At 30.1% G+C, this 254,195-nt stretch overlaps 7 protein-coding genes and 4 pseudogenes across 7 annotated transcripts; 6 read left to right on the forward strand and 5 right to left on the reverse strand.

The window, feature by feature from the left end:
• Window positions 1-17,835: 17,835 nt before the first annotated feature.
• Window positions 17,836-119,063, reverse strand: LOC132935843 (ring canal kelch homolog; annotated as a pseudogene).
• An 8,478-nt stretch (window positions 119,064-127,541) lies between these two features.
• Window positions 127,542-128,462, forward strand: LOC132935851 (probable serine/threonine-protein kinase clkA). The gene has a single exon (XM_061002487.1). It carries the CDS (start codon window positions 127,542-127,544, stop codon window positions 128,460-128,462), a length of 921 nt encoding a protein of 306 aa, XP_060858470.1.
• Window positions 128,463-139,164: 10,702 nt separating this feature from the next.
• Window positions 139,165-140,473, reverse strand: LOC132937478 (uncharacterized; annotated as a pseudogene).
• Window positions 140,474-150,087: 9,614 nt separating this feature from the next.
• Window positions 150,088-153,709, forward strand: LOC132936113 (kelch-like protein 2; annotated as a pseudogene).
• A 16,440-nt stretch (window positions 153,710-170,149) lies between these two features.
• On the reverse strand, window positions 170,150-170,630 carry LOC132933574 (death-associated inhibitor of apoptosis 1-like; annotated as a pseudogene).
• Window positions 170,631-174,739: 4,109 nt separating this feature from the next.
• LOC132933586 (death-associated inhibitor of apoptosis 1-like) lies at window positions 174,740-175,219 on the forward strand. The gene has a single exon (XM_060999851.1). The coding sequence runs from the start codon at window positions 174,740-174,742 to the stop codon at window positions 175,217-175,219; it is 480 nt and encodes a 159-aa protein (XP_060855834.1).
• A 16,305-nt stretch (window positions 175,220-191,524) lies between these two features.
• LOC132935878 (uncharacterized) lies at window positions 191,525-193,057 on the reverse strand. The gene is made up of 5 exons (XM_061002517.1): window positions 193,024-193,057; window positions 192,735-192,857; window positions 192,359-192,615; window positions 192,130-192,289; window positions 191,525-191,628 (listed from the first exon to the last, which is right to left on the reverse strand). Exons 1-5 carry the CDS (start codon window positions 193,055-193,057, stop codon window positions 191,525-191,527), a joined length of 678 nt encoding a protein of 225 aa, XP_060858500.1.
• A 9,089-nt stretch (window positions 193,058-202,146) lies between these two features.
• LOC132940824 (death-associated inhibitor of apoptosis 1-like) lies at window positions 202,147-202,620 on the forward strand. Its single transcript, XM_061008980.1, has one exon. It carries the CDS (start codon window positions 202,147-202,149, stop codon window positions 202,618-202,620), a length of 474 nt encoding a protein of 157 aa, XP_060864963.1.
• A 1,518-nt stretch (window positions 202,621-204,138) lies between these two features.
• On the forward strand, window positions 204,139-206,593 carry LOC132935889 (uncharacterized). The gene is made up of 3 exons (XM_061002529.1): window positions 204,139-204,510; window positions 204,838-206,496; window positions 206,588-206,593. The coding sequence occupies exons 1-3, from the start codon at window positions 204,139-204,141 to the stop codon at window positions 206,591-206,593; spliced, it is 2,037 nt and encodes a 678-aa protein (XP_060858512.1).
• Window positions 206,594-206,629: 36 nt separating this feature from the next.
• LOC132935899 (uncharacterized) lies at window positions 206,630-208,957 on the forward strand. The gene has a single exon (XM_061002538.1). The coding sequence runs from the start codon at window positions 206,630-206,632 to the stop codon at window positions 208,955-208,957; it is 2,328 nt and encodes a 775-aa protein (XP_060858521.1).
• A 21,958-nt stretch (window positions 208,958-230,915) lies between these two features.
• On the reverse strand, window positions 230,916-231,821 carry LOC132935917 (uncharacterized). Its single transcript, XM_061002562.1, has one exon. The coding sequence runs from the start codon at window positions 231,819-231,821 to the stop codon at window positions 230,916-230,918; it is 906 nt and encodes a 301-aa protein (XP_060858545.1).
• Window positions 231,822-254,195: the final 22,374 nt, after the last annotated feature.

Genomic DNA, 254,195 nt, shown 5'->3' on the forward strand with positions numbered 1-254,195 from the left:
ACGCTTTAAACAACGTTCCGAGGCATTATTGGTATTACAAACTGTTAATGTTTCTATATCATACTGCTTCCTGTGTTATTATTTGCAATGTATCATGCTTATACTTTACTTTTTTAGGCATGAAATCTTTAGCTATGGTTAGAGCAACAGATTTGACAACTTTCAATGGTTAACATTTCAAAATCAGGTCAGAATTTATATTATGGTAAAAAAAGTTTAACTATCAATGTAGGTACCCAAAATTACATAATTTATTAATGTCTTGTAACGATTCTAGTCAGATTGTTACACCTATTGCAGTGTGATAATATATTTATCAAGCTATTATATATTGCTTGAATTTTTAATACAATTGGTTTCATATTTATATATTAACCTGTTGATACAATTTCGAATTTTACAAGATGTTCCGGATATAATTTTAATTTTTCTCTGTGTGGGTCTTGGATTGTTGATGAGGTTATACTTATGTGTTTTAAGTAACTGAAATGTATATCAGAATTATTGTAGTAGAAGTTTGCATTTAGCTTAGTAGAATATTACAGAGTTCCTTTGAATGAATTCAGTATAATGAATAACGCTAAGTTTTGTAAAATTTACTTGTTTGACAGTAGAATTTGAAATAACACTGCAGAATAATCCTTCACTTAAATATTCTATATGGCAATTAGCCATAATAAAAACTTCTCTTTATTTTTTTTTGTAATGTTTTTTAATCTACTGATTAAAATATTTGGAAAAATTGAAAATCATATTTTGGATTATGTTGACTTTGTCATTTATCTGGGTTTGTTCTTGTATATTTTTTGTAATGTTCTTAGAAAAAAAAATAAGTCCTATTTCTTGTCTTTGATCAACCCAAAACAACAAACACACAGTAGCAAACTATGCCTGAATTCAGAGCTAAATTAAGCTATATTCTAAATCTAATTCATACTTACAATGTTGTTGAAGATTGTCATAAAGGGTCTTGTCTTCTGCAGACAAAAATGAAATATTTGTTAAGCCATTATGAATAATGTTAGAATATATAAAAGATTATCAAAAGTAATTGTATCATTTTCCATCATATTCAACCTGAGCTGATTATCTCCCACTTACAAAATTTGTACAAAACATTACTGTGATATACCCCCTTATATGTACATAGGAAGTAGTAAAATACAACCCATTACAAAAAATAAAATGTTAATAAAAATTAATTATATCTATTGGCATAAAGTATACATTTAATAAAATATACTTTTATCACAAATAGTATATAATATGATATATAATTATATTGCTAAAAACAATTGAACAAATTATTAGATGAATCAAATTAAATATTTTATTTTTATTAATAATTGTACAATTATACTTTGAGAAGAAATTTAATATAAAAGAATATGTGGCCAAGACTAAGACCACCTATTTTATTTTGTTGTCCTTTATAACTAAATTCTTATAGTAATTCATCAGTGAAAATCAATTTCAACATTGTTCTAACTGTTGTTTTGTGTTGCCGTGACAGTTCTTCTACCTGTAATCTTATTTTAATTTGTTCCATTTAATTAACTTTGAAGTTGTTTTTATTATTTATTTTTTTACCTGCATACAATTAAATTATTTATAAGTAGGTACAACTGTATTGGATGAATTTAATAAAACCCTGAAAAATTATAAAACAAAAAAACCCAGTAACTTATTTAAGTCAAACGATTTAGAAACCACTTTAAATACAATCCCTACCAACATGTTAGTTATTATTGTTATAATAAATAACTCTTACCATTTTCTTTTTCAACTGGCTATCAATTAATTTTCCTTCAAATATTGAAAGATCCTCTTCTGTTTCAATGGTAAATTACAAAGTATGTGTTGTAATAAATTATTAATGCCTTCCAATGTTGTTTCGCGAAGTTCAAATATATTTGTTTTATTTGTCAAACATTTAGAATATTTTCTATTCTTTCGGTCATAGTCTTTATTTCATACCACGTATTTAATATGGTTCTATTTATCTTATTCAGAATGTCTCTTAACATATTTTAATAATTTAAAAATATCAAGCATTTAATTTATGGATAATGGTTACAGTGGTGTCATTTCAGTTTTAAATAAGAGGGGGAGAATGCAAAATTTAATACTTTAAAAAGTTGTTTTGTAAAAATGTAATTTATGATAATCTACACTTTATTTTATTATACAAAATTATGTAAAATAATAAATAAATACACTGATATTAGGTATAAAATGATAGTGATATTATAAATGATAACTGATTAATTGTAGGTTCTTAGTTCGATTTTAGAACGATTATAAATTTTTTTGCCATTTTTATTGTATAAAATAAGTATATGATATAAATATTCATCTTTAATGAACTATTTAAATAATTTTTTCATTGAAAAATATTTTATCCAACTTTTGAAATAAAAATATATTGTTGTTTAGGTCTTTAAAAATTCTAATTCATTGATTTGTTGTTATTCATAAAAAATAAATGATCATAATATATTACTATTCATAAAAGAACTATCCTGGGTTTTCTCCTGCCATCTAAGATAAAAATCCTCGACTAACTACTAAAAATAAAAAAAAAATAATAATCAATAGTAATTTATAGATTTGGAGTGAATTTTATGGATAAATTAATGTAGACACTCCACTCTCTTCCTCTTCCTGTGTCGCTAGAGTTTCAAACCGTGGTGCTGTGGGTCTCTATTGGTGGTTCACATTTTAGGGTTTGTGTCCATTTGTCTTCCATACGGAAAATGCACGGTTTTCTGATGAGTTTTCTACATGTGGTATATTATATTGTATGTTGACTCCAGCTATAAATTTAACTTGCTTAGATGCGAATGATTTTTAGTAACTCAATTAGCTCGGATTCAATCCTATTAAGAAAGCTCCTATACAAATAGCTTCATCTAAATGTATTGAAGGTACTGGATTAAAAAAATTAGCCTTGGTCTAAAAGAACGACATCACGTTCATTGAAAAAAGAACGCTTTCATTACACGTTTATTAGTGTTTCTAATATTATAATTGCAATATTTTTAATTATTATTATTACGGACTTTATCTTCAAAACCATGTTATTGAGTAGTAAAAATGAGTGGTAACTTAAAAAAAAAAAAAACGCATTTGCCTTGGCAATACCTTGTACCTTGTACCTCATGTTTTTGTAATTTTTTGCATATATTAGTTATCTTATTAGTTATTTCATATTTGGCTGTATGGGATATCATTGATAATAATATTTATTACCATCACTTTTCTATTTTATCAAATGAACCAAAAATATAATTAATAATAAATAAATGTCCATCGCATTCATTGCTCGTTCACATAAAATAGAATAACATAACGCGTTCATTCCAAACACTGCATCAGTCCATAAAAGTAAAGATTGTGCTTCTTATCAACTTCAGACTACAACAAAAAAAAATAGAAAAAAACAATCTGTTACTTGAGTACAATTTTACATAACAGTCTTCTTATAATTATTTTATTTTATTTGAAAAATCTATATACTTAAAATAAGTTTTGAATGACTTTAAATTATCACACTGATTAGTATTAATGTTTAACAAACAACATAAATCAAGACCAGTATACAGTATACAGTATACAGGTCACTAACTATCCCATCTAAGTCTATAATCTATTGTCAAGCCAAGATATTTTAATTCGCCTTTGCTTTCGTAGTCTAGGAGTCAGCTGCTGTTGTCATTTATGCCACTATCATTGCCATACAGATAAGACTGTTATGTTTATTATTTTGTAATTTGTCAGTTATCCCCGTAATCGATAGGTTGATGTTAAGGTATTTTCATGTCCATTTTATATAACCATTGTTATTGTTATTACATTGTACAATAATAAGCTTGTTTCGTGCCCAAGCGATGATTGGAAACCACACCAGGGTTTTTACCAAGAATAATCATACACATTCTAATCAACACATTTAGAAGGGATGGATGGTTATTAAGTCCTCCTCTATTTTTTTCCATATTTCAAATTGCATATAATGGATGTCAGCAGTTAAACAATTGAAATTAAACCATGTAAAAATAATAAATATTATATTATATGTGTCAGGTAGTAACAATATTAGAATTAAGCTTTTCACAGTTATTAATTTCTTCTAATTGATTTTTATCTTCAACAATTGATGAAATATTATTGTTAATGTCTATGAAAATATACGTCTTAGAAAATCTTCTCGTATGCTTATATAGCATGTCGGTGTTATTATTTGCAGAGCAATACTGATTTGATCATTTGGATCGAATCCGATGTGTAAACACTTACGATATTCTAAATCAATTGCTTAGTTTGTGCAGTATTGAGTATATTTGTATTATCGTATCATTTCACTGATTGGACCAGCTATATTTATAGCCTTTTGGAGCGTTTATAGTATCATTCTTAACACCATGGTAAATTCATTACAACCTATGGTATTTTTTTAAAAGTTTTTTCACAAGTATGTCTCCATCCTCTACATCAATATTTATCATTCGAGATGCATATTTAAAGTATTGCTTTGAAAATCCCAGCTCCCTATAAAGTCAACTACTTTAAAACACCTGTAACTTATAAACTAAATTATTGTGAATACTGATGGGAAACCTCCTATATGCCAGTGTCCAATAGAAATTAAGTAATAGCACATAATAATATGAGTATTTTTTAATTAGAACGTCACCATTTTGTCATTCTTTTTAAGCTCATTCAGATTTCCTAGACATATTTACTTTTTTCAAACATGGGAAAAACATTATTAGCAAAAAATTGAGAAGATTGATCAAATTTAATTAACAACACATTGCTTACATTTTAGACACTCAAGATATTATCTCTCTTCTTCTGGAATGTCCACAACTGACCTTCTCCCCACATCATATTTATTATTTTTATTGATGGTCAACCTAGCAACTTATCATAATATGTTTCATAACATAGTATTTTGATGTTTTAATGTTCTACAAAGGTTACCTGTTGTTGTAATGACTGGCCACCTTCACACTTCTATAATTGGTGTGGTAATTTAATTTCTTTATGAAAAATTTGTATCTGTTCAGTCATGTAAATTTCCATTTTATTTAAGAATAGTATCTATTTTTATATCAAGTAAAAGTAATTTTATGCTTGTTGATGATTATCAGTTCATAAGTACAATTACTGTATAATAATAACATATTTAGTTATTTGAAAACAATGAATGTTTGGTATAATTTGGTTCTGAATTAATGTTTTTTATATGGTTTTTTACATAAACTACAATTAAAATATGTTTAATAAGGCAAATTGTTTGAATCTTTATTTTATTATTACATTATAACTAAACTATTAATTGTATATACTTACATAATAACTATTTGTTCTTAATTTCTTATCTACCACATTTGCATTAATATTGATATACATTTGTTTAATTCAAAACAAATAAAAAATTTAAAAAATGTTATATACCTGTTAATATGATTGTGTATAATAATTGTAAGTTGAAAATTCAACTGACATATGGTCAAGTAAGCTGTGATTTTATGTATTATTCATTAAATATATGTGTGAGAGCCTCTGGCGCGGTCTAACGACCCGTAAGCTCTTAAATGTATATTTGTATAAATATGTTAAATTACAACCCAAAATCTTAAACATAAAAGTTTACGTTTGCTAATTTGCATATATGGTAAGAAATATGTTTGTTATTAATACACAACAGGTATATTATATGTCTACACACAATGGAGCTATAGGAAACACGGTATATTAACAAATGTCCAACTACTTTATAATGCATTATATAGGTAGTAAAGAATAATTACAAAATAGTTGTTATATAGTATGTAAGGTTAATTTTATCTTTATTTTGTACATCAAAATAATTCACTTATAAAACAAGTAAATCTATTATTTGTATTAATTGGTAATGTGGTAAATATGTAAATAACCATCTATACATATAAATTACACTAACTGAAAAATATAATATTATAATGTTGATATATTATAGTGAACCGTTATTAAAATAAAAAAAAAAATTTAATTTTTCCGATATCATATCACACATTTTTTTTTAAAATATAATTTTAAAGAGTTTAAATTAAAGAGAACCATTTATAAAAACATCACAAGCATAAAAAAAAGTTTTGTTTGTTAATTTTTTGTAAAATAATTTGACTACTAGTTTCGTTTTAATTTCTAAATGTTCTAATATCAACAAAAAATAAAAAGATTATTAATTTTGACAATTTATTTGTGCTAAGGTTGTACCATCCTAATCCTAGATTGTAACTGGTCCTAATCTTTTGTATGGCAATTAGTAAAATATTCAATATTTATATATTTTTTTTTTTTTACTAACCCAATTAAAAACCTGATTGATTACGCGTCATAAATATTAAATTCAATTAATTTAGAATTAAATTTTTTTATATTATTTGTACACAATCCGAGTATGCAATGGTCTTCTTCTACATTTTCATCTAATAGAGTTTCATTTCCTTTTTCTTCATCTCAATTACTAGTTTGGAATCTGAAAAAAACTTAACCATTCAGTAGAATATTTAAGTCCAGATGCAGTTTTTTTTTTTTGAATATAATATATACCTATACATATAATAATTACATTATAATATATTATATATTCGGTCTTTAATGAAAATTATTTTACTTTTAAACATCAGTAAATTATTTTTGTCCGACTACGGTTATAACGGTTCAAGTGTATCTCAAAAACGGATGTTATGTTGTTTTCTACCAATCTATTTTTTGGTTTAGGGTACTTATTTAGAATAATTTTTAAAATTACATTTTGAACGAATATTTATTAAATAAATTTCTTCAGTTTCAAAATAATTTTATGTGGGGCATGTATTGACTATTAACACCAACATTACATAATATACCATAAATTATACTAAATGTATAAATTGTTACCTATAGTCTATACTATAGGTACTATAATATATTACAATTCATAAAAGAACTATCCTGGGTTTTCTCCTGCCATCTAAGATAAAAATCCTCGACTAACTACTAAAAATAAAAAAAAATAATAATCAATAGTAATTTATAGATTTGGAGTGAATTTTATGGATAAATTAATGTAGACACTCCACTCTCTTCCTCTTCCTGTGTCGCTAGAGTTTCAAACCGTGGTGCTGTGGGTCTCTATTGGTGGTTCACATTTTAGGGTTTGTGTCCATTTGTCTTCCATACGGAAAATGCACGGTTTTCTGATGAGTTTTCTACATGTGGTATATTATATTGTATGTTGACTCCAGCTATAAATTTAACTTGCTTAGATGCGAATGATTTTTAGTAACTCAATTAGCTCGGATTCAATCCTATTAAGAAAGCTCCTATACAAATAGCTTCATCTAAATGTATTGAAGGTACTGGATTAAAAAAATTAGCCTTGGTCTAAAAGAACGACATCACGTTCATTGAAAAAAGAACGCTTTCATTACACGTTTATTAGTGTTTCTAATATTATAATTGCAATATTTTTAATTATTATTATTACGGACTTTATCTTCAAAACCATGTTATTGAGTAGTAAAAATGAGTGGTAACTTAAAAAAAAAAAAACGCATTTGCCTTGGCAATACCTTGTACCTTGTACCTCATGTTTTTGTAATTTTTTGCATATATTAGTTATCTTATTAGTTATTTCATATTTGGCTGTATGGGATATCATTGATAATAATATTTATTACCATCACTTTTCTATTTTATCAAATGAACCAAAAATATAATTAATAATAAATAAATGTCCATCGCATTCATTGCTCGTTCACATAAAATAGAATAACATAACGCGTTCATTCCAAACACTGCATCAGTCCATAAAAGTAAAGATTGTGCTTCTTATCAACTTCAGACTACAACAAAAAAAAATAGAAAAAAACAATCTGTTACTTGAGTACAATTTTACATAACAGTCTTCTTATAATTATTTTATTTTATTTGAAAAATCTATATACTTAAAATAAGTTTTGAATGACTTTAAATTATCACACTGATTAGTATTAATGTTTAACAAACAACATAAATCAAGACCAGTATACAGTATACAGTATACAGGTCACTAACTATCCCATCTAAGTCTATAATCTATTGTCAAGCCAAGATATTTTAATTCGCCTTTGCTTTCGTAGTCTAGGAGTCAGCTGCTGTTGTCATTTATGCCACTATCATTGCCATACAGATAAGACTGTTATGTTTATTATTTTGTAATTTGTCAGTTATCCCCGTAATCGATAGGTTGATGTTAAGGTATTTTCATGTCCATTTTATATAACCATTGTTATTGTTATTACATTGTACAATAATAAGCTTGTTTCGTGCCCAAGCGATGATTGGAAACCACACCAGGGTTTTTACCAAGAATAATCATACACATTCTAATCAACACATTTAGAAGGGATGGATGGTTATTAAGTCCTCCTCTATTTTTTTCCATATTTCAAATTGCATATAATGGATGTCAGCAGTTAAACAATTGAAATTAAACCATGTAAAAATAATAAATATTATATTATATGTGTCAGGTAGTAACAATATTAGAATTAAGCTTTTCACAGTTATTAATTTCTTCTAATTGATTTTTATCTTCAACAATTGATGAAATATTATTGTTAATGTCTATGAAAATATACGTCTTAGAAAATCTTCTCGTATGCTTATATAGCATGTCGGTGTTATTATTTGCAGAGCAATACTGATTTGATCATTTGGATCGAATCCGATGTGTAAACACTTACGATATTCTAAATCAATTGCTTAGTTTGTGCAGTATTGAGTATATTTGTATTATCGTATCATTTCACTGATTGGACCAGCTATATTTATAGCCTTTTGGAGCGTTTATAGTATCATTCTTAACACCATGGTAAATTCATTACAACCTATGGTATTTTTTTAAAAGTTTTTTCACAAGTATGTCTCCATCCTCTACATCAATATTTATCATTCGAGATGCATATTTAAAGTATTGCTTTGAAAATCCCAGCTCCCTATAAAGTCAACTACTTTAAAACACCTGTAACTTATAAACTAAATTATTGTGAATACTGATGGGAAACCTCCTATATGCCAGTGTCCAATAGAAATTAAGTAATAGCACATAATAATATGAGTATTTTTTAATTAGAACGTCACCATTTTGTCATTCTTTTTAAGCTCATTCAGATTTCCTAGACATATTTACTTTTTTCAAACATGGGAAAAACATTATTAGCAAAAAATTGAGAAGATTGATCAAATTTAATTAACAACACATTGCTTACATTTTAGACACTCAAGATATTATCTCTCTTCTTCTGGAATGTCCACAACTGACCTTCTCCCCACATCATATTTATTATTTTTATTGATGGTCAACCTAGCAACTTATCATAATATGTTTCATAACATAGTATTTTGATGTTTTAATGTTCTACAAAGGTTACCTGTTGTTGTAATGACTGGCCACCTTCACACTTCTATAATTGGTGTGGTAATTTAATTTCTTTATGAAAAATTTGTATCTGTTCAGTCATGTAAATTTCCATTTTATTTAAGAATAGTATCTATTTTTATATCAAGTAAAAGTAATTTTATGCTTGTTGATGATTATCAGTTCATAAGTACAATTACTGTATAATAATAACATATTTAGTTATTTGAAAACAATGAATGTTTGGTATAATTTGGTTCTGAATTAATGTTTTTTATATGGTTTTTTACATAAACTACAATTAAAATATGTTTAATAAGGCAAATTGTTTGAATCTTTATTTTATTATTACATTATAACTAAACTATTAATTGTATATACTTACATAATAACTATTTGTTCTTAATTTCTTATCTACCACATTTGCATTAATATTGATATACATTTGTTTAATTCAAAACAAATAAAAAATTTAAAAAATGTTATATACCTGTTAATATGATTGTGTATAATAATTGTAAGTTGAAAATTCAACTGACATATGGTCAAGTAAGCTGTGATTTTATGTATTATTCATTAAATATATGTGTGAGAGCCTCTGGCGCGGTCTAACGACCCGTAAGCTCTTAAATGTATATTTGTATAAATATGTTAAATTACAACCCAAAATCTTAAACATAAAAGTTTACGTTTGCTAATTTGCATATATGGTAAGAAATATGTTTGTTATTAATACACAACAGGTATATTATATGTCTACACACAATGGAGCTATAGGAAACACGGTATATTAACAAATGTCCAACTACTTTATAATGCATTATATAGGTAGTAAAGAATAATTACAAAATAGTTGTTATATAGTATGTAAGGTTAATTTTATCTTTATTTTGTACATCAAAATAATTCACTTATAAAACAAGTAAATCTATTATTTGTATTAATTGGTAATGTGGTAAATATGTAAATAACCATCTATACATATAAATTACACTAACTGAAAAATATAATATTATAATGTTGATATATTATAGTGAACCGTTATTAAAATAAAAAAAAAAATTTAATTTTTCCGATATCATATCACACATTTTTTTTTAAAATATAATTTTAAAGAGTTTAAATTAAAGAGAACCATTTATAAAAACATCACAAGCATAAAAAAAAGTTTTGTTTGTTAATTTTTTGTAAAATAATTTGACTACTAGTTTCGTTTTAATTTCTAAATGTTCTAATATCAACAAAAAATAAAAAGATTATTAATTTTGACAATTTATTTGTGCTAAGGTTGTACCATCCTAATCCTAGATTGTAACTGGTCCTAATCTTTTGTATGGCAATTAGTAAAATATTCAATATTTATATATTTTTTTTTTTTTACTAACCCAATTAAAAACCTGATTGATTACGCGTCATAAATATTAAATTCAATTAATTTAGAATTAAATTTTTTTATATTATTTGTACACAATCCGAGTATGCAATGGTCTTCTTCTACATTTTCATCTAATAGAGTTTCATTTCCTTTTTCTTCATCTCAATTACTAGTTTGGAATCTGAAAAAAACTTAACCATTCAGTAGAATATTTAAGTCCAGATGCAGTTTTTTTTTTTTGAATATAATATATACCTATACATATAATAATTACATTATAATATATTATATATTCGGTCTTTAATGAAAATTATTTTACTTTTAAACATCAGTAAATTATTTTTGTCCGACTACGGTTATAACGGTTCAAGTGTATCTCAAAAACGGATGTTATGTTGTTTTCTACCAATCTATTTTTTGGTTTAGGGTACTTATTTAGAATAATTTTTAAAATTACATTTTGAACGAATATTTATTAAATAAATTTCTTCAGTTTCAAAATAATTTTATGTGGGGCATGTATTGACTATTAACACCAACATTACATAATATACCATAAATTATACTAAATGTATAAATTGTTACCTATAGTCTATACTATAGGTACTATAATATATTACAATTCATAAAAGAACTATCCTGGGTTTTCTCCTGCCATCTAAGATAAAAATCCTCGACTAACTACTAAAAATAAAAAAAAATAATAATCAATAGTAATTTATAGATTTGGAGTGAATTTTATGGATAAATTAATGTAGACACTCCACTCTCTTCCTCTTCCTGTGTCGCTAGAGTTTCAAACCGTGGTGCTGTGGGTCTCTATTGGTGGTTCACATTTTAGGGTTTGTGTCCATTTGTCTTCCATACGGAAAATGCACGGTTTTCTGATGAGTTTTCTACATGTGGTATATTATATTGTATGTTGACTCCAGCTATAAATTTAACTTGCTTAGATGCGAATGATTTTTAGTAACTCAATTAGCTCGGATTCAATCCTATTAAGAAAGCTCCTATACAAATAGCTTCATCTAAATGTATTGAAGGTACTGGATTAAAAAAATTAGCCTTGGTCTAAAAGAACGACATCACGTTCATTGAAAAAAGAACGCTTTCATTACACGTTTATTAGTGTTTCTAATATTATAATTGCAATATTTTTAATTATTATTATTACGGACTTTATCTTCAAAACCATGTTATTGAGTAGTAAAAATGAGTGGTAACTTAAAAAAAAAAAAACGCATTTGCCTTGGCAATACCTTGTACCTTGTACCTCATGTTTTTGTAATTTTTTGCATATATTAGTTATCTTATTAGTTATTTCATATTTGGCTGTATGGGATATCATTGATAATAATATTTATTACCATCACTTTTCTATTTTATCAAATGAACCAAAAATATAATTAATAATAAATAAATGTCCATCGCATTCATTGCTCGTTCACATAAAATAGAATAACATAACGCGTTCATTCCAAACACTGCATCAGTCCATAAAAGTAAAGATTGTGCTTCTTATCAACTTCAGACTACAACAAAAAAAAAATAGAAAAAAACAATCTGTTACTTGAGTACAATTTTACATAACAGTCTTCTTATAATTATTTTATTTTATTTGAAAAATCTATATACTTAAAATAAGTTTTGAATGACTTTAAATTATCACACTGATTAGTATTAATGTTTAACAAACAACATAAATCAAGACCAGTATACAGTATACAGTATACAGGTCACTAACTATCCCATCTAAGTCTATAATCTATTGTCAAGCCAAGATATTTTAATTCGCCTTTGCTTTCGTAGTCTAGGAGTCAGCTGCTGTTGTCATTTATGCCACTATCATTGCCATACAGATAAGACTGTTATGTTTATTATTTTGTAATTTGTCAGTTATCCCCGTAATCGATAGGTTGATGTTAAGGTATTTTCATGTCCATTTTATATAACCATTGTTATTGTTATTACATTGTACAATAATAAGCTTGTTTCGTGCCCAAGCGATGATTGGAAACCACACCAGGGTTTTTACCAAGAATAATCATACACATTCTAATCAACACATTTAGAAGGGATGGATGGTTATTAAGTCCTCCTCTATTTTTGTCCATATTTCAAATTGCATATAATGGATGTCAGCAGTTAAACAATTGAAATTAAACCATGTAAAAATAATAAATATTATATTATATGTGTCAGGTAGTAACATTATAATAAAAGTTTATCAATACTAAGAAATAAGAATATTATTATGGGTAAAACAGAATTGTCATAAAACGTATTCTAAAAATCCAAATTCTAATAAATGTCCATGTAAACTATAACAAGCCCGGTAACTACTTGCGTTCAATTATTATTGAATCACAAATCGCAATACACAATAACTAATGTTGAGTTTCTCTAATTAATAACAATTTGTACGTTTATAAGTATTTCAGAGTAAGTTGTCGTATAATATTGTTCCCTAACTATGCCTACAGAAGCAAGAGCTGCAGTTATAATATTAAATACTTAATGTGGGCATCGTCTATAAGTTTAAAATTTAAATATTATTAACTAATAAAATAGGTAGGTATAGTGAATACCTAGTTACGTTTCAAAAATATATTATAATTTAGGTTATTTTAGTCATAAACAGTATACGTATTATAATACGCCAGTAATGTTTTTTTAAATTTTACAATGTATAGAATTCAATGGTATAGTGAAGCATTCATAAACAGTCAGTAAATTATTGAATAGAATGGTATATTTTTTATAGTTTTAGTGTTAAAATATAAAGGGTTAAAACCGATATTAATCTAAACCTAAACCGAAATTCAATATTTTTGAAAAACGAAACCAGAACCAGAACCGAATTTTTGGATTTTTGAGAACAGAAACATAAACCCAAACCCGGGTGTAACAGATTAAAACTTTTGTTCTAATCAAAACTTAAAATTAATTATTTATATATAACGCTAAAAATAAAAAATTTAAATTTAACTAATTTTTGTATGGAAATATTCTAAAAAGTCAATTTCTGAATCTGCTTATAAGAACAATTTTAAATTTTCGTGGTAAGTAAGAAAAATTAAATTAGAATAATTCGTCATTGATAAATAAAAAATCCCTGTCTTTAGAGTTTAGGTGTAGTCAAATCTATACAATTTAATGCTAAGAGATTTTTTACGATCATTATTATTTGTTTATTATCATATTTGTATATAATAATATTTTTTTGAAGTTTCAAGTACCCCCAAAAAATATTTTTACATTAAAACACAAAACTAAAATCGTTCTTCTTCGTTTAAACTTTAAATATCTAATTTCGTCCAAACTTGAACTTAAAATAACAATAAAAAGTATGTTTATATATTTTTACATTTATTGGTGTTTACGTTTTGACCTCTTGAAGCACCAACTAGTTTGACTATCAGATTACTACCAAAAAATAAAATAACATAAAATATCGTTTACAAGGAAGTTTTGTCTCAATAAATTTAATAGTTTTTGTTTTGTAGTTATGATCTTAAGAAACTCATTAAAATAATAATATCAAAATTTTCTTTATTATGTCCTATTATATAGTATACTGACGGTGTAACCTTGACGATTGTGTATGAGTTAAATTTATAATTTTTGAAATTGTTGTTAAAACTACATATAATTTACATCTACAAATATTTAAATCTACACAGTAAGCCATGTAGAAAAAGACATTCATACATCCGTATCCAAGCACCAAGTTCCCAAAGATCCGATTTATATATAAATACACCTATAATGCACGTCAACCTATACAAATCTACACAAACTCCACTTCAAGTACTGCTTGTTAATTCATCGTCTCTCCTGGACGTTGGGTTGACAAAAATATATTTGCAGTTTAGATCCCAAGCAAAGGACCGGGCAGGCTTATGCGCTGTACCGAAAGTCCTTTCCTCTTAAAGCGACTAGACCTTAAATATATAAGTAATTGAAATGCGTGTTATACAAGTAATAAATAAAAACAAATAATTAACTCCACTTCAAGTACTGATTGTCAATTCATTGTCTCTCCTAAACGTTGGGTTTACAAAATATATTTGCAGTTTAGATCCCGAGCAAAGGACCGGGCAGGCTTATGCGCTGTACCGAAAGTCTTTTTTCTCTTAAGCGACTAAACCTCAAATACATAAGTAATTGAAGTGCATGTTGTATAAATATTAAACAAAAAAAAATCATCTTAAGCGCCACCTAAAGTAGGCAGACAAATTACATGACAAAAATATAATTTGTATAAGTCAATGATGTCAGAAAGCAAATAATTATAAACCAACTCTAGTTTGAAATTTAAATGTTATTAACTAATAAAATAGGTAGGTATAGTGGATACCTAGTTATGTTTTGAATATATATTATAATTTAGGATTTTTTAGTCATACACAGTATACGTATTATATGCCAGTAATGTTTTTTTAAATCTAACAATGTATAGAATTCAATGGTATAGTGAAGCATTCATAAAGAGTCAGTAAATTATTGAATATAATAGTATTTTTTTACAGTTTTAGTGTTATGATATTATATAACCTAAACTCAGAAATAGGTAGGCAAACTTAATTACAGTAATACTTGCCATTGAATAAAGGTTCTTCATATATATTAATTTTTTATACAGTACTTAATTGATAAAAATAAAATAAAAAGCAAAAGTAAAATATAAAGGGTTACAAAAAATCAAAACAAAAAGTCTACAAAATACAGCAAGATTGCGGTAGTACAATTTATTATTATAGAAATCTATTCGTCATTTTAGCTTAGTCAGTAGTACCTAAAAATAATAATCTACGGCGTAATAATTGTAAAATGGTAATAATCAAATGTTTTGCACAAAGTATAGTGGCAGGGTGGGCAGTGGCCCACCCTGCAAACGTCACAAGTTTTTAATTTTTTAAATCATAAAACATTAAAAAGTTAAAAGAAACATTGATACTCATTACTCAATCAGAAATTGTATTTATTTCAATTTTAAAACTGAGTAAGTACAGTACCTATTTTATTAGTTTTAATACATTTTATTGATATTCATGGAGAAAAAAACTAAAAAAATTGAGAACAGACAATGTCCATAAATAGCTCAAAAAGATTCAAATTATTTTCAAAATTGTATTGGTGAATATAAAATGAAAATATAAACATTGATTAAAAATTGTATGTATCTTCAGTAGTTCGTTTTTGAATAACAGTAAAATTACAAAACCACTACATGAGAAATCGAGTAAATATCAAATGTAAAAATATGAATTTCAAACGCTCACAAAAATTTAATTTGATTTGATTGTAGACATTTTTTTTTGATAAAGGTTGATAAACTTATGAATAATCTTGTTTTACATTTTCAAATTTTAGAATTAAAAATAAAAATATTTATGAATACTCAACTCAAAAGAGTTTGCTAAATATCGTGATTTGAACATTGAATGCTTATAAAATAAAAAACTGTGACTAAAGATTTTTAATATTTTTCAAATGTCATTGTAACATTATAGTATGAGCTTTATATTAGATTTTCAAATTTTTACCCAACAAATAAAGTTTTATTGACACTATTAGAAAAAAACTCTAATAAAATTGGAAACTGAAAATGTTCCAAAACAGTTCAAAACAAATCAAAATATTTTGAAAATTGTATTGTGTATAGAAAATGCATATATAAATGACTAGTGAAAATATGTTGTACATACATTTATTTGTTTTAAAGTTACACCAAAAACCAAAATCGATTTGTCAAAAACTGATTTTGGGTAAGAATTCCTGTTTTTCCTTAATTTTTATGTTGTTGCTCTCAAGCTTTTGAAAACTATTGAAAATCTTAAAACTTGATCTCACGAATGCACAAACTAGATTCACTTTTCCATCGAAAAAGATACTGTTAAAGAAAATTGAAGACTTTTTACTACCCCAAACTGTGATGACAGACACAAAAATTTAAAAATTTAAAAAAAATGGTAGTTGAAAAATTTAAAAATACATATTCACAATTTTTTTTATAAGAATTTAAAGTTCGAATTTTGTCAAAATTTATCAATTTTAAAATTTAACGGAAGCGGGGCTGTTCGATCATTAGCGAGGTACCGTTGTTAACGACAATTCTTTTCATTTTTTAATTATTTGTTTTTGGAAACATCATTTTTTATTAAATTTCAAATTATTCAAAGCGTTACTTCTTTTCTTTACTCCCGTTTTAGAGTAATCTATCTCACGTGTACGAACGGGGACATTTGTGGTGAATAACACTTTTGGGAAGGTAACAAGACACTGTAGTACTTACTTTCTCGTCCAGTACTCGTTATCATGGTCAGTCGAGAAAGAGTAAGACTTTGTCGAGGTTAGGTAGAGATCTCACTCTCGAACATCCAGTACTCGTTATCGTGGTCAGTTTTTTCGAGAGTAAAGCAACCTTAGAGTTGTATAGTGTAAATCCTGTTGTACCTTATTTAATTATTTAATTATCCTTGGGTACGCTACTCGTTATCGTGGTCACCAAAAGGAGAATTTAAACAAGCTCATACAGCAGGTGTCGATAACTACTAACTCGTTTGACAGTTTGGGAATTGGAAACCGAAATATACCTGATATATACGTCAAAATTTTGCGTGGCGTATACGACACATATCATAGGCTGACGCTCTTTTTCTTATACAATGATATTATTATATCATTGAATTCGAATTAAATACTATCCATTAGAGTGAACAACTTGTAACCTACTGTACACCAGAGCGACACCCACTTAACCACCTTTTTTTATAATACAACCTATATAATATGAATTTATTCTATTTGTTTAGTACCTACCTACATACTAATTATTAAAAATAACTTAGTACTTAATAAGCTAAAACTTATATTAAAACTTTGACGTCCAGTGGCGATCAAAGTGGCTTAATACAATTCACAAAATCAAAAATGTATAAAATACTTAACACGTGTTCATGAATTATAAATTAATATGAATATAATATAAACAACAACCAACAAGGAGACCATGTAAAAGCTAATATGTTCTCAAATGTGATGGCATATCAAATATTACTGCCCCATAAACATTCACTAAACTTTTCAGCCATGGTTCCAAGATCCAGGTATTGGTTTTAGGGACATAGATTTATACAGAATCCAAAATTCATCAGATCGGCCAATAACATATAACAAACCATTAAATGTGACAACACCTATATTAAAAATTCAATTTAAATTCAATAAGTTCATTAGAAAGATTTTCTTAAAAAAATTATTTTTATAATTACTTGAATTGAATCTGGATAAGTGCATATCTTTGATAGGAGACCAAACTTTAGTAATTGGTGAATAAGCCTCAACACATTTAAGATACACTGAACTTCCGAGTTCCTGACAGGCACCACCAATAGCATACATTACACCGTCTAAGACTCATATAACAGGGGCTCGGAGTTTTGTAGACATTTGTGTGACTGGTGTGCACGTGTCAAGGCTGGGATCGTAGCATTCATTATTATTATAAATATATAAACAACACAAAATTAGTTATAGGTTAAGTAACCTATTGGTATAACTTACAGCATATATACAATCATCTAAGACACCAAATCCAAAATAAGTTTGATGGACTACCATGTCAACTGTTGATTTCCATTGGAGTGATTGTGAAGATAAATCAAGCATTTCAATTGATCTTTATAACCGAGGGCAAAAACAAAATGTTCTTTCAATAAGGCTAGACGACATCCTTCTCCAAACCTCTCACCCATTTCCATTGCTTTATACAATAGTTTGGTTGATGGATCATACCACCTTGTATACCTCTTCCCCTTATCTGATAAATCACACATGGCAAGAAGAAACTGCAAAAAAAAATAAGTTGATAAAATGATATTGATAAGATAATTTGAAATCTGAATTCAATAATACTTTAGGTCCAGTCTGTCTAGGTGAATTACAAATTGTCTGTGGCATAGTTTTGTGCAGATGTTTCTTTACATAATGGAAATATAAAGCTTCAATGACAAAATCTTTACCTAAACATATTATAATAAATTACTATATGAGATTGTAAATTTATAGTAAAAACATAATAAGGAAAAAAATATACAATTAGGATTATTTTTCATAAGAGGTTGATCAACTACATTTATTGATATATACTCTTGGAATATTAATGACAAACGAACATGTACCATTAATTTTGGCAAACTGTCATGTCTACAATCTAATTCATGATTTATCCAATTAATAACACATACAGATATCTACAACAAATAATTATAATAAAATTAATAGATAACTAACACAAATTACATTAGCAAACTTTTTTTTTGATTTGACGTAAATAGGTGTATTAGTATTAAAATGCGAATACATAAATGCCAATAGCATAATAATAAGAATATTTCTGTTATTTTTCTTGATCTAATAATTTTGTATTTGGGATATATTTTAGTCGATTAGATAAGCATATTATTATTATATAAAACCTTAAATATTCTATTTGATATAAAAAAAATTAATATTTGGTAAATTATTAATTGAGATGTATATAAGTAGTTTAAATATTTAATAATCATGTGACTATGTGAAGAAAAAAGACTTATACACAGTACATTACGATAAAATTTCATCAACATTGGAAATTATAATTTAAGAAATTAGAAAGAACTTAGTCATTAGATATGTGATCTAGATACTAATTAAAAAAAATATGAACATAACTTAAGCTGAGTTATGTTAATATTTTTTTTTTGTAATAACTAAGCTTGTTGATTCAAATTTAATATTTTTTGACTGTGAACTTCTAATTTATCATCTTAAGTGGACGTTACACAGAAATTGATGGTAAAATTTTAAAATTTTACTCTCAGAAAATAAAGTTTAGCTAGGTAAGTTTAAAAATTAGAGAGAATTAATATCTTATAAAATTTAAAGGTATGATTATTATCATAGGCATCTCATAGACTTCTGGTTACATTTAAATTTTAAAGCAAGTTGAAATTGTGAATTGTTTGCATATCTTATAAAACTTATAACTCCCTTTAAAATAAAATATTACCAAAAGCCTATGAGAAGTCCTAGATAATAATCTGAAATAAACTGGGAGTATGACAGCTGTTTATGTATATTTTAGATTCATATCCGTTGGATTTCAGAACTTTCTTTTGGCCACTTGTCCATGGTATGACATGTTTTACAGAATCCATCTCTTTTACTATGTAGTATCAAATTGTAATAACTATTATAACTGCGAATAACGTCAAATTTGTCTTACTTCCCAAAAACTTATTTAATAAAGCTTACAAAAAATGTGTAAACATAAAAACACAATGGTAGGTATATGGTAGATATACCGAAAATACCACATAAAAATCTATATTGTGTAGCATATCTTCACCACATACAAATATTTGACACATAGCCTATGACTATCAACAATTGAATATTTATATTATACACATACCAATACATTTTTGTACTGTATATTATCTAAATATCTGTACTATAATGTATATATTATACATTTTACTTATTTTTAATAAGAATTTTAATAAAGTTTATAAATAATTAATGCTGCAAATCTAATGTATATATGTTTTGTATGTTTTTCTTGACTATTTACATTTTTTTTCTTTCATTTTTGCATGCATATTTTACAATTTAAAATGCATATAAATCCTTAGGTACTAATCTAACCTTTAGAATTAGCTGTGAAATTCAGTAATTAATTTAATAAGCTGCCAAAAACTGTTAAATAATGCAAAAAATTACATGATTAATAAGTTATATCACCTTCCCAAACACCAATCACCCTGTTATTAGTATTTGTGAATCATACGATTCAATCATATTCCTCGCAAAACGCATAAGTAAGTTGATTTCTCAACAATAATTAAATACAACAATTACACATTTAATGAGGCATACTTTTTCTTCAAATGGAAAACTAATGTCATCACGAGATATTAGATTAATCATTTGTTCAGAAGACAGAGATAGGAATTCATCATCTTTAACCACTATTCAGAAAATCATTATTATAATATCAATACTATTTACAGACAGGGTAAAATTTAATAAAGCTTACAAAAAATGTGTAAACATAAAAACACAATGGTAGGTATATGGTAGGTATACCGAAAATACCACATAAAAATCAAAATTGTGTAGCATTTCTTCACCACATACAAATATTTGACACATAGCCTATGACTATCAACAATTGAATATTTATATTATACACATACCAATACGTTTCGTTCGGTGACCATGATTTCACCACTATAAATATAATCTACCAAGCGTTGTAAGACCTAGGAGTCGAATTCTCTTAAATTTACAACATCTCCAACACTTTCAAGAAAACTGGTGAATATCGAACGGAACGATGGACTAGCTGATAATAAAACAACTCTATGTACATACACTTTTACAACGTCATCTGTTTATAACTTAATATCACATAACATTTCTTCTCTAAAAACCTAGAACGTGTTATTATTATTTATTTTGATAGTTAAAATTACGAAAACGTCATAGGTACCTGCAGAGACTATGTGGGCATTGAAATAAACTGGGAGTATGACAGCTGTTTATGTATATTTTAGATTCATATCCGTTGGATTTCAGAACTCTCTTTTGGCCACTTGTCCATGGGATGACATTTTTTACAGAACCTATCTCTTTTACTATGTAGTATCAATTTGTAATAACTATTATAACTGCGAATAACGTCAAATTTGTCTTACTTCCCAAAAACTAATTTACTTGGTTTGCAATCTATTAATGATTAATAATTAAATTAAGACTTAACATATTACATTTTTGTACTGTATATTATCTAAATATCTGTACTATAATGTATATATATTACATTTTACTTATTGTTAATAAGAATTATAATAAAGTTTATAAATAATTAATTCTGCAAATCTAATGTATGCATGTTTTGTATGTTTTTCTTGACTATTTAAATTTTTTTCTTTCATTTTTGTATGCATATTTTATAATTTAAAATGCATATAAATCCTTAGGAACTAATCTAACCTTTAGAATTAGCTGTGAAATTAAGTAATTAATTTAATAAGATGCCAAAAACTATTAAATAATGCGAAAAATTACATGATTAATAAGTTATATCACCTTCCCAAACACCAATCACCCTGTTATTAGTATTTGTGAATCATACGATTCAATTATATTCCTCGCAAAACGCATAAGTAAGTTGATTTCTCAACAATAATTAAATACAACAATTACACATTTAATGAGGCATACTTTTTCTTCAAATGGAAAACTAATGTCATCACGAGATATTAGATTAATCATTTGTTCAGAAGACAGAGATAGGAATTCATCATCTTTAACCACTATTCAGAAAATCATTATTATAATATCAATACTATTTACAGACAGGGTAAAATTTAATAAAGCTTACAAAAAATGTGTAAACATAAAAACACAATGGTAGGTATATGGTAGGTATACCGAAAATACCACATAAAAATCAATATTGTGTAGCATTTCTTCACCACATACAAATATTTGACACATAGCCTATGACTATCAACAATTGAATATTACACCGTCATCTGTTTATAACTTAACATCACAAAACATTTCTTCTATAAAAACCTAGAACGTGTTATTATTATTTATTTTGATAGTTAAAATTACTAAAACGTCATAGGTACCTGCAGAGACTATGTGGAACTTGAAATAAACTGGGAGTATGACAGCTGTATATGTATAGTTTAGATTCATATCCGTTGGATTTCAGAACTCTATTTTGGCCACTTGTCCATGGTATGACATGTTTTACAGAACCTATCTCTTTTACTATGTAGTATCAATTTGTAATAACTATTATAACTGCGAATAACGTTAAATTTGTCTTATTTCCCAAAAACTTATTTACTTGGTTTGCAATCTATTAATGATTAATAATTAAATTAAAACTTAACATATTACATTTTTGTACTGTATATTATCTAAATATCTGTACTATAATGTATATATATTACATTTTACTTATTGTTAGTAAGAATTTTAATAAAGTTTATAAATAATTAATTCTGCAAATCTAATGTATGCATGTTTTGTATGTTTTTCTTGACTATTTAAATTTTTTTCTTTCATTTATGCATGCATATTTTATAATTTAAAATGCATATAAATCCTTAGGAACTAATCTAACCTTTAGAATTAGCTGTGAAATTAAGTAATTAATTTAATAAGATGCCAAAAACTATTAAATAATGCGAAAAATTACATGATTAATAAGTTATATCACCTTCCCAAACACCAATCACCCTGTTATTAGTATTTGTGAATCATACGATTCAATTATATTCCTCGCAAAACGCATAAGTAAGTTGATTTCTCAACAATAATTAAATACAACAATTACACATTTAATGAGGCATACTTTTTCTTCAAATGGAAAACTAATCTCATCACGAGATATTAGATTAATCATTTGTTCAGAAGACAGAGATAGGAATTCATCATCTTTAACCACTATTCAGAAAATCATTATTATAATATCAATTCTTATTATAGACAGGGTAAAATTTAATAAAGCTTACAAAAAATGTGTTAACATAAAAACACAATGGTAGGTATATGGTAGGTATACCGAAAATACCACATAAAAATCAATATTGTGTAGCATTTCTTCACCACATACAAATATTTGACACATAGCCTATGACTATCAACAATTGAATATTTATATTATACACATACCAATACGTTTTGTTCGGTGACCATGATTTCACCACTATAAATATAATCTACCAAGCGTTGTAAGACCTAGGAGTCGAATTCTCTTAAATTTACAACATCTCCAACACTTTCAAGAAAACTGGTGAATATCGAACGGAACGATGGACTAGCTGATAATAAAACAACTCTATGTACATACACTTTTACACCGTCATCTGTTTATAACTTAATATCACATAACATTTCTTCTATAAAAACCTAGAACGTGTTATTATTATTTATTTTGATAGTTAAAATTACTAAAACGTCATAGGTACCTGCAGAGACTATGTGGGCCTTGAAATAAACTGGGAGTATGACAGCTGTTTATGTATATTTTAGATTCATATCCGTTGGATTTCAGAACTCTCTTTTGGCCACTTGTCCATGGTATGACATGTTTTACAGAACCTATCTCTTTTACTATGTAGTATCAATTTGTAATAACTATTAAAACTGCGAATAACGTTAAATTTGTCTTATTTCCCAAAAACGTATTTACTTGGTTTGCAATCTATTAATGATTCATAATTACATTAAAACTTAACATATTACATTTTTGTACTGTATATTATCTAAATATCTGTACTATAATGTATATATATTACATTTTACTTATTGTTAGTAAGAATTTTAATAAAGTTTATAAATAATTAATTCTGCAAATCTAATGTATGCATGTTTTGTATGTTTTTCTTGACTATTTAAATTTTTTTCTTTCATTTTTGCATGCATATTTTACAATTTAAAATGCATATAAATCCTTAGGAACTAATCTAACCTTTAGAATTAGCTGTGAAATTAAGTAATTAATTTAATAAGATGCCAAAAACTATTAAATAATGCGAAAAATTACATGATTAATAAGTTATATCACCTTCCCAAACACCAATCACCCTGTTATTAGTATTTGTGAATCATACGATTCAATTATATTCCTCGCAAAACGCATAAGTAAGTTGATTTCTCAACAATAATTAAATACAACAATTACACATTTAATGAGGCATACTTTTTCTTCAAATGGAAAACTAATGTCATCACGAGATATTAGATTAATCATTTGTTCAGAAGACAGAGATAGGAATTCATCATCTTTAACCACTATTCAGAAAATCATTATTATAATATCAATACTATTTACAGACAGGGTAAAATTTAATAAAGCTTACAAAAAATATGTAAACATAAAAACACAATGGTAGGTATATGGTAGGTATACCGAAAATACCACATAAAAATCAATATTGTGTAGCATTTCTTCACCACATACAAATATTTGACACATAGCCTATGACTATCAACAATTGAATATTACACCGTCATCTGTTTATAACTTAACATCACAAAACATTTCTTCTATAAAAACCTAGAACGTGTTATTATTATTTATTTTGATAGTTAAAATTACTAAAACGTCATAGGTACCTGCAGCGACTATGTGGGCCTTGAAATAAACTGGGAGTATGACAGCTGTTTATGTATATTTTAGATTCATATCCGTTGGATTTCAGAACTCTCTTTTGGCCACTTGTCCATGGTATGACATGTTTTACAGAACCTATCTCTTTTACTATGTAGTATCAATTTGTAATAACTATTATAACTGCGAATAACGTTGAATTTGTCTTATTTCCCAAAAACTTATTTACTTGGTTTGCAATCTATTAATGATTAATAATTAAATTAAAACTTAACATATTACATTTTTGTACTGTATATTATCTAAATATCTGTACTATAATGTATATATATTACATTTTACTTATTGTTAGTAAGAATTTTAATAAAGTTTATAAATAATTAATTCTGCAAATCTAATGTATGCATGTTTTGTATGTTTTTCTTGACTATTTAAATTTTTTTCTTTCATTTATTCATGCATATTTTATAATTTAAAATGCATATAAATCCTTAGGAACTAATCTAACCTTTAGAATTAGCTGTGAAATTAAGTAATTAATTTAATAAGATGCCAAAAACTATTAAATAATGCGAAAAATTACATGATTAATAAGTTATATCACCTTCCCAAACACCAATCACCCTGTTATTAGTATTTGTGAATCATACGATTCAATTATATTCCTCGCAAAACGCATAAGTAAGTTGATTTCTCAACAATAATTAAATACAACAATTACACATTTAATGAGGCATACTTTTTCTTCAAATGGAAAACTAATCTCATCACGAGATATTAGATTAATCATTTGTTCAGAAGACAGAGATAGGAATTCATCATCTTTAACCACTATTCAGAAAATCATTATTATAATATCAATTCTTATTATAGACAGGGTAAAATTTAATAAAGCTTACAAAAAATGTGTTAACATAAAAACACAATGGTAGGTATATGGTAGGTATACCGAAAATACCACATAAAAATCAATATTGTGTAGCATTTCTTCACCACATACAAATATTTGACACATAGCCTATGACTATCAACAATTGAATATTGCACCGTCATCTGTTTATAACTTAACATCACAAAACATTTCTTCTATAAAAACCTAGAACGTGTTATTATTATTTATTTTGATAGTTAAAATTACTAAAACGTCATAGGTACCTGCAGAGACTATGTGGAACTTGAAATAAACTGGGAGTATGACAGCTGTTTATGTATATTTTAGATTCATATCCGTTGGATTTCAGAACTCTATTTTGGCCACTTGTCCATGGTATGACATGTTTTACAGAACCTATCTCTTTTACTATGTAGTATCAATTTGTAATAACTATTATAACTGCGAATAACGTCAAATTTGTCTTATTTCCCAAAAACTTATTTACTTGGTTTGCAATCTATTAATGATTAATAATTAAATTAAAACTTAACATATTACATTTTTGTACTGTATATTATCTAAATATCTGTACTATAATGTATATATATTACATTTTACTTATTGTTAATAAGAATTTTAATAAAGTTTATAAATAATTAATGCTGCAAATCTAATGTATGCATGTTTTGTATATTTTTCTTGACTATTTAAATTTTTTTCTTTCATTTTTGCATGCATATTTTACAATTTAAAATGCATATAAAACCTTAGGAACTAATCTAACCTTTAGAATTAGCTGTGAAATTAAGTAATTAATTTAATAAGATGCCAAAAACTATTAAATAATGCGAAAAATTACATGATTAATAAGTTATATAACCTTCCCAAACACCAATCACCCTGTTATTAGTATTTGTGAATCATACGATTCAATTATATTCCTCGCAAAACGCATAAGTAAGTTGATTTCTCAACAATATTAAATACAACAATTACACATTTAATGAGGCATACTTTTTCTTCAAATGGAAAACTAATCTCATCACGAGATATTAGATTAATCATTTGTTCAGAAGACAGAGATAGGAATTCATCATCTTTAACCACTATTCAGAAAATCATTATTATAATATCAATTCTTATTATAGACAGGGTAAAATTTAATAAAGCTTACAAAAAATGTGTTAACATAAAAACACAATGGTAGGTATATGGTAGGTATACCGAAAATACCACATAAAAATCAATATTGTGTAGCATTTCTTCACCACATACAAATATTTGACACATAGCCTATGACTATCAACAATTGAATATTACACCGTCATCTGTTTATAACTTAACATCACAAAACATTTCTTCTATAAAAACCTAGAACGTGTTATTATTATTTATTTTGATAGTTAAAATTACTAAAACGTCATAGGTACCTGCAGAGACTATGTGGAACTTGAAATAAACTGGGAGTATGACAGCTGTTTATGTATATTTTAGATTCATATCCGTTTGATTTCAGAACTCTATTTTGGCCACTTGTCCATGGTATGACATGTTTTACAAAACCTATCTCTTTTACTATGTAGTATCAATTTGTAATAACTATTATAACTGCGAATAACGTCAAATTTGTCTTATTTCCCAAAAACTTATTTACTTGGTTTGCAATCTATTAATGATTAATAATTAAATTAAAACTTAACATATTACATTTTTGTACTGTATATTATCTAAATATCTGTACTATAATGTATATATATTACATTTTACTTATTGTTAATAAGAATTTTAATAAAGTTTATAAATAATTAATGCTGCAAATCTAATGTATGCATGTTTTGTATATTTTTCTTGACTATTTAAATTTTTTTCTTTCATTTTTGCATGCATATTTTACAATTTAAAATGCATATAAATCCTTAGGAACTAATCTAACCTTTAGAATTAGCTGTGAAATTAAGTAATTAATTTAATAAGATGCCAAAAACTATTAAATAATGCGAAAAATTACATGATTAATAAGTTATATCACCTTCCCAAACACCAATCACCCTGTTATAAGTATTTGTGAATCATACGATTCAATTATATTCCTCGCAAAACGCATAAGTAAGTTGATTTCTCAACAATAATTAAATACAACAATTACACATTTAATGAGGCATACTTTTTCTTCAAATGGAAAACTAATGTCATCACGAGATATTAGATTAATCATTTGTTCAGAAGACAGAGATAGGAATTCATCATCTTTAACCACTATTCAGAAAATCATTATTATAATATCAATTCTTATTATAGACAGGGTAAAATTTAATAAAGCTTACAAAAAATGTGTTAACATAAAAACACAATGGTAGGTATATGGTAGGTATATCGAAAATACCACATAAAAATCAATATTGTGTAGCATTTCTTCACCACATACAAATATTTGACACATAGCCTATGACTATCAACAATTGAATATTACACCGTCATCTGTTTATAACTTAACATCACAAAACATTTCTTCTATAAAAACCTAGAACGTGTTATTATTATTTATTTTGATAGTTAAAATTACTAAAACGTCATAGGACCTGCAGAGACTATGTGGAACTTGAAATAAACTGGGAGTATGACAGCTGTTTATGTATAGTTTAGATTCATATCCGTTGGATTTCAGAACTCTATTTTGGCCACTTGTCCATGGTATGACATGTTTTACAGAACCTATCTCTTTTACTATGTAGTATCAATTTGTAATAACTATTATAACTGCGAATAACGTTAAATTTGTCTTATTTCCCAAAAACTTATTTACTTGGTTTGCAATCTATTAATGATTAATAATTAAATTAAAACTTAACATATTACATTTTTGTACTGTATATTATCTAAATATCTGTACTATAATGTATGTATATTACATTTTACTTATTGTTAGTAAGAATTTTAATAAAGTTTATAAATAATTAATTCTGCAAATCTAATGTATGCATGTTTTGTATGTTTTTCTTGACTATTTAAATTTTTTTCTTTCATTTATGCATGCATATTTTATAATTTAAAATGCATATAAATCCTTAGGAACTAATCTAACCTTTAGAATTAGCTGTGAAATTAAGTAATTAATTTAATAAGATGCCATAAACTATTAAATAATGCGAAAAATTACATGATTAATAAGTTATATCACCTTCCCAAACACCAATCACCCTGTTATAAGTATTTGTGAATCATACGATTCAATTATATTCCTCGCAAAACGCATAAGTAAGTTGATTTCTCAACAATAATTAAATACAACAATTACACATTTAATGAGGCATACTTTTTCTTCAAATGGAAAACTAATGTCATCACGAGATATTAGATTAATCATTTGTTCAGAAGACAGAGATAGGAATTCATCATCTTTAACCACTATTCAGAAAATCATTATTATAATATCAATTCTTATTATAGACAGGGTAAAATTTAATAAAGCTTACAAAAAATGTGTTAACATAAAAACACAATGGTAGGTATATGGTAGGTATACCGAAAATACCACATAAAAATCAATATTGTGTAGCATTTCTTCACCACATACAAATATTTGACACATAGCCTATGACTATCAACAATTGAATATTACACCGTCATCTGTTTATAACTTAACATCACAAAACATTTCTTCTATAAAAACCTAGAACGTGTTATTATTATTTATTTTGATAGTTAAAATTACTAAAACGTCATAGGTACCTGCAGAGACTATGTGGAACTTGAAATAAACTGGGAGTATGACAGCTGTTTATGTATAGTTTAGATTCATATCCGTTGGATTTCAGAACTCTCTTTTGGCCACTTGTCCATGGTATGACATGTTTTACAGAACCTATCTCTTTTACTATGTAGTATCAATTTGTAATAACTATTAAAACTGCGAATAACGTTAAATTTGTCTTATTTCCCAAAAACTTATTTACTTGGTTTGCAATCTATTAATGATTAATAATTAAATTAAAACTTAACATATTACATTTTTGTACTGTATATTATCTAAATATCTGTACTATAATGTATATATATTACATTTTACTTATTGTTAGTAAGAATTTTAATAAAGTTTATAAATAATTAATTCTGCAAATCTAATGTATGCATGTTTTGTATGTTTTTCTTGACTATTTAAATTTTTTTCTTTCATTTTTGCATGCATATTTTACAATTTAAAATGCATATAAAACCTTAGGAACTAATCTAACCTTTAGAATTAGCTGTGAAATTAAGTAATTAATTTAATAAGATGCCAAAAACTATTAAATAATGCGAAAAATTACATGATTAATAAGTTATATCACCTTCCCAAACACCAATCACCCTGTTATAAGTATTTGTGAATCATACGATTCAATTATATTCCTCGCAAAACGCATAAGTAAGTTGATTTCTCAACAATAATTAAATACAACAATTACACATTTAATGAGGCATACTTTTTCTTCAAATGGAAAACTAATGTCATCACGAGATATTAGATTAATCATTTGTTCAGAAGACAGAGATAGGAATTCATCATCTTTAACCACTATTCAGAAAATCATTATTATAATATCAATTCTTATTATAGACAGGGTAAAATTTAATAAAGCTTACAAAAAATGTGTTAACATAAAAACACAATGGTAGGTATATGGTAGGTATACCGAAAATACCACATAAAAATCAATATTGTGTAGCATTTCTTCACCACATACAAATATTTGACACATAGCCTATGACTATCAACAATTGAATATTACACCGTCATCTGTTTATAACTTAACATCACAAAACATTTCTTCTATAAAAACCTAGAACGTGTTATTATTATTTATTTTGATAGTTAAAATTACTAAAACGTCATAGGTACCTGCAGAGACTATGTGGAACTTGAAATAAACTGGGAGTATGACAGCTGTTTATGTATAGTTTAGATTCATATCCGTTGGATTTCAGAACTCTCTTTTGGCCACTTGTCCATGGTATGACATGTTTTACAGAACCTATCTCTTTTACTATGTAGTATCAATTTGTAATAACTATTAAAACTGCGAATAACGTTAAATTTGTCTTATTTCCCAAAAACTTATTTACTTGGTTTGCAATCTATTAATGATTAATAATTAAATTAAAACTTAACATATTACATTTTTGTACTGTATATTATCTAAATATCTGTACTATAATGTATATATATTACATTTTACTTATTGTTAGTAAGAATTTTAATAAAGTTTATAAATAATTAATTCTGCAAATCTAATGTATGCATGTTTTGTATGTTTTTCTTGACTATTTAAATTTTTTTCTTTCATTTTTGCATGCATATTTTACAATTTAAAATGCATATAAAACCTTAGGAACTAATCTAACTTTTAGAATTAGCTGTGAAATTAAGTAATTAATTTAATAAGATGCCAAAAACTATTAAATAATGCGAAAAATTACATGATTAATAAGTTATATCACCTTCCCAAACACCAATCACCCTGTTATTAGTATTTGTGAATCATACGATTCAATTATTTTCCTCGCAAAACGCATAAGTAAGTTGATTTCTCAACAATAATTAAATACAACAATTACACATTTAATGAGGCATACTTTTTCTTCAAATGGAAAACTAATGTCATCACGAGATATTAGATTAATCATTTGTTCAGAAGACAGAGATGGGAATTCATCATCTTTAACCACTATTCAGAAAATCATTATTATAATATCAATTCTTATTATAGACAGGGTAAAATTTAATAAAGCTTACAAAAAATGTGTTAACATAAAAACACAATGGTAGGTATATGGTAGGTATACCGAAAATACCACATAAAAATCAATATTGTGTAGCATTTCTTCACCACATACAAATATTTGACACATAGCCTATGACTATCAACAATTGAATATTACACCGTCATCTGTTTAAAACTTAACATCACAAAACATTTCTTCTATAAAAACCTAGAACGTGTTATTATTATTTATTTTGATAGTTAAAATTACTAAAACGTCATAGGTACCTGCAGAGACTATGTGGAACTTGAAATAAACTGGGAGTATGACAGCTGTTTATGTATAGTTTAGATTCATATCCGTTGGATTTCAGAACTCTCTTTTGGCCACTTGTCCATGGTATGACATGTTTTACAGAACCTATCTCTTTTACTATGTAGTATCAATTTGTAATAACTATTAAAACTGCGAATAACGTTAAATTTGTCTTATTTCCCAAAAACTTATTTACTTGGTTTGCAATCTATTAATGATTAATAATTAAATTAAAACTTAACATATTACATTTTTGTACTGTATATTATCTAAATATCTGTACTATAATGTATATATATTACATTTTACTTATTGTTAGTAAGAATTTTAATAAAGTTTATAAATAATTAATTCTGCAAATCTAATGTATGCATGTTTTGTATGTTTTTCTTGACTATTTAAATTTTTTTCTTTCATTTTTGCATGCATATTTTACAATTTAAAATGCATATAAAACCTTAGGAACTAATCTAACTTTTAGAATTAGCTGTGAAATTAAGTAATTAATTTAATAAGATGCCAAAAACTATTAAATAATGCGAAAAATTACATGATTAATAAGTTATATCACCTTCCCAAACACCAATCACCCTGTTATTAGTATTTGTGAATCATACGATTAAATTATTTTCCTCGCAAAACGCATAAGTAAGTTGATTTCTCAACAATAATTAAATACAACAATTACACATTTAATGAGGCATACTTTTTCTTCAAATGGAAAACTAATATCATCACGAGATATTAGATTAATCATTTGTTCAGAAGACAGAGATAGAAATTCATCATCTTTAACAACTATTTAGAAAATCATTATTATAATATCAATACAATTTACAGACATGGTAAAATTTAATAAAGCTTACAAAAAATGTGTAAACATAAAAACACAATGGTAGGTATATGGTAGGTATACCGAAAATACCACATAAAAATCTATATTGTGTAGCATTTCTTCACCACATACAAATATTTGACACATAGCCTATGACTATCAACAATTGAATATTTATATTATACACATACCAATACGTTTTGTTCGGTGACCATGATTTCACCACTATAAATATAATCTACCAAGCGTTGTAAGACCTAGGAGTCGAATTCTCTTAAATTTACAACATCTCCAACACTTTCAAGAAAACTGGTGAATATCGAACGGAACGATGGACTAGCTGATTATTAAAACAACTCTATGTACATACACTTTTACACCGTCATCTGTTTATAACTTAATATCACATAACATTTCTTCTATAAAAACCTAGAACGTGTTATTATTATTTATTTTGATAGTTAAAATTACTAAAACGTCATAGGTACCTGCAGAGACTATGTGGGCCTTGAAATAAACTGGGAGTATGACAGCTGTTTATGTATATTTTAGATTCAAATCCGTTGGATTTCAGAACTCTCTTTTGGCCACTTGTCCATGGTATGACACGTTTTACAGAACCTATCTCTTTTACTATGTAGTATCAATTTGTAATAACTATTATAATTGCGAATAACGTCAAATTTGTCTTACTTCCCAAAAACATATTTACTTGGTTTGCAATCTATTAATGATTAATAATTAAATTAAAACTTAACATATTACATTTTTGTACTGTATATTATCTAAATATCTGTACCATAATGTATATATATTACATTTTACTTATTGTTAATAAGAATTTTAATAAAGTTTATAAATAATTAATGCTGCAAATCTAATGTATGCATGTTTTGTATGTTTTTCTTGACTATTTAAATTTTTTTCTTTCATTTTTGCATGCATATTTTACAATTTAAAATGCATATAAAACCTTAGGAACTAATCTAACCTTTAGAATTAGCTGTGAAATTAAGTAATTAATTTAATAAGATGCCAAAAACTATTAAATAATGCGAAAAATTACATGATTTATAAGTTATATCACCTTCCCAAACACCAATCACCCTGTTATTAGTATTTGTGAATCATACGATTCAATTATTTTCCTCGCAAAACGCATAAGTAAGTTGATTTCTCAACAATAATTAAATACAACAATTACACATTTAATGAGGCATACTTTTTCTTCAAATGGAAAACTAATGTCATCACGAGATATTAGATTAATCATTTGTTCAGAAGACAGAGATAGAAATTCATCATCTTTAACAACTATTTAGAAAATCATTATTATAATATCAATTCTTATTATAGACAGGGTAAAATTTAATAAAGCTTACAAAAAATGTGTTAACATAAAAACACAATGGTAGGTATATGGTAGGTATACCGAAAATACCACATAAAAATCAATATTGTGTAGCATTTCTTCACCACATACAAATATTTGACACATAGCCTATGACTATCAACAATTGAATATTACACCGTCATCTGTTTATAACTTAACATCACAAAACATTTCTTCTATAAAAACCTAGAACGTGTTATTATTATTTATTTTGATAGTTAAAATTACTAAAACGTCATAGGTACCTGCAGAGACTATGTGGAACTTGAAATAAACTGGGAGTATGACAGCTGTTTATGTATAGTTTAGATTCATATCCGTTGGATTTCAGAACTCTCTTTTGGCCACTTGTCCATGGTATGACATGTTTTACAGAACCTATCTCTTTTACTATGTAGTATCAATTTGTAATAACTATTAAAACTGCGAATAACGTTAAATTTGTCTTATTTCCCAAAAACTTATTTACTTGGTTTGCAATCTATTAATGATTAATAATTAAATTAAAACTTAACATATTACATTTTTGTACTGTATATTATCTAAATATCTGTACTATAATATATATATATTACATTTTACTTATTGTTAGTAAGAATTTTAATAAAGTTTATAAATAATTAATTCTGCAAATCTAATGTATGCATGTTTTGTATGTTTTTCTTGACTATTTAAATTTTTTTCTTTCATTTTTGCATGCATATTTTACAATTTAAAATGCATATAAAACCTTAGGAACTAATCTAACTTTTAGAATTAGCTGTGAAATTAAGTAATTAATTTAATAAGATGCCAAAAACTATTAAATAATGCGAAAAATTACATGATTAATAAGTTATATCACCTTCCCAAACACCAATCACCCTGTTATTAGTATTTGTGAATCATACGATTCAATTAATTTCCTCGCAAAACGCATAAGTAAGTTGATTTCTCAACAATAATTAAATACAACAATTACACATTTAATGAGGCATACTTTTTCTTCAAATGGAAAACTAATATCATCACGAGATATTAGATTAATCATTTGTTCAGAAGACAGAGATAGAAATTCATCATCTTTAACAACTATTTAGAAAATCATTATTATAATATCAATACAATTTACAGACATGGTAAAATTTAATAAAGCTTACAAAAAATGTGTAAACATAAAAACACAATGGTAGGTATATGGTAGGTATACCGAAAATACCACATAAAAATCTATATTGTGTAGCATTTCTTCACCACATACAAATATTTGACACATAGCCTATGACTATCAACAATTGAATATTTATATTATACACATACCAATACGTTTTGTTCGGTGACCATGATTTCACCACTATAAATATAATCTACCAAGCGTTGTAAGACCTAGGAGTCGAATTCTCTTAAATTTACAACATCTCCAACACTTTCAAGAAAACTGGTGAATATCGAACGGAACGATGGACTAGCTGATAATAAAACAACTCTATGTACATACACTTTTACACCGTCATCTGTTTATAACTTAATATCACATAACATTTCTTCTATAAAAACCTAGAACGTGTTATTATTATTTATTTTGATAGTTAAAATTACTAAAACGTCATAGGTACCTGCAGAGACTATGTGGGCCTTGAAATAAACTGGGAGTATGACAGCTGTTTATGTATATTTTAGATTCATATCCGTTGGATTTCAGAACTCTCTTTTGGCCACTTGTCCATGGTATGACACGTTTTACAGAACCTATCTCTTTTACTATGTAGTATCAATTTGTAATAACTATTATAATTGCGAATAACGTCAAATTTGTCTTACTTCCCAAAAACATATTTACTTGGTTTGCAATCTATTAATGATTAATAATTAAATTAAAACTTAACATATTACATTTTTGTACTGTATATTATCTAAATATCTGTACTATAATGTATATATATTACATTTTACTTATTGTTAATAAGAATTTTAATAAAGTTTATAAATAATTAATGCTGCAAATCTAATGTATGCATGTTTTGTATGTTTTTCTTGACTATTTAAATTTTTTTCTTTCATTTTTGCATGCATATTTTACAATTTAAAATGCATATAAAACCTTAGGAACTAATCTAACCTTTAGAATTAGCTATGAAATTAAGTAATTAATTTAATAAGATGCCAAAAACTATTAAATAATGCGAAAAATTACATGATTTATAAGTTATATCACCTTCCCAAACACCAATCACCCTGTTATTAGTATTTGTGAATCATACGATTCAATTATTTTCCTCGCAAAACGCATAAGTAAGTTGATTTCTCAACAATAATTAAATACAACAATTACACATTTAATGAGGCATACTTTTTCTTCAAATGGAAAACTAATGTCATCACGAGAGATTAGATTAATCATTTGTTCAGAAGACAGAGATAGAAATTCATCATCTTTAACAACTATTTAGAAAATCATTATTATAATATCAATACAATTTACAGACATGGTAAAATTTAATAAAGCTTACAAAAAATGTGTAAACATAAAAACACAATGGTAGGTATATGGTAGGTATACCGAAAATACCACATAAAAATCTATATTGTGTAGCATTTCTTCACCACATACAAATATTTGACACATAGCCTATGACTATCAACAATTGAATATTACACCGTCATCTGTTTATAACTTAATATCACATAACATTTCTTCTATAAAAACCTAGAACGTGTTATTATTATTTATTTTGATAGTTAAAATTACTAAAACGTCATAGGTACCTGCAGAGACTATGTGGGCCTTGAAATAAACTGGGAGTATGACAGCTGTTTATGTATATTTTAGATTCATATCCGTTGGATTTCAGAACTCTCTTTTGGCCACTTGTCCATGGTATGACATGTTTTACAGAACCTATCTCTTTTACTATGTAGTATCAATTTGTAATAACTATTAAAACTGCGAATAACGTTAAATTTGTCTTATTTCCCAAAAACTTATTTACTTGGTTTGCAATCTATTAATGATTAATAATTAAATTAAAACTTAACATATTACATTTTTGTACTGTATATTATCTAAATATCTGTACTATAATGTATATATATTACATTTTACTTATTGTTAGTAAGAATTTTAATAAAGTTTATAAATAATTAATTCTGCAAATCTAATGTATGCATGTTTTGTATGTTTTTCTTGACTATTTAAATTTTTTTCTTTCATTTTTGCATGCATATTTTACAATTTAAAATGCATATAAAACCTTAGGAACTAATCTAACTTTTAGAATTAGCTGTGAAATTAAGTAATTAATTTAATAAGATGCCAAAAACTATTAAATAATGCGAAAAATTACATGATTAATAAGTTATATCACCTTCCCAAACACCAATCACCCTGTTATTAGTATTTGTGAATCATACGATTCAATTATTTTCCTCGCAAAACGCATAAGTAAGTTGATTTCTCAACAATAATTAAATACAACAATTACACATTTAATGAGGCATACTTTTTCTTCAAATGGAAAACTAATATCATCACGAGATATTAGATTAATCATTTGTTCAGAAGACAGAGATAGAAATTCATCATCTTTAACAACTATTTAGAAAATCATTATTATAATATCAATACAATTTACAGACATGGTAAAATTTAATAAAGCTTACAAAAAATGTGTAAACATAAAAACACAATGGTAGGTATATGGTAGGTATACCGAAAATACCACATAAAAATCTATATTGTGTAGCATTTCTTCACCACATACAAATATTTGACACATAGCCTATGACTATCAACAATTGAATATTTATATTATACACATACCAATACGTTTTGTTCGGTGACCATGATTTCACCACTATAAATATAATCTACCAAGCGTTGTAAGACCTAGGAGTCGAATTCTCTTAAATTTACAACATCTCCAACACTTTCAAGAAAACTGGTGAATATCGAACGGAACGATGGACTAGCTGATAATAAAACAACTCTATGTACATACACTTTTACACCGTCATCTGTTTATAACCTAATATCACATAACATTTCTTCTATAAAAACCTAGAACGTGTTATTATTATTTATTTTGATAGTTAAAATTACTAAAACGTCATAGGTACCTGCAGAGACTATGTGGGCCTTGAAATAAACTGGGAGTATGACAGCTGTTTATGTATATTTTAGATTCATATCCGTTGGATTTCAGAACTCTCTTTTGGCCACTTGTCCATGGCATGACACGTTTTACAGAACCTATCTCTTTTACTATGTAGTATCAATTTGTAATAACTATTATAATTGCGAATAACGTCAAATTTGTCTTACTTCCCAAAAACTTATTTACTTGGTTTGCAATCTATTAATGATTAATAATTAAATTAAAACTTAACATATTACATTTTTGTACTGTATATTATCTAAATATCTGTACTATAATGTATATATATTACATTTTACTTATTGTTAATAAGAATTTTAATAAATTTTATAAATAATTAATGCTGCAAATCTAATGTATGCATGTTTTGTATGTTTTTCTTGACTATTTAAATTTTTTTCTTTCATTTTTGCATGCATATTTTACAATTTAAAATGCATATAAAACCTTAGGAACTAATCTAACCTTTAGAATTCATACGATTCAATTATTTTCCTCGCACAACGCATAAGTAAGTTGATTTCTCAACAATTATTAAATACAACAATTACACATTTAATGAGGCATACTTTTTCTTCAAATAGAAAACTAATGTCATCACGAGATATTAGATTAATCATTTGTTCAGAAGACAGAGATAGAAATTCATCATCTTTAACAACTATTCAGAAAATCATTATTATAATATCAATACATTTTACAGACAGGGTAAAATTTAATAAAGCTTACAAAAAATGTGTAAACATAAAAACACAATGGTAGGTATATGGTAGGTATACCGAAAATACCACATAAAAATCTATATTGTGTAGCATTTCTTCACCACATACAAATATTTGACACATAGCCTATGACTATCAACAATTGAATATTACACCGTCATCTGTTTATAACTTAACATCACAAAACATTTCTTCTATAAAAACCTAGAACGTGTTATTATTATTTATTTTGATAGTTAAAATTACTAAAACGTCATAGGTACCTGCAGAGACTATGTGGGCCTTGAAATAAACTGGGAGTATGACAGCTGTTTATGTATATTTTAGATTCATATCCGTTTGATTTCAGAACTCTATTTTGGCCACTTATCCATGGTATGACATGTTTTACAGAACCTATCTCTTTTACTATGTGGTATCAATTTGTAATAACTATTATAACTGCGAATAACGTCAAATTTGTCTTATTTCCCAAAAACTTATTTACTTGGTTTGCAATCTATTAATGATTAATAATTAAATTAAAACTTAACATATTACATTTTTGTACTGTATATTATCTAAATATCTGTACTATAATGTATATATATTACATTTTACTTATTGTTAATAAGAATTTTAATAAAGTTTATAAATAATTAATGCTGCAAATCTAATGTATGCATGTTTTGTATATTTTTCTTGACTATTTAAATTTTTTTCTTTCATTTTTGCATGCATATTTTACAATTTAAAATGCATATAAATCCTTAGGAACTAATCTAACCTTTAGAATTAGCTGTGAAATTAAGTAATTAATTTAATAAGATGCCAAAAACTATTAAATAATGCGAAAAATTACATGATTAATAAGTTATATCACCTTCCCAAACACCAATCACCCTGTTATAAGTATTTGTGAATCATACGATTCAATTATATTCCTCGCAAAACGCATAAGTAAGTTGATTTCTCAACAATAATTAAATACAACAATTACACATTTAATGAGGCATACTTTTTCTTCAAATGGAAAACTAATGTCATCACGAGATATTAGATTAATGTTTTGTTCAGAAGACAGAGATAGGAATTCATCATCTTTAACCACTATTCAGAAAATCATTATTATAATATCAATTCTTATTATAGACAGGGTAAAATTTAATAAAGCTTACAAAAAATGTGTTAACATAAAAACACAATGGTAGGTATATGGTAGGTATACCGAAAATACCACATAAAAATCAATATTGTGTAGCATTTCTTCACCACATACAAATATTTGACACATAGCCTATGACTATCAACAATTGAATATTACACCGTCATCTGTTTATAACTTAATATCACAAAACATTTCTTCTATAAAAACCTAGAACGTGTTATTATTATTTATTTTGATAGTTAAAATTACTAAAACGTCATAGGTACCTGCAGAGACTATGTGGGCCTTGAAATAAACTGGGAGTATGACAGCTGTTTATGTATATTTTAGATTCATATCCGTTGGATTTCAGAACTCTCTTTTGGCCACTTGTCCATGGTATGACACGTTTTACAGAACCTATCTCTTTTACTATGTAGTATCAATTTGTAATAACTATTATAATTGCGAATAACGTCAAATTTGTCTTACTTCCCAAAAACTTATTTACTTGGTTTGCAATCTATTAATGATTAATAATTAAATTAAAACTTAACATATTACATTTTTGTACTGTATATTATCTAAATATCTGTACTATAATGTATATATATTACATTTTACTTATTGTTAATAAGAATTTTAATAAAGTTTATAAATAATAAATGCTGCAAATCTAATGTATGCATGTTTTGTATGTTTTTCTTGACTATTTAAATTTTTTTCTTTCATTTTTGCATGCATATTTTACAATTTAAAATGCATATAAAACCTTAGGAACTAATCTAACCTTTAGAATTAGCTGTGAAATTAAGTAATTAATTTAATAAGATGCCAAAAACTATTATATAATGCGAAAAATTACATGATTAATAAGTTATATCACCTTCCCAAACACCAATCACCCTGTTATTAGTATTTGTGAATCATACGATTCAATTATTTTCCTCGCAAAACGCATTAATATTTTGATTTCTCACTAATAATTAAATACAACAATTACACATTTAATGAGGCATACTTTTTCTTCAAATGGAAAACTAATGTCATCACGAGATATTAGATTAATCATTTGTTCAGAAGACAGAGATAGAAATTCATCATCTTTAACAACTATTTAGAAAATCATTATTATAATATCAATACAATTTACAGACAGGGTAAAATTTAATAAAGCTTACAAAAAATGTGTAAACATAAAAACACAATGGTAGGTATATGGTAGGTATACCGAAAATACCACATAAAAATCTATATTGTGTAGCATTTCTTCACCACATACAAATATTTGAAACATAGCCTATGACTATCAACAATTGAATATTTATATTATACACATACCAATACGTTTTGTTCGGTGACCATGATTTCACCACTATAAATATAATCTACCAAGCGTTGTAAGACCTAGGAGTCGAATTCTCTTAAATTTACAACATCTCCAACACTTTCAAGAAAACTGGTAAATATCGAACGGAACGATGGACTAGCTGATTATTAAAACAACTCTATGTACATACACTTTTACACCGTCATCTGTTTATAACTTAATATCACATAACATTTCTTCTATAAAAACCTAGAACGTGTTATTATTATTTATTTTGATAGTTAAAATTACTAAAACGTCATAGGTACCTGCAGAGACTATGTGGGCCTTGAAATAAACTGGGAGTATGACAGCTGTTTATGTATATTTTAGATTCATATCCGTTGGATTTCAGAACTCTCTTTTGGCCACTTGTCCATGGTATGACACGTTTTACAGAACCTATCTCTTTTACTATGTAGTATCAATTTGTAATAACTATTATAATTGCGAATAACGTCAAATTTGTATAACTTCCCAAAAACTTATTTACTTGGTTTGCAATCTATTAATGATAATAATTAAATTAAAACTTAACATATTACATTTTTGTACTGTATATTATCTAAATATCTGTACTATAATGTATATATATTACATTTTACTTATTGTTAATAAGAATTTTAATAAAGTTTATAAATAATAAATGCTGCAAATCTAATGTATGCATGTTTTGTATGTTTTTCTTGACTATTTAAATTGTTTTCTTTCATTTTTGCATGCATATTTTACAATTTAAAATGCATATAAAACCTTAGGAACTAATCTAACCTTTAGAATTAGCTGTGAAATTAAGTAATTAATTTAATAAGATGCCAAAAACTATTATATAATGCGAAAAATTACATGATTAATAAGTTATATCACCTTCCCAAACACCAATCACCCTGTTATTAGTATTTGTGAATCATACGATTCAATTATTTTCCTCGCACAACGCATAAGTAAGTTGATTTCTCAACAATTATTAAATACAACAATTACACATTTAATGAGGCATACTTTTTCTTCAAATAGAAAACTAATGTCATCACGAGATATTAGATTAATCATTTGTTCAGAAGACAGAGATAGAAATTCATCATCTTTAACAACTATTCAGAAAATCATTATTATAATATCAATACATTTTACAGACAGGGTAAAATTTAATAAAGCTTACAAAAAATGTGTAAACATAAAAACACAATGGTAGGTATATGGCAGGTATACCGAAAATACCACATAAAAATCTATATTGTGTAGCATTTCTTCACCACATACAAATATTTGACACATAGCCTATGACTATCAACAATTGAATATTACACCGTCATCTGTTTATAACTTAACATCACAAAACATTTCTTCTATAAAAACCTAGAACGTGTTATTATTATTTATTTTGATAGTTAAAATTACTAAAACGTCATAGGTACCTGCAGAGACTATGTGGGCCTTGAAATAAACTGGGAGTATGACAGCTGTTTATGTATATTTTAGATTCATATCCGTTTGATTTCAGAACTCTATTTTGGCCACTTATCCATGGTATGACATGTTTTACAGAACCTATCTCTTTTACTATGTGGTATCAATTTGTAATAACTATTATAACTGCGAATAACGTCAAATTTGTCTTATTTCCCAAAAACTTATTTACTTGGTTTGCAATCTATTAATGATTAATAATTAAATTAAAACTTAACATATTACATTTTTGTACTGTATATTATCTAAATATCTGTACTATAATGTATATATATTACATTTTACTTATTGTTAATAAGAATTTTAATAAAGTTTATAAATAATAAATGCTGCAAATCTAATGTATGCATGTTTTGTATGTTTTTCTTGACTATTTAAATTTTTTTCTTTCATTTTTGCATGCATATTTTACAATTTAAAATGCATATAAAACCTTAGGAACTAATCTAACCTTTAGAATTAGCTGTGAAATTAAGTAATTAATTTAATAAGATGCCAAAAACTATTATATAATGCGAAAAATTACATGATTAATAAGTTATATCACCTTCCCAAACACCAATCACCCTGTTATTAGTATTTGTGAATCATACGATTCAATTATTTTCCTCGCAAAACGCATTAATATTTTGATTTCTCACTAATAATTAAATACAACAATTACACATTTAATGAGGCATACTTTTTCTTCAAATGGAAAACTAATGTCATCACGAGATATTAGATTAATCATTTGTTCAGAAGACAGAGATAGAAATTCATCATCTTTAACAACTATTTAGAAAATCATTATTATAATATCAATACAATTTACAGACAGGGTAAAATTTAATAAAGCTTACAAAAAATGTGTAAACATAAAAACACAATGGTAGGTATATGGTAGGTATACCGAAAATACCACATAAAAATCTATATTGTGTAGCATTTCTTCACCACATACAAATATTTGAAACATAGCCTATGACTATCAACAATTGAATATTTATATTATACACATACCAATACGTTTTGTTCGGTGACCATGATTTCACCACTATAAATATAATCTACCAAGCGTTGTAAGACCTAGGAGTCGAATTCTCTTAAATTTACAACATCTCCAACACTTTCAAGAAAACTGGTGAATATCGAACGGAACGATGGACTAGCTGATTATTAAAACAACTCTATGTACATACACTTTTACACCGTCATCTGTTTATAACTTAATATCACATAACATTTCTTCTATAAAAACCTAGAACGTGTTATTATTATTTATTTTGATAGTTAAAATTACTAAAACGTCATAGGTACCTGCAGAGACTATGTGGGCCTTGAAATAAACTGGGAGTATGACAGCTGTTTATGTATATTTTAGATTCATATCCGTTGGATTTCAGAACTCTCTTTTGGCCACTTGTCCATGGTATGACACGTTTTACAGAACCTATCTCTTTTACTATGTAGTATCAATTTGTAATAACTATTATAATTGCGAATAACGTCAAATTTGTATAACTTCCCAAAAACTTATTTACTTGGTTTGCAATCTATTAATGATAATAATTAAATTAAAACTTAACATATTACATTTTTGTACTGTATATTATCTAAATATCTGTACTATAATGTATATATATTACATTTTACTTATTGTTAATAAGAATTTTAATAAAGTTTATAAATAATAAATGCTGCAAATCTAATGTATGCATGTTTTGTATGTTTTTCTTGACTATTTAAATTGTTTTCTTTCATTTTTGCATGCATATTTTACAATTTAAAATGCATATAAAACCTTAGGAACTAATCTAACCTTTAGAATTAGCTGTGAAATTAAGTAATTAATTTAATAAGATGCCAAAAACTATTATATAATGCGAAAAATTACATGATTAATAAGTTATATCACCTTCCCAAACACCAATCACCCTGTTATTAGTATTTGTGAATCATACGATTCAATTATTTTCCTCGCACAACGCATAAGTAAGTTGATTTCTCAACAATTATTAAATACAACAATTACACATTTAATGAGGCATACTTTTTCTTCAAATAGAAAACTAATGTCATCACGAGATATTAGATTAATCATTTGTTCAGAAGACAGAGATAGAAATTCATCATCTTTAACAACTATTCAGAAAATCATTATTATAATATCAATACATTTTACAGACAGGGTAAAATTTAATAAAGCTTACAAAAAATGTGTAAACATAAAAACACAATGGTAGGTATATGGTAGGTATACCGAAAATACCACATAAAAATCTATATTGTGTAGCATTTCTTCACCACATACAAATATTTGACACATAGCCTATGACTATCAACAATTGAATATTACACCGTCATCTGTTTATAACTTAACATCACAAAACATTTCTTCTATAAAAACCTAGAACGTGTTATTATTATTTATTTTGATAGTTAAAATTACTAAAACGTCATAGGTACCTGCAGAGACTATGTGGGCCTTGAAATAAACTGGGAGTATGACAGCTGTTTATGTATATTTTAGATTCATATCCGTTTGATTTCAGAACTCTATTTTGGCCACTTATCCATGGTATGACATGTTTTACAGAACCTATCTCTTTTACTATGTGGTATCAATTTGTAATAACTATTATAACTGCGAATAACGTCAAATTTGTCTTATTTCCCAAAAACTTATTTACTTGGTTTGCAATCTATTAATGATTAATAATTAAATTAAAACTTAACATATTACATTTTTGTACTGTATATTATCTAAATATCTGTACTATAATGTATATATATTACATTTTACTTATTGTTAATAAGAATTTTAATAAAGTTTATAAATAATTAATGCTGCAAATCTAATGTATGCATGTTTTGTATATTTTTCTTGACTATTTAAATTTTTTTCTTTCATTTTTGCATGCATATTTTACAATTTAAAATGCATATAAATCCTTAAGAACTAATCTAACCTTTAGAATTAGCTGTGAAATTAAGTAATTAATTTAATAAGATGCCAAAAACTATTAAATAATGCGAAAAATTACATGATTAATAAGTTATATCACCTTCCCAAACACCAATCACCCTGTTATAAGTATTTGTGAATCATACGATTCAATTATATTCCTCGCAAAACGCATAAGTAAGTTGATTTCTCAACAATAATTAAATACAACAATTACACATTTAATGAGGCATACTTTTTCTTCAAATGGAAAACTAATGTCATCACGAGATATTAGATTAATCATTTGTTCAGAAGACAGAGATAGGAATTCATCATCTTTAACCACTATTCAGAAAATCATTATTATAATATCAATTCTTATTATAGACAGGGTAAAATTTAATAAAGCTTACAAAAAATGTGTTAACATAAAAACACAATGGTAGGTATATGGTAGGTATACCGAAAATACCACATAAAAATCAATATTGTGTAGCATTTCTTCACCACATACAAATATTTGACACATAGCCTATGACTATCAACAATTGAATATTTATATTATACACATACCAATACGTTTTGTTCGGTGACCATGATTTCACCACTATAAATATAATCTACCAAGCGTTGTAAGACCTAGGAGTCGAATTCTCTTAAATTTACAACATCTCCAACACTTTCAAGAAAACTGGTGAATATCGAACGGAACGATGGACTAGCTGATTATTAAAACAACTCTATGTACATACACTTTTACACCGTCATCTGTTTATAACTTAATATCACATAACATTTCTTCTATAAAAACCTAGAACGTGTTATTATTATTTATTTTGATAGTTAAAATTACTAAAACGTCATAGGTACCTGCAGAGACTATGTGGGCCTTGAAATAAACTGGGAGTATGACAGCTGTTTATGTATATTTTAGATTCATATCCGTTGGATTTCAGAACTCTCTTTTGGCCACTTGTCCATGGTATGACACGTTTTACAGAACCTATCTCTTTTACTATGTAGTATCAATTTGTAATAACTATTATAATTGCGAATAACGTCAAATTTGTATAACTTCCCAAAAACTTATTTACTTGGTTTGCAATCTATTAATGATAATAATTAAATTAAAACTTAACATATTACATTTTTGTACTGTATATTATCTAAATATCTGTACTATAATGTATATATATTACATTTTACTTATTGTTAATAAGAATTTTAATAAAGTTTATAAATAATAAATGCTGCAAATCTAATGTATGCATGTTTTGTATGTTTTTCTTGACTATTTAAATTTTTTTCTTTCATTTTTGCATGCATATTTTACAATTTAAAATGCATATAAAACCTTAGGAACTAATCTAACCTTTAGAATTCATACGATTCAATTATTTTCCTCGCACAACGCATAAGTAAGTTGATTTCTCAACAATTATTAAATACAACAATTACACATTTAATGAGGCATACTTTTTCTTCAAATAGAAAACTAATGTCATCACGAGATATTAGATTAATCATTTGTTCAGAAGACAGAGATAGAAATTCATCATCTTTAACAACTATTCAGAAAATCATTATTATAATATCAATACATTTTACAGACAGGGTAAAATTTAATAAAGCTTACAAAAAATGTGTAAACATAAAAACACAATGGTAGGTATATGGTAGGTATACCGAAAATACCACATAAAAATCTATATTGTGTAGCATTTCTTCACCACATACAAATATTTGACACATAGCCTATGACTATCAACAATTGAATATTACACCGTCATCTGTTTATAACTTAACATCACAAAACATTTCTTCTATAAAAACCTAGAACGTGTTATTATTATTTATTTTGATAGTTAAAATTACTAAAACGTCATAGGTACCTGCAGAGACTATGTGGGCCTTGAAATAAACTGGGAGTATGACAGCTGTTTATGTATATTTTAGATTCATATCCGTTTGATTTCAGAACTCTATTTTGGCCACTTATCCATGGTATGACATGTTTTACAGAACCTATCTCTTTTACTATGTAGTATCAATTTGTAATAACTATTATAATTGCGAATAACGTCAAATTTGTCTTACTTCCCAAAAACTTATTTACTTGGTTTGCAATCTATTAATGATTAATAATTAAATTAAAACTTAACATATTACATTTTTGTACTGTATATTATCTAAATATCTGTACTATAATGTATATATATTACATTTTACTTATTGTTAATAAGAATTTTAATAAATTTTATAAATAATTAATGCTGCAAATCTAATGTATGCATGTTTTGTATGTTTTTCTTGACTATTTAAATTTTTTTCTTTCATTTTTGCATGCATATTTTACAATTTAAAATGCATATAAAACCTTAGGAACTAATCTAACCTTTAGAATTAGCTGTGAAATTAAGTAATTAATTTAATAAGATGCCAAAAACTATTATATAATGCGAAAAATTACATGATTAATAAGTTATATCACCTTCCCAAACACCAATCACCCTGTTATTAGTATTTGTGAATCATACGATTCAATTATTTTCCTCGCAAAACGCATTAATATTTTGATTTCTCACTAATAATTAAATACAACAATTACACATTTAATGAGGCATACTTTTTCTTCAAATGGAAAACTAATGTCATCACGAGATATTAGATTAATCATTTGTTCAGAAGACAGAGATAGAAATTCATCATCTTTAACAACTATTTAGAAAATCATTATTATAATATCAATACAATTTACAGACAGGGTAAAATTTAATAAAGCTTACAAAAAATGTGTAAACATAAAAACACAATGGTAGGTATATGGTAGGTATACCGAAAATACCACATAAAAATCTATATTGTGTAGCATTTCTTCACCACATACAAATATTTGACACATAGCCTATGACTATCAACAATTGAATATTTATATTATACACATACCAATACGTTTTGTTCGGTGACCATGATTTCACCACTATAAATATAATCTACCAAGCGTTGTAAGACCTAGGAGTCGAATTCTCTTAAATTTACAACATCTCCAACACTTTCAAGAAAACTGGTGAATATCGAACGGAACGATGGACTAGCTGATTATTAAAACAACTCTATGTACATACACTTTTACACCGTCATCTGTTTATAACTTAATATCACATAACATTTCTTCTATAAAAACCTAGAACGTGTTATTATTATTTATTTTGATAGTTAAAATTACTAAAACGTCATAGGTACCTGCAGAGACTATGTGGGCCTTGAAATAAACTGGGAGTATGACAGCTGTTTATGTATATTTTAGATTCATATCCGTTGGATTTCAGAACTCTCTTTTGGCCACTTGTCCATGGTATGACACGTTTTACAGAACCTATCTCTTTTACTATGTAGTATCAATTTGTAATAACTATTATAATTGCGAATAACGTCAAATTTGTATAACTTCCCAAAAACTTATTTACTTGGTTTGCAATCTATTAATGATAATAATTAAATTAAAACTTAACATATTACATTTTTGTACTGTATATTATCTAAATATCTGTACTATAATGTATATATATTACATTTTACTTATTGTTAATAAGAATTTTAATAAAGTTTATAAATAATAAATGCTGCAAATCTAATGTATGCATGTTTTGTATGTTTTTCTTGACTATTTAAATTGTTTTCTTTCATTTTTGCATGCATATTTTACAATTTAAAATGCATATAAAACCTTAGGAACTAATCTAACCTTTAGAATTAGCTGTGAAATTAAGTAATTAATTTAATAAGATGCCAAAAACTATTATATAATGCGAAAAATTACATGATTAATAAGTTATATCACCTTCCCAAACACCAATCACCCTGTTATTAGTATTTGTGAATCATACGATTCAATTATTTTCCTCGCAAAACGCATTAATATTTTGATTTCTCACTAATAATTAAATACAACAATTACACATTTAATGAGGCATACTTTTTCTTCAAATGGAAAACTAATGTCATCACGAGATATTAGATTAATCATTTGTTCAGAAGACAGAGATAGAAATTCATCATCTTTAACAACTATTTAGAAAATCATTATTATAATATCAATACAATTTACAGACAGGGTAAAATTTAATAAAGCTTACAAAAAATGTGTAAACATAAAAACACAATGGTAGGTATATGGTAGGTATACCGAAAATACCACATAAAAATCAATATTGTGTAGCATTTCTTCACCACATACAAATATTTGACACATAGCCTATGACTATCAACAATTGAATATTTATATTATACACATACCAATACGTTTTGTTCGGTGACCATGATTTCACCACTATAAATATAATCTACCAAGCGTTGTAAGACCTAGGAGTCGAATTCTCTTAAATTTACAACATCTCCAACACTTTCAAGAAAACTGGTGAATATCGAACGGAACGATGGACTAGCTGATTATTAAAACAACTCTATGTACATACACTTTTACACCGTCATCTGTTTATAACTTAATATCACATAACATTTCTTCTATAAAAACCTAGAACGTGTTATTATTATTTATTTTGATAGTTAAAATTACTAAAACGTCATAGGTACCTGCAGAGACTATGTGGGCCTTGAAATAAACTGGGAGTATGACAGCTGTTTATGTATATTTTAGATTCATATCCGTTGGATTTCAGAACTCTCTTTTGGCCACTTGTCCATGGTATGACACGTTTTACAGAACCTATCTCTTTTACTATGTAGTATCAATTTGTAATAACTATTATAATTGCGAATAACGTCAAATTTGTATAACTTCCCAAAAACTTATTTACTTGGTTTGCAATCTATTAATGATAATAATTAAATTAAAACTTAACATATTACATTTTTGTACTGTATATTATCTAAATATCTGTACTATAATGTATATATATTACATTTTACTTATTGTTAATAAGAATTTTAATAAAGTTTATAAATAATAAATGCTGCAAATCTAATGTATGCATGTTTTGTATGTTTTTCTTGACTATTTAAATTTTTTTCTTTCATTTTTGCATGCATATTTTACAATTTAAAATGCATATAAAACCTTAGGAACTAATCTAACCTTTAGAATTCATACGATTCAATTATTTTCCTCGCACAACGCATAAGTAAGTTGATTTCTCAACAATTATTAAATACAACAATTACACATTTAATGAGGCATACTTTTTCTTCAAATAGAAAACTAATGTCATCACGAGATATTAGATTAATCATTTGTTCAGAAGACAGAGATAGAAATTCATCATCTTTAACAACTATTCAGAAAATCATTATTATAATATCAATACATTTTACAGGCAGGGTAAAATTTAATAAAGCTTACAAAAAATGTGTAAACATAAAAACACAATGGTAGGTATATGGTAGGTATACCGAAAATACCACATAAAAATCTATATTGTGTAGCATTTCTTCACCACATACAAATATTTGACACATAGCCTATGACTATCAACAATTGAATATTACACCGTCATCTGTTTATAACTTAACATCACAAAACATTTCTTCTATAAAAACCTAGAACGTGTTATTATTATTTATTTTGATAGTTAAAATTACTAAAACGTCATAGGTACCTGCAGAGACTATGTGGGCCTTGAAATAAACTGGGAGTATGACAGCTGTTTATGTATATTTTAGATTCATATCCGTTTGATTTCAGAACTCTATTTTGGCCACTTATCCATGGTATGACATGTTTTACAGAACCTATCTCTTTTACTATGTAGTATCAATTTGTAATAACTATTATAATTGCGAATAACGTCAAATTTGTCTTACTTCCCAAAAACTTATTTACTTGGTTTGCAATCTATTAATGATTAATAATTAAATTAAAACTTAACATATTACATTTTTGTACTGTATATTATCTAAATATCTGTACTATAATGTATATATATTACATTTTACTTATTGTTAATAAGAATTTTAATAAATTTTATAAATAATTAATGCTGCAAATCTAATGTATGCATGTTTTGTATGTTTTTCTTGACTATTTAAATTTTTTTCTTTCATTTTTGCATGCATATTTTACAATTTAAAATGCATATAAAACCTTAGGAACTAATCTAACCTTTAGAATTAGCTGTGAAATTAAGTAATTAATTTAATAAGATGCCAAAAACTATTATATAATGCGAAAAATTACATGATTAATAAGTTATATCACCTTCCCAAACACCAATCACCCTGTTATTAGTATTTGTGAATCATACGATTCAATTATTTTCCTCGCAAAACGCATTAATATTTTGATTTCTCACTAATAATTAAATACAACAATTACACATTTAATGAGGCATACTTTTTCTTCAAATGGAAAACTAATGTCATCACGAGATATTAGATTAATCATTTGTTCAGAAGACAGAGATAGAAATTCATCATCTTTAACAACTATTTAGAAAATCATTATTATAATATCAATACAATTTACAGACAGGGTAAAATTTAATAAAGCTTACAAAAAATGTGTAAACATAAAAACACAATGGTAGGTATATGGTAGGTATACCGAAAATACCACATAAAAATCTATATTGTGTAGCATTTCTTCACCACATACAAATATTTGACACATAGCCTATGACTATCAACAATTGAATATTTATATTATACACATACCAATACGTTTTGTTCGGTGACCATGATTTCACCACTATAAATATAATCTACCAAGCGTTGTAAGACCTAGGAGTCGAATTCTCTTAAATTTACAACATCTCCAACACTTTCAAGAAAACTGGTGAATATCGAACGGAACGATGGACTAGCTGATTATTAAAACAACTCTATGTACATACACTTTTACACCGTCATCTGTTTATAACTTAATATCACATAACATTTCTTCTATAAAAACCTAGAACGTGTTATTATTATTTATTTTGATAGTTAAAATTACTAAAACGTCATAGGTACCTGCAGAGACTATGTGGGCCTTGAAATAAACTGGGAGTATGACAGCTGTTTATGTATATTTTAGATTCATATCCGTTGGATTTCAGAACTCTCTTTTGGCCACTTGTCCATGGTATGACACGTTTTACAGAACCTATCTCTTTTACTATGTAGTATCAATTTGTAATAACTATTATAATTGCGAATAACGTCAAATTTGTATAACTTCCCAAAAACTTATTTACTTGGTTTGCAATCTATTAATGATAATAATTAAATTAAAACTTAACATATTACATTTTTGTACTGTATATTATCTAAATATCTGTACTATAATGTATATATATTACATTTTACTTATTGTTAATAAGAATTTTAATAAAGTTTATAAATAATAAATGCTGCAAATCTAATGTATGCATGTTTTGTATGTTTTTCTTGACTATTTAAATTGTTTTCTTTCATTTTTGCATGCATATTTTACAATTTAAAATGCATATAAAACCTTAGGAACTAATCTAACCTTTAGAATTAGCTGTGAAATTAAGTAATTAATTTAATAAGATGCCAAAAACTATTATATAATGCGAAAAATTACATGATTAATAAGTTATATCACCTTCCCAAACACCAATCACCCTGTTATTAGTATTTGTGAATCATACGATTCAATTATTTTCCTCGCACAACGCATAAGTAAGTTGATTTCTCAACAATTATTAAATACAACAATTACACATTTAATGAGGCATACTTTTTCTTCAAATAGAAAACTAATGTCATCACGAGATATTAGATTAATCATTTGTTCAGAAGACAGAGATAGAAATTCATCATCTTTAACAACTATTCAGAAAATCATTATTATAATATCAATACATTTTACAGACAGGGTAAAATTTAATAAAGCTTACAAAAAATGTGTAAACATAAAAACACAATGGTAGGTATATGGTAGGTATACCGAAAATACCACATAAAAATCTATATTGTGTAGCATTTCTTCACCACATACAAATATTTGACACATAGCCTATGACTATCAACAATTGAATATTTATATTATACACATACCAATACGTTTTGTTCGGTGACCATGATTTCACCACTATAAATATAATCTACCAAGCGTTGTAAGACCTAGGAGTCGAATTCTCTTAAATTTACAACATCTCCAACACTTTCAAGAAAACTGGTGAATATCGAACGGAACGATGGACTAGCTGATAATAAAACAACTCTATGTACATACACTTTTACACCGTCATCTGTTTATAACTTAATATCACATAACATTTCTTCTATAAAAACCCAGAACGTGTTATTATTATTTATTTTGATAGTTAAAATTACTAAAACGTCATAGGTACCTGCAGAGACTATGTGGGCCTTGAAATAAACTGGGAGTATGACAGCTGTTTATGTATATTTTAGATTCATATCCGATGGATTTCAGAACTCTCTTTTGGCCACTTGTCCATGGTATGACACGTTTTACAGAACCTATCTCTTTTACTATGTAGTATCAATTTGTAATAACTATTATAATTGCGAATAACGTCAAATTTGTCTTACTTCCCAAAAACTTATTTACTTGGTTTGCAATCTATTAATGATTAATAATTAAATTAAAACTTAACATATTACATTTTTGTACTGTATATTATCTAAATATCTGTACTATAATGTATATATATTACATTTTACTTATTGTTAATAAGAATTTTAATAAAGTTTATAAATAATAAATGCTGCAAATCTAATGTATGCATGTTTTGTATGTTTTTCTTGACTATTTAAATTTTTTTCTTTCATTTTTGCATGCATATTTTACAATTTAAAATGCATATAAAACCTTAGGAACTAATCTAACCTTTAGAATTCATACGATTCAATTATTTTCCTCGCACAACGCATAAGTAAGTTGATTTCTCAACAATTATTAAATACAACAATTACACATTTAATGAGGCATACTTTTTCTTCAAATAGAAAACTAATGTCATCACGAGATATTAGATTAATCATTTGTTCAGAAGACAGAGATAGAAATTCATCATCTTTAACAACTATTCAGAAAATCATTATTATAATATCAATACATTTTACAGACAGGGTAAAATTTAATAAAGCTTACAAAAAATGTGTAAACATAAAAACACAATGGTAGGTATATGGTAGGTATACCGAAAATACCACATAAAAATCTATATTGTGTAGCATTTCTTCACCACATACAAATATTTGACACATAGCCTATGACTATCAACAATTGAATATTACACCGTCATCTGTTTATAACTTAACATCACAAAACATTTCTTCTATAAAAACCTAGAACGTGTTATTATTATTTATTTTGATAGTTAAAATTACTAAAACGTCATAGGTACCTGCAGAGACTATGTGGGCCTTGAAATAAACTGGGAGTATGACAGCTGTTTATGTATATTTTAGATTCATATCCGTTTGATTTCAGAACTCTATTTTGGCCACTTATCCATGGTATGACATGTTTTACAGAACCTATCTCTTTTACTATGTAGTATCAATTTGTAATAACTATTATAATTGCGAATAACGTCAAATTTGTCTTACTTCCCAAAAACTTATTTACTTGGTTTGCAATCTATTAATGATTAATAATTAAATTAAAACTTAACATATTACATTTTTGTACTGTATATTATCTAAATATCTGTACTATAATGTATATATATTACATTTTACTTATTGTTAATAAGAATTTTAATAAATTTTATAAATAATTAATGCTGCAAATCTAATGTATGCATGTTTTGTATGTTTTTCTTGACTATTTAAATTTTTTTCTTTCATTTTTGCATGCATATTTTACAATTTAAAATGCATATAAAACCTTAGGAACTAATCTAACCTTTAGAATTAGCTGTGAAATTAAGTAATTAATTTAATAAGATGCCAAAAACTATTATATAATGCGAAAAATTACATGATTAATAAGTTATATAACCTTCCCAAACACCAATCACCCTGTTATTAGTATTTGTGAATCATACGATTCAATTATTTTCCTCGCACAACGCATAAGTAAGTTGATTTCTCAACAATTATTAAATACAACAATTACACATTTAATGAGGCATACTTTTTCTTCAAATAGAAAACTAATGTCATCACGAGATATTAGATTAATCATTTGTTCAGAAGACAGAGATAGAAATTCATCATCTTTAACAACTATTCAGAAAATCATTATTATAATATCAATACATTTTACAGACAGGGTAAAATTTAATAAAGCTTACAAAAAATGTGTAAACATAAAAACACAATGGTAGGTATATGGTAGGTATACCGAAAATACCACATAAAAATCTATATTGTGTAGCATTTCTTCACCACATACAAATATTTGACACATAGCCTATGACTATCAACAATTGAATATTACACCGTCATCTGTTTATAACTTAACATCACAAAACATTTCTTCTATAAAAACCTAGAACGTGTTATTATTATTTATTTTGATAGTTAAAATTACTAAAACGTCATAGGTACCTGCAGAGACTATGTGGGCCTTGAAATAAACTGGGAGTATGACAGCTGTTTATGTATATTTTAGATTCATATCCGTTTGATTTCAGAACTCTATTTTGGCCACTTATCCATGGTATGACATGTTTTACAGAACCTATCTCTTTTACTATGTGGTATCAATTTGTAATAACTATTATAACTGCGAATAACGTCAAATTTGTCTTATTTCCCAAAAACTTATTTACTTGGTTTGCAATCTATTAATGATTAATAATTAAATTAAAACTTAACATATTACATTTTTGTACTGTATATTATCTAAATATCTGTACTATAATGTATATATATTACATTTTACTTATTGTTAATAAGAATTTTAATAAAGTTTATAAATAATTAATGCTGCAAATCTAATGTATGCATGTTTTGTATATTTTTCTTGACTATTTAAATTTTTTTCTTTCATTTTTGCATGCATATTTTACAATTTAAAATGCATATAAATCCTTAGGAACTAATCTAACCTTTAGAATTAGCTGTGAAATTAAGTAATTAATTTAATAAGATGCCAAAAACTATTAAATAATGCGAAAAATTACATGATTAATAAGTTATATCACCTTCCCAAACACCAATCACCCTGTTATAAGTATTTGTGAATCATACGATTCAATTATATTCCTCGCAAAACGCATAAGTAAGTTGATTTCTCAACAATAATTAAATACAACAATTACACATTTAATGAGGCATACTTTTTCTTCAAATGAAAAACTAATGTCATCACGAGATATTAGATTAATCATTTGTTCAGAAGACAGAGATAGGAATTCATCATCTTTAACCACTATTCAGAAAATCATTATTATAATATCAATTCTTATTATAGACAGGGTAAAATTTAATAAAGCTTACAAAAAATGTGTTAACATAAAAACACAATGGTAGGTATATGGTAGGTATACCGAAAATACCACATAAAAATCAATATTGTGTAGCATTTCTTCACCACATACAAATATTTGACACATAGCCTATGACTATCAACAATTGAATATTACACCGTCATCTGTTTATAACTTAATATCACAAAACATTTCTTCCATAAAAACCTAGAACGTGTTATTATTATTTATTTTGATAGTTAAAATTACTAAAACGTCATAGGTACCTGCAGAGACTATGTGGGCCTTGAAATAAACTGGGAGTATGACAGCTGTTTATGTATATTTTAGATTCATATCCGTTGGATTTCAGAACTCTCTTTTGGCCACTTGTCCATGGTATGACACGTTTTACAGAACCTATCTCTTTTACTATGTAGTATCAATTTGTAATAACTATTATAATTGCGAATAACGTCAAATTTGTCTTACTTCCCAAAAACTTATTTACTTGGTTTGCAATCTATTAATGATTAATAATTAAATTAAAACTTAACATATTACATTTTTGTACTGTATATTATCTAAATATCTGTACTATAATGTATATATATTACATTTTACTTATTGTTAATAAGAATTTTAATAAAGTTTATAAATAATAAATGCTGCAAATCTAATGTATGCATGTTTTGTATGTTTTTCTTGACTATTTAAATTTTTTTCTTTCATTTTTGCATGCATATTTTACAATTTAAAATGCATATAAAACCTTAGGAACTAATCTAACCTTTAGAATTAGCTGTGAAATTAAGTAATTAATTTAATAAGATGCCAAAAACTATTATATAATGCGAAAAATTACATGATTAATAAGTTATATCACCTTCCCAAACACCAATCACCCTGTTATTAGTATTTGTGAATCATACGATTCAATTATTTTCCTCGCAAAACGCATTAATATTTTGATTTCTCACTAATAATTAAATACAACAATTACACATTTAATGAGGCATACTTTTTCTTCAAATGGAAAACTAATGTCATCACGAGATATTAGATTAATCATTTGTTCAGAAGACAGAGATAGAAATTCATCATCTTTAACAACTATTTAGAAAATCATTATTATAATATCAATACAATTTACAGACAGGGTAAAATTTAATAAAGCTTACAAAAAATGTGTAAACATAAAAACACAATGGTAGGTATATGGTAGGTATACCGAAAATACCACATAAAAATCTATATTGTGTAGCATTTCTTCACCACATACAAATATTTGACACATAGCCTATGACTATCAACAATTGAATATTTATATTATACACATACCAATACGTTTTGTTCGGTGACCATGATTTCACCACTATAAATATAATCTACCAAGCGTTGTAAGACCTAGGAGTCGAATTCTCTTAAATTTACAACATCTCCAACACTTTCAAGAAAACTGGTGAATATCGAACGGAACGATGGACTAGCTGATTATTAAAACAACTCTATGTACATACACTTTTACACCGTCATCTGTTTATAACTTAATATCACATAACATTTCTTCTATAAAAACCTAGAACGTGTTATTATTATTTATTTTGATAGTTAAAATTACTAAAACGTCATAGGTACCTGCAGAGACTATGTGGGCCTTGAAATAAACTGGGAGTATGACAGCTGTTTATGTATATTTTAGATTCATATCCGTTGGATTTCAGAACTCTCTTTTGGCCACTTGTCCATGGTATGACACGTTTTACAGAACCTATCTCTTTTACTATGTAGTATCAATTTGTAATAACTATTATAATTGCGAATAACGTCAAATTTGTATAACTTCCCAAAAACTTATTTACTTGGTTTGCAATCTATTAATGATAATAATTAAATTAAAACTTAACATATTACATTTTTGTACTGTATATTATCTAAATATCTGTACTATAATGTATATATATTACATTTTACTTATTGTTAATAAGAATTTTAATAAAGTTTATAAATAATAAATGCTGCAAATCTAATGTATGCATGTTTTGTATGTTTTTCTTGACTATTTAAATTGTTTTCTTTCATTTTTGCATGCATATTTTACAATTTAAAATGCATATAAAACCTTAGGAACTAATCTAACCTTTAGAATTAGCTGTGAAATTAAGTAATTAATTTAATAAGATGCCAAAAACTATTATATAATGCGAAAAATTACATGATTAATAAGTTATATCACCTTCCCAAACACCAATCACCCTGTTATTAGTATTTGTGAATCATACGATTCAATTATTTTCCTCGCAAAACGCATTAATATTTTGATTTCTCACTAATAATTAAATACAACAATTACACATTTAATGAGGCATACTTTTTCTTCAAATGGAAAACTAATGTCATCACGAGATATTAGATTAATCATTTGTTCAGAAGACAGAGATAGAAATTCATCATCTTTAACAACTATTTAGAAAATCATTATTATAATATCAATACAATTTACAGACATGGTAAAATTTAATAAAGCTTACAAAGAATGTGTAAACATAAAAACACAATGGTAGGTATATGGTAGGTATACCGAAAATACCACATAAAAATCTATATTGTGTAGCATTTCTTCACCACATACAAATATTTGACACATAGCCTATGACTATCAACAATTGAATATTACACCGTCATCTGTTTATAACTTAATATCACAAAACATTTCTTCTATAAAAACCTAGAACGTGTTATTATTATTTATTTTGATAGTTAAAATTACTAAAACGTCATAGGTACCTGCAGAGACTATGTGGGCCTTGAAATAAACTGGGAGTATGACAGCTGTTTATGTATATTTTAGATTCATATCCGTTGGATTTCAGAACTCTCTTTTGGCCACTTGTCCATGGTATGACACGTTTTACAGAACCTATCTCTTTTACTATGTAGTATCAATTTGTAATAACTATTATAATTGCGAATAACGTCAAATTTGTCTTACTTCCCAAAAACTTATTTACTTGGTTTGCAATCTATTAATGATTAATAATTAAATTAAAACTTAACATATTACATTTTTGTACTGTATATTATCTAAATATCTGTACTATAATGTATATATATTACATTTTACTTATTGTTAATAAGAATTTTAATAAAGTTTATAAATAATAAATGCTGCAAATCTAATGTATGCATGTTTTGTATGTTTTTCTTGACTATTTAAATTTTTTTCTTTCATTTTTGCATGCATATTTTACAATTTAAAATGCATATAAAACCTTAGGAACTAATCTAACCTTTAGAATTAGCTGTGAAATTAAGTAATTAATTTAATAAGATGCCAAAAACTATTATATAATGCGAAAAATTACATGATTAATAAGTTATATCACCTTCCCAAACACCAATCACCCTGTTATTAGTATTTGTGAATCATACGATTCAATTATTTTCCTCGCAAAACGCATTAATATTTTGATTTCTCACTAATAATTAAATACAACAATTACACATTTAATGAGGCATACTTTTTCTTCAAATGGAAAACTAATGTCATCACGAGATATTAGATTAATCATTTGTTCAGAAGACAGAGATAGAAATTCATCATCTTTAACAACTATTTAGAAAATCATTATTATAATATCAATACAATTTACAGACAGGGTAAAATTTAATAAAGCTTACAAAAAATGTGTAAACATAAAAACACAATGGTAGGTATATGGTAGGTATACCGAAAATACCACATAAAAATCTATATTGTGTAGCATTTCTTCACCACATACAAATATTTGACACATAGCCTATGACTATCAACAATTGAATATTTATATTATACACATACCAATACGTTTTGTTCGGTGACCATGATTTCACCACTATAAATATAATCTACCAAGCGTTGTAAGACCTAGGAGTCGAATTCTCTTAAATTTACAACATCTCCAACACTTTTAAGAAAACTGGTGAATATCGAACGGAACGATGGACTAGCTGATTATTAAAACAACTCTATGTACATACACTTTTACACCGTCATCTGTTTATAACTTAATATCACATAACATTTCTTCTATAAAAACCTAGAACGTGTTATTATTATTTATTTTGATAGTTAAAATTACTAAAACGTCATAGGTACCTGCAGAGACTATGTGGGCCTTGAAATAAACTGGGAGTATGACAGCTGTTTATGTATATTTTAGATTCATATCCGTTGGATTTCAGAACTCTCTTTTGGCCACTTGTCCATGGTATGACACGTTTTACAGAACCTATCTCTTTTACTATGTAGTATCAATTTGTAATAACTATTATAATTGCGAATAACGTCAAATTTGTATAACTTCCCAAAAACTTATTTACTTGGTTTGCAATCTATTAATGATAATAATTAAATTAAAACTTAACATATTACATTTTTGTACTGTATATTATCTAAATATCTGTACTATAATGTATATATATTACATTTTACTTATTGTTAATAAGAATTTTAATAAAGTTTATAAATAATAAATGCTGCAAATCTAATGTATGCATGTTTTGTATGTTTTTCTTGACTATTTAAATTGTTTTCTTTCATTTTTGCATGCATATTTTACAATTTAAAATGCATATAAAACCTTAGGAACTAATCTAACCTTTAGAATTAGCTGTGAAATTAAGTAATTAATTTAATAAGATGCCAAAAACTATTATATAATGCGAAAAATTACATGATTAATAAGTTATATCACCTTCCCAAACACCAATCACCCTGTTATTAGTATTTGTGAATCATACGATTCAATTATTTTCCTCGCACAACGCATAAGTAAGTTGATTTCTCAACAATTATTAAATACAACAATTACACATTTAATGAGGCATACTTTTTCTTCAAATAGAAAACTAATGTCATCACGAGATATTAGATTAATCATTTGTTCAGAAGACAGAGATAGAAATTCATCATCTTTAACAACTATTCAGAAAATCATTATTATAATATCAATACATTTTACAGACAGGGTAAAATTTAATAAAGCTTACAAAAAATGTGTAAACATAAAAACACAATGGTAGGTATATGGTAGGTATACCGAAAATACCACATAAAAATCTATATTGTGTAGCATTTCTTCACCACATACAAATATTTGACACATAGCCTATGACTATCAACAATTGAATATTTATATTATACACATACCAATACGTTTTGTTCGGTGACCATGATTTCACCACTATAAATATAATCTACCAAGCGTTGTAAGACCTAGGAGTCGAATTCTCTTAAATTTACAACATCTCCAACACTTTCAAGAAAACTGGTGAATATCGAACGGAACGATGGACTAGCTGATAATAAAACAACTCTATGTACATACACTTTTACACCGTCATCTGTTTATAACTTAATATCACATAACATTTCTTCTATAAAAACCCAGAACGTGTTATTATTATTTATTTTGATAGTTAAAATTACTAAAACGTCATAGGTACCTGCAGAGACTATGTGGGCCTTGAAATAAACTGGGAGTATGACAGCTGTTTATGTATATTTTAGATTCATATCCGATGGATTTCAGAACTCTCTTTTGGCCACTTGTCCATGGTATGACACGTTTTACAGAACCTATCTCTTTTACTATGTAGTATCAATTTGTAATAACTATTATAATTGCGAATAACGTCAAATTTGTCTTACTTCCCAAAAACTTATTTACTTGGTTTGCAATCTATTAATGATTAATAATTAAATTAAAACTTAACATATTACATTTTTGTACTGTATATTATCTAAATATCTGTACTATAATGTATATATATTACATTTTACTTATTGTTAATAAGAATTTTAATAAAGTTTATAAATAATTAATGCTGCAAATCTAATGTATGCATGTTTTGTATGTTTTTCTTGACTATTTAAATTTTTTTCTTTCATTTTTGCATGCATATTTTACAATTTAAAATGCATATAAAACCTTAGGAACTAATCTAACCTTTAGAATTAGCTGTGAAATTAAGTAATTAATTTAATAAGATGCCAAAAACTATTAAATAATGCGAAAAATTACATGATTAATAAGTTATATCACCTTCCCAAACACCAATCACCCTGTTATTAGTATTTGTGAATCATACGATTCAATTATTTTCCTCGCAAAACGCATTAATATTTTGATTTCTCACTAATAATTAAATACAACAATTACACATTTAATGAGGCATACTTTTTCTTCAAATGGAAAACTAATGTCATCACGAGATATTAGATTAATCATTTGTTCAGAAGACAGAGATAGAAATTCATCATCTTTAACAACTATTTAGAAAATCATTATTATAATATCAATACAATTTACAGACAGGGTAAAATTTAATAAAGCTTACAAAAAATGTGTAAACATAAAAACACAATGGTAGGTATATGGTAGGTATACCGAAAATACCACATAAAAATCTATATTGTGTAGCATTTCTTCACCACATACAAATATTTGACACATAGCCTATGACTATCAACAATTGAATATTTATATTATACACATACCAATACGTTTTGTTCGGTGACCATGATTTCACCACTATAAATATAATCTACCAAGCGTTGTAAGACCTAGGAGTCGAATTCTCTTAAATTTACAACATCTCCAACACTTTCAAGAAAACTGGTGAATATCGAACGGAACGATGGACTAGCTGATTATTAAAACAACTCTATGTACATACACTTTTACACCGTCATCTGTTTATAACTTAATATCACATAACATTTCTTCTATAAAAACCTAGAACGTGTTATTATTATTTATTTTGATAGTAAAAATTACTAAAACGTCATAGGTACCTGCAGAGACTATGTGGAACTTGAAATAAACTGGGAGTATGACAGCTGTTTATGTATATTTTAGATTCATATCCGTTGGATTTCAGAACTCTCTTTTGGCCACTTGTCCATGGTTTGACACGTTTTACAGAACCTATCTCTTTTACTATGTAGTATCAATTTGTAATAACTATTATAACTGCGAATAACGTCAAATTTGTCTTACTTCCCAAAAACTTATTTACTTGGTTTGCAATCTATTAATGATTTATAATTAAATTAAAACTTAACATATTACATTTTTGTACTGTATATTATCTAAATAACTGTACTATAATGTATATATATTACATTTTACTTATTGTTAATAAGAATTTTAATAAAGTTTATAAATAATTAATGCTGCAAATCTAATGTATGCATGTTTTGTATGTTTTTCTTGACTATTTAAATTTTTTTTTTTCATTTTTGCATGCATATTTTACAATTTAAAATGCATATAAAACCTTAGGAACTAATCAAACCTTTAGAATTAGCTGTGAAATTAAGTAATTAATTTAATAAATGCCAAAAACTATTAAATAATGCGAAAAATTAAATGATTAATAAGTTATATCACCTTCCCAAACACCAATCACCCTGTTATTAGTATTTGTGAATCATACGATTCAATTCTTTTCCTCGCAAAACGCATAAGTAAGTTGATTTCTCAACAATAATTAAATACAACAATTACACATTTAATGAGGCATACTTTTTCTTCAAATGGAAAACTAATGTCATCACGAGATATTAGATTAATCATTTGTTCAGAAGACAGAGATAGAAATTCATCATCTTTAACAACTATTTAGAAAATCATTATTATAATATCAATACAATTTACAGACAGGGTAAAATTTAATAAAGCTTACAAAAAATGTGTAAACATAAAAACACAATGGTAGGTATATGGTAAGTATACCGAAAATACCACATAAAAATCTATATTGTGTAGCATTTCTTCACCACATACAAATATTTGACACATAGCCTATGACTATCAACAATTGAATATTTATATTATACACATACCAATACGTTTTGTTCGGTGACCATGATTTCACCACTATAAATATAATCTACCAAGCGTTGTAAGACCTAGGAGTCGAATTCTCTTAAATTTACAACATCTCCAACACTTTCAAGAAAACTGGTGAATTTCGAACGGAACGATGGACTAGCTGATTATTAAAACAACTCTATGTACATACACTTTTACACCGTCATCTGTTTATAACTTAATATCACATAACATTTCTTCTATAAAAACCTAGAACGTGTTATTATTATTTATTTTGATAGTTAAAATTACTAAAACGTCATAGGTACCTGCAGAGACTATGTGGAACTTGAAATAAACTGGGAGTATGACAGCTGTTTATGTATATTTTAGATTCATATCCGTTGGATTTTAGAACTCTCTTTTGGCCACTTGTCCATGGTATGACACGTTTTACAGAACCTATCTCTTTTACTATGTAGTATCAATTTGTAATTACTATTATAACTGCGAATAACGTCAAATTTGTCTTACTTCCCAAAAACTTATTTACTTGGTTTGCAATCTATTAATGATTAATAATTAAATTAAAACTTAACATATTACATTTTTGTACTGTATATTATCTAAATATCTGTACTATAATGTATATATATATTACATTTTACTTATTGTTAATAAGCATTTTAATAAAGTTTATAAATAATTAATGCTGCAAATCTAATGTATGCATGTTTTGTATGTTTTTCTTGACTATTTAAATTTTTTTCTTTCATTTTTGCATGCATATTTTACAATTTAAAATGCATATAAAACCTTAGGAACTAATATAACCTTTAGAATTAGCTGTGAAATTAAGTAATTAATTTAATAAGATGCCAAAAACTATTAAATAATGCGAAAAATTACATGATTAATAAGTTATATCACCTTCCCAAACACCAATCACCCTGTTATTAGTATTTGTGAATCATACGATTCAATTATTTTCCTCGCAAAACGCATTAGTATTTTGATTTCTCACTAATAATTAAATACAACAATTACACATTTAATGAGGCATACTTTTTCTTCAAATGGAAAACTAATGTCATCACGAGATATTAGATTAATCATTTGTTCAGAAGACAGAGATAGAAATTCATCATCTTTAACAACTATTTAGAAAATCATTATTATAATATCAATACAATTTACAGACAGGGTAAAATTTAATAAAGCTTACAAAAAATGTGTAAACATAAAAACACAATGGTAGGTATATGGTAGGTATACCGAAAATACCACATAAAAATCTATATTGTGTAGCATTTCTTCACCACATACAAATATTTGACACATAGCCTATGACTATCAACAATTGAATATTTATATTATACACATACCAATACGTTTTGTTCGGTGACCATGATTTCACCACTATAAATATAATCTACCAAGCGTTGTAAGACCTAGGAGTCGAATTCTCTTAAATTTACAACATCTCCAACACTTTCAAGAAAACTGGTGAATATCGAACGGAACGATGGACTAGCTGATTATTAAAACAACTCTATGTACATACACTTTTACACCGTCATCTGTTTATAACTTAATATCACATAACATTTCTTCTATAAAAACCTAGAACGTGTTATTATTATTTATTTTGATAGTAAAAATTACTAAAACGTCATAGGTACCTGCAGAGACTATGTGGAACTTGAAATAAACTGGGAGTATGACAGCTGTTTATGTATATTTTAGATTCATATCCGTTGGATTTCAGAACTCTCTTTTGGCCACTTGTCCATGGTTTGACACGTTTTACAGAACCTATCTCTTTTACTATGTAGTATCAATTTGTAATAACTATTATAACTGCGAATAACGTCAAATTTGTCTTACTTCCCAAAAACTTATTTACTTGGTTTGCAATCTATTAATGATTTATAATTAAATTAAAACTTAACATATTACATTTTTGTACTGTATATTATCTAAATAACTGTACTATAATGTATATATATTACATTTTACTTATTGTTAATAAGAATTTTAATAAAGTTTATAAATAATTAATGCTGCAAATCTAATGTATGCATGTTTTGTATGTTTTTCTTGACTATTTAAATTTTTTTCTTTCATTTTTGCATGCATATTTTACAATTTAAAATGCATATAAAACCTTAGGAACTAATCTAACCTTTAGAATTAGCTGTGAAATTAAGTAATTAATTTAATAAGATGCCAAAAACTATTAAATAATGCGAAAAATTACATGATTAATAAGTTATATCACCTTCCCAAACACCAATCACCCTGTTATTAGTATTTGTGAATCATACGATTCAATTATTTTCCTCGCAAAACGCATAAGTAAGTTGATTTCTCAACAATAATTAAATACAACAATTACACATTTAATGAGGCATACTTTTTCTTCAAATGGAAAACTAATGTCATCACGAGATATTAGATTAATCATTTGTTCAGAAGACAGAGATAGAAATTCATCATCTTTAACAACTATTTAGAAAATCATTATTATAATATCAATACAATTTACAGACAGGGTAAAATTTAATAAAGCTTACAAAAAATGTGTAAACATAAAAACACAATGGTAGGTATATGGTAGGTATACCGAAAATACCACATAAAAATCTATATTGTGTAGCATTTCTTCACCACATACAAATATTTGACACATAGCCTATGACTATCAACAATTGAATATTTATATTATACACATACCAATACGTTTTGTTCGGTGACCATGATTTCACCACTATAAATATAATCTACCAAGCGTTGTAAGACCTAGGAGTCGAATTCTCTTAAATTTACAACATCTCCAACACTTTCAAGAAAACTGGTGAATATCGAACGGAACGATGGACTAGCTGATTATTAAAACAACTCTATGTACATACACTTTTACACCGTCATCTGTTTATAACTTAATATCACATAACATTTCTTCTATAAAAACCTAGAACGTGTTATTATTATTTATTTTGATAGTAAAAATTACTAAAACGTCATAGGTACCTGCAGAGACTATGTGGAACTTGAAATAAACTGGGAGTATGACAGCTGTTTATGTATATTTTAGATTCATATCCGTTGGATTTCAGAACTCTCTTTTGGCCACTTGTCCATGGTTTGACACGTTTTACAGAACCTATCTCTTTTACTATGTAGTATCAATTTGTAATAACTATTATAACTGCGAATAACGTCAAATTTGTCTTACTTCCCAAAAACTTATTTACTTGGTTTGCAATCTATTAATGATTTATAATTAAATTAAAACTTAACATATTACATTTTTGTACTCTATATTATCTAAATATCTGTACTATAATGTATATATATTACATTTTACTTATTGTTAATAAGAATTTTAATAAAGTTTATAAATAATTAATGCTGCAAATCTAATGTATGCATGTTTTGTATGTTTTCCTTGACTATTTAAATTTTTTTCTTTCATTTTTGCATGCATATTTTACAATTTAAAATGCATATAAATCCTTAGGAACTAATCTAACCTTTAGAATTAGCTGTGAATATAAGTAATTAATTTAATAAGATGCCAAAAACTATTAAATTATGCGAAAAATTACATGATTAATAAGTTATATCACCTTCCCAAACACCAATCACCCTGTTATTAGTATTTGTGAATCATACGATTCAATTATTTTCCTCGCAAAACGCATTAGTATTTTGATTTCTCACTAATAATTAAATACAACAATTACACATTTAATGAGGCATACTTTTTCTTCAAATAGAAAACTAATGTCATCACGAGATATTAGATTAATCATTTCTTCAGAAGACAGAGATAGAAATTCATCATCTTTAACAACTATTCAGAAAATCATTATTATAATATCAATACATTTTACAGACAGGGTAAAATTTAATAAAGCTTACAAAAAATGTGTAAACATAAAAACACAATGGTAGGTATATGGTAGGTATACCGAAAATACCACATAAAAATCTATATTGTGTAGCATTTCTTCACCACATACAAATATTTGACACATAGCCTATGACTATCAACAATTGAATATTTATACTATACACATACCAATACGTTTTGTTCGGTGACCATGATTTCACCACTATAAATATAATCTACCAAGCGTTGTAAGACCTAGGAGTCGAATTCTCTTAAATTTACAACATCTCCAACACTTTCAAGAAAACTGGTGAATATCGAGCGGAACGATGGACTAGCTGATAATAAAACAACTCTATGTACATACACTTTTACACCGTCATCTGTTTATAACTTAATATCACATAACATTTCTTCTATAAAAACCTAGAACGTGTTATTATTATTTATTTTGATAGTTAAAATTACTAAAACGTCATAGGTACCTGCAGAGACTATCTGGGCCTTGAAATAAACTGGGAGTATGACAGCTGTTTATGTATATTTTAGATTCATATCCGATGGATTTCAGAACTCACTTTTGGCCACTTGTCCATGGTATGACACGTTTTACAGAACCTATCTCTTTTACTATGTAGTATCAATTTGTAATAACTATTATAATTGCGAATAACGTCAAATTTGTCTTACTTCCCAAAAACTTATTTACTTGGTTTGCAATCTATTAATGATTAATAATTAAATTAAAACTTAACATATTACATTTTTGTACTGTATATTATCTAAATATCTGTACTATAATGTATATATATTACATTTTACTTATTGTTAATAAGAATTTTAATAAAGTTTATAAATAATTAATGCTGCAAATCTAATGTATGCATGTTTTGTATGTTTTTCTTGACTATTTAAATTTTTTTCTTTCATTTTTGCATGCATATTTTACAATTTAAAATGCATATAAATCCTTAGGAACTAATCTAACCTTTAGAATTAGCTGTGAAATTAAGTAATTAATTTAATAAGATGCCAAAAACTATTAAATAATGCGAAAAATTACATGATTAATAAGTTATATCACCTTCCCAAACACCAATCACCCTGTTATTAGTATTTGTGAATCATACGAATCAATTATTTTCCTCGCAAAACGCATAAGTAAGTTGATTTCTCAACAATAATTAAATACAACAATTACACATTTAATGAGGCATACTTTTTCTTCAAATGGAAAACTAATGTCATCACGAGATATTAGATTAATCATTTCTTCAGAAGACAGAGATAGAAATTCATCATCTTTAACAACTATTTAGAAAATCATTATTATAATATCAATACAATTTACAGACAGGGTAAAATTTAATAAAGCTTACAAAAAATGTGTAAACATAAAAACACAATGGTAGGTATATGGTAGGTATACCGAAAATACCACATAAAAATCTATATTGTGTAGCATTTCTTCACCACATACAAATATTTGACACATAGCCTATGACTATCAACAATTGAATATTTATATTATACACATACCAATACGTTTTGTTCGGTGACCATGATTTCACCACTATAAATATAATCTACCAAGCGTTGTAAGACCTAGGAGTCGAATTCTCTTAAATTTACAACATCTCCAACACTTTCAAGAAAACTGGTGAATATCGAACGGAACGATGGACTAGCTGATTATTAAAACAACTCTATGTACATACACTTTTACACCGTCATCTGTTTATAACTTAATATCACATAACATTTCTTCTATAAAAACCTAGAACGTGTTATTATTATTTATTTTGATAGTAAAAATTACTAAAACGTCATAGGTACCTGCAGAGACTATGTGGAACTTGAAATAAACTGGGAGTATGACAGCTGTTTATGTATATTTTAGATTCATATCCGTTGGATTTCAGAACTCTCTTTTGGCCACTTGTCCGTGGTATGACACGTTTTACAGAACCTATCTCTTTTACTATGTAGTATCAATTTGTAATAACTATTATAACTGCGAATAACGTCAAATTTGTCTTACTTCCCAAAAACTTATTTACTTGGTTTGCAATCTATTAATGATTAATAATTAAATTAAAACTTAACATATTACATTTTTGTACTGTATATTATCTAAATATCTGTACTATAATGTATATATATTACATTTTACTTATTGTTAATAAGAATTTTAATAAAGTTTATAAATAATTAATGCTGCAAATCTAATGTATGCATGTTTTGTATGTTTTTCTTGACTATTTAAATTTTTTTCTTTCATTTTTGCATGCATATTTTACAATTTAAAATGCATATAAAAACTTAGGAACTAATCTAACCTTTAGAATTAGCTGTGAAATTAAGTAATTAATTTAATAAGATGCCAAAAACTATTAAATAATGCGAAAAATTACATGATTAATAAGTTATATCACCTTCCCAAACACCAATCACCCTGTTATTAGTATTTGTGAATCATACGATTCAATTATTTTCCTCGCAAAACGCATTAGTATTTTGATTTCTCACTAATAATTAAATACAACAATTACACATTTAATGAGGCATACTTTTTCTTCAAATGGAAAACTAATGTCATCACGAGATATTAGATTAATCATTTGTTCAGAAGACAGAGATAGAAATTCATCATCTTTAACAACTATTCAGAAAATCATTATTATAATATCAATACAATTTACAGACAGGGTAAAATTTAATAAAGCTTCCAAAAAATGTGTAAACATAAAAACACAATGGTAGGTATATGGTAGGTATACCGAAAATACCACATAAAAATCTATATTGTGTAGCATTTCTTCACCACATACAAATATTTGACACATAGCCTATGACTATCAACAATTGAATATTTATATTATACACATACCAATACGTTTTGTTCGGTGACCATGATTTCACCACTATAAATATAATCTACCAAGCGTTGTAAGACCTAGGAGTCGAATTCTCTTAAATTTACAACATCTCCAACACTTTCAAGAAAACTGGTGAATATCGAACGGAACGATGGACTAGCTGATTATTAAAACAACTCTATGTACATACACTTTTACACCGTCATCTGTTTATAACTTAATATCACATAACATTTCTTCTATAAAAACCTAGAACGTGTTATTATTATTTATTTTGATAGTAAAAATTACTAAAACGTCATAGGTACCTGCAGAGACTATGTGGAACTTGAAATAAACTGGGAGTATGACAGCTGTTTATGTATATTTTAGATTCATATCCGTTGGATTTCAGAACTCTCTTTTGGCCACTTGTCCGTGGTATGACACGTTTTACAGAACCTATCTCTTTTACTATGTAGTATCAATTTGTAATAACTATTATAACTGCGAATAACGTCAAATTTGTCTTACTTCCCAAAAACTTATTTACTTGGTTTGCAATCTATTAATGATTAATAATTAAATTAAAACTTAACATATTACATTTTTGTACTGTATATTATCTAAATATCTGTACTATAATGTATATATATTACATTTTACTTATTGTTAATAAGCATTTTAATAAAGTTTATAAATAATTAATGCTGCAAATCTAATGTATGCATGTTTTGTATGTTTTTCTTGACTATTTAAATTTTTTTCTTTCATTTTTGCATGCATATTTTACAATTTAAAATGCATATAAATCCTTAGGTACTAATCTAACCTTTAGAATTAGCTGTGAAATTAAGTAATTAATTTAATAAGCTGCTAAAAACTATTAAATAATGCAAAAAATTACATTATTAATAAGTTATATCTTCTTCCCAAACACCAATCACCCTGTTATTAGTATTTGTGAATCATACGATTCAATTATATTCCTCGCAAAACGCATAAGTATGTTGATTTCTCAACAATAATTAAATACAACAATTACACATTTAATGAGGCATACTTTTTCTTCAAATGGAAAACTAATGTCATCACGAGATATTAGATTAATCATTTGTTCAGAAGACAAAGATAGAAATTCATCATCTTTAACAACTATTTAGAAAATCATTATTATAATATCAATACAATTTACAGACAGGGTAAAATTTAATAAAGCTTACAAAAAATGTGTAAACATAAAAACACAATGGTAGGTATATGGTAGGTATACCGAAAATACCACATAAAAATCAATATTGTGTAGCATTTCTTCACCACATACAAATATTTGACACATAGCCTATGACTATCAACAATTGAATATTTATATTATACACATACCAATACGTTTTGTTCGGTTACCATGATTTCACCACTATAAATATAATCTACCAAGCGTTGTAAGACCTAGGAGTCGAATTCTCAAAAATTTACAACATCTCCAACACTTTCAAGAAAACTGGTGAATATCGAACGGAACGATGGACTAGCTGATAATAAAACAACTCTATGTACATACACTTTTACACCGTCATCTGTTTATAACTTAATATCACATAACATTTCTTCTATAAAAACCTAGAACGTGTTATTATTATTTATTTTGATAGTTAAAATTACTAAAACGTCATAGGTACCTGCAGAGACTATGTGGAACTTGAAATAAACTGGGAGTATGACAGCTGTTTATGTATATTTTAGATTCATATCCGTTGGATTTCAGAACTCTCTTTTGGCCACTTGTCCGTGGTATGACACGTTTTACAGAACCTATCTCTTTTACTATGTAGTATCAATTTGTAATAACTATTATAACTGCGAATAACGTCAAATTTGTCTTACTTCCCAAAAACTTATTTACTTGGTTTGCAATCTATTAATGATTAATAATTAAATTAAAACTTAACATATTACATTTTTGTACTGTATATTATCTAAATATCTGTACTATAATGTATATATATTACATTTTACTTATTGTTAATAAGCATTTTAATAAAGTTTATAAATAATTAATGCTGCAAATCTAATGTATGCATGTTTTGTATGTTTTTCTTGACTATTTAAATTTTTTTCTTTCATTTTTGCATGCATATTTTACAATTTAAAATGCATATAAATCCTTAGGTACTAATCTAACCTTTAGAATTAGCTGTGAAATTAAGTAATTAATTTAATAAGCTGCTAAAAACTATTAAATAATGCAAAAAATTACATTATTAATAAGTTATATTATCTTCTTCCCAAACACCAATCACCCTGTTATTAGTATTTGTGAATCATACGATTCAATTATATTCCTCGCAAAACGCATAAGTATGTTGATTTCTCAACAATAATTAAATACAACAATTACACATTTAATGAGGCATACTTTTTCTTCAAATGGAAAACTAATGTCATCACGAGATATTAGATTAATCATTTGTTCAGAAGACAGAGATAGGAATTCATCATCTTTAACCACTATTCAGAAAATCATTATTATAATATCAATACTATTTACAGACAGGGTAAAATTGAATAAAGCTTACAAAAAATGTGTAAACATAAAAACACAATGGTAGGTATATGGTAGGTATACCGAAAATACCACATAAAAATCAATATTGTGTAGCATTTCTTCACCACATACAAATATTTGACACATAGCCTATGACTATCAACAATTGAATATTTATATTATACACATACCAATACGTTTTGTTCGGTTACCATGATTTCACCACTATAAATATAATCTACCAAGCGTTGTAAGACCTAGGAGTCGAATTCTCAAAAATTTACAACATCTCCAACACTTTCAAGAAAACTGGTGAATATCGAACGGAACGATGGACTAGCTGATAATAAAACAACTCTATGTACATACACTTTTACACCGTCATCTGTTTATAACTTAATATCACATAACATTTCTTCTATAAAAACCTAGAACGTGTTATTATTATTTATTTTGATAGTTAAAATTACTAAAACGTCATAGGTACCTGCAGAGACTATGTGGAACTTGAAATAAACTGGGAGTATGACAGCTGTTTATGTATATTTTAGATTCATATCCGTTGGATTTCAGAACTCTCTTTTGGCCACTTGTCCATGGTATGACACGTTTTACAGAACCTATCTCTTTTACTATGTAGTATCAATTTGTAATAACTATTATAACTGCGAATAACGTCAAATTTGTCTTACTTCCCAAAAACTTATTTACTTGGTTTGCAATCTATTAATGATTAATAATTAAATTAAAACTTAACATATTACATTTTTGTACTGTATATTATCTTAATATCTGTACTATAATGTATATATATTACATTTTACTTATTGTTAATAAGCATTTTAATAAAGTTTATAAATAATTAATGCTGCAAATCTAATGTATGCATGTTTTGTATGTTTTTCTTGACTATTTAAATTTTTTTCTTTCATTTTTGCATGCATATTTTACAATTTAAAATGCATATAAATCCTTAGGTACTAATCTAACCTTTAGAATTAGCTGTGAAATTAAGTAATTAATTTAATAAGCTGCCAAAAACTATTAAATAATGCAAAAAATTACATTATTAATAAGTTATATCACCTTCCCAAACACCAATCACCCTGTTATTAGTATTTGTGAATCATACGATTCAATTATATTCCTCGCAAAACGCATAGGTATGTTGATTTATCAACAATAATTAAATACAACAATTACACATTTAATGAGGCATACTTTTTCTTCAAATGGAAAACTAATGTCATCACGAGATATTAGATTAATCATTTGTTCAGAAGACAGAGATAGGAATTCATCATCTTTAACCACTATTCAGAAAATCATTATTATAATATCAATACTTTTTACAGACAGGGTAAAATTTAATAAAGCTTACAAAAAATATGTAAACATAAAAACACAATGGTAGGTATATGGTAGGTATACCGAAAATACCACATAAAAATCAATATTGTGTAGCATTTCTTCACCACATACAAATATTTGACACATAGCCTATGACTATCAACAATTGAATATTTATATTATACACATACCAATACGTTTTGTTCGGTTACCATGATTTCACCACTATAAATATAATCTACCAAGCGTTGTAAGACCTAGGAGTCGAATTCTCAAAAATTTACAACATCTCCAACACTTTCAAGAAAACTGGTGAATATCGAACGGAACGATGGACTAGCTGATAATAAAACAACTCTATGTACATACACTTTTACACCGTCATCTGTTTATAACTTAATATCACATAACATTTCTTCTATAAAAACCTAGAACGTGTTATTATTATTTATTTTGATAGTTAAAATTACTAAAACGTCATAGGTACCTGCAGAGACTATGTGGAACTTGAAATAAACTGGGAGTATGACAGCTGTTTATGTATATTTTAGATTCATATCCGTTGGATTTCAGAACTCTCTTTTGGCCACTTGTCCATGGTATGACACGTTTTACAGAACCTATCTCTTTTACTATGTAGTATCAATTTGTAATAACTATTATAACTGCGAATAACGTCAAATTTGTCTTACTTCCCAAAAACTTATTTACTTGGTTTGCAATCTATTAATGATTAATAATTAAATTAAAACTTAACATATTACATTTTTGTACTGTATATTATCTAAATATCTGTACTATAATGTATATATATATTACATTTTACTTATTGTTAATAAGCATTTTAATAAAGTTTATAAATAATTAATGCTGCAAATCTAATGTATGCATGTTTTGTATGTTTTTCTTGACTATTTAAATTTTTTTCTTTCATTTTTGCATGCATATTTTACAATTTAAAATGCATATAAATCCTTAGGTACTAATCTAACCTTTAGAATTAGCTGTGAAATTAAGTAATTAATTTAATAAGCTGCCAAAAACTATTAAATAATGCAAAAAATTACATTATTAATAAGTTATATCACCTTCCCAAACACCAATCACCCTGTTATTAGTATTTGTGAATCATACGATTCAATTATATTCCTCGCAAAACGCATAAGTATGTTGATTTATCAACAATAATTAAATACAACAATTACACATTTAATGAGACATACTTTTTCTTCAAATGGAAAACTAATGTCATCACGAGATATTAGATTAATCATTTGTTCAGAAGACAGAGATAGGAATTCATCATCTTTAACCACTATTCAGAAAATCATTATTATAATATCAATACTTTTTACAGACAGGGTAAAATTTAATAAAGCTTACAAAAAATATGTAAACATAAAAACACAATGGTAGGTATATGGTAGGTATACCGAAAATACCACATAAAAATCAATATTGTGTAGCATTTCTTCACCACATACAAATATTTGACACATAGCCTATGACTATCAACAATTGAATATTTATATTATACACATACCAATACGTTTTGTTCGGTTACCATGATTTCACCACTATAAATATAATCTACCAAGCGTTGTAAGACCTAGGAGTCGAATTCTCAAAAATTTACAACATCTCCAACACTTTCAAGAAAACTGGTGAATATCGAACGGAACGATGGACTAGCTGATAATAAAACAACTCTATGTACATACACTTTTACACCGTCATCTGTTTATAACTTAATATCACATAACATTTCTTCTATAAAAACCTAGAACGTGTTATTATTATTTATTTTGATAGTTAAAATTACTAAAACGTCATAGGTACCTGCAGAGACTATGTGGAACTTGAAATAAACTGGGAGTATGACAGCTGTTTATGTATATTTTAGATTCATATCCGTTGGATTTCAGAACTCTCTTTTGGCCACTTGTCCATGGTATGACACGTTTTACAGAACCTATCTCTTTTACTATGTAGTATCAATTTGTAATAACTATTATAACTGCGAATAACGTCAAATTTGTCTTACTTCCCAAAAACTTATTTACTTGGTTTGCAATCTATTAATGATTAATAATTAAATTAAAACTTAACATATTACATTTTTGTACTGTATATTATCTAAATATCTGTACTATAATGTATATATATATTACATTTTACTTATTGTTAATAAGCATTTTAATAAAGTTTATAAATAATTAATGCTGCAAATCTAATGTATGCATGTTTTGTATGTTTTTCTTGACTATTTAAATTTTTTTCTTTCATTTTTGCATGCATATTTTACAATTTAAAATGCATATAAATCCTTAGGTACTAATCTAACCTTTAGAATTAGCTGTGAAATTAAGTAATTAATTTAATAAGCTGCCAAAAACTATTAAATAATGCAAAAAATTACATTATTAATAAGTTATATCACCTTCCCAAACACCAATCACCCTGTTATTAGTATTTGTGAATCATACGATTCAATTATATTCCTCGCAAAACGCATAAGTATGTTGATTTATCAACAATAATTAAATACAACAATTACACATTTAATGAGACATACTTTTTCTTCAAATGGAAAACTAATGTCATCACGAGATATTAGATTAATCATTTGTTCAGAAGACAGAGATAGGAATTCATCATCTTTAACCACTATTCAGAAAATCATTATTATAATATCAATACTTTTTACAGACAGGGTAAAATTTAATAAAGCTTACAAAAAATATGTAAACATAAAAACACAATGGTAGGTATATGGTAGGTATACCGAAAATACCACATAAAAATCAATATTGTGTAGCATTTCTTCACCACATACAAATATTTGACACATAGCCTATGACTATCAACAATTGAATATTTATATTATACACATACCAATACGTTTTGTTCGGTTACCATGATTTCACCACTATAAATATAATCTACCAAGCGTTGTAAGACCTAGGAGTCGAATTCTCAAAAATTTACAACATCTCCAACACTTTCAAGAAAACTGGTGAATATCGAACGGAACGATGGACTAGCTGATAATAAAACAACTCTATGTACATACACTTTTACACCGTCATCTGTTTATAACTTAATATCACATAACATTTCTTCTATAAAAACCTAGAACGTGTTATTATTATTTATTTTGATAGTTAAAATTACTAAAACGTCATAGGTACCTGCAGAGACTATGTGGAACTTGAAATAAACTGGGAGTATGACAGCTGTTTATGTATATTTTAGATTCATATCCGTTGGATTTCAATATTACAGAACCTATCTCTTTTACTATGTAGTATCAATTTGTAATAACTATTATAACTGCGAATAACGTCAAATTTGTCTTACTTCCCAAAAACTTATTTACTTGGTTTGCAATCTATTAATGATTAATAATTAAATTAAAACTTAACATATTACATTTTTGTACTGTATATTATCTAAATATCTGTACTATAATGTATATATATATTACATTTTACTTATTGTTAATAAGCATTTTAATAAAGTTTATAAATAATTAATGCTGCAAATCTAATGTATGCATGTTTTGTATGTTTTTCTTGACTATTTAAATTTTTTTCTTTCATTTTTGCATGCATATTTTACAATTTAAAATGCATATAAATCCTTAGGTACTAATCTAACCTTTAGAATTAGCTGTGAAATTAAGTAATTAATTTAATAAGCTGCTAAAAACTATTAAATAATGCAAAAAATTACATTATTAATAAGTTATATCTTCTTCCCAAACACCAATCACCCTGTTATTAGTATTTGTGAATCATACGATTCAATTATATTCCTCGCAAAACGCATAAGTATGTTGATTTCTCAACAATAATTAAATACAACAATTACACATTTAATGAGGCATACTTTTTCTTCAAATGGAAAACTAATGTCATCACGAGATATTAGATTAATCATTTGTTCAGAAGACAAAGATAGAAATTCATCATCTTTAACAACTATTTAGAAAATCATTATTATAATATCAATACAATTTACAGACAGGGTAAAATTTAATAAAGCTTACAAAAAATGTGTAAACATAAAAACACAATGGTAGGTATATGGTAGGTATACCGAAAATACCACATAAAAATCAATATTGTGTAGCATTTCTTCACCACATACAAATATTTGACACATAGCCTATGACTATCAACAATTGAATATTTATATTATACACATACCAATACGTTTTGTTCGGTTACCATGATTTCACCACTATAAATATAATCTACCAAGCGTTGTAAGACCTAGGAGTCGAATTCTCAAAAATTTACAACATCTCCAACACTTTCAAGAAAACTGGTGAATATCGAACGGAACGATGGACTAGCTGATAATAAAACAACTCTATGTACATACACTTTTACACCATCATCTGTTTATAACTTAATATCACATAACATTTCTTCTATAAAAACCTAGAACGTGTTATTATTATTTATTTTGATAGTTAAAATTACTAAAACGTCATAGGTACCTGCAGAGACTATGTGGAACTTGAAATAAACTGGGAGTATGACAGCTGTTTATGTATATTTTAGATTCATATCCGTTGGATTTCAGAACTCTCTTTTGGCCACTTGTCCATGGTATGACACGTTTTACAGAACCTATCTCTTTTACTATGTAGTATCAATTTGTAATAACTATTATAACTGCGAATAACGTCAAATTTGTCTTACTTCCCAAAAACTTATTTACTTGGTTTGCAATCTATTAATGATTAATAATTAAATTAAAACTTAACATATTACATTTTTGTACTGTATATTATCTTAATATCTGTACTATAATGTATATATATTACATTTTACTTATTGTTAATAAGCATTTTAATAAAGTTTATAAATAATTAATGCTGCAAATCTAATGTATGCATGTTTTGTATGTTTTTCTTGACTATTTAAATTTTTTTCTTTCATTTTTGCATGCATATTTTACAATTTAAAATGCATATAAATCCTTAGGTACTAATCTAACCTTTAGAATTAGCTGTGAAATTAAGTAATTAATTTAATAAGCTGCCAAAAACTATTAAATAATGCAAAAAATTACATTATTAATAAGTTATATCACCTTCCCAAACACCAATCACCCTGTTATTAGTATTTGTGAATCATACGATTCAATTATATTCCTCGCAAAACGCATAGGTATGTTGATTTATCAACAATAATTAAATACAACAATTACACATTTAATGAGGCATACTTTTTCTTCAAATGGAAAACTAATGTCATCACGAGATATTAGATTAATCATTTGTTCAGAAGACAGAGATAGGAATTCATCATCTTTAACCACTATTCAGAAAATCATTATTATAATATCAATACTTTTTACAGACAGGGTAAAATTTAATAAAGCTTACAAAAAATATGTAAACATAAAAACACAATGGTAGGTATATGGTAGGTATACCGAAAATACCACATACAAATATTTGACACATAGCCTATGACTATCAACAATTGAATATTTATATTATACACATACCAATACGTTTTGTTCGGTTACCATGATTTCACCACTATAAATATAATCTACCAAGCGTTGTAAGACCTAGGAGTCGAATTCTCAAAAATTTACAACATCTCCAACACTTTCAAGAAAACTGGTGAATATCGAACGGAACGATGGACTAGCTGATAATAAAACAACTCTATGTACATACACTTTTACACCGTCATCTGTTTATAACTTAATATCACATAACATTTCTTCTATAAAAACCTAGAACGTGTTATTATTATTTATTTTGATAGTTAAAATTACTAAAACGTCATAGGTACCTGCAGAGACTATGTGGAACTTGAAATAAACTGGGAGTATGACAGCTGTTTATGTATATTTTAGATTCATATCCGTTGGATTTCAGAACTCTCTTTTGGCCACTTGTCCATGGTATGACACGTTTTACAGAACCTATCTCTTTAACTATGTAGTATCAATTTGTAATAACTATTATAACTGCGAATAACGTCAAATTTGTCTTACTTCCCAAAAACTTATTTACTTGGTTTGCAATCTATTAATGATTAATAATTAAATTAAAACTTAACATATTACATTTTTGTACTGTATATTATCTAAATATCTGTACTATAATGTATATATATATTACATTTTACTTATTGTTAATAAGCATTTTAATAAAGTTTATAAATAATTAATGCTGCAAATCTAATGTATGCATGTTTTGTATGTTTTTCTTGACTATTTAAATTTTTTTCTTTCATTTTTGCATGCATATTTTACAATTTAAAATGCATATAAATCCTTAGGTACTAATCTAACCTTTAGAATTAGCTGTGAAATTAAGTAATTAATTTAATAAGCTGCCAAAAACTATTAAATAATGCAAAAAATTACATTATTAATAAGTTATATCACCTTCCCAAACACCAATCACCCTGTTATTAGTATTTGTGAATCATACGATTCAATTATATTCCTCGCAAAACGCATAAGTATGTTGATTTATCAACAATAATTAAATACAACAATTACACATTTAATGAGGCATACTTTTTCTTCAAATGGAAAACTAATGTCATCACGAGATATTAGATTAATCATTTGTTCAGAAGACAGAGATAGGAATTCATCATCTTTAACCACTATTCAGAAAATCATTATTATAATATCAATACTTTTTACAGACAGGGTAAAATTTAATAAAGCTTACAAAAAATGTGTAAACATAAAAACACAATGGTAGGTATATGGTAGGTATACCGAAAATACCACATAAAAATCAATATTGTGTAGCATTTCTTCACCACATACAAATATTTGACACATAGCCTATGACTATCAACAATTGAATATTTATATTATACACATACCAATACGTTTTGTTCGGTTACCATGATTTCACCACTATAAATATAATCTACCAAGCGTTGTAAGACCTAGGAGTCGAATTCTCAAAAATTTACAACATCTCCAACACTTTCAAGAAAACTGGTGAATATCGAACGGAACGATGGACTAGCTGATAATAAAACAACTCTATGTACATACACTTTTACACCGTCATCTGTTTATAACTTAATATCACATAACATTTCTTCTCTAAAAACCTAGAACGTTTTATTATTATTTATTTTGATAGTTAAAATTACTAAAAGTCATAGGTACCTGCAGAGACTATGTGGAACTTGAAATAAACTGGGAGTATGACAGCTGTTTATGTATATTTTAGATTCATATCCGTTGGATTTCAATATTACAGAACCTATCTCTTTTACTATGTAGTATCAATTTGTAATAACTATTATAACTGCGAATAACGTCAAATTTGTCTTACTTCCCAAAAACTTATTTACTTGGTTTGCAATCTATTAATGATTAATAATTAAATTAAAACTTAACATATTACATTTTTGTACTGTATATTATCTAAATATCTGTACTATAATGTATATATATATTACATTTTACTTATTGTTAATAAGCATTTTAATAAAGTTTATAAATAATTAATGCTGCAAATCTAATGTATGCATGTTTTGTATGTTTTTCTTGACTATTTAAATTTTTTTCTTTCATTTTTGCATGCATATTTTACAATTTAAAATGCATATAAATCCTTAGGTACTAATCTAACCTTTAGAATTAGCTGTGAAATTAAGTAATTAATTTAATAAGCTGCTAAAAACTATTAAATAATGCAAAAAATTACATTATTAATAAGTTATATCTTCTTCCCAAACACCAATCACCCTGTTATTAGTATTTGTGAATCATACGATTCAATTATATTCCTCGCAAAACGCATAAGTATGTTGATTTCTCAACAATAATTAAATACAACAATTACACATTTAATGAGGCATACTTTTTCTTCAAATGGAAAACTAATGTCATCACGAGATATTAGATTAATCATTTGTTCAGAAGACAAAGATAGAAATTCATCATCTTTAACAACTATTTAGAAAATCATTATTATAATATCAATACAATTTACAGACAGGGTAAAATTTAATAAAGCTTACAAAAAATGTGTAAACATAAAAACACAATGGTAGGTATATGGTAGGTATACCGAAAATACCACATAAAAATCAATATTGTGTAGCATTTCTTCACCACATACAAATATTTGACACATAGCCTATGACTATCAACAATTGAATATTTATATTATACACATACCAATACGTTTTGTTCGGTTACCATGATTTCACCACTATAAATATAATCTACCAAGCGTTGTAAGACCTAGGAGTCGAATTCTCAAAAATTTACAACATCTCCAACACTTTCAAGAAAACTGGTGAATATCGAACGGAACGATGGACTAGCTGATAATAAAACAACTCTATGTACATACACTTTTACACCGTCATCTGTTTATAACTTAATATCACATAACATTTCTTCTATAAAAACCTAGAACGTGTTATTATTATTTATTTTGATAGTTAAAATTACTAAAACGTCATAGGTACCTGCAGAGACTATGTGGAACTTGAAATAAACTGGGAGTATGACAGCTGTTTATGTATATTTTAGATTCATATCCGTTGGATTTCAGAACTCTCTTTTGGCCACTTGTCCATGGTATGACACGTTTTACAGAACCTATCTCTTTTACTATGTAGTATCAATTTGTAATAACTATTATAACTGCGAATAACGTCAAATTTGTCTTACTTCCCAAAAACTTATTTACTTGGTTTGCAATCTATTAATGATTAATAATTAAATTAAAACTTAACATATTACATTTTTGTACTGTATATTATCTTAATATCTGTACTATAATGTATATATATTACATTTTACTTATTGTTAATAAGCATTTTAATAAAGTTTATAAATAATTAATGCTGCAAATCTAATGTATGCATGTTTTGTATGTTTTTCTTGACTATTTAAATTTTTTTCTTTCATTTTTGCATGCATATTTTACAATTTAAAATGCATATAAATCCTTAGGTACTAATCTAACCTTTAGAATTAGCTGTGAAATTAAGTAATTAATTTAATAAGCTGCCAAAAACTATTAAATAATGCAAAAAATTACATTATTAATATTTTATATCACCTTCCCAAACACCAATCACCCTGTTATTAGTATTTGTGAATCATACGATTCAATTATATTCCTCGCAAAACGCATAAGTATGTTGATTTATCAACAATAATTAAATACAACAATTACACATTTAATGAGGCATACTTTTTCTTCAAATGGAAAACTAATGTCATCACGAGATATTAGATTAATCATTTGTTCAGAAGACAGAGATAGGAATTCATCATCTTTAACCACTATTCAGAAAATCATTATTATAATATCAATACTTTTTACAGACAGGGTAAAATTTAATAAAGCTTACAAAAAATATGTAAACATAAAAACACAATGGTAGGTATATGGTAGGTATACCGAAAATACCACATACAAATATTTGACACATAGCCTATGACTATCAACAATTGAATATTTATATTATACACATACCAATACGTTTTGTTCGGTTACCATGATTTCACCACTATAAATATAATCTACCAAGCGTTGTAAGACCTAGGAGTCGAATTCTCAAAAATTTACAACATCTCCAACACTTTCAAGAAAACTGGTGAATATCGAACGGAACGATGGACTAGCTGATAATAAAACAACTCTATGTACATACACTTTTACACCGTCATCTGTTTATAACTTAATATCACATAACATTTCTTCTATAAAAACCTAGAACGTGTTATTATTATTTATTTTGATAGTTAAAATTACTAAAACGTCATAGGTACCTGCAGAGACTATGTGGAACTTGAAATAAACTGGGAGTATGACAGCTGTTTATGTATATTTTAGATTCATATCCGTTGGATTTCAGAACTCTCTTTTGGCCACTTGTCCATGGTATGACACGTTTTACAGAACCTATCTCTTTAACTATGTAGTATCAATTTGTAATAACTATTATAACTGCGAATAACGTCAAATTTGTCTTACTTCCCAAAAACTTATTTACTTGGTTTGCAATCTATTAATGATTAATAATTAAATTAAAACTTAACATATTACATTTTTGTACTGTATATTATCTAAATATCTGTACTATAATGTATATATATATTACATTTTACTTATTGTTAATAAGCATTTTAATAAAGTTTATAAATAATTAATGCTGCAAATCTAATGTATGCATGTTTTGTATGTTTTTCTTGACTATTTAAATTTTTTTCTTTCATTTTTGCATGCATATTTTACAATTTAAAATGCATATAAATCCTTAGGTACTAATCTAACCTTTAGAATTAGCTGTGAAATTAAGTAATTAATTTAATAAGCTGCCAAAAACTATTAAATAATGCAAAAAATTACATTATTAATAAGTTATATCACCTTCCCAAACACCAATCACCCTGTTATTAGTATTTGTGAATCATACGATTCAATTATATTCCTCGCAAAACGCATAAGTATGTTGATTTATCAACAATAATTAAATACAACAATTACACATTTAATGAGGCATACTTTTTCTTCAAATGGAAAACTAATGTCATCACGAGATATTAGATTAATCATTTGTTCAGAAGACAGAGATAGGAATTCATCATCTTTAACCACTATTCAGAAAATCATTATTATAATATCAATACTTTTTACAGACAGGGTAAAATTTAATAAAGCTTACAAAAAATGTGTAAACATAAAAACACAATGGTAGGTATATGGTAGGTATACCGAAAATACCACATAAAAATCAATATTGTGTAGCATTTCTTCACCACATACAAATATTTGACACATAGCCTATGACTATCAACAATTGAATATTTATATTATACACATACCAATACGTTTTGTTCGGTTACCATGATTTCACCACTATAAATATAATCTACCAAGCGTTGTAAGACCTAGGAGTCGAATTCTCAAAAATTTACAACATCTCCAACACTTTCAAGAAAACTGGTGAATATCGAACGGAACGATGGACTAGCTGATAATAAAACAACTCTATGTACATACACTTTTACACCGTCATCTGTTTATAACTTAATATCACATAACATTTCTTCTATAAAAACCTAGAACGTGTTATTATTATTTATTTTGATAGTTAAAATTACTAAAACGTCATAGGTACCTGCAGAGACTATGTGGAACTTGAAATAAACTGGGAGTATGACAGCTGTTTATGTATATTTTAGATTCATATCCGTTGGATTTCAGAACTCTCTTTTGGCCACTTGTCCATGGTATGACACGTTTTACAGAACCTATCTCTTTTACTATGTAGTATCAATTTGTAATAACTATTATAACTGCGAATAACGTCAAATTTGTCTTACTTCCCAAAAACTTATTTACTTGGTTTGCAATCTATTAATGATTAATAATTAAATTAAAACTTAACATATTACATTTTTGTACTGTATATTATCTAAATATCTGTACTATAATGTATATATATTACATTTTACTTATTGTTAATAAGAATTTTAATAAAGTTTATAAATAATTAATGCTGCAAATCTAATGTATGCATGTTTTGTATGTTTTTCTTGACTATTTAAATTTTTTTCTTTCATTTTTGCATGCATATTTTACAATTTAAAATGCATATAAATCCTTAGGTACTAATCTAACCTTTAGAATTAGCTGTGAAATTAAGTAATTAATTTAATAAGCTGCCAAAAACTATTAAATAATGCAAAAAATTACATTATTAATAAGTTATATCACCTTCCCAAACACCAATCACCCTGTTATTAGTATTAGTGAATCATACGATTCAATTATATTCCTCGCAAAACGCATAAGTATGTTGATTTATCAACAATAATTAAATACAACAATTACACATTTAATGAGGCATACTTTTTCTTCAAATGGAAAACTAATGTCATCACGAGATATTAGATTAATCATTTGTTCAGAAGACAGAGATAGGAATTCATCATCTTTAACCACTATTCAGAAAATCATTATTATAATATCAATACTTTTTACAGACAGGGTAAAATTTAATAAAGCTTACAAAAAATATGTAAACATAAAAACACAATGGTAGGTATATGGTAGGTATACCGAAAATACCACATAAAAATCAATATTGTGTAGCATTTCTTCACCACATACAAATATTTGACACATAGCCTATGACTATCAACAATTGAATATTTATATTATACACATACCAATACGTTTTGTTCGGTTACCATGATTTCACCACTATAAATATAATCTACCAAGCGTTGTAAGACCTAGGAGTCGAATTCTCAAAAATTTACAACATCTCCAACACTTTCAAGAAAACTGGTGAATATCGAACGGAACGATGGACTAGCTGATAATAAAACAACTCTATGTACATACACTTTTACACCGTCATCTGTTTATAACTTAATATCACATAACATTTCTTCTATAAAAACCTAGAACGTGTTATTATTATTTATTTTGATAGTTAAAATTACTAAAACGTCATAGGTACCTGCAGAGACTATGTGGAACTTGAAATAAACTGGGAGTATGACAGCTGTTTATGTATATTTTAGATTCATATCCGTTGGATTTCAGAACTCTCTTTTGGCCACTTGTCCATGGTATGACACGTTTTACAGAACCTATCTCTTTTACTATGTAGTATCAATTTGTAATAACTATTATAACTGCGAATAACGTCAAATTTGTCTTACTTCCCAAAAACTTATTTACTTGGTTTGCAATCTATTAATGATTAATAATTAAATTAAAACTTAACATATTACATTTTTGTACTGTATATTATCTAAATATCTGTACTATAATGTATATATATATTACATTTTACTTATTGTTAATAAGCATTTTAATAAAGTTTATAAATAATTAATGCTGCAAATCTAATGTATGCATGTTTTGTATGTTTTTCTTGACTATTTAAATTTTTTTCTTTCATTTTTGCATGCATATTTTACAATTTAAAATGCATATAAATCCTTAGGTACTAATCTAACCTTTAGAATTAGCTGTGAAATTAAGTAATTAATTTAATAAGCTGCCAAAAACTATTAAATAATGCAAAAAATTACATTATTAATAAGTTATATCACCTTCCCAAACACCAATCACCCTGTTATTAGTATTTGTGAATCATACGATTCAATTATATTCCTCGCAAAACGCATAAGTATGTTGATTTATCAACAATAATTAAATACAACAATTACACATTTAATGAGGCATACTTTTTCTTCAAATGGAAAACTAATGTCATCACGAGATATTAGATTAATCATTTGTTCAGAAGACAGAGATAGGAATTCATCATCTTTAACCACTATTCAGAAAATCATTATTATAATATCAATACTTTTTACAGACAGGGTAAAATTTAATAAAGCTTACAAAAAATATGTAAACATAAAAACACAATGGTAGGTATATGGTAGGTATACCGAAAATACCACATACAAATATTTGACACATAGCCTATGACTATCAACAATTGAATATTTATATTATACACATACCAATACGTTTTGTTCGGTTACCATGATTTCACCACTATAAATATAATCTACCAAGCGTTGTAAGACCTAGGAGTCGAATTCTCAAAAATTTACAACATCTCCAACACTTTCAAGAAAACTGGTGAATATCGAACGGAACGATGGACTAGCTGATAATAAAACAACTCTATGTACATACACTTTTACACCGTCATCTGTTTATAACTTAATATCACATAACATTTCTTCTATAAAAACCTAGAACGTGTTATTATTATTTATTTTGATAGTTAAAATTACTAAAACGTCATAGGTACCTGCAGAGACTATGTGGAACTTGAAATAAACTGGGAGTATGACAGCTGTTTATGTATATTTTAGATTCATATCCGTTGGATTTCAGAACTCTCTTTTGGCCACTTGTCCATGGTATGACACGTTTTACAGAACCTATCTCTTTAACTATGTAGTATCAATTTGTAATAACTATTATAACTGCGAATAACGTCAAATTTGTCTTACTTCCCAAAAACTTATTTACTTGGTTTGCAATCTATTAATGATTAATAATTAAATTAAAACTTAACATATTACATTTTTGTACTGTATATTATCTAAATATCTGTACTATAATGTATATATATATTACATTTTACTTATTGTTAATAAGCATTTTAATAAAGTTTATAAATAATTAATGCTGCAAATCTAATGTATGCATGTTTTGTATGTTTTTCTTGACTATTTAAATTTTTTTCTTTCATTTTTGCATGCATATTTTACAATTTAAAATGCATATAAATCCTTAGGTACTAATCTAACCTTTAGAATTAGCTGTGAAATTAAGTAATTAATTTAATAAGCTGCCAAAAACTATTAAATAATGCAAAAAATTACATTATTAATAAGTTATATCACCTTCCCAAACACCAATCACCCTGTTATTAGTATTTGTGAATCATACGATTCAATTATATTCCTCGCAAAACGCATAAGTATGTTGATTTATCAACAATAATTAAATACAACAATTACACATTTAATGAGGCATACTTTTTCTTCATATGGAAAACTAATGTCATCACTAGATATTAGATTAATCATTTGTTCAGAAGACAGAGATAGGAATTCATCATCTTTAACCACTATTCAGAAAATCATTATTATAATATCAATACTTTTTACAGACAGGGTAAAATTTAATAAAGCTTACAAAAAATGTGTAAACATAAAAACACAATGGTAGGTATATGGTAGGTATACCGAAAATACCACATAAAAATCAATATTGTGTAGCATTTCTTCACCACATACAAATATTTGACACATAGCCTATGACTATCAACAATTGAATATTTATATTATACACATACCAATACGTTTTGTTCGGTTACCATGATTTCTTTACTATAAATATAATCTACCAAGCGTTGTAAGACCTAGGAGTCGAATTCTCAAAAATTTACAACATTTCCAACACTTTCAAGAAAACTGGTGAATATCGAACGGAACGATGGACTAGCTGATAATAAAACAACTCTATGTACATACACTTTTACACCGTCATCTGTTTATAACTTAATATCACATAACATTTCTTCTATAAAAACCTAGAACGTGTTATTATTATTTATTTTGATAGTTAAAATTACTAAAACGTCATAGGTACCTGCAGAGACTATGTGGAACTTGAAATAAACTGGGAGTATGACAGCTGTTTATGTATATTTTAGATTCATATCCGTTGGATTTCAGAACTCTCTTTTGGCCACTTGTCCATGGTATGACACGTTTTACAGAACCTATCTCTTTTACTATGTAGTATCAATTTGTAATAACTATTATAACTGCGAATAACGTCAAATTTGTCTTACTTCCCAAAAACTTATTTACTTGGTTTGCAATCTATTAATGATTAATAATTAAATTAAAACTTAACATATTACATTTTTGTACTGTATATTATCTTAATATCTGTACTATAATGTATATATATTACATTTTACTTATTGTTAATAAGCATTTTAATAAAGTTTATAAATAATTAATGCTGCAAATCTAATGTATGCATGTTTTGTATGTTTTTCTTGACTATTTAAATTTTTTTCTTTCATTTTTGCATGCATATTTTACAATTTAAAATGCATATAAATCCTTAGGTACTAATCTAACCTTTAGAATTAGCTGTGAAATTAAGTAATTAATTTAAGAAGCTGCCAAAAACTATTAAATAATGCAAAAAAATACATTATTAATAAGTTATATCACCTTCCCAAACACCAATCACCCTGTTATTAGTATTTGTGAATCATACGATTCAATTATATTCCTCGCAAAACGCATAAGTATGTTGATTTATCAACAATAATTAAATACAACAATTACACATTTAATGAGGCATACTTTTTCTTCAAATGGAAAACTAATGTCATCACGAGATATAAGATTAATCATTTGTTCAGAAGACAGAGATAGGAATTCATCATCTTTAACCACTATTCAGAAAATCATTATTATAATATCAATACTTTTTACAGACAGGGTAAAATTTAATAAAGCTTACAAAAAATGTGTAAACACAAAAACACAATGGTAGGTATATGGTAGGTATACCGAAAATACCACATAAAAATCAATATTGTGTGGCATTTCTTCACCACATACAAATATTTGACACATAGCCTATGACTATCAACAATTGAATATTTATATTATACACATACCAATACGTTTTGTTCGGTGACCATGATTTCACCACTATAAATATAATCTACCAAGGGTTGTAAGACCTAGGAGTCGAATTCTCTTAAATTTACAACATCTCCAACACTTTCAAGAAAACTGGTGAATATCGAACGGAACGATGGACTAGCTGATAATAAAACAACTCTATGTACATACACTTTTACACCGTCATCTGTTTATAACTTAATATCACATAACATTTCTTCTCTAAAAACCTAGAACGTGTTATTATTATATATTTTGATAGTTAAAATTACTAAAACGTCATAGGTACCTGCAGAGACTATGTGGAACTTGAAATAAACTGGGAGTATGACAGCTGTTTATGTATATTTTAGATTCATATCCGTTGGATTTCAGAACTCTCTTTTGGCCACTTGTCCATGGTATGACACGTTTTACAGAACCTATCCCTTTTACTATGTAGTATCAATTTGTAATAACTATTATAACTGCGAATAACGTCAAATTTGTCTTACTTCCCAAAAACTTATTTACTTGGTTTGCAATCTATTAATGATTAATAATTAAATTAAAACTTAACATATTACATTTTTGTACTGTATATTATCTAAATATCTGTACTATAATGTATATATATATTACATTTTACTTATTGTTAATAAGCATTTTAATAAAGTTTATAAATAATTAATGCTGCAAATCTAATGTATGCATGTTTTGTATGTTTTTCTTGACTATTTAAATTTTTTTCTTTCATTTTTGCATGCATATTTTACAATTTAAAATGCATATAAATCCTTAGGTACTAATCTAACCTTTAGAATTAGCTGTGAAATTAAGTAATTAATTTAATAAGCTGCCAAAAACTATTAAATAATGCAAAAAATTACATTATTAATAAGTTATATCATCTTCCCAAACACCAATCACCCTGTTATTAGTATTTGTGAATCATACGATTCAATTATTTTCCTCGCAAAACGCATAAGTAAGTTGATTTCTCAACAATAATTAAATACAACAATTACACATTTAATGAAGCATACTTTTTCTTCAAATGGAAAACTAATGTCATCACGAGATATTAGATTAATCATTTGTTCAGAAGACAGAGATAGAAATTCATCATCTTTAACAAATATTCAGAAAATCATTATTATAATATCAATACAATTTACAGACAGGGTAAAATTTAATAAAGCTTCCAAAAAATGTGTAAACATAAAAACACAATGGTAGGTATATGGTAGGTATACCGAAAATACCACATAAAAATCTATATTGTGTAGCATTTCTTCACCACATACAAATATTTGACACATAGCCTATGACTATCAACAATTGAATATTTATATTATACACATACCAATACGTTTTGTTCGGTGACCATGATTTCACCACTATAAATATAATCTACCAAGCGTTGTAAGACCTAGGAGTCGAATTCTCTTAAATTTACAACATCTCCAACACTTTCAAGAAAACTGGTGAATATCGAACGGAACGATGGACTAGCTGATAATAAAACAACTCTATGTACATACACTTTTACACCGTCATCTGTTTATAACTTAATATCACATAACATTTCTTCTCTAAAAACCTAGAACGTGTTATTATTATTTATTTTGATAGTAAAAATTACTAAAACGTCATAGGTACCTGCAGAGACTATGTGGGCCTTGAAATAAACTGGGAGTATGACAGCTGTTTATGTATATTTTAGATTCATATCCGTTGGATTTCAGAACTCTCTTGTGGCCACTTGTCCATGGTATGACACGTTTTACAGAACCTATCTCTTTTACTATGTAGTATCAATTTGTAATAACTATTATAACTGCGAATAACGTCAAATTTGTCTTACTTCCCAAAAACTTATTTACTTGGTTTGCAATCTATTAATGATTATTAATTAAATTAAAACTTAACATATTTCATTTTTGTACTGTATATTATCTTAATATCTGTACTATAATGTATATATATTACATTTTACTTATTGTTAATAAGCATTTTAATAAAGTTTATAAATAATTAATGCTGCAAATCTAATGTATGCATGTTTTGTATGTTTTTCTTGACTATTTAAATTTTTTTCTTTCATTTTTGCATGCATATTTTACAATTTAAAATGCATATAAATCCTTAGGTACTAATCTAACCTTTAGAATTAGCTGTGAAATTTAGTAATTAATTTATTAAGCTGCCAAAAACTATTAAATAATGCAAAAAATTACATTATTAATAAGTTATATCACCTTATCACCTTCCCAAACACCAATCACCCTGTTATTAGTATTTGTGAATCATACGATTTAATTATTTTCCTCGCAAAACGCATAAGTAAGTTGATTTCTCAACAATAATTAAATACAACAATTACACATTTAATGAGGCATACTTTTTCTTCAAATGGAAAACTAATGTCATCACGAGTTATTAGATTAATCATTTGTTCAGTAGACAGAGATAGAAATTCATCATCTTTAACAACTATTCAGAAAATCATTATTATAATATCAATACAATTTACAGACAGGGTAAAATTTAATAAAGCTTCCAAAAAATGTGTAAACATAAAAACACAATGGTAGGTATATGGTAGGTATACCGAAAATACCACATAAAAATCTATATTGTGTAGCATTTCTTCACCACATACAAATATTTGACACATAGCCTATGACTATCAACAATTGAATATTTATATTATACACATACCAATACGTTTTGTTCGGTTACCATGATTTCACCACTATAAATATAATCTACCAAGCGTTGTAAGACCTAGGAGTCGAATTCTCTTAAATTTACAACATCTCCAACACTTTCAAGAAAACTGGTGAATATCGAACGGAACGATGGACTAGCTGATAATAAAACAACTCTATGTACATACACTTTTACACCGTCATCTGTTTATAACTTAATATCACATAACAATTCTTCTCTAAAAACCTAGAACGTGTTATTATTATATATTTTGATAGTTAAAATTACTAAAACGTCATAGGTACCTGCAGAGACTATGTGGAACTTGAAATAAACTGGGAGTATGACAGCTGTTTATGTATATTTTAGATTCATATCCGTTGGATTTCAGAACTCTCTTTTGGCCACTTGTCCATGGTATGACACGTTTTACAGAACCTATCTCTTTTACTATGTAGTATCAATTTGTAATAACTATTATAACTGCGAATAACGTCAAATTTGTCTTACTTCCCAAAAACTTATTTACTTGGTTTGCAATCTATTAATGATTAATAATTAAATTAAAACTTAACATATTACATTTTTGTACTGTATATTATCTTAATATCTGTACTATAATGTATATATATTACATTTTACTTATTGTTAATAAGCATTTTAATAAAGTTTATAAATAATTAATGCTGCAAATCTAATGTATGCATGTTTTGTATGTTTTTCTTGACTATTTAAATTTTTTTCTTTCATTTTTGCATGCATATTTTACAATTTAAAATGCATATAAATCCTTAGGTACTAATCTAACCTTTAGAATTAGCTGTGAAATTAAGTAATTAATTTAAGAAGCTGCCAAAAACTATTAAATAATGCAAAAAAATACATTATTAATAAGTTATATCACCTTCCCAAACACCAATCACCCTGTTATTAGTATTTGTGAATCATACGATTCAATTATATTCCTCGCAAAACGCATAAGTATGTTGATTTATCAACAATAATTAAATACAACAATTACACATTTAATGAGGCATACTTTTTCTTCAAATGGAAAACTAATGTCATCACGAGATATAAGATTAATCATTTGTTCAGAAGACAGAGATAGGAATTCATCATCTTTAACCACTATTCAGAAAATCATTATTATAATATCAATACTTTTTACAGACAGGGTAAAATTTAATAAAGCTTACAAAAAATGTGTAAACATAAAAACACAATGGTAGGTATATGGTAGGTATACCGAAAATACCACATAAAAATCAATATTGTGTGGCATTTCTTCACCACATACAAATATTTGACACATAGCCTATGACTATCAACAATTGAATATTTATATTATACACATACCAATACGTTTTGTTCGGTGACCATGATTTCACCACTATAAATATAATCTACCAAGGGTTGTAAGACCTAGGAGTCGAATTCTCTTAAATTTACAACATCTCCAACACTTTCAAGAAAACTGGTGAATATCGAACGGAACGATGGACTAGCTGATAATAAAACAACTCTATGTACATACACTTTTACACCGTCATCTGTTTATAACTTAATATCACATAACATTTCTTCTCTAAAAACCTAGAACGCGTTATTATTATATATTTTGATAGTTAAAATTACTAAAACGTCATAGGTACCTGCAGAGACTATGTGGAACTTGAAATAAACTGGGAGTATGACAGCTGTTTATGTATATTTTAGATTCATATCCGTTGGATTTCAGAACTCTCTTTTGGCCACTTGTCCATGGTATGACACGTTTTACAGAACCTATCCCTTTTACTATGTAGTATCAATTTGTAATAACTATTATAACTGCGAATAACGTCAAATTTGTCTTACTTCCCAAAAACTTATTTACTTGGTTTGCAATCTATTAATGATTAATAATTAAATTAAAACTTAACATATTACATTTTTGTACTGTATATTATCTAAATATCTGTACTATAATGTATATATATATTACATTTTACTTATTGTTAATAAGCATTTTAATAAAGTTTATAAATAATTAATACTGCAAATCTAATGTATGCATGTTTTGTATGTTTTTCTTGACTATTTAAATTTTTTTCTTTCATTTTTGCATGCATATTTTACAATTTAAAATGCATATAAATCCTTAGGTACTAATCTAACCTTTAGAATTAGCTGTGAAATTAAGTAATTAATTTAATAAGCTGCCAAAAACTATTAAATAATGCAAAAAATTACATTATTAATAAGTTATATCATCTTCCCAAACACCAATCACCCTGTTATTAGTATTTGTTAATCATACGATTCAATTATTTTCCTCGCAAAACGCATAAGTAAGTTGATTTCTCAACAATAATTAAATACAACAATTACACATTTAATGAAGCATACTTTTTCTTCAAATGGAAAACTAATGTCATCACGAGATATTAGATTAATCATTTGTTCAGAAGACAGAGATAGAAATTCATCATCTTTAACAAATATTCAGAAAATCATTATTATAATATCAATACAATTTACAGACAGGGTAAAATTTAATAAAGCTTCCAAAAAATGTGTAAACATAAAAACACAATGGTAGGTATATGGTAGGTATACCGAAAATACCACATAAAAATCTATATTGTGTAGCATTTCTTCACCACATACAAATATTTGACACATAGCCTATGACTATCAACAATTGAATATTTATATTATACACATACCAATACGTTTTGTTCGGTGACCATGATTTCACCACTATAAATATAATCTACCAAGCGTTGTAAGACCTAGGAGTCGAATTCTCTTAAATTTACAACATCTCCAACACTTTCAAGAAAACTGGTGAATATCGAACGGAACGATGGACTAGCTGATAATAAAACAACTCTATGTACATACACTTTTACACCGTCATCTGTTTATAACTTAATATCACATAACATTTCTTCTCTAAAAACCTAGAACGTGTTATTATTATTTATTTTGATAGTAAAAATTACTAAAACGTCATAGGTACCTGCAGAGACTATGTGGGCCTTGAAATAAACTGGGAGTATGACAGCTGTTTATGTATATTTTAGATTCATATCCGTTGGATTTCAGAACTCTCTTGTGGCCACTTGTCCATGGTATGACACGTTTTACAGAACCTATCTCTTTTACTATGTAGTATCAATTTGTAATAACTATTATAACTGCGAATAACGTTAAATTTGCCTTACTTCCCAAAAACTTATTTACTTGGTTTGCAATCTATTAATGATTAATAATTAAATTAAAACTTAACATATTACATTTTTGTACTGTATATTATCTAAATATCTGTACTATAATGTATATATATTACATTTTAATTATTGTTAGTAAGAATTTTAATAAATTTTATAAATAATTAATGTTGCAAATCTAATGTATGCATGTTTTGTATGTTTTTCTTGACTATTTAAATTTTTTTCTTTCATTTTTGCATGCATATTTTACAATTTAAAATGCATATAAATCTTTAGGTACTAATCTAACCTTTAGAATTAGCTGTGAAATTAAGTAATTAATTTAATAAGCTGCCAAAAACTATTAAATAATGCAAAAAATTACATTATTAATAAGTTATATCACCTTCCCAAACACCAATCACCCTGTTATTAGTATTTGTGAATCATACGATTCAATTATTTTCCTCGCAAAACGCATAAGTAAGTTGATTTCTCAACAATAATTAAATACAACAATTACACATTTAATGAAGCATACTTTTTCTTCAAATGGAAAACTAATGTCATCACGAGATATAAGATTAATCATTTGTTCAGAAGATAGAGATAGAAATTAATCATCTTTAACAAATATTCAGAAATTCATTATTATAATATCAATACAATTTACAGACAGGGTAAAATTTAATAAATCTTACAAAAAATGTGTAAACATAAAAACACAATGGTAGGTATATGGTAGGTATACCGAAAATACCACATAAAAATCTATATTGTGTAGCATTTCTTCACCACATACAAATATTTGACACATAGCCTATGACTATCAACAATTGAATATTTATATTATACACATACCAATACATTTTGTTCGGTGACCATGATTTCACCACTATAAATATAATCTACCAAGCGTTGTAAGACCTAGGAATCGAATTCTCTTAAATTTACAACATCTCCAACACTTTCAAGAAAACTGGTGAATATCGAACGGAACGATGTACTAGCTGATAATAAAACAACTCTATGTACATACACTTTTACACCGTCATCTGTTTATAACTTAATATCACATAACATTTCTTCTCTAAAAACCTAGAACGTGTTATTATTATTTATTTTGATAGTTAAAATTACTAAAACGTCATAGGTACCTGCAGAGACTATGTGGGCCTTGAAATAAACTGGGAGTATGACAGCTGTTTATGTATATTTTAGATTCATATCCGTTGGATTTCAGAACTCTCTTTTGGCCACTTGTCCATGGTATGACACGTTTTACAGAACCTATCTCTTTTACTATGTAGTATCAATTTGTAATAACTATTATAACTGCGAATAACGTTAAATTTGTCTTACTTCCCAAAAACTTATTTACTTGGTTTGCAATCTATTAATGATAAATAATTAAATTAAAACTTAACATATTACATTTTTTGTACTGTATATTATCTAAATATCTGTACTATAATGTATAAATATATTACATTTTACTTATTGTTAATAAGAATTTTAATAAAGTTTATAAATAATTAATGCTGCAAATCTAATGTATGCATGTTTTGTATGTTTTTCTTGACTAATTAAATTTTTTTCTTTCATTTTTGCATGCATATTTTACAATTTAAAATGCATATAAATCCTTAGGTACTAATCTAACCTTTAGAATTAGCTGTGAAATTAAGTAATTAATTTAATAAGCTGCCAAAAACTATTAAATAATGCAAAAAATTACATTATTAATAAGTTATATCACCTTCCCAAACACCAATCACCCTGTTATTAGTATTTGTGAATCATACGATTCAATTATTTTCCTCGCAAAACGCATAAGTAAGTTGATTTCTCAACAATAATTAAATACAACAATTACACATTTAATGAGGCATACTTTTTCTTCAAATGGAAAACTAATGTCATCACGAGATATTAGATTAATCATTTGTTCAGAAGACAGAGATAGGAATTCATCATCTTTAACCACTATTCAGAAAATCATTATTATAATATCAATACTATTTACAGACAGGGTAAAATTGAATAAAGCTTACAAAAAATGTGTAAACATAAAAACACAATGGTAGGTATATGGTAGGTATACCGAAAATACCACATAAAAATCAATATTGTGTAGCAGTTCTTCACCACATACAAATATTTGACACATAGCCTATGACTATCAACAATTGAATATTTATATTATACACATACCAATACGTTTTGTTCGGTGACCATGATTTCACCACTATAAATATAATCTACCAAGCGTTGTAAGACCTAGGAGTCGAATTCTCTTAAATTTACAACATCTCCAACACTTTCAAGAAAACTGGTGAATATCGAACGGAACGATGGACTAGCTGATAATAAAACAACTCTATGTACATACACTTTTACAACGTCATCTGTTTATAACTTAATATCACATAACATTTCTTCTCTAAAAACCTAGAACGTGTTATTATTATTTATTTTGATAGTTAAAATTACGAAAACGTCATAGGTACCTGCAGAGACTATGTGGGCATTGAAATAAACTGGGAGTATGACAGCTGTTTATGTATATTTTAGATTCATATCCGTTGGATTTCAGAACTCTCTTGTGGCCACTTGTCCATGGTATGACACGTTTTACAGAACCTATCTCTTTTACTATGTAGTATCAATTTGTAATAACTATTATAACTGCGAATAACGTTAAATTTGTCTTACTTCCCAAAAACTTATTTACTTGGTTTGCAATCTATTAATGATAAATAATTAAATTAAAACTTAACATATTACATTTTTGTACTGTATATTATCTAAATATCTGTACTATAATGTATAAATATATTACATTTTACTTATTGTTAATAAGAATTTTAATAAAGTTTATAAATAATTAATGCTGCAAATCTAATGTATGCATGTTTTGTATGTTTTTCTTGACTAATTAAATTTTTTTCTTTCATTTTTGCATGCATATTTTACAATTTAAAATGCATATAAATCCTTAGGTACTAATCTAACCTTTAGAATTAGCTGTGAAATTAAGTAATTAATTTAATAAGCTGCCAAAAACTATTAAATAATGCAAAAAATTACATTATTAATAAGTTATATCACCTTCCCAAACACCAATCACCCTGTTATTAGTATTTGTGAATCATACGATTCAATTATTTTCCTCGCAAAACGCATAAGTAAGTTGATTTCTCAACAATAATTAAATACAACAATTACACATTTAATGAGGCATACTTTTTCTTCGAATGGAAAACTAATGTCATCACGAGATATTAGATTAATCATTTGTTCAGAAGACAGAGATAGGAATTCATCATCTTTAACCACTATTCAGAAAATCATTATTATAATATCAATACTATTTACAGACAGGGTAAAATTTAATAAAGCTTACAAAAAATGTGTAAACATAAAAACACAATGGTAGGTATATGGTAGGTATACCGAAAATACCACATAAAAATCAATATTGTGTAGCATTTCTTCACCACATACAAATATTTGACACATAGCCTATGACTATCAACAATTGAATATTTATATTATACACATACCAATACGTTTCGTTCGGTGACCATGATTTCACCACTATAAATATAATCTACCAAGCGTTGTAAGACCTAGGAGTCGAATTCTCTTAAATTTACAACATCTCCAACACTTTCAAGAAAACTGGTGAATATCGAACGGAACGATGGACTAGCTGATAATAAAACAACTCTATGTACATACACTTTTACAACGTCATCTGTTTATAACTTAATATCACATAACATTTCTTCTCTAAAAACCTAGAACGTGTTATTATTATTTATTTTGATAGTTAAAATTACGAAAACGTCATAGGTACCTGCAGAGACTATGTGGGCATTGAAATAAACTGGGAGTATGACAGCTGTTTATGTATATTTTAGATTCATATCCGTTGGATTTCTGAACTCTCTTTTGGCCACTTGTCCATGGTATGACACGTTTTACAGAACCTATCTCTTTTACTATGTAGTATCAATTTGTAATAACTATTATAACTGCGAATAACGTCAAATTTGTCTTACTTCCCAAAAACTAATTTACTTGGTTTGCAATCTATTAATGATTAATAATTAAATTAAAACTTAACATATTACATTTTTGTACTGTATATTATCTAAATATCTGTACTATAATGTATATATATTACATTTTACTTATTGTTAATAAGAATTTTAATAAAGTTTATAAATAATTAATGCTGCAAATCTAATGTATGCATGTTTTGTATGTTTTTCTTGACTATTTAAATTTTTTTCTTTCATTTTTACATGCATATTTTACAATTTAAAATGCACATAAATCCTTAGGTACTAATCTAACCTTTAGAATTAGCTGTGAAATTAAGTAATTAATTTAATAATCTGCCAAAAACTATTAAATAATGCAAAAAATTACATTATTAATAAGTTATATCACCTTCCCAAACACCAATCACCCTGTTATTAGTATTTGTGAATCATACGATTCAATTATTTTCCTCGCAAAACGCATAAGTAAGTTGATTTCTCAACAATAATTAAATACAACAATTACACAATTAATGAGGCATACTTTTTCTTCGAATGGAAAACTAATGTCATCACGAGATATTAGATTAATCATTTGTTCAGAAGACAGAGATAGGAATTCATCATCTTTAACCACCATTCAGAATATCATTATTATAATATCAATACTATTTACAGACAGGGTAAAATTTAATAAAGCTTACAAAAAATGTGTAAACATAAAAACACAATGGTAGGTATATGGTAGGTATACCGAAAATACCACATAAAAATCAATATTGTGTAGCATTTCTTCACCACATACAAATATTTGACACATAGCCTATGACTATCAACAATTGAATATTTATATTATACACATACCAATACGTTTCGTTCGGTGACCATGATTTCACCACTATAAATATAATCTACCAAGCGTTGTAAGACCTAGGAGTCGAATTCTCTTAAATTTACAACATCTCCAACACTTTCAAGAAAACTGGTGAATATCGAACGGAACGATGGACTAGCTGATAATAAAACAACTCTATGTACATACACTTTTACAACGTCATCTGTTTATAACTTAATATCACATAACATTTCTTCTCTAAAAACCTAGAACGTGTTATTATTATTTATTTTGATAGTTAAAATTACGAAAACGTCATAGGTACCTGCAGAGACTATGTGGGCATTGAAATAAACTGGGAGTATGACAGCTGTTTATGTATATTTTAGATTCATATCCGTTGGATTTCTGAACTCTCTTTTGGCCACTTGTCCATGGTATGACACGTTTTACAGAACCTATCTCTTTTACTATGTAGTATCAATTTGTAATAACTATTATAACTGCGAATAACGTCAAATTTGTCTTACTTCCCAAAAACTAATTTACTTGGTTTGCAATCTATTAATGATTAATAATTAAATTAAAACTTAACATATTACATTTTTGTACTGTATATTATCTAAATATCTGTACTATAATGTATATATATTACATTTTACTTATTGTTAATAAGAATTTTAATAAAGTTTATAAATAATTAATGCTGCAAATCTAATGTATGCATGTTTTGTATGTTTTTCTTGACTATTTAAATTTTTTTCTTTCATTTTTACATGCATATTTTACAATTTAAAATGCATATAAATCCTTAGGTACTAATCTAACCTTTAGAATTAGCTGTGAAATTAAGTAATTAATTTAATAAGCTGCCAAAAACTATTAAATAATGCAAAAAATTACATTATTAATAAGTTATATCACCTTCCCAAACACCAATCACCCTGTTATTAGTATTTGTGAATCATACGATTCAATTATATTCCTCGCAAAACGCATAAGTAAGTTGATTTCTCAACAATAATTAAATACAACAATTACACATTTAATGAGGCATACTTTTTCTTCAAATGGAAAACTAATGTCATCACGAGATATTAGATTAATCATTTGTTCAGAAGACAGAGATAGGAATTCATCATCTTTAACCACTATTCAGAAAATCATTATTATAATATCAATACTATTTACAGACAGGGTAAAATTTAATAAAGCTTACAAAAAATGTGTAAACATAAAAACACAATGGTAGGTATATGGTAGGTATACCGAAAATACCACATAAAAATCAATATTGTGTAGCATTTCTTCACCACATACAAATATTTGACACATAGCCTATGACTATCAACAATTGAATATTTATATTATACACATACCAATACGTTTCGTTCGGTGACCATGATTTCACCACTATAAATATAATCTACCAAGCGTTGTAAGACCTAGGAGTCGAATTCTCTTAAATTTACAACATCTCCAACACTTTCAAGAAAACTGGTGAATATCGAACGGAACGATGGACTAGCTGATAATAAAACAACTCTATGTACATACACTTTTACAACGTCATCTGTTTATAACTTAATATCACATAACATTTCTTCTCTAAAAACCTAGAACGTGTTATTATTATTTATTTTGATAGTTAAAATTACGAAAACGTCATAGGTACCTGCAGAGACTATGTGGGCATTGAAATAAACTGGGAGTATGACAGCTGTTTATGTATATTTTAGATTCATATCCGTTGGATTTCAGAACTCTCTTTTGGCCACTTGTCCATGGTATGACACGTTTTACAGAACCTATCTCTTTTACTATGTAGTATCAATTTGTAATAACTTGTATAACTGCGAATAACGTCAAATTTGTCTTACTTCCCAAAAACTTATTTACTTGGTTTGCAATCTATTAATGATTAATAATTAAATTAAAACTTAACATATTACATTTTTGTACTGTATATTATCTAAATATCTGTACTATAATGTATATATATTACATTTTACTTATTGTTAATAAGAATTTTAATAAAGTTTATAAATAATTAATGCTGCAAATCTAATGTATGCATGTTTTGTATGTTTTTCTTGACTATTTAAATTTTTTTCTTTCATTTTTGCATGCATATTTTACAATTTAATATGCATATAAATCCTTAGGTACTAATCTAACCTTTAGAATTAGCTGTGAAATTAAGTAATTAATTTAATAAGCTGCCAAAAACTATTAAATAATGCAAAAAATTACATTATTAATAAGTTATATCACCTTCCCAAACACCAATCACCCTGTTATTAGTATTTGTGAATCATACGATTCAATTATTTTCCTCGCAAAACGCATAAGTAAGTTGATTTCTCAACAATAATTAAATACAACAATTACACAATTAATGAGGCATACTTTTTCTTCGAATGGAAAACTAATGTCATCACGAGATATTAGATTAATCATTTGTTCAGAAGACAGAGATAGGAATTCATCATCTTTAACCACCATTCAGAATATCATTATTATAATATCAATACTATTTACAGACAGGGTAAAATTTAATAAAGCTTACAAAAAATGTGTAAACATAAAAACACAATGGTAGGTATATGGTAGGTATACCGAAAATACCACATAAAAATCAATATTGTGTAGCATTTCTTCACCACATACAAATATTTGACACATAGCCTATGACTATCAACAATTGAATATTTATATTATACACATACCAATACGTTTCGTTCGGTGACCATGATTTCACCACTATAAATATAATCTACCAAGCGTTGTAAGACCTAGGAGTCGAATTCTCTTAAATTTACAACATCTCCAACACTTTCAAGAAAACTGGTGAATATCGAACGGAACGATGGACTAGCTGATAATAAAACAACTCTATGTACATACACTTTTACAACGTCATCTGTTTATAACTTAATATCACATAACATTTCTTCTCTAAAAACCTAGAACGTGTTATTATTATTTATTTTGATAGTTAAAATTACGAAAACGTCATAGGTACCTGCAGAGACTATGTGGGCATTGAAATAAACTGGGAGTATGACAGCTGTTTATGTATATTTTAGATTCATATCCGTTGGATTTCAGAACTCTCTTTTGGCCACTTGTCCATGGTATGACACGTTTTACAGAACCTATCTCTTTTACTATATGTAGTATCAATTTGTAATAACTTTTATAACTGCGAATAACGTCAAATTTGTCTTACTTCCCAAAAACTTATTTACTTGGTTTGCAATCTATTAATGATTAATAATTAAATTAAAACTTAACATATTACATTTTTGTACTGTATATTATCTAAATATCTGTACTATAATGTATATATATTACATTTTACTTATTGTTAATAAGAATTTTAATAAAGTTTATAAATAATTAATGCTGCAAATCTAATGTATGCATGTTTTGTATGTTTTTCTTGACTATTTAAATTTTTTTCTTTCATTTTTACATGCATATTTTACAATTTAAAATGCATATAAATCCTTAGGTACTAATCTAACCTTTAGAATTAGCTGTGAAATTAAGTTATTAATTTAATAAGCTGCCAAAAACTATTAAATAATGCAAAAAGTTACATTATTAATAAGTTATATCACCTTCCCAAACACCAATCACCCTGTTATTAGTATTTGTGAATCATACGATTCAATTATATTCCTCGCAAAACGCATAAGTAAGTTGATTTCTCAACAATAATTAAATACAACAATTACACATTTAATGAGGCATACTTTTTCTTCAAATGGAAAACTAATGTCATCACGAGATATTAGATTAATCATTTGTTCAGAAGACAGAGATAGGAATTCATCATCTTTAACCACTATTCAGAAAATCATTATTATAATATCAATACTATTTACAGACAGAGTAAAATTTAATAAAGCTTACAAAAACTGTGTAACAATAAAAACACAATGGTAGGTATATGGTAGGTATACCGAAAATACCACATAAAAATCAATATTGTGTAGCATTTCTTCACCACATACAAATATTTGACACATAGCCTATGACTATCAACAATTGAATATTTATATTATACACATACCAATACGTTTCGTTCGGTGACCATGATTTCACCACTATAAATATAATCTACCAAGCGTTGTAAGACCTAGGAGTCGAATTCTCTTAAATTTACAACATCTCCAACACTTTCAAGAAAACTGGTGAATATCGAACGGAACGATGGACTAGCTGATAATAAAACAACTCTATGTACATACACTTTTACAACGTCATCTGTTTATAACTTAATATCACATGACATTTCTTCTCTAAAAACCTAGAACGTGTTATTATTATTTATTTTGATAGTTAAAATTACGAAAACGTCATAGGTACCTGCAGAGACTATGTGGGCCTTGAAATAAACTGGGAGTATGACAGCTGTTTATGTATATTTTAGATTCATATCCGTTGGATTTCAGAATTCTCTTTTGGCCACTTGTCCATGGAATGACATGTTTTACAGAACCTATCTCTTTTACTATGTAGTATAAATTTGTAATTACTATTATAACTGCGAATAACGTCAAATTTGTCTTACTTCCCAAAAACTTATTTACTTGGTTTGCAATCTATTAATGATTAACAATTAAATTAAAACTTAACATATTACATTTTTGTACTGTATATTATCTAAATATCTGTACTATAATGTATATATATTACATTTTACTTATTGTTAATAAGAATTTTCATAAAGTTTATAAATAATTAATGCTGCAAATCTAATGTATGCATGTTTTGTATGTTTTCGTTGACTATTTAAATTGTTATCTTGATATATATTTGAAAAAATCATAATTTTTTAGTGAAAATCGGTAAAAATATCATTTCCACATCAAGATCATGTCTAAGATATTAATAATAACATATAACTAGTTTGCAAATTAATCCATCAATCATATCGAATTTGATATTATATACAAACCTACACTATAGCAAAACATTTCAGTTCTAAATGGCTGACTTACATCTCTCCAATCTACATTCTAATATGAGATTACATCAAGTTTTATGGCTCATACATTATATTATGTTAAAACATGTAAACTTTCCATAAGTTCAATCATAATTATCATAATCTCACTGAAAATATATATATATATAACTAATATTTTGTCTTTAAAAACTGGTACATTCATATTTACCTTTGCTTAAAATTATTATTTTAGTTTAAATATCTTAAAAACTGTATTCTTAGAGCCACAGTCATCAGCTATATAATATAACACCTATACTATCATTAAAATGTTCACTAATTTGCATCACTATACCTTTCTCGAAATGCACAAACCTATAACACCTCGGTCAAGAATAAAGCATTGATTTTCTGATTAAATATAAGAACACTATATTTTTTTGATTTTCCATCAACGTAACATATAAATCATATAGATATTTGTCTCCAATGATCGTTAAATATATGAGAGTATTTATGCTGGAACCATACCCGATCGCTTATATTATAATAAATCATATGATAGGTGGGTAGGTACAAATTATATCTTATATCCATCAATTAACACTCATTTACTCAAAATACTAGGAATTTATTTTATGTTTTTAGACTAGATACATAATTATTTTATACACTATTTTATTTACTTTATAAATAATGTGTAACGCGTGTATATTGCCATCACAATTAAGGATATATCTTAACATGTCTAGTAGATATTAAATAATTAGTCGTAGTTTGATTTTGTATAGGTATAATATATATTGAATATTCATACTATAAATAATAAATATAGCTTTTACTGTATTCGACTTTACTCTTAATAATTGATAGGTATACAGATTTGTATAATAATATCATATTTCCAACAAAAATATATACAAACTCCATATTCATATTAAAAATCAGCAGATTTTCAAATATAAATCATATTAGATAAAACCATATTATGATAAATATTATATTTCTATATAGTTGTCATAAATATCACCATTTAGATCGTAAATATAAACATATTTATACTTCAACACATATGAGTAAATAAATAAAAAATCTCTGTCTTTAGAGTTTACGTGTAGTCAAATCTATATAATTTAATGCTAAAAGATTTTTTACGATCATTATTATTTGTTTGTTATCACATATTGTATATACTAATATACTTTAGAAGTATCAAGTACCCCCGAATAATATTTTCAAATTAAAACACAAAACTAAAATCGTTCTTCTTCGTTTAAACTTTAAATATCTAATTTCGTCCAAACTTGAACTTAAAATAACAATAAAACAGTATGTTTATATATTTTTACATTTTTTGGTTACTGTATTAACAACTTACGTGGACTCTTGATTTCAATTTTTAATCCTTAATTGGTTATTAATTTAAATTTTGATCTACAAAATAATTTGTACATTTTCAATTTGATAAATTTAGTCGAAATTTGAACTTTATGCTTATAAGGAAAAATCTTGCTCATGTATTTTTAATATTTTTATACTAATTTTGTAACAATGTCTGAGTATTATATTTGCAAGTTTATTGTCCCAATAAATAAAATTGAATTGATAGTAAATATTTATAGATAAAAATAAATAAAAACAATAATAACCAAAACCAATTTTGTCGAAAACTAACTTTGCGAAAAAAGTCCTATTTTAATTTTTTTTTTTTTCTTAGGGCCTTTGAAAAATATTAGGGATTTTGACCTCTTGAAGTACCAACTAGTTTGACTATCAGATTGCTACCAAAAAATAAAATGACATAAAATATCGTTTACAGGGAAGTTCTGTCTCAATAAATTTAATGGTTTTTGTTTTGTAGTTATGATCTTAAGAAACTCATTAAAATAATATCAAAACCTTCTTTATAATGTCCTATTATTTAGTAACCCGACGGTGTAACCTTGACGATTGTGTATGTGTTAAAATTATAATTTTTGAAATTGTTGTTAAAACTATACATATAATTTACATTTACAAATATTTAAATCTATACGGTAGCGAGTTTTAATATTGTTATATAAGAAATGAAATAACAAATTTGTTGGTAAAATTTTATAATTGTTTCGAATTCATGGCAATAGCATTGCCGGGTCAGCTATCTTATACCTATATGAAAATCCCGTGTCACAATGTTTGTCCGACAAACTTGGTATAAATTTCATATATACAATTTCAAGCCTTCGCCATTTTGACTCTTTTTTAGCTATTATTATAGCCATAAAAAATGTTCAAATTTTGTAAAATTGTTTAAATTACTGTCGATAAAAACTTATGGGTTCCACCTGGTAAAATATCTTGAAAATATAACGCAATGTTCGCCAATAGTCGCTTTATAGTTCATCAAATATTAAAGATACACAGGCACAATTATATTGTATATGCAATGAAAAAAAAAAAAGGTGGATAAGTGGATGTTGCTCTGCTGTACAGTAGGTTACAAGTGGCTCACTGTAATGGATGGTGTTAAATTTGAATTCAATGATATAATATCATTGTATAAGAAAAACGATTATGAGCGAAAACGGTCAGTCAGCCTATGCTATTATCAAGTATATTTGATGATATTATTGTGAATAAAGTAATTTATATATAACCTATTTACGTGGAGCCTTGTTTTAAATTTTCAATCCTTAGCCATAAAAGTTAAACATTTTATACATTTTTAACTACAAAATAATTAATAAATTATAAATTTGATAAATGTTGTCAAAATTTGAGCTTTAAATGCTTATAAAAAAAATTGTGCATATGTATTTTTAATATTTTTCAACTGCTATTAGAACGATATATCAGAAGCCTTATATTAAATGGTCACGCTTTTTTACCCAACAAATAAAATTTTATTGATATTTATAGAAAAAAAAAACTAAAAAAATTGAAAACTGACATTGTCCGTAAACAGATTTTCAAAATTTTATGGTGTATAGAAAATGCTAATATAAACATTCAGTGAAATTTTCAAGTATCTACAGTCATTTGTTTTTTAATTACAATAAAATAAGAAAATTGTTACATGAGAAATCGATTTTTGTTAATCCAACTGAATCGAAACGTCTCATCTTTCACTCCATAATAACTGCATTGTCCGTCTGGGTATCATATCTAGACATCATGCTGAACGAAAATGTGTCAAATGAAACACGATAGCGTAATGTTCGTGGTTTTAGTTCACTTGTAGATAACGAGGTGACCAAAAATTGAACAAAGTAATATAAAGGTCAATTATCATGGTAGACATTATTTATTAATTTATTGTGATTTCAACAGGCTCCTGGGAATATCTGTGCTGATTGTTTGAGTCCATCGGCCAAAAACAAATTCGGTGAAGTGGAACCGTTACCGTAATACAGTGCACGGGCGATTGTGACCATCGTTGTATCCGTCTTGTTTAGCAATTATTAAATGCGGCCTTTTTGACCACTGTGCTAACTTTCGGAACCTGATGATTTTGTCAAGACTGTAGAACGTGCTATGAAATTCCATCGCGTTCAATGTCTGAAGTATTTTGTAAGTGTACAATTTAAATTAAAACAAAAATAGTGGTGTTAAATTTGTTTTATACTCAGATGACGTACCTATTTATTAAACGTGCGATCGAGGTTATCATTTGCAATGTCTTCAACCTCCTGCAGCTTTGGATGTGGATAAACCCAAATCGGCATGGCGATGTTCGTTTTGCACAGATCACGACCATTTTTAGTAAGGTAGATGAGCGTCTGATGATCGCGAGGATGGGGAAAATATGAGTCTAAAAACCCAAAGGTATGTTAATAAATGAAATATTTATGCGACTACCTAGTATTTATTAATCTACTTCAGATTTCATTGTTTTCGAAAAGAATATGGTTTTAATTTCTGTGCCGTGTCTTATCTCAAAATTATTACAACTCACACTGAACTTATAGACTGTACGTAGTGTTATAGTGTATGCATTATTTGCTTTACAATATTTATCAAACTTGTGTAATGTAATATGGAAATTTGATTGAATTATGTAATTTGCACCATCACAGGTAGTTAAAAATATGGATTGTAAATTTGCACCAAATTAAATTGTTCTTTATCTCTTTTGATAGTACCTACATGCACGTTTCGATACCTAGTAGACCAATAGAGTTAATTAAGATATTATTGAGATATGAGAAGCTAATAATAGTTATAACTTATAACTTATCCTACATAATATTCTATTTTAGTTTCTTATTTCACTAATACCTATTCACACCGACATCGTTCTACAATACGTCAGAATATTGACTTAAAAGGTACCATATAACAATATACAATGTATGTTATGAAAAAACATATATAAATATATTATATATACCTATTATTACGATAGATATAATCAAGGCTGGGATTTAACGAGTTAAAAAGTTAAAGTTAAGTTAAAACTTAAAAAGTTAATTTTATTTTAACTTTTTAACCTGACTAGTTACTTTTGTCTTCTCATTAACTTAACTGTTAACTTACTACATTTATTTTTTAATTAACGTGAAATTATAGAATTCATTTTTAATTTTAAGAAAAAAGTTAAATTAATTTATTTTGTTTTTAATTTAATTATATTTCGTTATTTCAGACTATTTTGTTTTCATGTCAAAAAATATTTACCATGAATTGTTTAAAGTTAAAAATTTATATCATTTGAATTTAACTTATATGGAAATACTGTATACAGTATAAACACTATGCCTATAATTTAGTTTTGGGTTGGAAGTAAATTAGGCACGCTAGCGTTGTGTAAACAAATTAACTTTTTTTTAACTTAATAAAAAGTTAACAAAAAGTGTGCATTAACTTTTAACTTAACTGAGTTCACCTATAGTTAAATTTACTTTTAACTTTTAACTTTTTGTTATTGATGCATATTAACTTAACTTAACTGAGTAAAATAAATTATTAACTTGACCAGCCTTGGGATATAATAACATATTTATTTTTTTTCAAAAATTCATAAAAGACATACTGTGTGAATGCCATACGTGAATACGACAGTTCAGACGTCAAACTTTCTTATAAAACTTTCCAGACAACAGTTAATACTGTGGTGGATAGTTTTTGTTTCTCTTGACGCCTTTGAATGTTACTGGGAATCATTTACTTTTTACCCCTCCCTAAAGTAGCAAATAGACCATTTTCGTATGCTGAAGTAAAAAAATCTAAAAGATTTTTTAGTCAGTAGGTACCCCAAAATATGATGACCGACACACATGAAAAAAAAATATTAAAAAACAAACCTTATTGTAGAACTAATACATTCATCCCTCATAATTAAAAAAAATATATTATTGTAAAGCCAACAAATTCTCCACTCAGAATCGAAAATCAAAAATATCAAATCCTAAATTCCAAATTAAGTTGTTAAAAAATATTAATTTCATATATTTTTTTAATGTACCTAATTATTATCCAGAAAATTTTTTGTATTCATATTATAATAATGAAAAATTTGTTCCAGTTTGAACTCCAATTTCTGTAAACGTGAAAATCCAAGTACTGTAAGTAGGAAATTGTAGTGCTATTATTTTCATTTATAGGTACATATCAAATTTAACTGTTTATTTTTATTATTATCAGGTGAACAATGAGAACACTAATAAACTAGACAATGGCGAAGAGCTGAACATTTATAAAGATGTAGTGGAAAAACAGAACATTGGATTGTATGTAGATTTGATGTAAAATAGTTACATGACAAGACAACTATTGTTCAAACTGAAGACGATTCAGTGCAGATTCGAGTGTATAACGTACGTCACCATCGTCCAAAATATATCACATCATTGATTGGAACACTGGTCTTAAAACATAGTTCTGGAAGGAAAGCACGATTGATTAAAGTAGATTCAAATGAAACTGAAACAACCTACCTTTCACAACTTAGAGCCGGGGAAAAAAGAAAAGGGTAATGACTGAGGCTAGTGACAATAAGGCCAATATTATTTCTTTCAGTATATATTAATATATTGTAATTTTAACAGGAAAAGCTTGGAATCCATGTGAGGTTTGATGTATCTACGTGATAATAAATACTGAAAATAATATTAATTGACCTTTCTTACTTTTTTAAATTTTCTGTCGCTAGCCTCAGTCTGTATCTTTTTCCTTATTCCCCGGGTCTAGGTAGGTAGCGAAAGGTAGATTGTTTCAGTTTTATTTGAATCTAATTCAAGCAATCGTGCTTTCCGTCCAGAACTATGTTATAAGACCGGTGTTCCAAACTATGAAGTGATATTTGGACGACGGTGGCGTATTTATCCTCTTTATATGAACATCAACAATATTAAAGTCAATACATAATATTGTAATTTTGTTATATATTTCAACAACCATTTTTAAAGAATGTAAACTAATTGTTATTACATCTTGTCTCAATAAACCTGAATTAAAGTGGTTATTATTGTTATATTTATCTCATAAACTTCAGATTAAAAAGTTGTAAACTAAATGTTTTTAAATTTGTTTTTAAAATTTAAACTAAGTTGACCTAAATAGAAATGGAGTTTTTCTGGCGTTCCCGGCTGTCTTTCAATTTTAGATTGGAGATAACCTGAAAAGATGAATCAAGCGTGATATATTTTGCTAAAACGACTAGATCCATATAGTCTTCACTTACCTACTGAATTCAATGAGTATTCATCCATACCTTTGTCTCTCATACCGCGGAATAGTTACGATACATTTTACATTACAATTTTTCAAATTATGTTTTAGTTTTGAAAAATAAGTAATAACCAACCAAATGACAGCCCTCAAGAGTTTTATTAAACCATTATTACAATAGTAGGCAACTATAAAAATACGCTTGGTCTGCACATAAGTATAACATTTTTCATTTATTAATACAGAAATTAAAAATTTAAGTCTGATATAAATTTTTGTTGAGCAATTTAAAATAGCCAATTTGTAAATCTGTTTTTTAGATAAATTTTAATTGTAAAAACATTAATTTAAGTAATGTAGTTTATTTTTTCTTTATTTTTTTGAAATTTCATTATTATTTTTAAATAAAGTAAAGTGTATTTAGGTATTTACGGCGGGGTACAGTGTGGTTTGTTTTGTGCACAATCATATTCTATCGACGAACGAAATTATGACGTGCTAAAATGTAACAATTATTGATAATTTATTATAATATTGAACACTGCAGTAATGTACCTATTTTGCCTATACAATACGCCGGCCAACACTTTATGCTTAAGCAAAATGCAGGGAATAGGTACCTAATATGGCCATGCCTTGCCATCAAGACTTACCTATTGTTAGATCTAGAAGGACTGTAAGAAATAAAAAGTCTAGAATGAAAATTCAAATACGCTTCTAAAAACGTACTCTCTTCGGGAAATTTTCAAAAGCGGATTAACATTAAACATTAATATTGCGCATCAGTTGTTACGTCATCCCGACATCCCGTACAGCATATTGTTAAAGGATATGTCCAACTATGCATCATTATAAATTGTACAGTTTATAATAAGCATTACTAATGATTTGCGATTTAATAATAATTGAACGCTGGTAGTTACCGGGCTTGTTATAGATTACATAGACATTTATTAGAATTTGGATTTTTGGAATTTGTTTTATGACAATATTCTGTTCTACAGATAATAATATTCTTATTTCTTAGTATTGATAAACTTTTATAGAACTATGATTCTATAATTATGTAGCGAGCTGTGACTATTTACCCAATTACCTAAAATATAACACCTTTCTAGGCAGTAGATCAAAGTGTATACGTAATCGTATATAGTACGCGCCGCGTAACATTAATAACAATAATAGCGTATGCGCTGCGTGTGTAGTAGTACAACGAATATCGAGCGTGACCATGAACAGCGTGCGTCAATATATATATGACTACTTATATAAATAACTCGCATAAAATGTCCATATAGATCGTGTGTGATATAGAATAAAAATGCCACACATGTACAACAACATATATATAAGTTCAACTTCCTGCCGTGGGCGTAGCGCGTGACAATCCCGCGAGATTACCATATATGGTTATTCAGAGTAAAGTAGAGACAGGGACTGAACCATCGAGGAGAGCTGATGGACAAGCGTTCATCAGACGAGCAACCGACGAGCTTAGGAACAGTCATCAGGAACTATATAGTCACATCTCGCTAGATTTTAGTCGTATAATTGGACTTAGAATAATTTTTATATATCAACAACAGTTAAATAAATTAAATAAACGTAACTATACTATACTTTAAACTCAAGTTTGTAACAGGACATAAAATATAATCACTACAAAAAAGGCTAGAGCCAACAACTATTATTTACGACAGCCAATCACAGCGTAGGACGAGTACAACCAATCACAGGACAGAACGAGAGTGAAACACCACATTTTGGACTTAAAAAGGAATTACAAGTACTTCCATACATCATATGAACATCAAAAGCACATCAACGGATAGGGGAAGTCAAGACGAAGACATCATTACCTTCCCCATGGTCGTAACCCCAAAAACGTCGGAGATACCATCAAATCCATCACGAGAGAAAACACAACAGACAACCGGATAGTAGACACGTTTACTAGTTAGTACGGATAATAGTACTTATACTAGCAAGATTTGGCATAGCAACAACACACTCTCATTCCTCATTCAAGCTTCGACCAAACTACAACGAAGACTGAAGACTCCGATCCATGGCGTTCAAGTGCCACGACCGGCGAACAACAACCGGTACGATCCCGTGTGCAACTCTCTCAGAGTATCACCCCAAATCGATCGTACGGTCTAACGACAATTCCAGAACATTGCCGGTTGCCTATATATCTTTGTCCACGGAGTTAACTAAGTGGTAACCTCTCGTTATATCCGACGTCGGAGAATGGCTTAGGCCGGAACTCCGATGCAGATACTCGATGCGCCACCATAAGATTCGTGCGACATAGATTTGGCCCAACGTGAAGGACAGCGAAGGCGGGTCTCACAAAATACAGACACGGGGATTCGACACTTAGGTAAACGACCAAAAGACGGTTCAAATTGTGAAACAAATTGTCCTTTTCAGGACACCTCGGATAAAACAAGTCCCCCCAAGCGCGCCTGCCTAGGCCTCGCTCAATCCAAACAGAGATTGTAATTAGACGCCACTTATTTGAGCGGGCCTAATTCAATTATCTGTTCCATCCATTATTTTGTAATAACGACTAAATCCTTTTGTATTATATAACTATTAACGGGAAAAAGGTGTTTCCCATACCCAAATATTGTAATATGTAAAATTATATAAATAAAGGACTAATTATATGTATAAAACAGATGTAATTCATGGTAAATGGCAATATAACTGAATAGTTAAATTAACAAGCAACGTTTCAAGTTCTACATTTTTACCTTCATTCTTCTATTCATTGACTGGGGAACGTTACAATTATATGATATTACTAATAAGTAGGGTGGAGGACTTGTAGCTCTAAAAAGTCACCAAATATGCATTTAAATATACAAAATATGCACTTGAGTATAAAAAATATGCATTTTTTTAATGTGGATATTTTTGAATAAAAAATAAGAATTTTTCTGTTGGTACTTATTATTTTGATGAAAAAATTGTATTTACAACTTTATTTAACAACTTACAATTAATTATTTGATAATATATTTAATTAATAACCCGACAAATTGCGGCATTAGATCGGCAAATCTCGAGAAATATCGTCGATAATATCAACGTTATTTTGGATGTATAAATAAATAAATAAAAACGTTGAAGAAAAAATATTGGTAAACCTATAAATTATTTAAAATATGCATCTAAAAGTATAAAAAAAGAAAAAATTTGCCCTAAAAACCAAAAAAATGCAAAATATGCCCTAAAAACCATAAAAAACGCAAAATATGCTCTAAAAACCAAAAAAACGCAAAATATGCATTTATATGCACAATAAAATTTCAAAACTAGCTTTGTGGTAGCATGAAACGCATTTGTTTCGCACTCTGCTATTTTTGTGACTGTGCAAAAAAAATATGCAAATGCTACAAGTCCTCTGCCCTACTAATAAATAGTGATAATTAAGTTTATAACTATATTATACCTACTACTATAGATAAAATATATATTGTATTTTGGAACCGAAAAAAACCAAAATAACCTCTACATCAAAATATAGGTTTTGGTTTCGGTTCCTAAAAAAAATGTATGTAAGTGTTCCGGTCCCAAGATTTTCAAAAAGATTTCGGTTCAAACCCGGTCAATTCTGGACTTTGATACGGTTCCAAGACCTGCTATAGACACTCAACATTTTCACCAAATATTAAAGTTCTGTAAAAGAATTATGTAAAATTTTCTGTTTAAAAATTCATAAAAGTTTTTGTTTTTATATTTAGCTATAACATTAGATATTTTTATAGAAGGTTCCCAACAAGTTTTTCTACCTCTAACAGAAAATGTTCACATACAAGTTACGCTATTTATAGTTATGAGATATTTTCGATTTTTATATTATAACGATACACAGATTGGCCGCACACGAACAATTTATATACAAATGCATAATACAATACCTATAGTATAATATACTATTTGCACAGATATATACTAGCTAAATAAGTACTCCTATATAATTTACATTGTTGCCTTCGCCATTTTGACTCTTTTTTAGCTATCGATGGCCGCCATTTTCTCGGGGAGCAAAACATTTCATTAATTACACAAAATGTATTAGATACAACATCGTTTTTAATGGTAAAATGAAATAGTGAATGTAAAATGACTTACATAAAATATTTTTTTTGTTTTTAAAACTACAGGTTTAGAAACAATAACATACAATACAAAATAAATCGTAATTAATCTTATTTGTCATATGAAATACCATGCCATTGCCCCCCGACCTTGACGCGTTATTGATTCACGGTGGGAGTTCGCTATCTAGTAATATATAGATGTCTGTGACTGTTTGTCATGAATTATTTTTATTTTATTTATATGTTTTGAGTATCATTTTTTGTAAATCAAATCTTATACTCTGATCAAATAAATATCTGAACTTTACCATGTATATTATTTTACATATTTAATTTGAAATTTAAGTTTTTCGTAATCATTTTCCTCGCTTTAGCATTATTTGATATTATGTGTTTTATTATGTGATTGGATGAAAAAATATTTGTTGTTCTGCAGGAGCGCGAATCACGGTTTATCTCACGCTCTGGTAGGTAAGGTTCAACATTTTTATTGTATATTGTAGTGACGGATACTGGGTTACTCACGGCCACATTAACTGTTGTCGAATCACTAATCATTACTACGAATAACACCGGTATAAGACCAATACCATTAATATATAAGTATACAAATCTCGAAGATTGTATTCTACCTATTTCTACCTATTTAAGTTATAAGTAACCCAACTTATTGTTTCTACCAATGATTGAATGCGGAAAACTTATGAGGAATCATAAAATAAATTATCAAAACTATTAGATATAAAAAGAAATTTATTTATGAATTTCTAATTCAAAATAATTTAAAGTTTTCCGAATTTTGACGAATTTTGTAAAAATTCGAAACCCTCAGACGCTCATAAAAATTCCTATGGATTTATGCTCAACTTTTTTTTTTCTTATTTACACTATCAACTTTTGAGGAACCTTCTATTAAATTTTCAAGGTTTTTCACCAAGCAATACATTTTTATTGACATCCATAATTTAAAAAAACTAATAAAAATCAAAATTGTCTTATAAGTTATATTGTCTTATAGTTTGTACTTTTGAAAACATCAACAACACGCATTCAAATTTTCATATAACAACCGTACAGTGTGAACGTGTTCTCGTTTCCGCTGTCATCTATTATAGTTTAAAAAAGTTTAAACATTAAAAAAAAATATTAGCACAGAACGGCGTACAATAATGATGAATTAGCCATAAATCGAAGTTGTTGACTTGTTTACGAGTTATTCTGTCTGACTAGAATTTTTGTTGATAATCTGTAATTCAGGCCGCTTTGTGCTAATTTTCTCATTAGTATGAATTTTTGTTGACAAACTGTAATTCACGTCGTTCTGTGCTAATATTTTTTTTTAATGTTTGTACAGTTGAACATCTTGAAATTTTTTTGAATAAGATATTTTTTCAAGTTGAGGCACATAATTTGAGTATTGATTTCACTTCTTTATTAAGCCCCAAATTCTATTTTTTCAACCGTGGCCCTTTTTAGCACAGAACTTTGAGATTGATTTCACATCTTTATTAACACCAAAGTTCTATCTTTTCTCCCAATCTCTTCAACTTACGCACAGAAAGCCTTTTTTACTTCTCCGAAGTAGTTTTTTTGAGGATTTCAATTATTTTTCCGAAGCACGTTGTATTGTGATATACTGAGGATTATATATATTATTATATTTAATTTTATTTGGAAATATGTTTCTTACATATTATAAATTCAAATATTAAAGACAAGCAAACATGAACTTATATACTTTATTGTAATTATTGTAAATATGCATTATAATAATACTATTGTTTATCGTATAAATATCGTGTAAATTAATCATAATATAATATATTACAGCCATAATTTAAATTTATATCAATTATATTGTTGTAAACAAGTCAACAATTCCGAAGTAGTTTTTTTGAGGATTTCAATTATTTTTCCGAAGCACGTTTTACTGTGATATCTCAGGACAATGTAATTATTTTACTTTGAATACTAAAATGTAGGCGTTTTTGGAATTCTGGGGCCACTTTTGTATTTTTGTGATTTGGTAGTTAATAACAGTTAAAAAGATTTATTTTTTCTCGTATATACCTATAATCCATGTATGTATATATAAGCTATGATTTTAGTCTAATGTAATCTCATACAATATTTCAATGTATGTATGATTGATTAAAAATATAAGTATCTGCAATATTATTCAGGATAGGTTAGCTTGATAGTATTGTGTATGTAAACATACAATAACAAGAATGTATGTATGTTCCCACATGTATGCACATTGCACATTGGTACTACAGATGCGACGTTAGTTATTGTATATTTCTAAATTTAGGTAATAAACCGCATAAAGTATCTGCTGAAATGAGAGATATTGTTAATAGTTCTTAATTTTCCGATATTATAACTTATAAAATAATATATGGCGGTGGTGTTATATGTCTGTGTGTATGTACATGGTAAAATAAAATATTATACAAGTGATATGACTGTTGTACGTATGTGCTGATAAAATATACGCATCGGTCACTTGAGTGATATGTAAGTTGTTGATGTGCAAGCACACATGCGTTTTCTCATATGTAAGCGTGAAAAAATATGTTTTTCTCGAGTCGGGAGGGTTTCGTTGGTGGTGACTGTGACTGGTAATGGTGTGTGTTTTTCCCGTGTACATGCATGAATTAATATATATAATATATATACATGTCGGTCAGGTTATTGATAATATGTAAGTTGTTGTATGCGCGTTCGTGTATGTGTTTTCTCATGCACAGGTATGAAAAATATAGAACACGAGATCAGAGGATCGAGGGATCAAGAATAAGTGATAGGTAATGATTAAGGATTAGTGATCAAGAGGGGTATATGTGTAATAATAATATGGTAGGTGTGATACATAATGTAAAAAATAAATATTACACAAGTGATATGGCTTTTACATGTATGTGTTTCTCATGCGTTCTTAAAATATATCAATTGTTGATTAACAATAGTTAAGGTTTTATTAGCATACAAACATGTCGATGCATGACTAGTCTTGATGAATGTTGTTTTTCTCAGATGTGTTACATAACAATTGATCAAGACGTTGTTTGATACATAATGTATTCGTTGGTTCGAAAGTACAAAGGAGATATGAAAATTAATATACCGTTGGATATATAATATGGATGAGGCATCATATAAATTTTTATATATTATTACCTAGAAGATGTTGAAATACCGAGAAATATATGTTACTCAGATAATGATACAATTTTATAATCCATTTAATGGATAAGTAAGAACCTTGTAAATATTTATTGTAAACATTAATATTATTTTAATAATTGAAAATACTTTTTATATATCGTGTGTTTTTGTTTCATATAAATTATTTAATTTCCTATAAATATTAGATTAATCTACGTCTCACATTGCGTAGGTGCTGGTGCGGGATGTTTGGCGAATGTTGATTGAGACGGCTGTGGTGTAGCCTTATGTAGCATTATTACCAATAAATAAAAAAACTTTGTATCATGATCGGGGGGGACGAGCAGTTAAATATAATATATTCAGGGTGAATCGTAGGATCCTATAGATATAAATACCATAGGTTAGGGGCAGATATGTAGATATCAGAATCTTAAATAATATATTTAAATTACTAGGATTCCATTTCAGTTATAATTATGGTTTATTGTCTACTAAGCACTGACAAATAATAATACTCGCAAATATAATATACCTAAGCTATGTTCTATTATAATATGTGACTGTATCGTAGTCATACATAGTCGTAGTGTGTATTGAGATCTGAGGTGTATAGTGAACTGCTTTACTAATCCATGGTGTGTGTTGGTCATAGCCCTTGCAATTATGTGTGTGTGTTTTAATATTAATGTATCGATCAGCAGTTACGTAAGGTAGAGTTCGTATTATATACATAAGTGTTATGAAACATATAAATATGTTATATTATTATATTTATAATTGTTTTTAAATATCACGGTTGTTTTTATTTTACACAAAAATTAATATATTTAAATGAAAAGTAAGTATAAGCATATTTGTGTTTAATTTAAATATATTTGTTGGCGCCGACGTAACTCCTACGATACATGGCGGTAAGCCACGACGACTCGCGTCGGTATGGGAGTGATGTGACACTGGTCTTTTGATATTAAATTCTAACACAAAGTTTGATCGTTAAATGATAGTGTATAATGTATGGAATTGAATTAATAATAATGTACATAAATAAATATTGCACAGAGTCGCGACCGTGAAGACTTCTCTTTGACGGTCAGCGAATAATGTAATGTTCTCGACAGCTTGGTACCTACTATCGTAGTTCTAATAGCAGATAAGTGGCTGCCGAGATATTATAGTTGCGGGTCGCAGACAATTTGTTTGATGTTGTAGTCGTGGTTGATAATAAATAAAAGACAGTTGTTGTTTTATTGTGAATTTTATTATATTGTTGATAATTTTTCTAAGTCCAAAATATGCTCGTACAGAGTGGCGTGAAGGTAATTGCACTAATGGGTGGTAGTACACGTCTGAAAACAGGCCGATTCGGGCTCCCTTATATATGAGGTTCCCCGTACCCCATGCCTATAGCTACTGTATCTCGACTCACGGATGTGATGTGTGTGACCATCGTTCCGGCCCACGCATTTTATGACTTCCAGTATAATTCTGTGTATTTGATTTGATATAATCATTTTTAATTTAATTTTAATATTTTTTATAATGACTATCGTTGCGTACAGTGTTGTAATCAAAATAATCATTCTACTGTTTCATATTTTTATATATTGAACAGTGTGGTATACAGAGCAATTATATGGTTCAATGAGTTCCTAATATCCGTTTCTCAAACAAGACATTAAAATTTAATATTATTTAATAAACAGAAGGAACCCTTATTTCCGTTTCTATTATCCGATATATGCCGAATTACAGTATAGCTAATCTATAGTATAGTATAATTACTATTATATTACAATGGTGTTGTTAAGTAGTAACTGGCTTACTACAATAATAATAATTACGATCATAAACAATAATGATATGTCTTTATGACAATTTATTGCAAAACACAAAACAATAATAATTGATAACGATACCACGGCGGCGATGTCAGTGATAACTGATAGTCGTTGATGTGTTACGATAATGAAAACGTCGGCGGCGGCGGCAGATGATAGGACGGTGACCCCAGCTGCTGATTGCGGCGGCACAATGACGTCACGGCTGCGGCGGCGACGAGTACTTATTTAATTTTTAACGGATCACGTTCAAAATTTTAGTGCTATCAAACCGACACGGTATACGCACTCGAATATGTATTGGCATAGGCCCACTCACCAACGAGTACAAATTGTTCCGTGAGCGGTGATTTAGTCGCGTCGCACACGCGGTTGCCGGATTGAGGCACAATAATATTATGTACCAATGTACAGCCGAATCAAATCGTCCAAACGGCGATCGGAACACGACGAAAAATAACGCATAATATTATATCGACTCGAACGATGTAAGTACTTGCAAGTTGCAAACGCACCACGTGGAATCAACACGAAATGCCACGGCAGTCACGAGTGTAACGCAAAACGCACAGGCCGTTGTACATCGGCACCGTGGAACGCAGAAAAATGACTGGCGTCGCGGAGACGACGTCCGAGCCGTCCAGATTATGAAGTCTAAAGTTCGGGAATCACCGTGTTATCGTGCGGTATCACGCGGAAATGTCGGTGGTGACATCCAAATGTGAAAAGGCGGCAGTTTAAACAATATTAGATTAAATGTTGTATTATTTCAAACATTAAAATAAATGTAGTAGGTATATAAACAGTGAAGTCGAAATAGGATAGTATAATTTTTGCATTTAGTGACCAAACTATATACTCAAAGACGACGTTTAAGACCCTCAGAGTCGATATCCTCTATTCTCCTTAGTCAGTATACCTACTAGTTACACAAATTCATAATATTATGTGTCATAAATATATAATTTTGTGTATGTTGTCGAGTAATCCTTTGAGCTGTATAAAACAGTTAGATCTATGTATTTTAATAAGAATTACAATTTTGTAGTAGTAATTGACGAGGGATGGCGGGGGTGAAAATACTTTTTAGGGTGGATGGATTGGAATGTTTAAATGCATCTACGTAATTGCGACTATGTATTTTGTAAGTATGACTTTTGTGTCTTAATATATTGATATGTACCTGTAGTAAGCAAGTTACTACTTAACAATAAAACAAATTCCACAGGTACATAATTACACTATACTATAATTTAGATACTGTAATTCGGCATATATCGGATAATAGAAACGGAAATAAGGGTTCTTTCTGTTAGTAAATAATATTACATTATTAGTTCTTGTTTAAGAAACGCACTGAACAATATAATTGCTCTGTATACCACAATGTACAAAATATAAAACAGTAGAATGATTATTTTTAGTACAACGCTGTACGTGACGATATCCAATATAAAAAATATTAATGATTATCTCAAATCGAATACACAGAATTATACTGGAAGTCATAAAAGGCGTGGGCTGGAACGATGTTCACACAAACCACATCCGTGAACGGGATACAGTATCTATAGGCAAGGGGTACGGGGAACTTAATATAAAAGGGAGCCCGAATCGGCCTGTTTTCAGACGTGTACTACCACCCATTAGTGCAATTACCTTCACGCCACTCTGTACGAGCATTATTTTGGACTTAGAAAATTATCAAACAATATAATAAAATTCACAATAAACAACAACTGTCTTTTATTTATTATCAACCACGACTACAACATCAAATAAAGTGTCTGCGACCTGCATCTATAATATCTTGGCAGCCACTTATCTACTATCAGTACTACGATAGTAGGTACCAAGCTCCCGAGTATATTACACTGGCGCAGTTGAACAAAGAAGGTTCAAGGAGTTAAAGACGAGGCGAGCAGTCGAAGCGGCGGATTTAAATTTCCAAAGGCGAGTCTAGCAGTCAAGGCGGCTACATTCAACTTCGGAGATCCAGTACCGACGCAGCGGCTACACCACGTCAGTAGCTCCACGGAGGTAACAGTTAAGGTCTGATCAACCAAGGCGACTCCGGGATCAACGAACAATTCAAGACGGGCCAGCAGACAATCAAGGAAAATGAACGCAGCAGTGGCAACATCGTTGTTGTGAGTATATTAATTAAGTGAAGATAGATAATTAAATTAAGATTGTATAGCTTGAAGTGCACGTCTCACGTTGATACATATATATCAGCGTTTATTTTATACTTGGTGGTGGTGTAAAATATTAGGGAAAAATATTCGAATAAAAATAGATAAAGAAAAAAAATAGGAAACAAGCTTGGGAAGAACTATATACGTATTTTATGATAGACAGCTGTAGACTGATCTAGGATTTTTATGGTACATAGACGGCAAGGACCGATCTAAGATTTTTTTGTGATAGGCAGCAGGGACTGACCTAAGTATTTGATGATATTTTGTGATAGGCAGCAGGGACTGACCTAAGTATTTTATGGTATTTTGTGATAGACAGCGGAGACTGATCTAATAAATTAAAGTAGACGGCGATAGGCTGATCTAGGAAATTGATGCACGCGCGTAGCATTTTTGAATTATATATGAGAATAGTTGATTAAAGTGAAATATTGAATTTTGAATTGAAATATAGAATATAATTGTTGAAAGAAGTTAATTGATATATATTGAAGAAAAGAGATTTTGAATTAAAAGGCAGTAGATGACCTTGTTAAAGTAATTGACGTCAAATTTTGAAAAGTTTTGAAAAAAAAAAAAGAAGGAATTAATTATAGGGGCGCCCTAGGATAAGAAATAGTATAACGTTACTAAGAATAAGTTGATAGAATAATTATTAGAAATCATTGTTAATGTTTAGAAGGTTAAATGGTAAAGCGCGTAAATTAGGAAATTAAATCATTTAGGAAAAATTAGTAATAAGACTTTTATAGTCTATAGTCTATAAAAATAAGGGATAGGAAGTCGAATATTATTGGAGGGATTTACGGAGTAGCTAACCGGGGATTTTTTTTTATAATATTCGAGCGTAGTACGAGCGCGTACGCATAAAAACATCGCGGAACAGGTCGAGGGAAACGGGTGAGGGGATACCGTATCGAAATTTAACACGCGTAACATAGGCGGTCGAACGTTTTACGTGTTATTAGATAGGTATACTCATCCATATCCAACGTACGACGCGCGTTAACGTAATTTCTTTTATTATTTGTGCATGATAGTTATTTTATAAGTAATAATTTTTACGTGTTATTAATTTTGGTGACGGTAGTTACGTATTATTAGTTTATAAATCAATAATAGTATATACATGTAGAGTAAATACTTTTGGTAATTACTCACGCGGATAGGATATTAATAAATTTAGTAGATATAATTTATTAAAAATTATATATATGTAATGTTTAGATAAATATATGTCAGAATCCGATAGTTCAGATATTGACACTAGTTCTGCGGACAGTTCAATAAAAGTTGAAAAATATAAACCGAGGAAAGAGTTAAAAGAGGCAATTTTGAAAGACGCTGTAAAGAAAGAATTTTTAGAGCAAACTAGGAAACACATAGTTAAAACTGTTAAGAAAAAGTTAGTAAGAACACATAGTTTAACAGAACAGATAGGTACCGCGCCACGAAAACAAACCGTAGGTCGTTTAGGTACTAGGTCAGACTCAAGCGTAATTCACGTGCAGTTAGAGTCAGTGGTTAAGAAAAAAATGAGTAAAATGGATTTAGATAAAGCAATTGCTATGATACCTATTTACACGGGCAAAAAGGACGTAGCCGAATTTATAAATATTTGTGAAATCGCAATTAAAGAGACAACGGAAGCAGATACATCGATATTATTAAAAATAATTACTTCTAAGTTAACAGGAAATGCGTTAGAAGTAACAAAATATCGAAATTTAGAAACATGGGGAGCAATAAAAACAATATTAGAAGGGGCATTCGAACAAAAAGTATCGGAGAGGGCCCTATCAATAGCTTTAAACACGGCACGTATGGCCGAGGGAGAAAGTGTGGCAAAATTCGCTAGTAGAATCGAAGAGTTATATTATAAACTCTGCGTGGCAAGTACGATAGGTCTAATTCAGGCCGAGGCAGATATAGTGAAAAAACAAACAAAGAAACAGGCGTTGATCATATTTATGACAGGGTTACCTCATCACCTATATACAGTACTGAAAAGTCGAAATCCCAGTACATTGGAACAATGTTTCAAAACGGCGATCGATGAGATGCTCGAATATGAGTCAAAAGTAGAAATGGACAAATTGCAGAGACAAATTGGTAATGGAAAACAGGCAGACGTTAATAACGAGGAAAAACGACAAAATGGTGGTAATACAAATAACGCAGTTAATCGCGGAGGAAACAGTAATTCAAATCAAAGCAATAGAAATAATAATTTCAACGGGCATAACAACAGATATGTTAACCACAACAACCGCAATAATTATGGGAATAATAATCAGAGCGGATATGGCTCACACATGGTTAATCGCGGCGGTTATCGAGGCGGAAACGGCTATGGACGGAATTTCAATACCAATAATGTACAACAAAATAATATTAACCGAGGCACCGGATGTTACACTTGTGGTAGATCTAACCACATAGCACGAGATTGCTGGAGCAATCGACCTAATGCGCAACAAACTACGTATAACAATAATCGTGTAAACGGCACGCGCCATGCGAACAACAACAATAATGTTCGTAGGGACAATAACAATACTCAGGGTGTACTTTGCAGTTACTGCAATAAGATAGGTCATGAAATTTCAAACTGTTATACAAAACAGAAAAACGAAAGAAGCACGTCGGGAAACGCCAACGGACCATCACCAGTGGGAGTCAGATTGGTCCAAGAAAGAGTTCAAGACCCACACACAGGATTTTCCACATCACAGCAAAATTAATAGACAACCACATTACTTTAGAATCACCCAGTTTTAATAAGAATCAAATTAAATTATTAGTCGATACTGGGGCGGATCTAAATATAATTAAAATTAATGCATTAAAAGGAAACACTGAAATTAACGAAAACGAACAAATTTATTTGAAAGGCATCAATGAAAAAATAGTTTCTACAATAGGAAAAACAGAAATAGAATTAATAACTAATAATGAAGCATTCGAAACACAATTTTATGTTGTAAACAATATTTTTCCGATTCTGGCAGACGGAATTATTGGTAATAAATTTCTAATAGATAATCATGCAGTAATAGACGTAGCTAATAACACGCTAACAATAAATAATAATAAAACCGGAAGCGATAGTGATATCTGTTTTACATTAAAACCGTGCTCAGAAACAATAGTACAAATCGATATACCAGATACAGAAATGAATAATAAAAATATTTTAATTAATAAACAAGAATTAATACCGGGCGTATATTGCGCGAATATTTACAATACAGTCAAAAACAACAAAATTACTATAAGCATATTAAATATATCAGAAATGACGCAGGAAATAAATGTAGGTCAAGCGCGTAATATTTCATATGACACGGATGTTTTGACAGATAGCGTACGGTGTATAAACACAATTGACACTGAACGCTCACGTCGGGTCAGGGCGTTGATACGTACTGATCATCTTCAAGTTCACGAATATAATTCGATAGTAAAAATATGTGAACATTACGTGGACATTTTCTATTTAGAAGGGGATAATCTTACGTGTACTACAGCAACAGAACACGTAATAAAAGTTCCTAAGGATTTGAAACCGATTTATAAAAAACCATATCGTTTACCGTTTTCACAACAACCGGAGATAGAAAAACGAATATTTCAAATGATGAAAGATGAAATCATAGAAAGATCAATGAGTCCGTTTAACGCACCATTAATATTAGTCAAAAAGAAGGAGGACGCCTCGGGGAAACAAAAATTCAGAATAGTTATCGATTTTAGGGCACTTAATGAAGTAACTTTAAATGAATTTCACCCATTACCAAATATAACGGAAATATTAGACCAATTAGGACAATGTCAACTGTTCAGTTTGATAGACTTGAAATCGGGGTATTTTCAGGTACCTTTGGCTAAAGAATCAAAAGAACTTACGGCATTTTCAACGGGACAAGGGCATTATCAATTTAAACGATTAGTTATGGGTCTAAGTTCAGCTCCGGCGACATTTCAAAAAATGATGACAAACGTGTTATCAGGGTTAATAGGAATGAAGTGTTTAGTATACCTGGATGACATAATAGTGTATGCTAAAAATTTACAAGACCACAATGAAAAATTAATAAACGTATTCGAGAGATTACGTATACACAATCTAAAAATAGAACCGGACAAATGTAGTTTTTTACAACGGGAATGTTTATTTTTAGGTCATGTAATTAGTGACGAAGGAATCAAACCGGACCAAGCGAAAGTTAAATCTGTAAAAGATTTTCCGGTTCCTAAAAACGTTAAACAAATAAAAAGTTTTTTAGGACTTAGTGGGTATTATAGAAAATTCATAGAAAACTATAGTGCTATTGCTAATCCAATAGTGAAATTATTAAGAAAAGACGTAAAGTTTAATTGGGACGAAGACTGTCAGAAAGCTTTCGATAAATTAAAAGAAATATTATGTTCAGAACCAATTCTACAATATCCGGATTTTACAAAACAATTTATACTAACGACAGACGCTAGCGGTAGGGCGCTAGGTGCAATATTATCTCAAGGTAAAATAGGATCGGATTTACCAATAGCTTACAGTTCTAGAACTTTAAATAGGGCGGAATGTAATTATTCGGCAACGGAACTGGAATGTTTGGCAATTATATTCGGCGTAAAAACATTTCGACCGTATTTATATGGTAGAAAATTTACAATTCTTACGGACCATAGGCCTTTGTCATGGCTATTTAATTTAAAAGACCCATTATCCCGATTGGCAAGGTGGAGACTACAATTGGAGGAATACGAATATGAAATAGTATACAAAATGGGCAAGTTAAACACCAATGTCGACGCGTTATCGCGTATGTATAATATTACGGAAATTAAGGACGAAAGTTATGATAATTTTATGCAAAAATTCGAAACAACAGTAATATCTAATAAAGACGTTAAGGAAGTACACGGCGAACTAATAAATAGTCCGTCGGAGTACCACATAGTATCTGAAATCAAAAAATATTATAATTTTCGATCAGGTATTAATTACGAATTAAAAATGAGATTTGGTAGAGACAAGCAATTAAAATCTCATAAAGATTTAGGCGACGTCGTAAAATTCAAAAGTGAAGATAGGTACATAATATTTTTAATAACAAAAACGAAAAAGAAACAATTAGCCACGTACCAAAATTTACACGTTGCTTTACTAAATCTTAAGTGTTTTTGCGAAAAACATAAATTAACCAAATTAGCAATGAACCAATTAGGATGACAAGACGGACTAGATTGGGCAAAAGTTAGATCAATGATAAGATACATTTTTCGTAATACAAACATAGAGATAATAATTTGTACCAAATTAGAATTTAGCGGGGAAGAAAAATTAGTAATTTTCAAACAATTACATAATTCCGTATTGGGTGGACACCTAGGGATCAACAGAACCGTAAAGAAAATAAAGAAACAATTTAACTGGCCGAATTTAAAACAGGACGTAAAAGAATATATAAAGAATTGTACAGCATGTCTCAGATGAATAAAAATACTAACAAACATATTCAATATCCAATGGTAATTACTACCACTAGTACGAAACCATTTGAAAAAATATTTTTGGATATTGTGGGACCTTTGGTTACAACCGGGTTAGGTAACAATTATATACTCACGATGCAATGCGACTTAACAAAGTTCAGCCTAGGGGTAGCAATACCTTGTCACACCGCTAATGTGGTGGCAAAAGCGTTCGTAATAAATTTTGTCTGTATACATGGGATACCGGATGAAATTTTAAGCGATCAGGGCACCGAACGGTTTGACCACTCAGGGGAAATGTTGGAATTTGATCGTTTGGTGATTGGTTGGAAAAATCGTGTGTATAGCAGATTTTTTTAACGGGATCACCAAGGGACCAAATGGCCATAATGAATCACAGTAAGAAATTACAAAATCTTGTTAGTTTAGCCAGTGTCGCGGGAGGATGCTTTGATTTACAGCATACTCTGGCGACACGGGTTCAATTAACAAGATGAAATCATTACGAAAATAGAATAGAATAAAATCGATTTAATACTAGTCTTGATCATGTAATAAAACTTGAATACAATAGTTTATTGTTGGTCTGGGCCTGTAGTAAAAAGATATAATCTAATTACAGTATAGGGATAGTAATATTAACTAGACATAAAATATAATAATATAGCGATTAATGGAAAATATATATAGAAGCAAACGAAAACGTAGAATTAATGAAAAAAAAATAAAGTTAGGAACATATTAGCATATATTGGCGTAATTAACATGGTGATGGAATAAGAAATATATTAATCTAACTTATTTAAAATATAATTAACATGGTAATGGAAAAATAAAATATAGTAAACACCACTATCTTATCATATATATATATATTGCACGGAAAAAAAAATATATTGTAATAGATTTTAAGAATTCATGTTATATTAAAAGATTATTACACATATTATATTAACACTAAGATAAGATTATTGATGTAAACAAAAACACAAACAAAATAAAGAATATATTGTTAATCACATAAGATACTAACCTAGATAATAAGCAAAATATATACTGTAATATTGTGGATTATAATCTGTATTCTGTCAATAATAATTAATATGGTGAAATGTACCATATAATTATAATCATGTATTTAATGTAAAACATAACATGTAATGTAATAATTGATATATGTAAAATTTGTAATCATAGGAAAGTGCTTGAACTAATGGAGGAAGTTTAAGTTAATTTTTCTCATTTTAGACGATAAAAATCAACTTTTAAAGGGGGAGATGTAGTAAGCAAGTTACTACTTAACAATAAAACAAATCCCACAGGTACATAATTACACTATACTATAATTTAGATACTGTAATTCGGCATATATCGGATAATAGAAACGGAAATAAGGGTTCTTTCTGTTAGTAAATAATATTACATTATTAGTTCTTGTTTAAGAAACGCACTGAACAATATAATTGCTCTGTATACCACAATGTACAAAATATAAAAAATATAAAACAGTAGAATGATTATTTTTAGTACAACGCTGTACGTGACGATATCCAATATAAAAAATATTAATGATTATCTCAAATCGAATACACAGAATTATACTGGAAGTCATAAAAGGCGTGGGCTGGAACGATGTTCACACAAACCACATCCGTGAGCCGAGATACAGTATCTATAGGCAAGGGGTACGGGGAACTTAATATAAAAGGGAGCCCGAATCGGCCTGTTTTCAGACGTGTACTACCAGGGCTTGAAACCGATTGAAAAAATTTCGATTTCGGTTTCGATTTTGGATACCGGTTTCTAATTTTTTCGATTTCGGTTTCAATTTTTCAATACCGGTATTACGAAATTTCGGTTTCGGTTTCGATTTTGGATACCGGTTTCTAATTTTTTCGATTTCGGTTTCAATTTTTCAATACCGGTATTACGAAATTTCGGTTTCGGTTTCAACTTTCCAATACCGGTATTAGGAAATTTCGGTTTCGGTTTCAATTTTTCAATATCGATATTAGGAAATTTTGGTTTTGATTTCGGTTTTGATTGCTGGTTTCTACATTTTTAAAAACGGATTTAAAGCAGACTTTAAGTTATAATTATAAATAGTTTTATTATACTTAAATAGTTAAATACTTAATATGATTTTTTAATTTTTGATAAAAATAAGAGCAATATTTCAATAGGAGTGATTTTGTAAAATAGGTTTTATACATCCTTCAACAGTACATTTGGACTCATTTGTTTCATTTTTGAAAAATAAACGGCCAACAGGATTGGTATTCTTTCTACCCATGATTTCTTATGTTATTAATGAAACAACCTGATGTAGGTAATAGGTATCTTTATTTATAGTAAATAAATCATTTAGTAAAAATAAAATTGAAAAAGTTTTTGTCGTGGATGGACTCGTAATTATAAAGTTGCAAGTTGTACATAAAAAAAGTAAACCGATAAGGAACTACACTATAATGAACGACAAACACGCTGACTGCACTACTGCAAACACAGTACGAAAATTTCAAAATATTCTATATCGAAATATATATTATATAGGTACACTATACAGTGTATGGGCACTAGGGAAAAATTAAAAATACAGTTATTTTTAATAACTAAATAATTCTTAAACAATATTATATATTTTAAATTTATTTTTATATTAGTGTTATTATTATTGTCTCTGCTCCCCACGGCCTACAGACTGCAGTAGCGGTGATGGTCGTACGATCACTCACACAAATTAAAACCTGTGCTATTTTCAGTTTTTCCTGGTATTGTACCTCTATAAATAATTGGTTCTAGCAGTAATTATTATATGATTTTCTTATTATTTATATTTTATAGTTTGATTATAATAGTATTGTACTATTCAGTATTTAATAGCTTAATACTATTAAATAACAATCTAATAAATTAATAGACCCATATACGGGCCGTCATCTGTCAAATGTGCTTCCCAATAAATAATTAATATCTATTATTATTATTATTTATTATTCATTACTATTATAATAAAAGTATAAAACAACTATAATAATTTTTCAAATAATGAAATGGTTATCAACATTTTAATCATAATCCCATGGGTGTATCAATGCAATTTACGTATTTACGTACATTTTAAAATAATTTATTCAAAAAAAAAGCATTATTTAAAATATTAAAATTAAAAAAATTGAGTTATAAGTTATAACAACGGTTTCCAATTTTTTCCGATTTCGGTTTTGAATTTATATTTAATACCGGTATCCAATTTTTTGCGGTTTCGGTTTTAAATTATAATACCGGTATCCAATTTTTTCCGATTTCGGTTTTGACTTTAATACCGGTATCCAATTTTTTTCGGTTTCGGTTTTAGATTATAATACCGGTATCTAATTTTTTTCGGTTTCGTTTTCGATTTTGATTTCGGTTTCGGTTTTTTAACGGTTTATACCGATTTCTGAAACCGGTTTTGAAATCGGTTTCAAGCCCTGTGTACTACCCATTAGTGCAAGCACCTTCACGCCACTCTGTACGAGCATTATTTTGGACTTAGAAAATTATCAACAATATAATAAAATTCACAATAAACAACAACTGTCTTTTATTTATTATCAACCACGACTATAACATCAAATAAAGTGTCTGCGACCTGCATCTATAATATCTTGGCAGCCACTTATCTACTATCAGTACTACGATAGTAGGTACCAAGCTCCCGAGTATATTACATACCTAAGCTGTATAATATGTTTGGTTGTGTGTGTGTTTGTGATGTTGTATGTATGAATATATGTACATAAACTAAAAATATATGAATACTGCATATACATATTATATTTTAATAATACTTTAATTTTATAATATGTTTGGGTGTTTGTGATACCTGATAAATGTGTGTATGTATGTATAATGTATATAATATGCGACTATGTAAGTATCTAAATATGTATGAACTATCCTATGGGTATATGAGTGTATGTGTGTTGTGCTAGAGAAATGTATGAATGAAACTCATCATCATCTGTAAACGATTAAACGATTGACCATATATACATATATATATATATTATAAATATTTCCGTATGTTGTCGGGGAGAGGAATGTGTGAATGCAAGCGAATGCACCTATATTCCAACGTGTATATTTTGAAAATAAATATTTTTACAAGTTTATGTCTGTGTGTGTGTGTGTTTGAGATTTATTCTCATGTATAACGTATGCTTAGCGAGATGTTATTCGAATTTGATTATATATAATATTTTTGTATGTATGTGTGTGTGTATGATCGTTCATATGTAATTGAATGAATAAAGGACTGGGCTTATTTGTATACCATATGGAATACTGGGATCGTGTGTGTGTGTGTGTGTGTGTGTGTGTGTGTGTGTGTGTGATGTGATATGAAAGTATGTATCTATGCATGCAAGCGTGTATGTATGAGAAGGTATATAATATATATGTTGAGCTTGTGTGTGTTGTAAATATTATTATATAAGTTCAGAATGAAAACTGATGAGTACTGTACGGTGTTTAATAGTATATTATAGTTTGTATGTGTATGGTTATATCATATTTATATGTATAAATATACCTATGCGTTTTATTGATATGTAAGTATATATTATATAAATTGTATAATATGTTCAGGGATTTGTGATAATGATGTGTGTATAATTGTTTAGATATATGTAAGTACCTATGTATATTATATGTAGACTATATTATAATATATTTGAATGTGTGTTTGTTTCAGATGTATAACGTGTATGTATGCATGCATGTATGTATGTATGTATGTATGTATGTACGTATATGTATGTATGTATATATGTAGTATGTATGTATGTGTGTTTGTACGTAAGTGCGTATGTAAGTAGGTATTTATAGATATATGTGCGAATACTTAAACGTTTGATGGGTTTAGAGTCTAGACGAAGGAATACATATAAATAATATATATATACATTTAAAGATTATGCTAACGCCAATGTGATAACTGATAACATAGATATGATAACGCGGTGGCGGGCTCGCGCGCGTTCGCGGCGGCCCTTTGTAAGGTATAGTGGCGGTGGTGGTGGGGGGAAATTATACATCTCGTACGTATGCGAACGATTGTCGTAAACACCAGTTAAATGAGATAGAATATACCTTGTAAACATAAGCAAATAAGTTGCGCAGCGGTGTGGTTGTCGTTTGGGAAGCGACCGGTTCGAAAAATTTTTTAATTATTTTCCTCGCGCGGCGGCGGCTAATTGATAGGGAAGAGTGGCGGGGGAATATCGTACAAGTGCGTGATTGATGGTGGGGGTTTTAGCGGGGGGATTGTCGTGTACGTTTGTGATAGATCTGCACAACCCATGGGATGTGCAACCATGGGATGATACGGGATGTGCAACGGTTTTCGCGGGATGTGCCATCAGGTATAGGGATGTGCTGGCAGGATGCGGTTCCAGAACTCTCTTTTTTATCCTACTTACACGTCCTAAACGACAAGAATCAGCGATTATTAACTTGGATGTGGAAAACGGTACAGGAACGCATTGGGTAGCGTATAAAAAAATCGGAAAAAAGTCGAATATTACGACAGTTTTGGGAATTTACCTCCACCATTAGAAGTACAACAATATTTTCACGGATGTGACATACATTTCAACTACAGCAGAAAACAGAAATATAATACCACAAACTGTGGACACTTGTGTTTAAAGTTTTTATCATGTTCACATTAACGTTAAACGGAAACTCTAGTGAGTTGTCATTCGAGATCTTCCCACCGTTAGAAGTAGAAAATACTGCACAGATTTGTCTTTTGAGTTTACAGACAAATAATTCTATACCAAACATAGAACCTGGTTGCAATACTATTGCCTTCCGTAATTGCATCAATGAAAATGAGTACGTAATTATACCTACGGCGACGTATGAGTCGGATCAGTTAAAGTCTATTATACAAAAAATGATGCCCGACTATGTCAGTATGTTTGAATTAAAAGCAAACAGCAGAACATTAAAGTATGTGATATCGTGCAGCCATGATGTTGATTTAAGGGGTCAATAATAGCATAGCAAAATTGCTAGGTTTTAGAAATGTACGAGACACTACTGGTGCTAGTCATGAATCTGAAAATATTGTCAACATAATGAAAATAAACTGTATAAAAGTAGAGTGTAACTTAAACACCGGCTCATTCTCCGACGGAGCACTGAGCCAGATCATACACGAGCTTTATCCTACTGTACCTGCAGGATATAAAATCGTTGAGGTACCTAGGTATCCAGTTTTCTACGGACTAAACACGACTTCAATAACTAAAGTAAATATCGTGCTAAAAGATCAAAACGATTGTCTAATTAATCTGCGAGGCGAACCAATAACAGTTCGTTTACAAATATCGCGTGGATATGGCACTCAAATTTAATATAAAAAGAGCTTCAATCAAAATACCTAACAGTATACCGCATGTCGTTAAGAAGTCAACATCTAACCGAAATATATCAAGCTCACGAAAAATAATTTAAATTTTCTCCGTTCTTTACAATGATGGATGACTCATATTTAGACGTGACAGCCGACTATGTCGACGATTGTAAAATAACTCAAAAAAGTTATCACTCGTTCACCCCGTATTCGAGCACTGCACTATCATACAATGAGGAAATTAGAATTAATGTTCAAAACATGGATACATACACTTTACCGTGTGACAGTTATATTTTCATTGAAGGAAAAGTAAACAAATCTGCCGATGCAGTTGGAGAAGTTCGTTTTCAAATAACGGATTGGTATTTTTATTTTCCGAAATGTGATATGAAATAAACGGAATAGAAATACAGAAATTAAAATCACCGGGAGTTTCGTCTTGTTTGAAAGCATACTGCTCGTACACTCCAAACGACTTGAATACATTAGATAACGTGGCTTGGGACTCGGCGATGGATAGTGAAGATAATAAAAATTTTATGACCAATCATATATTTTCCGGATGTATTCCATTAAAACATGTATTCGGATTTTGTGAAGATTATAAAAAAATATTACTCAATTGCAATCAGCAACTTATTTTAAATCGTGCATCTACCGACCTTGATGCGATACATGTTGTGGGCGAAGGCGCAACCGCTGCCGTCCATAAAAAAAAAAAAATTACAATTGAACTGACAAAGGTGGCTTGGAAAATGTCAATTATCAGAGTGAGCGATAAAGAAAAATTAAAGTTATTGAAAGTATTAGATTCTCGTAAAACACTATCGTGTGCGTTCAGAACCTGGGATCTATGCGAGTATCCCGTGCTCCCTAGAAACATTTCTCATTCGTGGACTGTTAAGTCAAGCAGCTTGCTCGAAAACCAAGATTTGTGTTGTTTGGACTACAAACAGATCGGAAAAAAAATATCGAAAACGATGCAGGTCGGTTTGATCATTGTCAACTGAAAAATCTTAAGGTACACTTAAACTCTGAAGTGTATCCATATGAAGACTTTCGAGCTGCTTTCAAAAATCGTAGTACGAAAGAGATTATTGTGAACCGTTGTTATCAAAACATATTTTTCAAAACTATGTGCCAATCGTCGTTGTCGATTTGTCGTATCAGAATGATAACGTTAAATCATCGACCGTGGACCTACGAATAGACTTTGAAACGGACACAGTTATTCCAGAAAAGACATCGGCTTATTGTTTAATACTATAATCTATAACTTACAATCCGTTTAGTGGAGATGTTAGAAAATTGTAAACCTTGTAAATATCTTATAATTATTTTTATATACCTTTTAAGTATCTTATATTATTTTATATACCTTGTAAATATCTTATAATTATTTTTATATACCTTTTTAATATCTTATAATTATTTTTATACTTGTAAATATTATTACCTTATATTCTAATAAATAAAAAAAAAAAACTTGTTTCAAGTATCACGCTTATTTTTATTTTACACAAAAATATTAAACAATATTATTCAAACAGTTTGCGTTTAGCGTTCCACTTATTTAATTTTTTCGTGGGCTCGCCGCCTGTGAAGTCGAGAATAGATGGCGAGTGGTTGAAAGACGTCGGACCGTCGTTCTGATCAATTTCGGGGCTCGTTGGTGAAGATTCAATATATTGAGGCGCTGTATACAACGGAGGGGGCTGTGCAAAATTGTCTGAATCAAACGATGCGGGAAGAGTGTCTATGATCGTCGTCGGTAGACTGCCAGGATCATCAATAGGCTAAACAAATAATTATTTGTTAATATATATTCATCTTAAAAATTAAATGTGAAATTTACCAATGGTTTTGTTTTCCGAGCTGGTGCCCATGTTGCCTGTGTTAAAAATTCATCAATACCACGTTCCTCGTCAGCTACCTAAATAATTATTATAATTATTAATTGTATCATTTTTTTAACTTATAAATTATAAATTACCCTTGCCTGTGAAAGGTCTTCGTGCATTGGAGACATACTCGAATATCTCGGGGGTGAAATGAGCCTCATTTCAGATTCAGTGAATAACTATAAAATAATAATTATACATTAAATATTTTTAAAAGTGATATAATTTATATACTTACCTCTGGTGACATTTCTCCATTCCATCGTTGCGCCCATTGTTCATTTAATTGAGATGAAGCATACATGTTGAGTTGACTGATGATATTGACATAATTTTTTGGAATTTTTGAAATTACACTTTCGTCGTGTAAATTTTTGATAAATGCGATCATTTCTTCAGGTGTTTTCGGCGGTGAATCAACTTTGGAAAATTCGACATTGATATAGTTTAAAAACATTTCGAATTGCTTTAAGACAGCTAGTTGTGTTATAATTGATTTTCGAACGACTGTTTCAAATATGCACCATTCCAAATATTGAAGTTGAATAAGGTTCACTCGATTCAATAGTATTCTGCACCCTTCATGAGTTTTTGATTCTATCACTAGTACGTTTTCACCACTGTACATCATTCTCGATAGTTTATAAAGTTCGGTTTCCAAAAATAACATACGCTTATATTTTACTGGTTGCTCCAATACGAATTATAGTATATTGCCCATCACTGAAAATATACGTTTTAGAAAATCCAGTGTTATTTTGACAAGCCGCGATGAAGTTACTAAATGAACGGTGACTTGGAAATTTTCAGTCGGATCGATGCCAATATGTATGAACTTACGAGCGACAAAGTCCAATGTGTATGACGTAGAATCAATCAGTTCTGCAGGCGGTGTCGGAGGAACGTACGTATAAATTGCTGCCATGTTTTCAATCGAACCAGCCATGTTAATAATTATTTTTGAAAATGAAAACTCACTAAAATTTTCAAAGACGGAGCGAACGATACGTGTACAACGTTTTAAGACAGTAGACGGACTAAACAACTGCCGGCTCTTCCAGTCAAGAGTCTCTATATAGGTGGGGACATTTTTCAATATTAATGAATTTTTCTGGAATGCAATTAGTTAATTGAACAAGGAAATGTCTACCATAGAGTTCTAAGTGTTCAGGTGCAAGCTATTAGTATTTCGATTCAAATATATAGAGGCTATTAAGAGTCTGCGACATCCTGGCGACTCGAGTGAATAAGTATGTAAAGAACGAATATTATTTCTTTATTGTAGGCATCCAACAGAAAGTACTAATATCGGTAATTAATGTGTTAGACATTTTAAATCGAAATTGCTAAGATTTTATCATAATGGGTTAACCTCGACCATATGCTATTGATATACTTGGAAATAGAAATTTAAAATTTCAATTAAATTGGATCAAACGATTTCCCTGGTTATGTTACACTAATATGCAAGATTCTGGAGGGGTTGACATTTTATTAAAAAAATAAAAAAATATACTTACTTAATGATTAATACTATATTCAAGTTAAAGAGTTAATAGGTGCTAACTAGTAATACGACGTCGCCACGTCTCAACACAGACTAGTGACTACAAAGGAAGTTGTAGGTACCGATAATCGATAAGGTTCGGGGGAAAACGGCAGTACGCATTATAGTCGTCTGTCAATTAATCGTTTACATTCAATCGCTTGTGCATATACCTATATGAATATTGTATATATATTCATACACGGTTCGTATTCGCACGATTACCGGATTATAAAATAATTTAATATAATTTTCGCAACGATATAAATATATTTAGGTAGTTATCTGTATTATGATTATTATTACGTTTCAAAGTTCAGTTAATTAACTATTTTAAAATTTCGAGGGGGTGGGTGAACCCTCGAAACCTCCCCCCCCCCAAAATACGGCCTAGTATGTAAGTATGTTCCTATTATTGTTAATTTCGTTTATACATATATATAAGGAAATTAATTGCGAAAATGTTATAAAAAATAACATTTATAACTATATAACTGTATATTATAAGAATAAAGAATAGAATATAGATATAATAACTATAGCTACAGCCTACAAACATAAACAATTTTCGTGGCGTCTGAGGGCTACAGTTTTAATTTTCGGTGATTATATCATTCCGGACATTTATTTTCCGGACAATTACGGCTTACCGTCGCTATCGACTATTTCCTTGGAAAAATGTCCATTATTACTATGCTAAAAATAAACGAAAATAAAATCGGAATACACCGTTGGCAAATATACATGAATAACAACGAATAAAAACAGAAGCAATTGCTCTAACCTAGTAAATTATAAATGCATAAAGATGCATAAACAAAATTGTAGACTACGTCTCCGTGGCACGTATTGCAAAATAAAAAAAAAATGAATTCCTACCCTTTGGTATTATACATTTAAAATAGTATTCAAAATTTTTATACGGACAAAATACATACAAAAATGTTTAAATGTTAAGTATAAAATATTATATATATATATACCTATAGTAATAATATGTCAACCACAGTACACGTCATATTCTATTAATAGCAACGATTATACCTAGTACTCTCGTATAATATAGTTAATGATCGATAAATATTAAAATAACCATCATTAATATTTATATTGAAATAATTTTCAATGTTTTTCTGATATATTTCATGCTTCAAACACTAGCAATAATAAAACTTAATAAAGATAAAAAAATATTGAGTACGAACATATTAACGTATACGTCTCTGAACACTACGCGGTACCGTAGTTTTCGCATCCACATTTTTGTGACCGGTCAAGCCGCCTACCGTACAGGCGATTTTTACACACCAACAAATGTTATCGTAAATATTTAATTATTTTTTTTATTGGCCACACAATGTTAAAATGACATATTTTTTGTTTTCTTATGATTGACGTCCAATCACAATGTCTGGTAAAACATCCTGACAACCACCAAGAAGGATATAATGGCGCACTGCACCGCAGACCCGGTGATCGATAGTTGACCGTTGCCTGTATCGGTGCCGTTTCCGGTGCTGTTGCCTGGAATGATGGGGGCTTTCGTGGCTTCAGGCGCCGCTGGTTCTACTACGGTAGCATTGGCAGCCGCGTCTTGAGCTATAACACCTGAAACATACGTAGGACATAATATATTTTAATGAATCCGTCATATCATGCAAACAAGTATAAAAAACAATACTACAATGTACACTAATTATCGATGCATGTACAATATATTATTTGGGTATAATATTAATAAGCACGTTTATGTATATTTATACAAAACCATTTAAGTAGATATACGATAAAATAGTTGCAAAGTGTTATACTCACTCTGAATAAAAATTCCGCACAAAACCAACATGACGACCATTATTATTACTACGGCGGGAGATTTCATATTTGCGTTTAGACGGCAACAATACAAAATGACTCAAGTTGTAAACGATTTAAAATAGTTTCAACCGGTAATATTATTTATAACACTGTAAAAAAATTGAATATTTTCTTTAGATAACTGTTTTGTCTAGCGACCTTTACTCGGCTAAGCTTCGAAGTAGACTGACGGATATCTAAAAGTGTATGTTTATATTTGTAGCCATGTATATTTGATACGGATTAACATAATGATGTGGCCAGATATAGGAAATGTCGCATTTATTTTTAATTACAAATATCGTACTGTACTTAATGGCCAGCTTATTATTATAGCTTGATTTCATTGTAGTTTATTGAATGTTGTTAAAACTAATAACGTGGGTCCTCTTTTTAGACTATTGCAGTAGTGGGCTTAACTATTCGAATTGTTTAACGTGTTATGACTTATGAGCCTAAAATGTACAATTGTACATACGTAACTACTACTAGGATCTGCGTAAGCAGATACCTATTATAATTTCTAAATAATATCGATTTCAAAATTATGTACCTATATTCATTATTGAATAGTTATTTCTATTTGTCATTATTATTTTATTTAATATATATTTATAGGTGGCAACATATTATAATAACCAAACATTAAAACACAAATATGTGCATTTACCAATGATAATGAATATTCAAATTTCACTAATTTGGAACTATTTCTAACAAATAGATTATCCTATATAAACACGAGTTTAAAGTGACGCATTATGCAATCTTTTTCAGACCAACGGAAAAAAAATTAATTTAATCCAATTGACAATCAATATAATTAAGTTATTAAGTTAATTAGGAAATGTAGGAACAAGCAAGTTTAGTTAAAAAGCTTTAAAAGAATTAACATTTTAACTAGTTAATGCTCACGTTTGATAAAAATTATCATAATAATAATGGCTACAGTGTTTTTATTTTATTCTTACTAAGAATACATTTTTTACCACCTATTGTTTAAAAAAATGTTATTAACTTATAAACATACAACTATTATAATAATATTATGCTGTTAATTTAATAACTTATTTGTTCTCTTGAGAATATATGTGCTTTCTTCGATAACGATTTGTTATGATTTGTCGCTATAAATAATTATTGTTTTACCTACTGGCTAATATAGTCAATCTATCGTTACTATAATATGACAAACGATAGTATAGTTATGAACACAATATTATACATTTGTCGGCATAGAATATAGATATTAGACAAGGGCGTCCATATTGAAAATACAGGGGGGGGACTGTATATTTGCAATAATATTGACCATTCTGTTAACCTGTTAACTGCTGTATGTAAGTTTACGTAGTACAATATTATATAACTGTATTCATACAATAGTATTTATTAGTTTATCATAACTATATAATTATTTATTAAATAAATAAGAGTTGGTAGTTCAATTTTTAATAAAATGTAAAATATACAACATAAATAATTCACTTTATTATTTAATTCTATAAGTGTCAATAACTACTTACTATACTAGAATAAATAATTTAAAAGGTAAAAAATATTTCAGTTTATTATTTTATTTAATTAGTGTCAATTACTACATACTATGATTATTATGTCCTGAAAAAGGTAAAAAACATTATGTTATAAAAATAGTATGGGTAAAAATTAAAACAAAAACTGTAAATTCCTTGTTTTTTTAAAATAATTTGTCCACTACATCTTGAATTAAATTTAAATCATTAACTTTCTGTTTATGTTTACTAAGTATACATAGACCAGATAGTCGCTGCTCCGTCATAGTAGACCTTAACCATGTTTTTACACGGTGAAGCGTACTAAATGATCTTTCGATCGTACATGTTGTAGGAGGTATGGTCATATAAATTATGATACATTTTTTAACAGATGGAAAAAATTCACAATCCTTGAGATAATAAGAAATATTACACTCTTCATTAATTTTAGTAGAGTTTTCAGTAATATGCCAGTAATCATACCATGTCTTACCTTCTTCTATAAGATTATCAATGTTGTATAAATCCTTTATGTTTTTTAGTGTACATATGAAAACGTATTTTTCTTATACCACAGACTAAGATCCGTGTCTATATAAATAATAATAATATATAATATAATAGTATAATAATTATATAAATGTATAATTGACACGGAAAAGACAGGGGGACATGTCCCCACTTGCCCCCCCCACCCAATGGACGTCCTTAATATTAGATACCTATATGTAATTAATTCTTGAGTATCTACGTTGTTTATGAATTAAATCGTCACGACCCAGTTAAAAAAAAAATTAATGACCAACAAAATTCGTCCATCGGTAGGGGCGAAAATCTGTCTTTTTACTGTGTTTGAGCGAATATGATACAGTATAAAAGATAAAATCGTAAATATTACGATAATATATATATATAATTATAGGTAAATGGACAATTCCCCCGACTGTTTAAGGTCTAGTAGGACATCCCCTCATTTTTTTAAAAGTTTATTATTGACTGTATTTAATAATACCTACAATATTATTCAATATTTAATATGAAATTATTATTTTTTTAATAAAATATAAAATATAAAACATTTATTTATTTTCATAAGTATAATAGATTATAAATGTATAATATGTTTGATCCACTGAGCCACTTGAAACAATACAAATTTGAAATTCATAATTTTACAAAATATCTACAAAAACGTCAAATTGAATTTTTATGAGCATTTGATATTCACTCGATTTCTCAAGTAACGATTTTCTTATTTTATTGTAATTAAAAAACGAATGACTGTAGATACTTGGAAATTTCACGGAATGTTAATATTGGCATTTTCTATAAACGATAAAATTTTAACTTTTTTTAAATTTTAAATTTTTTGACTCTTTTTGAGCTGTTTACGGACATTGTCAGTTTTCAATTTTTTTAGTTTCTTTTTCTTTAAATATCAATAAAATTGTATTTGTTGGGTAAAAAAGCTTGAAAATTTAATGCAAGGCTCCTGATATATTGTTACAATAGCAGTTGAAAAATATTAAAAATACATAGGCACAATTTTCTTATAAATACATACATTATTATTTATTTACTATTTAAATTATTTTATGATTTAAAGAACACATCTTGAAATTACCAACATAATTAGTTATATGAATACTATCCAAATTATGTCTGTACTAAAAAGATAGCTTAAGGTTTAATTTCTGATGAATAAACATTTTTTTTCCCTATATACCATGTTTTCATTTTTATGTTTTATGAACTTTAATGAATATCTACACAATTATTAAAGTTAAAATAATTGTAAACTGTATAGGAATATATTATGACAATGGAGTATGATAGAAAAATGAGTATAACAATATTAACAACACAATTTAAATGTAATATTCAAAATAATTTAAATTAAATTAAAATTTTAGAAGCACAAACAGAATATGAATATAGGTTAAATTATGAATTAAATGGTTTAAATACTATGCCACTATATGCTACTATATTTTTTCTTTAATACGCTAAATAATATATTACCTTGAGCAAACATTTAAATAAAATATGATCAACGCTTAGGTATTTTAGCATTTATAATGATGTATACTATAACTATTCTACAAGACATTTATTTTTTCAATGGATTTTATTTTGTATTATGGAAAAACTAGAAATCAATACAGTCAGCCTATGATATAACTAAGTATATTTGATGATATTATTGTGAATCACGCTTTTTTACCAAACAAATAACATTTTATCGTTCGTTTTTCATTACAATAAAATAAGAAGAAAATCGTTATATCAGAAATCGAGACTGTCATGTTGTAAAATATGAATTTAAAACGCTCATAAAAATTAAATTTGACTTTCTTTTAGACATTTTTCTTTTGATAAAGGTAGACAAACCTTTGAGGAATCTTGTTTAACATTTTGAAATATTAGATTTAAAAAGCTAATTTTTATGAATTTCTAACTCAAAATAATTTGCAAATTATTGTCATTTTTACGTATTTTGTCAATATTTGAATTTAAATGCTTATAAATAAAAACTGTGACTAAGGATTTTTATTTTTTTTTGTCTTTGAAACAATATACTAGGAGTCTTCTATTAAATTTTCAAGATTTTTCAACTAACAAATAACATTTTATTGATATTCATAGATAATAAAACTAAAAAAAACGGAAACTGAAAATGTCCGTAAACTGTTCAAAATATTTGGAAAATGTTATGGTGTATAGAAAATGATAATATAAACATATATTATATTCAGTCAAAATTTCATGTACCTACGGTAATTTGTTTTAGAGTTGCACCAAAAACCGAAATCGATTTTTTCGAAAACCAATTTGCGTAAAAATTCCCGTTTTTCTTTAATTTTTCTTTTGTTTTTCACAAATTTCGACCAAATTACATATCAAAACCAAGAATAAAGATTTTTATTATTTTGTTGTAATTTAAAAATATTATTTCTAGGTATTTGAAACTCTTTAAGTATATTATTATTATTATTATTATTATTATATTTTATATACATAATGGCATTTTTAAATGTAATTTTTTGGCAATTATAAATTTAACCTACTGTTGTACTAATGCCTAATAGTAAAATAAATTACTTTAATCACAATAATTTCATTAAATATCAACATAGCAACATCTACAAGAAAAACAAATATCCACTATTAACCTAACCTACTCAGGTTTTGAATATTTACACTATTCAAGGAAAACGAGTATGCTCGTTGAATCACTTTATTTATGCCTAAAATCTGCTCCGTGGTATCTTCTTTCATTTAAAAAAAACTGCATGACAATTGGATAAGAAGTTTCCAAGCCAAACCATAACAAATAATTTCCTCTTTTGCTTGATTTCAGTTTTATATATATAGATTAATTATTGATATATTTGTTAATTTGTTATTATTATTACTATCATTATGACTCTTTACCTAGAAATATTGTTATATCGTATTTTCTCCGATATTTACCGGATGTATCAGATCGATGTACAATTAGATTTCAGTGTTTAAATGTAACTACGGGTCACTGTGTTCGCCACAGCATATAAAATAAATTATTGAATATACAAAATAGTTAAATCTTAATCTATATAAAAAAAACCTTTACAGTCCACTTAACACCGGCAGCGAAATTGCAGATTTGTCGATCGAATTGCAATTCAAAAAGCCTAATATTAAAGTTGAAATAAAATATTTCGATAAATTATAAATCAGATTTTGAATAATAAATTACACTATTCAAGGAAAACGAGCATGCTCGTTGAATCACTCTGTATTACCTATATTTATTTCGTACCAACAACAATAAAATAAATACGTGAAAAAGATTATTTATGCCCAGATCAATAGACAGTGCCGCCCCGAACAACAATAAATATTAATGATGGTATAATGTATGCGTATTGCGAATAGCGTATATATTAATAATAACTAATAAGTAATAAGTTATATTTATTTTATTCGATCACTAATAACAATAGGTATAACCATAATATAAAATATCCACATTGACAAACCGTCACCGGTGAGAATTCAATTTTTTTTCGTATACAATGATATTATTAGGTATTATATCATTGAATTCAAATTTAATACCATTAAACACTCGTAACCTACTATACAGCATAGCGGCATCCATTTACCCACTTTTTTTTCTTTAATTGTAAATAAAATTGTATTTGGTGGGTCAAAAAGGTTATAGTACCTAAAGTAGGGTTTAGCCATAATTAATATTTTTGTTTATTTAAAATATACATTTTACATTCTTGCAACCTAGATCATATTATCAATGTATAAGAAAAACGATTCTGAGCGAAAACGGTCAGTCAGTCAGTATGATATTACTAAGTATATTTGATGATATTATTGTGAATAATGTAATTTATATATAACCTATTTACGTGAAACTTGTTTTAAATTTGTAATCCTTAGCTATAAAAGTCAAACATTTTATACATTTTTAACTACAAAATAATTATTAAATTTTATCGAAATTTGAACATTAAATGCTTATAAAAAAAATCATGTTTATGTGTTTTTAATATTTTTCAACTGCTATTGTAAAAATATATCAGGAGCCTTGCATTAAATTTTCACGCTTTTTTACCAAACAAATAAAATTTTATTGATATTTATAGAAAAAAAAAACTAAAATAATTAAAAACTGACAATGTCCGTAAATAGCCCAAAAAGAGTCAAAATATTTTCAAAATTTTATGGTGTATATAAAATTAAAATATGAACATTCAGTAAAATGTTTATGTATATACAGTTATTCGTTTTTGAATAACAATAAAATAACAAAACCGATAAATGATAAATCTATATAGTGAATATCCAATATTGTTAAAATATGAATTTTAAACGCTCATAAAAAATTTAATTTGATTTGCTGATAGACATTTTTTTTTGATAAAGGTAGACAAACTTATGAAGAATCTTGTATTACATTTACAAATCTTAGATTTAAAACAAACATTTTTATAAATTCTCAACTCAAAATAATTTGCTAATTTTCGTGATTTTTCCGTATTTTATCAATATTTGAACTTTAAATGCTTATAAATAAAAACTGTGACTAAGAATTTTTAATATTTTTCAAACGTCATTATAACAATATAGTAGGAGTCTTGTATTCAATTTTCAAGCCTTTTTACCCAACAAATAGAATTGTATTGACATTCATAGAATAAAAGACTAATAAAATTGGAAACAGAAAATGTTCCTAAACATTTAACAACAAATCAAAATATTTTGAACATTTTATCGAACATAGAAAATGTAAATATAAACGACCAGTTTTTCTTTAATTTTTATGTTGCTTTTCCCGGTGCTTTTGAAAACTATTGGGAATTTTAAATTTTGACGTTCGATGTTCTGAAGTTGAAAATCAAAGCATTATTTCGATTACTTATCGTGTAAACAGACACAAAATTTAAAAAAAAAAACACACATTGTCGTAAAATCAATACATTTATCGTTCCACTCACAATTTAAAATGTCTATTTTGATATTTCTTTTTATTTCACAGAGGGTTTCTAACAAGTCGTATCGATGATTTGAATTTATTTTGAAATTGATTTTAGGACCAGATTTCAGACCTAGGTCTTCTAAGTACCGGACATGTTATTAGCAATGCAAAATACGAAGCAAATTCCGGAACCCAGTCGATGTGAACCAACTACATACGAGTATAAGAAATCGTCGTATGCGGAGATTTATGATGTGCTACAATCCTTAAGGAAGTATGTAGTTAGTAGTTTTAAGTGCTAGATAAATATTAGTGACACGTTTTTGTTTTTAGAGATGAGTTTCTTTGTGATATTAAACTAGAAACAGACGATGGTGGAGTTATATTCGGCCATAAAGTGGTTCTAGCATCGGCTAGTTCATATTTCCTAGTAATGTTCACAAATTTTTCAGAAAAATATCAAGAACTATTACTATTAAATAAATAAAGATCTAGTTGTAATCAGGCAGTTGGACTCTAGTGGTCTTCAGCTCTTTATAAACTTTGTTAATTCAGGAGAAAAATGTACAGATAATAATAGATAACGGTTTATTTAATTATAGACAAAAGATTATTTAAATTGTTTTTTGTTTATTTCTCAAGGATTTGTTACCAGCATCGAATCTTTTGCAGCTACGAGAAGTCAAAAACACATGTTGTGATTTTCTACAGGCACAACTATGTCCTACAAATGTTATTGGGATAATTATTGCTTTAGCTGATTTACATAACTGTACAAAATTGTTAACAAGTTCAGAATTATATTTTAAACAACACTTTTCTTACGAAATATTATTTATTATTATGATTCTATAAGGAAATTGTGTTAATTATTGTTATGATATGATTCTTAGAGACACAGTAAAAGGAGAAGAATTCCTGTCCTTGTGGTATGAACAAATTGTTAAGTTGATCGCCAGTGAGGAACTTACAATTCTATCTGAAGAAAAAGTACGCAATTTAAAATTAATAACTGTTATATTCTAGTACCCATTACGGATGGGAAATTTAAGTAACCTACTTACATTAATATAGTAGTTATAATAATTTATAAGTTTATTGATTGTTGCAGATTTTTGAAAGTGTTATTCGTTGGGTAAAACATGAAAACCAATTTTGCCCCAATTAATGAAACATGTACGTTTACCATTAACATCGAAAGATTATATATTAAAAAATGTAGTTGACGAACCTCTTCTTAATAATTGTTTTAAATGTGTTTATTTACTCTCTATGATTTTTTACAAATTAATTTATATTTGATATATTTTTAATTGTTTAAGGTAAAGATTACGTATTTGAAGCATTACGTTTTCATTTACTTAAGTCAGAAGAACTTATCACCATTCTAAATAACGTCCAGACAAAACCTAGACAGCCTGGTGGTACACATAAAGTATGATTTCATTATAATTTATTTATCTTTCCAACATATTAACGATTTAATTATAACAGGTTATTTTAGTGGTTGGTCAATCAGGGATCAATGACGAAATATTGGATACGTACTACAGAATGGTATGACCCAAAAACCAACCAATGGCAGTTTGGACCAAAATTGATTACACCACGTTACGGTGGTAGTCTGGCTGTAGTAAATGATAATTTTGCGTTATATTTGGGTGGTACAAATTTGGAATCAACTTGTCAATCTGCTTATGGGCTAGATTTATCTTCAGAATCGCCTTATTGGAGACCAACATATGATATGTTAGTTAAATGACGATGGTTTGGAGTTGGTGTGATAAATCATTATATTTATGCTGTAAGTTATATTATAATATTATTTGTTACTTTTTTTAGTAATTTCTGTTATAATGTAGGTATTGTAATGATATGCTCACACACCATTATAATAAACTAACATTTTACAGAATAATAAACAACGGCTAGACTGTCGTTTGTAGAAATCGTTCACATCAAATAAAACCATTAACAACGACAATTAAGATATCGGCACGCACTTATAACGGTATTACGTAGGATGTGTATGCTGACGCCAAAGAATAATCTAGTTACCAGGCTCACGATAACTTTTTGATAAAGCCACCCACCACTCTCTGATCAGCATCCTCGCGTCGTCCCTTAAACCAGTGGATGAGCACCAGCCACCAAGTAACAACCTCTCAAGTATCAAAACCGATTTCAACGAACGACAATCCGGACTTCTTATGATAAGCCATAATTAGTGCGTTCGTTCTTTTTCAATTTATGCATTTGAAGTATTACTTTGTTTCATCTAAAACCTAAGACTCCTATAATCTACAAACGACTGCAAATCAGGTAAAGCAATTAATATAATATCTTATATTGATTGCATTTATTACATTCTACGTGCTTCCTTTTTTGTCCATAAAATTATATTGTACGGTGTATTTGATCTAATTCTCGAATACACAATCTCGAGAGCCCTCCGAACACCTGGAGGAAGGTAATAACGTAATTTCACTACTCTAACTTTTACTATTTTAATATAACTATCGACAGCAGTCGTCCTTATATTTTTCGTATTTTTAAGTTATTATAGTACTAACATAACATAAATTATATTATAAATTCAAGGTTGGCGATAATGATGGTGAAAGTGGTTTAAACAGTTCAGAAGTTTTTGACTGCAGAACTCGAGAATGGAGTAGGATATCTAGTATGTCTACAAGACGACATGGTCATGGGCTTGGAGTATTGAATAATTGTTTATATGTTTATATTTATAACTTTACGATTTTATATTTGTGATAGGTACATTTGTTATAGTTGTAATCAGAATAAATAAATACCACAAAGGAAAATCATGGAATCCCCAAAATAAAAAAATGTTTATAACTTAAAATTTTAATAATATACTAATTCAAGTATTTGTTTAAATATACCGGCTTAGTCCAATGACTTAATAACTACAAAGGAAACTGACTTTTTTCATTGACGACAAACTATAATATATATTTTAGCATTATTAAAAATTTGTTTCTTTTTTTTCAGTTTTATGTATAATGTATTAATGTTTTTGTTAAAAAATAATCTTAATTATATCGTTTATGTTTGAAAATAATAATACAAACTATAAAAGTAAATGTCTGGATTTTAAATTTCTTACAATTGTTGAACTTATACTATATTAAATTTGATATAATATAATAACAATTAATAAATGTTTTAGTTCATAAATATATATTCAATCACTGTCATTGAAAAATGCTTTATTGTGTTCCGTAGATTTTAAAATCAAGGGATTTTTAATCTTCAAGCTGTATTAATTGAACTTTGTATTTTGTATAGGTAGGTGGTTTTGATTTAGTGCATAGATTAAACTCCGTCGAATGTTATCACTCGCAGTGCAGTGGGTGTTGGAGTTATGAATGGTGTACTGTATGCTGTGGGTGGTTGGGATGGACATCAGGTTTGGAATAGTGTCGAAGTATACATACCAAGTACAGGAGTTTGGTCTACTATTCCGGACATGCATTTACGTCGACGACGTTCAAGTATAACTACTCGTTTAAAAATTCTTAACCTTTATTATATGAAACATATTTAATTTAAGTTTAACTTCTCAATATAGGAGTAGCGGTATTAGATGGTTTGTTGTATGTCGTCGGCGATGACGACGGAGCTTCTATTTTGGATTCTGTAGAATCGTACAACCCTAACACTAATAAATGGACCAGGATCACAGTGTCAATGAATGTTGCAAGGAATTTGGCAGGAATTGTAGTCATCGATAGGCCACAATGTTTTAAAAATTATTAGCATTAAAGATATTTTTTTTGATTCAATATATTACTACTTTCTCATATTGTATAATAATATCTTCGTTATTTTTCTATTTATTTTATAGCGTTTGAATGTTGTATGGAAAGGTTGTTTGTACCTCCACTATAAATTTATGGCCAATGATAGGCCACCATAATTCGATTGCTAATATGCCTAAAGTTGTATCTTTAATGTCCAATTTTTTTGAAAATCATTTTATAAGTCTATTGGGTTAATCTTATATAAATAAATTATTATAAAGATATTAAGCAGACAAATTTATTAAGTCGGAACTTGTTACTTTTGTAAAAAACAAATTCATTCAATTTTCGACTTGTAATCTTTTAGATAATATTGAATATGTTGATCTATTTATGTAAAAAATAAATATGTCCGGACACGTATTTGTAATATGTAATATATAGACTCATATAAAAACGCCGGATAACTAGTAGTTACAGATCATATGGAATGTGGAGTGATTCAATATACATATATACACACTCTTTTTACACACACGCGACACATGTAACACATAAAGTTTAATATTCAACACCTCTCCGATCAGACGTTTAGTAAAAACAACACAGTCAATAAATTATCAGTTTTGCCATTTTAACCCATATTATATTATACTGTAAAACCCCTTCAATAATCCTACTATCAAGCCGTTCGTTAAAAACAACACAATTAATTACCAGCGGCACCTTTGTCACACCTCACAAAATCAAATAACATAATAAACACATCAATACTATAATGTCATTACGTATTTATTGATGCTTATCAAAAGAAAGGATAACACTAAAATCACGCTTTACAAAGATCAACAGAATCGTCGTCGCAGTTGTCTTTTACACAAGAGGATCCGATGCACAACTTCCACGCCAGTATGCACTTCGACAATATTTTTGTCATTCAAAGCGAATGAGATCATACATTTATCAGAAATCCGTTTTTTTTTTTATTAGATTCACAGAGACAAGGACTATTTCCATATATTTTGTTTTTAATTGAATTAAATTGTTGGGTAAAAAAGTTAAAAAATTTTATTTTTGAATTTTTAAACTAATTAATATAGTGATTTTATAAAGTTTAAATTTTATTTTAATTTGCCCCGTGATTTTTAATATTTTTTTTAGTTTATATATTTGAAACAGCATAAAACTGGTTTTTGTCGAGGCGGCTAGTCCTCCTAAACGGCTAATGGGTATATCCTCACGGCACAACCTTTATGTTGTAATTTGATTTATTCTAACATTCGGTATGACTATCCAATTAATTATCTCGTAATATATTAAGTAAATTACATTCGGTTGGTTAATTAACTATTTGTGCTCTTGCTACGGATGTAAGAATTCTTGAGAGCATACGATAAAAGTCACGTCCAAAATCATAGATAGGTAACAAATTTTTATATTTCATTGGTTTTCGAATCATTTCAAGAAAATTTTTCGAGAAAAATATCTCTTAATATACTAATAATATAAGTGTTAATTATACAAATCAAAACACGTAATATAATATAAGATACGTAGATATAGGTATACGCCGCAATGACTTCGAGTATCGAACTCAAACCCGTATCTACGAATACAACCACATACTCAGGTAAGTGAATTATATCAATATCTCGTAATGCATTATCATATAATATTATACATTATTATAATAGATACAAAATATAACAAAGTAGTAGAAAAATTATACGTACCCTTTAAACTAATGAAATAAAATCACTAATCAACCTTAAATAATACCAGAACGCGAAGACACATATGTACATAATATATTATATAACTTATTACCTACATAAACAAATACTAATTTATTATACCATTTAACCCATGCACTACAGTAGTAGAGCTTGTCGAGGTATCTCACTTTCAGAAGGACCATTGTCAGGTGGGTCTTATACTCAATACTCATTATTTTACCAGATCCCGTTGTCTTATACTTGTTATAACATATTGAATAAAAAACTAAAACTAATAAAATCATTCAAAAATCAATTAAAAATTAAACCTATTGTTGCAACTGACTCAAACTTTACATTCAAATTGTATAATATGCGTAAACCACAACCTATCAACTTACGATAAGAATATTTTATGGATTTAACAATGTAGGTACATTAATGTGTGTTCAGAAACAAAAAAGTAGGTGATAATGGTGTACGTGTGAATTAATATTTTATTTGATTTCACAATTTATGGCGATTAATAATAATAAATTGTGATAGTCTTATTAAAATAGGTACATCAGTACATCGTACATGTGTATATATTCTCATATATTCTCAGAAGTTGAATACTAAAAACATAACTTTGTAAAACATCAACCTAAATAAATAGTAACAATATTTTATCAAAAATAATAATAATGTTTTATGAAAAAAAATGTATACGAATAAAGAGTATTAATGAATTGTACACTTATTATAAATTATGTATCATTGTATACTTACCTACCATGGGTGCCCATAGGGTAGTTTTCAGGGGAGGGACAAAGTTAAACCAAATGAGTGTATGATGCCAAAACTTATTTATAGCATATAGAATAGATACAAGATACTAGGTATTGGTATTCCTTGAAAAGGATTAATGCGTTAAGCAAAAGACTATGGTACATTGGTATCCATATTACTACTATACCTATTACCTATCTTAAATTATGGTTTACATTAAACTTAGTATAAAGTCTGATCTGGTCTATGATGATAATATGATATCAACTATTGAATTATCAAGTATGTGAAACAAGTATATGGATTCAAAGCATAATATATTATTGTTTGTTTTGCATACTGTATTATTTTCTAGGGGGGAATGTCCCCCCTTGACCCCCCCCCCCCCCCTCCCACTCCCTCAATAGGTGCTGTCGTTACCTACTACATTTACTGTTTACGTCTGTTGTCTATTTATCTGATACATTAATTAGTGTTAGACCAGATTTAGTGCTCATTTACATAAAATCTCAGAACATTATATCAATTGGATTTATTTATTTTTTAGAGGTATTTAAACAGTGCTGGGTACCTAGTAACGTAACGCAAATTACAAATTACTATAACGAAATTACTATTTCAATAACGCAGCAGTAATTTCATTACATTTTACTTAAAGTAACGCAATAGTAACAAAAATACTTTTGAAAAGTAATTTATATAAAGTAACGCACTAACGGGTTATTTTTCACGTAATTAAAATAATACCTAGTTTTGAATGTATTAAAGAACAAGCCGATAGATTATCCCAGAAAAATTAAAAAACAACTATGTTTATTTTTAATTCCGATAATAGTTAACAATATTACTAAACGTTCCAGGAATAAATGTTATCACTTTAATAGCAGAAAGAAAAGAGCTTGGTTTAAAAATAAAATTTAATAAAAATGAATTATGATTTATGACTATATAGCCATCTGCCATATAGGTGAGATGATTGTACATTAAATTAAATCTACATATTTTGTACATAATACTATAATAGGTCTATTATCACTAGGTCTATGATTATAAAATATATACATAATAATTGAATCATATGCATATTCATGAACTAAATATGATTAAAAAAAAATGATAAAATTGTGGGCTATAAAATATCCAAAAAACATGTACACATATAAAATGCGGTTAAGTGGGTACTGTTTAAATTGTTGACTCCTAAAACCACACACTTTTGATAAAATACAGGACAAAACCGCACACTTTTCATAATTTAAAATAGCACAGATTTAATAGATTAAAACAACACAGTTTTTAAAATTGTTGAAGCCAAAAACCCCACACTTATGATTTTGACCACAAAACGGTCGACAGTAGGTATACTATTTATAATGTTTATGTATATTTTATAATTTATTATTAATTCAAACAAACAAATTTACATTATGTTCTATTATTATTATCAATAATTTTAAAATCAGGGATTGCCAACGTTATAATAACATTATAGTTGACAAAAAAACAATTAAAATTTGTAAACGTAATTATAACGGAAAGCGATAATCAAAAATAATTAAAAATCGTAAAACAAAACATAATGATTAACAAAATATATTATGTAGGTAGCATTAAACAAAATATAACGCAAAACGTAATTTACCTATAGAATTTTGTGCGGGCCGGGAGCGTACAATAATAATACGCCCGCCTGGACACCAACTTAGGGTCTTTACACCACTAACACCTAAGTTCTAGAAATATGGAGAACAAGCTGGGTGTGTAATGGTGTAATAGCTCGAGCAGTAGGTAGTCGTCGGGATCACCTAGCAATTACTGTCGGCTATGTAGTGCGTGTTGTGTAATTATGTGTATTTGTGTATGAATATGTGTATGTGTGTAGGTGTGTACCTATATAATTAAACAAATAGGTAATAAAAAATAGTAACATGGTTTCTGGTGGGTAAGTTGCCGTATAATACACAATTCTAAATAATAGCAGTACAAAATATATAATAAAACTCACCGTAACACAAATGTATAAAAAATATAATAATAATAATAAATGACCGGCACTTATGGCTAACCGAAATAAATTATATATTAACGCAGCTATTTGAGCTGAAGCTCATATAAAATAATATGCGGCCCTTCTGGCCCAACAAAATAATAATAATAAATAATATAGAAAAGCTATTTGAGCTGCTGCCACGTATAAAAAATGTGACCCTTCTGGTCCAACAATATGTAATAATAAAGATAATAATTAAAGTATATTGTATAAATGTCCGACCCTTATGGTCGAACAGAATAAAATATATATCGACAGAGCTGTTTCAGCTGTTAGCTCGTACTTATAAAATAAAAAGATGCTAATAATGTACGATCCTTATGGCCTTCTGGCACGACAAATAATAATTATAAAATATCTACAATCCTCTTGGCCCAATAATTAAATATGTATAATAAATAAATAATATTAAAAATAACTCACAATTTGTGGAGCGCAGACTAGTTAGCTGGTCCTGTACTAAAATAAAATATAATATGTCCTGCGTTTAGCGCACACAAAATATAATAATAGGTGCCAATTCACGCACAAATTACAATAATAAAATAATTAGGTAATATCAAAAGGTGGCGATTTGCGACTATAGCTATATAATATAAAACGGCGATGCGCCACAATAGTATAAACGTACTGCCCTCATGGCTCACAATTATAAAATAAGTATAATAAATCTGACAGCACACCACACGTTGGTGTTCGCACAACACAAAATATAATAGGGTGTTTCGTGCCCATAATTTTACTTAATAATGAATATAATACCGATATGCCATTCTGGCACTCACAATTATAAAAAACAATAATACATTTTACTATTTGAGTAAATAAACACTTTATAAATTATAATGAATACATCGAAACGGCCGCGACAACATACGGTACGAGACAAAAATCACGGAGGCCGTGTTAAAATATTATTCGGTAGCCGACGAGGCGCCAGGCGGCGTACGATAATGCTCTGGCTTTATCTGCATATTATATAACTCACAAGATACATTCAACGATAATAATAATAAAACAATACAAATAGTGATATGTGAGTGTGTGTATGTGTCCAGCTGTTCCCCGTGACCAAAGTCCTATTATTCTATACTGTTGCGACGACAACAGATATCATTGAACAAAAAATAACGCAAAACGAAATATTTTAAAATTTATTTATTTAAAAGGTCTATAATTTTATTGGTTTCGTAGAAACATTTATTTCATGTAAACAATTTAAGAATTGATTATATTATTATATTCAGTATCCGGGCCAACCTACCCGTATAAGTTATTATTTTAGATTCTGAGCGAAACGATGAATGTATTGATTTTACAATGATGTGTTTTTTTTTAATTTTTTAATTTTTTTTCTTATTTTAGATACTGAGCGAAGCGATGAATGTATTGATTTTACAATGATGTGTGTTTTTTTTTTATTTTTTTATTTTGTTTTAAATTTATTTTTAAATTATTTTATTTTTGTGTCTGTCATCACCTTTTAGGACAGTAAAAGTGATAGGATTTTCTTCAACAGTAACTTTTCTGATAGGAAAGTGAATCCAGTTGGTACTTTGGGGGGTCAAAAGTAAAAATTTCCCAGTAGTTTACAAAAGCGACGTGAAAAACAAAAGAAAAATTAAGGAAAAACGGGAATTTTTACGCAAAATCTGTTTTCGAGAAAATCGATTTTGGTTTTTGGTGTAACTCTAAAACAAATGACCGTACGGACATGAAATTTTTACTGAATGTTTATATTAGCATTTTCTATACACCAAAAAATTTACAAAATATTTTGACTCTTTTTGAGCTGTTTACGGCCATTGTCAGTTTTCAATTTTTTTAGTTTTTTTTTCTATAAATATAAATAAATTTTTATTTGTTGGGTAAAAAAGCGTGAAAATTTAATATAAGGCTCCTGATATATCGTTCTAATAGCAGTTGAAAAATACCAAAAATACATAGGCACAATTTTTTTTTATAAGCATTTAAAGTTCAAATTTTGACAACATTTATCAAATTTATAATTTATTAATTATTTTGTGGTTAAAACAAGGCTCCACGTAAATAGGTTATATATAAATTACTTTATTCACAATAATATCATCAAATATACTTGGTAAAATCATAGGCTGACTGACCGTTTTCGCTCAGAATCGTTTTTCTTATACAATGATATTATATAATTGAATTCAAATTTAACACCATCCATTACAGTGACCCACTTGTAGCCTACTGTACAGCAGAGTGACATCCACTTATCCACCTTTTTTTTATATTGGTTTAATATGATTTACAAGTGGCTATAGCCTATAAGTGCATACAGAGGCATTTGACAATATTTATTTAGAACCAACTTTTCCTTGAGATAATACAAATAAATAATTTTTTACTTGATTAGTGTTAGTATTAAAATGTATAAATTATTATTAATTCATTATTGTATGCATTTGTATAACTAAGTAGGGGTAGAATTATTATAGTACCTATTAAAGAATAAAGAGTCAGCGAACTACATAATTTTGAACATTCAAACCAATACCAGTATTCCAAGTATTGGTTTAAATGTTTTGATGTTTCATTCTTATAGCTATAATATTCAAATAGTTACATTTGAAGGCTCAATCCGTTGTTATTATAAATATTATGTCATTATATTAATATACATCTAATATTACAAAAATACTAAAAAAACATTAAAAATAAGTGTAAAAAAATGATATTTATCTAGATATTTATCTAGATAAATGTATTGTTGTATTTATCTTTATCTAGATAAATTACATTTATGTTATCTTTATTTTTATCTAGATAATATTTTGTTAAAATTATCTTATCTTATCTAGATAATTTTTTAGTTATCTATTCCCAACACTGGCGGAGTGGAATGCGCTGTCCATTAGTTTATAAGTCTATGGAACCGTGACACCATCTATTACGAAGTTATACGGTAACCTGTATAATATACATAACATATTATATTATATTTATATAGATACCCATAATAAATACTAGCTATCGGATACAAAATAAAATAGTAATGACAAGTCGGCGAGTATTTATTTTTATTCAAACAATGAAACATGTTATTTGTGTTTTATATACAACAGCTGCAGTCGTATACCAAGAAGGCAAGAACGTGTCATATGCGAAGACCCGTCTGGCCGTCTTCTCATTAATTCATTGTCGGCATTAAAATACGTCGTATTGGTCGTACACTCTGTCGTACCTACAGCTAAAATATTGAACCGATTCGTCTTTGATCACAATAGACACAGCAACCACCCCGCCGTGTCCTAAACGGTAGACTTATCCCGCGTCGGCGTCGGCGGTAGTGCGGTACCTCGAAGGCTCGAACAGTCATACACTCGAACACGTTTCGCCAGTGCCCAGTCGCAACTTCACCAGTGTTGTGGTTCGATCGCGGCGCGCTTCGTGCACTGCTCGCGGACACCGACTTCGTTAATAATTAAGAATAATAATATATTATTAACAACTTTAAATCTATTTACTGTCCAATAGCTGTTCACGTCGGACGATTTCTTTTTCATTTGGTACACGCATTTCCCGATTACCGTTCATTCACAGCAAGATCGCGGTCGTTTCGATGTCAACGAAACCCTGAACGCGGACGGTCGGATTGCAATACGTATTCGTTGTCGCATACGACTATTATACGAGGATTGGTAATATCATACGCACGATTTCGATTATAATTTAGAAGTATTTAAGTATGTATATACATTTTCCGTTTTGATTTCTTTGAATTTTTGCGAGTTATCTTTACGAATTGTTATAGTTTCAGTTTGTTTCAAACTTAATTGAATTATAACAGTATTTTGTTTCAATTTGGAACATAGTAACATTGAGTATATTATATTTTAGGTATATTTGTATAGGGAAACAATGTTCCAATGTTCGATATTTTATGCTGCGCGCCTACGCTAGTTTACCTAGTTCATTGTCGCTGGCAACAACCGGTAATATTATTTTATTTTTTAATCGGTGTTGTAAAATAATATATTAATTATTATTACTCGTATATTATTGTATTATAATAATATTTACTTTCCACGATTGATGTGCCAAATCGAACGTTAACATTTTTCCATAACGTCTTATATAACACAATATACATTTTCAAATAAATTAAATTTTTAGTAATTACTTAATAATATGCCATCCGGTAAATCTCGTAATTTAATGAATGGACTATATGTTAAAAGGTGTATTGATATATATTTTGTTAGGATGGAACTTCTAACATTTTTAAGACGATCTAGAAAATAGGCTTTTTGTTGAAAAATAATATTTAAAAATTAATGTTCATTTTCGATTTTAACACCTAATTAATCACATTTTTTTTGGATAGGTGACTCCGAAAAACTTAAAACCGTCATTATTTAAAACAATTTTAATTTAATGATGATCTTGTTTAAATGATAAGACTTTGAATGTGATATTGAATGTAAGTAACATTATGTAATAATACTGTGTCATTTTTTTTGGACTGGTGCCAATTTAAAAAAATCTATTTCATGTAAAACGATAAATATTGTATTCATATTCTTTAGATTCAACCTACTTAAACTCATTATCTTTTATATTTTAAAATTGGCAAAGTAAAACTATGTTTTTATATTATATTTTGATCTTATTCGCTTTATAAATAATTTATATTCAAATTTCAAATGTATTTTTTTTTTTTTTTGGTGGGTGACTGTTTTAAAAGATCATTTCGATAGAACATTTATTTTTTATTCAGTAGGTAGTTAGTAAGAACATATTTTTACCATAATTATTGTAAATGGTTCTCCTAATGATCAAAATATTTTCCACAATATAATGACAAATAGCATTTCTCAAGTCAGACAATATGAATTTCAATCCTGTAAAACTACACTCTACGTTGACCTAAACAAAAATAATGCAATATATTTTTAGTTTATAATACTAACTAAATGATATTTTATAATACTAACATAAATTCTAAATAGTATTATGAAAAATAAGAAATAAATTATGAATGTGAAATGTAGAAGCTGAGTAGCTAGTACTACCATACGAATTTGTGCTTATTGAAATAGTTTGGGCATTTCATTTTTATTTTCTTACCAAAAGTTAACAATATCTTCTTTATAAAACAATCTGTTTCCAAAGTCCTCTAGTTTTGTATTCAATATTAAATTAGATGCTTGAGAAGAATTTATTGTACAAATTCTAAAATACCTCAAAATAATCATCTTCATTGTTTGTTTCAGTAATACAATTTTCTGAATTAGGATGATCTAATAAGTTTGCTTCTGGATTCTATGAAAACATAAGTCATAACTATCAAATAAAAATAGCCTAAGTGGTAGATTAAATAATAATATAAAAAATGGAATCCAATACTACCAAGAAATAATTGTAGCTTTATTATATCAAATACAAATATTTATTTTAAGTATAACTAACCTCTACAGACATTAATGCATTTTTTAAATCCCATATTTTAAGTAGGTAATCTACAGCTTTTTTGTACAAGAAATATATCTAATTCAAAATAGTTAAATAATTACCATATAAAAGTACTTGTGCGATAATGATTACATTTCTTAAATAATATGAGACGTTTGAAAGCCAAGAGGTGCATTTAGGCAACTAGGTAAACATTTGAAATATAACTTTATTTTTATTACAACATTTAATAAATAATTGTATGTACCTAGGTACCTATTCTCATGAGTGTTTAAAAAAAAACACACATACTTTTTCAGATATGTAATTCTATAGTACACTGCTATTAAAAATAAAAATAGTCTTATTGTAAATTAAGTAGGATTAATCTTATCGCAATTAAACAATTGCTATAAGATATTTTTTTAAATAATTTATTAATCATTGTTAGTAATTTGTGATATCGGTACTTTTGATTGACATCCTATCTATCAGCTACATTAAATATTATAATATGTATAATTTAAAATACATTTTTTAATTTTATACATACAAATTCAAATGTATGCCATTTTTAAACACTTTCATAATAGAAATAAATTAAATTTCTGGGATAATTAATAATTGAAAATTGTCTAAGGTTAATAAGTTATAACTTGTCATAAGTCATAAAAATGTATAAGAAGGTACAGGTGTATGGTATTGACAATTATTATAACAAATCATATTTTGATTAAAAATCGTTCCCTAAAATATTTATCCCGATCTGTTATTTGTTTAATTTTTTAAATTAAAATAAAAAATGAAAAATGACTAGAGACCTATCAGATACCTATCAAAGAAAGTTTATGGTAACACATGAATACATTTAAGATGAGCTAATTAATTTTAATACGTACTTTAAAGTTGTTTGTCGTAGAGAAACAATGAATAATGATCATAAGTTAAAATAACTAACCTTATAATGAAAATATATAGCTTCAATTTATCAATAAGTATGTTACAAATCAAATATTTTGTTAAACCTATGTGTCATACTGAACCTTAAAATGTGTACCTTTCGAGTTTTGCATAAATAATGTTGCTAATATTATTAAATGTAAATTAATTGTTTTACACTTAGAGTCAGTTTGAAATAATAATATATCATATTATAATCATGTACTAATCTAGATACCTGTGATATGAAATACAAATTCATTAAAACACAAAATATTAATTTATATTTAATTTGTGTTGAATGTCCACTTTTAAATATGGTATAGGTTAGCCTAGTAGCTACTATTGTAGTTAAATATAAGTCAGTAGATAACTATGAATTTACTTGGACAAGAATACTTGGAGATACATACAACAGTTAATTTACAACTGAGCAATCAACAGATCTAATCCTTATGTATGTAGGTACTACATACACATAGGTATAACCAATATATTGTATCGTTGGTTTTATGATTTATAATTGTATGGTATGTTTTTGATCCTATAGTTCAAAATTGACTAGTCTACACTATAAGAACCTCTGGCAAGACATAGCGTTCTGTAAGTTCTGAGTGTTTTCAAATGTGTGTATAAGTGGAACTGCTGTTATGGCATGTAATTTCCATCTTGTGTAGTGACTAATAATTATGAACATAAGTCATAAATAAGCATCGTCCAAGTATTGCTACGGTTACAAACAATATTTGTTTACATACAAGTAGTACCTATATTATATGCAGTTAAGTGGACAAATACAAAGAGTAAAAATATATTAAAGTATTAGATGATGATGATAATATGATATAATATTATATAATTTAAAAAGAAATAGGTACTAAAAGTGTATATACAATTAATTTAGATTTTTATTTCAATAGCACTATTAAATGTTTGTAAATTGCAATTATATTATATTGGTATAACACACATTTTAACACAACTGTAGACAATTTTCAAAAGTTAGGTGGGCCAAGAAAATTATTATTTTTAAATTGAATTAACATAGTCAATAGCAACTTAAGTGAACATAATGTTAATTTCTTCCGTCAGAATGAAGAAAAATACTAATATAAAATGGAAATTTTCATCATACAAAATCTAAATTAAATTATTTCTCTATGACTAGCTATTTTCAATTATTGACGTTATTATACGGTTATATTAATAGAATGGTGAATATATTTATAATTTATACTATAAAGTTAAAATTGCTGTAGAAAAAAATTCTATAGGTAACTACATAATACCTCCCACTTACAAATTAACACAAATAAACAGGGGTTACATACATATTCAGAGATATGATGTATTTTTATTGTTTCACGAGGGAAACTACTTTTAGATCAGTGTTTTCCAACTGTTCCACTGAATCCAAAGGTTCCATGAGCTGGCACCAAGGGTTTAGTGAGAAATTAGGGAAAATATAAATTGATTTATAGAATGTTTGATTTGAATTATGACTCAAACTTTGATTATCTTCTCTTCTCACTAGGACATTTCCTTATCTTATGATAAGATATTTGTTATAGGTAATATAATGAAAAAAAAAAAATGGGGGATCCGCAAAACATTCTAGTTCCTGCAAAGGTCCCACGAGTAAAGAAGTTGGGAAACATTGAATTAGATGATAGAAACATTAACACACTTTTTTTTTAGGAATACAAGTACCGATATAACTAATTGTATAAGCTTTAATATAGATTTTTAAATATTGAATAGTATAAACAAGTCTGCAGTCGGTGACGTATTTAAGATTTGGCATGCCAGTGCTTTTTTGCACCTTCCATACAAAATAATTTTTTCTCAGCTTACACATAATATATATCTTAGTATAAATGGCTGGGCTTTTAGCTTTATAATAGGTTCTTCTCGGTATGAGTTTGAAATAGCACCTGAACAACAGCTTGATAGAGAAAAACAAATAGGGCGCTGACATCCTCTTAAGGCTACATACCGCATTGTCTGAAGTTCATTTGCTATCCTCATTTTCACATCAGCATAAATAGCTGGGATTTTAGTATCTGCAAATACTTGTCTACAAGGAACTGTATAACCAGGACACAACACAGCCATCATGTGCTTAAAACCTTCTTTTGATACAAAATTGTATGGCTGCATGTCAGTAGCAATACCATTTGTGTACCTTGTTGACGTCTTTTTATCACATTTCTTAAATTTGTTTCCCAGATTATTCTGATTGACTAATAGTAATTTATTCCTAGAACAAAAAAATGTATTATAAATCATTTATTTAAGAATAAGACACTTTTAAAATGTATTCACAATGCCTTTTTAAAAAGTTTTTGATGTAAATGAGTGAGTTAGATAACTTTTATAATTATTAAACCATTAAAAGCAGTAAAACATCATAAAGGTAGTAAATTAGAATATGCACTAAATGCTGTCCAATAGAAACATAAAAACAAGAACTTTTTTAAAATATATTTGTAGGTAGGTAAAAAATTAGGTAGTCTTCATTAATTAAAATATAATTTATGTAACTTAGCATTTTTTAAGAATATTGTTTTTAATGTAAATGTAATCCAAATTTTTTGAAATCCCAGCTATGATTATTAATTTAAAACTATTAATCTCATGTGGTTTTTGACGATGGAGTCGAAAAGCCTTCTTCAGAAGTTTGAGTCTCACTATAAATATAAGGCATATTGTTATTTTTCATGAGTGCATCTTCATCGCCGTTGTGGTTTTCTTCGGTAACACTGAACATGTTAGAATCTCTATTAATTTGTACAACTTCATCAACTTCCGTAGAATATTCGTCCTCATATCTATATTTATACGATAATAAAATAATTATAGAAGGGCGCGAGAGAAAATAATTAAATGTATTTGTATGTTTCAAAAGAAACGTAACTTTGATGTAGTCATGTTACTACTAAATAATTCGATAATGCCAATATTTTAGACGTTTGCTGCGGTAAACAGTTTTAAAGCTACCTAGTCGAGGACATTGTTATACTTACTTTCTTATCTAGTACTCGTTATCGTGGTCAGTTAAGATAGAGTAAGACTTTGTCTAGGTTAAAGATATCTTACCCTCGAATATCCAGTAGGTAATCGTTATCGTGGTCTGTTGTTCGAGAGTAATAAGTAACCTCAGAGTTGTATAGTGTAAACTCTGTTAGACTCTGTTTAATTATCCTTTTGTGGTCACCAAAAGGAGAATTTAAATAAGCTTATACAGCAGGTGTCGATAATTTATTTGTTTGACGGTTTGAGAAGCGGAAACCGAAATATATCTGTTATATACGCCATGCCTTTGCGCGGCGTGTACGACAGTAAGTTGTAATGCAAAATTTGTTTTTGTTTATAACTTATAACTTATAATATATAAAATAGTTGAATAATTTTGCATTTTGATAATACAATGTTACAATAATATACAATACCTAGGCGCTGCGTATATTATTAGGTTGTGTAACCAGTACATCTTTAATCGTGGTTCAAAGCATAATTTAATAGGTAATTAAATATTATTCGTGTTGACAACCACTGGTTACTGGTTTTTAAGTCATTTTTTTTCTTAATAATAAGTAAATACTTGAATATACTTTTACATTTTATGAGCAAAACCCGGGGCCAGTCCATATCTTTCAAACTTCAAGAATATAATACAGTATATGCACTAGAAAAGTCATATATTTTTATTTTTTTTTTAAATTATTCATTTATTCAGCCAAAACCATTACAAATTAAATAATTACAATAAGACAAATTAATAATAGCTGATACGAATACCAACTGAGCTATATGCTCGTATCTGGAGTTATACGGAGCTCAACGATATTACAATTCGTTTAAAGTAAAATACTTATACAAATAAAAATATGATATAATTAAATAAACATAACATGATAAAATAAACAAAACTTTAGAAACAAAAATGTACATCAGCATACATATTATAGGTACATATTATACGTCCCTTAAAATTATAGGATCTAGATAAAATGAGAATAATAACATATTTTTAAATTTTTTTATTAAAAACAAGACATAAAAATATTTATTTTTTTTAAGTTACATTAGACATCACCCGAACATCGAGCTTAAACTGGTACGAATGTAATAATAAAGCTCCTTTTACTCATCCCTCGAAAAATGAGGTTTACCGGGTCAGCCTCATGTTGATCGTACCGTTGTATTTCATCACTCGGCAATTGCACCGACTTGGGGAGAAATACGTTGATTATCCCACCGCCGGATCTTGTAAGACGCACGCCACAGCCATCCCAAATTTAGTCTCCACATTATTCATAGATTGTGCACGGTATTCGATATCCTTTGTCATCTCTCCGAAAGAAAGATTCAGCACATTCGTCTGCGCTGGAGCGAATTTAAAACATAAATAATTAACTGTGAACAGAAAAAATAAACGTTAGAAAAAAGTAAATTATGAAAACGACTATTCTTGCTATGCGACTGCGTTTAAATAATTTACTTTTTTTTCACAGTTAATTATGTATGTTTTAAATTCGCTCCAGCGCAGACGAATGTGCTGAATCTTTCTATCGGAGAGATGACAAAGGATATCGAATACCGTGCACAATCTATGAATAATGTGAGTAGGGTGAAAAGGCCGACTCCGGATACCCCCCGCTTCACCACCACCCACCTATACTGCGCTTGATCGCGCTTGATAACCCCCCGCCACACCTCCTACCAATACATACGTCATCACCGCTCCACCCCGCCCGTACCTCGGTAACGTTGGCCGCGCTTGATAACCCCCCGCCTCACCTCCTACCATCACATACATCATCACCACCCCACCCCGCCCATATCTCGGTAACGCTGATCGCGGTGAATAGCCCTCCACCTCACCTCCTACCAATACCTCGCCAACGTTGGCCGCGCTTGATAACCCCCCGCCTCACCTCCTACCATCACATACATCATCACCACCCCACCCCGCCCATATCTCGGTAACGCTGATCGCGGTGAATAGCCCTCCACCTCACCTCCTACCAATACCTCGCCAACGTTGGCCGCGCTTGATAACCCCCCCGCCTCACCCCCTACCAGCACATACAACATGACCACCCCACCCCGCCCAAATCTCTGTAACGTCGATCGCGGTGAATAGCCCTCCGCCTCACCTCCTACCATCGCTTACGTCATCACCACACCACCCGCCCTTTAGACGCTCACCGCGTGGCGGCCGCCCCGTCCGAGGCGCGCTCTGTCCGTCACGCGGACGGACTCATCGGCCGACGTCCGCTCGACCCGTATATCACCGACGGTGGCGCCATCTATCCGATAATCGGATGGACGCGGTTTTTCAAATTTTATCATATATACATACGTACATACATACATACATACATACATACATACATACATACATACGTACATACATACAAGCAGGATACCAAGTCAAATATTAACACGATTTAATTGTTTAATATAATTTGTTGTTTATTCAATACAAATATCATATATACATAATATATAAAATAGGTTATTGTGTTATAATGAACATGGGTGGTGCTAAAGATCACCCGACAAAATCGTACGATTCAGATTTACATAAATGGGCTCGACTAAAACTATTATCACGATTATTACCAACATCATACGGTTCTGATTTACATCTACAGTCTCGAAGGCCGACATTATTACTACGCTTGTTATTAAGTTCATTTTTTACATTTTCAATAAATATCCATGCCTTTATATAATAATACGAATACACATTTGGAGTTGTACATGGCGTGTTGTTGCCACACTTCATCATTTTCTTCCCATTGCCCCAACAATAAGCCGCAGTAGTGACATTGAACCAAGTCGCCCGTTCCGGAATAAGTGAAACCACATTCGGCCAGCGAATATTTATCTTGACACGATCGAGGCGAGTGCGAATCGAATGTTTTCAGCCTCGATAAAAAGCTTGTATACTGAGGATATTCAGGATCCGAGTTCTCATGTACTAAACGCACTAGTGATCGGGAATCGGCGGTAAGTTTTAATAAATTCATTGCAATTGTAGCGTATGAAAATGTTTTAAATCGTGAATAAAGCGTGTTCTAACTGTTAACGTTTAAACGTGAATAAGACACTTCTAGCCAGTGTAACCGTCTGTAAGCAACTGTCGGCTATACGGTGATAGCTAGCGGACATTGCAAGTTATATGCAGATAATAATAATATAAATTAAAATATTTGAACGGTGTTACAATATTTTGTTATCCCCCCAGTTATCAGATAACAGTCTTGACCGTCGTAGACAGATTTGCGGCATATTATTACCGTCACTGGTATCGTTATCACGTTCGACACATGACTCGCGATGTGCATATTGTTACCGTTAATTAAAAAATGTATTATTTCCCGGCGCCGCTGAGTACTAGCGGTCGAATATTTCTACAGCCTTTATAGATAACGTCGGATACCCCCCACCAACCGCCCACCCACCACCGCATCCGATATTCGGGTTCGCCGCAACCACATATGTTCTACGAATCAGACGGTCAGTGCAGCTCGACGACAACTGGTGTACATTCATATTACCTCGCTCACTCTATTTAATATCTTTCCTCATATTAAATCTTTAAAAATGTTTAACTGCGTGACATGTGAAAAAGTGTACGTTCATAAGCGCGATCTGAACAGACACGCTAAAACCCACGATGGATCGGTGATTTCGTGCGGGATATGTCTCAAGACGTTCGTCCAGCGGAACAATCTTAATATCCACGTTCAAAATCGTCATAGTAAGTACATTGAATATTATTCGCTATCGACCCGAAAAAAAACATTGTATGTGTATTTTTTCGGGTCGACAATAGTTTACTTGGGTTATTAATTAAATTATTTTTAAAATAGAGTTCGCTAAAAACACCCTAGAATTCCACAGTGCTGTACGGATAGGTGGTGCAATGGGTAAATCATTTTTTTCTCTTATAAATAATAATAATAATAATAACGATACTATCTAAATATTAATAATATATGATAGGTCGCGCATCAGTCATATGCTGGGCACCCCCCGCCACTACACCGCACGCTCGGCCAGATGTTCTGGCTCCGACGGACATCTCGAGACGCCGCCGTCGTCCGGGCATACCTACTCTCCAACCTCAAGCCTCACCATTCACATCCCGCACACTGACGATCGTTTCCCCCGCCACCCGCACAGCCTATCTTTGATGGACCCGACGAAAGATCCCCCGCGAACGCCGCACTACCACTTTCGCTTTCACCACCGCCAGCCGGGGAATTTGTTGCTCATACGGAAAATTCGAGGAAAAATATTAAACGGAAAAATGCTCGCATGCAAAAGGTTAATACACCCGGCTTTATTGAGATTGAGTCGTCGCTTAACCGCACGGTCGTATGGTATTTTAGGAAAAATGTCGATAGCGTGTCCAGTTACCGCGCGTTCCTCAACTCGATAGAGTCCGAATTAATCGCAAAATTACTAGGGTGCGTACGTATTAACCCGATGTAAAATGTAATATTCATATTAAAGAGCTCCATTAGAGATTTCATTGGAAATCTATAATGAAACTCTTATTATTCATCCCTCTATAAATGAGGCTCACTACGGGCAAATTCCCGATATTATACGCCGCCATATCCCCGTCACCCATTTGAACTGACTTCGGTAAAAATACGTTGATCGTACCAGTTCCCGCGGGGTTGCACAATATGCACGTGACAGCTGTCCCGTACTTTGTCTCCACGTTTTTCATGGATTTCACCGGATACGGCGCATCCTTCATCAACTCCCCGATTGACATATTCACGTTGTTTACTTGGGATTTAAGCGATTCTAAAAATGCCATTTTTAATAAACTGCAAACAGAAAACCAATTGTTAGATAAAATAATTTGTTTAAACGTGAACGCATAGCGAGAATAGTTATTTTTATTATTAAAGTAAAAATTAACTCACTTTGATTTTAGGAAGAAATTTGAATAAGTTAGAAAATTTGATGCTGGCACTGAGTTGGTGGATATTAATACTGAAATTTTTAAAAATATCGTCTTCTAATTAAAAAAGTGAGTTAATTTAATCAATTAAATAATTGTATATACAATTGTTTCAAACGTCATTTTTATTCAATATTAACAGTCGATATTTTTAAAAATTTCAGTATTAATATCCACCAACTCAGTGCCAGCATCAAATTTTCTAACTTATTCAAATTTCTTCCTAAAATCAAAGTGAGTTAATTTTTACTTTAATAATAAAAATAACTATTCTCGCTATGCGTTCACGTTTAAACAAATTATTTTATCTAACAATTGGTTTTCTGTTTGCAGTTTATTAAAAATGGCATTTTTAGAATCGCTTAAATCCCAAGTAAACAACGTGAATATGTCAATCGGGGAGTTGATGAAGGATGCGCCGTATCCGGTGAAATCCATGAAAAACGTGGAGACAAAGTACGGGACAGCTGTCACGTGCATATTGTGCAACCCCGCGGGAACTGGTACGATCAACGTATTTTTACCGAAGTCAGTTCAAATGGGTGACGGGGATATGGCGGCGTATAATATCGGGAATTTGCCCGTAGTGAGCCTCATTTATAGAGGGATGAATAATAAGAGTTTCATTATAGATTTCCAATGAAATCTCTAATGGAGCTCTTTAATATGAATATTACATTTTACATCGGGTTAATACGTACGCACCCTAGTAATTTTGCGATTAATTCGGACTCTATCGAGTTGAGGAACGCGCGGTAACTGGACACGCTATCGACATTTTTCCTAAAATACCATACGACCGTGCGGTTAAGCGACGACTCAATCTCAATAAAGCCGGGTGTATTAACCTTTTGCATGCGAGCATTTTTCCGTTTAATATTTTTCCTCGAATTTTCCGTATGAGCAACAAATTCCCCGGCTGGCGGTGGTGAAAGCGAAAGTGGTAGTGCGGCGTTCGCGGGGGATCTTTCGTCGGGTCCATCAAAGATAGGCTGTGCGGGTGGCGGGGAAACGATCGTCAGTGTGCGGGATGTGAATGGTGAGGCTTGAGGTTGGAGAGTAGGTATGCCCGGACGACGGCGGCGTCTCGAGATGTCCGTCGGAGCCAGAACATCTGGCCGAGCGTGCGGTGTAGTGGCGGGGGGTGCCCAGCATATGACTGATGCGCGACCTATCATATATTATTAATATTTAGATAGTATCGTTATTATTATTATTATTATTTATAAGAGAAAAAAATGATTTACCCATTGCACCACCTATCCGTACAGCACTGTGGAATTCTAGGGTGTTTTTAGCGAACTCTATTTTAAAAATAATTTAATTAATAACCCAAGTAAACTATTGTCGACCCGAAAAAATACACATACAATGTTTTTTTTCGGGTCGATAGCGAATAATATTCAATGTACTTACTATGACGATTTTGAACGTGGATATTAAGATTGTTCCGCTGGACGAACGTCTTGAGACATATCCCGCACGAAATCACCGATCCATCGTGGGTTTTAGCGTGTCTGTTCAGATCGCGCTTATGAACGTACACTTTTTCACATGTCACGCAGTTAAACATTTTTAAAGATTTAATATGAGGAAAGATATTAAATAGAGTGAGCGAGGTAATATGAATGTACACCAGTTGTCGTCGAGCTGCACTGACCGTCTGATTCGTAGAACATATGTGGTTGCGGCGAACCCGAATATCGGATGCGGTGGTGGGTGGGCGGTTGGTGGGGGGTATCCGACGTTATCTATAAAGGCTGTAGAAATATTCGACCGCTAGTACTCAGCGGCGCCGGGAAATAATACATTTTTTAATTAACGGTAACAATATGCACATCGCGAGTCATGTGTCGAACGTGATAACGATACCAGTGACGGTAATAATATGCCGCAAATCTGTCTACGACGGTCAAGACTGTTATCTGATAACTGGGGGGATAACAAACAAAATATTGTAACACCGTTCAAATATTTTAATTTATATTATTATTATCTGCATATAACTTGCAATGTCCGCTAGCTATCACCGTATAGCCGACAGTTGCTTACAGACGGTTACACTGGCTAGAAGTGTCTTATTCACGTTTAAACGTTAACAGTTAGAACACGCTTTATTCACGATTTAAAACATTTTCATACGCTACAATTGCAATGAATTTATTAAAACTTACCGCCGATTCCCGATCACTAGTGCGTTTAGTACATGAGAACTCGGATCCTGAATATCCTCAGTATACAAGCTTTTTATCGAGGCTGAAAACATTCGATTCGCACTCGCCTCGATCGTGTCAAGATAAATATTCGCTGGCCGAATGTGGTTTCACTTATTCCGGAACGGGCGACTTGGTTCAATGTCACTACTGCGGCTTATTGTTGGGGCAATGGGAAGAAAATGATGAAGTGTGGCAACAACACGCCATGTACAACTCCAAATGTGTATTCGTATTATTATATAAAGGCATGGAATTTATTGAAAATGTAAAAAATGAACTTAATAACAAGCGTAGTAATAATGTCGGCCTTCGAGACTGTAGATGTAAATCAGAACCGTATGATGTTGGTAATAATCGTGATAATAGTTTTAGTCGAGCCCATTTATGTAAATCTGAATCGTACGATTTTGTCGGGTGATCTTTAGCACCACCCATGTTCATTATAACACAATAACCTATTTTATATATTATGTATATATGATATTTGTATTGAATAAACAACAAATTATATTAAACAATTAAATCGTGTTAATATTTGACTTGGTATCCTGCTTGTATGTATGTACGTATGTATGTATGTATGTATGTATGTATGTATGTATGTATGTACGTATGTATATATGATAAAATTCGAAAAACCGCGTCCATCCGATTATCGGATAGATGGCGCCACCGTCGGTGATATACGGGTCGAGCGGACGTCGGCCGATGAGTCCGTCCGCGTGACGGACAGAGCGCGCCTCGGACGGGGCGGCCGCCACGCGGTGAGCGTCTAAAGGGCGGGTGGTGTGGTGATGACGTAAGCGATGGTAGGAGGTGAGGCGGAGGGCTATTCACCGCGATCGACGTTACAGAGATTTGGGCGGGGTGGGGTGGTCATGTTGTATGTGCTGGTAGGGGGTGAGGCGGGGGGTTATCAAGCGCGGCCAACGTTGGCGAGGTATTGGTAGGAGGTGAGGTGGAGGGCTATTCACCGCGATCAGCGTTACCGAGATATGGGCGGGGTGGGGTGGTGATGATGTATGTGATGGTAGGAGGTGAGGCGGGGGGTTATCAAGCGCGGCCAACGTTGGCGAGGTATTGGTAGGAGGTGAGGTGGAGGGCTATTCACCGCGATCAGCGTTACCGAGATATGGGCGGGGTGGGGTGGTGATGATGTATGTGATGGTAGGAGGTGAGGCGGGGGGTTATCAAGCGCGGCCAACGTTACCGAGGTACGGGCGGGGTGGAGCGGTGATGACGTATGTATTGGTAGGAGGTGTGGCGGGGGGTTATCAAGCGCGATCAAGCGCAGTATAGGTGGGTGGTGGTGAAGCGGGGGGTATCCGGAGTCGGCCTTTTCACCCTACTCACATTATTCATAGATTGTGCACGGTATTCGATATCCTTTGTCATCTCTCCGATAGAAAGATTCAGCACATTCGTCTGCGCTGGAGCGAATTTAAAACATACATAATTAACTGTGAAAAAAAAGTAAATTATTTAAACGCAGTCGCATAGCAAGAATAGTCGTTTTCATAATTTACTTTTTTCTAACGTTTATTTTTTCTGTTCACAGTTAATTATTTATGTTTTAAATTCGCTCCAGCGCAGACGAATGTGCTGAATCTTTCTTTCGGAGAGATGACAAAGGATATCGAATACCGTGCACAATCTATGAATAATGTGGAGACTAAATTTGGGATGGCTGTGGCGTGCGTCTTACAAGATCCGGCGGTGGGATAATCAACGTATTTCTCCCCAAGTCGGTGCAATTGCCGAGTGATGAAATACAACGGTACGATCAACATGAGGCTGACCCGGTAAACCTCATTTTTCGAGGGATGAGTAAAAGGAGCTTTATTATTACATTCGTACCAGTTTAAGCTCGATGTTCGGGTGATGTCTAATGTAACTTAAAAAAAATAAATATTTTTATGTCTTGTTTTTAATAAAAAAATTTAAAAATATGTTATTATTCTCATTTTATCTAGATCCTATAATTTTAAGGGACGTATAATATAATTATATACATTTAACAAGTTATATAATTATTTTGTCCGAGCGATGAGTTGGTTTTAAAAAAAATATTATTTAATAATTATTATAAGGTTTTTCCTCGCAAATACGAGATGGTGAAATATTTTATATTTATAAGGTTTTATTATTTAATAGTCAATATTTGTATACGAATTTATGAGACGTATAATATAATTATATATATTTAACAAGTTATATAATTATTCTGTCATAATAATAATAATAATTGGTATTCTACGGTGAAAATCTATTATCTAGATTTGAAAAAAAAAAATAAGAGAGACTTCAGTGTTCTAAAAATAATATTTTATTTACACAATATTAATACTACATTTCTGAGTTAAATTTCGATACCATTTCTTTTTTCCAGTGTTGACTGTTTTCTCGATCCCACCTGGAGTCACTGATATAACCAGATTGTTCGTTATCTGAAAATATCAGTAATTTTATAGTAATTCTATTGCGATTTTATTTATACATTAAGACTTACGTAGTGCATCTCCACCGCTTGCGAATCGACCGGATATCAGGAACATATCAAAGACAGTCGGGCTATACCAATCCGGCAGCTCGCACGGAAATCGTTGTCCGTCCGGCTTCCAAGAATCTGGCGACTTCCACGGAAATCGCTGGCCGGGATTAAATCCAAACGATTCTTGCACGACCTCGGCCTCGACTACACGTAGCGTATAGTGAGACTGATTGTAAGACTCTTGAAATAACTGTGGTGACTAAAAATAAAATAAATTTTAATTTAAATAGAGTGGTACAAAATTATATAACTTACCACGCATCGAGTCTTAGGGACATGGTTGAAAAACGAACACTCCTCTGACGACATATTAGTTTATAGTAATTACACATTCGTATATGATTTTATCCAAAGACTGACTGCAGATGGAGAGCTAGCCGTCGGAACACCGTATGTAGACATATAAATCCCCGTCCCACTCCGTTCACTTCTTATCAGATTTATTTTTATTTTATTTTTTTTATTCAGATAATTATTTTGTTGGATTTTGACAATGATATTAGTATTTAAGTAGGTGCACCTATATGTACCTTACAGTTATTAATTTTTAAGCATACATTTATTTAAAGTCGAAGTTGAAAGGCATTACTAATTTTTATAATGCCGTGTATTTATACAGTCGAAATGTCGAAAAACTCGAACTTTTTACTTTGTAACGATTATCGTCATCGACATCGTACATTACTCCCTACGTTGAGCACGGCTAATATGCTGAGTATTAGTTATGACAAATATGTATATATGCATGAAATATATATTATGCTGACGCGATGTTTAGCTTACATCGTGTAAATAACCGACCGGGGCGCCTGGCGGTAGTCAGTTATGATAGCGTCTACGGTGAGGTAGTCGATAGAATATAGTCGGCGGTTGATAGTTGGATGGTCAAGAATGAAGAGACATAGTCGGTGGTCGATAGAGGAACTCGAGGACTGACAACGACCTGAAGAGGACCTGCGGACGACCAGCTCAACCCACATTTGGACATCGGCACCCACGACACACCATGGCCCGATCGGTAGCCCGGAGTTATAATTTATCAGTATACTTTCGATGTTGTAACTTAAAGTAGATAATAATAATACATTAATATTCAGATATATATATATATATATATATATATATATATTACGTTGAGTACTTGCTTCACATAAGGTAACCCTGATTCCTAGTAATAATATCACACATCGAGGTCGAGTCTCCGAGACTTCGCACGGAAAAAAAAAGACTATAATATTATAGTTAAACAAATTATAGTAAATATAACTATTTAATAGGTAAAATAACTAAAATAATTTACTTATTATTACTATAGAAATATAGTTATTAGTTATGGTTGGGTTTACTATATTTTATAGTTAATGCAGTTTTTAATGTTTGAATTAACTAAAAAATATAGTTAAATGAATAGCATATTTCAGTTCGAATAGCTATAATAACTTGACTATACAATTTTAGTAAATCTGATTAATCTTATAGCTATCCCTATAGCAATTAAAATGTACAGTCAATCCTACTATTTTTATAGTACAAACAACTGTTTTGTTTTTTCGGTGCGTTAATATAAACAGAACGACACACGAACGGGTAAGAGCCCAGGTGAATAGGAGACGTTACAACTTCAACTTTGAGTTTACCACTCCGGCTATATTTTGAAATGATCTATTAGAAAATAGTTAGAAGGACAAGACTTATATTTCCCAGATCACAGTACTTGTGTTGCTTTTTTTGCATGTTAAAAGGTAGGACGGGTGAAATTGTGTTTCACCGCTTCGCGGACGACTGAGATACCCGATAATCTATTATCGAATATACTTACCCAAAGTTTAAATCTAGTCCTGGTGTTTCTATAATACTAGGTAGGTTAGTAGTAGTACCACCTACCAACCTAATTATACTGATTAGTGATTATTATGAGTATTTTGATAATTTGGTACAACTTTCAGTGACCCACTATAAATATATAGTTATTTTTAATTAATAAATGCAGATTGTTATGTTTGAAACAAAACTATAACGATTTATCTAATTTAGAAATATATCTAGAAATACCATTACTTTTATTGATAACTCATAATTGAACTATATTGGATACACTTTATACATTGTGTGTTCCGATCATGACTTTAAACCTGTCCTTTTACTACAATTACTTAAACTTGACACTCTGGCTAACTGTGGGCAAACTAAAAATCTTAATTTTATGACTAAATAGGGAAAATTGATTCGCCATACCTGATACCTGTTATTACAAATTTCTTTCAATGTCCCTGCTCTAATCTTGGGGAATTATTGATTCCGCTGAAACTACCTGCTTAGGAAAAATATTTATACTGATTCCGCCGGCTATTAATTCCGCCCGCTACTGTTTATAAAATCTACATTTAATATTTGATAATTTAAAAAATAAAAATTTATGATTATAACTTAAGGTAGGTCTCGAACGCTCGACCAACCTTAATTTAAGTATTAATTTTTATTTTCTTAAGCCAAAGTCTTGTTTATGAATGTTATTTGGCCCTAAATTGTATACAATTTATTATATAATAAATTCTATGTAGGTATAAAATAAAAATGCATAAATGTAAATATTTTTTATCATAATATTTGGTCACATGTCTAAATTTAATAAAATGATAATAATAGTATATCAGTATAAAATAAAAATGTATAAATGTAAATCATTTTTTTCTAATTAATATTATGTATATGATATTTTAAAATGTATAATGTAAATTGAATAAAATTATAATAATAATATATAAGTATAAAATAAAAATATAGGTATAAATCAAACTACTTTTGATAATATTTGGACACATGTTTTAAATAAGTGAACCTAGAAATTTTATTATCGTTCAAATCATTTGATACATTTTTAATACTTTGTTTTTTTTTTTGTTAAAAGCACTATTTTTGCTATTTTTCTCGATGTTTATTCCGTTTATATGTATGTAAGTGTCAGTTTGTATTTTTTTATTTAAAACATGGGTGAATATGAAAATGTTGGGGTGAGCTTTTGTGAATTGTGAATTTAATTTTGAGTGGAAAGACTCACAGCTATTTGTAGTACGTTCTGATGTTATTTCTCTCGATGCCCAAATACGTGGATTTAATAGCCGGTGGAATCGATATGTAGATATTATAAACAGTAGCCGGCGGAATCAATACAAAATCGGCGGAATCGATATGCGCCCCTAATCGTACGCCACCCTGTTCCTTTCTCACTCACTGCTATCTCAACTAATTATGGTAAGAATGAGCCTCTACGTTGCTGCATGTATTTAGCGAATCAATACCCTTCTTTCTTGCTTTAATAATAGTTAAATTATTTTTCCAACAATAAATATTAAATATTTAAATGTACAATCTGTATATTTGGCGAAAGACGACCGTGTTTTATTAAAAAATAAAATAAAATAAGTCATAACACAGTCTAATTTGGTTCTTTACAATTAATTTAATCTACACGAAAAACAATTTATAAAGTATGAAATAGTTCCACATTGGTGAAATTGAATATTTATTATCATAGGTAAATGCATATATTTGTGTTTTAATATTTAATTATTATTATCTCACCTATAAATGTATATTAAGTAAAATAATAATGATAAAATAAAATAATTCTTCGATAATAAATGGGTACATAATTTTGAATTCGACATTATTATTTAGAAATTATAATAGGTATTTGTTTACGCAGAACCTAGTAGTAGCTACGTATGTACATTTTAGGCTCATAACACGTTAAATTAATTCGAATAGTTCAGCCTATAACTGCAATCGTCTGAATAGAGGACCCGCGTTATAAGTTTTAATGACATTCAAAAACTACAATAACGCAATATTATTAAATCAAAATAATAATAAGCTGGCTGTAAAGTACAGTAAAATATTTGCGATTAAAAATAAATACAACATTTCCTATATCTGGCTAAATCAAAAATGTTTCTTCGTATAAAATATACACGGATACTAATACATATCAGGCGACATTCGTCAGTCTACTTCGAAGCTTAGCCAGGTTAAGAGATCGCCCGAGAAAAAAGTTGTCCAAAGAAAATAATCATTTTATTTTACAGTGTTAATACTAATTACTTGTTTAAACTACCTATTATAAATCGTTTAAAACTTGAGTCATTTTTTATTCTTGCCATCTAAAAGCAAATATGAAATCCTTCGCCGTAGTAATAGTGGTCTCTACGATGATTTTGAGCGGATTTTTTCTTCAGAGTAAGTATAACACTGTAACTATTTGATCGTATATACCAACTCAAATGCATGGTTTGGTATAATAAAATTATACATAAACGCGCTTATTAATATTATACCCAAATAATATATTGTACTTGCATCGATAATTAGTGTGCATTGTAGTATTGTTTTTTATAATTGTTTGCATGATATGATGGATTCATTAAAATATATTATGTCCTACGTATGTTTCAGGTGTTATAGCTCAAGACGCGGATGCCAATGCTACCGCAGTAGAACCGGCGGCGCCTGAAGCCACGAAAGCCCCCATCATTCCAGGCAACAGCACCGGCAACGGCACCGATACAGGCAACAGTCAACCATCGATCACCGGTTCTGCGGTGTTGTACGCCTTCATATCATCCCTGGTGGTTGCCAGGATGTTTTACCAGACAGCATTATGATTGGAGCACAATCGTAAAAAAACAAAAATGTTCTTTTAACGCTTTATGGCCAATAAATAATAATTAAATATTAACGATAAAATTTGTTGGTTTTATAAAAATCGCCTGTTACCGGTAGGCGGCTAGACCGGACACAAAATGGACCCGATACTACGGTATCGTATATTGTTTAGATAACGTAGACGTATATTTTTGTACTCGATATATTTTTATCGTTTATAATATTTTATTATTGCTACTGTTTGAAGCATGAAATATTTCACCATTGAACATTGAAAATTTTTTTAATACAAATATTTTATTAAATATTAATATTCATCAATTATTAACTATATATTCTCCAAGAGTAGGTACTAGGTATTATATCATTGATATTATTAATGGAATAAGCGTGCTGTGGTTGACATATTATTACTATAGGTATATATGTACAATATTTTATACGTAACATTTAAACATTTTTGTCAATATAAACACCGATCACAATTTTAAAACTTGTAAAATGTTCACTAATTATTACGTATTTGGAATAACAACACGTCATAACAACTGTCGCTAGCCACCGATAACATCATATCATTATGATGGTACCTGGGGTTTATATAATATTTTTTATATTGTATTTGTTTTTGCACATAAGTATTATGCCAAGGACCTTCACCCGTTCACCCTTGGCATTCCATAAAAGAACGTCCAATAAGAAAATTATCCCCCACCGTTTTTTATTCACGCACTTTTTATATTTTAGTACCGATATTATTTTTAAATCTTGTGTCGTGGTTTATATTCGTATTTTGTTCGTAACGTTCGCCATCGCATGTACCTTTACAAATTACTTTTTATCGATTTTTTTTTTCGTTTTTTCGATCCGTTTCGTCTTTTTGCACACCGTTTGTGCCTGAATCGCATAGACTCTGCCCTCCCAAGCCAAAAGGTTAGGTAAGCTTAACTCAGCTTAACTTTTTTGAGAAACTAAGTAGGACATAATTCAGGATGGAACCTATGAGAGAATCTAGTAATTATTCTGTGGTTAATTCCAAGTAAGCAAATACACTATTACTACCCTCCTAAGCCAAAAAGTAGTAAGCAATGATGCAGTAGTTTTGAGAAAAATAACTTTTTCTGAATCATCTTGTTATTTATATCATATTATCAATATAAAATAATAAATTAATGAATCTTAAATAACTTTTTCCTGTAGAATCCTACATTTACTTAACTCCTCAAAACCCATTTACGTTGTAGGTAAAAGACAAATATTCAAAACATTTTGACTTGTTTTGAGCTGTTTACGGACATTTTCAGTTTCCAATTTTTTTCTTTATTTTTATCTTTATCTTTACTTTATTCTGTGGGTCAAAAAGCTTGAAAATGTAAGACGAGATTTCTAATATTATATTGTTACAATGGCAGTTGAAAGATATACAAAATACAGTCACACTTTTTTTTTTAAGCATTCAAAGTTTGGATTTTGATAAAAAAACGTAAAAATTGCGAAAATGTGCAAATTATTTTGAGTTAGAAATTCATAAAAATTTTTCTTTTTAAATCTAAGATTTGAAAATGTAATACAAGATTCCTCATAAGTTTGTCTACCTATTACCAAAAAAATATGTCCACTATTACCAAAAAAAAATGTCTACAAGAAAGTCAAATTAAATTTTTATAATCGTTTGAAGTTCATACTTTTTCAAGATTGGATATTTGCTCGATTTCTCATGTGGAAAATAATAAAAATGTAACTCAGTAATGATGAGTAGGTGGTTAATTTAGCTAGCTTTAATATAAAATACTAATGGGAGAGATTCGATATCACAGCCAAACGGTATAACCAATTGAATCCATAAAAACGTCAGCGTGAACTGTCCCAAAATTTCTATTTTTTAACTTTTCTCTTAAAATATGATAGCTAGCAAGATGGTTGATAAATCATTAAAAAGTGATTATCAAGTAGATACTGAATATGGAATTGAAATAGTAATATTTCAGCTGTAAAGCTGAAAAACATAAAAAAACGCCCAATAAAATTTCTTTTAATTTTTTTTATGTTCTGTAATGAATTAACTATTAAAGATAAAGTTCTGAAAATCTTCACTGCAATTCTCCTAACCAATGTGAATCTAACAATACCCCAAACAACGAAATCCGCTCTCTGGTTTCGGAGATCTATCTCACTAAATGAAAATGAAAATTATTTTTTGTGGGCCTGTTCACACCAACATTTTTCTGGATTAAAATTGTTATACCACTTGGGTGTGATATCAGTTAATACATTTCTAAAAATTAAAATCAAGAAAGCTTACATGCCAATCCCTGACTTATTGAGCGTTTTTTTTCTATGAATGTCAATAAAACTTTATATTTTAATATTAAACTTATTTGTATAATATCGTTAAATATACTTCGCATAGTAAGCAAATCGGTTCATCACAAGGATATAAAATATTAACTTCTCAGTATTATCGCAAATGTACAACATATCGATATTTTAATCCAGTCCACACCATATAGGGCATAGATAAATATTTTAAATATTTCTTACCCTATTTTCTTAAAAATAATTATTATACTAATGTATGAAAGAAACAAAAATACTCAATAACTTAATAAAATATACAAACATTAAAAACAATTTTTTTTTTATTGAAAACAAAATCTGAATAAGTAAAAATGTTTTAACATAAAAAATTAATTTAACAAAACAGATTGTTGTATTATTTTGTAGTAGTACAATATTAATTATTAATTTATTATTTTATTATTTTATAATTAACAAATAAATACATAAATTAATATTTATAAAAACAAATTATGCATAAAATAAATAAATAACAAAATAGGTAAGCATATTGCAAATTGGAATATATTCAAGGAATGATGAAAATAATAATAATCAACGTTTACATAATATGGGTAATGGATATTTGGTATTGTATACAAATATAAAAATTAACGACCGTCTCTCCAGCACCACCCATTTAAAAATTTTACAATTTTTTTTTAACAGGAAATTAGCATGTCATTAGCAAGAATTTGCATGACTATCACCAAAATTTGCATGACAAAATATACAACTCTATGACAAAAAATGATGTGCGATGCTGGAGAGACGTCTCACCAGCACCACCCAACGTTAAAAATTAAAAAAAACTCGATATACCAAAATGTAGCACGTGATTAGCACGAATTTGCACGATATACCCGGAAATTCGCATGTGTCTGGTTCGCGAACAAACCACGTTCGACTATTTCGCGCGTCTCACCAGCACCGCCCAAAATGGAAATTTTGCGAAAATCAAAAAACTGTTTATGCCAATATTTAACACGTGATTAGCACGAATTTGCACGATATACCCAGAAATTCGCACGTGTCTGGTTCGCAAACAAACCACGTTCGACTATTTCGCGCGTCTCGCCAGCACCGCCCAAAATGGAAATTTTGCTAAAATCAAAAAACTGTTTATGCCAATATTTAGCACGTGATTAGCACGAATTTGCACGTGTCTGGTTTGCGAACAAACCCCGATCGCCTATTTTGTGCGTCTCGCCAGCAGCCCCGTAAATCTAAAAATTGTTATGTCAAAATTCAGTGTACTATATGTATATCGTGGCATACGAATTTTCGGGTGAATGTAAGTTCCTACACAAGAAAAAAATCACATTATTATAATACCTACACATTTATAATTAAATAATTATATGTTCAATGTTGGTTATAAAATCTAATATAAATCGCATAGGTAGGTACTTAATGTATTTTCACAAAGAAATATTAAATTATAATTATAAAATCTAACATAGGTACTATCCAGTACTCACCTTTTTTTTACCGTGTAAGAATTTTGACATCTCATTTTTTTTGACTTAAAAATAAATATTTTAAAATAAAAAAATTATAATTAATTGGGTTTAAAAGGCAATAGAAATCTATATTTGTTTTATGTAATAGTATAATAAATTATACCGGGTGATTCTATTATCATTGAACACTTATTATTTCAAAAAGTATTAATGTTTTTGAAAATATTTTTTTACATAGTTTCAAGTTGTGAATAAACCAATGTTTTTACTAAAAAATTATATTTTTAAATATTTTTATCCTTATAATTTTTAAGGTTTTTACTTTTTTGAATGACAACATAGAGATTTCATTACATATTCCAAAGCAGAATATTTTTCTAAGTATTTTTTTTTTTTTACGGACAAAAGTCCAATTCACAATATATTTGTATAGATAACAATAATATAATATAATTTAAAATAATAAAATATAACATAATAATAGATAAAACGATTAATATATAGAATAATAGGAATAATAATAATAAAAATAACGATTATAATAATAATAATAATAATAATAATAAAATACATTCAATGTTTATTAAAATAATTTACTATTTTCCGAAGACATTAAAATATTTATGGGGTCGTATGACGTATACTTTTTAGATGAATGAGGAATATAAAATAAATGATTGTTGCGAGTGTAGTAGTTTTTGACTTTGAAATTTAATTGACTTAATAAAAATGAATCATCAATCTTGTTATTTAGCAATTTGGTGAGAAAGGTGTTGTAAGATAAGTGTTTACGTACATTTAAAGGTTCTAAGTTTAATAATTTTAAAATATTTTCGTAACCAGAGTGAGGAGTTCTTTGAATATTACATTTATGACCTATAAATCTGAGAGCTTTATTTTGAACTTTTTCAAGTTGATTATTATGTCCTACATTGTTGTGGTCCCAAATTAATGGAGCGTATTCTAATAAAGAGCGGACTAGTGAGGTATATAGACATTTTAAAGTAACTGGATCACGAAAATCGGAACAGTTTCTTTTTATCATACCAAATACAGCTAAAGCTTTATTTTTAAACGCTGATACATGAGCATTGAATAATAGCTTGGAATCAAATAAAATCCCTAAATCCTAAGTTTTTTGATTTTCGCAAAATTTCCATTTTGGGCGGTGCTGGCGAGACGCGCGAAATAGTCGAACGTGGTTTGTTTGCGAACCAGACGTGCGAATTTCCGGGTATATCGTGCAAATTCGTGCTAATCACGTGCTACATTTTGGTATATCGAGTTTGTTTTAATTTTTCACGTTGGGTGGTGCTGGTGAGACGTCTCTCTAGCACCGCACATCATTTTTTGTCATAGAGTTGTATATTTTGTCATGCAAATTTTGGCGATAGTCATGCAAATTCATGCTAATAGCATGCTAAATTCCTGTAAAAAAATTGTAAAATTTTTGAATGGGTGGTGCTGGAGAGACGGTCGTTAAAAATTATTATATACCAGTATACCACAGATAAAATATAATTAAATTTGATTTAATATATTATTATTATAAAATAAAGTAATTTATTAATTATTTGGTATACCGTTTTGAGTAATAGATTCACATCGGTCGGAGAGAAGAAATGAATCGTATAATAGATGTCTAATTGTAAATTAAATGAAAATTGAAAATACAAAATGCGCTGAACTACGTAGTCGTAAATATATTGATCATAAAAACTGTCCAAAATCATTTTATTTTGAAAAAATAGTTTCCCTGTGGTCAAATCTAAATTTAGATTGCTAGGGCGTCACATAAACATTTAGATAGTCAGAATAACACTAAATAGTGTTGATTTAACAATAATGTCAACTTTGAAATTAACTATCTATGGAATATATTGTTTGTATTAGGTATACAAATGTTTTAACAATTTTATAAATTATTATAAGCTACAGAAAACTCAATTTAAGACTTGTTTATCCAACTCCTAAAGTAAAGTAAAATTAACAAGAAAATTACTAAAACTGAATACCTACTTAATAAAAGTTGATTTAAATATATTTTATTTTTGAAATGTTTTTAATTTTTTAAAACATGGGTGTTGTTAAACAATATTATTTAATTTAACTCTTCTTTTCCATTATTTAAACGACATTAGGCTCTTAATTCAATAATCACGCATTCAATACCTTAACATAAGTAAAATCTACTCCCTTATTTCTATGCGTGTACATGTGTATAACAAACCTATAACCACAGCTTTTGAATCAGAAGTTGGAATAAAAAAACATTTAAATTTTATTTGATCTAATTTAATCTCAAATTGAATAGAAATGTTATCAGTAATTACATAAAAACAGCCAACAGTAGTTGAACAAATTGGGTTATTTGAAATTTGAAAAAATCTATTAAGAGGACCTATTGTTTCCGTCTTACACACGTACGACATACCAAATTTTGATAAATTTACGTTCCCTAGTTTCATTAGTGTGCTGTTAGTTTTGATATTAGAGTGAATTGACCTATTATTAAACTTTTAGGTAAGAACATTATCTATGCTTAAACGTTGCTGATTTTTCGAAATTTTCATTTTTAATTAGGATATGGGTATGGGAAATATCAAAAATTAAAAATGCTCATATCTTGCTTGAAAATTAAAATATCGTATAAAAGCCAATGCTTAAGCACAGATAATGTTATTATCTAAAAAATTGATAATAGGTCAAATCACTCTAATATCAAAACTAACAGCACACTATTGAAACTAGTGAACGAAAATTTGCTATGTCGTACGTGTGTAAGACGGAGACAACAAATGCACGTAGCATCCTCTTAAATGTACATAAGTACGTCTAATATAAGTTCACCACTTGAATATTTTTTGATCTGTTGTACAAAAACTATACTTTTGTCATATAAAATAAAGTATTTGTCTTTTGATTTGATCGAACTTATTATAAATTGTTCTGTATTCATAATATGTTATAAATGGGTTATACTTATAAAAATCATCATAAATTAATATTTCTTTTTTAAAAATGGGATATGCATTTTTTTTTTATTGCATTTATTTGAACATACCTGTGTTCAATTACGCGATTATATATATCTTGTAACAAGTACTTAGCACTTTTATAACTTTTTTAACAAATTGTAGATAATTTTCAAACTTAAATGAACTAAATGAATCAAGAGGCCCGTGATTTTTTACCAAATTGGGTAGATGAATTAGATCATGGACGTTATAACTAATATATTCCTTACCGTACAAGTTATAATAAACATCGACAAATGTTCGTAATAACATATTGGCCAATTTATTGTAAATGAAAAAAGTTTCACTGAAAATAAGAAGACGGATTGCAGTATAAAAATGTATATAATGACTAATGAGTGTCAGAGTGTAAAACTTTTTTTTTGTCTTCCTCTTAACACTATTGGCCCAGTGTAGGTATAGAAAAAATTATCTGAATTATGTTGCTTTCAAAAATTCAATTTCTTCTAATGATTTAGGTTATCTACAAAATTCTGAAGGGAACATACTGTAACAAATTTAATAGTTCTGTTGAAATAGTATTAATATCAGGAATCAGGATTAGAAAATCTAACATGCTTAGGTCCTTTCAACCAGAAAACATTAAAAACAAGGATTCTTTTCATTACATTTGTTGCTTGTCGTGTGTTACCAAATGGTATAACTAATAATATAGTTATATATTCCAGTATAATATCGTGATTGTTAGATTATATTATTATATTAAGTATAGCTACTATCGAGTTATATCGTTGTGACAAAATTTATAACCACTGTTCCGTCTAAAGTGCTTTATTACAAAATTGTATTAGGTACCTATATACCTATTATAAATTATCACTACCTGGCGAACAGTCATTCTATTAGCATTATGGTGTTCAAATTCAGATATTAATGCGTATTAACACTATTATAGCGCGTCTATACCCATATTATATTAATTTTTAATATTGTATTATTACTTTATAGTCTCCCAAGTTTAAGAAATTCAACAATAATAATGACTTCATTTTTGTTCTCATGTTTTTTGTCGTACATAGTACACAAACGTGTACAATATTTTCCATCTCGCGTGTAAGTTGTACCTAACACAATTTATGAATATTTTCAACTTAACCAAGGCTTAAATCTGCGTTTTGAATATTTTATTGTATTACTTCGGTATGTATCATTTCCGTAAACTATCAATAGAAATTACGCATTGCCGTGTCCAGTTAGTATTATATATTACGAAGACTATATATATTATGGACTACACCCAGATATATTTATGCATACAGTTTGAATACTAAAATAATAATTATATTAATAAATTGTCGATTGAGTGCCATATTAATTTTTAATAATAATAAAAACTTAATATGAACAATTTTACATATAGGCACCAATATTTTACCAGGTATCTTTATTAATATTAACATATTTTATTAATAATATTCGATTAAAAATAAAATATATAACATGACATGTATCAATTATTATAGGTACCTACTGTATAGTGTATACATTTAACTGGTATATATTTTAAATCTAGTTACATTATTAAATCATTATTTGGCTTATCTACGTTTATTTGTGTATATTTATTTTCGTGTGCTTTATGCATAATGTAATGCGTTAAGCTCGAAAATATCTCTGCTACTAATTTAACACTCCAACCGAATGTTTGATATAGTATTGATATATATAATCCTGCGTTGAAACATGACAATAATATTTTCCAGATCAAAATCAATCCCAAACAACCACTTACAACATTTCCGAACCCGCTAAAAAACCCCACATCTTTTTGAATTGTTCGTCCACGATCTTAGTTATGGTATCACCACCAATAAAGAATTTAATTCTATTTTTCATTATCTAGAGTGTCGTACCCCATATAGCAGAGAAATATTCTATGTATATTTCTTGTATATCCATTATGGAATATGTATATCTGTATAACATCTTAAATAATGCCATAGAAAATTTATTGATATACAAGAGATATACATTATATGTCTTATGAACGATAAATGGTAATCCCTTGGATATCTTAATTCAAACATCAGATTATCAATATGCGTAGAATATCCTCTAAATATGTTTAAATATCTGATAAATATCCAAAAAATATTGATTGGTTATTAAAATTGCAACATCTATAAAATATATATCCAATATACATGTATACAAGGATATTCATTATATATCTTTTTGTTTATATACAATAGATATTGCTTATTTATTATTATTATACCGTTTGGATTTTTGTGAAATAATGAAAAATAGTTTTAGTGAATATAATATAATACCTAATATTAGGTAATATGTTTATTTTTTTTTAAATAATTCTTACATTTCTTAGAATTAATACAAATTTAACAAAAGAGTAATAATTATAATATAGATATAATAGTACACGCATATTATGTAATGAAAATAATACAAGTGTAAATTATATTTTTTTTAAATAATTATAACATTTTAAAACTTTAAAAATTGAAATAAAATATGAATTTTTATAAGAATATAAATATATAAAAAAGTAATATTAAAAAAAACTTAATATAACAAAATTTTTTATATTTAACAGCTGATGTATATAATAGTAAAGTATAATAGATAAAAAAAAAAACTACAGTTTATTTAGTGACCTTTGAAAATAGTTAATTTTTTAAAATAAGAATGACAATATAACAAACCTAAATATATTATTTACCCTCAATTCTTCCTTTTGCACTTGTTAGCCATTTAGCAATTGAAGTTATAATTTCATCGTCATTAGAAGCATTATACTTGGACTTTTTTACAGCTTCTATATTATAATATTAACACATTTAATGATAAGTGTATAATACTTATTAATAATGGTTATATTTAAAGTACTTTTTCAAAATTGCCTTTTACCATTTTTGATCAAATTAAGATTTTCAAGAAGTAACTAATATACAGTTGGCAGACATTTATTTAACTGTCACCACCATAATAATTTTAATTACTATTAAAAATCCATTTTTGATACATATTTATCATTATATGTATAGGTTAGGTGTTGTTAAATTATTATGTCAACAAAATAAATCAAAAAATAATAAATTCTTCATAAAAGATGGCAAGTGAAATATACTAAATAATAATAATCATAATACCTAATTAAGTTAAGGAAAAATGTCAAGTAGTTTTCAAAACAGGGAATTACTGTTTGTTCTTTCCCATTTTAGGTTTGAATATCATTATAATAATTAGCAAATATAAATTATTTAAGCAATTAATAGAATAAAAAATATTTGTTTAATATCATAAATTATAATCTTACCAAAGATTGATTTGTTAATAGACAACAATGAAAAATTGTTTTTGTTCCTTAAACCATAATAGGTATACTGCATTAACAATCTATCATCAAAAACTTTTTTCATTATCTTATAAATCATATTTTTTAAAGATTTTCCGCCAATTCTAGCTAGTTCGCATACCTATTAAATGAAGAATATTTATAAAGATTACATTGTGTGTAGTTGAATACAGAGGGATGGATCACATACAACTTGTTTTTTAAAATGTATGTCAGTTTGTATTTTGTCTTCTAAATTATTAAGTCCTTCGTTATCTAAAATTGGCCAACTTGATATGAAATAATCAACTTCGTTATTATTAATGAATTCATCTTGTGCACTTCCTGAGATTTTTGATGATGATTTTATATCTAACAAAATTTGCTCTATATTTTGCTGCTTATCACTTATTCTTGTTACCTCCATTTTTAGATAGGCCAAATAATTCAAAACTGTTTTTTCAAAACCTATTAAAAAAAATTAAGTATGGATTAAGAACCTCGCATTTATATTATGATAAATGTACCAACAATTTAGTGGAGTTATTAAATTGTCTAATAGTATTATTATTGTAATAAACTCTTACCCGCAATATGTATCGATGGAGAGCTTACAGGCAATGGCTGCAAACTATGATATGGGGAAGTAGCAATTGAATTTTGATCATGATGTGTGCTATGTAGTTGGACATCATTAACATTTTTCAAATCTATATAGATTACAAAAACGATTGTACAGTATACATAAGTAGGAAAAAATAATCACAATACACTTTCTATAAGTCCAATTATTTATATACAGGTAGTTCAATTTATTTTATAATTAGTTGTTGAAATTTGAATTCAAAATAAAAATTTGTAGTATATGAAGGGTACAGGGCAAAAACGGTAGTAGTCCATTTCTATACATTTTTCAGGAGAGCAAAAACAAAGTTTACAGACTTCTACCTATCTAATTATTAAACAAAAAATATGCCTTATGAACTTATATTTTATTAAAATGTATAAACTTCGAAAAGTTATTGAAATAAATTTAAAATTGTAATGATTATTATTAAAAAAAAATATATCAAAATAAAAAGCATGGTCTTCAATCTTTTTTCACCGGTTAATCTGGATGATTGTTAATAAGAATATAAAATAATACAATATATTATACATACATTAATAATACACTTTCATTTCAAGTTATACAAAAACATTAAATTATTAAAACAATTTTTTTTTTCAATCTTCAGCTTCATCCATAGGAATGTTGTCGATGTATTCGTTTTCACTGTCTTGAATATTATCTTCGTCTGTCTTCAGATTTTCGTAGAACTTGCGTGATTCTTCTTTCATTAAGAATTGTTTTAAATGAAGTAAATCTTTATGATTCGATTTTTTTATGGGAAGTTTGCCCTCATAAATTGTTTTCAAGGCATTGGTTTCAATGTTTCCCCTTGTGGGATTTTGACGTGTCTTTCTTCCTCGTTTGTTTTCTTTTGGGATTATCATAGTGCTAGCATACATTCCACTGTAATTATATTTGTGGAAGATAAGTGCACGGAACTCTTTACGAAATTCAATTACTCTGATAGGTCTTGTTTTGAGGTTACTTTTTTTGGAATAGTGTGATTGCAAGTGCTCCGTCCAGTTTTGGAATATTATATCTTTTTCACAATCAATTACAGTGAAGGGCGAAGGTTTTGTTCTACTGGTTAACAAAACCTCTCGCCAGTCATCTGGTGTTTCGGTGTAGAAGTTACAATTTACCAAGCTCATATTTCGGTCACACTCCAAGTAAGAGTGGCCTCTAATTGGAAAAACCATTTTCACGAGATCAAAACGATCTTTTTGAGTAACAAGATAATGTAAAAATCTGAAAACTGTAATGTTTTTATTTTGTCCAGCGCAAGAATCACAAAATATAATTAACTGACGAACATGTACCGGAAGAATTTTGTATATAAAATTATGCAGCATGGAGCAAACGTCATCTGTCCCTTTCTTGGCGACAGATTCGTCGTATGTGTAAAATATTGAGTTACCGTTTGAAAGAATATGTACGTTAAATGTAATAAAGTTTAGTTGCCGTCTATAGTACTTATCATTGGTAGTTATATTAGGAGTTGGCAAGTTTTTTTGATAGTCAATACTAATAGCTTCAAGTGTATCAGTTTTCATTGATTTTTTCCTATAAATTCTTTTGATTTTGTAAAATTGTTCAGCTTTTTTTAAATGTAAATTTTTTTCCAAATTTTTTTTATTTAACTCTTTTTCAATTTCACTATATGCAATTGGTGCTGACGAAGGGGTTGCATTTTTTAGTTTTTCCGTAAGATTGGCCACTTCTGCCTTTTGATAATCACACACACTGCATGTATCCTTACGAGGATAACCGAAACTAATATTAAATTTTGTTTCGAAAATGTTACGAAATGATTCATAAGAAATTTTGCACTCAGGTTTTTTGTTTTCAAACATCGAATGCAATTTTTCATATTTAGAGTCTCAGGTAAATATGTTTTTTTTGAATCTTTTAAAGAATAATGTGACTTGCGACCTTTCAATGATTTTAGAAAATTATCTACTTCGTTAAGAGTTTCATCCGAAAGTTTTCTGGGACGATTTTTATGTTTTCCCCTGTTATCTATAGGTATGTTTCCTGTGGTTGATAACGATTCCCTGAGAGTTTGAACACGTTTCGCAGAAATACCATGCAAGGACATAAATGCTTTTATACAGACAGGAATGTCTTTTAACTTGTCATCGCAAAAAACACGCACGCGGTAGGCATAACTAGCCAAATTATACTGGGCTTTGTCATCACTAAGTCGACTGCGTCTCCTCATAATCGGTAATACTGTAATAAGACCGCAAAGGTACTTACTCTGGTTATTGTAGTTCTCCAGACTGTTAAGCTCTCTAATGATACGCTTCTTTTCTTCATCAGTTATATTTTCAAAACAACGATAACGTTTACATTTGCAGTCGGGTCCTAACTCATGTGTAGTAGCACGCAATTTTTTTAGAACATCCCGTTCTCTACCCATTTTAAGTCTTTTTTTAGATGTCCGTTGATCACTGTTAACATCATCATCAAAATCACTTAATTCGCTGTCCATTATGAATAATTAAAAAATAAACACAAGAACGTCAAGAACTAACTGTCGATTATAGCGAGAACATAGAAATAATGACGAAAATGTGAAAACTAATAATAATAATGCTATCTCGCAATATTATCGTATATTGTGTATCATACGAAACGCGTTACTGGGAAATACGTCATGTTACAATAATTTTGTTATTATTATAAATAACAAAATTATCAAGAATACGTCATATTATTTTTGCAGTAGGTACAGTAGAAAGGAAAAATATTAAATAATAAAACCTTATAAATATAAAATATTCCACCATCTCGTATTTGCGAGGATAAACCTTAAAATAATTATTAAATAATATATTTTTTAAAACCAACTCATTGCTCGGACAAAATAATTATATAACTTGTTAAATGTATATAATTATATTATACGTCCCTTAAAACTATAGGATCTTGATAAAATGAATATAAAAACATATTTTTAAAGTCAGAAATGAAGTCATTATATAAATATAATGTATCATTCATTTGTTTCGATTCAAAAGTTATTAAAATTATAGGGTCTAGATAAAATGTAAATAATAACATTTTTTTAAATTTTTTTATTTAAACAATAAAATAATAATAATAAAGGTTAATGCGATTTCATTGGAAATCTATTATAAAACTTCTTCTATTTAACCCCTTGTAAATGAGGCTAACAGATGGTACTACACCCAGATTATAGGATTCAATTTCGACGTCTTCCATCCTGATTGCCTTCGGAAGAAACACATTGATTGAGCCGACGCCTTCGGAATCCGCTAGCATACACGACACCGCAGTGCCAAATTTGGTGTCCACATTTTTCATGGACCGTATTGTGTATGGAACGTCCTTGAGGAGTTCACCGACCGAAAGATTCTTGCAATTCACTTGCGCTTTTAAAGATTGTAAAAATGCCATTCTGTAAACAAAAAAAAATAAATAAATAAAAGTTAGATAAAAAATATATTGTCTAAACGCTAGTTGTACACGTGTACCGCTATATTATGCGTGAATAGATATTCTTATTATTTTATTAAAGTAAAAATTAACTCACTTTAGTTTTTAGTAGGTCGTCTAGTTGCGGATGGCTTGACGTAGTTGAATGTTCGTAAATGATTAACTCCAAATACTGACTGATGGAGAAGTGCTAGCCATCAGAACACCGTATGAAAACATATAAAATATCCTCATCCCACTTCTTATCGCAGTGCGAATGAGCGCGGGTATTTTAAAAATAATAATAATGTTGTCTAGACCTCGGTATAATATATCGGATAAGTATGTATGAAGATAAGGGTGAGTATAAGATAAGATAATGATGAGAAGATAAATATAAGATAAAATATAATAAGGATTGAAAGATGAATCCGTGATACTAAAATAATAATAATTTAAAAAAACGAGATTAAATATAAAAACGGTGTTAATATAATATTTTAACATCGTACACTCACATATTTTTATATACAACGGTTGTATTTCACGATTATACATTATATATATATATATATATATATATATTTTATCAGGTTATATAAGTATGCAGCAGACACATTTCACGATTATACAATTTATACAGATATTTTAATAGATTATAAATATATATACAGATATGAGATCATTGAACAATAATAACAATAACAATAATAATAATAAGTAATAACAATAATAACAATTTAATAATTTATGCGGTGATGACCGTGCGCGTACGTCGAAATGTTGTCCGGTAACACATGACGCTTATCGTCGGCCCTGTTTAAAACTAGTTTCATAGTCCTAATCGTACGCATTTCATGTTTAAACGACCGTATAGAGACATTTTCTCTATACGGTGTAAAAGGCATATAGCTATAACAGTGTGACGGATGTGTGGTCGACGGTGAATTTGTTGCAGACGTTGAGGCGTTCCGATGAATTTGTGCTACAGCTTTCAGCGCGGAGTCGACTGCGATCATTTTCCCCATATTTGCGTCGAATTCGTCGTCACACTCGTCGGATTCCGCACCGTCGTCCACGTCGGCAAACAAACACCTCTTATGCTTGGCGAAAGTTAGGTGATTTCTGATCACGTGCCCCATAACACCCTTCGCGCGAATTGTGACCTCCTGTTCCACGTCATAGGCATACGATTTGGCCCGTAAAGCTACAAATTCGTAGACCGTCCTGGAGCCACATTCAAATTTAAATAAACCCGGAATGCGCTTCCAAGCAGCTGTATAGCACTTGTGATCGCGAGGGAAATTTGAGGTGTCCATAAACCGCATCAAATTGGGATTTTTCATCAGGTCAGCGAAGAAATCGTTAGTCGTCACGCGGTAGAATAGTGAATCTGAAATATGAAATAATAATATTATATAAGATCTGCATGAGTCTGCACGAGTTTTATATAGACGTACCAGTATCGGTGTAAAGCAGTTCGATCTTATCTCCGTAATGTCGTTTCATTACATCGTAATGAAATCCGTACATTAAAACTTTGCTCAGTTCTAGTACGGCAAATCCTATCGGTTTACAAAAATCCACTTCTTTATTATGTTGCGTGACCACCGAGAGATTTTCATTATACGTCGTGCAGTACTTGAACGTCAGCCGGTTTATGAGCTTTCGCATTCTGACTGGACACGATACAAGCTCCAAATCGAATCGTAGACGCATATTCTCAAAAGTTTTCCCTGCATACATACAGTTATAATGAAGTAAAGTTTGAGCTTGGTAAAATTATAAAAAAATTTAATTTTTTCGCCAAATTTATAATAATAACATACCGTACACTGAATTGTTTAAATCCTTAAAAAACTTTTCTTCGAATTTGTTTTTTGCCTGCCTGCGTAATTCAGTGTTAAGATTTATGTACGGTGCCAGCCATGGAGATTGGCGGAACTCTAACACTCTGTGCGTCTGGAATGTAGGTAAAAGTTATAAGATACAAATGCATAAAATAATAATTATATTAATAATCACTTTTTCGACTACGACGCCATGAGCCATGGTCTGTCTTAAATTCATATAATGAACCACGTAGCGTTCTTTCTGCAGAAATGTGACCATCAACTTTCGGACAGTCGACCCGTGCGGGATGCTGGCGTGAGGCAAGAACGGCATATCGTTGTGGGCGTCGTGCAGATCCTGCGGGTATATTATATCCACCTCGTAAAATCTACCCACATCGTCCGTCGCGCGCATCCACTCTAACTGAGCCAACGCGACCTCTGGATTTCCCGCGTACCATACGAAATCCCCAATCGACATATACTGGCACATCGCGTAACCGTACAAATTGTTTGCTAAATAAATACGGTAAAAAATGAATTAATATACACACGTATATAATTTCTAATTTGTACTCACCATCTAGGTATATGAGTGACGTGTTGGGTTCTTCAGCATTGTACCCGGGCGTCTCGGGGTTGTTGGCACGCGCGTGACGCTTGCTGGCCTGCACCAGACCGCCGCGGGTTCCGGACTCCACGAATAGAACTTTTTGAAAATCGGTCAAAAGTTCAAGTTGAGCGTCGTACAACCGAAATGATTCCAAACTCTGGTCGCATGATCGTAATCCTCGTCGCTCACGTGCGTCTCCGTCAACGCGCTGTAGAATTGAAACTTTTCCGGTAACGATGGTACTTGTAATTTATCCCACGAATCTGTGTATTCGTAAGGATAAACGCCTTTCCGCGTGACCAGCTCCATCTCCGACGGGGTGAACACTTTCGCGACTTCGCGAAACTTTTCAAAATTCGCGGAGACGAGGTTCTCCGCCAAGTGCGCCAAGCTTGACGCCATAAATCGGCACGTGTCTACAAACCTGACGGAGAACGAGTTGTTAATATACTTCGAAAATGAAATATATTTCTCCTCAGTGTTCGCGATTACTGAAATCCTGTTATTCTCCCCGTCGTTCGCCAAATTCGTCACGATGAAATGCGCATCATAGTTCGACAGATTGTGCAGGAAGCACGGCACGAATTTCGGTGTTTTCAATTTGAGGTTGCACGTGGTGCATAATGTTTTTACAAAACGCCCCGACAAGTGATCGTGATGTGCAGTTTTACAGTTACGCTCGGTAAACGCAGCGCTGCACAAGTCACACATCACCTTGGCGTCATGCACGCGACAATCCTCAATACTCATAGAAATCGGCACGTTAACTTCCTTATATAATCTGGCTTTCTTGGCGGCCACATCGAGAACGTCGCGGACAAAACGCTTGGCCACATCGTCTTCGGTCGCCGAGCCTCGGAAAATGACGGGAGCCCTTGGAATGTCGAACTGGTCAAATAAATCTATCGGTACCCCCTCCGCTGCGACGACAAGGAAACCGTAACTCATGGGGTGGTGCGTGTGCATCGTCGTGGTATTTGCACCTTGTTTCTCTGAAGTTTTAATAAGTAAGGCTTCGAAGTCGGCGTATTCTACGAATGGCACGCATTCGGTCTTACACCACGCCTTGAACTCGAGCGTATCCCCCTCTTTCGGCATCAGAGGTAATACGGGTTTGTGCGCGCCATACGACAAACGATGCTTCGCCAACGCCTGCTCGCTGTGTAATTTATATTTCAATGGGCGGTCCTCGAAGCTGGTGAAACATCGCTTGCAGAAAAATAAACGATGTTCATGATTGTTTTTTTGCGGTGCGGCCAGACGTGAAAAATTCGAAATATAGGCATAATGATTCTCGCCGTCCTTCCCGGCGATCAGTAGCAGGTCGAAATGATTTGCCTTTTCTTCGTCCGCAACGCGCAGCGGGTACGCGACTGATTGCGTGAACGATTTTTTATTTTTCTCGCAATTTCTTATACCGTATAAATTTACGGTCGTCCCCGGATTTGATCTTTCAAACAATTCTATCTCGGACACCGGAGTGGGGGTTGATAGTGCAGAAAAGTCGTATCGGTGTTCTTCCCTCGAATAATTTGCGCCTACTCGCGTGCGACCGCGAAGTACGTGTTTGGCGAGGATAGCCCACTTAAAACATTGCCGGTCGATATTTTGAGGGTTGACAACGGCCTTCCGGTTCAGAATACTTTCCGGCAACGGTAAGTACGACGATCCCCCCATAGGCGTGTACTCGTACACACCCAAGAGCAATCCGTCGAAACAAGATAAGGAAAATCCACTATACTTTCCGGCGTAAGAGTCTTCTTCACCCAGGAGCCTTGTGAAATCGCGATCGATCAGACCCTCGACATTGCTGTGCGCGTAAAGTTCACGGGCCGAAGTTTTACACGCGCGGTTTTGAGCTGAATTTTGTAAGTTAGGTATGACGTAGGTGGCCTCTAATTTAAGGTTGTATTTTACAGGATTAATACTCGCGCGCTCACGTAATTTCGCGATTAATTCGGACTCTATCGAGTTGAGGAACGCGCGGTAACTGGACACGCTATCGACATTTTTCCTAAAATACCATACGACCGTGCGGTTAAGCGACGACTCAATCTCAATAAAGCCGGGTGTATTAACCTTTTGCATGCGAGTATTTTTCCGTTTAATATTTTTCCTTGAATTTTCCGTATGAGCAACAAATTCCCCGGCTAGCGATGGTGAAAGCGAAAGTGGTAGTGCGGGGCTCGCGGGGGATCTTGCGTCGGGTCTGTCAAAGATAGCCTGTGTGGGTGGCGGGGAAACGATAACCGGCGTGCGGGATGTGGATGGTGCTGCTTGTGGTTGGGGGGTAGGTATGTCCGCACGACGGCGGCGAGGCGGGATGACCGTCGGAGTCAAAACATCTGGCTGAGCGTGCGGTGTAGCAGGGGGAGGTGCCCAGCATATGACTGAAGCGCGACCTAACATATATTATTAATATTAAGATAGTGTCGTTATTATTATAAGAGAAAAAAATTATTTACCCATTGCACCACCTATCCGTACAGCACTGCGAAATTCTGGAGTGTTTTTAGCGATCTCTATTTTAAAAATTATATTAATTAATAACCCCGAGTAAATCATTGACGAGCCGGAAAAAAACATCGTTTGTGTGAAATTCAAATTTTTTACTATACATAAATCTAGTTATTTATCATCTCTTATTCGAGATATAAAAAAACATTTAAACTAGTTTTTATACTCGCGTATAAATAACTAAGAGGTTTTTTTCCGGATCAACGACATAATATTCAATGTACTTACTGTGACATTTTTGAACGTGGATACTTCGTTTGTCTCGGCGAGTGAACGTCTTGAGGCATATCCCGCACGAATTAGTAGATCCATCGTGAGTTTTGGCATGTCTATTCAGATCACCCTTATGAACGTACACTTTATCACATATCGCGCAGTTAAACATTTTTAAAGATTTAATATGAGGAAAGATTTAACAGAGTGAGCGAGGTAATATGAATGTACAACAGTTTTCGTCGAGCTGCACTGACCGTCTGATCTGTAGGACATATGCGGTTGCGGAGGACCCGAATATCAGATGCGATGGTGGGTGGGTGGGTGGGTGGGTGGCGAGGGGTATCCGACATTATCTATAAAGGCTGTAGATATATTCAACCGCTAGTACTATGCGGCGCTGGCATATAATACATTTTATAATTATCGGTCGCAATATGTACAAAATGTTTCGACAATGATAACTGGCGCTGGTGGCGGTAATAATATGCCGCGCATGTGCCTACGGAAGTCAAGACTGTAATCTGATAACTAGGGATGACTAAATATTGTATCGCGAATCGCCACTCAAATATTTTAATTCATAATATTATTATTATTATTAATGCTTTGCATATAACTTGCAATGCACGCTAACTATAACCATAATATATCAGTCAGTTGCTTTTAAACGTTTACACTGGCTAGAAGTGTCTTATTCGCACGTTTAAACGTTAAGAGCTAAAACGTATTATTTACGATTTAAAATATTTCTATACGTTTCATTTGCAATGAATTTATTAAAATGTTCCGTCAGTTGCCGGTCACTAGTGCGTTTGGTACACGAGAACTCAGATCCGGAATATCCTCAGTATACAAGCTTTTTATCGAGGCTGAAAACATTCGATTCACACGCGCCTCGATCGCGTCAAGATAAATATTCGCTGGCTGAATGCGGATTCACTTACACCGGAACAGGCGACTTGGTTCAATGTCACTACTGCGGCATATTGTTGGGGCAGTGGGAGGAAAATGACGAAGTTTGGCAGCAACACGCCGTGCACAACCCTAAATGTGTATTTGTATTATTATATAAAGGGATGGAATTTATTGAAAATGTAAAAAATGAATTAAATAACAAAAGTAGTGATAATAGCGGCATTCGAGCCTGTAGTTGTAAATCAGAACCGTATGATGTTGATAATAATAATAATAATAGTCAAGCCCATATATGTAAATCTGAATCGTTTGATGTCGTCGGGTGACCTGCAGCACTACCTATGTTCATTATAACACAATAACCTATTTGATATATGTATATATGATATTTGTATTGAATAAACATCAAATTATATTAAACAATTAAATCGTGTTAGTATTTGACTTGGTATCCTGCTTGTATGTATGTATGTATAAATGATAAAGGTGGTGGTGAAGCGGGGGGGTCATTTGGACCGGCCATTTCACCCTACTAGCACGGTTGACAAAGGTCGAATAAAATGAATTAACAAGCAGTCTGTAACGTGGTCGGGGGAACGACCAGTTAAATATAAGATATCCAGGGAGATTTGTAGGATCCTATAGATATAAATACCGTAGCCTATGTAGATATGTAGATATCAGGATCTTAAATATATTTAATTTACTATGATTCCTTTTCAGTTATAATTATGTTTTATTGTCTACTAAACACATACAAATATTAATACTCACAATATACAAATATATCAACTATGTTCTATTATACTATGTATCGCAGTAGTACGGAGTCCGATAATCGTAGTGTGTATTGAGGTCTAAGGTGCACAGTGAACTAACTTACTAATACATTGTGTGTGTTGGCCATAGGCCTTACAATTATGTGTATGTTTTAATATTAATGTATCGGTCAGCAGTTAATCGTACATACGGTAGAGTTCGTATCTCTATATATAAGAGAAAGTATACTTTACCAATAATCAACGTACAGCCAAAACTACCGTACGGATTTATTTGAAATTTTCAGGATATGTACTTATTACTATGTATAGGCGCACTAAGAAAGGATTTTTCGAAATTCTCATTTTAAAGGGTAAAAAGAGCTTAAAATAGTTAATTTTTAACGGTGGGTGAGGGGTTCGCGGTACGGCAGCTGTCGACGCGCGGTGGCTAGACATGGCCGCCCAAATTTCCCCTTCCATGTCACCGCCGCCGAACCGCGCACTGCCGTGCCGCCGACGAAAATAAACCGAACGACGAGCAGATAATATATAGATATGTCTCGGATACTCAAAACCTTATCGGTAACACATTATATTATTAATTTCAATTTTAAAATAACACTGTTTGTGTGTGCATTTTATCGGCGGCGTGTAGATATGAATTGTTATATATGACTTGTATGGAAAACACCGACTACAAATTAAACAAATATTGCATTATCGAAAAATAATAATAATTTCTTAGCGATATGCGATAAACGTGTTACGATCCACCATTCCGTCGCAGCGTTTCCTATATCATTTACACTATTCACAGTTTTTACGACAGTTCATTTGTCTACTGACTTACTCACGTGTCACGAGGCTCTGCGTTGATTATTATTCATTGACATTATTCATCATACATAGCGTTTTTATATCAATAATATAAGCCGTGAGCCTCTAGCTGTACATTATACGTTATACATTATACGCTGTATATAATCACATTTTATGTATAAAGATTACCCGGAACACGTTGGAAAATTATTGAAAATATTATATTTATTCAATTTATTAATTGTTTGAATATTTTTTTTAAAAATGTCATCGATTGAAGACATTTTTGTCAATGGAATGTTGACACCTCAAATAGTTGTACCAATTATCGGTGATGGTGCCTGCCTTTTCCGTTCAATATCATTTTATTTGTTTAACACTCAAGAAAGATGTCAGGAGATCCGAAATAAAATTGTTTCGTATGTGTCTGATAATTGGAATAATTTTATTACTATGTCTTACAATTCAAATGGTGACAACTTTTCCACTGCTGAGGCTTATGTTCGTGAAATGGTCAATCCTACTGTCTACGGTGGTTATTGCGAATTGGTTGCAGCTGGAAATATTTTCCCATTTTTATTTCAAATTTATTATAATCATAATCTTTATGCTAAATTTGGTGTAGATACATTCCCAGTAAAAAGATTGCGTCTAACTGGAAATATTAATAGTGGTCATTTTGATGTTTATTTATCTATTCCTAATATTCATAATGTTGCAGTAAATTTAAATACTACTTCAGAGGGCGATTTATCTATTTTTAATAATGTTAGTGTCACAGAAAATAGTAATAAAAATAAAAATACAATTAATAAAAAAAGTAAGAAGCGTCGCCGTGCTAGATATACACATAAAACTCGAATCAACCAAGTTAAGAAAGCTATAACAAAGTACAAAGTAATCAAACACCAAGAAACTTTAGGGTTTCCGACTAAAATTAATTTACGCAAATGGAAAATTAAGAAATTATCTGGTCTAGCATATAATCCCACTATTGATTATAAAAATAACATTGGTAGTATGAACCAAAAATGTAATTTTTGTAACGCTCTCAAGTGGAAAGGCGAAATTCCTGGTATGTGCTGTAATATAGGTAAAACACAACTCGATCCCTTACAGCCGCCCCCAGAACCATTACGCAGTTTACTTGAGGGAGACCATCCTGATCATGATCACTTCATTAATCGTACTAGGAAATATAATAGTTGTTTTCAAATGACTTCGTTTGGTGCTAAACAGATTGTTGAAGAAGGTTTTATGCCAACATTTAAAGTGCAAGGCCAAGTCTACCATTTGTACGGCAGTTTGATTCCAAATACTCAGGAAAACCCACAATTTTTACAAATATATTTTGTTGGCGAAGATGAAAAAGAAGTTCAACTTAGATGCTCTCTTTATCCAGAAGTTAAACAAGCATTAGTCAAACAGCTACAAAATATGCTGCATACTGAAAATAAGTATATTCGAGAGTTAAAAACCACAATAGATAATGCAAGTCAAAATAATACTAATTTTCAGGTGGTTATTCACGCTGATAGAAAATCTGCTAATGGACACAAAGGCTGTTATAATGCTGCAACATGTAATGAAGTAGCTTTAGTTATAGTTGGGCAGCAGTTTGAAAAACGTGATATTATTATTCAAAGCCACGATAATCGATTACAACGGATAAGTGAATTACACAGATCCTACGACGCACTTCAATACCCTCTAATGTTTTGTTATGGAGAAGATGGATACTCAATAGATATTTCTCAGAAGGATGCAACTACAAAATTAATTACAGATAAAACTGTATCTGCTGCCAATTTTTATTCATATAAAATTATGGTAAGGAAAGAACAAGATAATCATTTGCTTCGTTATGGTCCATTGTTCAACCAATATTTAGTAGATATGTACGCAAAAATAGAGACTGAAAGATTAAATTTCATTAGAAATCATCAAAATAAGCTTAGAGCAGATAAATATATTCATTTAAAAGATACCGTTGGAAGACAAGATGTTGACGCAGATCAACTTGGAAAATTAGTTGTATTGCCATCATCTTTTACAGGAGGCCCACGATATATGCATGAACGATCCCAAGATGCACTGACGTACGTTCGACACTATGGCAGCTCAGATTTATTCGTAACTTTTACGTGTAATCCAAAATGGCAAGAAATCCAAGAAGCACTTTTACGAGGACAAAAACATTACCATCGCCCAGACATCATTGCAAGAGTATTTAATCGAAAAGTTAAGGAGTTAATAGATCTGTTCAAAAAAGGAGATTTGTTTGGGAAAGTGAGGTACCATATATATTCAGTTGAATGGCAGAAACGAGGCCTACCTCACGTACACATATTACTATGGTTGGAGAATCAAATTACATCAGATATGATAGATAAATTCGTGTGTGCTGAGATTCCGAATCCAGATGTAGATCCTTTACTGTACGAGATAGTAAAGGCTAACATGATACATGGACCATGTGGACTTTTGAACAAAAATTCTCCGTGCATGAAAGGAGGTGTTTGCAGCAAACGTTATCCAGTTACGCTCATTCAAGAAACTCAAAGAGGTGAAGATGGCTATCCAAAATATAGAAGGCGATCAACAAACGATGGTGGTTTCAAAGTGAGTATTAAGTCAATTGACTTAGATAACAGGTGGGTTGTTCCATATAACCCTGTGTTATTGCGTACTTTTAGTGCTCATATAAATGTAGAAATAACCAGTTCAATCAAGTCTATAAAATATGTATGCAAATATGTCACAAAAAGGTAGTGATCACGCAGCGTTTGGTTTAGGAAAATCTGACCATACAGATGAAATAAAAATATATGAAAGTGGCAGGTATATCAGTAGTTCCGAAGCAGCTTGGAAAATTTTAGGTTTTTATATACACGATAGGTATCCAGCTATCATTCATCTTGATGTTCACCTAGAAAATGGACAACGTGTCTACTTCACAGCAAATAATGTTGCCGAAAGAATAGAAAATCCACCAACAACAACTCTTCAGGCTTTTTTCCAGATATGTCAAACCGATAATTTTGCAAGAACATTGCTTTATCCACAAGTTGCTTCGTATTATGTGTGGAAAAATAAGAATTTTGTTAGACGTAAACAAGGCCAGAATGTCGAAGGTTGGCCAGGAGTTAAGAAAGATACAGCTTTGGGTAGAGTTTATACAATCCACCCAAACAATGTTGAATGTTACCATCTTCGTCTTCTTCTTCATTACGTAAAAGGTCCAACATCGTATTCATTTTTGAAGATTGTGAACAATATCGAGTATCCGACATTCCAGGCCACATGTAAAGCACTTGGATTATTAGAAGATGACAATCAGTGGGATTTTGCTTTAGAAGAAGCAGCATTATGTCGTTCACCTAATAAAATGCGAGAACTTTTCAGTGTAATATTAATATTTTGCCATCCCTCAGATGCTTCAAGTCTTTGGACTAAGTATAAGGACGATTTTTCAGACGATATTCGGCGACAATATTATAGACAACATCTAGAAAATAATATAACAGACAGTGAACTTTATAATAAGTGTTTGGTATTAATTGAAGACTTTGTTTTGAATCTAGGTGGAAATAACTTAAAAGAATATGGTTTGCTAACTCCTACAAGATCTGGTGGACTTTTAGAAAATAGAGAATATTTAAAAGAAACAAGCTATGATTTAAATGCTTTACAGGAAATTGTTTTGCAGAATGAACCCTCTTTGACTGAGGAACAGAGGTTTGTTTACAAACAAACTTTAAATAGTATCAAATTAAATTTAGGAAAATGTATATTTTTAGACGCTCCTGGCGGAACTGGTAAAACTCACTTAATCAATATACTTTTGGCTAAAGTAAGAAGCTCATATGGGATTGCAATTGCAGCTGCATCATCAGGAATTGCTGCTACGCTTTTACATGGAGGAAAAACTGCTCATTCTGCTTTCAAGTTGCCACTCAATCTGAACACCATCGAGATTCCAACGTGCAATATTAATAAACAATCTAATATGGCAAATGTTCTGAAAAAATGCAAGCTCATAGTTTGGGATGAAAGTCCAATGTCTCATAAGAAAGGCTTTGAAGCTTTAAACAACTGTCTGAAGGATCTAAGAAATTCAAATTTATTAATGGGAGGAGTCACAGTACTGCTGGCTGGAGACTTTCGACAAACTCTATCAATCGTACCCAGAGGAACTCGAGCTAATGAAATCGCAGCATGCATCAAGTCTTCATATTTGTGGCCTAAAATAGAAAAATTTTCTTTGACCAAAAATATGCGAGTACATTTAAAAGGAGACAAGACTGCTGAACAGTTTTCTGAGCTACTCTTAAAAATAGGAGAAAGAAAATATCCAGAATGTGAAGAAAAAATTACTTTGCCGACAGGATTAGGTACTGTTGTTAATACTTTACAAGAACTTACATACAAAATATATCCTGGCATCGAAAACCTCAAAGAAATATCAATAGACTGGTTATGTGAGAGGGCCATTTTGACATCAAAAAATGATACAGCAGGAGAAATAAACAAAATATTATTGGGCTCTTTTCAAGCAAAAAAAATGGAATACAGATCGGTGAATTCGGTGCTGGAAATAGATGATGCAGTTAATTATCCCGTAGAATTTCTCAATTCACTCAACCCTTCTGGATTCCCACCACATTTATTAACATTAAAAATTGGTACTCCTATAATGCTTCTAAGAAATCTTAGCCCACCAAAATTGTGCAATGGGACTCGTCTACGTATTACTGATCTTCAAAAAAATCTGATAGAAGCTCAAATTATGACTGGATTTGCAAAAGGTGAATCAGTTTTTATTCCTCGCATACCAATGATACCATCAGATTATCCATTCCAATTTAAGAGAATGCAGTTTCCTGTCAAAGTATGTTTTGCTATGACAATAAATAAATCACAAGGACAAACCTTGAAAATTGCAGGGATCGATGTAAGAGAAGATTGTTTTTCACATGGGCAATTTTATGTGGCATGCTCCAGAGTCAGTATGCCCACAAATTTAGTTATTTTGGCACCAACAGGAAAAACATCAAATGTGGTTTATAGAGAAATTTTGTAATAAGATTGTTGTCATACATTATTATTTTTTATTATATACCTATTAAATTTTAATAAATTATTATTATTATTTATTATATACCTATTAAAATTATTATTATTATTTATTATATAACTATTAAAATTAATCGTCTGTCTTGGTCTGCGGCCGTCCGGTTAAAGTTGGGCTGTAGACATTTTTTATACTTAAACCCGGCAACGACGGGTAATTCAGCTAGTTATATATATATAGGTGTCATGTAACATATTTATATTTATAATTGTTACAAGTCAATTAAACTATAATTATGAATTTTAATGACGGTGGGTTAGTATTTAACACTTTTTAAACACTCGAAGTAATGTTTACAATATTATTTAAGACAGATATCTCTAGCATGAATACTGTCAACTAGTCTTCACACAGAAATAGTGTGTCTTGTCTCCCTCTCGGAGCGCCTTTATATACTAGACAACAGTCAGATTACATGGTCTTTTACAAGGTTCCACCAAAGTATTCGCTATGGCTCTTTTGGTACTTTAAAAACTAACTTTCCTTGTGGCACTTATTAATAGTAATTAATATATTGTGCCACGTACACCATGCGTAATACTGTAATAATAATATTATATGCTTGTGTGGTCCTACTCCTGGACTATTGCAACAATAATATTTACAACACACACAAGCTCAACATATATATTATATACCTTATCATACATACAAGTATGCATACATAGATATAATATACATTCATACACACACACACACACACACACACACACACACACACACACACACAAACACACACCCACATAAATACACACACAATTACAATTCCAGTATTCCGTATAGTATACAAACAAGCCGCCCAAGTCCTTTATTCATTCAATCACATATGAACGCTCATACACACACATATATACACACACATACATACACAAACATACATACATACATACATACATACATACATACATACATACATACATACATACAACCAAAATATTATATATAATCAAATTCGAATAACATCTCGCTAAGCATACGTTATACATGAGAATAAATCTCAAACATACACACACAGACATAAACTTGTAAAAATATTTATTTTCAAAATATACACGTTGAAATATTATAGATACATTCGCTTGCATTCACACATTCCTCTCCCCGACAACATACAGAAATATTTATAATAGATATAATATGTATATATGGTCAATCGTTTAATCGTTTACAGATGTTGATGAGTTTCGTTCACACATTTCTCTAGCAACACACATACACACATATACCCATAGGATAGTTGATACATATTTAGATACTTACATAGTCGCATATTATATACATTATACATACATACACACATTCATCAGGTATCACAAACACCCAAACATACTATAAAATTAAAGTATTATTAAAATATATGTATATGCAGTATTCTTGTATATTTAGTTTATGTAAATATATTCATAAATACAATATCACACATACACACAACCAAACATATTATACAGCCTAGGTACATATCAATATATTAAGAAACAAAAGTCATACTTACAAAATACATAGTCGCAATATTACGTAGATGCATTTAAACATTCCGATCCATCCACCCTAAAAAGTATTTACACCCCCACCATCCCTCGTCAATTACTACTACAAAATTGTAATTCCTAATAATCATTTCGATAGTTAAATTCCTTCAGATGAGACCATAGTAAGCTTAATCACACATTTAGAAAAATATCTCAATTAAAATACATAGATCTAACTATTTTATACAGCTCAAAGGATTACTCGAGAATATACACAAAATTATATATTTATGACACACAATGTTATAAATTTGTGTAACTAGTAAGTACACTTGACTAAGGAAAATAGAGGATATTGACTCTGAGAGCTTAGACGTCATTTTTGAGTATATAGATTGGTCACTAAATGCAAAAATTGTAGGTACTATCATATTTCAACTTCACCGTTTATATATTACATTTATGTTAATGTTTGAAATAATACAACATTTAATCTAATATATTTGAATTAAACACAAATATGCTTCTACTTACTTTTCATTTTAATATTTTAATATTTGTGTAAAATAAAAACAACCGTGATATTTAAAAACAAGTTGTAACAATTATAAATATAATAATATAACATATTTATATGGTACATAACACTTATGTATATAATATAATATGAACTCTACCTTATGTACGAATGTACGATTAACTGCTGACCGATACATAAATATTAAAACACACATTGTAATGCCTATGACCAACACACACCATGGATTAGTAAAGCAGTTCACTATACACTTCAGATCTCAATACACACTACGACTATGTATGACTACGATACAGTCACATAGTATAATAGAACATAGCTTAGGTATATTATATTTGCTAGTATTAAAATTTGTGTTTAGTAGACAATAAACCATAGTTATAACTGAAATGGAATCCTAGTAATTTAAATATATTATTTAAGATTCTGATATCTACATATCTACCCCTAACCTATGGTATTTGTATCTATAGGATCCTACGATTCTCCCTGAATATATTATATTAAACTGCTCGTTCCTCCGACCACGATACAACATTTTTATTTATTGGTAATAATGCTACAAAAGGTTACACCACAGCCGTCTCAATCAACATTCGCCAAACACCCTGCATCAGCACCAACGCAATATAAGACGTAGATTATTCTAATATTTATAGGAAATTAAATAATTTATATGAAACAAAAAGACACGATGTATAAAAAGTATTTTCAATTGTTAAAATAATATTAAGGTTTACAATAAATATTTACAAGGTTCTTACTTATCCATTAAATGGATTATAAAATTGTATAATTCTCTGAGTAACATACAATTCTCGGTATTTCAACATCTTCTAGGTAATAATATATAAAAACTTACATGATGCCTCATCCATATTATATATCCAACGGTATATTAATTTTCATATCTCCTTTATACATTCGAACCAACGGATACATTATGTATCAAATAACGTCTTGATCAATTGTTATGTAATACATCTGAGAAAAACATCATTCATCAGGACTATAGTTATGCATCGACATGTTTGTGTGTTGCTAATAAAACCTTAACTATTGTTAATCAATAATTGATATATTTTAGGAACGCATGAGAGAAACATACATGTAAAAGCCATATCACTTGTGTAATAGTATTTATTTTTTACATTATGTATCACACCTACCATATTATTATTATACATAAACCCCTCTTGATCATTAATCCTTAATTGTTACCTATGTTACGTCCCAACCGACGTCGATATATACATCAGCGCAGAAATGAAATACGTGATGTACTAGATATGATGAATGTTTATTAACGTAGTACAAAATTACAATGTTATAAGATATGGTGTAAAAGAGTGGTGTTACGACTCTTTAAGATAGAATTTAAACTGTGAGTGGTGTTACGACCTGACTTTGAATGTCCCTAACCGTCTGAAGAGCTCTTGTCCTGGGCTTCTATATATATGATTGTGTCCTTTGGAGTGGGTAGTTGTAGTAGTGGCTAAGCTCGGTCATCAGACAGAATTCGGGTCTCGTATTTGGTATGCTGGTCGACTCGTATCCTGCGTATGGGTGTTGGCTTTCCAAGAAAGATACGTGTGACGACACCTTCTATAGTTTAATTGTTATCTCTACGCTTTTGCAATGACCTCCGCATGTTATACTATACTAATTGCCTTATTAGTTATAGTGTCAAATATTATTAGAGACGTTCGGCGCGCTGTACATAGTTAATATATGACTACTTAATACGTGGGTATGTAACACCTCCCTTCTAAAAAAAAGACTTAATGTTTAAAAGCTTAAACATAAATCTTTGACATTTCCATAGTATGTAGTTATTACAATAGTTTTACAATATTGATACATTTGGTTAGTAATATAATAGTTGTTAGATATTAGTACATTTTTTATATAAATATATAGTTTCTTTTGCTTTACATTTTCTTCTTAGTCTAGTGTTAGTACATGGTGGTCATATATGTGTGCTTAATATACGTATTCTGTTACATGTATATAATTTAATTATTATAACTATTACATGTTTATATATGTAAATACTTATGCTATTACCTAAAATTATAAAATTTGACATTACATTTATTACATATTTATATATCCGTCCTATATTCTAATGGTCTTATATGGTTTTTGTTTTAATGATTGAATCGTTAGTTAAAAGGTTATCTATTTCTTAACTAGAGTATGTCCATTCAAGTATGTAGAATCTTACTTAGGTACTCCCTGATTCCCAATTATAGGTATAGTCTACATTATTGAATTGACACTCCTGATTAATACGATTGTTTTATTACTAAATCTGTTTTGCATAAGTTATATAACTGTATTGGTCCCATATCCTTTATAATTTAATTAAATAAATATTTGGTGATAGTTACATCCGCTACTGAGTCGTGACTATGAGTTATATTGAGGTCTATTTTGCATACCAGATGGTGGGTTTCCATTAGGTATAACATTCTCCCATTTTTCGAGTGGTGTCCTATTTTAGTTGAGTATATTCATTTATTTGAAGTTCCTGTTATGTCTAACAGTTTTAAGTTGAAATAATTATCGTTGTTATCACTATAAGAAGTGATATTTAATATTTGTTTTACATTTAATTTTAACCGGTTTATTATATCTTTGTCAGTGGTACCGTTCCAAAAAACTATGATTGGTGTTCTCCCGTCAGTATGCAAGTATTGGTTAAGGTATATGGTGAACAGAGTTGTCACCCCCTTGAGCGTTAGACTTAATTCTAACTGCCCCAATAAGGGTATTAATAACTCCGGCTTGTTCCTAAATATCCTACCGACACTACGCATTATTGTCTGATTTCTCGATGCTGCATCATCTTCAGTTTATTGGTGGTAGTCAACACGATCGGTTTGCCTTTGTATCCTGTTTGACTCGTATCCTGCGTATGGGTGTTGGCTTTCCAAGAAAGATGCGTGTGACGACACCTTCTATAGTTTAATTGTTATCTCTACGCTTTTGTAACGACCTCCGCATGTTATACTATACTAATTGCCTTATTAGTTATAGTGTCAAATATTATTAGAGACGTGCGGCGCGCTGTACATAGTTAATATATGACTACTTAATACGCGGGTACGTAACACCTATCACTTATCCTATATCCCTTGATCCTCTGATCTCGTGTTCTATATTTTTCATACCTGTGCATGGGAAAACGCATACACGAACGCGCATACAACAACTTACATAATATTATTAATAACCTGACCGACATAAATATATTAATACATGCATGTACACGAGTAGGTAGCAGTGTTTATTTCAGACCTTCTATCCCGGGGGGGTATCGTAAATTTTCAAGGGGGTATGTCTTAGAAGTAAATAATTAAGAGAAGTAAAAATATTATTTTAAGCTCAATTTATTGGTATCAGATTGATACTTAATAATTTAAGGTATTAAGGTATTATTTTTTTTTCTAAGAATACATAAATTATTAATAATCTAATTTTGATTAATTATATGGAAAAAAAAATATAACACAATTAACACACATTTACTATACATGCATTACTTATACGAAGTCGCCATTTCGGGAAAAAAATATAAATCCAACAAGCCTAAAAATAAACAAAAACCAATTATCGATATTATGATTTTGTGTGATGTGGTCCTGAAATTTTACCAGTGTTCAGTTGTGAACCTTTGGTTATACACGAACGACACAAACAGTATGCAGTATGCACGTTTATAATTTATTAAAATATAATATACTATATAAAATATAATAACTATATCTATATTTATATGAATAAAATGTGTATGTTGAAATAATAAAATATTATATAATTATCCAACTATTTCAACTTATTTATTATCTTTTTCTTTAAACTATATGTTATTTTTTAGTATTTTACTAAGTATGTAATACCTAGTACTTATCTATTTAATAAAATATTTAGTGATTATTTATTAAACACAGTAATATTCCATTTCAAACCCACACACACAAATAGTATCTGTTTTCAAGGCTTGATTAAATAATATTAATTCATTATTTTTAGGTATTTATTTACTACTTATTATATATAGGTAAGGTTAGGTTAGGTTAGTTAACTGTTCTTTTTTTTGGAAATGAAAACTTCAATGAAGTTCAATAATATACTGTATAGAGTATAAACATTTTTTCTAGTCACAGTCCAAAAATTAGTTTTGGGTTTCAGGGTTTGTTAGAAAATAAAAATGCGTAAAAAAAAATTAACTTTTTTTTAACTTAATAAAAAGTTTAAAAAAAATGTGTATTAACTTTTAACTTAACTGAGTTAACCTAAAATTAAATTAACTTTTAACTTTTAACTTATTGTTATTGGTGCATATTAACTTAACTTAACTGAGTTAAAAAAAATCATTAACTTGCCCAGCCTTGCAAAATATTCGGGAATATTGCATCACGAATCAAATTAAATCTTTCTCCACGGTCAAAATAGACGGACCTACCTCATTAACAAACTACTCGAGAATTCGAACAATGTGTCGGTACATGTTTCGATCAACCGAAACCGTGATAAAAATATACACAGGTGAACGTTTTACCGACGAGGAAAAACAACAAATTATTTATGAACACCACAATTCACCTCTGGGCGGACACTCCGGTATATCGCGCACATTGAAACGATTAAAACTTAATCACGACTGGCGTAATATTAAAAAAGACGTTAAACGTTATATTAAAAACTACGAACTATGTCAGAAAAATAAATCACATGTTAAGACAAAACAATCTATGATGATTACCAGTACAGTAGTCAAACCTTTCGAACGGATCTGTCTTGATAGTAAAGAGAGAAATATTCTCCCCGCACCAATATAATTTATATTATACAATTAGGTTACAAGGGTTATGGGTTTTTCTTTATTAATTAATAATATTAATTACGTTTTTTTTCTTATTTTATTATTATTATAATATACTACGGTATTTTATTAAGATTTTATTATCAAATTATTTTATGAGGGTTACGGGATTTTATTAATTATAATACTATTTTACTATCATTCTATTTACTTTATACTCGTAATCATATTACTCTTATTAGTAGTTTCCTGAACAGTAGAACGGGTATATTGAATACTATTAAGTTAAACTTTTATTATAAAACTATATTTAACTAATAAGCTGAAACGATTTTCAGACTTATGCTTCTGATAATACCATTCACGTCGGGAACTTTTTGATACACCGACGAACAACTAACAAAAAATTACTTGTTAAAACACTTCGTAATTATAAATTTGTTAATAACAAAACATATGTTAGAAACCAATACATTACTCGAAATAATACAACAAGCAAAAATAGGAATTATTCATACCAGTTTAATATCTCCACGCGAACTTTTAGAAAACATTAAGGACATTAAAGTGTCATTACCTGGGGGCACCGATTTACCTACTGATTTAGACATACAAAATATTTACGAATTAGTAAAGCTCTCAGAGATTACTATATACTATGCAAATGACAACTTAGTGTTTATACTTACTTTACCTCTAATCTATCAAAATGATTTTATTTTGTATAATTTAATACCTGTGCCAGTGTGCACCGGAAACGATTGTTGTTATATAAAACCTAGTAATAAGTATCTAGCTATAAGTAAGACGAAAGAACATTATGCTCTTTATGACGAATTTTATTACACACATTGTAAACACGCTAGAGACTTCCTTTTGTGTCCTGAAGGTAATCCATTACATCCACGTACTAGTAGACCAGCGTGCGAAGTACAATTACTCCAAGATCCTATAAAAGTTCCAACAAGCTGCGAAATCATGCACGTACAAATGGGTACATCCATCTTTCACAAAAAACGATTCAAAAACGAGTGGATCTACGTCACTAACTATGACATGGTATTCATTACCTGCGACGAAGATAAAGAATCCACCAGCCATACACTAAGAGGTGTAGGTATCTTAAGTTTAAACGAAACTTGTAAAGCGTACGCCGCTAGAGACGTACTCATACCAGGAAAAGTCGATTACAAATCTGAATATATGGATTTCAACCCGAAATCAGTTTTAGAACACATAAAGGATATGCCATTCACCGACAACAACAACTTAATGGAAGATTACCATGTTAAAACAAATAACATGGAGGACCTACATAAAGTGTCAGGGTCAAACAAACAATTAGAAAAACAACGGAAAGTCGACAACAAAATAGACGAGCTAAAAGACACGCAAGAACGCAACGATTATATATTATATGTAATAACAAGTAGTATTTTTATGACAATAATCATATTAATAATAAGTATGGTTGAAGCAAAAACAGTAACAAATCGCACGGAAGTAGCACAGTCACAGGAAGAAACAGAAGAACTGGACGCAAACCCAATGATGTCATCAAGAGGAATCGACATGGTCGAGTTTCCACTCGCACCAAGAAACAGCCCTACCGGCTACCCAACACTTCGAACATTCTTGAATTAGCGGAAGTCAGGGACTTCCATCTTCGAGGGGAGGAATGTAGTAAACCGGCGGTATTACTAATATTCTAAGTACATTCTCACGATAGGACAACAACAACAAGAAGGTTAACTACATCAACGATTCCAAGAACCACGTACAATGTACGTACCTAGAGTTTGACAGCGCAATTAAAAAAACATTTTGCATTTCCACAATAGTGCAAAAACAACCTATGAAAATAATCCGTGAGTGACAGCGCAATTTAAGGACTAGGTAAACGGATTATGAATATCTGCAAAACGTAATTAACTTTGTACCAATAAGTGCCAATCATTCGCTCGGGTTGTTTGTGCAATAACAACGTCCATCTCCGGTTCCTTTCAAATATCCACCTCCTGGACTCTACCGTGTACATTTGTATCCGTATAGATTTTATATAAATATAAGATAGAATCTATAGTAAAATTAGACTTAGTACAGAGTCTGTACTACGCACACGCTGAGTCTCGGGCAGATGCTTTTCGCTCTGTCCTCAAATTTATATATGAAATTAATTACTTTTTAAATAAATTACTTATAACTAACTTGTGCAACTTGTCTCTCTACAACCTTCTCTCCTACATTAACCATCAACGTCGACGAACTCAAAAATATAAGTGAGCAGTGAGGGATCACTACACTTTTGTGCTGCAAATTTTGGTTCATATTGTGGTCCATGTCCCATGAATCGGGAATGTTTGATGACTGCATGGCTTCCTGAAAAAAACAGATCGCGAAGTCCAGGGAACGAAAAAACAAATTGGGGGGAGGGGGGTTGGATTAGAGTTAATATATTACTAAAAATAACTTCGATCAAAGCTATCTTTGGATTATAATTTTTAAAATGTTTTTCCAGTAAAGGACATTAGTGCAGATATCTCATTGGAAAATAATGTCTGTAAACAGGTATTTCTAAAATGTGAAATGTCTATTCCTCTCAATGTTTTGATTCTTTTTATCTATAAAATAAATTACATTTATAGGACAAGGATAGATAGAATACATATAATGGTTAATTGAGAAACATTCAATTTTCATTTATTTCTGATTACTCTGTTCATCAATTAATAAATAATTTTAAGTACCTACCTATTCTAATAAGTTTTTAAAAATAAAATGTATATTTTTTTGAATTGGTAAATCTATAGTACACTGCCATGAAAATAATAATAGTATTATTGTGAATAAAGTAAGGTTAGAAAATCAATATTTAAATTATACATTCTATGTAATAGATTTTAAAACTTATTAATAATAATCAAATTAATTATAATATACTAATAAATTATTAAAAAACATTACAATTATTTAAATATATTGCACTAGAAAATAAACAATTTGAATTGCTATATAATATTATATACTATAACCTTGTTTGTAATTTGTGATATCGGTACTTTTGATTGACATCCTATTTATAAGCTAGGTACTTAAAATATTATATTTATAATTTAAAATTATTATTAATAATAATTGTTTTATTTTAGACATGTATCTTCAAATCTATGCTATTTTTAAACACTTCTATAATAGGAATGAATTACATTTCTGGGATAGTTAATATAAAATCGCTTAAGGTCAATAAATTATAACTTGTCAAATATCATAAAAACTTATAGGGAGGTACAAGTTTACAGTATTAAAACTTTGGACGTTGTCAATAATTAAAACAAATTATATTTGGTATTTTGATTAAAGAATTGCTCCCTAAAATATTTACCTTGATCTGTCATTTGTTTGATTTTTAAATTAAAATAATAAAGACCTATGAAAAATTACTATAATTATCTATTAGGTTACCAAAGAAAGTTTCTGGCAACACATGAATACATTTATGACAAGCTAATTAAATTTAATACTTACTTAAAATTAGTTAGTCGTAGAGAAACAATAAATAATGATAATAAGTAAACATAATAAACCTTATAATGAAAAGATATAGCTTCAATTTATCAATAAGTATGTAAATCAAGTATTCTGTTAAACCTATGTGTCATACTGAAGCTTAAAATGTGTATTGAGTTTTGCATATACAACATTGCTAATATAATTTAAAATCAATTTTCATACACTTAGAATCAGTAAGAAATAGTAATATATTATCATATAATTATCATTTACCTACCTAATATGAAATAAAAATGTATAAAAACACAAAATATTAATTTGTGTTGAATGTCCACTTTTAACTATAGTATAGGTACCTACTGGCTACTATTGTAAATATAAGTTAATAGAAAACTATGTATTTACTGGACAAGAGTACTTGGTGATACAACAGTTAATTTACAATGAGCAATTGACAGATCTCATTTGTATGCATGTATGTACCAATATAATGTATTGTTGGTTTCATGAATTATCATTTGACGGTATGTTTTTGATCCTATAGTTGAAAATTGACAAGTCTGTACACTATAAGAACCTCTGGCAAGACATAGCGTTCTGTAAGTTCCGAGTGTTTTCAAATGTGTGTATAGGTGGAACCGCTGTTATGGCATGTAAGTTCCATCTTGTATTGTGAATAATAATTATGAACATAAGTCATAAAATATAATCATTGTCCAAGTATTGCAACCAATAAAAACAATATTTTTATACATATAACTACTGTACTATTACTAGTAGTACCTATATTATATGCAATAAAGTGGACAGTTTTGAATAATTAATAAATCAGTTATTTTATATAATAGGTATTTAATACAATATAATGATGTTCCTATATGTATATAAAATAGACAGGCACTGTACAATTTGTATTTAGGTAAAAATACATTAAACTATTTGATGATGATTATATGATATTAAATTATATAATTTAAAATTAAATAGACACTAAAACTGTATATACAATTAATTTGTATTAACTTATTTAAACAGCACTATTAAGTGCTTGTAAATTGTGATTATATTATATTAGCATCACACATATTTTAACAGAACTGTAGACTATTTTCAAATGTATTTTATGAGCTAAGAAAATTATTATTTTTAAATTTAATTAATGTAGGCACGAAGACTCCCGGGTTTGGTGCCTTGCGGCTACAACCGCGGACCTCACATTAGCGCTGTGCGCTAGTCGAGAGCCGCGGAGGTTCACGGACGGCGTAAGGTGGTTTTCCCCACGCAGTACACCGGCCGCGCGTCGTCAATGGACCACGAGCACCGGGCGCACACCCGTTACGGCCGAAGTCGGGAGAGATAGCAATAGCAATGTAGGCAATAGCAACTTTAGTCAACATAACGTCCATTCCTCCTTTTGGAATTAAGAAAAATACTAATATTTTTTTATCAAAAAAAAAAAAAAATAAAACAAAATCAAATTATTTCTGTATGACTATCTATTTACAATTGTTGATAAAATTATACGGTTAATTTAACACTATGGTGAGTATTTTTATACTTTATACTATCAAATTGAAATTTCTGTAGAAAAAAATTATGTACTCTAATACCTCTCCCACTCGAAAACCAATAAAAGTAATCAAGGGATATACACGCGTTCAGATATATGTTGTATTTTCGTTTTTTCTCGAGAAAACTATTTTTAGATCGATCAAATAGATCAGTGTTTACCAACTGCCCTACGTAACCCAAAGACTCCGTGAGTCTGTGTCGAGGGTTTCGTGAGAAATTTGTGAAAATATTTCTTAATTGATTAATAATATGTTTGATTTGAAAAAAATATGATTTAAACTTAGAATAGCTTCTCTTTTCACTTGAATATTTCTTATCTTGTGATAAGATATTTGTTGTAATATAATATTATGAAAAAAAAATAAACGATATAAACAATAACTCCCTTTTTTAGGAATACAAGTACCGATATGAAAAATTGTATTACATGCTGTAATAAAGTGGTTTTTTCCACATTCTAAACAAACTATCTAACGAAACCTCAACCAAGAGGTTGTGCGTTTCGCTGGGCGTCGCGGGGATGACAGACCGCGGCGCTTGCCGAAGGCCGGGGCGTCCACGTTGCCGGTAGATGGATACTGGCTTATTTATAAGCTTGCTAACACCGAGCCAAGTCCCATTCACGGCTGGTCAAGTGGACCAGCCGGTGACACGTGACTCGAGACCGCGAACCCCACGGGAACGGTCCGCACGTTGGATCGGCCCCGCGGGTCGAGGGATCGGGTTCAGTCAAAGACCGCTTGCGGCGGTCCTTGCCCGCGGCCGGGCCGGTCGCCGGGCGGGTCTCGGGGTTCGAGCAGCCCGTCTCGTTGCCCTCTGGGGCGACGAGGCGGGCTCTTATTCTTGAAAAATCAACCACCTTCCCGCTACGCACGGACTTGGTGCGTAGCGGGAAAGGTGTGTTAGCCAAGTCCTGCGGAGTGGTGCCCGCGAAGGACATCTCCGACCGTACACGGCGGCGGAGCGAACCACCGGGCCCGACCGACGGGCCGGCCGGCGGGGAGACGGGTCGGCGCGAACGGGCTGACGGGGCCGGACGGCTGGTCCTCGGTGGCGCTCTCCTAGTGAGGCACGCCACCGGGGGGATGTCGGCCGGTACCGTCGACCCAGACTCGTCGGGGTTCGACCAAGTCGAGCCCGGGCGAGCATCGGCCAAGTCCTCGGGGCCCCCTCGCGGGACCCAGGGGATAAACGGCCATTGTAGCAAATACTTGTACGCCCCAGACCTATCGCGGTAGGACTCGCTCCGATCGCGGCAGACTGGGGAGTCCCGGCGAAAATCCGGCGCGTGGGAAGCACGCTGCGAGCGGTGCGACCCACGCTGAGCGGACGACACCGCGCCTAGCCCCGACAGCCGACCTCTCTGGTATTCAAAGACCTAGGCGGCGGGTCAACGGGACTCGGCGAGGCCGGGTCGCCCACGGACGACCGGCCCGGGTAAACGAGCGGAGTAAGCCCGCGACGAGCGCCTCGGGCACAATGTCCGACGAACGCACTAGCAGGGCCGGCGACGGCGGGCGTGGAGTGGTGGACCTCGCCCGACGAAGACGGTCCCACGCTGTCTCAGCGTACAACAGGTAGCAAATAAGGCGGCTGATGCGGGCTAAGTTGGAGGTGCAGCCGAGGAATTGGCCGTACTCCGATTAGAATAGCACCGGCAACCAGCCGCCGAAAAGCGAACTCGGAGGAGGTCCGCTACATCTATCCGATAGAATCCGCAAGCTCGCCGAACGACTGTAGGCGGAGCACGGGAAGACTGTTACCCCGAGGAGAAAATATCGCGTGGTTGGCGTTGATTGCCCGAGCTAGCGTTGAGCGCAATTGGTCCCCCGAGGACCCGCGAACTATGTTCGTAGTCAAACCACTACTGCCAGGACTCTCGCGGTAGGACTCACTCCGATCGCGGCAGACTGGGGAGATCCGGTGAAAATCCGAAGCGTGGGTGGCACGCAGCGCACTGGGCTGTTCGGAACTCTAGCTCACATAGTCCTTTAAGACCGTGTACATTCGTAAAGATCTTAGAAACATGTCGCGTCGATACGAGCGGACAAGGATACGGTAATGTCAGCGCGCTGATGGCATAGTTCCAGAGACCTCTGAGCCCCTCGTTACGATCGCCCTCGGGCGTCGTCTCGGGAGCCGTGATTAAGCATTAACACTATCTTTGCCCGCTCTCTATCCGATTCATCGGTGGCGGCGAACGTGGAAATCGTACGAGGTCTTCGGACAACGAGCTAGCCGAGCGCACACCAGCCCGCAGGGCTTCCCACGCGGAGCGGACACCACTGCGCCTCGCCCCGACAGCGGACCACCAAGGTATTCAAAGACCGGGTCGGCGGGTCGACACGACGCGGCGTGGTTGGACCACTCATGGATGACCGGCCCGAGCAAAACGAGCGGGGTAAGCCCGCGACGAGTGTCTCGGGAACGGCGTCCGCCGAACGCATTAGCGGAGCCGGCGACGGCGGGCGTGGAATGGTGGACCTCGCCCGACGAAGACGGCCCCACGCTGTCTCAGCGTACGACAGGTAGCAAATAAGGCGGCTGATGCGGGCTAAGTCGGAGGTGCGGCCGAGGAATTGGCCGTACTCCGATTACAATAGCACCGGCAACCGGCCGACCGTTAAGTGAACTCGGAGGCGGTCCGCTACATCCATCCGATAGAATCCGCAAGCTCACCGAACGACTGTAGGTCGAGAACGGGAAGACTGTTACCCCGAGGAGAAAATATCGCGTGGTTGGCGTCGATTGCCGAGCTAGCGTTGAACGCAATTGGTCCCCCGAGGATCCGCGAACTTTGTTCGTTGTCAAACCACTATTTGCCGTCGTAAGACTGAGACCGTAAGGAAGCCCGCCGTAATCCACATTTGCGGCGGGCGGGCAGAAGGCATCTTAGCATCGAGCGGAGGAAGCGGTGCGGCGCCGGCGGGCCTGACCGTCAGCGAAACCTTACCGGCTAAAGAAACTGCTGGGACGGTGGAGCGGGCTGGCGGGTGTGACGGCGCACCCGCGGAACCCTGAACGATGTGCATATCGTGCGCTACCCGGAACTCAGTGGGCGGTGGAGTGCGGGCTGGTTCTCGGGGCGCGGGCCGGGGTCCTGCTCGAGGCACCGGGGACTCCCGCCGCGATAACACCAACTGGTCCGCCACTCACGACCTAACGTCGAGCGACCACGCCCTAATCCGTTTCGACATCATCACATGGAAAAACGCGCACGTCTGTCCAGAAGAGAACGCCCGAGGCTATAACTACAGCCAGACGAACTGGACCAGATTCTGTAAGACCTTAGGAGACCTGAGAGATACGAGGATAAGGGACCTCGAATGCCCGGACGTCGAAAGTTGTACGATAGCGCTTTCGGACGTACTGAGGGAAGCGTGCGAAAAGCACATGATAAAACCGAAGGAAAGTAGGCACAGACCCCCTCCGTGGTGGAACGATACACTGGGCCGAGAACTGGACACCCTCGGCCGTTGGAAGGCGAGACTCAGGAACGCTACCAACGCATTGGTGCGTCGGGCTACGCGCACCAAGTTTAAAAAGCTGAAGGCGGCCCACAAGAAACATTGTTTCCAAGCCAGGCGAAGGGCCTGGCGTGAGTTCGTAACGGAAACGGGGAACAAAGAACCCTGGGGCCCCGTCTTCAAATGGCTGAAAACTGGTGGCGCTAGACCCTCGGAGAACCTTCCAACAGCCGTTCGCAAAAGCGACGGCACGTTCACCACGTCTCTAAGGGAAACAGGGGAAAGACTTATGGAAACCCTGGTCCCTGAAGACAGCTACGATAACGAAAGTCCTGAGCAAATAGCGGCCAGGACGGAGACGGGAGTGAGGGTCGGCTTCTTCAGTAAATGGACTGAGGACCCCGGGCATATCAAACCCTGCGAAGTCGAGGAGGTTAAAAGGGCCATATGGCGGATGGCACCAAGAAAGTCTCCAGGCATGGACGGTATAACGGCTAAAATCTTACGACAGGCCTAGCCAGTGCTCGCGGGGAACATTACACACGCATTTAATAACTGCCTACGAGCAAAGAGGTTCCCGAGCACATGGAAGACGGCCAAGCTGGTCGTGATCAGAAAAGCACCAGGCAAGGACCCTTCTGAAGCCAAGTCTTACCGTCCCATAAGCCTCCTCTTAGTACTCTCTAAAACGCTAGAGCACGTCATAGTGGAGAGAATCCGGCGCGACACAGATTCGCACATGTCGAAAAGACAGTTTGGATTCACTAGGAACCTCTCGACCGTCGACGCTATCCAACACGTACTCGACTGGTCAAAGGCAAGAACGGAAAAGTACGTCCACGCAATCTTCCTGGACATCTCGGGCGCGTTCGACTGCCTATGGTGGCCGCAACTGGTAATGGACATGAAGGCCGCAGTCTGCAGAGACGGCCTCGTAGAGCTCACTAAGAGTTACCTCGATGGTCGCCAAACGGAAATGAAAATTGGCGACCAAGTCATACGGAAAACCCTCACCAAGGGGTGCCCGCAGGGCAGCGAGTATGGCCCTGACCTGTGGAAATACGCAGTAAATCCACTTCTGTCAGAGGTGCTGCCCATAGGTACTGAACTAGTCGCGTACGCAGATGATCTTGCACTGCTAATCTCGGGCAAAAACAGGGCCGAACTAACCGCAAGGACAAACACCCTTCTCGAGAGAGCATCGCTGTGGGCAAATCAGCGCAAACTTACCTTCTCGGCAGCCAAATCACAAACACTGTGGATAAAAGGCTCACTCTCCAAGCCGCTGGTCCTCCGTCTCGGCAACGATAGAATAAAGCCGACCGAGACGGCGAAGTACCTCGGCATAACGTTCGACAAAGGCCGAAAATTCAGCGCCCACCTGACGGAAAAAGCGAAAAACACGAAGGCACTGTTCGGTCGCCTGCACGGAGTTGCTAAGACCAACTGGGGACTGAAATCTGGAGCGCCGCTCCAGATCTATAAATCAGTATTCATACCGCAAATGAGCTACGCGGCCTCGGTGTGGGCCATGGACTGCATGTCTCAGGCGCACCATCGGGGCAGAGCGAACTCAGCGCAGAGACTACCGTTGCGGGCGATAACAGGTGCTTATAAAACGACGTCGACGGTGGCGCTGCAAGTACTAGCGGGGACACCCCCTTGGACTTGAAGCTAAAAGAGATGGCCAGGGTCGAGAAGGACAAGATCCTTGTAAGGAAAGGCGCGATGACGGCCGTAGAGGCTGGCCGCAATCTGTCATATTATACAAACGAGACCATCGACCTCTGGCAGCAAAGATGGGTCGCTGTAGATAAGGGAAGGTGGACTTACGCCTGGTTCCCAAGCATCCGTCATCGGTTGGAGCGCACTTGGTGCGTCATGGACTATTACACGTCGCAACTGACGACGGGACACGGGGACTTTAACGCGAAACTCCACATGTTCAACCTGAGAGGCGATGCAGTTTGCGGATGCGGGTCACCGAACCAGACCGCCGAGCATCTGCTGTATGAATGCCCACTTGCTGACCAGGAAAGAAACAAACTCGAGCTCACGGTGCGAGCGGCTGGTGCGGACTGGCCGTGTGAGCCCGAGTTCATGACCAGATCCGAGGTCTTGTTCCAGGTGGTGAAACAGTTTGCACACGCAACACTGAGCCGCTCTGAGGAAGGGCGTGCCCGTTAGACGCGACTCGGCGTTAAAGTAAGATTCCGACGCGGGGCCTCTGGTACTACAGTAGCCGGAGGCCAGAGGGAAGAGGGATACCTCTCTAATCCGCACGGAAAGCGGCGTGGAAAAATGTTGCGACACACCGGTGGAGGCAATTAAGCGAGGGGATGTGACGGAAGGGCTGGACCAAAGCAACCGCGGGCAGGCACCTCGAATTTTTCCTGTCCGCGGACCTCCAGTCACATGCCGGCACATTCCCCGCCCAACTCCGGCCGAGAGTTCACGGGCCCGGCCAACTCGTGAACGAACACGTGCAAGGCGGAAGTCCGGCTGGGGGACACCCACCCGACAAGCACTCAAACCCGAGCATTCGGTACGGACACGGCACCCGGCAAAAGAAAACCGCACCACTCATAAAAGGTCGCGTCGCGGCAGCGTAAACAACTGTCCCGACGCCGATGCTAGTGGGAAAAGAGTCGTTGTGAGTACTCTGGATAACGGATCCTCAAATCTCATTTCGCGGGTCACTGGGAGAGCCCTACTGAGAACCCGACTTAAGCTAACGCCCGAACGGTATCAGTGCCCAGTGAGCTTTGTGGCGTGCGTCCGGCCGACGCGCGCGGGTACCTCGCGTGCTCGCGCTTGCCGGCCGCGCGTTCGCGACTTATGTGGATGGCCTCGCGAAGACTGTGGGAGTAGCGCCTTAGTAGAAGGGGAGGAATTTGACTGGGTCGAATCCAGCGCTCGCCGACGCGGATCAGCGAGACCCAACCATCTACCTCGGACAAGAGTAGCCGGCGGGGGAACGTCAGCCTGGCGCCAGGGCGTCCTGAACTTAACCTGTCGGAGGGATGCGACCGCGTCACAAAGTTGTGAAGTAGCCGCCCTCGAGAAATATGGCTAAAGGTGTAAAAACCCCCGGGGGAATGGTCTTATACTCCCCGTCACACAGTGGTTTACAATTCTAAACAAACTAGCATCAATTTTTATCCTTTTTACATTGAATTAAGGAAAACTATTTCTGCTTCACTTATACTACACTTATATTACATTTATTTACACTTCTACATAGGTACATTGATACGAAAAGGTTTATTTCCTTATTGAAAATTCATTAAAAGTGTAGAACATATATTATGTTTTTGTCTTCTCATAATAATTAGTAAGCAATATTTGTCTTAAAAAATAAAATAATTATAAATTGTGGAAAAATGTGGCTGTAAATGTTTCACTTTTATTTTTAAATAAAACACATTTTTTGTCAATATTTTCCAAAGGGAACACTATCCTTTGTAGACAATCATCCTAGCTTCTTAATTCCGATTTGAAGCCTGAAAACATCCTTGACAATTTTGAATGTAAAACTATAAAAATAAATATTATGTTCCTCATTTATGTTATTTGAAATGGATAGAATTTCACTAGAATCTAATTTGAAAATATTATTAAGTCTTGATAAACTTAATTCAAATCCACTTAAAATTACACTTTTTATATTGATTTCATGATCACGAGAATGATCAAATTTAAAATTTGGTGTTAATTGTGAACATAATTGTAATTTTTGTACTTAATTGAATTATAACAGTCTTTTGTTTCAATTTGGAACATAATAGGTTAGTCAGTTTAAATAAATAGTGAATAGAAAATTCAGTTCCTATAGTGTTTTATAGACATGTACAATTGTATTAACATGTATAGTTCCTAGGTCTTTCACAATATTTTTTGATGACCATTTCCTTAAAACTTTACTTTTAGTTTATCATTCAAAACTAAAGCTACATAATATTTACATGATTTCTTACTAACAAATTTTACCAATACATATTTCCCTTCTTAATATTTATTATTTAACTATATCAATTGCCTTAATTTCTTGTCAAAATGTATTTTCCTCATTAATCATTTCATCATTCTGTTTTTCACAATAAGTTTCAAAACTATCATCACTTGAGTGATTTAATACTGCTATAGAATCATTTAGGTTTTCTTAAGATTTTCTAAGTAGTTTATAGTACATTTTCTGTTTTCTTTGGAGGATTGTCATTTTTGTTTATTAATGTTCCATTAAACTTTTTTGGAGATATGCATAGCTTTCTTTTGACTTTCAATAGAATTTTTGTGTTGTTTATCTTTACCACAGCTAAGGTGATAATGGTCTTGGACATTCTCAACAGTTGTAAAACTATGTTTACACAAATTACATTGAATATTCGCATTATGTTTACATGCGCGATGCACAAGCTAACGATATATTTATTAATATTAATAAATAATGAAAATAATATATGAAAATGTAAAAAAAAAGTTTATTTTTAATATATATTCACATAATATTTAATATTTTTTTAGGATTAATTCGATAATTTCTCCATAATCGCTACCTAACTCTTTGCATGTGTCCATATGTATATTCATCTCCTTGCCGTCTTCACCCCATTTCATTGCATCCGGTTATTCGTCTCTGGAACACTCCGTCGTGTTTAAAATATCCCCCTCATTAAAAATATTATGATCCGAAGATGACTGAAGACGTGGTAGTTGCAGTATACTCGGAGAAAAAGTAGACTGTGATTCAGAAACGAGAAACAGTTAATTTCTCACCATTAGTAAGACTGATCTTGGCGTGGTCGGCGATAACATATCAGGTGAAACATCAACGTTGTATATATTTTCGTGTGGTTTAATTGCTGACAAAGCTCTCTGGTGGTGGAGTTCGTGAAGGCGTTTTCCTTAAGTGTACTATAAAATTCTTCTTTTCCCGGTAATCAGTACTCATCTTATTTCACACAAATATCCGTATACTCGTAAGGATATACTCTCTTACGAGTAACAAGTGACATATCTCCGGTGACAAAATGTTTGGCTGTCTCACGGAATTTGTGAATGCCTGGGGTTACAATATCTGCAGCAAGACTTTCCAAGCTCGACGCCATAAACCTCATCGTATCAATAAACTGAAAAGTGAAAGTACTACTTAAATATTTTGAAAATTGAAATAAATTTCTCTTCACTATTCGGGATAACGTTAATAGACTTGGTATCGTAAGTAGTATAAGAAGGGTGCTTTCAACACCTCGTCCTCGTCATACTCGTCATCCCCTCGTCCTTGCCTCGACATCATCATCGCCGCTGCCCACTCACGCACGTGCGCGACATATATTTTATTCACCCCCACCACCACCACCACATCCAAAACCTTCCCACTCCATCCTTCATACACCGACGCCCCGTCCTTGCCTCGTCATTATTGTGCATATTATTGTACATATTATTGTAATATTTTTTCTATCAATAAATATTAAAAAAGGATCTGGAGAGATTCGAACTCTCGACCCCCGTCTTACATTCCGGCGCTCTGACCGACTAAGCTACAGATCCGGTTTACTTTGAGTATGATTCTTAAGCTGTATGAATATTATTCTATATATCTTTATGTAATAACTGGATTATACATTTATGTATCAAGGACTTATCACACACGTTTTTATTTGTAATACATTTAAGAATAATATACTTAAACAATGACAGTCTTCAGGAATGAAACGTCTTGTGTGGCCCGACAAACCTTAACTATTGTTAACAATAACATTGATCATCAAGGGATGAGACTGAACATGTAAACCCAATCCTTTGTATATTTAAACCGGTGTTGGTGAGTTGCGGCCCGATCCCTAAATAACGTACGAATTGCGGCCCGTGTTTATGAAACAGACGTGCGAGTTGCGGCCCGTGTTTATAAAACAGACGTATGAGTTGCGGCCACATTTTACATTTTATTTAAATTTGTTTTTTTTTGTAAAAATGGCAAAAATGGCAAAATGTATGGTAATTTATGGTAAAATTAATTTTAATATTTATGTAAAATATGTAAAAATGTAAAAAATATTTATTGGTTGGGCAAAAACTTAAAACTTAATGATTTGACGAAATCAAACTGCTCTATTTCTTTTTGTGCTAGCTTTGTCATCTGTTGTCTTATAAATGCTTCTTTTTCACATATTTTCTTCGTTTTTATTCCATTGCTTCTACATTTGATATACGTTTCTGATTGAATTTCTACTAACACATCAATAAAATTATAGATGTTAGGATGACTAGAGTAGAACGATGAATTTAGGTGTGAATGAAAACTTTCACAGCCGTTAGTGGTACGGTTACAGCTAGCAGAGAACTGTGCCCAAATATTTGGGGGAAACATAGCATCCGGGGATATATAGTTTTCGAAAACATAGTCGGTAAATTGTACAACCCGATCATCTTTAGCGGGCAGTATTGCTAAAAAGTCATCCGTGAAACAATCAATGACGTTGTCAGAGTCCAAAAATGGCAAACCAAAAAAAAATTTTTAAAAATAACTTTCATCTGTATTTGTGTTATACATTTTCGTGAGTCCTAAACTTTGAATTTTCCTCCACCAACTTTGCCCTAGGTGAAATCGACATCCACTTATTTTAGCATTAGGGAAGACTTCCGCTACAGCACTGTGGATAGCTTGTTCAAAATCTATAACAACTTCAGTAGGAGAGCACGTTAGACCAATGGACATGGAATGGCAAATTAAATGTTGAAATGCACACTTGTACGTGGTATTACACTTGTCGGGTAGTAAAAAAAACACTAGAGGTAAATATACATCATTTTTTAGGCCATGGATGGTAAAAAGTTGATAAAAGTGTTTAGGGCAGCTTTTGAAAGTTCCATCCACGTAAAATTTATTTACATCGCACAGCACTTTTATGTTTTGTATAGTAGAAAAACCAATTATACAATTTTCTTTGTCGTTGATAAACAAAAATGGCTCACCTATATTAGTTTTGATATTCATAGACTCTAAAGCAGCATGTAATTCTTTAATGCATTTTGGCAGAGGGGGGTGTACAAATGAACGGGCACGATGAACATTGTGTCTAATTAATGATAAATCATTCGTTGTCAAAGTCGATATATCGTCTTTCTTCAATTCTGAACGAATTAATTTTGAAGGTTTGCAAGAAATGTCTTCTATGGCTTTTCTTTTCAGAGAATTACTTAATATTTGCCTATTCAGGACTTTTTCGTCGTTTTTATTGTGGTTATGATTAGTATTACTGTCAACTATTTTATTTAAAGGAGATAATTTTAAAAAGCACTTACAACTTTTGACACTGCAAGGCCACCTCTGTACATCGTGTTTTAGTGTTTTGTGGAAACGAAATTTGTAGCCTTCGTAGAGAATAATTGGTTTTGATTTTTCACTATTTACGAACTCCATAACGCACTTATAATAAACTGTATAACACACTCAAGTGGTGAACAGACTAATATGTACACAGTAATATTTTTCGTTTGAACTATTGACGTTATGGTATCTACTTTAGATAAGATACTGCCGATACTGCCGGCACAAAATTGAAAATAAATAAATTTCCCGGGCCGCAATTAACTTATTGATAAAATATGACCGGGCCGCAATTCACCGATCTTCAACACGTAAATGACATGTCGGGCCGCAACTCACCTATAGCCATTTAAACCTTACATTTTGTTAGATATAACATTCTATAGTGAAGCATGTATCTGATAAACCCTAACTATTGTTAATGTAACAATAACATTCTTCAACAAGTATTGGTTCTGTATCTCGCTCCTGTTATTTAGATTCTTTATCTTCAAGGTCAGGCATTATGGTAAGTATAGGAAACGAAATACTAAGCTGAAGGAGTACCTATACAATTACTTAACTAACGTGTGTATTCACCTCAGATGTGAATGAGAAAAAATCTAAAATATTTTTTAACAAGTTATACGACAGAATAGCTATATTACAGAGTTATACTATTTATACTACAGACACATCAAATAATACTGCATTACACTGAATACAATACAGTAACAAGTTTATTAACATAACGCTACTAATTTTTGTGGTAAAAACCAACGCTCTGCTACCAATTGTTGCGCCATAAAACTCCTACCTTGAGGCGGTTAATCTGACGACTTGCGTTGGTTAATAAAAACTGATACAGAATATTGAAATGAAAAGCTTGTAAATTTATATACACACGTATTTTGGCATTTATTACAAAATAATAAACATATGGAACAGCAGTAATATATATATATATATATATATAATTCCTACGCGCGTATACAGAATGATGATAAATCTTATAGTTATAATATGATTAAATAATGATAGAGAAAATACAATAATAATAACAAATGATACGACCGTGCGACTGATTATATTATGACGGCGGAGGTTGAGATATCAGCGTACAGCGATCCGACAGAGTGGTACCAACAGTCTCGGCAATGGTGACGGCAGCTACAAAATTGTCATACTCAATGACCGACGTTGTGTAACACCAACAGCGACAACTACGTACGATGCCTACTACCAGCGGCACTACATGACAACACGCAATCCAATTTAATGTCGTTTACATTTACCGAAGCGATGGTGAGGCGACGTTTAATACTAGAGCATCAATACACGGCCGTAAACGTAGGCAGCAGGCAGTAACAGTGGCGAACGATAATCGACAATAAGTTAGTACTAACTTTCAGAGACGACAGACCCGTACAGCAGTCGTGCTGGTCCGGAGTATAACTGAACGCGGTAACAGGACGATGTACGTGTAGTACTCTCGTGCTACACTTGTACACTTTAATTATTTAATGACGTGCTTCGATGTCCTGTTGTTGATAAGTTGGTAGAGTCACAAAGGTATGTTTGGAAATAGTAAATAAATTCACGATTGTATTATAAGTTAAACAGTAAGTTTAATAAAATAAAGTAAAATAAAATAGTCACAAAGTAAAATACATTTGCACTTAAAATTTGTAGGCAGAGTTTACGCTCGGTACCTGAGAACTACGTGCAGTAAGCTAGTAAAAAGTAATTCTAAATCTATGTACTAATTTAGTACCCTTATATACACATGACCTCTTATCCGTGGCGTGACCCCGACAAAGCCACCGGATAGGCTCACTAAAATACATGCATAGGAGTTGTTTACGCCGAATATTCATGAATAAGCACTAGTTACAAAAACATTTATAATTAATGTAATATTTTATATTCCGTTTTTCCCAGTATCCATGAATACGCGTTTCCTAATCAAAAAGGCCAAAGGACAAAATAATATGTAAAAATACCTAATACCAGGAAACGTCAACTATACGAGTAAACATGGTTTACTACATGCCTCCCCTGTAAAATTGGAGCCGTAGGTTCCAATCAATACATATTCTTAAGTGTCGGATAGCAATGTGTCTGGTATGTCCCTTGGGTCTTGTAAAAGTTGAACCTCGCAAATCGGTCGGAGATTTCTAGGATGTAGCGATTGGATTTCTGGACAAAGAAGGAAACCCCTAGCATGTTTACATTGACTATAGTGAAATTCGTCGTATGCTACATAATGTTCCTTATTTTTACTTATCGCTAAAAACTTATGACTAGGTGCAATATACATACAATTTATAATATTTTGACAATAAGGCTTAGGTATTAAGTTATATAAAATAAAATTGTTTTGATATATTAATGGAATTGTTATGATAAACACTATGTTATTATTAGAGTAGTATATTTTAATATCTGACAGTCTTACTATATCATTAACAGTTCCGATTGATAATGCGTAGGGAAAATCTGTCCCGATAGGTAAAGAAAGCCTAATGTCTTGAAATTGCCCTAGTAGTTCGTATGTTCCTATTAAATATGGATAAAACATGTTTTTTTTTTTTTTTTTATATAAGTTATCCATAGTCGGTCTTATGTTTGAATAACTATCCGTATACTAATAGGATACAATAAACAAAAAAAAATTAATTCGTTCTAATTCTGGCATTATGTCTGCGTCTAGCCATTCCTCTTAGTTTTAACATGCACCTCATCCCGTAGTACTGCCATGCTTGTGCGTCTATTTCGGGATTGTTTTCGTGAAACTCGGTTGTAACTCGCCACGCTAGGGTGCCACCCGCTCTTAACTCTTCTTCGCTCTCATGTCCCTTAATCACCGGTGGTTCTATCTCTCGGTAAATAATGGTAGCTTGTCCCACTGGGTTTCTGTTGATGCAAAGCAAAATAATCATAAAGAAGTTTCTTATCATACTAAAAAAAAACCCCCTTAACATAGCATTTTTAATGATCGACGATAATATGTCGATTCCTGTCATATGTTTTGTTAAAAGTAAATTCATATACGTAAATTGTTTAAAAATAAAATAATTTATTTGTTGCTTTTCACTTTCCGTAAACTTTTGTTCTTTATAAATGCTAACAGTTATATCGGTCCCTTTAAAAATAAATCGAATCATAGACCGGGTTCGCTCAAAACTGGTCATGGTTGTTACCCCTTCTAGTCTGATCGTTGAACAAGTATTAATTTTATTGGTTAGACAAATTTGTTTCATTACAGTAAATGTATTAAAAATTAGTTGTTCCGTTAATGGAGTAATATGCGTTTCTTTTAATTTATAAAATATTATAGTACGCGCTAGATTATTAATCAATAAACTGCTCTCGTGTTCGTTGAACTTTGGAAGGTCGAGATTGTATTTCTCTACAATCTGTCTAATTGCCGGATGGGTGATTACCATATCATTCGAAATTGGTAAAAATAAATTAGTGTTCGCATCGGCATCTTTTATACTACCGTTAACATCAATTATTTTAGAATTAATTATAGGTGTTGTTTCCGCAATTAGAAAATCATTATATTCGGAATTAATTATGTCATTGGTTTGCACTACATGTATGCGTGATAAACAGTCTGCATTCGCGTTTTCAGTACCTGCCCTATATATTATATTGTAGTCGTATTCCGATAATTGTAGTCGCCATCGCATGAGTTGCGATGAAACGTCTTTAATGCCGAATAAAAAAGTTAAAGGTCGGTGATCCGTAATAATATTAAATTTTTGACCGTAGAGATATGGTCTAAAATATTTTACTGCCCATATTATTGCGAGTAATTCTTTCTGAATTACGCTGTAATTAATTTCGGCCTTATTCAAAGTACGACTAGCGTATGCTATAGGTTGGTCATTAGGGACTGTGCCCTGCGAGAGGACGGCCCCAATTGCGAATTGACTTGCGTCCGTGGTTAGGTTAAAATTCCCTTTTTCCCAGTCTGGATAAATTAATAAAGGTGGGCTCATAAGTATATTTTTAAGTTCACAAAATGCGTGCTCACATTTATCAGTCCAGTTAAAAAGTACATTTTTCTTAAGTAACGCGGTCAATGGTTTTGCAATTTTCGCAAAATTGTCTACGAAACGTCTATAATAGTTTAATAGTCCTAAAAAGGATTTTATCTCTTTCGCGGTTTTAGGTCGTGGGTATTCTTTTATGCACTGAATTTTCTTTGGATCCGGGGACACCCCCGTTTCGTTAATTACATGCCCGAGATAGACTACTTCTTTTCTTAGAAAATTGCATTTCTGCGGTTGTAATTTTAAATTATGTACTCGTAATCTATCAAAAACTCGGATTAATTTTTCCTGATGGTCCCTAAGACTTGAACCGTGTACCACTATGTCATCGAGATATGCAGTACACATCTCTTCTAACCCCATCAAGACTGCTTTCATTGCCCTCGTAAATGTGGCTGGAGCGGAACTTAACCCAAAAGGCATACGTACGTATTCATAATGCCCCGATTTCGTAGAAAACGCGGTTTTATGAATGTCGGTTTCGTCAATCTTAATTTGGTGGTAACCTGCCTTGAGGTCCAGAGTAGAAAAGTACTTTGATGACCCTAGGGATTCTAAAATTTCGAGTAGATTTGGTAGACTATAAGCTTCATTTTCGGTCATTTCATTTAATTTACGAAAATCAACACAAATCCTCAGTTTCTGTTTCCCCTCCTGGTCTGTTTCTTTTTTCTTGACTACTACCAAGGGAAAGTTAAAAGGTGAAGTGGAATTGCGTATTATATTGTCTTGTTTCATTTCGACTACTTGTTTTTCGATTTCCTGTTGATATGCCCACGGTAACCTATAAGGTCGTATGTTAATCGGTTTTACGCAGCGCGGTGTATTAATTTTATGCGTTACTACATCTGTGGCGCTTAACGGTTCCCCCTCAACATAGAATAAATCAGAATAGTTATTAATAATTTCGAATAAATTGTCTCTTTCTTCGTTATTTAAGTGTTCTGTTTTAATCAATGTTGATAATTGCTTAATTTTATTCTCGTTTAGATTATTTTCAACTAATCGAATATTTTCGTAATACGGCTCCCAGTCAATATTACGTGAGGTCAGTTCCTCGATAAGATACGGTTGTTCTGAAATGTTTATTACGTTGCTGATTAAAGTATTTTTGTTCACCGGACTTACACTGTTTGCGATTATTACATCGTCGTTTAAATCCTGTTTTGCTATAGTTATTTCCGTACACTCAATGTTTTCTATGTTTTTAACTAACATAACACAGTTACTTCGTGGTGGTATTATTAACGGTCGTTCCCACCCATGTTCTGGTAATAGTAATACTTCTTTGTTCATATCTAGTATGGCTTTGTTCTCTTTTAGAAATGTGCGACCAATTATGCCGCTACCGGGTATCGGAAAAACGTCTTTTACAATATCGAATTTAGTAATAAAAGTTGCGTCGTTAATTTCAATAGGAATTACGATCGAACCTAATGTGTTAATAATTGTAGAACTGATACCTTTAATATTTTTCCTATCTGACTCGTTCACGACTACATGGTCTTTCAAAGCTGATAGTTTAATAATATTCATTTCGGCTCCTGAGTCTATTAAAAATTTGAGATTTCCCGATGAAAAAGTGTTCGCGTTGATTACTATATGTTCCTCTTCCATCTGTGAGGTAATTACCCGTATACTTTTTAGTTCACCCACCGTTTTGTTTTGGTTATCCGCCTGACCTTGTTTTTTTTTATTTTCATTAAAAATTCGTTTCCTACACTCGGAAATATCGTGATTAGGTTTTTTACAATACTTGCAAAATTTAATGTTTCCTGTCCGCTCAGTTTTTATCTCTATGCGATTATTTATCGGATTCCTAAAACTTGAAGTGCTCGGCGCGCTTGACCTACACTCATTAGCGTAGTGACCTATTTTGCTACATCGATTACATTTAATATGCGATTTATTAGAATTGCCTTTATAAAACGGCCGGTTAAATTTTGTGCTATCGTTTTTCTCGCCTACATTTTCCTTCTCCGTCGCTATTCTCACTGCCTCCTCGTATGACGTAATATTTCGCGCTTCTAGAATAAGACGAATAGAAGGATTTATGCCTTCCATAAAAACGACAAGCGCTGAAGTTAGCATGGTTTCAGCTATTACTCGTGATTCAGGTGCTGTTTTCCCTACTGTAAGCGCTCTAGTGAGTTGGTGGTAAGTTTGTTGAATGCGATTTGCGAAAGCTTGTATGTTTTCGTCATTACGTTGTCGCATAGATGTCAATTGTTTTTGCAAGTAATTAATAGAATGCGAAGGTTGATATATTGTTTTCAAATGACTTTTTAATTGTTCCCACGTATTAAATTCGTGATATTTAATGTATTCATGCGCACCCCCCTCAATGTTGGCTAAAATTGCCTGTAATAATGGTGGTTTAACGGTTTCGGTTACGTTACCGAAAAGAAATTCACATTTCGTTATAAAAATGGAAAGTTGACTATCTGTGCCCCCTGAGAAAGAAGGTGCCTGCCTAATAGCGGTTTCAAGACCTAAAGTAGTGGCGGCCATAGTTATACGTAAATTAACAGGGTTATATGCAACGATTTGCCAATTATTACGCGGACTGTCAGACATAAAATTAAGATACTACTTTAAAAAATAACTTACACAGTGTTCATGTTAGTAAAGTGAGTATTGGTCTGGTCCTCGTTGAAATGAATTGGAAACCTCCTCTGTGTCGCTGTATGCGTTGATCCAAAAAAACTCTGGTTTGGTTGCCTGGTCTGATCCTGACTGCAAAAATTGATACTCGAAGTGGCTCGACGATCTAGCTACGAAACTGCTGGCGCGTAGACCAATTATAAATAATTGGGTTTCTGATGTAGTGTTCGTAGTATATCAAGAACGTGGTTTTCGAAGTTCGTCAGTGAGTTCCCAAGTTACTTTTTGATAAATCAAAATTTTCACTTAGTGTAACCCCACACCTGACACCAAAAAGTTACGTATGTAGTACTCTCGTGCTACACTTGTACACTTTAATTATTTAATGACGTGCTTCGATGTCCTGTTGTTGATAAGTTGGTAGAGTCACAAAGGTATGTTTGGAAATAGTAAATAAATTCACGATTGTATTATAAGTTAAACAGTAAGTTTAATAAAATAAAGTAAAATAAAATAGTCACAAAGTAAAATACATTTGCACTTAAAATTTGTAGGCAGAGTTTACGCTCGGTACCTGAGAACTACGTGCAGTAAGCTAGTAAAAAGTAATTCTAAATCTATGTACTAATTTAGTACCCTTATATACACATGACCTCTTATCCGTGGCGTGACCCCGACAAAGCCACCGGATAGGCTCACTAAAATACATGCATAGGAGTTGTTTACGCCGAATATTCATGAATAAGCACTAGTTACAAAAACATTTATAATTAATGTAATATTTTATATTCCGTTTTTCCCAGTATCCATGAATACGCGTTTCCTAATCAAAAAGGCCAAAGGACAAAATAATATGTAAAAATACCTAATACCAGGAAACGTCAACTATACGAGTAAACATGGTTTACTACATACGCCACACAGAGCTGGCGACACGAAAACCACAGAGATAAACACCGTTGACCGACCGTCGGGACAAAAGTCCACGGGTGATCACGACTCTGTGCACAAATACGTGAAACCGGTCAAAACGGCGGCGCGTTGATAATCGTAATCTCCAACACTACTGCTATTCTTTTTTTTAATAATTTTTGTTTTCCAGAACTCATGACCACTATCACATATTATTTTGTATACATTCTCATACAGCTCACGTAATAATACCTCAAAATCATAACTCGAATATATCGTAATCATATCTACCAACCATACAATATTACATTTATTAAATTTACGACTTATTATAGAAAACTACTTAGCGTTATTGACTAGATGGAAATTTTTGCAAAACTCGCCCTTTTTTGTTTTACATACTTGACAAAGATTTGGTAACGAGCATTCAACATTGCAAGACGCTTGTAATCCTTCCTCCGGTGATTTCCTCAAAATAATGTAAAATATTTCATTAACTGAATAAAAAAAAAAAAATAATAATATGGCATGCTATAACATACTATAAAATATTCTTGCATGATTCGAAATCCATAATACTGCAATCGTCTGTCTTCGTATGAATGGTTAAGATATATCGGGTGGCTTGGAGTTATTGAACGTTAAGCAAAATTACTCTAATTGGTATAAGAAAATTAGCATAGATACAGGACTGTTGAGTGCTAAGTGACTTAAATTGGTTTTAGAAGTTAATTGTTTTTTTTTTAAAAATAATTTTTGAACCGTACATCTATATAACGACCCAAATTCAGGTAAAGAAGCAGGTATACTCCAGTATAGATTTTATACAATAATATATTGTGTACGATAATATGCTATGTGTACAGTATAGTGATAACTTGATAACGAATCTGATAAATGTATACGATAATATGGCTTGGTCACGTGATGACTTGAGCAGCGGGTTCATGACGGAATAAACTTTGTGCATTTCATTCGATTATATACGTTAAGTATCGAAAGAAAGGTATATCGGGTTCGTGGCCTAGTGGGTTAAAGCGTCATTGCTATAGCAAGATTTGAAGCTGGAGGCGACCTATAACCGCCCCAACGTTCCCAATTCATCAGATAACCGGGCATTCAAGACTTCGGCGGTAGACATTTTTCCTGACAGTGTTATTGACACGATTATTGAGATAGCATACATGAAGCTAATAACAGAGCAAGTAGACTACAAATCACGCGGCAGTGGGTTTACCTTAGTGTCAATAGACGGGCTTTTGCTGTCAGTTTATAAATATATGCCAATGGGGGGTTCGTCATATATACAGTTACCAGCGTATGTCGATAGGAAGCGGGCTACCATCAACCCGCAAAACGTAGACCAATAGTGTTTTAGGTGGGCAATTTTGACGAAGCACGTGACAGGTCCGACGGTATTTCGTATGGAGGTGTGTAAATACACGCAGCACGAGGACAAGTACAATTTTAACGGTATTTCGTCCTACACCAATGTCCGATATCAAAAAATTTGAGAAAAATAATAATAACGACTCCATTACCGTTTATGGTCTAGACAAAAAATTTCAAACACCAAAATTGCCTACATACGAGGTGTACCCGCTGCGCGTGGTCGACGAAGAAAAAACGAATCATTTAGATTTATTATTGGTGACAGACGCTGACAACTCGCATTACGTATACATTTCAAATTGTTCCTGACTGGTGCGAGCACAAAAAACTAGACATGAAGGACACGCTGTTTATTGTAAGAGGTGTTTCACGAGCTTCGATAACCGGAATTTGAAGTACAAGTTGAACGGACAAGAGGCGTTGGATCATCATAGACTTATGCAAAAAGCACAAACCAATTTAACCGTTGATGCCGAAAGAGGGTGATTGTCTGAAATTTGAAGCGTGGAGAAACACTCAAAGACATCCACTTGTAATTTATGCAGATTTCGAGACTATACTGAAAAAGACCGATGAAAAGAAGGGAAAAAACACTAAGGTATTACACAGACATGAGGCGATGAGCTTGGGCTCATTGTGAAGGTGAGCAATAACGTACCAGTAGAGCTATTAGCGAGACATGAGATACCAATAGAACCAATAGTATACCGAGAAAGCGAGAATCGACCGGACGCGGCAAGGCATTTTGTGGAAACCCTAACCGAAATAGCATTAAAGATTGACAAATTATTGAAGACGAATATTCCGATAAAAATGTCTGTGGATGAAGTTCAGACTCATGAAGCAGCTACACAGTGCGATCTCTGTCGAATCAAGTTCACATCACCCACAGAAATACAGCATCATAAGATAGCTGACCATTACCATCTCTCAGGGAAATATCGTCAAACGCTATGCAACACGTGCAATCAAAAACTTCAGACACCTGTTTTCGTACCGTGCTACTTCTACAACTTATCGAACTACGACGCGCACCTGATAGTCACGGAACTTGGTCATGACACCCAAGCCATTAGAGTAATACCAAACAGTGAAGTAAAATATATATCGTTCTCTAAATACGTGTCAAATAAATTTGTGATCCGCTTCATCGACACTTTTCGGTTTATGGCATCAGGACTGTCTATACAACTCAATGCAAAAATCTTGTGACACCGGGTCTGGAAAACTTCAGGGAGACCGTTAAAGTTTTTGATGAAACCGATATGCCGCTGGTGACTAGGAAGGGGGTGTACCTATACGAGTACACCGATAGTTGGAAGCGGTTGGATGAAGAAAGACTACCAAGGAAGAAAGATGTAGTATGTTAACGGAGACCGGTATACAGGAGAGTGACTTTGAGCATGCGAAGAAGGTTTGGAGGCACTTTGGTTGCAGGACGCTATGCGAATATTCGGATTTGTATTTAAAAATTGACGTGTTGTTGCTGGCTGATGTATTCGAAAACTTCCGTGAAGTGTGTATGAGGGCGTACAACCTGGACGCCACACATTATTTTACAGCCCCAGGCTTAATCTTTGACGCAATGTTAAAGTTTACAGGACAGAAACTCCAGTTATTACACGATTACGACATGTTGTTGATGTTCGAGAATGGTTAGTATATTAGTATTTTAAAAAAAATGTATATATGTATAATAATCTGTATAATAATCTTATATTTTTTTTTTAATAGGTATACGTGGTGGTTTGGTGCAGGCGAGTAAGCGATATGTGAAGGCGAACAACGTGAAGACCCCGAGCTATGATGCGGGTATACCCGACTCGTGGATAATATATCAGGATTGTAAGTATATTTCTTCAAAACTTCTTAATTTTTTTTAAATTTATAGATAACAAATTGTATGGGTGGGCCATGTCACAGTACATGCCATACGGTGGGTTCAACTGGGTTGAACCTACATTTAACGGGTTGGATGATTTGGAAGATACCTCCCCTATAGGGCGAGTGTACGAGGTAGATGTGGCGTACCCACAGAACCTACACGACAAGCATAATGACTTACCATTTTTAGCACAAAACAGTATACTCACAGGTTCTAAGATACGGAAACTGATGGCTACATTTTAAAAGAAGACAAATAATGTAATACATTACAGAAACCTGCAGCAAGCTTTTAAAAATGGTTTAATAGTTGAAAAAGTAAATATTCATATTTTATAATATATTATAAGTTTTTCTACATTTTTTCTTATTTTTTACAGGTGCATAGAGTGATTAAATTTAACCAGTCGGATTGGCTTGCCAAATATATCGAGTTGAACACCGTGATGAGGAAGAAGGCAAAGAATGATTTTGAGAAAGACTTTTTTAAATTAATGAATAATGCTGTATTTGGTACTTTATACTATTTATTATACTATTTATTATATTTACCAACATTTTATTTTTACAAGTAAAACAATGCAGTCAAAACGCAAGGAGATGAAGATGAAACTAGTATCATGTGAGAGGAGGTTGAAAAAATTGATTAATAAGTGTACGTTCAAGCACTGCACTAATTATAATGAGAATCTTAACGCTGTGGCTTTGGAAAATAAGATCATTAGATTTGACAAACCTATTTATATTGGTAAATATACTTTTTTAAATTACATTTTTATCATTTAATAACACATTTATTATTTACAGGTTTTGCAGTGCTCGATATTTCCAAGACAATGATGTATGACTATCACTACAATGTTATGCAGAGGCACTATGCTGATAATATTAAACTTATGTACACTGATACAGGTAAATATATTAAACTTATTCTCATGTATATATTAATTTAGTATCATTATTTTAACAGATTCATTGATATATCATATCAATACTAGAGACTTTTATGCAGACTTGGCTGCTAATTCTAACTTACTGGACCGGATGGACACTACTATCCTGCCCAGTAATCATCAGTGAAGGAAGAAGACCCCGGGATACTTTTCAGATGAAGTGGACGGAAATGTTATTACTGAGTTCTGTGCGTTGAGAGCGAAATCCTATGCTTTCAATGTATATGCTGGAGAAAAGGATGGAAAGGACAGAGTAGGAGGAGAGAAGATTAAAGGCCCCCATACACGTCAAACAAATTTGCGCAACCTTTGTGTTTGTGCAAATACGATGCTTGCACAAACTTTGGACATACACGTTCCAATAGCTTGTGCAGACTTCAGTTCAATTTTTGATCTTGTCAAAGTACATTCATTTAATTTCATTTTTAGTAAAAAGTACATTCTACAAGAATTTGTGAATGTGTCTGACTCCGATGATACTTGTGCTGCGATAGTGAATTCGGTGAAGGTGAAAGGGGGTCAGGTTTCATGTGGTTAAAAAACACATGACATTGGAAAATCATAGGAAGTGTTTGTTTGATGAAGATGGAGTGGAGGCGTACAAGGAGAATGTGTTGATTGGGTCGTTTAACCACCAACTAATGACGATTAAGACCAGAAATTAAACTTATAACAATTATGATAATAAGAGGGTGGTGTTAGAGGACAAAATACATACTTTAGCACATGGACATTACAGTATATAGTATGTTATTACAAAATATATATTTAAATTATTTTACTAACATTTTCTCTTAATTTTACAGGGAAGATGAACCCGATGATGATTGGTTATTGTTTTAATAATTTTAAGATAGATTAATATATACTTTGTAGATATCCATGTTAATGTATATATTTTTGTAAAATAGTAGTTTAGTACCAAACTTGTAATATTTGCATCTTTATAATGTATAATTTATAGATATTTAAGTTAGAATAATATATTTCATGTAATATTTTATAATGTATAATTTGTAAATACTCTGTACGTTTTGTTACTTATTTCAGATAGAATACTATATTTCTTGTAATATTTTTATTATTTTATAATGTATAAATGATAGATTATTATATTTCATATAATATTATTTTTGTTCTGGTCGGGACGATACAAATATAGACCGTGCGCCCGGTACCACTAGGATTTCGCGCAACGCTCACACACCGACCGACCTATGTATTTGTGCGTATATCTGTTATAGCTCAGCTAGAATTGGTTGGGTTCGCCGCGCAAATACTAGTGAGCTATGTGGTGTGGTAATGTGTAAGGTGTGTATATGTGTGGGTGTGTATGCTTAAAAACTAGTGACAAAAAGGGTAAGTCTAATAAATAAATAATGAGTAACACGGTTGCTGGTAAAAGTGAGTTGCTGTATTGTACACAATAATCAAAAAAAAACAGTAATATATAAATCACAGCAACATCAAGTATAACATATAAAAGCAATCTAGATAGATAATAATATTGTAATAATAATAATTTGTAGCCCTTCTGGCTCAACAGCTATATTATAATAATGCTAATAAATATGTATATATAAAAACTTACAAATATGACGGTGCTCGGCTGGCCAGCTGCTACCCATCCTATAATTTTTATAACAATTATAATAATATACGGCGCACGCTATGCGTCGCAACAATAATTACAAAACAATATATAAATTAACACTGGCGATTAGCGCCTAACCACAATAATATAAACTTTACGGCGATTCGCGTCCAACCACAATAATATAAACTTTACGGCGATTCGCGGCCAACCACAATAATATAAACTTTACGGCGATTCGCGCACGTAAAAATTCCTCGTTCCGCGTAGGCACTACGGAACGGACTGGTGACATCTTGGGCGGCCGTGCTACAGTACCGGCTCGTCCGACCTTTCTAATCTACATATTATATAACTCACAACTGACACGGACAATTATACTAAAATAAAAACAATAATATCAACATAATATAGGGACGAACAGGTAACAGATATGTGTGTGTGTTTGTGAGTGTATGCGTGTGCTGGTCGGTGGCGAGATATGCGTTACGGTCTTAACAATTTTTATCCTGTGTACTTTGTAAATACCCATGATAATGTATATAAAATATGTTTTATTAGTTAGATTATTATATTTCATGTAATATTTTTTTTATTTTATAATGTATAATTTGAAAATACCCTTGTGTAATATTAAAAGGATATTGTTCGTACAATAAAACCAATATTTCTTCACACCAAAACGCTGCCTGGGATAGTGATTTTAAAAATGTTAATAAAGATTTTATTGATGCCGGTAATTTTAACGGATGTATTATTCTTAAACATTTATTTGGTTTTTGTGAAGATAATAAACGTATTTCAATAAACTGTAACCGGCAACTCATATTAAATAGAGCATCGATCTATTTAAATGATGTTAAGCATATAAAAATAATGAGGTAGTGGACGCTCCTAAACTAAATGACGTTAAAATAAACATTACAAAAATATTGTGGTGGATGCCTATAGTAAAAGTGAGTGATAGAGAAAAAATTCGACTGTTGAAAGTAGTCAACAATCAGAAACCCCTAACGTGTGCGTTAATATCGTGGGAATTGTGTGAATATCCATTTTTATCTCAAAACACTTCACATTCGTGGAAAGTAAAGACATCCAACAAGTTAGAAAAACCTCGATATGTTATAATCGGATTTCAAAGTGATAGGAAAAATAGCACAAGTAAAGCAATGTCATATTTTGATCATTGTAAAATTAAAAACTTGAAAGTCTATTTGAACCCTGAAGTATTTCCATATGAAGATTTTCAAAGTGACTTTAACAAGAATAAGCTGGTGACTTTATACCACGCGTACGCAGAGTTCCAAAAATCTTACTATGATCACGAGGTTGTAGCACCTCTATTGAACCGATCAGAATTCAAAAGTATCTCTCCAATTATAGTTATTGATATGAGTTGACAGAACGACAACGTGAAAATGTCGACAGTGGACTTCAGAATTGAATTAGAAGCTGATGAAGTGTTTCCAGCTTCAACTTCAGCATATTGTTAAATATTACATGACCAAATTATAACTTATAATCCATTTAATGGGGAAGTAAGAACCTTGTAAATATTTATTGTAAACCTTAATATTATTAAATAAAAAAACTTTTTTAATTAATTAAGGTTTTTTGAAATATTTTTAACTATTTCGAGAAACATGATGCTAGGTAAAAATAGATATTATGTGTGTAAAGATAGAAATATAGTTTTTCTGAAATAATATAAACTGATGTGTGGTAATAAGGAAAATATTATTTATTAGTTCATTTTTAGTAAAAAATTTAGTTCAGGTTTCTTATTCTATGTAGAACAAAACGAGAAGTGTGAAAGTCAAAATGTAAAAATGACAGAATGGTTAGGACATTCATCGTCTATTTCATTTCTAATTGTTCCCTAATACGTTCTGAATCAAAAATCGCTATTCTTGTGAAGCCGTACACCAGCTGCACAATTATATAGTACTGGGTATGCCTACACAGGTTAGGTTTCCCCACATTTTCCCCTAGTATGCTAGACCTTCCTCGGCCCATGGTATTACTCGAATTACTTATTTTCATGGTCAATGTCTAGATAATATTTTAGTAATACATGGCTTAAAATATTAGCACCACCTCGAAAAAATGTTTGATATCAGCGGACGCTGACTACCTTGCCTCGTCAAGTGCCTATGCTTGGTCAGTGTGTATCCAGTATTTTGCCCGGTGTACACGCATTTCACGTTCGCTATCTTTGTGACTATTAGTCTTTAAGTCCAAGATATTTTCAAAGTGTTTAACATTTTTTTTATTTAACAAGTATAATGTACTTTTTATATTTTTCTAGCTTCTTTCTTTTAAAAATATATAATATGTTTAATTGCGGAAAGTGCCCTGCGGTATTCAACCGTAAGTGTAATTTGGTTAGACACGAGAAAACGCATGATGCGGTCCGGCTATCTTGCTCATCATGTATTTTAACATTTACCGACAGTCTAACTTGTCTTGCCATAAGAAAAACGTATATGGTATGAGCAGGGTGAAATGGCCACTCCTCGATGGGATAAAAATCCATCAACATTGGACTTGACGCTTCGGACGTTTTCAACGTGTGCGTACAGATTATAACGCCGTCGAAGCATGTATATATAACAAGTGTATTTTTACATAGAATTTTCTCACTCCTACCAGACATACTCCCGAATATAACCAATCTGCCGGTTAAAAGTCGCGAGAGACTTTTCCTCAAATACGAGAATAACAGGCTTGCTAGAACTACATATCGCAGCGAAAGTATGCTTGTCGTCGAATCGCATCTACAACAAGGATGCCGTGTGCTGTTGAGTGAGCGCCATCAGCGAATCGATTATAATATATTATAATATAGCTATACGTACATGAAGATGGCCCCCCGACTTTGTCCAAACATTTTCAAAATTATTGTAAACAATTGTAAATTAATTGTAAATAATTGTAAATTACATTTGCGAATTTGTAAATCAGCAGATAACTTATAAATCAAAAAACAAAAGTCGGGGGGCCAAGTTCACGTAGCCCCCCGACTTTGGCCGATCGCCTCCGGACAAATTGCAAACAATTGTAAATTAATTGTAAATAATTGTGAATTACATTTGCGAATTTGTAAATCAGCAGAAAACTTAGAAATCAAAAAACAAAAGGTGGGTAAGTGGATGTCACTCTGCTGTACTGTAGGTTACAAGTGGGTCACTGTAATGAATGGTGTTAAATTTGAATTCAATTTCTGTTTTATTTAATACTTAATATATGCTAATTTACCATTATATCTCCTGTTGAAACAAAACTTTAATTTTTTTGGGAGATCATTATGAGATTGCGTTATGTAGCATGATATATTTAAAACTAAACCGTTTGTATAAAAACCCAATGCTTTCAGTAATAACGCATCGTGTGGCCCTAGCATTAAATCAAATTATATTGTTTCGACTGTACCTATTGTTATTATTATTGCATGGTGGACGTGTCGTTACTTGTGTGTTGTATTTTTTCGGGATTTCCTATTTTTTTGTAAAGGCATCGTCTAGATATGCCATTGACGATTTCTGTAGACAACAATAATAATATAGGCTAGAATTTACCGATTGATAACAATATTATTAAATTAAAATTATACTGATTGTGTTCTCATATGCAGTCCAGATGTCCAGTCGCATGCTCTTGCATTTTACCCGGGTTTATATATTTTATAATAATTTGTGTATTGTTATATTTTACTTGAAACTTAATACATCTTGTTTATAATGGTAAGTTTAAAAATATTTTTAATTACAATAGTGTGTACCTATTATTAAAATAAATTTATTAAATGATGCAGCCATAGGTAATTCTTTTCATAGTCCACACTAAATTCATATTTGTTGATTCAATTTTTGTATGCCATAAAGTTATAATACTTAATTTCTATCAAGACATTTGATTTGATTATATTTTTATCTGAATGATTAGTTAAGATAAGTTTTTGGTTCTTACAATATCCATCGATGTAGTAAGTTACTTTATAATGGATATAATATTAGGTATAGGGATGTATATATAATATAATATCTATGGTCAACACTTCAAAGTGGGCCCACCGCATAACATGTATTTCAAAATTACTTATAGGTACTATCATTTATGAGACATATGTAACGTCGACGGGTTTCTAACTCACGCGACATAATATAATATAATAATATATAATATTGTATCTGTTTTTTGTGTTTTACTTTAGTTTATATTAAAAAAATTTAAATTGATAAAGAATCAATAAAAAATCTGTTAAAGCAAATTGATAAAAAATTCATTATTCAAAAAATCTATATTTTAAATTAAAAAATTGATAATTTGTAAAAAAAAATCTATTGAATAAAAAAAATGTTAATTAATAATCCAAATTTGCTAAAAAAAACTATATTTTTATGTTTTTTTTACCAAATATTGATTGTGTATCAAATAAAGATTTTGTATCAATTTAGATTTTTTTATAAAATATTAATTATTTTCAAATAGATTTTTTTAACTATATTTTATCAAATATATATTTTTTAAATTATAGATTTTTATCAAATGAAAAATACCTCACATTATTATTTTTTATTTCATTTAAGTTTTTTTAAAAAATATGAATTTTTTATCAGGGATTTTGTTTTATAAATTTTTTTTTCAAATTTTGATTTTTTATCAAATATTGATTTTTCTAACAAATAAAGGTTTTTAGCAAATTCAGATTATTAATTAGTATTTTTTTTAATTTTTATTATGAATTATCTATTTCTTCATTACATATAGAATTATCATTGAATTTTTTGTCAAAAAGAATTTTTATTAAGATTTTTATTAAATTTATTTTTATAAAATTTGGATTTTTTATCAAACAGATTTTTTATTAAGATTTTTATTAAATTTTTTTTTATAAAATACGAATCTTTCATTAAAAAGATTTTTTTTAAACATATTTTATCAAATATAAATCTAATTAATTCTTAAATAAATTTAAATTTTATAAAAATCTTAATAAAAATCTGTTTGATAAAATTTCATATTTTATTTTTTAAAAAAGATGATGAACTGAATCATTGATAAACATAAGTAAGTAATTATAAAATACTGTTGAAGAGAACGTAAACATTTTGAATACAAAACCTAACTGAAAAAATGTAAAATAAGTATACCTACAATCTATGTCAGTCAAGTAGGCACCGGCACATTATACTATGCCTATGCAACTAATACCAACAATTTGCTAGGGATTAGCCAGATTTTGCTAGGGCCCCTGAACTTTGTAAATCAAAAAACAAACGTGCCGGTGCCATCTTTGTGGGTGCACCGGCACATTGTCCGAATAAAAAAAAAAATCATACCTATTTGTTCATCCGAATTAGCCAGACATTGCTATGGTGTTTTTGTATTTTGCTAGGACCCCTGCTGTCCTTAGCCAAATCCTTTTACATAAAATTCCACTCAAAGCTTAGCGCTCATTCAAATCCAATAATTAAAAAGTCTATCACTCATTCCTAGAATCTTAGAAAGGCAACGGCGAAGATTCGAGTCCCGCTTGATTCTTGATTACAAAAAATTGATTAATTAATGAAAAACTAAAAACAAAACCTAACTTCTGGTCAGTTGGCACTGCTAGGTGCCTTCCTATTCTATAATTAATGTTAATTTATTTTATGTCACCACACTTATACCTTGTCTGTATAGATTGTAAATATAATATTTTGAATAAATAAAACAAAAATAAAGTCATCGTGTGATCAATGTTTTAATATTTTAAATTTCTCTCCTTACTTATTACTATTATGAAGTATAGAATATTAAAATTTACTAGTTCTTTTTCTTTTTTAAGAAATTTACCTAAAGTAGCATTTGGTTCAATATTAACTACCTACCTAAATCATACTCCCAGTTAAAAGTGATGATTAAATAGTGTTGGGTAGTAACGTAACGAAAGTAACGCGTTACTGTAACGGCGTTACTTTGATTGTAACGTGTTACGTAATTTCATTAGAATTATTTCCAAGTAACGAAAATGTAACGGAAATTACTTTTAATAAGTAATTTCTATAGAATAACGCGTTACAATTTCGAATTATTAAGTAATTATTAATTATTTAGTACATACCTGCCTATTAGAATTGAAGAAAAATCTATGTCTATAATGCGGGCATTATTATTTTTACCAATCTAATATGTATGTATATTTAATTTTAACTCGCCATTAGTTGCAGAGGCATAGTATAATGTGCCGGTGTCTAGTTGACTAACATAGATTATAGGTATACCTATTTTATATTTTTTCAGTTAGGTTTTGTATTCAAAATGTTTACGTTCTCTTCAACAGTATTTTATAATTACTTACTTATGTTTATCAATGATTAAGTTCGTCATCTTTTTAAAAAAATAAAATATGAAATTTTATCAAACAGATTTTTATAAAATTTAAATTGTTTTAAGAACTAATTAGATCTATAATTGATAAAATATGTTAATAAAAAAATCTGTTTAATGAAAAATTCATATTTTATAAAAATTAATTTAATAAAAATCTTAATAAAAAATCTGTCTGATAAAAAATTCATATTTTATAAAAGCCAATCCCTAGCAAATTGTTCTTTAAAAGGATCAAACCAGTAAACCAACAATGATCGTAAAATGATGCCATTCATTTTACATGTAATGGCGTAAAATATAACTATTAATACTAACGTAACAAATAGTTATAATACGTAAGAACTGTACAAAGTGTAAATCAATACTATACACTGATAATACTATTAATTCATTAATCCATTATAAATATTAACAAGTTTTAATTCGGTGAAAACTAAAAAAAATTTGTATATTTTAGGCTACAGTTAAAAGGGGACAAAAACCTCGTGTTGACGAGAACCTAGTTTTTGAGACATTAAAAAAAAGAAAGCATGAAATTATAAATGAACAAGGTTTAATTAGCCCAGTTTCAAGTAATGTGTGGAAAGTTTTATCAGAAGATTTAAATTACAAACTTCCTTCAATTTCATTATATATTATGTTTTATGAGGATAGACATGGATGGAAATCTAGATTAATTAAATTGCTTGGATTGGAAGATCGTATAAAAAATCCTTTAGAAGTAGACCAAAGTTCATCATCAGATACAGAATGTTCATTGCAATCTAATGATGGCTATTGATATTTATAGAAAAAAAAACTAAAAAAAATTAAAACTTACAATGTCTGGAAATCGCTGAAAAGAATAAAAATATTATTAAAATGTTATGGTGTATAGAAAATTAAAATACAAATATTGAGTGAAATTTGTATGTATTTACAGTTATTCGTTTTTGTAATACAATAAAATAAGAAAATTGCTTCATGAGAAATTAAGTAAATATCCAATATGTTGTAAAAATATGTACTTCAAACGCTCATAAAAATTTAATTTGATTTGCTTGTAGATATTTTTTTTTTTTGATAAAGGTAGACAAACTTATGAGGATCTTGTGTTAAATGTTCAAATCTTTGTTTTATTGACATTCATAGAAAAACAAAACTATTAAAATTGGAAACTGAAAATGGCCCTAAACAGTTCAAAACAAATCAAAATATTTTGAAAATTTTATCATGTATGGAAAATGCAAATATAAACAACCAGTGAAAATTGTATGCATTTCACATTCATTTGTTTTAGACATACACACTTACACCAAAAACCAAAATCGGTTTTGTCGAAAACCGATTTTGCGTAAAAATCACTGTTTTTCCTTAATTGTTATGTTTTTTCTTTACTGGCGCTTTTAAAAACTATTGGGAATTTGAAATTTTGACCTCCCAAATGCACCAACTAACTATCGAACAAGATACTGTTGAAGAAAATCGAAGCAGTTTTACTGCCCCAAACGGTGGTGACAGATATAAAAATTAAAAATTAAAAAAAAATACATCATAGTAAAATCAATACATTCATCTCTCCGATCAGAATCTAAAAGTGGGTCGTGAGTCTTAAAGGTTAAAGACCATTGCACTAGAACGCCATTGGCTCGTGTCTAAAACGTCTTGATAAATGTTTAAGTAAATCAAAAAGAAGGGCAGTTTATACCTTAAAAATAATGTAACTTAAAAACAAATTTTGTTAAACTGAGTTAATTTAATTCTCTATCTCGACTTTAAACTTATCTAGTTAAATTTTTAGATTCTGAGCGGAGCGATGAAGATATTGGTTTTACTATAATGTGTGTTTTTTTTTGTGTCAGTTTACACGATTAGTAGTCGAAATAATGCTTCGATTTTCTTCAGACTTCAACAGTATCTTGTTTGGTAGGAAAGTGAATCTAGTTGGTGCATTTGGGAGGTCAAATTTCCAATGATTTTAAAAAACGCCCGGAAAAACTAAATAAAAATTAAGAAAATTGGAATCGTTTTTGAAAATCGATTTTGGCTTTTGGTGTAACTTTAAAACAAATGATTGTAAATACAAGAAATTTTCACTTGTTGTTTATATTAAAATTTTCCACACACGTTAAAATTTTTAAAAAATGTTGGTTTGTTTTGAACTGTTAACGGACGTTTTCAGTTTGATTTTTTTTAAATTTTTATTTCTATTAATGTCAATAAAACTGTATTTGTAAGGTAAAAAATCTTAAAAATTAAATACAACGCTCCTACTATATTTTTACAATGACATTCAAAAAATATTTAAAATCCTTAGTCACAGTTTTTTTTTATAAGCATTTAAAGTTGAAAACTTGACAAAATACGGAAAAAAACACGTAAATGATCAAATTATTTTGAGTTAGAAATTCATAAAAATTTTCCTTTTTAAATCTTAGATTTTAAAATGTAATACAAGATTCTTCATAAGTATGTCTACCTTTATCAAAAAATAAAATGTCTACAAGGAAGTCAAATTAAATTTTTATGAGCGTTTGAAATTCATATTTTTACAACATTTGATATTCACTTGATTTCTCATGTAACGAATTTGCTATTTTGTTGTTATTCAAAAACGAATAACTGCAGATACATGAAAATTTTACTGAATGTTTATATTTTCATTTTCTACACACCATACAATTTTGAAAATATTTTGACTCTTTTTGAACTGTTTACGGACATGATCATT

The sequence above is a fragment of the Metopolophium dirhodum genome, chromosome 1, assembly GCF_019925205.1.
Source record: "Metopolophium dirhodum isolate CAU chromosome 1, ASM1992520v1, whole genome shotgun sequence".
NCBI lineage: Eukaryota > Metazoa > Arthropoda > Insecta > Hemiptera > Aphididae > Metopolophium > Metopolophium dirhodum.

Coding starts and splice junctions, on each gene's coding strand:
- LOC132935851 (XM_061002487.1), top strand. CDS start 127,542: ATGGCCGAGGGAGAAAGTGTGGCAAAATTCGCTAGTAGAATCGAAGAG.
- LOC132933586 (XM_060999851.1), top strand. CDS start 174,740: ATGAATTTATTAAAACTTACCGCCGATTCCCGATCACTAGTGCGTTTA.
- LOC132935878 (XM_061002517.1), bottom strand. CDS start 193,057: ATGTATAGAAATGGACTACTACCGTTTTTGCCCT. Junction 192,858..193,023: donor ACTACTACCGTTTTTGCCCT/GTACCCTTCATA, acceptor TAATCTATATAG/ATTTGAAAAATGTTAATGAT. Junction 191,629..192,129: donor TATTAACAAATCAATCTTTG/GTAAGATTATAA, acceptor ATTATAATATAG/AAGCTGTAAAAAAGTCCAAG.
- LOC132940824 (XM_061008980.1), top strand. CDS start 202,147: ATGAATTTATTAAAATGTTCCGTCAGTTGCCGGTCACTAGTGCGTTTG.
- LOC132935889 (XM_061002529.1), top strand. CDS start 204,139: ATGTCATCGATTGAAGACATTTTTGTCAATGGAATGTTGACACCTCAA. Junction 204,511..204,837: donor TTGGTGTAGATACATTCCCA/GTAAAAAGATTG, acceptor TGGAAAATTAAG/AAATTATCTGGTCTAGCATA.
- LOC132935899 (XM_061002538.1), top strand. CDS start 206,630: ATGTCACAAAAAGGTAGTGATCACGCAGCGTTTGGTTTAGGAAAATCT.
- LOC132935917 (XM_061002562.1), bottom strand. CDS start 231,821: ATGGAGTTCGTAAATAGTGAAAAATCAAAACCAATTATTCTCTACGAA.